Source organism: Chrysemys picta, chromosome 3, assembly GCF_011386835.1.
Source record: "Chrysemys picta bellii isolate R12L10 chromosome 3, ASM1138683v2, whole genome shotgun sequence".
Taxonomy (NCBI): Eukaryota; Metazoa; Chordata; order Testudines; family Emydidae; genus Chrysemys; species Chrysemys picta.
The window spans coordinates 146,558,954-146,786,638 of record NC_088793.1 but is presented as its reverse complement, the minus strand read 5'-3'; the positions used below and the strand labels follow the sequence as shown (position 1 = coordinate 146,786,638).

Below are 227,685 nucleotides of genomic sequence, written 5' to 3'. Positions count from 1 at the left end.
GTGCTTATTTACCTCCTAGGTGAACCTATTATAGGATGGTGCACAACTGGCTGGAAAACCACACACAGTTATCAGGGGCTCACCATCAAGCTGGTGGGGCATCTCAAGTGGGGTCCTGCAGGGATCTGTCCTGCATCTGGTTCTATTCAATATCTTCATAAATGATTTGGATAATGGCATAGGGAGTACACTTATAAAGTTTTCTGATGATACCAAGCTGGGAGGGGTTGCAAGCAGTTTAGGATAGGATCAGCATTCAAAGTGATCTTGACAAACAGGAGAAATAATCTGAATTAGGGACAGATGCAGAGTACTACAGTTAGGAAGGACTAATCAGTTGCACAAATACAAAATGGGAAAGAACAGCCTAAGAAGGAGTACTGCAGAAAAGGATATGGGCATTATAGGAAATCAAATTACATGAATCAAAGTAATACTGTTGCAAAAAAAAAAAAAAAAAAAAAAAGGGGGGGAATGTTTAAGCAAGACATGAAAAGTAGTTCTTCCACTCAGCACTGATAATACTCCAGTTGAGGCCTTGCATCCAGTTCTGGGTATTACACTTTGGGAAAGATGTGGACAAACTGGAGAAAGTCCAGAGGGGAGCAACAAAAGTGATTGAAGGTCTTGATAATGATTTGAGGAAAGATTGAAAAAAAAAAATGGGTTTGTTTAGTCTGTAGTAGACTGAGTGGGGGAGGGGAACATAAGCCTTCAAGTATGGAAAAAGTTGTTATAAAGTAAAGTGATCTTCTCTTTAACCCCTGAGAAGATAAGCAATGGGCTTAAAATTGCAGCAAGGAAGATTTAGGTTAGACTTTAGGAAAAACTTCCTACTGCACGGGTAGTTAAGTAGTGGAACAAAATTACCTACGGAGGTTGTGGAATCCCTGTCACTGGAAATTTTAAAGAACAGGTTGGACAAACACCTGTCAGGGATGGTCTAGATCAGTGTTTCCCAAACTTGGGGTGCCACTTGTTTAGGGAAAGCCCCTGGCGGGCTGGGCCGGTGTGTTTACCTGCCCCGTCTGCAGGTCCGGCTGATTGCAGCTCCCACTGGCCGCGGTTCACTGCTCCAGGCCAGTGGGGGCTGTGGGAAGCCGCGCAGGCCGAGGGACCTACTGGCTACTGCTTCCAGCAGCTCCCAGTGGCCTGGAACAGCGAACCGTGGCCAGTGGGAGCCACGATCGGCCGGACCTGCGGAGGCGGCAGGTAAACAAACTGGCCCAGTCCGCCAGGGGCTTTCCCTACACAAGTGGCATCCCAAGTTTGGGAAACACTGGTCTAAGTCCTGCCTCTGTGCAGGGGACTGGATTAAATGACACTGAGGTCCTTTCCAGTCCTGCATTTCTAGGATTCTTGGCAGTAAGTGCAAATCACTTACTCTCCCTGTCTCCGAGCTGTGGACATTGGTTTTCATGTCTGATGTAGTGGAGGGGCTTCCTGCTCCCCAGCACACTGCATGTTTGCCCGCAGCTGTCCAACCTCTTAGTCTGAGGCTCAAATACTATTTCCCAAAAGTGCTTTTAAGCAGATTCTCTGTCCTTCCCCACTCCATTTGGACCACTTAGAGATGTTTTCTGCTCCCCTGGTGTTACCTGAGTCCCCTGCAGGAGATTCCCCCCTGTTGGGGGGAGGGAGAAGAAGTCTCCACAGTGCATTATAGCAGATGTATTCTGCTGCAGGGGCTATGGCAGGATGCAGATGAGCAGCTCAAACTAGCCCTAGCTACTGGCTAGTCTTCTGGCAGCCATAACTAGCTAGTGCAAATGAGAGCAGTCTCCAAGCTATTCCAACCTGTATCAAGGCAAAGAGTAGATAGCTGTATCTGGTTCTTGGCTCTCAGCTCCCCCCTCCCTCTGAAGGCTGTGCTAGGTTGTTTTCTGTAGGAGGGGACCCATATTTCATAGGATCTCCCCTAGCCTCAGGTAGAGCATTCAAGCACCTAACTGTACATTGCCACCATGAATGACAATGATTAGACAATAGGCCTGGGAAAGTGTGGGAATTGCTCTACAGTGTGGTGGTTACAGCACTCACCTAGGACTGGGGAGACCCTGTCCCAGTGTTTCTAAACAAAAGTGAAATAGCTTCAGCAGGAATATCGGAGGCAGTCATGTTGTAGCTGGGTGTGCCTGTGCCTCAGGTCTGCCTCATGTCCACCCCTTCTCCCTGAGCAGGAACTGCGTAAGTCTCTGACTGTTATTACACCCTTGCTTGGCTTGTTTATTGGCACACAGGTAACCTTCCTATTCCCATATTGGACTTTGGAAATTTTTCCATTAAACTCCCAACAGTCCAGCCAAAGTAACATTCCCTTTGGGACTTCTACCAGGCCTGAGCTTCACTTCCCAAGCCTGTTTTTAAGTACACTCCCAAGCCAAATCAACAAATCACAGATCCTCTTTAAATGTGCCCTTCTTCAAATGCCTCTCCCTAAGACACCCTTATGTACAGTCCTCAGAAAAAATCAATAAACCACACATCCAGTCTCCCTTTATCACGTGATACTTCCCAGGGCTCTCTCTGGCCACAGGTTCCTTTCCTGAGCTCAGGATTACCTGTCTTCCCCAGCCCAGGGTGCCAGCCTGTCATCTTCCTTGAGGACCATCTTGCTGGTACTTCCTGTTTCCTTCCTTCCTTTCTTCTTGAGAACTACCTGACTGTATATAGGGTAGAGGTGCCCACTATTAACCTTATTAGGAGGTACTTAACTGGCCACAGGTGGACTGAGTCCACTCCCTGTTAAGGGGCTAGTCCCAACTATGGCAAGGAGAGACAGAGAAAACACCGTATCAGACTATCCCTCAGCCTGATGGCTAGGGACCGCTCCTGTAATGTGGGAGAACTCAGTTCAAACCCCTTCTCTACAGCAGGCAGACAGCAAAATTGAACCAGGATCTCCCCCAACCCAGGTGAGGGCCCTAATGACCAGGTTATAAGGGAGACTTTTCCCTCCTCCCACCAGGCTATTTTGTGACTCTAGCCTCCCTTGCCTTTATTGAAATGCAGAACTTTGAGTTGGGTCAAAATTAAACATTTTGATATTTCTGAAACATTCTGATTTTTTTTTTGGTTTTGGTTTTGGTTGAAACTATTTGCTGAACTCACATTTCACGATGACCAAACTGGCACTTTTTGGCAAATTATTTAACAATTTTTGCTCATCTCTGCTGCTTAGTCACCTGTCTCTTTGTGCCGCTTTGTAACTTTCCACTCTCCAAACCCTCTCCCTGCAGACCAATGTGCTCAAACTAATTTCCCAACCCTCAGACACCCTCTTTAGCAAAACTATTGTGTGATCCGAGTACAGTCATTAAGGTTGACAACTCTCTTTTGTGCCCAGTCTTTGGAAGATGTGACACAGCCTTACCAACAAAGATGGAATCCACGCATGCACAGATAGAGGGGCATTCATGATCCAGCAGTTTTCATAGTAAGAACTTCATAATATCAACCAGAATTCCTAAATTGTACATAGGTTCCCCAATTCATCACAGGCTCCTACCCAGGGATACAGGCACATTCTCACAACGCGCACACCCTGCAATGTAAGTTCTGTCCCAAAATAGCCTGTCTGGCTTCCCTTCTCAGGGCAGCTTATTTGGGTTTATGATCATCCAGAATGACCCAATCAGGATCACTTTGGCGGCAGTGTCTAGAGTCGGGTACTCTGTGTGGCTTAGAGTTGGGTACTCTGGGTGGCTTACTTTGGTCCACTGTCCTTTTTTCTAATGGCTTGAGTGCTAGGGCCTAGGTTCCAGCTAGTCACCTTCTGCTCTCATAATCTAGAATGAGTCTGTTCCTATTCTTCCCTGAATGCTGGTTCTTCCAACACCAAATGGAGCAGATGCAGCAGGACTGATTTGGAGATGGGGAAGGAGAGAGAGACCGCTCTAGGCCATTGGGCTCTAGGCCACTGGGATGATTCCAGTCCAGCTCAGCAGGGCCCAAAACTCATTCCCATCTGCCAGCTGGCCTACAGACACTAGATTCTCACTGCATTTCTTGCTAGGCTAGGCTCCATCAGAACTGGGTCTGCGGGGCTCCCAACACAGAGATGAAGAACCGTGTCTCCGCTCCACACCTAGAAATGGTTCCTCCAGCTTAGGCCCACTGCCTGGGTCCCAGCCCATGCCTCATGCTCACTGAAAGCCCAGCACACGTGAGTGTGCAGGGCTCTCTGGGGAGTGCTACATCTGAGTCTGGGACTAGAGACTGGCATAAGGTCTGCCCCCCCATCCGCTGCTGCCCATACTGCTAAGAGCAGCAGTGCAGCTTGTTTCATTCCTTTTCCCAGTCCCAGTTTGTATTCTACGAGCACTAGTGTGAGTGTACAGTGGTATTTTCTGCCCAGTAGGGTTTTATAGTCTGCTGAACCATATGGAGGTCAGCCAGTGCTTTTGCATAAGAAAGAACAATACATACAGTCTGCAGCGTACATAAGCCCCTTCCCTATGGCTCACTAAATCTGGTCTGGGGCCAGGATTAGGAACGGATTAGCCACCAGGCCTTCTTGCCCAATGCACCGGCTTTTTTCACAGCCCATGCCCCAAACACACAGAGTGGTGAGGAGAGGAATCATGCTTGGAACTAACCGCCTCTGTCCTCTCAAAGTGTTCCTCACTATATGGAGAAGCAGATCCCAGCACCAGGACCTTAGAAGTGGTTTAGCACTCACTCCAAGTGATGCTGCAGGGCTGCTACAGTTAATGGAAGTTGGACATGTCCCAGGGGCTCTCTTCCCAGAGCCACTCTCTAATAATAGCCCTTTTAGTGGGACATGGGTAATTGGTGCCTGGAGGTAATCATGAGGGAGAATGCAACATCTTCTCCCTTTCAACCTGCACTGGCCAGAGGCACTGCGCTATCTGACTATTCTTCTCGCTGGAGCTACTGTGTATCAGTCTGGGCTGCTCTGACACACAGCCATTTTACTCACAAACCACACAGCAAAGGGCCTTATTCCCACTCAGACACCTAATCTGAGCACGTAAGAGATTCTGCAACTCCCTGTTCTCCTTGTTCTGTCATCCCTGGATGCAGGGAGCCAGTGTTGGCACCACAATGGCCTCTCCTGCTCCAGGGCCCATGCAGTTACTTCTCCACACCCACTTTACTTCACAGAGACTTCTTGCTTGGGTTTTTGAGCCTTTTGAAAACCTAGCCCCCCATCAACCGCCTCCATCTCCATCCCATCTTCTGTGAAATGGGGAGACAGATATTCACCCGCCTCTATAAAGTGGTGGCTGGAAAGTGCTAGAAGACAGCTAAGGATTATTCAGACAGGATGTTGACACCTCCAGAGAAAATTAGGTGCTGCCACCAAGGCCTTGGACTTGTCACCTGAGCCCAGATCCTTATCTGCCTTTTTCTGCTGCTCCCCTTTGGTTTCTACATGCTGCCTTGTGCGACCTCATGAAATGCAAACCCTGGCTCCAGTGACCCCTTCTCCCTTCCAAAGAGAAAAGTTGAATGGGTACTTAACATGCTTATCAGGATCCTGTTTCTCCCTCACTTTCCATCTCCTCTCTCCTTCCCCACCTGTGCCTGATGCTCAGGGGCTTGGTTTTGCTTCTTTAATTACTCACAAGATGGGATTTTGCTTGGGGGTTTCTATATACAGCACCCAATCCTTTTCCTTAGCGGATTAGCTCTTTGCAGAAAGCTGCCTACGTATGCAGTTTAACCTAATCTTCACATCACTCCACTAGCTTCTTTTGCAATTTATACTGAGCTGAAATCTAGCCATAGTCTCTCTGCTTCCTATTTCCCACCAGCTATAAAAATCTTTTAGGGACCTCAGCATGGTGCTTTCCCAGCTCCCTCTCATCTGCACCTGGGGAACATTGTGAATGGAAGGGGGTCAGGCCCCCTTCACCTGCATTGCTCACACTTAGTTCGTTCATTTAATTGGGAGTGGGCCAGAAAAGTCCTGCGCAGTGAGTGTTGCTGAGGTAAGCAAAGCTGGGATGTGTCCCAACCCCCTTCTCTGCCTCCCTGCACTGAGCAAAGGATGTGAGCAGAGCCTGGCCTGTCTAACTCAGATGATGCGCCCTGGGGGCAGGAACCATGTTGCTGAGCACACACTCCAGTGTTTATCAAAGAAATCCCCAGGTCTCAGGCCTCTCTGCTCTGACAGATCATTCCCTGATCAGCTTTCATTCACTCTCTCCACTGGATGAAGAAAGGCACAGGGTTAGTGGGGTAGGCAAACTGCCTGACTCCCTTCATTGCTACCATGTGTCCAGCTGTTATCCAGAATCCTTCCCCAGACCCTGCCTCTCCTCCTCTTCTTTCAGAGTAACTCTCCTGGGATCTACAATCCCCTGTCATTTCCCTGCCTCAGCCAAGGCTCTGTTAGTCCCATGATACCCTAGATTATCCCCGTTAGCCTTTGAGATCGTCAGGCTCAATGGGTAGTGATCAACGGCTCGATGTCTAGTTGGCAGCTGGTATCAAGTGGACTGCCCCAGGGGTCGGTCCTGGGGCCGGTTTTGTTCAACATCTTTATTAATGATCTGTATGATGGGATGGATTGCATCCTCAGCAAGTTTGCAGATGACATTAAGCTGGGGGGACAGGTAGATACGCTGGAGGGTAGGGATAGGGTCCAGAGTGACCTAGAAAAATTGGAGGATTGGGCTAAAAGAAATCTGATGAGGTTCAACAAGGACAAGTGCAGAGTCCTGCATTTAGGACGGAAGAATCCCATGCACCGCTACAGGCTGGCGACCGACTGGCTAAGCAGCAGTTTTGCAGAAAAGGACGAGAAGCTGGATATGAGTCAGAAGTGTGCCCTTGTTGTCAAGACGGCTAATGGCATATTGGGCTGCATTAGTAGGAGCATTGCCAGCAGATCGAGGGAAGTGATTATTCCCCTCTATTCAACATTGGTGAGGCCACATTTAGAGTACTGCAGCCAGTTTTGGGCCCCCGACTACGGAAAGGATGTGGACAAATTGGAGAGAGTCCAGTGGAGGGCAACGAAAATGATTAGGGGGCTGGGGCACATGACTTACGAGGAGAGGTTGAGGGAACTGGGCTTATTTAGTCTACAGAAGAGAAGAGGGAGGGGGGATTTGATAGCAGCCTTCAACTACCTGAAGGGGGGTTCCAAAGAGGATGGAGCTAGGCTGTTCTCAGTGGTGGCAGATGACAGAACAAGGAGCAATAGTCTCAAATTGCAGTGGGGGAGGTCTAGGTTGGATATTAGGAAAAACTATTTAATTAGGAGGGTGGTGAAGCACTGGAATGGGTTACCTAGGGAGGTGGTGGAATCTCCATCCTTAGAGGTTTTTAAGGCCCGGCCTGACAAAGCCCTGGCTGGGATGATTTAGTTGGGGTTGGTCCTGCTTTGAGCAGGAGGTTGGACTAGATGACCTCCTGAGGTCTCCTCCAACCCTAATCTTCTATGATTCTATGAAACTACGTGACTCCCTTATATGTTTTGCTGTGCAGAAGAAAATGTGCCTTCCACTCTGCCCTTTCAAGCCATGCTTTAGTTCCACCACCGCAGCCCCAGGCCTTGGCCTCTGGGCATGCCCTTCTGCATGGCTCTCCTCCATTTCTAATTGAAATAGCAGATCAGTTCATGTGCATAGAACTTGATCACCTTACACACAGGTGGCCCAAACCTTCACAGGGACAATTCCACTTGCAGACACCCCGGCTAAGACAACCCTCAAAATCTTTATACAAGAAGCAACTAGCTTTCTGTCTCTGTGACGTTGGGCCTCCGTCTGTCCCTGTGTCCTGGCCCATCCTTCCATTTGGAAAATTCTTTTGCCCAAAGTCACTAGCCCTGGATCACAGACGCTAGTTCAGGCAGGCCTGGATGTTAGCTGTCTTACAACACAAAAGAACCTGAGAGAGATTTGACTAAAGCCAATGGCCTCTGCAACCAGCTCCTCTGCAACTCCCCAAGCAAAGAGAAAGTGCCTAGTCAACACGATCCCCGAACCACCATTTGGAAGCTGTTGCTGCAGCCAGCCCTCATGGCGTCTCTTGTGGAGGCCCTCCGTTTTAACCCTTGCAGTGTAGAGTTTTATATCAAGCACTCTCACTAATGTCATACCAGGCATTTTACTTATACCCGTACCACAACAATATTACTAACAGTGAATAATACAGCATCTTTGTTCCCAACATCACCTTGCTGGCCCCCAGCCTACCACCAACTCCACTCACCTACCAGTCCCTACTTAAGAAGATGTCTCTGATAGCAGCAGCCCTGAAAGCACCATTTAAAATCCTTTTCTCCCCATTTCTAGCCCAACAGCTTGACCCTCCCGGGGTTGGCATGTGGGGTTGTCTCACTTGATGGGTAGCTCTTTGACACACCACAATATCTTCCCCACTCATCTCTGGCCTGGAAGTAGAGTCCTTATTACACACATCTGGCCCTCTCAGATGTCCATGGAACTTATTAATTTCCTGGCCCTTTGACTGGGTGCTTCAGACAAGGCTCTGTTAGTCCCATGATACCCTAAAATATCTCCTCAGCCTTTGAAACCATGCAACTCCCTCTTCAGTGACTCTATTACCTGGACCACTGCCCTTCTCTTTGCCTTCCCACGCTCTGCTTTAATGCCACTAGGGCTGCTCCAGGCCTTGGCCTCTGGGCAAATCCCCTCTCCTGCTGTCTCTCCTTCTCCATTTGTAGTTCAATCACATGACATACCCCAGCAGGGTTCGGTTCCTTTCCCTAAGCCCGAGTTGCAACCCAGGTATCCAGCCTGGAGAGGCCAGTGGCCTGAACAGGGCAGTGGGAATTGGAAGCTCCTGACCACAGCGTGCAAATTCCTCCCCCTCTCATTGTAAGGGGTGGATCCCGCCCCCAGGGGGACTAAGGGCTTCATGGGCCGAGGGGTGTGAGATACAAGGCCTCCTGCCCTAACTATATTTGTGGGGGAGGGGATATATCCCAAAATAGAGGTGCAGCAAAGTGGCCTAAGGAAAGGGTGGGGGATGGGCGGTCCCAGGCTGTTTGCACGGGGCCAGGTACCTGCTGCCCCGCACCCAGCCAGGCAGGGGAGGAGGCGGAGGCTGCTGGTTAGTGGCTATAGGAACCAGCCAACCCTCGCCGGGCCGGCCCCACACAAAGCCGGATCCCCGCAGCGGCGCTGGCCCAGGGGGCTCGGCTGGCACCAGGCACAGGCGGCTACAGCCCCTGCCGAGCCGGTAGGAGGAGCCGGGACTGCGAGGGAGGAGCCGCTCCGGCTCGGCAACACGGTGATCCGGAGCAAGGTGCACAGGGAGCCGGGCCCAGCCGGGGGCCCGGCCAGCTCCGCCCCGGGAATCCCGGTGCCACGGCAGCAGAGTCCCCGCCTCCAGCAGAGCAGGTGCGGCGGGCGGAAAGAGCCGTAACGCACAGATCCCGGGCTGGCTGCCGCCTGCCGGGGGAAGGGAGCTGGGCACCGGGGTAGGGATGATCCGCGCCCGGGGAGGTCCCGGCCCCTGATGTGGCTCTGAAGCCGGATGACAGCGCAGCCCCCTTCCTTCCCCTTCCCCGGTCTCACGGGCCCCGCGGCTCTGTCTCCCCGTATCATTAGCGGTCGGGCTCAGATCCCTCCGAATCCGGTGTGACCCATGCGGCGATCCGGCTCCGATCTGGATATAGACCCTCCTTCTTGGTGATCCGGCTCCCGCGGTACCCGGCTCCGTTGCGGATTGCACACCTCTTTCCCATCCCGGGAATCGTGCTCCTTGACTCTACCCGTAACTGCGTCGAATTTTGCAGCCGCTACAAGGATTGGAGACTATCTACCTGCTTCTATTTGGATTGCACATAGTTTCCTTGCACCGCTCGAGGTTGCACAGCAGCGCTGCACGGACCCGATTGCACAACATCAGCACCGACACAGCTCCAGATTGCACGTGAGTTACTTGCAGGAATTGGGATTGCACAGCAGCCTTTGCACAGGACCATATTGCACATTACTTACCTGCACCAATCCGGATTGCTCAGTAGCCTTGGGCTAATCCAGACTGCACAAAATCCTTTACACTAATTTGATTTGCACAGCAGATCCCAACATTGATTGCACCAATCCAGATTGCACCTGCACTGATCTGGATTGCACATTAATCATTTGCACCAATTCAGATTGCACATTATTTACCTGCACAGATCCAGATTGCACAGCAGCTTCTGCAGGTGTCTGTGGTGTTTGCTCACTGCCAAAACTGGTGAAAGATGTTGCCGGGGTCTATCCAGATCTCTGGGGAGACTTTATCAAGTGCTGAGATCCGTGACATTTGTGAGAGCCTGCGGGAGAACTCGGTGCGACTGCTGTCACTCCGGGGCTGCCAGCTTTCTGACCGGGATTTCGAGCGCATTTGCCGAGGGGTAGCGGAATCTCACTCCTTGGCTCAGCTTAACCTCAACCTGGGGATTGTGTCCAACATCAACCGGGTCAAGCAACTGGCAGAAGCCCTGAAGACAAACCGCTCCATCCAATCTCTGTTGTAAGTAGGGGAGACCTTGCTGGTGCCATGGAGATGGGCCACCCCCAAGAGTGGCCATCCAGAAGTGCAGTATCCCTGCCCCCAGTGAGCACCCATGTCAGGAGATGTGCTTGCCCCCCGGCCTGTTCTGACAGGGTTGCCTCACCCCTCTGTGGCACTCTGTTGCTCTTCAGTCCTGTAAATTAATTCCTATCTGAGAAAAAATGTATTTGATTTTAAGCATCAAGTCCCCCTGCCCCATGCTGGGAGGAGGCCACCACTGCACCTCTCCCATCTGTATTCTCCTGGCATATCTGATATCTCTGCTATGTTGGAAGGGGGATGTCTCTGCATCCTTAATTCCCCAGACCCGTCTGTCCCGTGGTGCGAGGGAGTTGTCTGCACCCCTGGAGTCCCCAGCCCAGCTTCCCGTCCTATGCTGAGAGAGGACTGTCTCTGTACCTCTACCACCTGTCACCAATCTGTTCTAAGCTCCCTCATTCAGGGACACAGCATCCCTAGGCATTTTGGAGCGTTGCCCCGACCAGGCAGTGGCATCTTCCTCCTGTTCCCTCTGTTTCTCGGTTTCCATCGACTGAGGCAGTCCCCAGTGCCCTCAGGAAGGCACATTAATAATCCCTAGCCTTTACCCACACAGCCTCCATGGGAGCCCCCTGACAGATGCCGGCCTAGCTCTCCTCAATCCAGCACTCTCCATCCATCCCTCTCTGGTGGCTTTGGACTTGGGAGACTGCATGCTGGGTGACGAGGGCATCAACTTGATCTGTGGGCTCCTGCCTCCCGATGGAGCCAAGTCAGGTAAGCAAAAGGGTCTGTGGGGTATGCAGTGGCCAATGGAACTCCTATATGGCTCAGGCCCCTCTGCTTAGAGCTAAACGTCCTTTGTCTGTGACTTGTTAGAGGAGCAGGACATAAAGTTTCTCCCTCTGCTGAGACATGGCACGAGGCTTCTCCTCCCAGCATAAGTGCAGTGGAACAGTCCCTTAGTACAGGAGCCATTGCACCGGGTGAGGACTCTGCTTCCTCCTTGTGTAGTTCTGAGGGGAGGGAGCTGTGTCCAATGGAGCATGGCTCCTGGTACAGTGGACTGTTCCATTGGCACGATGCTTGTGGGGAATGGTGGCCAGTTTGCTGCCTCGTGATGGGAGAGTTTGAATTTAGGGGGAGGGAGGCGCAAGGCTTGGACTTCTGATTTGGTGTTAATATTTTGCATTTGTGAAGCCTGAGCTGTGATTGGTGCATTTACAGTGAATGCAGATCAATGCACATTACATTCCTCCCCCCTCCCCCCCCCCGCCCCTCCCCATCCTGCCCCGGAACTGGGATTTACAGTAAATTCGCCCCATTGGCTCCCCTGGGAATTAACACTGAATGATCATCCCTTGTGGCTGTTTTATGGGGAAGGGACTAACTGTCCGCTGGCTGAATAAGTTCCTCTTTACAGGAGATGAAGTCTGAGGCCTGGGCTCTGTCTCCACCCTCTCACCCCAGCACCCTCACCAGCTATTGACCTCAGGCCTCCCCAGGTATATGCTCAGAATAGACACAGCAGCCACCCCTCCTGAAACTCAAGCTTCAGTACCTGCCTGTCCTGCCCATCTCCCCCTCCCATGCTGAGACCGCTTTTTGTGAGCAAATGAAGGGGCAGCACTGCAGGTTGTAGCGCTAATCAGATAATTAACCTCTCCTCTGGAAGGTTTGGTGACTTGTCTGGACCCTTGGGGTGTTCATTGGCTTCTCTCTTTCTTCTCCAGGCCTTAAGGAGTTAACACTGAGTGCAAACCCGGGTGTCACGGCCAAAGGTTGGGGGCGCCTGGCCATTGCAGTAGCTCACAGCTCCCAGGTGCGAGTGTTGAACCTGGACTACAACCCCCTCGGTGAGCGGCACAGGCGTGAGAGGCTCTGAACTACTAGCTTGACAGGCTTTGTGTGAGTTTGCTGCTGCTGAAGGTGCTGGTCTGGTGGCCCTGGAGACTGACTCTAGACCAGGGGCATCCTGGGGACTGGCAAGGCAATGCAGGTTCCTCCACACTGTCCCTTCTGCTGGGCCTCTTCCTTATCCTGGAGATGAGGGCTAGGGTGACCAGATATTAGGAGATTTGTCTTATATAGGCAACTATACCTCCCACTCCCCACAAAAAAAGTGTCCCAATTTTTCACACCTGTTATGTGGTCACCCTAGTGAGGGGGGAGTTCATTCTTCATAGCCCATTCAGTTCTCTGCTTGAGACTGGGGGCCAGTTAGTTCCATTTGTGCTGATAGTTTGTGTGATGAGGACACGTGTCCTGCCAGGAAATGCATCAAACATGCTTCACAGAGGAGATAGCAGCTGCAAGCAACCTAGAGAGGAAAGACTGTGTCCCGCACCTCCATCCCCCGGGGACTCTGGGCTCCCCTTGTCCCACAGCTGTGTTTGCCTGTGTCAGGTCTCAGCTCAGGTGGCGACCTTCCTCTGCTCCCTCCCATTCCCAATCCCTTAGGCCTGAGCAATTGGCCTGCCAGATGGAAAATGCCTCCCTCCCCCCTTTCCTCCAGCTCCTTCCCCGGATAATAGCATGGAGAAGAGCCTGGCAATGGTTGCCATGGAAACCAACTCTCCTTCTCCAGCTTGTGTTGCTGGAGCAGGATTGGCAGCTGGTGAGGCAGAGACCAGGCCATGTGGCTCTCCTACCTCACCCTGCCCCAGGAAACTAGGCCAAGCATCTCTCTCTCCCCTCCCTGCCCCATCCCCCCACCTCCACCCCACCCCAGCAGAGACCCTGGCTGGCTGGGTGCTTCTACTCTGTGTTAAGAGTTCCTAACATGGTAGCTGATGGAGCCCCACCTGTGACTGTCCCCTGCCTCCTTCCTGGGGATTTTCAGGAGAGTGCTTCATGGGCACTGGCTGCCAGTGGGGCCAGCCCCAAAAGAAACGTTCCCCTGCAAGGAGTGACAGCATGTCTGCTGGCTAGGACAGTAGACTCCTGGGTTCTATTCCTGACTCTAAGAGGGAGTGGGAGCTAGTGGTCAGAGCAGAAGGGCTGGGAGCCAGGACTCCTGAGATCTATTCCTGGCTCTACTACTGACTTCCTCTCTGACCCTGCGGCCAGTCACTTCCCCTCTCTGTGCCTGAGTTTCCCAACTGGTGATGACGGGAGGCTCCGAGATCCTTGGGTAAGTGGATGGAAGGTGCTGTGTATGAACAAAATCTTCTTGTAAGAGAAACAGTTTCACTATGTTCCTTCAAGTTCTCCTTGTTCACTCCCAGAACAGCCAGTCACAGCCCACAACTAACAATCCATCCCCCCCAACTTGTCTCTTTTCACAACCAACAACCCTTCACTTCCTCCTCCAAAGTGTTCTTGGCACATAGGGGTTAGCTGGTAGCATTGGGACTGGGTAGTCCCATGATCTGCCTGGCCCAGTGGATGCATGATCAGTGTGAAGCCAGACTCTGCTGACATCCCCTGGCTTTCTTCTCCTCCAGGTGACCAGGTAGCAGGGATGCTGGCTGTTGCTGTGGCCTCCAGTCGCACCCTGGAGGTTCTGGACTTGGAAGGAACAGGACTTACCAACCATTCGGCCCAGGTAAGGAGTGTCTGGTGCTGATATAGCATCATGTTGACACAGGTGTCAACAAACAGTGGAGTCCCCAACCCTGAGATGTACCTCCTTCCTTCCCCCCCATCAATGGATCCTCTTCTCAGAACAGTCTCTGCACCTAGAAGTACTGTTACTATCTGTTCCTTTCCCTGACCCATGGCTCTCAGCCCTTAGAGGTCCTGCTCAGCCCTAGCCACTGGAGGGCGAAAGAGCAGAATTTTTTGCATCTCTGGTTCTCTGGAAAAGTGAAGGAGAAGGTTTGGTTTCAGGAACAAAGTTTGTGAATAAGTCTTGGAGTTTAGGCTTAGAGCGGGTAGGATTTGAGATTAGGGGGTTATAGATAATTATCTGCTTAGTGGTTTTTTGCAGTCTCTTCTCTGAGAAGCTCAGCTCATGGTACTGAGATTTCCCATTTTCTCTGTCTCGTCTGACTCAGGCTTACAGGGGACACAGCTGGAGGTGGCAGGGGACATTTGCAGGTAGGAGAGAGCAGGAGTAGTTTCCTCCTTGGGTACAGCCAGGAAGTCCTGGCAATGGTCTCAGGTGGAGAGTTCTTGGGTGTCCCTAAAAGCTGGTGTGGGGGGCTCAGAGCCAGTGGAGGGCAGAGAGAAGAAACGAGGACGGGTTGGGGCGGATGAAGAGAGTACAAAGCAGCTCTGAACCCCTTTCCCGTCAATCTGACTTCTGTCTGTGCTGCCTCTCTACCCGCTTCTGGCTCTCGTTCTGCTCAGACCTTGCTGGACATGGTGGAGAATTACCCAACAGCCCTGCGGACGCTGATCCTGGCAGAGAACAGCATCAGTCCTGAGCTGCAGCAGCAGATCTCAGACCTGCTCTCCGAGGGTGAGGAAGAGGAGGAGAATGAGGCTCATGAAGTCACGGCCAGGGAGAAGAACCCCTGGATCTGCCAGAGCAGTAAGACCTCTGGGACCCCAGAGAGGTGGAGATGAGGCTGGACTGGGGAGGCTGGCAGGAATGAGGGTTCTGTGATGTTTTCTGCTGGGATGAGCATGTCGTTGTGGGGTTGGTAAATGGACAAGGTCCCATCTCATTGTGGGCTGGAATACAAACTGACTTCAAGTCTCATCAACCAGTTAAGTAGAGTTGGGCTGGGTCAGTACTTCTATAGGAAGCCTCCCAGGACAATCCGGCTTCTGCAAGAAGTGGAGGTGGGGCTCAGTGGGCTCTTCCCAGTACCAGTGTCCCGGCATGATGCTGCAGGAATTAACATCTTTCAGCAGAGACGTAAAATCAGAGTCATGAATATTAAAGCTCTCATGGGTCTTTTCATAAAACTTGGGGAGTTGGCCCTGGTGTCTCAGCTAAATTCCAGCTCATGTCATTCCAGACTGCTTCCCTAAATTCCCCTCCAATTTGAATGGGGTAAACCTTGTGAGGGTTACCAGCACTATAGTCTATCTGCAGTGGCTGTATTTGAAGGAGAGGGATATTGGAGCGATTCCAGTGAGCTATTGTATACCAATGTTTGATAGGAATCCAGCAGAACTAACAGGGATAAAGGCAAAAAGGAGATCTACCCAGATCCTGCTCATTGTTTAACCCAAGCTCCCCAGTTGTCCCATCAAAATAGGAACTAGGATAGCTGCTCCTAAAGCACCGAACAAATCCAGACTCCAATGCCATAGCACCACAAAAACTTGGAACTAGTAGCTGGATCCAGCCAATTTTTGGCCAATGCTCACCCCTGCCCACTCCCAATTCCAGTGTCTAAATAGAGAACAAGTATAGCTGCTCATAATGCACCAAAAACATTTGGACCCTGACACATCTCGGTGCAGCAGTGCCCCAAAACCTGTCCCCAACACCCAGATTCTGTGAGATCCAATCAATATTTCGACCTAGTCCCCCAAATTTAATTGTCCAAATAGAGATCAGCACCGCTGCTCTAGTCCAAAAACATGTGGACCCTAATGCTTCCTGGTGCAAGAACCTGACTCCAGCATTTGGGAAGAAGGATGGGGTGGTCTGCTATTAAATAGCCTTCTCAACAGAAATACATATGTGTTCAGCTCCATACACACCATCCTCAAGGTACTCAGCTGAGTTTGGGGAAGAATTTCTTTGGCAACAGTGGCTGGTTCTTTGTGCAGTCACGTACTGGCCAGAGCCATCAGGAGCAGTGGGGAGGGTGAGGTAATGGTATGTCCTATCTGCTTTCCGGCTTCACCTTCCTCTTTAAAACTGACCAGGGAAGTTACATGTCAACCCTCCATTCAGACAGCGTGAAGAGCGGGAATTTCCAGGTATCAGCTGGGAAACAAAGTGCCAAGTGCTGGTGGTCACATGGCCCCTTGGTTCCCATGTGTATTAGGGACAGATCTGCTGCTTACTCCTGTAAACCCTGCAGCGCCAGCACAGCTAAAGGGGGGGGGGGGGGGGCGAGCTTGATTCTCTTCTTGTGGATTGGCAACAGAAAGGTTGTGAAGTTCAAGCCAGTTATACCTGTAGGGCCTCTCTGAGAGTACAGGAGTTGTGATTGAGGGCAGACTTTGCAGGCAGTGGGATTGCACAGGTGTCACTGAAGGGCCAATTTGGCCAGCAGAACCCATAGTGCTCATGATGATGGACAGACTCTCAGATCCCAGGTGGAGTTTTCAGGGCTGGCTTTTCCTTTGTAACCTGAGCACACGGCGTCCCTGGGAGACAATACATCTGGATCCCCGCAGTGGCATTGGGGCAGTCACTTTAAGGTCCCCCAGAAAGCATTAACTCTGCCATGTTGCACAGAGTGTGTGCATCTGGTCACCTCTCTGTCTCAAAATCCTCTCTGGCTCCTGGCTCCTTCCATGTTAGCCAAGCTCCTCCTTAGCTCTGCCTCTCTCGTGTCCTTTGTCCCCTTCTCTCACTCTCGACTCTGCGCCTGGTGTCCAGACCTGTCTTCTTCTCCAGCTCAAATGTCTAACATTCTCTCTCCCATCTGCTCCACAGATCCCAGCTCCCAGATGGTCTTGGTGACGTCAGGTCTGGGCGAGAGCCTCTTAGCAGAAACAGAGATGTGACTAGGATACTCCTGCAGCGTCTACTAAGAAAAGCAATGTTTGCCTGTATGGGTGGGCCATGTGCAATGCGTGCATGGAGTGTGTGTGTGTTCACACCACACATGCTGGGTGAATGTCTGTGCTGTATGTGTGCATACCCTGCTGTGCCCATGCCCACGTGCCTCCAGGAGGCCTGCCCCAATTATGCGCTCACATCCTTCAAGTCCCATCCATGCCACCTTTGGGTTCTGAGTTTTGGATCCTGGCCTGAGTGAATCTACATGAGTGTCTGTGTCACATGCTCTGTCAGCTGCTTGTGCTTATCCACTCACTGCATGTTTAGATCACACAGCCTCCCCCTCCTGGCAGTACATTCCTGACCCACGTGCTGAAGGTTGTATTTATTCAGAGGTATATATTTGTGTATAACAGATGTTCTTTCTATTGCTTGTACCGGTGTCTTGAAGAGAGTTTTATAAAGGTCACAGACGTGGCACAGCTCATGGCTGCAAGAGGCTCTATCATTCCTGCTCCCACTGACAGGGAAGGGCGTTGAATGGGCTGGGAGAGGTTGATTGAGTGGGTGAGCCCGTATGTCCTGGAGCAGGTGCTGGGCAGGGTGTGTGAGCAAAGACCACATGGCCAGACTCTACTGCTCTGTCTCCACTTCCCCGTGACCCAGCGCTGGCTATCAGGCTGGATGGGCTGAGAAGTTCTTGATTCTGTCCTTGTGGGAGAGAGCCAGATCCAGTGCATGTATATAGGAGATGCTAGAAGGCCTGTATGTACCATGGCTCTCTGCTGTTCCATGAGAGCAGAGCCCTGAAATCTCACTCATTGCTGGTACCTTCGAAGCATTTGCTCCCACGAGGAATCAAAGCGGAGCCAGATTCTGTATAGCCCCATCTCCTTGAAGGGAATTACAGTGAGAAAGGGCCAAAGCCCTTGCAGTAACAGGGGCCTGTCCCTCTAATCCTGGAGCTCTTCTAACTCTAGCTCTTCTGTCAACAGCTGCAGAGCTGGCCAGTGAAAACCTAGGTGCTGCAGGCAGAGGGGAGGGGGACTCAGGCAGGGGTGCACTGCCCTTTTCACTCAATGCCTCTGGAAAGTGCAGAGGGAAGCAGTTACAGGGTGCGACAAGCGGATTCAGGCAGAGGTGCTCCTTGGGCCACATCCACACCAATACTCCAGGGCAGTGCCAAGGGACGATGTGCTGTAGAAGCCGCTGTATCTCAGGTGAGCCTTAAAACCAAGGGTCTACTCCTTGTCTTGGAGCAGTTTATGTAAGAGTGGGGAGGGAGGTCACATTCCAGCTTGTGCGAATCCAGCCTGCCTTCCTGAATCTGCCCTGGGAGACGGCTTGCCTTGCCCTCCCGTGGTGCGTTCCCACGTGCTGTTAGCCCAGGCTGGCAGCTTTGCATCAGTGAGTTTGTAAAAGCAGCAAAGAGTCCTGTGGCACCTTATAGACTAACAGACGTATTGGAGCATGAGCTTTCGTGGGTGAATACCCACTTCGTCGGATGCACAGGACTCTTTGCTGCTGTTACAGATCCAGACTAACATGGCTACCCCTCTGATACTTGAGTTTGTAAAATGCTTTGGGATGGCTGGGGCACGGGAGCAGTTTAAGAGGTTTTATTCCATAATAATAAAACCCAGCAGGGCAGAGCCCCATCGCATCTGAACTCAACCTAGCACCTCCTGCACGGGCACTAGAGAACCAGGCAGAGTGGTTAGCTGAAAAGGCTCAGACGAGCTGGCTTCAAACCCTGGTAGAACAATGAACCTGCAACTGGCTGTGGCATGGAGAGCTCACCCTTTCCCCGCTCCAGCACTGCAGAGAGCCCTCAGCGCACGGGAGTGAGCACACCACAAAAGCTAGGAGAGCCACGAGGAGGCAGCAGTGCTCCAAAGTGCCTGAGTGGCTTGGCTGGGTGCCAGCTCAGCTCCCAGCCTCCGGGGCCTGTGGTGGTGATGTCTGCCTGATGAAGGGCACTCAGTTCTGGCCCTGCAGCACTGGAGGAAGGCTTTGGGGGAGGGATGGGAAGGAGGGCCAAGCAGCTCAGTGAGTTGTGGGACATAGGGACCCATTCCTATGTGGTGGGATCCTGTCAGAGGCCCAGACTGGGCAAGCTGGTGCTGGGAAGAGCCCCACTGCGCACCTGGTAGGAAAGGCCGCACTATGGCAGCATCAGCTCATTAGCATTCTCCCAGCTCTGCTCTCTTCACTGCCATGCAGCTGCATTTTTATATACACCCAGGGTCAGAGCCACCTTCCTAGGCTCCCACAGCACGCTAGCAGCACCACAGCAGTCTGGGTCTTCTACATGGCCACATATGTACCACTTGTCACACCCCAGCCTCTTCACTGCACTGGACAGTGATGCTCTCGCCCTTCCTTAGAGGTTGAGGTTCTCCTGTATGCAGCACAGCGAAGCAACTGGGGCCCACCATTCTGCAACCCCCTCCATCTTTCCCCCCCCTACTCCTGAGATCTACCGTTCAGCTGGAGATAAGGAAGAGGTCACCCCAGTGAATTGTCCAGGACAGACTGGTCCCGGGGGTTGGGTGTTGAGGGAACCCAAGCACCTTGTAAAGGTATTCGGGGTCCTAAAGCTGCAGAGCACTGCCTAGTTGGGGTCAGTGGGAGTTAGCTGCTTTGGAAAATGCCACTTGCAACACCTTTAGCACCTTTGAACCTTAGCCTTCCTGTGCCTCAGTTCCTCACGTGTGACACGGGGCTACGATCAGTGCCCTACCTCACAGCGGTATGGGAGGCTCAATACAGCAAGGACTGTGAGGTGCTCAGAATACTATGGTAATGGGAGGGGGGCATCAAAATATCTCAGATAAATAGAATAATGGGGCCCCAGCAAAAACCCACACACAGCTGACAAAGGGAGGCTCAGGGCAGCCCTGGAGAAGCGGGAAGGGTGTGAGCATCAGCAACTATCTTTCTCCGGAGGGAGCTGGGGGGAAAACAGGGCTTTCTACAAGGAGGGGATAGGGATTATAACCAGAGGCAGGCTCCATGAAGGAGCCAGTGGGGCCAGGGAAGCAGAGAGCTGGCAGTGGCTCACAGTAGCTGACTGTGCTTGGCTCCTCACTACCAAAGCTTGGGCTGTGATGTGCCCATTTCCCATCCAGAGCCCTCCGCTGCTGCTATGTGATGAGGATGCACCTATTGATTGCAGATCAGCGTGCACTCCTCCCCACTCACCGGGGGAGAGGGAGGGAAGGTCCTAGGCAGCCGCTTAGAATATTTCCCTCACTGCCCAGGCAAAGACCATTGCATGAAGTGGCGAGCAGCATCACTGCCGAGGGGGCAGGTTTCTGAGAGGGAGGGTGGCTAGGAGAGGCAGGATTTGCACAGTAGCGAATGCAATGTGCACCTAGTCCCCACTGCAGCCAACCAAGCTGAACTAGCCAGTGGCAGAGCAGAAGCAGGAGCACAGATGCCTAGGTTCTATCCACACTAAGAGAAAGGATGGGATTATTGTATGATTTGTGTTCTCCTCCATGGGGGAAGGCTGCCACAGCTCCTCCAGGAACTAACACAAGTTGGTGGGGATTCAAGCAAATTAGGCAGGTTGTAAACCCCCCCCCCCCCCCCGAGAGGCATCACCTGCTGCAGAGGCTCGCAAATACTAGTTAAAACTGGAGTCTCCCCGTACCCGACAAAGAAGGGCTTTTGGATACATAGCTTGAATTTACACTGAGTCAGGATCTTCTTCCTGATCCAGCAAAGGGACAGGCCCTTCGGTCCAAGAGGGGCCCCCAACCCTTGTGGAAGGGCTGACACCTCTCAGAGAGTCAGGGTGAGGGCTCATAAGCTTTTTAGCATGGGTGTAGGTTTTTATTTTTTTAATGTTTTCTCTGTAACGCTTTCACCTTAAGAACATGCTTTCTTACCAAGAGCGGTTTGGTAACGCACAACTGCTGGCTAGTACACTGTTCATAGCCTCTGGAGAGACAGCAAACTGCAGACACTGGCCTTCGAGGCAGCCTGGCTTGCTGGGGATATCACACTGCAGGCAGGGAACTGCACAGCCTGGGACAAACCCCAGTCAGGAAGGCAAGAAACACGGGTCTCCACCTGAGAGAGGTGATGGCTGAGAAGTCGGGAGCCTGGGGGGGGGGGGGGGGGGGAGGTCCCTTAGATGACCACAGACTTAAATTCCATAATATCTGCAAAGCTCCTCCTGTGGAAGGTGCAAGAGATGGGCTTCACTCCCTCTCACGTTAGACAGGGCCCACATGCTTCTGTTCCTCTTCCCTCCCTCAGTACTAAACCCACAGTAAGAGTCTCCCCCAATTTCCCCCACAGGAGCAGGACTGGCAGTCGTAAGTCATCCACCTCCAGGCTAGGCCCAGGGGCAGTGCCTTGACAAGGCAGCTCCATTGCCCAAAGACTAAACCCCAGCTCTGCATCTCATCTCCCAGGCTGTGAGGGAGGGGGCTGGGTCCCTTGTTAGAACCCTGCTGGGGAGGCAGAGCTGTGGGGGACTTGGCACGGAGCATGCACCCTGTGGAGAAGGCTCCAGCCAGTGCCTGCCCAGCAGGATACACACAGTGGGCCAAGTGCCCCTTGCACCTTGTTGGAGCCAGGCAGGGGGGAGATTGTGTTTCAGGGCTAGAATTAGGCTGGAGGATTAAAGGGCAGCAGGAGCAGCTGCTCCCAGGAGCACCAATAAAATAAATAATTATAGGGACAAAGGGAGCAGGAACCACAACTAAAAAGGGGGGAAAGGAGGAGAGCCCATCAGGGAGGCAGCACTGGATCAGCTCAAGCTACCACATGGAGAGGCAGGCAAACAAGTCTTCCTCTGCTTGGCCGTCAGGTCTTGGCCAGGGAGCTCCTAAGGTACTCTAGAGTGAACCTCACTGTGTGAGCTCAGCGGCCCCTTTATCCCTCAGACTCGAACAGCCTTTTCCTGTGGGGTTCATAGCATCACCAGCACCAAATATTCAAAAATCACAAGTCAGGCCCCCCCAAAGTTATGGGACTGGCATAAAAATCAACAATAATAAAATTTAAACAGTGGGTTCTCTCTCTTTGCCGTTTGCTTTCTGAGCCTTTAGGTGCCCGTGGGTCATATTTGCCAGATTTACTCCACAACCACAGCGTTAGAAAGACACCTCTTTTAAATGAAAGCTGCCAGTCTCACCTAATCACATGGCTCCAGGAGCTGGGGCTTTAAGAAAAATCACCAAGCAGCACAGAGTTGGCAACAGAGTTTGGCGCATGTGGGATAGTTAGAAAAGGTGCCAGACTGAACCCTGGAATTACAGCACAGGTACAACCAGCCCCAACAAGGTCCAGAGGTGTTCAGTGCCGCTTTCTCCCATGAGCCCTACGCCTCTCTCCTGAGTCTCGGGGACTCAGTGCAAGGAAGCTTTTGGTTAAATGATGCTGGCCTTTGAGGCAAGAGCATCTACATTTTCAAAATATGAAACCACAACACTTAAAGCAGCTAGTTTAGCTTCACAGAATAGTCATGCAAAAGGCAAAAGTACCCTTTAAACAAAAGTGTGCTCCTGTTGATACTGCCAGCTTCTAAGTCAATGACATGCGAACATTGCTGGGAGTGAGAATTCTTCCAGAAACTTAATGAGCCGAATGAGCCTGAACACCTGGTAACATTCACTATGAGTAATGGAGCAGCTCCCATGGCATCTGTGCTCATCTGACTTCTCTTCAGTCCAACACTGTTCACCACTCTAAACTCTCCTTCCCCGTCCCTGTTGAGCACCGAGTAGATGCTCTGTGCAATGAGACATCTTGAACAAACATTGTGTAGTTAAAGCGCAGACATGTACTGAATGGTGAAAGGAAGAACCGGGACGTCATCTGAAAAGACAGGCCATATGCTCAATTTATCCCTGATGAGCCAGCAGGTGGCACACAGGACCCTGCACACCTCTGGGACAGCAGCTTGCCATCAGAGGGCCCCCGGCCACCAGGATTTACCTGCTCTTGGCTCCCACCCAGCACCCCACAGCCACAGCTTACTTTTAAAATAGTTTATTTCTGGTTTTAAAATATACATCAGTTTGAAAATCTCAGAAAAAACATGTTAGTTGCAGATGAACAGGCTGGAGTTGGGACACTGAAAAGTGGGGGCCCCCAGGAGCCAGTATTGCCAGACACAAGAAGGAGGGCAAAAGCCTGATGCCCCACGGACGCAGCCTCAGAGCAGGTTGCTCCTTTTCTCCTGGCTCCCCTCACCATTTCTCCTGTGGGCTCTGCTGCTGCCTGGTCACACTCCCAAGGAAATGGCTCCTCAGGACCTGGACGGGGCCTATGGGCATTCCCTTGCTTCTAGCCTGACATGATGAAAGGCAAAAGGGAGATTAGCTTTTGCCTTACAGGGACCAGCACACCAACTGCTTCTACAATCAGGTGGTTTCCATTTTGGTCTGAACTGCTCAGGACAGCCAATTGCAGGGCAACCAGGGACTTTTGGGTTGAGCCAGGAGGGGAAGCACCTCTTGCGGAGAGATGGAGGTGATCAGACCCACCTCTACTAATCAGCTCAAGGACCAGACACAGCCCAGGCCAGCCTCCGCATGCTCCCAGCAGCTTGCAGCTCAAGACACACAAGTGAGGCCACCACTCAGCCCAGGAGGCTTGCAGTCAAGCTGTGCTGACAAGGTACAGGAGCCCGATCAACAGGAGAGGCCCTGTGGCTGGGGCATGAAGATAGGGTGGGAGGAAGCAGCAGCTTGGACCTCAGCACTGCAAGGAGGCTACAGGAGAGAGAGGAGCTGGGCTGGGCAGAGCCCCCCCCCCACACACACACACAGAGGATTAGTACCTTGCAGGTTGAGAAGAGGCTCCCACCATTAGCACCAATTTGTTAGGGCAGCTGTGCTGAAATACTGAGTCCCGCCCCAGCTCCACACTGAGCTGAGTGGCCAGGAACAAGGCAAGTGCAGAGGCAGCCACTGTGACCAGATTGCCCAAACCTATCCACACAGGAAGCAGCCACAGGCTGGGCCAAGACACAAGGAGAGGGAACAGCTCCTTTCACACAGGGCCATCCCTAGCCATTTGGGTGCCCTACGCAGCCCCCCCCTCCCCCCACTCCGCCCCCGCAGGGGGGCTGTGTGGGGCCCCAGGACTCCTCCCCCGCCCCCAGGGTCTGGGAGGCAGGAGCTGAGGGAGGGCACTTTTGGGGACCCCACAGGCCCAGAGTGGCCCAGGGGATTAGCGGGGGGGCTGGGAGCAGCCCACTCCGCTTCCCCTGCCCCAGCCCTGTCACTTGGGGGAAGGGATCCCCCACTCACCGGCAGCAGCGGGAAGTGGAGCAGCCCAGGCCCAGCCTGCTCTATTCCACCAGCTCCCAGCTTCCCACCGTCGGTGAGTCCGGGGGGGGGGGGGGAAGAGAACCTTTTCCTAACTCCCCACAAACACACCCCAGCAACACGGCTGGGGCTGGGGCCGGGGCAAGGGAAGCGGAGTGGGCTGGAGCCGCATCACTCCGCTTCCCGCCACCGGTGAGTGTGGGGGGCGATCCTTTCCCTAACCTCCCTGCACTCACTGGCGGCAGGAAGCGAAGCAATGCAGCTGGGAGCTGACGGAGTAGAGTGGGCTGGGGCCAGGTTGCTCCCCTTCCCGCCGCTGCCTGTGAATGCAGGGTCACCGGGGAGAAGAGGTGGAATGGGGTTGGGCCAGGGGCAGAGCAGGGGGGGAAGGGTAAGAGGTGGGGCGGAGGGAGTTGTCCGGGGCCATACCCCCCTAGGGATGGCCCTGCCCGTTGCAGTGGGTGCAGCCCATGGGGGGGCCGGCCGGGAGTAGGGCTGGTTGCCAGGGCTGGTGCTGCCACGTGTATGCGGCACGCAGCTGCATAGGGCACCATGAAATTTGGGGCAATTAGGTGCCCCAAATTTCATGGTGCCCTACGCAGCTGCGTATGCTGCATATGCCTAAGGACAGCCCTGCTTTCACATGCCCTGCAGCCTCCAGGCTGTGGCTGAGAGGAAAGTTTTGGCCCTGGCTGCCACCAGCCACAACTGGAGGGGCTTAGAGAGGGACACTGCCCCAGGACAGCATCTCTTGCTGGGAGTTTGAATGGGAGCTTCCTTCCTGCAGAGAGAGGCTGCACCCTCCATACATAGCGAAGCACAGAGCAGCAGCTCGCTCTCACTGAAGGAGGACACCACAGCTCCAGCTTCAAACCCACCACAGCCAAGGGAAGGGGGTCCCCCAGCCCAAAGGAGCAGCATAGGGACCATGCCAGTGTGCTGGGTTACACCTTCGGGGTGGAGAGGTAAAAATCCAGATAGGCAAGGGCAGGTTAGGAAACTCGTAACTAGACACTGGGGCTCTATCTCCCAAATAAAATATCTACACTCCCGACTTCTCCCCTTCCCTGCCCCAGGGACACTGAGCACATAAACACTGAAAAGGAAAATTGTCCCAACACTGAACACAAGGAAAATGAAACACACAACTCCAGCCCCACCAGTGGAGAGGCCTTGGAAGGGCACCAGAGCCAGCCCGGGACCCAGCCAGAGGAAGGGGTGCACATGCACAGGGGCCTCCCCAAAGGGCCACTGCTGAGCCATGAGGTACCGTGTCTGCAGCGATAAGCCCTGCTCCACAGGGGGTCTCTCTCTCTCTCTCTCACCCCAGAGCCCTTGCTGGGGCCCTGCCCAGAGGCAGCTTGCTATGATCTTTCATGTATTGCTTTCCTGGGGTAAAATCCTGCCCTGGAGTCCATATGGCTCTGCTGGAGTAGAAAGGCCAGGATGGGAAGGGGGAGCCGGTGGCTCCTAGGGCAGGACCTCACCCCAGACCTCTGGGCAGACAATGGATTGGCTGTCAGCTGCTTTGTTCATTTATGCAGGAAGAGAAAAACAAAACATTTTAAAAGCAAAGGCCTGGAAAGAAGAAAAATGAGAGGAAGACCCGGGAGCAGAGAATCAGCACCAGTCAAACACGAGCCAGGCCAGTGCAACAGCACCCAGGGATGGGGAGAGACAAACACAATCCAACCCTCAGCACAGAAACCACTGCCATGGGAACTCTGCAGGCCAGCCTCGCTGAGCAACTGCCGGGGGCAGCTCTGGCCCAGTCCCACGGGAGAGGGAACTGGGGCTCTCCCAGGGCATTGCCTCTGCATGAGCCACGTGTTGGGCCAGGCCCACAAGCTAAGCAGCAGGGATCTGCAGAGGAAGCTTTAAGGGAGAGCCAGCCACAACTGCCAGCTGGTTTCCACAGAGATCAACATGGCAGCAGGGGGGGAACAAAAAATAGCAAAACAACCGTCCCCAACTCAATGCTCCTGACCCACAGCAGGGGGCCAGGCGGCAAGGAGCACCCACCCCCCAGGGCAGCCCTCATGCCCCACTCAGCCTGCAGGGGTTCACGGGGGTCAGACAAGACCAGGGCAAAGAGTTTCTACTTGTTGGCACAAGTTGAAAGATAGGAACAGAGCAGCCATGGGCACCAGCACAAGTGCGCCCAGGGCCATGGGCATCAGCCTGAAAATGAGAGCATGGGCATGGGCACCAGGGCAAGGTTGTGAGCATGAGAGTGTGAGGGCAGGCCCAGGCCCCAGGGTGAGTAAGGGCATGGGCCCCAGGGTGGGGCTGTAAGATTGAGTGTGAGGGCAGGCACCAGATGAGTGGTGAGCACAGGCATGGGCATGCAGGCCAGGCCGAGTGAGGCCTCAAGTGTGTGTTCTGGTGTGGTGGGTGCGGAACGCCGACAAGATCCTGGCGCCTCAAGGTATCAAAACCAGAATAAATACAAGGTGGGAGCGGAGCCTGCAGCCCCCTGGGGCATGTGTGGTGCCGGGGACACCAACCCTGTGAGTGGTGAGGCAGCTACAGCACTGCCCTGGGGTGCTGCTTCCTGCCGAGCCTCAGTTGAGCAGGTTGCCTTGCTCCTGGGCCTGTGTCAGGCTGTCCTTGCGATGGAGATGGTGGACACCCATCCTCTTGGGGCTGCGGTGTGGCCGCCCTGAGGGAGGCTTGCTCCTGCATTCCCCACTCTCCTCCAGGGCTCCCCCTGGGCTGCTCTCCTTGCTTGCTTGCAGCAGCATTTCCCTTTCCTCAGCCGGGCTCCCAGGTGAGCCCAGGTCCACATAGTCCTTGTGCTTCTCTGGCGGGGGACTGCTGGGCTCAGCGGTGCCCCCGCCACCGCCCTGGAGCAGCTTCCTGGCTTCATCCTGGGAGAAGTCCATGCCGTAGTCGGAGGAGAAATGGCTCCTGCGGGCTCGGGACTCAGTGCTGTCTGTGTCCACGCTCGAGTCCCGGCTCACGGTCCAGCTGCAGCTCTGCGCAGACTCCTCGCCGTCCGAGTAGGCTGAGGCCGCCCTGCCCAGCTCCTGCATGGAGCGGCTGAATCGCTTCTGGAGCTCCGGGGCCATGTCATGGCTGAAGGAGGTGCGGCTCACCAGCACCTGCTGTGAAGTGGGGGGCGCCTTGTCCACAAACATCCGCTGCCAGTTGGCCAGGAGGTCCTCCTCCGAGCTGGCCGAGCTGGCGAAGGCGCTGGGGATCTGGGGTGGGCTGCTGAAAGGGCTGCTCTGCGAGGAGCCGTGTGCCCGAGCCGCCTTGGGAGATGGCTGGTAGGAGCAGCTGGAGGCTGAGTGGCGGCCCTCTGAGACAGGGCTGTTAGGGAGCGTCCGGTGCCGGTCGCTGCTCTCGTCCTCGCCCTGCACCAGGCTCAGGGAGATGGCCTGCCGCGTGGCATAAGTGCAGTTGGGCAGCGGGCTGTTCTTTGGGATCCTCACCTTGTCCTCAGAGAACTCAATCACCTTACGCCCTGGGTACATAGGGTGGGGAGGGGAGGGCGTGGGGTAGGGGCTCAGCTTCTCGAAGGCAGGCACCTCCTCTGACAGGCTCTCCACACTGCTCTGTGGCTTGCAGCCCCCGTTCTGCTGCTTCCCCACTTCCCCTCTCTCCTTCCCAGGCAGCCCTGGGCTGGGGCAGGCATCCAGCAGAGCTCCACTCATGTCCACGTGCACAAAGACATCCTCAGCCATGGGACAGCTGCCGCTGCTGGACTTGGCAGAGTTCAGGACCAGTGACTCTGGCTTCTCCAGGACTCTGGCAATAACGGAGGTGGGCACAACGTCAGATGGGGCCAGGGTATGTGCAGCCTCCTGCCCAGGGCCTGGGGACTCTTGGGTGCTGTGCAGGTGCTTATTGACCATGTCCTGCAGCTCGTAGGGAAGCTAGGGAGAAAGCGAGAGGGCATTAAGCAGAGGCTGAAACAGCCCCTCAGGGCCTCAGCAGAGCCCGGAGAGGCTGGGACAGAGCCACAAGCAGCACTTGGGAGACTGCAATATGCTGCCTGGTCCACCCCGCCCTAGCAAACACCCCACACTTGCCTACCCCCTAACATACTCATCTGCTCCCCACCACCTGGGCATGGCCCAGCCAATGACATACATGCTGCCCTCCCCACCCTCAAAACAGGCCTGCCCCACAGGAGTTAGCAGAGCTTTCCCAGCTCTAACTTCTGGCTGCAGGATGCTGCTGCTCTCAGAGCACATGGGAGCCTGCCCCAAGCCTGACCAATGGGCCCCATTTGGGAGAGGGAGCAAGGGAAGACTGCTCACGGGCTTCAGCCCTATAGCTTAAAGAGTGGAGAGGAGGCCTAGCTGGTGTGTGCTAAGCAAAGGGGCTATTGATCAGTGGAAAATCAGCTGGTGGTTGCGTAGAAGTGACTGAACAGCCCCCACTGGCAGAATCTGCAGCTCCCAGGGAGTGCACAGTAATTACAGCCCCACTGCCTTGGCAGCCAGCCCTGGGATCAGTATCGATGACTGTCCTAGCACTTGCTGACTCCCCCGCCTGGTCCAGCTGCCTCACTGAGGCATCAGCAGCTGGGACAGAGCCTTGGTGATCCCCACCCCTCACTGAGGGTTTAGCTGCTGGTTCAGAGCTCTCAACACCAGAATAGTAACACTCAGGGCATGCCAAACATTTCACTGCACCCTGGGGGCAGCCCCCTTAAGTCCAGGGTAAACTGGCTGCAGGACTGGGGTGAGCACGGACCTGCCACTGCCAGCCAGGCAAGCAGGTCGATTCCACCCTGCCTGTTAAATACCATGCTGCCCTTTGACTGGCCACACAAGCACCACAGTGGAAGATTAGGGTTGGGCTTTGTGGACTCCCTCTTGAAATTCCCAGGGCCCCGAGCCATGGCACAGGCTGCTGCAAGAGGGATCCTGAGGTCAGACAGGTGGGGCCAGGGCACACAGAGTGGGAACAGTGGGTGCGAGGCAGAAGGTCCCTGCACAGCTGCATTTTGCGTCCAGTGGCATCCGAGTGTGGCCGAGCCCTCTGACGGGCAGAATTCAAAGCTCCTGTGAGGTGAGACAGCTGGGAGAGGTGACGGTTACCCCAGCAGTAACTGATACGGTGATCTCAGGAGCGCTAATTTGAGACATGCTTGGGGGACAACGACGACACACCAGTCACGTGCTCACTCACAAAAGACAAGCACCAGGGTTGGATGTGCGGGGCACTAGGAGGGCTCTCTAAGAGGCTGGGGGCAAGGAGCCCACGTGACGAGGCTTTATGGAGAGGTGGTAAGAATCCTGGGGCTAGATCCCATTCCAGGGGAACAAGAAATGCCAATACAAACATGGGCTCCTCCCTCACCCACGGGGACAGGACATTCCCAGCCTAGTGCTGCACCCAAAGCCTTGCCCTCCCTCATGCCCTGCCTGCCGACAGATCTGTGAGCCCCCAGGGGTGGTGAGCATACCCGAACCTGGCACGGGTAGCCGCGTCAGTGAACCAGACCAACTGCATCCTGGTTCATCTGGCCCCTCAGTAGGCAGGACGGGCCTTGCACATGGCCAAGTGCGAAGGGGGAGAAGACAAAAGGGTCAGCGAGAGGCCTGCTCCTCTGCCAGCTGCCTTCAGGCACCTGACAGGCTATCGGATTCAAGGCTATTGTGCTGTAGACCACACTCCCTCCCTTGGAAAGGCAGCTCAAGGCTCTTTTTATAACAGTCCCCGACTGAGATGTGAAATGGAGCCAGCCTGAAAGAGGAGCAGGCAGAGGCCTTGCACAGAGGGCTGGGAGCTCCTTACACCTTTGCCTGAGGCTCAGGGGAGGGAGGGGTCACTGGGACACAAGGCAGCTCCCCCTCCCCCACCTGCAGAGGAGAGTGACCAGGCATGGAGTAAGGGCTGGGCACAGAGCAGCTGTGAGCCCCTCCACCACCCTGCAGCATAGCTGCTACTCACATCAGCAAACTTGTGGTTCCTGAAGTGGGACTTGTTGCACTTGAGCAGCTGCACTGCGAGGTTACAGTCCTGCCGATAGCGCTCCTGCCAAGAGAACGCACGGGGATAGGGGTCACACTGGCCTCACCTCATGTGTATACACACACACACACAGGCCCCAGCTCCAGCCCGAGCAGACACCTCACTCACATGGGGAAGGGGAGGTCAGCCATCCCACACCATGGGGCTTCCACCACTCCCCTGGGGAGGCTCCTTCGCAGGCCAGTACCTCTCTTGGCCACTCGGCTGACATGCTCCTCTCCATTTCAGCCCCTCAATTAGCTTCTCCCCCTCGTTGGGCCCGACACCCTTCAAATATCTGAAGGTCTGTACCCCTCCCCCACCACCTGGTGCTGTCAGCCAAACTGGAGAGTTCAGTGCCTAAACTCCTGCCAGCATTAACAAGGTGCCCAGAATCAAGTGCAAGATCCCAGGCGCTGTGGTAACCAAAGCTGCATGGAGAGACCATCCCTCTCCCGGCTCTGGGCTGCTCAGCCTTTAGTTTTGCAGCCCAAACTCAGGTGGGTCTTTTTCGCTGCCACTTCACACGGCAAGCTCAGATTGCATTTGCTCTCCACTCAGCTTCTAGGACGCAAGTCAAAGGTCATGCTGCTATTTCCTGCTTCACCTCTCTATTATTTATCTGTCCTCACTGGCGCCCTCGGCTCCCCACAATTTCAGCCATGATTAAGACTACAATTATGTCACGGAGGTCACGGAATCTGTGACTGCCATTGACCTCTGTGACATTTTCTGCCCTGGGGTTGGAGCTCCCAGCCCTGGTGGGTGGGCAGCGGTACCCCGCACAGCTGTCCAGCCGCGGCAGGCAGCGGGGACTCCCCACAGCTGAAGCCAGTGGCTGGGGGACCCTGTAGCTACCAGCCCCAGGGGCAGGGGGACCCTGCACTGCAGCAGTGGGGGACCCGGGAGCTCCAGCAGCAGTAGGTACTGGACCCACCTACCCCTTGTGTCAGGGATATTTTTAGTGAAAGTCAGGACAGGTCACAGGCTGCCGTGAATTTTTATTTCCCATGACCTGTCCATGACTTTTACTAAAAATATCTGTGAGAAAAAACCTTAGCCTTGGCCACGATGAATGTCAGCCATGTGCTGCTTGCCCCTCCCCATTCATTAGTAAGGAAGTTATAGACCAGACCTTACATGATCAGCCATGAAAATTCTACCACTCATTTCCCCACATTGAGCAGACAGGCTGTGGACTGGACACTTACATTGAGCTCCTCAAGTTTATTGATGGTAGTTTTGGCATCTAGCAGCTTGTTAGTGAGCTCCACAATCTCCCAGTCCAGGGTCTTCCGGTCCATCTCAGCCTTTTTTATCTGCGGCACAGGAACACAAGGCGTAAATCCCACCGGAACAGGCTGGCCTGGCCTCTCGCCCCACCTAGCCCCCTGCATAGCACACAAACGCGTTCAGCTTGGAAATAAAACCTTCCAGACAGACAGGTAACAGCCCCAGCTCTTCACAGAGGGAGGGTCTCTGACAGCACATGAAGCCAGCCACCCTATGCTGGCTGCTCAGAATTCTTGCCATGTTTGTTAGTTACTGAAGTGAGGTGAGTTTGATCCTTCGCAGCCCAGCTGCTCTTCCTACCCTTCCTGCAGCGGTAGCATGCAGAGACTGAACTCCCTCTCAGCTTTAGAGTCACAAGTGGACCACACTGGCACCGGGGAAGAAGTTGCACTGGTGCTTCTCTGGAGATACACAAAGGATTCAATCCCTCCCACTCCAACACCTTTCACCAGCAGCATAGATCACTGGGTTTGTGACAGCCAATCCTCTCCACCATAGCAACAGGAAGCTGTTGCTCAGAGAGGCATGGGAGTCAAGGATAGATACAGCAGAAGTTGACTCAGCATCAAGAAGACTCTGGGGCTTGCCCTGGGTGAAAGGACCTGTCTGTGCAGTTTCATCTCGGTTAATTCTGTTCCCAAAGGGGAACATTTCCTCACTGGACTTCCAATGGGTCCTGCTCAGGGGAAATAGACATGAAGGCTAATAGCAGTGAGGGGGCAACAGCTCAGAGCTCCCGATCCAGCTCCTCTACCTGTCCCAAGTCCTCAGGGCCACAGAAGCCCCAGAATCTGCTCTCAGCCTGTGACTAACAGGGCCCATTTGTGGACCAGTGGTGGTAGCAGGGCCCAGTGCAACAGGCGGTGACACATGCAGGAACGGGGCATTTCCGAAACATGGATTGACTTTTTGGCAATTGCATAAATAATATTAACCCCGAAAGCTCCTATTGCCAAGGGCGAGAACCGACCCTGCATTCTCTATTATGGGCAGGTGAATGATGAGGACTAGAACAAGCGTCTGTTTACTTACAGTACGGGTAGGCCAAATGGGTTCACAACCGCCCACACCCATAACACAAGTGTTGGAGCCTGTGGGCACTATGCTTCCTAGCAGGCAATGCTCCATTTGGATCAGAAGCAAATGCTCACATTTGGCTGGAGCACTGCGTGCTAGGACCAGTCGTTTCTGCGGACAGCTGTTTTGCTCAGTAGAGGTGGAGCCCTTGGCTGGATGAGGTTTGGGGCCCCTCAGTCGAGGATGGTGCAAGTGGGCAAAGTAATGTGTGACTGACAATGAAAATGACAGGCTGAGACATGTGAAGAGGAGAAAGAAAAAAACCACACAAACGAAAAGACGCAACTGCAAAAATCCAGCTTTGGCTGAGAGAGGCCTGAGAGGTGAGTGCGCCCAGAGTGTGCCAGCGGCAGCATGGGGAGGAGAGAGAGAGGGAGGGAGAGAAAAGAAACAGCCATGAGTGTTATGAATGCACACAATACACACACATGCTGGCTCCGCTCCAACAGCCCCAGTCCCCCGGGAGTCTCCAGGGAGCAACACATCCCTGGCACCTTTCAAAGAGGTTGGTGCAACATGACAATTACATTGTGGGGAAACCAAGCTCCGGTGCATGATAAAGTGGGGACTCAGCAAAGTATCCAGTTCAGGACAACAGGCTAGGCCTGGGGAGGATCTTGGCCAGAACCTCCCCCATGAGCTGCTGCAATGCCTGCCCTGTAAGCCAGGGTCCCTTCCCTCCGGCCCAACACACAGAATTCCCCCACTTCCTCTCCCCAGAGGCTCAGCAGGTCAGTTACCAGGGTATGCAGCTTCTCCTCCAGGTCCTGATTGGTTCTCTGTGAAGCAGTGTAGCTGTTCTGTAACCTAAACAGAGGCACGAATGTCCAAGTGAAAACGAATCCAGGCCATCAACTCAAGTCCTCTTGATAGCCTGGAAGGCGAGAGCTGCCTCTCACACACCAGGAAAGACTGCTTGCTACAGAGCATACCGACATGTTAACTCTTTGCCCCGATTCTCTCTCTCGGAGGCTGTGATCCCCTTCAGCTCTCAAGCTAGACCGGGTCAGTATTTGGATGGGACACCCCCAAGGAAAAAACAGGCTGTTGCAGGAAGTGGTGTGGGCACTCTATAGCACTGGGCTCAAATGTGATGATAGGAAGTGCTGTTCTAACTAAGGTGCTGCCTTTCAGGTGAGACATAAAACAGAGAACCCAGCCAACTACAGCCACTGATTGCCCTTTGCATTTGTCAGGGTATTAACCCCGGCTAAATTCCAGCTCAGACAATTTCATTCTGCCTCTGTACTATTCAAACAGATAAAGAATTCTCCATTTCCTGCCTTAAACTGCTGGGTAGCATTGCTGTGCTCCTCCCCAGAGTTGGTTACAATGGGTACTGAGCTTTATCTGTAACTCTCCTTATCTCCCCATACCGCATGCCTCAGGTTAACACAACACAGGATCCGCCTTCACCAGCCAGCCAAGTGAGTCCCTAGACAGAGGTACCCTGTCTCCCCACAGCAACATCCTCCCCTCTGGTGTTTGCCATACCTGCGGAATTTGTCCTTGAATTTCTCCAGCTCTTCGCGGTTCTGGCCCAGTTCCAGCTCCAGGTAGTCCTGGCCGGACTCCAGCTCCCTTTCCATCGCCTCCATCTTGTTAGTGACATAGGCCAGCCGCCGGCGCAGCTCCTCGTTCTCATGCTGCAGCAGCCTGAGGCACACAGAGCAACAATGCTCCACTCAGTAAGCGATGGGGGCTGCCGGCCTCAGTGCAGACACCAGCATCTAAGCTCACTTCAGGGCCCTGAGAAGCAGAGACCCCATATAGACACTGATGATGCTTCCAGGTGGTTCTGGTGGCATCATCCAAACAGGTGCTAATGGCCCCCATCCCCTTTCCAGCTTAGCTGTTGGGGAGCACACGGGCATTTCACACACAGACCTCCCCTGTGAATGGAAGGGATTCTTTAGGCTCAGATCTCATCCCTCCTCTCACACCCACAACGGGACATCATGGTGTCTGAAAAGTGGCTGTGTGCATACACTGCCCATGGAGGACTCAGTTGCTCCTCTGGACTCTCAACTATTGTTCCATGCCCCAGGACAAGGACTTTGGGAGGAGGCTCTGCAGGTCAAGAATATGGGGCATTGGCAGAACTGGGGGGAGCAGAAGCAGACTAGTGGGGGATGCTGAAGAGGACAGGAGTGAGATGCACGGACGGAGTTTGGGGGCAGTTGCAGAGCCCCTCCTACCCTAGGTTGCTGTTGCTCATGCCGTGGGTTTTATCTTTATGAGCTGTCAGTGCCTGTAGCAACAAACTAAACTGGCAGGAGGGTCAAATGCAGTGAGAGACATGTCTGCGCAGCTGAGGAGATGAGAAATTCAAGCCCTTGCTTCCTGGCAGCACAGGTTGCTCTCTACTCTTGGAACAGGGGCAGAGAAGCGTACAGCAGCCCCGCTATCCATGTCACCAGCTCCCTCTCAGGTTACAGCATTTGGATAAAGTCCACTAGCCAAATGGGCTGTACAGCTTAGGTGTCCCTCCCTGGAAAATGAAACCCACTCAATAATTTATCCCAGCCCATACTGCAGGAGTTGGACATGAAAGAGGCATCGCAAATCCCCAGCCCCAATCATAACCCTAACCCTAACCATACACTAGAGCAGGAGTCCCTACAATTGCTGGGCCAGCAAGTGCAGCTGGTGTGGGGAGCTCGGGCTGTGGAGGGAGGCATGGGCAGCATACACGATATGGGGAGATGCCGTGGCAGCCTCCAGCAGGCCCCATTATAACACTAAGTGCTGTGTTCCCCTCAAACAAAGACACTCACTCAAAGGGCTGTGTGAGAGACACTCACTCCTACATGTGTGCTTTCACTGTGCTCAACTGTTCAGAGAAACCTAGAAAATACAGCCTCTCTCTAGCTGCATCAGTTTGTTCTTCACTTGGGATTTTGAGGGGAGTGAGATCCACAGAGCTGCCTCCTGCTAGTTTCTGACTGTGCAGCAAGTTTTCATTCACAGTCAGCAGTGGGAGCTCACACACTACAGTGGGTCACACTGAAATGGTAGTGCTTTGAGTTTTTCTCCCTTTGATGGTGAAGAATAGATGTTTTGAATCAGGTGTGTTTGCCCCACCACCTCAAACTGTAACAGCATTAAAGGAACCCTGAGATGGGTCTCCTAAATGCATCCCATCTGCACAGCAGCTCTGCGATTGTCCTTTCAGGGAATGCAGAGAACCACAGCGAAACTTGGCAAGTGGGAGCAGAACAGAGAGACACCTGCCCCAGTCTCTCCAAACGGGCCTAGCTTCTCAACAGAAGGGAAACCCATCATGCAGATTCAAAGGGCTAAGCAGTATGGAGGAAGCTGGATAATGGGAGGTGGGAATCAGCACACACACAGCTGCAGTGAGATTGGAGCATGAGAAGGGAACAGGACACTTACTTCATCCTTTCTGCATCCGTCAAGGGCTCCTGTGGTGAGAAGAAAACAGCTGTCAGAACCTCTCAAAAAAGATGTCAGACTCAAGCAAGTACCAAAGGGCAAGATATTGAGAGGTGAACTCCTCCCACCTCCCTGACAGCTCTGGGCAGGCCATGTCATGCATAGCTAGCAAAACTGAACTCTACATGCACTGCTCAGACACTGCTTCTCAAACTAGTCAATATCAAGACAGACCACATGGTTTATTTCAGGGTCAGTAGCAGTCTAGGTTAAACCAGAGACTTTCACAGACAGCCTGCAACTTCTTTCCTGCTGTGCTACAAGTTCAGGGACCCTGCAGTCATCACCCCACAGCTGCTGCCTCAACCTTCAGCAGCTCCACAATGTCTGGGTGGTGAGGATGGGAGTCTCATGGACCTGCATACACAAACCTATGAACCCTTCACTGTGGTGGTGGTGGTAGCACCCCTGGAGATAATGAAAGAACTGCTCTAAGTGGCTGAGGAACTGGGAAGCACCTTTTCCATTTGCTTCACCCAGGTAAGCCCAGATGAGGGTTCCTCTGTGCTCAACTTGGAACAAGGCTCCTGGGTAAACGTGGACACAAAAACAACAGGCAACATGCTGAAGGCCAAACAGCCCGACAGAAGGGCCTACAGTGCTGGGAGCAAGTCACCTGCACCTCTCCAGCAGGCACCCCACACCAGAGCTCCTGCACATAGGCAGGGACAGGGGAGTGGGTAGGAGCAGCTTAGCCTTCCCATTCGGTGCATTTGATGTGCTATCCAGGTGACAGAGGCTGCCTCTCAACATGCCTCACTTGTGGCTGGGAGGAGAATTCCATCTTCAGAGCCAGTTTGTGCTAGAAGGAATGGCCCTTTCTGGGAAGAGGAGGCTAACCCAGGAAGCTGGAGATTTCTCTTTGGAAATCCCAGATTGTTCTCAATGACTTGAAGGAGCAGCTTTGGGACATACTGGATGGAGCCCTGGAGCCTTAGCTAAGCAAAGCACTCAGATCCCCAAAGACGACACTGCACTTCAAAAGGTGCATATTAAGAGACATACAAGGTCCGCGCATGGGACCCTGCCACAGAGATTTCCTTGGAAGAGATTCAGTGCTAGCAATAACATGGTATAGAAGCCAGCCCAATCATGGCCCTAATGCACAGTGGAGCCATTTCCTGCTCCCAACAGCCTAGAGTGCACTGCACTGGCCCACCCTGTACAGGGTGGCCCCACAGCTCTAGCTGCACTACACATGCTATGTCCCCAGCACTAACTGCACTGCATCAGCCTGACTGTATACAGCCCGATACTGTCCCAGTCCCAAGTGCACTGTATTAACTCATACCATACTCAGCATCACCACCCTGCAACTGCCTCACCTCTGAGGACTCCAGCTGATACTAGGCAATCAGGTGCACAAGTATCAGGCCAGGAGATGGGTGATTCCTGTTTAAATGAGTCGATGTCCCAGGAGCCCGCAGGGTGGATGGAAGGGGAGGGGTTGGCAGCTCTTCCAGACAAAGACTCTACCTCAATAGACAAGGGACTTCTCACATAAACATGGGTCTGATTTACCAGGGTATCCAGCCATGTGGGGCACATATCTTAAAGCACTAGGAGGATTCAAAGGCCCCCATAGGGCACTAGACCATCCCGCTGTGTCCAGCTCTGCACACTGTATGGTGACCAGATGTCCCAATTTTATAGGGACAGTCCCAATATTTGGGGCTCTCTCTTACATAGGCTCCTATTACCCCCTACCCCCATCCCGATTTTTCACACTTGCTATGTGGTCACCTTGCACACTGGTACCCTGCAGTCTGCTAGGCAGATTCTAAACCCCGGAAGGTAGACAAGCCTGCAATGGGGAAAGAGGCACCAGCTGCTGCTTTTATGGCTAACAACTCCAAGGGACAGCTGTTCCCTTCTCCCCTTTGAACAGAGACACTCCACCTGAGTCACAGCTGGGAGCAACACAACCAAGGAGAGGATCTGCCACCAAACAGGCTAGCGGGGAGGCTGGAGGTTCAAGAGGCATTAGCACCATATGTGTGTGTGGAGCACAGATGGGCTAGGTCTGGAGAGTCACGCGGGTGATGCTCTGTCCCCACTGAGGTCTCAGAATTTTGCTCTTGGGGACCCCTAACAGCCAGTTCAAGAGGAGCCTCCCAGTGGGGAACAATGTGGATTGGTGTGAGGGGGGCTGGGATGAAGACTGCACCCTAAGTGAACCTCAGAGAGCCCCTCACACCACTTGGGAGGTCAAAGTCGCTTGGCCAGGCCTCCCTGGAGCAATGGAGACTCCACATTCCATAGATCAACATCCAAATGGATGAGATGAGAGTTCAGACACAAAAGCCCTGCCCCTCACTCCCCACGTCAGCACTAAGGGCACCTCTGGGAGCCGAGGGGGGTGGGCGTGGCCTTTCGGAGACCTCTGTCCCCATCCTGGGTGAGGGGCCTGGGCTCCAGGACTCTGGCACCTACCTTGTTTAGTGCTAGGCTGAAGGAAGGGGAGGTTCTAGGTGAGGCAGTGCCCTCCTCCTGGCTCCAGTGTGTCGGAGGGGAGAAGGATGCGCTCTCTAGGTAGCCTGGCTCGGTCATTGGCTTCTGGCCAGGTTTGGTGCCAAGATGCTGAGGCCGTACTTGCTGCAATTGGTGCTTGCTTCGGTCCCTCTCTCTGTCCCTTCCTCCCTCCTGAATGGTTTTCCATGAAGGCAGCAGTTGCTGCTGCTGCTCAGAGGACACCCCTGCCAAACCCAGCTCTGCCAGCTGCTGCAGCTCATACTGGCACAGATCCACTACCTGTCTCTCCATGGAGAGGAACTTTTCCTTGCTGTCCTTCCTCACCAGGATGGGCTTTCTCCTCAGCCTGGGGGCCCTCTCAGCCTCCTCAGGGGGCTTCCTCCGGCAGGAAGCCATTTCCAGACCCTCACGCTTCTTATCTGCCTTTCTCCTGCTCAGGCGGTGGCTCTTCTCAGCTGCTCGCTTGGCCCCCTCAGGCTGGCTTTCCTTCTGACCTTCTGGAGTGGAGCCTCTTGGTGAGGAAGGAGAATCCTGGCCTCCCCCTCCAGCTCTGCCCTCCCCCAGGGATTGCAGGTGGACAGGGCTCAGCACGCGGTGGGTGATCTCATCCAGGAACTTGGAGAACTGCAGCTTCTCCTCAGTGACCTTCTCCTGCCGCTTGATAGCATCGGCAGTGCTGCTGCTGCGCTCCAGAGAGCGTCTCTCCCTCCGGCTGAGGCACAGCTGAGGGTCACTGTACTTGCGAGAGCTGCGGCCATGGGCCAGCGTCTCCACCGAGCGGGACTTGCGCAGGCTCTCGGGGCGCACTTCCAGCATGCCTGTTTGCTTCAGGATCCCTTTGAGAGGCAGATGGGTGGCAGAGACCTGGAACTTCCTGGGAGCTAGGACCTCAGCAGGCTCTTTGAACATGAGGGAGCGTTCCAGGCTCCTGCTCTTGAAAGAGCAGGTGGGCCTCCGGCCTTCGTCTCCAGATACCACAACCGTCTCCACGCTGCGGCTCATGAACTTGCTGAGACGCCCCCGGCTAGGGTGCCGGCAGTGCTTCCCGCTCCGCCTCCCTGCCTTCCCGCTGTGCGGCAGCACAGGTGACAGAGTCCGGCTCTTCAGGTTCAGCTCCGCTCGGCACCCTGCTACCTCCTTGTCACTGCTCGACTCCAGGGACCAGGAGGAGGAAAAGTTAAGGTTGCGCACCTCAAACCCATCCACCTGTTTGAGCTGGCCTGCCTCGGCGTAACTAAACCCCGCCTGCTGGCGTAACGGCGCCAGGCCCTTAGCCGCCCGGTTATCCGTTACCTGACTCTGCTCGGCCAAAATCACGCCGTCTTGGTCGTCTCGAAGGATGGGCAGATCATGGCGGATCTCGCGGTGCTGTGGCGGTGCCTTGCGGTAAGGCTTCTTGGATGGAGCTGTGCTCGTCATCCTCCCTCCTGCTTGGGTGCGACAACGGGTCACCTGCCAAAAGCAGAAAGGGCAGAGAGAAGAGGGTCACCAGTGCCCCAGCCAGCCCCGAGGGCTTCCCAGCAGAAGGAGATCAAATACCCTATGCTCCCCGGCAGCTCCCCATCCAAAGTGCTGACAGAGTAGGAGGCGCTGTCTGCCCTGGATCCTGGAGCAGCAGCCGCAGCAGGAAAGGGGGACAGAGAAGAATTTAGCTGTGTCCTTCTCCCAGCCAGTGCGAACAGAGAGTTGGCACATCGCCCCCCCCCCCGCCGCGCGCGCACGCTCACGTACAGCGTGTCCAGATTATATATAGTAAACGAGAACAGGCCTCAGAGCAGCATATTGATTGGGCTCTTTAGGAAAGGCCTTTTCCAATATGGAAACTGCAAGCCTTACAGGCAGCAGCGACGGTCAGGGCAGGAGCTATTGATCTCGCACTGTCACTGCCAACAGGGGCTACATGGAAGGGGGCTGCAGTCATTAAATGCACAGCCAGAGCCAAGGAGTCCTTGGCTTGCACTAGTTAAAGCCAGATTGTTCCTGGGTGTCTTGAGCGGAACGTGTTGGGGATTTGGGGAGCTGTGACTCTCAGCAGAGAGAAAAACAAATATAAGGCACCATCAAGGCATGAGATGGCAGCTGGGGTGCGTGACGCTACCCAGCCTTCGGGCAAGAGGCAGGATTATGCTATGCTCAGCAGTAGCACTATAAGATCAGTCACCGCCCATCCCTCCTACCTATGGCAGGCTCAGACTCCCACGCTTCAGGAGAAGTGGTGCAGGATCTCAAATGGGGCAGAGACACGGGCAGAACTACAACGGTTCTCTGTGGACACGGAAGGGGCTTCTGCTTCCGGCCATTTAGAGGTGATTGCAGTGGAGGGCAGAGCTCAGGAAAGCTCTTGCTGCCATCCAGGGTTTGCACCATTTCAGTAAGCACAAGACACGGAGTGAGGTGTGCCATAGGCCACCCAGCAATGAAGGTGCCTGCTGATGTTTCCAATGCCAAGGGCACGTCCGTCCTCTCTTCGTGTACTAGGGTAGGTAACACAGCTACCGCTACGCTCAAAAACAGCCTCCCTCTTCCCACCCTCATCGGCTGTCCTTCTCCTTGCCTTAGTCTCCCAGCGCTGATAATCTAACGCCGCTCTGTGCCCGTGCACTTCCCCTTCCCTCAGCACTCGTGTGGCATCTCTCCAGCTCCTCTGAATTCAGACTAAACCCTCTCCCTCGTACACAGGAGCTGCTCTACCGGGGCAGGAGCTCTCCCAGCCTGGCTCCTTTCACAGCATCATTCCCCCACCATAGGGAAAGCAGGGACCGTTAATTCAATGGCTTGAAGACTTCCTGTTCCTAATCATCTCTGCAATGCTCACTGTGCCCCTCCCTGCCTGAAAACAGGGTTCCTAGCCTGCAGCCCCCAGAACACACAGTGCACAACCGTTCTCTTCATTTGTATGTCCCCACTAGTACTCGGTTGTGTCCTGTCTGACACCTAGATTCCCAGCTCTCTGGGGTAAGGACTGTGCGCATTCCTTGTCTGTACAGTGCCTAGCACAATGGAGCCCTGGTCCCTGTTGAGCTTTCTAGCCATTATATAAACAACAATAATCTCTTGTTGTGTCACGCTCTGCTTTGCCAAAACAGAAGTTCCCACAAGCCCTCTCATATGCCTGGAATGCCCTCTTTGAACTGATCTGTAAGGCCACTACCCCTTCTTCTATCAAATCCTTGGAGCTCACCTTTGCTGCAATGCCCTGGGAAAGGATAGGTTGAGGGGCAGATGAGGACAGATGAGACAATTTCTAATAGTTCTGAAGAGCAAGTCTAAGGTATAGAATGTGTAGAAACACACACTCTGTATCCCTCTCCCTTGCCACCTGGGCATCACTTGTCTTTCTAGAGCAGGGGTGGGCAATAATTTTTGCAGGGAGGCCACTCCACAAATTTTGGTAAGTCATCACAAGCCGCATATTTCTACTATATTAATGAAATTTTTAAATTCAACCCGTCCACTGCAGTGCTACGTAATAAAATAGTTTGTGCAAAAACTGAGGGTGCAGGAGGGGGTGCGGGGTCTGGAGAGAGTTTGGGTGCAGGAGGGAGGTCTGGGCTGGTGCAGCATCTTGGGGTGCAGGAGGGGATGTGAGATGCAGGCTCTGGCCAGGCGGTGCTTACCACAGGCGGCTCCCAGCCGGCAGCGCAGCAGGACTCAGGCAGGCTGCCTGCATGCCGTGGTCCCACACTGCTCCCAGAAGCAGCTGGCTGCTGGCATGTCTCTGCACGCCCCTTGGGGGGAGGCAGCAGCGGGTCTCCATGTGCTGCCCGTGCCCACAAGCACTGCCCCCACAGCTCCCATTGACCGGTTTCCACCAAAGGGAGCTGTGGGCAGGGGCAGCAAACGGAGCCGCCTCCCCCGCCAGGGGCATGCAGAGACATGCCAGCAGCAGCCAGCCGCTTCCTGGAGCAGCAGCCTGCCTGAGCACCTTGCTGCGCTGCGGGACTTTCCGGAGATTGTGAGGACAGAAATGTTAGACAGGCCGTATTTTGCTCACCCCTCTTTGGGACAGGAACCAGGCGCACCTTTGAATATGCACAGCACCCAGCACAACGGGCCCCAGTCCTGACTAGAGCCCGTGGGTGCTACTCTGCAAGACAAACACTAACACTGCCGGGAGGTAACCACTGGGGCCTGCTCCTTCTGCTGCTCATTGCAGGAGCTGAGGTACATCAGCTGGGTGATAGACCTGCCTTGCTGGAAGGGCATTCCTTCTCCTCAGAGAGAGGTGCTAAGTCCTGACTCAATGGCAGCTCATGTTAGCCACGCAGCAGCTAGGTGACAGAGGGATCGTCTTGTTACCTCCTCCCACAGCTAGGAAGCATGGACATGTGCTTGTGTAGGTGTTACCCTACAGCAATCTTTGTAGCTCATGATGGGTGGAGCACTTACCAGCCTGCGCTCAGAGTTGAAGTCTCATGTAGGGGGACACTCACTCAGATGCCCTACAGGTGAGAACACAAAGAATTTAACAACCCCCCCTAGAAACCACTTGAGTGCCCCAGCCCAACCAAACGTGGGTGTCTGTGCCTGGCTGCAGCACTCCTAATGCTCTGCTCTCATGTGTCTGTGGGGGACCATGTGATGGGGAGAGAACTGGTCCCCATCTGTAAGCCCAGTGGGAACTCCTGCTTCAAGGCTCATACTCAGCAGTCAGAGCAGGGACAGCCAGAGGACGCTGGGCACCCCTTGGTCCCCAGTCCCCAGGCTTTGAGAGCCCTCGTTACCGCCCAGTCACAACGCTATTTTAAAATAAAACAAATATACATTTCTGAAGTGGCAGGCCCTCCTCCCCCACAGCCCAGAATCTCCTTGACAAGCAGGAAGCCCCATATCCCCTGTGATGCCGCAAAAGCAGTGCAGAAGAATCTACACTTTGATGTTGAAGGTACGTTTCTAGTCCTTTGGAGTGGGTAGAAAACTTCCCAGTGTTACCGTGGTGCAGCACTGCCTTTCCCAGAGCCAAAACAATAACTCTAAGGGCCCACTCCTGCTTGTGGTGATGGCAAAAGCAAGCCACTAGCAGCAATGGGGCCCTTAAGAGAGTGACACATTTTCCCATTTGCCTCAGTGGGACATTAGCACTGAACTCTGCACAATGACGGATTTGGCCATGTTAACTATTTCCCTGCTCAGCATTTTAGCAGAAACATTTAGCTAATGCACGTATCCAGCATTAGTGGTTGCAGTGGTGGCACCTAACATTCTTATTCAGATCAAGAGGAGCTATTGCATACTAGAACCTAGCGGCTCCATGGCCTCTGTATTAGAAAGAAGAACAAGCTACTCCAGTTTAGACACACAAGATGCTGTTCTCTGGCTTCTGGCAACAGTCACCACAGCTCCAAAGCCCTCCCTACTCTACAGGGGTCTCTGAGGTGAGGTGCTCCCAGACAAATACACACGGTACAAACATAAGGAGACTGACACCCACCTGCTCTGAAGGCCAGAGCCCAGGTTATGCAACCATCACAACAAAACATATTGAGATACTCTGGAGATGGGAGCCAGATAAGAACCTAGCTAGACAGTCATTTCCTTGCCTGCCCCAGGCACTACAGAAATTCCATGGGGCCCTCTCTTCCCCACACACCTCTGCTGCAGACCTTTCCCTCTCCATGGCACCCAGCCCGAGGAGGTGAGGACTGGAGCGTTTGTACACATGCAGAGGGAGAGTCATACACAAGGTGAACGGAACAGGCAGGCAACAGAGACTATGCAGAGCTCTGCTGAAACAAGTTTAAGAGATTCCCCTGGCATTGGCCCAGCCCCAACAAGCTGGCTGGCCCTGTTCCCTACTACAGTGCTGTCCTTGGGCCTCAACTAGTACAGGAAAAACAGCTTCACAATGGCATAGCTACCCCTCCCCAGTGCCCCAGCACAGCTGCAAGACAGCAAGAGAGGCCAGCTCAGTACAGCTCGTACCTACTCGGCCACAGATAGGGGACTCCAAGCAGGGACGTGCTCAGCGCAGCTCCTGTTGGGTTGGCTGTGGCAGTGACTGCTGGCAGACGACAGCTCCAAATGACTACCACCAGTATGGCATAGGAAGGCTCCCTCCCGTCTCACCTGGTACAGCTGCTATGAATGGCCTACGAGAGTCCTTGCTGAGGTCTCCACTGCAGGGATGTTCAGAAGGCACAAGCTAAAGGTCTGGCCGTCTCAGCCACCAATTCCTCGGTCTCACTGTGACTATCTTCCTCCCTTCCCTGGTATCCAGCACCTCTGCCATTCCTCACTCTCACCCCATCAAGGGGTGGGAGGAGGACAACCCCACCTTGAATTCCTAACCCACTCCACAGTCTGAAACAACTTCCAGAGACATTCTGACATTCACATTATCCCCCAAGTAACTGTTCCTCAAAACAAGGACTCACAGATCCAAAGCAATGTGCCTGTCCGCCTGCCTCCAAGTCAGCTCTCCCCTGGTGGCATCTGGCAGCTTCTGAACGGCTCCTGAAACACGAGAAAGGAAACTCGGCGTCAATCACCTATCAGCATCACATATGGACTCACATGCATGTGTGCCCCAATCCACAACCATGCACTAGGGCTGGAGTCGCCAGCTTCAGGCAGCTTCCCTGTGGCAGGATTTCACAGTGCAACAGGCTCATTGCCTCCACTGTATCCTGGAAAGGGAAGGGCTTTCCAACTATCCCTTCATGGAGCGGGGAATTCCAGGCAGACCAGGAACTCCACTCCCCCCAAACCAGGCGCAGGATTGCTAAATGGCCTGATGCATCCCTCAGTACAGCAGCAGTTTTTGGCAGGATGACTCCAGGAATGACTGCAGAGTTGCACCTCCTCCCTTAATTTTATTCCTATACAGTGCGGTGTGTGTAACCTCTCTCACTCTAAGAAGTTAGTAATTGCCATAGCAGCCGAGGGGGAGTGAGTGGACTTTCCTAATCCTTCACCAGCAATACGGCTGGGGCCCTGCAGGCATAATATCTAGGTTGTCCCTTTGCTCTCCAAAATCAGAGGGGAGGATTCAGAGGAGCGGCTCTAAAACAGGCCTCAGTTCAGAGTGGAATAGAAACACAGGCTGACACATGGGTCTGTTTGTTCTGAGGGAGGGGAGGATGGACTGCTGAAAGGCATGCAGATAACAGCCAGAATTGGGCACACAGCATGAACTGATTCTGCCCCATACTCACCAAGCTGTCAGCAACCTTATCTCAGGTGCTGCCCTGATACTGCAGCCAAGTGTGTCAGACCCAGAGCATCACAGCTTTGGCCTGAAGCCACAGAAGGAGGTGGCTACGAGCCAGGTCTCTGGCCACTCTAATTAGATCTGTATTGCAATAGGAAACTTAATCTCTCAGTCCCTTTTATCTGTCCTCACTATCTCTCATCAGCAAGCAATGCTCCTCAAGATTTAAATCCCTCCCCTCTTCTGGGCTGCTGTCTGCAATGATGCTGATCCCATGTCAGAGTCCACTGAGAGATGCAAACACACTGGGAAGGATCATATGGGGCTACCATTCTTCCAAGACGGTCTCCCAGTGATCAGATTCAGCGGTGGGCCTGGTCACCCGACACTCAGAGGGGCAGAGGATTTCAGGGTAACAGAGCAATTCATTCTATTCATATAAACTGCTCGGGAATAGTTCTCTTCTCTACCCTCTCCTCCCCCCCTGCACACAAGGGGGAGGGGATGCACCTCTTCCCCTTCAGGCTGAGGGAACCCAGGGCTCTGAAAGGAACATGCTTTGCTTCCTACCCAAATCATCCTAGCTGCCTCCATTCTCCAAGTTCTAATTCACACGTGACAAGGTCCCCATGCCTGGCTTCCAGCATTAGCTGCATTTCCACTCCAGGTGCTCCCTTCCTCCTCCCAAACCCATTCCTATCTGCCCAAGTGACACCATGATGATGCTGTGCAGTATCCGCAGCTAACGCTTGCCCTGGGCATAGGGGAGTGCCAATTAGCTTCACTGCACAGTCCTTCTCTCGTCAACCAGAAGGACTGTCATGTATGATTTGGGGCCTGGGAAGGAGTAGGAGGAAGATCCCCGCCCTCATCAGGAATGGATTGAGAACAGAGAATTGGAAGAGGAACTGCATTTACTGCGCAGGCTCCACAGAACTGTATTAACTTTGTGTTTATAGAGCATGTGAGCCACGAGAAGGTCTATCAGCACCACTCCTGACAATGCAGCTGCCAGCTCCAGTAATAAAAGAACAGTCTTTGCAGTACACTCTAAAGCCCAGCAAATTCAGAAGGGGCAGGTAAGAGGGAGGACTGGGAAAGAGTTCCAGAGTCAAGGGGTACACTCCCAGGAAATGTTCCCTGCTCGTAGTTCTCCCTCTCTCACACCAAGGGGGCTCCAGCATCTATGTTGATCACAATCCAGTTTTCTCTTGAGACAACGCTTCACTAGAGAAGCATTCCTGGGGCAGCCAGACTCCAATGGACTAGGGTACCCCGCAAAGCCCAGAACTCAAGATACACCAATGAAAGCTACCACTGCTGCTCTGTCCCATGCATTAAGGCCTTGGCTACACTTGGGACTTCACAGCGCTGTGAGTATGTACTCCACCTCTCGGAGGGGAGTAGCTTGCAGCACTGCGAGCGAGCAGTGCTGCAGGCACTGATTACACTGGCGCTTTACAGCGCTGCGCTTGGGGGGGGGCATTTTCACACCCCTGAGCGCAGCAAGTTGCAGCGCTGTACAGCGCCAGTGTAGCCAAGGCCTTAGTTACTACTGTTAATCCAGCAGTTTCACTCTGTTTTGGACTGAATCTTTTATTCAAGTCCAATGAGATGTGACTGATCTGGTTACATACCAACTCTGGTGTGCAACAGTTTCACTCTACTAAGATCATAGAAAATGAACTCTTTCCCATCTGCAAGAGAGCCAGAAGGTCCTTTCCCCCTGCCTTGCAGGTATATCATCAGTTGTGGCCTCTAGCGGCCTCAAGTAGTGGGACTGAGAGTCTGTGTAGATGCTGATACTCAAGACAATGGAGCAACCAGACAAGCTGCTAGAATTTCATCAAGAGATCCTGACCAGGAGACTATATTAGCCGATCTGAGGCTAAAACAATCACCACAGACTGTTCCCCAACAGTCCAGCCATAGCAAGAGAGGGCTGCAGGGTATTAATTACAGGAAGTTTTAACATCCAAAGAGGAAGGCTCTCTTTGGAAGCTGGCTAATCGCTTCAGTCAACCAGAGAATCCCAGCTAGAATTAGGTTCAAGATTCATTCTGCTACTAAGTAGCTTGTAGCTTTGCGCTATAGTAAAGGTTAGTTGCTCTCAGCACAGAAACATGCATCCCTACTATGCTGTCTTTGTGTATCCTAATGCTCACAACACAGGTTGGACTAACAATGTTACACTGTCTGTCTCCCCAGAATCAGGATGGAATTCCATGGATTTTCACTCATTCCTTGCTCTTTCATATCAGTAAATCTTGATAGCTAGGTAGACAACATTGCTCCAAGCATGTGATAGGTCACACAAGAGGGATCAAAACAAAGGGATCAGACTGGCCATTAAGCAATGAGTGCTACTTAACAGTTAACATTTTTCAAAGTTAATGAGATCAACAGAGCCCTCTGATTGAAAGCTTTTGTTGTTGTTGAGTATAAGAAGGATCAGGAACATGAATAGGCTGCCCAGCTAATGTTTTCCCAGAAGAGCCCCTTGTAAAGTTACCAGAATCACACCTCCCTCACAATTCCCCTCATCCCCTCCCACTCAAAACAGATCACAGGTTTTCTTTTTATTTATTACGTTTTAACAAGTTTACAAACCCTTGCCTTGTAAATATAAGAAACAAAACCATCATTACAACAGTTGCATTTGTTTAAAGAAACATGATAGGAATATAGTCATCAGATCTTTCTATTTACCAGGGTGTTACCATATTACAAAGTGAGCATCATTAGTATTACCCTCCAATAATATGCTGTTTCTAGATCACAGGGTTTCTAATTCAGCTGTATTCCATTCACCAGGAACATATCCTATTACTTACTGCATTGATTGATCATCATCAATTTGTACAGTGCCTTATATCCCAAACCCTTTTATAAACTTGAACTGATCAACAGTGCACACCCCCTACAACCATCCAACACTGACAGGCAGCCACCTCTGGAGTGGAATGCAACAGCTGATTAACAGCTGAACAGCAAAAGGTTAAGACAGGAAGCAAAGAACCCGATACCCAACCAAAATGTAGAGAGAATGTCAGTGGGGCAAGTTAAAATTTGGCCAGGATACCAAAACTAGCATTCCAACTCTCCCTCTCTTTTTTTAATAAAAGTACTGAAGAATCTTTAATGGTTAGACTCAGCATTAGCTCAAAGAGTGCCATCTACTGAATTATTTGCACCACTCCCTGCTGTACAAGGTTTTCACTGAAGATATCCCACCCATATACTGAACCAGCACAATCCTGCTTAGATTGGGCTGTGCTCTCTTCAGATCTCACAAAATGGTCTGGCTGCTGGCCAAGTAGTTCTCTGCTCGAGTTCCCAGTTTACATTCGTTTTCCCTCCCCTCACACATATGCCCGTTTTTTAATCCCCTCCCCCAAACAAATCTCCTCTTACCTGTGCTATCTTTAAAATGTCTTCTCTGCAGGCAGAGCTAAAGAATCATTGTTAGGCCTCATGCTGAAACAGCAACAGCAGCAAGGCAGGGACACTTAGCTGTTTTGGCGTAAGCCTCTTGAAGGAGACATTTCCCTTAGCGAATAGTTCACAGGGAGCAGATGAGCTGTCAGAGGTTCCAGAGGATAACAGCGATGGCCCTGACAGCATAAAGTGAGCGTTGATCTGAGGCCTAGTACTCTGGGCAAGTGCTGGCAAAACACAGGAGAGAAGTTAGGGAGCCATTGTTCTAAATTCTCTCTCAATGAGCAGTGAGGGAACAGCTGCAGCAAGCAAACTGTTTGGAGAGCGGTGTGGGAGCGTGGGTGAACATTTCTGAAAATTCAACAAGCAGGAATCCCCTTTCCCAGTGCTCTGCCAGCTCTTGTGCCGTGTGGGTGGGCATAGGAGGGGAAGAAGAGGGAGAAAGAAGAAATCAGTAAACCGCTTTCCTGGAGTATGGAATCCAAAATAAACTACTAAATCAGACAAACCAGGAACAGGTTAAGCTTTGCCTGGTCTTTCCTCAAGCAGCATAACATTCACTAAATCTTGTATAATCCACAGCAATCTAGATCAGCAGCCCCTCTATCTAGTGTCTCAGTCTTGCGCGCTCTGAGAAACCTATAGCCACTCACCCCATAACAATACAGAAGACCAAAAGGATCATTAAGATAACCCTCTAGTACATAAGTTATCACAACACTAAAGGATGCTCCATACTCCGGGTCTTTACATATTCACTGTAATACACTACCTCAACATCCCCATCCATGAACGCTCTGCAGCTACAGAGAAGGCACCACAGAACTAGTGTTCTGTGTAATACTAAAACACATCACCGGCAACACCAGGAGGGATAAGCTGGAGTGCCGATGAGAAGCGCAGTCGGGAAAGTAACTGAAATACTTCCCTGATGGATTGTATTTTCTAAATGGACAATTTACCTTACATTCCCAACTACCGAGGGATAATCTTCATTCATTGCTATATTTGCTTTCCACAACCAACTCTCTGTATAACTTTTAATGACTGATGTCCCCAAATACTTGGATGCTAATATCTAAACCGTATTGTTAAATCTATTCACCTTAATTTGGGTTACTGCTAATTATGCACTATATGTATCTTATGACTTTTAAAAACAAACTTTGTATTTGTGGATAATCTAAGCACTATCCCCAGATGTACAGACACTCGTTTCTTAATCTGTGTATCGTGTAATTTTTAACATTAGCTTTAATAAAAATTTTAAATCTGTTTTTATCACCTGGGGCTGCTAAAGGAGACTCTTCCCTCCCACATAAAAAAACAGCAGCTTGGAGCAATGCCCGCCCAAAGTGAACACTACCGATACCGTGGAAGCCTGAAGTCCAATGCTGATGCCGCCAAGTGCTAAGCACTGCATGGCCAAGGAAAAAGCAAATGCCAAGAAACAGAATTGCTCTTACAGCAGCCAGCTTCATTCCAGAGCTGTGGCACTCCAATGAGCCTGACTTTGGTCATTCACTGGCTAGATACAGTCCTCCGCTTCATAGAGAAACCTGGACACGGCCCAGTCTATTGCTGGTGGCTCTGGAGGGAATTTTGAAGCCTTGATCACACAGTGTAACACAACTTAGGTACACAAGTGGAAGAGTTACAGTTGCTGGGGGACCCATATTTGGCTAGTTCCTGATCTGTTTCTTTTTTAAATCTCAACCCTAATAATGCTGCATTCACTTTTGATGATTGATGTTTTAAGTGTTTTGTCTTTAACCACTGACTGACACGTGTTTTGCACTTCAGCAGCACGTCCTACCTGAGCACTTGAACATTAAAAGATTCATGTTCACCATTTCTACCCACCAGGAACTATCCCCATTTCACAGGTAGGGAAAGTGGGGCACCAAGAATGGAAGAGGCTTCCACAAAGTCACAAGGTGAGTCAATAGGAAAGCTGGGAATGGACTGCAAATATGGTTTCATCCAGTGCTTTTACCTCAAGAAAACCCCTCATTTCCATGAGGTTTGGCTTGGAAAAGGGAAGAGCCACAATTGTTTTGGAATTTACTTCAGGAAATTCATTTAAAATTCAGATGAAATGTTGCATCAGTGTAGGGTTTTTGGCAAATAATACACGTGTACATGCACACCTGTAACCAGAAAATACATAATCTATGCATCCGAAGAAGTGGGCTGTAGTCCACGAAAGCTTATGCTCTAATAAATTTGTTAATCTCTAAAGTGCCACAAGTACTCCTGTTCTTTTTACATAATCTAAGGTAAACGAGAGAGGGCAAGTGTGCATGGTATAAGCACATAACTGAGCTGCAGAGCAATGAGTCAGAAATGCCCAAACAAGCAAAAATAAAGCATCAACTCTGACCCCCCTAGCAGGAGAGAGATATTTATACCAAGTTTAGTTCTCTCTGCTTCTAGGCTTTCATCCCAGAAAGACTTCTTTTGTTTTAATTACCCTTTCACCAGCAGATGGTCAGAGACATGAGAGGCAGAGGATGGTACAGCCCTAGCTGTTCTGTGTAGATTTACAGTTATATCTGTATCTGAACAATTATGTGCATGTCCATGATAACAGCTGTAAAGTTTACATGGCAAGGTCCATTTCTGGCATGATGGGAATGTCTCTCCTTTTCTCCAGATTCCACGCTGGAGGAAAAAGCTCTCTCCAAAAGCAGGTGGGATAACTAAAATGCAGCCTCATCTTCCTTGAAAGAAAAACTCCAAACACCAATCAACTAGAAATCAGGATATTGCCTAGGCAATATGAAAATCATACTTTAAAAACATTTTTATATGGAAACTTTAGCCATCCTCTCTGCTAGCCATCCTAGAAAGCTTGTTAGACTGGGGCAATTCCATGGTCTGTACAGCACTGAGCACACAGTTGGCATACAACGTATCATAGCTAAAATCTAGACTTCTGGGCTACGTAAGGACAGTGAGATGGGTCTCCCTCCCAACCAGCCGGGACATCTCTTATGAAAACTCGGTTCATGTACAGCCAGCAATAGTTCTTGATGGGCTGAGTGGAGATGCTGCCCAGCCTTCCAATGGAGTGGAGCTGTTGGCCACTATCGCACCACTTGCACCCACACCTCTCTTCAGTCAGGAATGTTTCCCCCTTAACACTAGGGAAGTCTCTGTGAGGTCTCCACATCAGGGGGTGGCCAAGTGTTCCTCATAGACTTCTACAACGCAGTCCCTGGCCACTCCTTTCTGTGCTACTAGTGCAGTTCGTTGCATGCTGGGACCTAAAACCTCAATGCGCCACCTAGATCACAGCAGTCTGACCTACTGGGAGCAGTAGTTTCTACATGCCACACATTGAGACTGAGGAGAAAAGAGACTGCTTTCTAAAATATACTCTGGGCATAGCAGATTCGGAGCACAGGCCAAGGGCTGGAGCAGGCACAGAATTTTCCCCCTGCCTTGTAAATGGTAGAGCAGTAAGGTTACTGTAGCAGGGTGCAATCCTGGAGCACGTCCCCTGGCGGAGCAGCACTGCAGTCAACCTGCCTCAGTTTCCCTCCTGGGTTTTTCAGTGACTCTGCTTTCAGGCCAGTTCAGTTGCTGAAGCGACTTAGCCAGAGGGCAAAGTCACAGAAGTTCACACCTTCCAGGATAATCACAGTCCAAAAAGAACACGCCAATCTTCTGTCTCAGACCCGAGTCAAGCACACAACTGTCTTCAACCCTTCTCATCCTGGAGTCAACTTCCAGCACTCCTGGCTCTGGTTTGTCCCTTCTTCCTACCCTTAACAGCAGGGGTTGCTGCACCCCATCCAGGGTGGCAGTATAGGGGGAATCCACACCCACCCTTTACCCAGGACTCCTTAGCTCCGGAAACCCTAAATAATGGGGCTGTCTGCTCCCTGTAGCCACAAGCTGGCCTGGTTTCTCCTTCCCAGGGCCTTTTCCTTCCTGAGCTCAAACGTCTCCACCTTTGGGACAGGGTGGCCACAGCCTTCCTTCCTGGCACTGTGGCCAGCTTCCCCCAGCCCTTCAGCTTTTCCTTGGGATGAGGCTACACAGCCCTCCTTCCTAGGTCTATGCTGTAGTCGTCACTGACTCCCTAGCTCACCCTCACCAGGGATCAGGTTCTGCTCCAGGAAGTCTCCCTCCAATTCTCTCCAGAGTCTAGGCTCCCTCAAGTGAGCTCAGTGCAGTCGTTTACCTGCTAAGCATTCCTGTCATGTCTAGGCACTTGATCCCCATTCCCAAGCTGACTGCTGATTGTCCCCCTGAGCACCTATTCTTAACGTGGCCATGTCTTGAAACAGGGACTGACTGGCCCCAGGCCCCAGACCACTCTATTACAGTTACCTTTTTTGTTAAGGGCCATAGTGTAAAGCATTCACAGAACTAGCACTCCTCAGCCCTCACGTGACTAGTGGACAGGTGGATGCTGCTGTCTTGCTGAGATGCTGCAGAGGTCGTGTTGGTCAAACTTGCAGAGTAGCTTGTTTGCTTTCATTCCTTCTGCTTAGTATAGGCATCACGGGCAGGGCCCCAGGGATTCAACGATTCTGGGTTGCAGAATTTGCCGTGTGGGGAAGAAACCCAAGGCAATCCTACTGGCTACAGGAACACCAGCACTTAAGACAATTAACAGATTTTACTGCAATCTACTGCCATACTGGGCTCCCTGCTTTCCTATCCCTACCCCACAAGGGGGAGTCCTAGCTATTTATGAGAGCAGTTTGCCACCTGAGTCACAAGAAGGAGCTTCCCCAGGCAGTTAGGCTTTGGACCAGACCGCTGAACCCCAAACCCTGCAGATCAGCACCCCTTAACCCAGTGTGAAAGTTAGCCAGTTTTTAAATTCAGTTTCCAGGGTTATGTGATTCCTACAACATGTCTGAACAATGGCTGATGGGAAGGGAAAGGGATAGGGCCCTCTTACCTCCCCTCCCCCCCATTTAGTGTCATGTCCTTTTCACTCCCAGCCCCCTCCTAACACCACCCAGCAAGCAGGAGGAGGTGGGGGTGGGAACATAGTGACCCCAAATCCTAAAAGACCCCCTGGTTTTACAGTAACAATCTGTATCCCAAAGCAAACTACCAGTAAGCTGCAAAGCCTGGAAAATAAATGCACAGTGATTATTCCCTGTTAAAGGATGATAAATGGGGGAGTAAATACCCAGACATCTGATGGAAAAGTTGGGGACAACTTGTTTCAGAAGATGAAGGAAGTAAGGAGGAGGCCAGCCATTTTAGACTTGATTCGGACCAATAGAAAGGAATTGGTTGCCCCTCTGAAGACTGAAGACAAATTGGGCGAAAGTGATCACAATGAGAGATTTCACAATTCTAAGGAGAGGAAGGCGTGAGAGCAACAGAATAAGGACAATGGACTTCCAAAAAGCAGACTTTACTTACCTGTCCTTAGAGTTTGCTAAAGTCCCACGGGTAGAAAATCAAAGGGAAAAAAGCTGGCAGTTTCTCAAAGAGACAATATTAAAGGCATAACAGCAAACTATCCCAATATGAAGGAAGATAGAAAGAATAGTCAGAGGCCAAAATGGTTATATCAGGAATTCTTTAATGATCTGAAAATCATAAAGGAATCCTACAAAAAGTGGAAGCATGGACGAATTGCTAAGGACAAGTACAAAGGATTAGCACAAGCATGCAGGGACAAAATCAGAAAGGCTAAGGCACAAAATGAGTTACACCTAACAAAGGACATAAAAGACAGTAAGAAGAGGTTCTTTAAACACATTAGGAGAAAGAGAAAGATGAAGGAAAATGTAAATGCTCTACTCAGCAGGGCAGGAGAGCTCATAATTGATTATATCAAGAAGGCTGATATGTTTAATACCTGTTTTCCTTCAGTTTTCACCAAAATGGTTAAGTGTGACCAGACTCTTAAAAACAGGGCTTGATGAAATTCACCCTAGAGTACTTAAGGAACTAGCAGAAGCAATCTCAGAGCCGTTAGCAATTAACTTTGCAAACTCATGAGATCCCAGAGGACTGGAGAAGGGCGCAAAGAGTACTTACAGTAAAAAGGGGAACAAAGAGAAGCCAGGGAATTATAGACCAGTCAGCTTTCCATATATGGAAAGATACTGGAATAAATTAGTAAACAATCAATTTGTAAGCACCTAGAGGATAACAGGATAATAGCCATCAAAAAAGATTTTTTCAAGAACAAATCATGCCAAACCAATCTAATTTCCTTCTCTAACTGGCCTAGTGGATGTGGGGAAGCTTTAACTGAGGTGGTCCAGAGACATCTACACAGAACACATCACGGGACACCGCCAGTACCAGGTCAAGTAACCGAGACCGCCGACCAGGGAAATAACCCACTTCCTTCCCTGATGAACCGAGGGATGCACCTCACCCATGTACTTATTCTCTACACCAATATCGACTTGGACTCTTAATACATTTCATGGGTGGCGTACCCAAGCCCACCTATCCACTGACGCTTTAAAAACTCCCACACCCCAATCTGGATCTATGCTGGTTATGTGATATGTACGTACCTTGTTAACCTTGTAACCGATACTCGCAATCCCCCATAACCCAAGCCCGACCCCAGATGTACAGTACCTTCCCTCTTAACTTGTGTAAATTTGATTTCAAACATTAACTTTAATAAAAATTTTATATCTTGATTTTAGTGAGGCTTTTGACACAGTTCTACCTGACATTCTCATATGCAAACTAGGGAAATGTCACTGTCATACCAGAAAGCTGTATCTAGTGGGGTCCCACAGGGGTCTGTCCCAGGTCTGATACTATTCAATATCTTCATTAATGACCTGGATAATGGAGTGGAGAGTATGCTTATAAAATCTGTGGATGACACCAAGATGGGAAGGGTTTGGAAGCACTTTGGAAGACAGGATTAGAATTCAAAACAATCTTGACAAATTGGAGAATTGGACTGAAATCAACAAGATGAAATTCAATCAAGTACAAAGTACTACATTTAGGAAGAAAAAAAATCAAATACACAACTACAAAGTGGGGAAAAACTGGCTAGGCAGTAGCAGTGCTGAAAAGAATCTGGGGATTATAGTGGATCACAAATCGCGTATGAGCCAACAATGGCAAATATTCTGGGGTGTATTAACAGGAGAGTTGTATGTAAGACCCGGGAGGTAATTATCCGGCTCTACTCAGCACTGGTGAGGCCTCAGCTGGAGTACTGTATCCACTTTAAGAAAGATGTGACTTTAAATTGGAGAGAATCCAGAGGAGAGCTACAGAAATGATAAAATGTTTAGAAAACCTGACCTAGGGAAAGGTTAACAAAATGGGCATGTTTAATCTTGGAAAAAGATGACTGAGGGGAGACTGCGAACAGTCTTCAAATATGTTAAGGGCTGTTTTAAAGAGGATGGTTATTGACTGTTCTCCAGGTCACTGAAGGTAGGACATGTAGTAATGGGTCTGCAGTGAGGAAGATGTAGGTTAGATATCGGGAAAAACTTTAACTACAAGGATAGTTAAGCAAAGGAATAGACTTCCAAAGGAGGCTGTGGAATTCTCATCATTGGAGATTTTAACAACAGGTTAGAGAAGCACCTGTAAGGGACGGTCTAGGTTTACTTGGTCCTGTCTCAACACAGGAAGCTGGACTGGTTGTCCTCTCAAGGTCCCTTCCAGACCTACATGTCTATGATTCTACATAATTCAGCTGTAAAGTCATTTATTAACTTTTTTCCTAGTCTGATTCTGCCACAGAGTATTGAGTCTGGTGCAGATTTCAGCACTACTGAACCACAAATCCAGGAGTTTCTAAGGGTATGTCTACACAGCCCGCAAAAGCGAGCCTCCCAGCCTGGGTTGCCAGACTTGGGTTAACTGAGCACACGCTAGTGCTCTAAAAAGAGCTGTGTAGACCACCCTTTGAAGTTCCAGCTCTGTCTGTAGCTCAGACTCTGGAGCCCAACCCATTACCAAGGCTTCTTCTAGGATAAAAAAAAAACTTAACACCCCAGATTGCGGGATGCCACATGTAGGGTAGTGTAGAGTAGTGAGCACCTCATCACCTCATTTGAGTTTGCTCCTTTCATGTCAACGAATGCATCCCTGAACAGTGCTAGTGCTGTATTCTCATCTGGACACAACACGATGGCCAACACAAGTTGAACAGAAACAGGCACCAGCAGCACCTGATCTGAAGACTATGTCAAAGGGAAGCAAGAACCACACTATAAAAACCAGGCACCCCTAAAATTCTGTTGTTCCCCTCCCCACCACTGATCAAGGGTGGAGGCAGGGAGGGTCTTTTGCAGATGGCAGGTGGTAATCCTCAAATGCAGCAGCTATGACTTGTGAGATGGAATTTGGAAGTGACTGGCCTGGGTTATGATCACAGACTTTGGGCCTGCTGGGAATTCCCACAGGAAGTTTCATTATGTGCAGCATGCATTCCACAGAGGCCAGAAGGACAATTCGCTGTAGAGACTGGAGGTTCACTCAGGACACGTCAGAGGATGCAATGAAGAAAAGAAGTTCTGTGTTCTTTCCACAAGACTTGACCCAAGACTTTGCACCTCCACATTGGCCAGTTCAAATGAAATCAGATTGCTCTCTTGGGCCATGGCAGATGGATCTCCCTGGCCTTATGTCTGGGCTGGGGAGGGTTGTACATGACAAGGCTACAGAAAACAAGTGCCTTCTCCTGACAGCATGTTGAGCAGTGGAACAGCATATTATATATCTGTGTCCCCCGTCTATAGTCATCGAGTGACAGGGGCTGGTCTCTTCAGATATGTATGGAAGAGATTGGCAAGAGCAATTCAATCCAATGCTCATTTTAAATATTTAACTGTATGAAGACTGGATATGTCCCCAGTGGGAGACTCACAGGAGTGGAAGAAAAACACCAAAACGGCTCCACTGATCACAGACTCTGGAGCCTCTACGCCTCCATGCATGTGTTTCACATACAGATCGTACAGACTACAGCATGATGGCACTAGCCACCCAATCATCAACCGCTCGGGAAGAAGCGTGCAAGCCACAGGGAATGAACCAACCTTAATTGGCCTTCTTGGTGTAAGTTAAAACCTACCACACAGCCAATCCTTTTGGAGGGAGCAAGCATGAGTTATTTTGCTGCAGCTATTAAGGCAATGTTGCTGCTAGGACATGCCCCTGGAGTGACTCCGTTCTGCTCTGCTCTCCCGCTGCATTCCTCAGGTTGTTTAACATGGATTTGGCTCCTTCGTTTCCACAAGTAAGGAGAAGCCTGAACGCTGACTGCCATCTGCAAACGCAGCCCAGGCTCCACCCCCGCATGCCTGCGGGCCACCAGGTGTGGCCAGAAATGGCACAAGCTACACACCAAACACACCTTTGATGTGGAGCTGAAAGCATGTAGCCGCAGGGCACAAACAGCACGCCGCCTGCCGCCGTGCTGACTCGCTGCACAGGAATGTGGGCTACAACCACAGGCCAAGACAGACAAACAGGGTGCATTCCACACTAAACAGGGAATAAAAACAAGCAGCTGAGCCCACATGCCCTCTGCATGCCCACATGCCCTCCACACATGGGCCATGCCACCTCCAGAACCTCCACCATGGCCTCAATCCCAAACCCAATCAACCGACAGGGTGCCTGGAGCACCATATAGCTGCAAAGCCAGGGAAACAGCATAGGACAAGAGAGTTAATAAAGCAACCCACAGAGAAAGGGAAAGAGAATCTGTCTGGGCTGGGAAGTGACTGAATATCAGAGTTTGTAGAGTAGCAGGGAAGGGAGTTTCCCTGTTTTCCCTATAAATAAGTCAACGGGCAAACCTGTGAGTGAGTCTTGTTAACAGGAGCAGACAGAGCTGAACTCAAGTGCAAAGCCTGAAGCTGAATTCAGGTATGAAACAAGTCAGAAGGGTTGGGCCTTGGGCCTCCCATAAGAGACACCAATTTCCTTTTTCTAGGGTCCACTTTCACATACATCCTTCCCTGGAGATACAAAACCACTCCCATTCACTCTTACACACACACACACGCCCCAAGATCCTTTCACACATACTGCCAGCAGAAATTGATCTGATCTCAGTTCTACTCAACCCCTCCGTCTCTAGGGAGGCACATGGCCACTTGTACTAACGTGAGGAGAACTCAGTCAATACACACAAAGATCTCAGATGCCTGGTAACCTCTGTCTAACTGCAGCTCTGCAAACTTGACTACTGTCTTTATAAGTTTTTCATTGTGATGTTACTTTGTTACTGCTAAATATATATATTTTTACATAATTTTGAAAAATTCACTTTCAGAACTCTTCTTTTACAAACTTTTCATTCCCAGATATAGAAAGAAATTCTTTTTTAGCTCTATTTGGGACTCCAGTTATCAAATTAAAATAATTTTGTTCTTGGGGAAAAAGAAGAAAAAAAAAACCACACCTCTGCCTAAGGTAATCCCTTCTCACAGAACCCCACCTTGCTGGATAGAGTTACAAACAAGCCCTGGTTCTCTAGCCAGAGAACAGCTGCTCTTGCCCCTCAACTGAATCCCTGCTCCCGTAAAACACCAAGAGGACACGAGTGGCCAGCATCCCCAAGCAGCTCAGGTTTAGCTGACTCTCACATACTCTACCTTTCTGTTTCTTTTCTTTAAACTCAAACAAGAATCACCAGCCCACTTTGTCTATCAAAGCACTCAAGCCCAGCGCCATGGGCAGCTATGGAGCTTAGTAGTCAGTGCTCTCACTACCAGACTGGAGACCTGGGTTGGAATCTCAGCTCTGTCTCATGCCAAGGGCTCAGCATTTAACAGAGACAGGAAACATCCTTCAGTACCAGCATTGTGGTGAGCGTATGGTTCATGTGACACTCACCCATGGGCTCCAAATGGAATCTTAGCCAGTGGTCATTAGCATTAGTGGTCAGAGATGCAGCAGAAGATATATTCCCTTCTGCTCCTCAGCTACCAAAGGGCAGGGTAAAGGGGGGCCAAGGAGAAGAGAAGTACCACTTCCAGCTAGGAGTCTGGTGGCACCTTAAAGACTAACAGATTTATTTGGGCATAAGCTTTCGTGAGTAAAAACCTCACTTTTTTTGTTGTTCGGATGTTGCATCCGAAGAAGTGAGGTTTTTACTCACGAAAGCTTATGCCCAAATAAATCTGTTAGTCTTTAAGGTGCCACCAGACTCCTTGTTGTTTTTGTAGATACAGACTAACACGGCTACCCCCTGATACTTGACACTTCCAGCTAGAACTGAGGCGGAACAGCATTGCAGCAATAGTACTGTATCCTGGCACTGGGTAGAGCGGTATCCCTCCCTAGTCCCAGGGAATTCACGGAAGAGCAGTAGAGATGATTATGTGGCTGAAGAGCTGTATTCACAAGGGAACATACCTGTAGAGTTTAGAAAGGGGGAGTGAGGACTACTACCTACAACCACTGGAAGGGTGCAAAGGAGTCTAGTGTGCCACCAGGGTTTAGCCAGGAGAAAGCAACTCTAGGGAGTCATGAAGGTCCACCAGGCTGTGGAACTAAGATTTCAAGGCCCTGGGGTGGCAACTCCCCAAACTGAGCCCACACACACAATGGAGGGACTAAGGGCCTGATTTACTAAAGGTATTTAGGCACATAAAGGTACAGATAGGCAACTCATGGGATTTACAGTAGTACCTAAATAGGTTAGACACCTAACTCCCATGGAATTTAGGCACCTCACCAAGTTAGGCACTTTTGTAAACCCCACTAGGCACCTAATACCTTGTAAACCTGGCTCTGAGAAGGCACAGGGAACAGAAGGAAGTGCTTCCCCAACTCCAACCACATGTGCACCCCACATATCCAGCTCAGGCTCTTTGGAGAGGAAGGAAGACCCTTTCTACCCCGACAATTTGCCAAGCGCCATCCCCACACAACCCATCCAAGTTCCCCCAAGTCTCAACAATGCAACATGCAATGGCTGCAGCTCTCCCAGCGTACAGATCTTCCTGCTTCCAGGAATAGGCGGTGTCTCCGCAGCTTCCCCTCCCCCAACCCACACATATACTTTGTATGTTTAACGCTGTCTCCTGGTACAGCCCTCATCCTGCCACTGGTGGGCGGGTAAGTGGGGGAAAGGGGCCCTTTATAATTGTAGTGTTGCAATCTGCCAGCCCGGCCAGGCGGCCTGTTCCCGCCTGCACTATATTAAATACCTTATAACTGATTACACCCCCATGGGGCATGATTAGCAGTCTCCAGAGAACAAAGTCTACTTTCAGAAGAATAAGAACAGACACGTACAGCTAACTTACTACACAGCTGGTGAGGGGAGCAAACAGTGAAAGCTTAACTCCACTGATTCCCCTATTACTCCTCTCCCTCCCTCCACGAGCTACAAACACTAGTCAGTGTGAGGTTTCCACTGCACTGGATTATTCTCTTCAGAGTTATACTGGAAGATTCAGGAGATACAGTCTCACACAAGCAACCTGCTGCCTATGGAACAGAGTCTGAATCCTAGGAACAAATAGCCTCAAGGCAAGTTTTTGCGTGTGCTAAGGTTAAACTTGTAGCTCTGGGTGACAGAGAAGATAAATCCTTTGCACTGATTTCCAGGGTGGGGGAGGGGTCGATTCCACCAACAGCAGCAGGCGAACCAAGAGAGCTAGAAATACGATCGTACAACCACACCCCTCTCTAGCCACGTTATGTATCTGGGGGAGGGGGCTCTGTATAAAGAATCTGATTTAGTCCTTTGAGTTAACAGCCATCCTGACCTAGAGTTAAAGATTCTGTGGCTTAGGGCCACTCTCCCACAGAGATGGATTTTAGGGATCCTGAAAGATGGTAACACCTACCTACCTACCACTTTTCATCTATAGAGCTCAAAGCACTTTAAAAAGGAGATCAGTATCACTACCCTCATTTTTACAGATGGGAAAACGAAGGTGCAAGAAGGTGAAATGACTTGCCCAAGGTCAGCCAGCAGGTCAGTGGCAGAGCCAGGAACAGAGCCCAGGTGACCCGAGTCCCAGTCCAGTTCTCTATCCACTAGACCACACTGTTTCCCCTGTTCTTGGGTGGCCATAACATAAACAGCCCCCAATATATTTGACACTAATTGGCCTCAGTCTCAGCAGAGATGCCAAGGATCAAGCCTCCAGACACTGGAGACTGAAGACCTTCATCTAAAGAAGCTAGGGAAATGGAGGGGAACCCTCAGTACTCTGGCAAGGACATGAAGAACCCTGCATCCCCAAAACCAATGTATCAGTGCAAACCTAAGGAAGCAAGATAGCATGAAGCTGTTTCTTTCTAGATCCCGATGCATCTAGGTGTTGCAGTACCTCACACTGCTCATCTGCAGGCCCCAAGCATGGCCAGGTCAGATAGGAAATGTCAATGAATGACACCTGAGTTTAAAAAAAACTAATTGAGGGGAAAACATTCCTATTCCAGAGAGAGGCATCTGTACAGTGGCTCAATAAAACAGACTGAGAGGCTGTCTGCAAAGTGATGGAATTAGAAAAACTATTTGCTTACTAGCTTCCAGAACCCATCTGTCTTGCTCTTGTCCATGACCCCTGCTTTGCCTGACGTGTGCAATGACACAGAGTGGCGTAGTTTGGAGGCACTGGTACATGGTTGTTATGTTTGAAGGATGCAAGAACCTTGCTGAAAAACATTCCACACGGATTCTCAAGCCAAACAACCCACAGAAGGATTTGCTCATGGAGCCACTAATCCAGCTACAACTAACACACTAATATCTGCGACATGTGCACAGTATGTCTGAACATAATGGCTGGTCTCATTTAGACTAAGATCTGAGTATTCTGTGTATTACGGTAACAACTAGAGACACCAACTAACACCACAGCTTCATTGTGCTAGTTGCTGTACAAACAGCGTGGAAACACATTTACAGTTATGAAACATCTCACTTTTAGGGACTGAAGGGGGAATGCACCATAAATAGTCCCCTCTCCCATGTGTTAGTCACTAGAAACATACTGAGGTGATTCACTACCACTCTTTCAATACCCAAGACAGCATGAAAGAAATAGAACCCAATTCTATTTAGGTTCTTATTGTGTCGATCACGGAGGCAACTTTAGCATTACAGTTTAATGCTTTCTGAAACCTGCAAGATAGTTGTGAAGCCCTGGGTGGCATCATATAACGTCCAGTTCAGCAGTCCCAGAGAAACTGTACCATGGCCAGGCTGCAAAAAAAAGCCCCTGAGAGTAGCCTTTATAGTCTCTCCGCTCCTTTGTGGCAGGAATGGCGGATCCGCATTCTGCCTAATAACACAATTGATTGGCTACATTTAGCAGCTAATCTTCCCACTATGCAGAGCAGCCATCAATCAGGTATTCCACCTTAGCTGGTGAGTAGCAAGCATGGTAGCACATAGCTACTCTGACAGCCTGAAACACCACCACTTCCCTTTCCCTGCCCGTAGGCCTATCCCGAGCCAACAGCAGGGTGGATTGATTTAAATCACCAAGTGGAAAGGCTTGAATTAAATCTATTTTAACCAACTTTTCCATTTGTACCTCAGTTATTTTCTAAAGAAAGGTGCATTCTCATTGATATAACCATTCAAAAACACTGATTTACAACTAAATAGAGCCGTCACACAAGATTTGGTACATCTTTTTGCTATCTTGGAGGGTACACTATAACTATATACATCTATTTAAGCAATTATATAGCTTCATGTTTTCAGGTTCTTATTAATTGTATATTTTTAGTATACTACAAAATGGTGAATATGTTGCTTATTTATTTACCAGATAATTACCTTTTAGCTCATAACCGGAATTTAATTAATTACACAAAACAGCATATCAAATTTATTTTTATTAAACAAAACAGCCTTAAAGTTTTGGATACATAAACTTCCAATCAAAACATGATTCACATTTACAACTAAATGATTTATTAAACAGAAAGATTAATTGTAGTAACTGAATTAAACTAATTATTTCAGGTCAGCCTAGGAAAACTTTTAAATATGCCTAAGTGAATGTGACTGGAGCTTACTTTCCTAAGTCTCTTGAAAATGAGAGTCTCCTAAGTTATTTAGATTGTCTTTCAACTTTTAAAACTAGTAGATCTCATCTCCTTCCTTCTTTCTATTCATAGACTGGAAGAGAAAGACAAGTTTTCCTGTTTTTTCAACTCCTAGTTGATTTCTCAACTTTGAATGAACTAGTGCAAATGAAAAAAAATATTCTTTCTGGGCCTGCAGAAAAGGCTACTGCTGTCAATAGCTGGTTTAGCACTTCAACAAACTCTGGTTGGTTGGTTGGTTCCAGGTGCTTAGCTAGTGACTTCCACCAGTTCTGTGGTATGACTTCCTTTAAATTGAAAACTGAACCAGTCAAAGCTCAGGTAGGGAGCAGCTGTAAAATAGGAGTATACATAGGTGCCGACTCTGTGGGTGCTCTGGGGCTGGAGTACCCACAGGGAAAAAATGGTGGGTGCTGAGCACCCACCGACAGCCCACCCCATCAGCTCCCCCCCTTCCCCCCAGTGTTTGCCGCCCCCTGGCAGGCCCTGCTGATCAGCGCCTCCCCCTCCTTCCCCATGCCTCCCGCCCACCGTGATCAGCTGTTTCACAGTGTGGAGGAGACTTTGGGAGAGAGGGGGAGGAGTGAGGGCATGGCACATTGGGGAACAGGGCATAATGTGGCGGGAAGGGGGTGGAATGGGGCCTTGAAGGAAGGGGTGGAGTGGGGGCAGGGCTTGTGGCAGAGCCAGGGGTCAAGCACCCCCTGGCACATTAGAAAGTCAGCGCCTGTGAGAGTATAAGACCACCCATCTGGGCTTAGTGGATGATCCTGATGAGATATATGATGGTGTCTCCTGAAGTCAGAGGTCAGGTTCCAAAGGCTGTGATGACTTTGCTAGTCTCTTGCACCCAGTAGCACAACTCCTGGGACCCACACAGGATCAAGTTCTTAATACAGTACATGATCTATTGTGCCATATTTATAAAGCTTAACCTCAAAAGTTAGACTTTTCCCCCAACTGTTTCTTTATATAGAAAAAACAGCTTTTAACTCAAAGTTTTTGATAGAGGGTCCATAGATGTTTTTTATTTCACTATTTTAAGAGATTAGAAGTTTAAGCCTTAACATATTTTGTATTCAATTCAGATTTCATTTTAAACAGGTTCATCTTTTTTTAATTATTTAAATAATACAATGAAAAAAAAAATCTGATTTAAATAAAACATCTGATTTGATTTTTTTAAATGCTGATTTTTATCCACCCTGGCTAACAGCCTTCCAGTTGAAGAGAAGCACTCCTGCACTCCACTCTCTGCACTACCAGCATTCATCACCAGGGCACCAGACCCTAATTTAGCCCAGCACGAGCCCTCTGAAAACTGCTAATCCCCGAGCACAGCTGTTTCTCAAATGTACTGGCATGAGCAAACCATAAACGATTTATGGCGCGTGGCAGGAAGATTCCTGGCTCCCTGCGTGGGCGGGGTTTTGGTAGAAGATCATGCTTGGGCTAATGTTTATATTGCGAGTTGTCAGTCTAGCAATAAATCATCTTCTGTACTACATGGTAATAGAGCTCTCCCCACCCAGCTGGCACCCTGACTACAGTGAATCCGATTAGAGCCATTTCAGACACACCTGGGAGGCTTTTTTACAGAAGCACCAACAAGTCAGGGAAAAATTGATACATCTACAAACAATCTATAAGAATTCCATAGTCCTGCAAGCTGGGTTTATTTTCAGGAATCAACCCTGCCTGGTGCAAAAGGCTTCCTCAAATTACATTCCCAACCTGCTGCAAGTGATCAGACCTAGTACGTACATAAACATCTCCTGCTAGTACAGTGCTTTACTAGTAATGAAGAGTTACAGTCAAGGAGACCCTTCTGAGCAAAACTAGTTTTCAGGAACTTACATAGCTGAACAGAGGACCCCTGGAAAGGTGAGTTATGAATATGAGGGCATAAAATATGTTTTTCATATATTAGTCACGCAGACACTTTCTGCTTGACAGAAAGCTCAAACAGTTTAAAGGGACATTGCCAATTTGAAAATCACACATATCTAATACTGTTGCTCAAAACCGCTCAGATTAAAAATATTTTAAAAAATAGGACAACAAGATTTAAAACCACAAACCAGCAGGGAGAATCTGGGGCAGCTGAAGCAGCTGCAACTACTTTTAGCCCATTTCATATTGACAGATTTCAAGTTGACAGCATCCCTTTCATTTTTTAAAGCTTCCCACTTGGCAGGAACACACAGTCCTTACTAAGGAATGGCAAGAGTGTTTCAAATACTCCTGTTTTAGGAGTATTTGAAAATGATACTGAGCATGTGCAGCAACACATGCCCAAGCTGCAGGTATGACCAGGAACCATGGAGCACCTACCAAGAGCTGCACATACTAAAACAACAATTAAAAAGTTTGTTGTCATAACTACTGGCCTAGTGGATGGGGGAGAGGGGGAAGCAATAGACATGATATATTTTGCTTTTAGTAAGGTTTTTGACACAGTCCCAGCATGACATTCCCATAAGCAAACTAGAAAAATGTGGTCTAGATGAAATTACTATAAGGTGGGTGCATAATTGAAAGACAATACTCTCAGTAATTATCAAAGGGTCACTGGCAAAGTGGGGGGGAATGCATCACCTGAGGTCCTGCAGGGTTTGTCTTGGATCTGGTACTATTCAATATTTTCATTAATGACTTGGATAATGCAATATAAAATATGCTTTACAAATTTGCAGATGACACCAAGACAAGAGGGCTGCAAACTCTTGGGAAGACAGGATTAGAATTCAAATGACCTGGACAAATTGAAGAACTGGACTGAAATCAACAAGCTGAAATTCAATAAAGATAAGTGAAAAGAACTATACTTAGGAAGGAAAAAATCAAATGCACCAATACAAAATTGGGAATAACTGGCTAGGCAGTAGTACTGCTGAGTTATATTGGATCACAAATTAAATATGAGCCAGCAATGTGATACAGTTGCGAAAAAGGCTAATATTCTGGGGTGTGTTAATAGGAGTGGAGTATATAAGACATGAGAGGTAACTGTCCTACTCTGCTTGGCACTAGTGTCAACTGGAGTACTGTCCCGTTTTGGGCATGTCACTTTAAGAAGATGTGGACAAATTGGAGAGAGTCCAGAGAAGAACTATAGAAACAATAAAAGGTTTAGAAAACCTAACCTATGAGGAATGATTAACAAAACCAGGCATGTTTAGTCTTCAGAAAAGACAAGGAGGGGGATAAGGGAGGAGAAGCAGGGGGGACTTGAGAACAGTCTTCAAATATGTTAAGGGCTGTTATAAAGAGGACAGTGATCAATTGTTCTTCATGTCCACTGAAGGTAGGACAAGAAATAATGGGCTTAGTCTGAAGCAAGGGAGATTTGGGTTAGATATTAGGAAATACATTCAAACTATATGGATAGATAAACACTGGAATGAGGCTTTCAAGGGAAGTTGTAGAATCCCTATCATAGTCTAACCTGTTCTTAAAAGCCTCCATACACCTGTCAGGGATGGTCTAAGTATACTTTGTCCTGCCTCAGCGCAAGGGGTTGGACTCAATGACCTCTCGAGGTCCTTTCCAGCCCTACACTTCTATGATTCTAGTCTAATTAACATTTGATCTTCACTAGAAACAAATGCCACAGAGTCAAGTTTGCCTAAGGTTTTACACAAGTCCAGCTACAATGCCCCAAAAGACATAAGCAATTCCCCTTCTCTTCTTTTGACTTTAAAGAAAATTCAGTAAGTTACATTAATGCCACGTTAGGGCTGAGATTTTACATGTACAACAACTGGAAATTTCACAATTGTGGTTTCTACAGCCCTGTCAGTCAACTTCATTTCATAGATAAATTATAACAAGACAGAACCTGGCCCAAGACACTGTTGCTGTGCGAACCACAGCTCTAACTATAAGCATAGTTAAGCACTGGAATGCTGACCCTTGGGCATTTGAAATTGTTATATCAATGCATAGCACTGAGCTGCCTCCTCCATCAGCACAAACGAAGTTCCATACTGTCAATGAAGTGAGGCAGCCACAGATCAGACCCCAGTGCAGGAACCCATGGCAGTCAGTCTGAGCCCTGCAGGAAGTCCTACTATCTGACTCTGTGTCATTTCACTTCTCAACACGATTCCCTCAGGATCACACAGACAATTGCTCAGAACTAGCTGGGGAAATCATGAGCTGTTTGTTCACTGAACACAGTTACACACAAATGGCTAAATTCTGCCCTAGAATGCATGCATAGTACCCAGTGAAATCCAGGGGAGTTGTGTGCACAGATCTCAGACCTAGAATCCATCCTCAGTTCTGAAAATCGTCCCATTTTTCCACAGACATTGTAACAGTTCCTGCCATACTCAGACATACACTGTTACCAAATGCTCTCTTACACACACTTCCCCACCACAGCCACTTACCAGGACCTCTCGCCTTATCAGCCCATCCCTCCTGCCCAATTCAGTCAGCAAGACCACATGAACAAGCAGCACACAACTACCTCCAGGTCCTCAGCACAGATGGAGGTGGATATTGGGATAATGGAAACGCCGTGCAGAGCAAGAAGGCTTTAGGCTGGCACAAAAGCATACCAGATTTCACTAGAATGTCCTTAGAAGAATTCCATTCCCCAGCCATCAAGGCTTCCAGCACCTCTCAGACTAAAGTCCATAGTAAGCTTGCAACGTGGAGGGGCCAAACTCCACACATTCCTTTTCCTTCAAGCAGCAGCTGAAAGAAGCATAGAGTGATGGTGTCCCCTAACCACCAAGAGTAAGGAGGCCATACCCGCAGGTCTAGGGAGGACCCATTCATGGATAAGAGAAAGTTAGCTGCTAGAGGCTGCACTAAATCCCCAAGATCCCCCCCCCCCCCCCATGACCTTCTAAAACCCTCAAATGTAAGGACCACAAAGAGTGATCTTTAAGGGTGATGATCATAAAGAGGAAGATTTAAGAGACAGGGCAAAGATATACTGTACCTCGGAGGAACTGCCAGACTGGATCAGACATGGGTCCATTTGGTTCAGGACGTGGTCTCTGACACTGCCCATTACTAGATGCTTCAGAAGAAGATGCAAGAAAATCATAGTGGGCAGTTATGGAATAACCTTCCTCCTCCTAAGCCACAGCCATTAGAATTGGTTTATGTCCTGCCGCATAAGGGTGATAATCTCATTTCAAATACATATTTTATTATAACAAAAGTAAATCTCTGGACCTTCTCATTCATTTAAATGTCAGATCCATTCTGAATCCTGGTAAACTCTTAGCCCTAATGATATTACGTGGTAGTGAGTTTCACAGATCAATTATGCATTGTGTGAAAGTATTTTTTAAACCAGTATGAAATTTGTTGCCTATCAGCTTCATTGAATTTCATTCCATTTAACTGAAAAAACAGTCAGGCACTTTAAATTCTCATATGGAGCCTTCCAGGACTCAACACCTAGCACTGGGCAGGGCCAGGAATAGAGAGCTGATGCAAGTGATGTGAATAAAGCATTCCAAGGAACTCTTCATTCCCACCCTGGCATAATGGGACTCACACCCCTTTGGGGCTATGCCTTCAGAGCAGTTTGGAAAGCCTTAGCGATCCACTAAGCATAACTTCCAGTAGGACACTCCAGAGTGTATCATGTTATCACATTAGCAATAAGACAGTACATTGACATGCTGGCAAACAAGAGAATAGTTTCCAAGTCTAAACGGGAGGAAGGGGGAGAAAGGAGAAGAGGGAAATCTGAGTCATGTGTAAAGACACAGCCATACAAGAGAGCATGTGAATAGTGGAAACAAACATACAGATCACAGAGGCTGGGGGGTTTCTTAGAATGCCCTCCTTTAAATAGAACAGGGGTGTAACTTGGGCCCTGTTTTACAGCAATTTCATCACTCCACAAAGCATGCAGGATAGTGGACCACACAAGTCCTCCTTCAGTCTCAGCATCAGGCAAGTCGCATCTTATTGTGTTTATTTATTTGTAGGTATTTCTATGATGTTCATCTCCAAAGTATCTGAGCACCTCACGGGCACTAACGGAGGTGCTCAACTCCCCAGTGAGGTGGAGTAGCATTAGCCCTATATGTAGCTGAGGAAAGGAGGCACTGACTCTCACAAGTTCACACAATAAATCTGTGCAGAGCCAAAAACAGAACATAGTTCTCCTGTGTCCCAGGCCAGTGCCCTGACCACAAGATCATCCTTCCTCTCAAACCAGTCTGTAAAGAGACTTCACCTAAGAAAAGTAACATTCCTCCAATGAAGTTACAGATCTGTCTTGGATAAAACAGCAGACTTTATGCAGGGGGACTGGCTCAGAGAAAGATAGGGTGAACAGACAGCAAGTGTGAAAAATCGGGACGGGGGTGAGAGGTAATAGGAGCCTATATAAGAAAAAGATCCAAAAAAAGAGAAAGAGGATAGATGATTTCACCTCTGGGGCACTGGCCAAGTTGGCAGAAAACTACATTCACAGCTTTGTTGGTCCCTGGATGATATCAGTTTGGGAGGAGGTTCAATTCACTCCCATCCTTAGTGAAGAGGTATCCACAACATATTTGGCATTAACTGAAGCCTAGCAAATAGTCTGAGTAGAGGCCAAGGTTTAAAAGTGTCATCGTTACAGCCTGAACTGTCCTATTCAGGCGTCTTAATTTTTATCTGAAGGGCAGAATCCACAAAACTTTCAAATGTGGAGAAGGGGGCTGGGAGTCACTAACATTAACATATCTGCCCCCTTGTGACAATTCCAGCCTCAGTCCTGCCAACAAGAATACAAGGTAAGTCCCTCTTCTTGTGGTTGGCATCCTCCCTTTGCTCCACCCCCAACTCCATCTAAGAACTGACTGGGCCTCTGGGTCTCCTGCATACACTACAGCAGAAGCAGCAATGGCAGAGGGAACTTGACCAGATTAGGCAATTCTCATCACACATTCTACTGACAGCGCTAGCCCTCTGCTGCTGAGGAAGCGATTTGTGGATTGGCTGTGACCCTGCCCTACAGAATTGTCCCATGCAGCCATGTTTGAAGTGTGGAAACAAATGGAGTCCCCACAACAACCTGAAATGCCATTTCTCTAAAAATTAGCAGGATGAGAAGCCCACCTGCTGCCCCCCAGGCTGCACCTCCTGATACACAAGTCAATCTCCAGGGCTCTCAAGCACCAAGTTTACTTTGAATGGAGGAGTCTCTGGCCGAGCTTGTGAAGGCCTTACACTCAACTCAACAACATTTGTGTCTGTCTGTAATGCAATAACTTTTGAACACTGCATCTGATCAACTCCAACATTTCAAGGAATGTTCTAGGTATCAATGGCCAGAACCCCTATTGATTCTGGAGAAAATCGGAAAACCAAAAGGGGGAAAATGGGGGACACATGAAGCCCCGGCCATCTGACTAACACAGCCATAGCTTCAAGCACCTCTGCAACTGTCTGCAGATCAAACTACTGGTTGATGGCATGCATTAAGACACAATGATAATACCCCTATGTCATATCTGCCTATCCTCTCAGTAGAGTTTAGCCTCTTAACACCTTAAATGACATCTCACAGACAGACAGAAAAATGGTGTGGGAGAGGGGGAAATGGGAGTGCCCTCAGAGCTCCTGGTTTGGGGAGGAAATTGGGGTCCCTGATATGGGGAAGGGAGGAATGGGGCACATAGAACACAAGGCAGAGAGAGACTGGTGTACCCCAGTATGGGGAGAGGGGGACAGGGGCACAGAGCCCCTAGCACAGGAAGCACATGAGAATGGGGGGCACACAGAAACGTTGTCTTGAGGGGATATTGGGAGATCCTGGCACATGGCACAGAAGGAAATGGAGGGGAACACAAAGCCCCTGCTGTGGGGGTAAGGAGAAAATGTGGGACACTAACAGACCCAAGCATGAAGAAGGGGTTAAGGGGCTTTGCAGGGTGTCCCCGAAATAGAGGGGACAGGAAGGTGGCATACAAGGAGTTTGTGGGGGCAAAAGGAGGGATGCAAGAAGCCTCCAGTGTGTGTAATAATCTCATCTTGCACAAATTATGAAGCATGTGACCTGCTAGTTAGGGCTACTGGGTAGAGCACAATCATGGTTTTAGTCGATCCCATTTATTCTGCCATTACTGAGTGATTGTCTTTGCTCAACCATTTAAAGCACCCATAAGGCAAGGAAAGCCAACTGCCACAATCCTATATTACACGCAGCTCCTGATACCACAAACTCTCCAGTGGATACCCACCACCATGCCAAAGTGTGGTGCATCAGTTACCCATCCTGAACACAAGGGGCAGATCCTCAATGAGAAGCACACCCTTCCCAAACTCCTGGGCCCTTTTGCACTCTGTGCCACCCAGGTGCCATTTAGGAAGACAGGAAAAAGATAAAAATTCGGGGTTTGAAATCTGGAAAAAAGAAAAAGCAACTGGCAGAGAGCCACAGCTACTCGGCACAGTATGATTGTAATGCATCTTTGTACAGAGGCAACAGGTCCCAGCAGTAACATCCATTCTTGATCACCAAGTGGCTCAATGATATTAAAGATGAAGGTAGTCACAGGCTGCATTGCGGAACTCTATAGGCCACATCTGGCAACCCAGAGTGTGTTCCCAGTATATTATATGAGCCACATGGCTGCCTATAAAGAGAGCTAAAAGCAAAGAGACTCCTGATGCTGCAGGTTACACCAGTGAGATTAAATGCTGACCTTACACTCTGAATCTGGTATGCACAGAACACCGTTTAGGTACAGGTACCTAATACTTTCTGTACAGATTGAGTAACAGATAGAAACAGAAAGGAAGTTTACATTGAAAGTGACTCAAGGGGAAAGGAGTGAGGAAGGGCAGCACAAGTCAAAAAACTACATAAATAGTGAACAGCCCATCCTCTCAACTTGATCTCCACACATTCCTTACCCCACTGCAGGCAAGCTCAGACGTGCACTTGCCTTGGCATTAGGGGATCACCTAAAACATAGATGCAAAGATTTACTAGAAGGAATTACCTGGCAGATTAGGGAATTACTAAAATTACCTAATTTGAGACATCACAATTCTCACAAGAGGCCATGTGTGCACTATGGGTGCTACATGCAGCTATGCCATTGCAGCGCCATAGTGTAGACACTTCCTGCCACTGACAGGAGGAGTTTTTCCATCGACCTAGCTGCATCTACACTGGGGATTAGGATGGCTCAGCTACGCTGCTCAGGGGTGTGAATTGTTAGATCGATCCGCATTTTAAGCTCAGACCAGGCATCAAAGAGATCCTGAGGATCTGTCTGTGCAGCTCCAGCAGGGTAGAACTTTTTTTAAATTAGGCAGGGATAGCTCCAGCGCTCCCTGGACCAGCCTGGATCCAGTCCACATCGACTCATTTCAGGAGCTGTATCCAGGAGCTACTTCAGTACTGAAAAAGGGGGCTTTAAAGTGCTCATTTCATGGGGCACAAAGACCACTAGTACTGCCCTGGTTTGAGTTAAGCTTGTCTGCCTAGTGGCTGATCTTGAATTCTACCCAGAAATTCCCAATTTCTCTTATGAGCAGCCTGCAGTTACCATCTCTCCATCTACCATCACACCTTGGGCCCGCTTTACATAACATGGACCTAATATGACAAGGAGGATGCCCTAGCATGCAGGACCTACAGATGGACCATTTGCTAGGTTTGTGCCTCACACATTTGCACTTTAGGATTTCAGGAATTCAAATATTGAAACGCAGAGTGTGGGCTAATGTAGCATCACCTCATTCCTGGCTTCCTTACCTGCTCTCTGCTGTTTGTATCCAAGGGATTCACTTCCTCCTCCTATGCAGCCCCTTTATATCAGCTCTGTCACTGGACTGATTCTGCAAAATACAGATCTGCAGCTTTGAGAAGCCCTGTCAGGCAAGGAGCAGTCTCATTTTGCCGGGCTGTCTTTTCAGTGGGCTCACTCCAGCTCGCCTCTCTCAGACCTGGTCCATTCCCAGCTCAGAGAAAAATCACAGCTCACTCACTCACCCTTTTGCCGATTAATGCAATTTCAGTTGGAAATAATTTTTTCCCTCTTCCGTTTACAAATCCCGGTGCCAGTGCTCAACCTTTCACTTCTTTCATACTCAATTGTCTCCCACTCACGCTCTAGACCAAATCCAGATGTGGTTCAGTATCATTTGCTCAGCTCAGCTGTTCTCTAAACTTTCCTTGTTCTTGGGATCTGTTCAGATTCACTAACTTCCTTGCAGAAAGTCTCTTGGATGATGCCTGGTGCCAGGGAGGGTCTCTAGGTTGGTAAAGGATCCTCTCTCCTCCCCGACCAGATTTGGCACAGACACAGTGTAGTTCCCTCTCCCCTACTCTGACTTCTTCAACACAGTTTGGGTCTTGATCACACAAACTGTCTCAGATTTGCTTCACTTCATTTCCAATTCCAAAGCCCTCTTGTTGTGGCTATCACTGTCTCACCCCTAAACACACATAGCTCCTCATCTTTCACTCCATAAGGATCTGGTTCTGTTCAAACTTAGTTTAGACCTCTCTGGACCACAAGCAGACCCAGTTCAGTTCTGGGATCAGTCTTCCTCGATTTCCAGACTCAACTGGGTTTAAATTGACTCAGTTCCACTGTCTTCCCCTGCAGGGTTCAGTTCCTGACCCAGGCACCTCTTCTACCCCCACTTCAGCTCTGGCCTGTCCTGGCCCCTGTTCTGACCAAGTTGAGCCCAGCTCCCCCAACACCAATGTGACTTTACAGTTAGTTCTGCCTGTTTCCCTCCCCTTTAGCCCGAGGGCGACAAGCTGGGGGCAGAGCCGAACTCCTCCCTTTCTCGCGGGTCCCGGTTCGGTTCTGATCCGGACGGGGCGCTCTTTGCGCTGGCGGAGCTCTGACCTGGCCAGGCTGGGCCCTATCCCAGACCGGTTCTGACCCAACTCGGACCTGAGCGCTCGGGGCCAGGTTCGGTGCCGGCGCGGTCGGGCCCCGGGCTCGGTTCTGACCTGGCTGGGTTCCCTCAACCCCCCGGGGTCCCGGTCTGGCTCGGAACCAGTCGGGCTCCGCTCCTCCCGGACTCCCGGGGACTTTACAGCCGGTTCTGACCCGGTTCGGTTCTGTCTCGGGCCCGCCCCAAACTTTGCCCCCGCTCGGCCCGGCCCCGCGCGCTCGGCTTAGGCCACCATTTTGCCGCGGGGTACGCTGGGTAATCCGGCGGAATCCCCACGCAGTGGCGTAGGTGCGTCATCGAGAGGGGGCGGGGTCACGCACGGCAGAGGGAGAGAGACGCGTGGTAGATCACCATGGCCACGGGGGGAGTAGGGTACAGAGCCTGCGCGGCTCCTCGTAGCGCGAGTCCCGGGCTCTGAGACTCGCTGCCGGGGGGAGGGGCTGCTCTGCACAGGGACACAGGGCTGCGCTGGTGTGGTTAGAGCAGAGCAGGAGCGCCCGCTGCCCACGGGGTGGTTACACCGGAGTCACCGGTAAATGCCCCATGTAGACAAGCCCTGGCAGGGAGCAGCTCACCGAGCTGGGCTGTCCCATGTTCACAAGCATCTTCCAGGTGTCGGACTGAGGCGCCTCTCTTGGTCCCGCACACGTCAGGGACCCGGCCACTGGGGGGGAGACGAGGTGGTCACGGGTGAGGCGATAGCTTTTATTGGGCCAGCTTCTGTGGGTGAGAGAGACACGCTCTGCAACCCCCTTTTTATCCTCTGACTGCAGGGGGGTTAATGGGCCGCTCTGCCTTGAATGGTCCCTTACAATATGTGCTAACTAACTTAGGCTAAACTATCCGTTCCGCCTTCCAGTTCGCTGTGACGCTAGGAGGGACCTGCGAGGCTCCAAGGCTCGTCTCACTCCCAGAAGTCGGTCCACTAAAAGCTCTTACCACCTTGTCTCTCTAACAGCCTGGGGCTAACACAGCTACAACTACACTGCAGCCAGGACACTAGGGGGGGAGGAGAGGGGCAGGCTGCTCCACCTACTCTAATTGGCTTCCCTACCCTGGGTGAGGGGAAATTCAGTGCATGTGTTTGCTCAGAGTCCCTCCCCGGACTTCCAACCCCACACCTCCACTGCCCTGTGACTACCTTAACCCTGCCCTGGAGGCTCTGCTTCCTCATGGGGAGGGGAATTCGGTGTCACTAAAACAGGGATTGGCAACCTTTGGCACACAACCTGCCAGGGTAAGCACCCTGGCGGGCCGGGCCAGTTTGTTTACCTGCCGTGTCAGCAGGTTCGACCAATTGCGGCTCTCACTGGCCGCAGTTCGCCTGTTCAGGCCAATGGGGGCTGCGGGAAGCGGCGTGGGGATGTGCTGGCCATGTGCCAAAGGTTGCCGATCCCTGCACTAAAACAACCTGAAGGAGGCTGCTCCTTTCTGCTTTCACCCCTTGGCCTTTTCCCAGCTCAGAGGCGGGGGTGGGGGTAGGTCACGTTAGGGATGCTCCGAGGTTCCATAAGTCAAATGAATGGGAGGTCATGACACAGAGATATAATTCTGCTGCAGTAGAGTTGTAGTCCTGGATGGTATCACAAGCAGAATCTAAGGCACTGAAGCAATGACGCGCATGTACATGCAGGAGTCTTTTCCTTGCTGAATGCAGGGCACTCTGGCCTGCATCACAAGAACAAGGGGCAATTCTGCCTCAGATATTTCCTAACGGTGTCACTTTAGCAGATGCCTGGGCCCAGATCCACAGTATCTTACCCTTGTTATGTTACTAATTCCCAACAAAAACCCTGTCTCCCCTCCCCAGAAGGCTGCACGTCAGACTTAGTCCTGGGGCACATCATAGTCTGTTGCTATGTTATGATGCTATAAACAGAGGATTCTAACCTGTATGTGGGACCACATGGGGAGGGAAAGAGAGAGGTGGAGAGTGGAAAAATCCACTTAACAAGAGATGTAGGAGAACTGTTTCAGACTGTGTTCTCCTAAAAGTGCAGGGACTGAGGAGAATGGATAGAGGCAGGCAGAATGTGGGCAAGGCTGTTCGAATCGTGGGACTACCACATAGTTCTACCAGTACCCCTCACTCCTCACCTGCAACCCCCTGCTATTCCAGTCCTGCCCCCCCACAAGCTCTCTGAATCCTGACCTGAAGCTATTCCAGTTTTAGACCAGATATAATTCTGCCCATTGTCACTCACTCCTGTACTGCAGCCCTTCCCACCTCTGTTATTTTTCAGTTCTGAGCATCTCCTGAGCAGATACTGACGTGGCAAATGAACTGAGCCAAACTGAGATGAGATTTTATAAGTTGGAAAAAGCCCTCTGGGTATTTGGATGAGACCCCTAAACTTACTTCCTCTGTGACCCTGCCAGGTCCACATCTAAGTGGTGAAAGACTTCTCACAGCTGAAGACAGGGATTCGGCAGCGTTCTGCTTCCATGACCTTGAGATTGTTGTGCTTGGGAAGAAGCTAGAACATCTGAACCACACCCAGCGGTGCCTGCTGCCCTGGGCCATGCGTCATCCAGGGATATTTCAAGAAAGCCTTCAATACTTGTGCCTCCATAAATTCTCCACATCCTCTCTCTGCACTGGAGTCAGATAACAGGCAGAAGAACAATGGCTCCAAGAATCCAGGCTGCCCATCTGCTCTGTGTTTCCAGATTCTTGCCTCCACAGCGCCAGCTGATGAAATTTTCATAGCCGAAGAGGTTTCTCATTTCCACTGGCCCTAGCTGCCTTGGAGCCTTCGCACTTGAGCCTGTCCGAGTTTCTGTGAGTATATGCTGTAGGTGACAACGATTAGAGAGCCCCTTGCTCTTTTATAGACCTAGGATCTCAAAGCACTTTACAAACATACATTAATTAAGCCTAACAAGAAGTTAAGAGCCTGATTTTCAGATATTCTGAGCACTCACCGCTCCTATTGACTCTTCTTGGAATTAATGGTGCTCAGCACTTCTCAAAATTGGACCCTAAGTGACTTCCACAGTGTCAAACAATGAATTAGAGACAGAGTCAGCAATATAACTCAGGAGTCCTGAATCCCATGCTATAACCACTATAAAACACTCCCCTCCCAAACCTCAAAACAGAACCCAGCAGTCCTGAATCCTATTACTCTACCCATTATTTACTCCTTCTTGGCTCTCCTAGCCCTGTGTTTCTACAAGGTAGGCAGCAGGTTCACCCCTGCACTGGGAGCTGAGGTGTGAGATGTTGTGGGTGCATTATGTTATGTTACATTATATTCATTTATATAACACTGTTAATACCAAAGCGCTGCTCCCTGCTGGAGCCAGTTGCTCACTAAAGCTTCTGAAGTTCAATTAACAAGCACCAGGTAATCTAACACTGGACTCCCAATAATCCCTTTATTTTAAGGGGCCTCTGGCTGATGCGAAAGCCCCCGGCAAATGACCCTGGAAATACATTTGAGATTCTCTTAAATACCAGCTGAATTTATGACCCTCAGTGAAGAGCAGGAAAGAATCTCTTCAAAATACTTTCCAAGAGGCAGCACTTTATATAGACCACTGTAACAGTATAAAAGAGACCCCTGGAGGGGCAGGTGCCACCCTGTGGAGAGATGAATCCCCCTATTTAGTAAAGCATTTACAACTTTGACTGGTGATGGAGTGGATGTCAGGAGGCTGAGAAGTATTGTCTCCCCACCAGAGGGAGGCAGTGCAGGCTTAGGCCGCTCAGGTTCACAATCACCCCATGTCAAGCTGGTGAGACAGCCTGGCATCTGACTGGCTGTGCCCCACCAGGGAAGCCTGAAATAAGAGACTGACTCACTGGCCTCCAGCTTTCCTCTGTATGAAGCAAGGGATGGAGCCTCCCTGTAGAGATGTTCTCTCCTCTCCTTCCCTGGGACATCACAGGCACGCAGACGGCACTCAGGAAATACTCTGTCCCCCCTCCTGCACGCCCGTTCATTCTGGGGCAGCCTTGGCAGACTCTGGAGGGGATTCCTGGCTAGTCCTCAGCTGAAAGGCTGGGGCCTCAGCGGGAGAGGAATTCTCATGGGATGGGTCCAAAACAGGAATCATGAACAAAACCTTAGCAACATAGGAAATGCACTCTGGGGTAGGCAGGCGCAAAGGGATCCTGGTACAGTACAGCCATACAAGTAGGCCCAGTTCCTTATCTCAAAGAGCGTACAATTCAATTCAAGACAAGACTCAGCAAGGGGGTGTAACACATGATCAGTGGGAATGGGGAAGGAAGGATGAGGATAACAATGATAAAAACACGTGGTTACGTGGATTGGCTAGATGGATTCAAGTAATGTAAACATACGTATATAGGTATATATATATTATAAAATATAAATACACAGAAATCAAATAGATCTCAATGGCCCCTCATCATCATTCGCATGACAAATCCCCTAAAGATATGGCCTCCTTGCAAATCAAGCACCACCCAGGTCAGTCACTGACAAGATGTTTCCGGTGGTCTAACTGTATATTCAGCTTATGTCCATTACTGGCAATCTTATCACGCCACTGATGTTTTTGGTCCTCATGTGATTGCTGGCCATATGTAGCAGCATTCCTTGGTACACATGCTTTGGATTTCATTGGTTTTCCATTCTAATAATATGTCCACACCTAGATATGGAACTAGTGCTTATGAAGGTGGCTGCAGGATTCAGCTTTGAACATCCTCATTTCTGATCTTGCCCTGCCACTTGATATGGAGCAGCTGATGAAGATGACAAGAACTGAAAATGTCAATCTGGTGTTCTTCAACCTTCCTTAGCAGTACATTTCAATTCCGTACAATATCACAATTCTCAGTGATCCTGACTGGCCATCTAACTAGCCAGAAAGAAAAGAACATAGCGGACCTGATTGTCTCTTGCCTTTCACCTTGTGCAGTTATTTACCCTGGTGCAGACTCAAGGAATATAGGCTCACATTAGATTTGGGCGAACTATAGTTTTAAACTGAGTTGGGGTACTAGCGCGAGCAATAGGCCCAAATCATGGAACCAAAAAGAATGAGATTATGAGAAAGAAGAGTTGTGTTAAACTTGTAGTGACCCTTCAAAATACCAGACCTTGTCTATACTACAGGTTACTTCGGTATAATTTATGTTGCTAAGGGACGTGAATAATCCACACCCTTGAGTGATGTAAATTATATTGATCTAAGCACTGGTGAAGACAGCACTAAGTCAGCAGGAGAGCTCCCACCAACATAGCTACTGCTTCTCGCAGAGGCAGGAGTTATTAAGCTGATGGGAGAGCTTTCTTCTGTCGGCTTGGAGCAGGGGTGGCCAACCTGTGGCTCTGGAGCCACATGTGGCTCTTCAGAAGTTAATATGCAGCTCCTTGTATAGGCACCGACTCTGGGGCTGGAGCTATAGGTGCCAACTTTCCAATGTGCCGGGGGCTGCTCACTGCTTAACCCCTGGTTCTGCCACAGGCCCTGCCCCCACTCCACCCCTTCCCGACCCCTCCCCTGAGCCTGCCGTGCCCTCGCTCCTCCCCCTCCGAGCCTCTTGCATGCCACAAAACAGCTGAGTGGGAGGTGCAGGGAGGAAGGGGGATGCACTGATAGGCGTGGCTGCCGGTGGTTGGGAGACGCTGGGAGCGGTGTGGGGGAACTGATAGGGGGTTGCTGACGTATTACTGTGGCTCTTTGGCAATGTACATTGGTAAATTCTGGCTCCTTCTCAGGCTCAGGTTGGCCACCCCTGGCTTAGAGCATCTCCACCACAAGCACTACAGTGGCACAGCTGCATTGGTACAGCTGTGAGAGCTGTAGTGCAGATGTAGCCCCAGTGTTATTTTATTTAAGGTTTGGGCTAAAGTAATAGAACTAAAACACAGATAATTGGGTACACGGTGCAGTAAATAATTGGCTATATAAGAAACTCCTTCAGTTGGCCTTAGCTAAGGTCCAATGATTTGCAATGACATCATTTGTTTGTTAAAGGGTATCAAAAACTAAACTCTTAAAGGGTTCATTGCTAATACCTGCCTGACAAGTTGGAGCTGACCAATGTGGGTCTGAGCACCCCTGGCATTAGCACATTTGTAAGTATCTTGATCAAATACTTATAAGTGGTTTTGTTACTGTCTGGATACAATAAACTGCTTATTATTTAGGCTTTTTACACATGTTTAGAGCACTTGTATAAATACCATTTGGCCTTTGGATTTAATAAAGGAATTTATGGTTTACTTAGTGTGGTGGTGATACCCTGCATCAATAATAATGATTCCAACATTATGGTGACCCAGGAGGAACAGACAGCACTAATTTCAGTTGTTCTAAGCCCCTAGGGTGAAGGGGTAGTGACCTATCTTCTGGGGCCAGTATAGAATTCTCTCCTAAAAAGAAATTCAGTACCATAAGGGGAATAGTGGGAGGTACTTTGGATACCTATGTAAAAGACAGCTTGGCAGACCATGGCAGTGGTCCATTGAATGCCATAAATAAATTCCTGGCAAATCACGGCAGAGGTCCGTTGAGTGCCACTGAAATTTTAAAGAGTAAGACTCATGGGTGATTGTAGTAATTGTAGCTAAACAGTAAATGCAAAAAAGCACAAAGATAAGCTCAGTGCTGAGTCACTTTGGAAGATAAGTACATGATTTATTTATGTATTTATTTTATTATTTAAGGAAAAGAGTGAGGAATTAAAGGGAGTGTTTATACAGACATCAAAAGCTTTGCAATGTGCTAGAGGGATTAAGCAAGCTGGTGTAGTAAAAGGACTGGAACCAACATTAGTAAAATGGGGAAAGAGAGTGCTTGGTTTGATAATGAAATCCAATTATTTTATGGCAGTATAACTCCCTGCAGTCATGCCTGGTGAAATGCTTAGTAAAATCAAACAAATTATGCAACAGTAGTGACAACCACCACCACTATGCTTCTCCTCCCCCAAGCCTTTATAACCATTCTGAAGGAAATGGACCCTTTCCACTGAATGCCTCTGTAAATAATCAATTGTAAATTACTGCTACAGGCAGAGAGACAAGCTGTCTTGAATCATTTTATTATGGATGATTTAGTCAAAATCACTAAAAGAGGGGTTTCCATTTGAGCTTGACTGCTTCTGAATGTACAAGTAGGGAAGGATATCTGGGTACAGATGTGTAAAAAAACTAATAATTAGAGCAACGTAAGAGGTATTGAGCAAAAATGTTTACAAGAAAGACAGATACACTTGTGTAATTATGCAAAGTTTACAAAACCTAAACGAACACTCCTTGCTTGTCAAACCCTGTTTTGTACATGTTAAATGAACGGGCTTTTAAAATCTTTCACTACAAATCCGTTTGAATCTTTCATTCAGAGTTGCAAAACTGACACTTATTGCCAAACACAGGTAGCTGGTGTTATTTGGCTTTGTTATTTAGCATTTAACCCTTTGGGTACCTCAGTGCTTTTATAAAGTTCAAGCTCTTTCTAAATAAGGACTAGAGGACATGGTCGTGACTGTGGCACAGGTGGCCAGAACCAGAATAGTGGGGAGAGACCCTGATCCATTTTCAGTAATAAAACATCAGCTAAAATACTTGCAGGAAAAGAATGAAAAATCATACGACACAGTGCACTTCGAGCAGCGGGGTGGGGGGTGGCACAAGAGAAGCAATGTTAGGAACACTGAGCCTTAAGGAGGCTCTGAGTAATCAGACAGTTACTTTGACAGAGGTAACTCTGTAAGAACACAACCCACAGTTCCACTTCATATGAAAAGTGATATGGCTAATATGACTTTATGGCAAATAAAGGATGGGGTCAAAATATGGAAGGAATGTGCATTCCCACAGAATATGCCACATATACCGGAAAAGGTGTAAAAGAAATGTAAATACGACATGTTATTTAATTAAAATAATATAAAAATTCCAAAGGGGAGCCAGAGTCTGTTGTGTTTTCTTTTTCAGAGGGCTGTATGCTTTGACAGCAGAAACCAACCCAGCATCAAGGAACATCAGCGAATATAAGAAATTGAGCTTAACCATTAAAAATCCTATCCTATCCAGTTTTGTTCAGCTGTGGTGTAAAGTAAATGTTATGAATGGAGTGAAAAACATATGTGATGGTGTTTTGTGAATGGAAAAAGAATAATTGTATTAAAACAAAACAATAATATTTTTGGTCAATTGTATTAGAAAAGGTACAAAAGAGAAAAACTGAAATGTCCTAGATTGGAAACAGGTCCAAATAATGTCTTAAGGTTAAATCTATTAAAGAAATATTGTATAACATTGTTCAGTTTATTCATGTATCAGTGTTATTGAATTTCACTAATTTGCATTCACTGGAGTTTGGTCAAAAATGGTTTAAAAACTATTAAAAGGACTTTTAAAATGCATAAACCTGCCAAGGTGGGCAGCAATGAAACTTAATAGAAGTGGCATGGAAGCTGAACTGTTTGGGACTGGTCTGTCGCTCTGAACCCAAGCTGACATATAGAGACACTGTGGGAACATGACCAAGCATTTTAACAGAAGCTAACAGCAGAAGTACTGGATTTATTACATAAGCAAGTGTTTTAGCAAGAATTAGCATCTAGAGAATTGCATTGCATTTTTAAAAATCAACAAAGCAAAGCACGGATTTTAGCTAAGACCAGATGAAGTAATTTCTTATATAGCCAATTATTTACTGCACCTTATACTCAATTAACTGTGTTTGATTTCTATTACTTTAGCCCAAACCTTACATAAGAAAATACTGGTAGGCTGAAGGGTTACTAAAAGTTTAACACAACAACTCTTCTTTCTCATGATTTCATTCTTTCTGGCTCCATGATTTAACAAACTCCAAAGTGTTTGTTAAAGGGTATAAAAAGGTAAACTCTTAAAGAGTGCATTGCTAATACCGGCCTGACCAAATTGGAGCTGATCAATCTAGGTCTGAACATCCCTGGCTTTAGCCCATTTGTAAGTATCTTGATCAAATGTTTTGTTACTGTTTGGATGTAATAAATTGCTTATTATTTAGACTTTTTAGGCATGTTTAGAGCACTTATCTAAATAGCATTTGGCCTTTGGATTTAATAAAGGAACTTATGAATTATGAATAACTGAGTGTGGTGGTGATACTCTCTTGCAGTTATTATTTATGCAGGGTGAGTGCAAAACCTTATCAGATCCAAAGAGTTGCCTTTTACACCTACTTTGCGCTGGTGTGCATCACTCCACAAGGTGCGGGGCAACAGAAAACAAGGCCTTCTGTAACCATGTGATCTGGTTACCATCCCCCTCATCCTGCCTCCCCCCCTCCCTTTGCTTGCTGGTTACACTCACTTGTTCCATCTTGCCTTTAATGAGGCTGCGATCTTGCAATGAGTTCTGCATAGTTGGACCCCTCCACCTCCACAGATCCCTGTTAGAGACAATAGGACGCAGCGGTCTACCCCCAGAAGTCCAGTTGCAGTACTTGTTAGTTCTTCAGTGAAGGGATTGTGTCTTTATGTTTGCACAGTCCCAGCACAATGGGGCTCTGATTTCAGATGGGGTTCTGGGTGCTACTACAATACAAATAGTAAACATTAAAATAATAACTATATGTGGCAACCTGCCACTGAATAAAGAACACAGGGCACTGACAAATGGTTCCAGGGTATTAAACTTCAACTACAGGGTGAAGCCCTGTCCTGGGCAGAGGCTGGAGGAGTTGTGTCTGCCTCAGACAGAGCCTCCAGAGGTTCTGAATCTGTTACTTTTTGTGAAAACTTGTTTAGCTTGTCCTGCTAATAAAGTGTTTGAAATGAACTGGGTTCAAAGTACACAGGGGTTCTCCTAGGGTTGCCAACCCTCCAGGATTGTCCTGCAGTCTCCAGGAATTTAATATTAGTCTTTAATTAACAATAATGTCATGTGATGAAACCTCCAGGAATACATCCAACCAAAATTGGCAACCCTAATTCTCACCTGTGTGTGCAGGGAGGTGGCTGAGGTCTAGGTATGATGATGGGACTCACCTGTCTGCATACCCAAAGGGGCTTCACCTATAGGTAGGGCAGAGGAGTCACTGTGAGTGTGCAAAGGTAGGGTAGGCTGTCTCCTGTGTATGTTTGTGTAGAAGGGGGGATGTCTCACCTAGCTGTGTGAATGGGGAACAGGGGCAGCCTCACCTGTGTGTGCAGGAAGATTGGGTGTTTTCCCTGCATGTACAGGGAGGTCTCGTGTGTGTGTGTGTGTGTGGGGGGGGGGGGGGGGGGGATGCTGTTTACCTTTTTATGATGATTTTATTCTGTAATGTGGGCCATCCATACCCTCAGCCCTGCACAAACTCAGGAGTTGCTCCGATCCTTGTCTGTTCTGAGTGTCTGTCAGACAGGGGTATCTGGCTACCTAGGCTCTTGAGGAACCAGAGCTTGTGTGAATTTTTCTTCTCACTTCTCCAGCTTGGAAGAGATGTTTCTTGTGAAATCTGTAATGCTGCTTTCCCTGTGGAGCCCTGGTTGTTTATAGGGACAGGTCCAGGCAGGCCAAGAAGGAATTACCTTTCCTTAGGACACACTTGGCGTGTGGCTGAGTGCGCTGCTTCGCAAGAGTTCTTGAGGCCAAGGAGCCAGTCAGTCTGGAATCAGCTTCCTGCCTTACCATCCTGCCCCCAGAGGCCTGGGCACCCCTAGAGCTTTGGTTGGAAATGATGGGCTCCTCCTTATTGCTCACAGGGTCTGTTCTGAGCCCTTCTAAGGAGAGGCTGTAGTTGGAGGAAGACAGCTTAGCAACTAATAAATATAAATGGAGATATACCTATCCCACAGAACTGGAAGGGACCCTGAAAGGTCATTGAGTCCAGCCCCCTGCCTTCACTAGCAGGACGAAGTACTGATTTTGCCCCAGATCCCTAAGTAGCCCTCTCAAGGATTGAATTTATAACCCTGGGTTTAGCAAGCTAATGCTCAAACCACTGAGCTAACCCTCCCCCTGACAGTCCTGCCAGGCCTCACTGTGGGGGTGAGGTACACTTAGGGGGCCAGGTGCCTGTTTTTTATACGAGAAAATCCAGTTGAAAAGGGGACCTCATAGTGTCCAGTCAGATCTACTGCCTGGACAGCAATATTCGGGTTACCATGGGCAGGGGAGGCACTAGGTCATCACCCATGCCAGCCCCTACTTAGTCAGGGCCGCCTCCTACTTGCGTCAGCTGCAGCTCCCAGCCCCTGCTCCATAGATGAGTCCCTCCTGAGCCAAGCAGTGGGGTGGGGAAGAGCAGAGAGCAACGGGGAGAGGGGGGAAGAGGAGCAAATGGGAGCAGGCCATCAGAGGGAAGAGGCGAGGTGGGGTGCGGGAAGTTCTGGCACTCCTACTGGAGTGTGTGGTTTTTTTAAATACAAAGTTGGCAACCCTAGGTACACCAGCCTTTGTAGAAGATAGCTGGAAGCATACTCAGTGTACCACAAGCTCAGACGCCACAAACACTAGACTTGGAGGAGGATTCATTGCTAGGGCCTCTGGCAGGAAGAAGAGTGTGCATATACCCTGGGTACCAGCCTAGAGATTACAATAAAAGATAAACACAGGAGCTCCTAACTCAGCCACTACGTGTGAGACTCCTCCTTCCTGGCATGACCTGAGTAGTCCATCCCTTGAAGGCAGCTAACCCCCGCTCCCTAGTGGTGTTGGTAGGGCTTCTTAAACACTGTTGCCCACCCACAGTGATTGTCTCCTGCTGGCGGGCTGCTCCCTAGTGCTACCAACTCTGAGTTCAACCTGAGTAACACAATGTAGGGCCCTTGCTGGAGCCAATTGCACCAGGCGAAAGCCCCCTCCGGTCAGTCAGCTGTCTTCCCCACTTGCCCCTCTCCTGGGGAAGAGTAGCAGGTCAGGGATGCTGCAGGAAGCAAGCAAAACTCTACCTCAGCGAGGAAGGAGCAGAAATAGCCCAGCAGCTCAGGGGGGCTCCGCTCCCTCCTCCTTCCCAGGCCTGGCATTGCTGAGATGGAGAGGGGAGGATCAGACTGACTCATTATTCACAGGACTGGAGAGTGAAGAGCCCACAGCGCTATCCTCTGCCCCAGGCATGAGAATGGGGAGAGGAGACCCTGCTGCAGCTGTCCCCCAGGTCTGGGAGAGGGGAGGAAGAGCCCTGGAGCTGCAGGAGGAGCAGAGGTGGGACTGGGGGGGATAAACTTTAGGCTGGGGAATGGGCAGAAGTGGGGTGAAGGGAATGTTGGGGTTTGGGGAGAAACTGGAAGTCCTGCACCACCAGGCAGCCTGCAGCCAGGGCCCAAATCACCACAGTCTGTATCTTTGGGAGAGTCGAGTGGCAACATGAACTGTCTCTCACACACACTGGGGTGGGCAGGGGAAGCTCAAAAATCAAAAGAGAGTAAAAAACCCACAGTATAGTCTTTAAAACAATTTCATGATTTTTTTTGCAGTTGGATTTGTGATTTTTGAACATTTGGGGTGAGCAATACCACTTCCCTTCCCAGTCAGCTCCCAGGCTGCTGCCTATAAATCTCTGCCTCACACCTGGAGCCTGAGCCTCTCGGCCCACAAGCTTCCCTTTTCTTTTCTTTTTTGTTCACTCTTCCCACTCCTGGCTAGAGTGGATCTGGGGCCCTGTCCCTCCCAGAATGACCGATGATCCAATCCTTTCACTCCAGCTCATTCTAGCAGGGGTTGAGGCCACCCAGTATTGAGCTTGCAGCTTTGTTCATAGGAACTGCCATACTGGATCTGCCCAGAGGTCCATCTAGGGCCCAGTTAGTTGTCACCCTGGAGCCCCTTGTGCCAGCCAAGCTACAGCATGGAGTCCAGAGAGCAGACATAAACCTCCAGAAGGAATAACCCCAGCACAGGAGACCCCTATGCCTGGTGCAGGGCAGACAAGAGGCAGGGTACGGTTAGGCCAAAGGAGGGAGGATTGGATACAGCTTGAATGGATCTTCACTTTTGGTGATTCTACACTCCTGCAAAGCCCTATGGGGCCATTGAAGCAAGGGTGCAACTTACCATTGGCCCAAACAACTTCTGAATATGGGAACTGCATGTTGCCTCCCCTCCATTCAGATGCTGGCACCTATGCAACTCCATGGATGGATTTGCCCAAAGTCCAGAATCCTGTCTTTGACAGTGGCCAGTACCTCATGCTTCTGGGGAAGGTACAAGAATCCCTAGTGAACAATTATGGAATAACCTGCTGTAACAGGGTTCACAACCTGCCCCTCTTACTGGGGCCTGCTTGCTGCCCCCCATAAGGCTCAGAGAGGCTTCAGGGTTGTGCAACACCAGTGTCTTTATTTAAAGCTTTACAGGATTAATCTCCTCCTTTACAGGCAGAGCCAGAGCCACCCTTCTGTTAGCGGGCCTCCAGTTCCCTCCCTGGTTGATTTTTCCCTAGCTGCCCCCAACGTCTTCTGGCTCCCTCCCAACCTTTATAACCCTTGGCTTGGAAAAGGGCTGATGCTGGCCTGACATCAGCCCCAATCTGTTTCCCCTGATTGGAGCTGACTGGGCAAGGGGTAATTAGGTGCTTTTGCACCAGCACCCTGCTACAGCTGCTTATATAGACTGCTTCTTCCTAATGACTCTGAGCTAGTGAGTGGCTTAAGAGCCCAGGAGCTGAAGGGTTTGTATCCCTCCTAGAACTATTTTTTTAAATCCTTATTATCATTACTCTGGTTGTTCTCATTATCCATGTAAATGTCCAATCCTTTTCTGAGTTCCACGGAGCTCATTGTCTTGATATTTTGTGGCAGTGAGTTCCAGGGGTTATAGACTCATAAGCTTTAAGGCCATAAGGGACCATCATGATCATCTAGTCTGACTTACAGCACACAGCAGGCCACAGAACCTCACCCACCCACTCCTGGTAATAGACCCCAACAGGTTATTTATGTTCTGTATGAAAAAGGGTTAGCTTTTATTAATTTTAAATGTACTGCCTTTCCATTTAATTGGAATGTCCCCACCCTTGTTCTTGTATGGCACAAGAGAGTAAATAGAAGTGCCATCTGGCAGGGCCAAAAGTGATGTGCAGTCCCATGAACTAATCAGTCTGGTGCTGAGTCTAGGCAGAGGCAACAGGGACTTCAAGGTCAGAGAGAATCTGGCACTGGGTTTGAACAACATCCCCAAGGACTTTGGGGTACAGAAAATGTAGCATTAGGTGGCCCAGCGGGGTTAAGATAGCACAGAATGCAGAGCTGAGCCAGGGGGTGTCCCAGCCCAGTTCCTCTTATGCCAGTGTGCATACCACAAACCCACCATTGCTAATGGCATTAGTTGCCTCTTTGCTTGTCCTCAGTGGCAGCCTCAGCAGAGAGGCCAAAGGACTGACAGGGCCTTGGAGACTGAACTCCATTTGTACCAATGGAGGACGGCCACCAGAGCAGGCTGAGGAAGGGCGGGCAGCATGAGGGAGTTTAGGCCTTTCTCATTCTTCCTCTTCCCAGGATCTGCTCCAGGTCCCAACCACATTTGTCCGGTGTGTGCATAGTTGTATTTCAACACAGCCACTCTCCACAGGGTGACAGATCATTGAAATGGTGAAAATTACCCAGGAAGAGCCAGAAGCTGTTTCACCTTTGCCCTTAACCCTCTCTCTGCCACCCCCACCTCCCCAGTACACACACATATCCCTGCTGCCCATGGAAGCTATTTCTAAGTAATCCCGGGCATCTGGGGAATGAGGCTCTGAACAAATATCGAAGCGTGCGCGTGCACGCACACACACAGACACAGACACGTGCTGCTGCTGCTGCAGAGTCAAATATAGACCTTGGGGAAGGGGGAACAATGGCAGGGGGTTGGGTTACATTGCCGCAGGGCCAGTGGGCTGCGGGTGTTTGTTGTGGGCCAGGGTGGAATGGGAAAAGCGAGGGGGAGGGAGAGAACATTTGTTTTAATATATAACCCCCCGCCCGGTGCTGTGCTATGCTGTGCAGCGTGTGTGTGTGAGTGACCTGGAGTGAGAGCCAAGCTATGGGATGTTAAATTGAGTTGGCAGCTCAGTGGCTTTTGCGGTCTCTCTCCAGCTGGTTTCCGCTGCTCCCCTGTCTCCTGGCCTGAAGGGATTAGAGGGGGCAGGAAGGGGTGATTTTCACTGGGCTTCTGCACAGAAAAGTGTTTCTCTCTTTGCTTTGGGGAAGGTTTCCCCAGTGGAGGGGAAGCCGCAGCATCACCTGTTCCCTCAGCCCGGCTTCCGCCTCATGCCCCTGATGTCCAGCTGCCTCCAAGGAACAGGCTCCAGACAGCAAAAGAAAGGGAAGCAGGTCCAGCTGGTTTTGACAGGTAATTTTTCTGGCTGTATGTGAGTGGTGACAGCACTTTGGAAGAGTGGCCTGGGAGGGGCTGTTTAGCTGGCACGCGCCAAGGGAGTGAAGCACAAATGCAGCAGGGTGACAGGTCATCCCATTCCAACCCCAGGTTCCCACTTTGTGGGATTTCCTTGAACAGGGGAAAATCTCTGATCAGATTCTTATGGCTAGAAAAAAATCCTTCCTAATTCTGACCCAGCAGCTGTTCAATGCGAGAAGCTGTTGGGGATGGTGTAGCAGTGATCAGAGGAGAACAGAGCAGGATCTAAGCCTGCAGTAGGGGGCAGGAATCCCAATTTCCAATCTCTGGGCTGCAGGAAGAGTTGTCTTTCCTGACTAGATCTCAAAGAGCTGGACATTGTTATAGCAAGTCCTAGATTCAGCAGGGGCAGGTCGAGAGCCCTCCTCTCCTGGGGAAGATTCATTCTGAGCCCCTAGTGCCAGACAAGAAGCGGCAGGTGTTTTCCCACTCCTTTTCCACCCCGTCTCCTTCCCCCACTTTCTTTACCTCCCTTCTCCCCAGCTCTTACTCTCTGTAAGAATCACACAAGGACCATGGTTAAAAAGTGAAAGGAAAAGTCACATTTGTTTAAATTCACCCATTTTGTCCTCTCTCAGCTATTGAAATGATCTGTTCCCTACCCTACGGCCTGTGAGTTTATATCTCCAGTGACCAAGTGTTCCCTCGTGTACCCAGATAGCACTCACTCAGTGCCACGGCTCTCACCCTTGAGAGGAACAGAATGGAAAACCCTGGGTCCTGTACTACTTACTTCAATCTAACCCCATCTCCCCCTCTTACAGACCCTGGTGAGTTGTATGTACATGCACACACTGATCTTAACATGGAGTGCTTCTCATTATACAGGTACACACACATTCACTCTGTCACAGCAGACATACACACTGACACCACCACGGCTACACAAATAAACAGCACACACACTCAATCCACCAGCACACACAATAGCACCCGCACTCCGCGGTCCTTATCACTCAAACTAAGAAAAATACAGTGTAATTGTATGGGACCCTGTTCTCTTAGCGGCCTCCCAATGCCCAGCAGTTAGTCCAAGGGCAGTATCACAATAAGAACGCGCGAGAGCAGGTGAGGATGGGGAACAGGGAGAGATGTGAAGGGTGAGTAGTAGCAAGCACCTGCTACTCCAGGGTAGAGTCCGAGGAAGCTGGTGTAGGCAGTACCGTTTGAAGGATGAGGAGTGAGGGAGGTGAGCAGCCTACGCCCCATAGCAAAGGAGCTATCAGTGCAAGGTGCTGCCTGGGCTTGGCAGAGCAGAGGGAGCAAGTGGGGATACTGGGCAATGGTCAAACGAGACTGAACACCAGGGGAGTTCTTCCTGTTCTTTTAGCAGCACCAGCCAGGGTGGGGGAGCAGAGGAAGGGAAGATGTGCTCTCCTCCTCACTGCTCCCCTTTACTGTAATGCCTGGTATCAAGAGAGGTAGAGTCATAGTTGTAGACTGAGTCGGGACACGAAGGGCCTTGAAGAACAGTGCCTTCCATGACTAGGTCTCCTAGGTGTTATGCTAATACGACTACTACTAAAAAGATGAGGCTAGTGACTTTGTAGAAGATGGAAAACCAGTAAAGGTCTCCCAGGATAGAGCTGGAGCAGTTCTGTTCCATGCACATCTGAGCAGATGGCTGAAGCATCCTGAAGAGACTGAGGTTTGGATCTGAGGGGCTTCTGGAGACCATGGAAATGGATGTTCATACACCTGACTTGTGAAGGCAGCGATTCAGCAAAGAAGGTCTAGAAGATACTGAGGTGCAAAGGTTTGCTCAGAGACTAGGGGAACTTAGGGCCAAGAGGAGAAAAGAGACCAGAGAGAAGGGAGGTGGTTGAATTGCAGCTACAGCTGAGAGTCCTCCTCCATCCAAGAGGGAGGGTGTCTGTCTTGTTGATGTTTGAGTGGAGCAAGTTAAGAGCCAGGTGTCACTGTGTGTGACAAAAGGGGAGGGAGGTGCAATAGTTGAGGTAAGTGAAATGATATGCTCAAGTTGGAAGGGGTGGACAGACATGTGAGGCACAGTTATAGAGACAGACAAGATCCCAGGTGGGGAGGGAGCAGAGACACCAGCCTGAAGTCCAAGGGGGATGTGTAGCCCATGTCAAATGCTACACTGAGGTCAAGTGTGAGGGAGCCCTAGATGGCAGAGGGGAGGAGGAGAGTGCCTGAGGAGAGCGCTTTCAGTGCTCTGGGGTTCAAATTGAAATGGACCAAGGATGGTATGGGAAGTGAGGGTGTTGCAGAGATGATTTTCAACAGTAGTTTGCTTTGAAGAGTACATTTGATCTGGGGCCACACTTGACAGCACTGGGGTCAAAAGTTAATTTCTTGAGGAGAGCTGCAGCTATGAGTGTGGTAGGGATAGAGCTGCCAAGAAATGAATGGATGATCATAGTGCTGGCAGAGAGAGACAGAGTGGAGAGGACAGGGCCTGAGAGGAGGTAATCGGATGTGATGAGGGTGGAGATGGCGATTTGGGAGGATTGGGAGACAGGGGAGCGTGGTGTTAGTGGCTGTGATGCTATTGTTAACTGATGCAGTTCTGGAGTGGTAGGAAGTAGCAAACTCTGGGCAAGAGGTGAGGGGAAGAGGAGAAAGTGGGCAGGTGGTGGAGCAGACTGGTAATGCTGAAGAATGAAACTTGCCAGCGCCTTTGGATGTTACCCAGCAATAGACAGGGATGTGCCTTCCTGGGTGGGAGAGAGGCCTTGCAGAGGACTAGCTGTTCTGTCTAGGTCTGGTGAAGAAAGCTTTGGGGCACCAACACCTCTCCAGGTGACCTCTTAAGGGCTTAGAGCTTATCCATGTAATGGAAGGTTCTGGAGGAGCAAGGAAACAGAGTTTTTAGAGGGGCAAGTTAGTTTAGAAATGCAGACAGAACAATCAGATGCTCCCCAGAGGTCCTTGTCACCACACACAAAGATCCTTGTTATACACGCGCACACACAGACACAAGCAATCAGCTGACTGAAGATGGGGCTGACACACCAGTAAGCTTCCTGGAGATCCTTGCAGTCTTGAGTGAGCGGGGAAGAAGAAGGTGATTACTGGAGATCAATCAGTGGCTTGTGGATGGTATGAAGAGGAGGGCTGGGATTCACAGAGCATTCAGATTTCTTTTCTGATGGGAAATGACTGTCAGAATTACTCTGTCTCTACTTTAAGCAATGGGCTATCCCTTGGGGTGAAAACTGGCAGAGCTTGTAGAGCAGCCTTTAAACTAGACAGGAAGGGGCTGAAGGAGGAGCTTTCATTTAACTCAGATAATTTAGTATGTACTTCTAATATAAACATAAAAATAGAAGATGGAGACATTTTTCAAGAGATGATTAATAATGGGGGGAATGAGCACTGATGTATGAAAATGTATGTAGAAAAAAGTAGCAAGTGTGAGCAGTAAGACTTGGTCAAGGCAGTCCTAGATAATGCAGTGATTAAAATGTGGCATCTTTGTGTGATTGGTTCACACAAGGACTCCCAATGTTGCTCCTGTTGCTGGAGCCACACTGGTGCTAGTGCCACTGGGAGAAGTTGGAGAGAAATGCCAGAGAAGCCAAGTCCCTGCTGTGTTATGGGAGTCTCTCACCCTATTCTCCAGGTAGATCTGAAGCAGCTTGCAATCTTTGGTTGTCATCCTCCATTCTCAGCAGGAAGCCTGGGTTGGTGTCTCTGCTGGTCAGTCTCTCCATGAAGCAGATTTAGGCTGGCTGCCAAGCAATATATGGGTAGTTAAAATCTCCATGACCACTGACTAGCATCCTGTGACATGGGGTAACCCAAGAGTTGGTGTGGGAGTTTCTCCTTGTTTCACATGTTTCTTCAGCCCTTGGGACTGGTTCCTGGCACCCAGTGGTTTCTCTTTCCTTGGCTTTTCATTCCTTGTATCCTTCCCCACTGGACATCATTCCCCCGCTTGCTCCCCTCACTCCTTATGGGACTGTAGCACCCCATCAGTGGGAAGGGCTTGTCTATTCAGCCCCTCACCCCCTTTCAGTGTTTCCTGGGCAGACCCTAGGGGGTTGCAGTGCCATTCCACATCACAGGGGGATCCTCCCCCCAGATTTGGGACAGAGCCAGGGGGCTCTGGCTCTGTAACAGGGTACTCTCTTTCCTCCTCCTCTCCTGCTTTGCAGGGGTGTGTAGCTGCCCCCACCCCCTAGGTGAGCAAGCACAGGGACAAAAACCTTGGGGCAGATTCTGCGGGGGAGGCCGGAGGGGGAAGATCTCCTGGGAGGGGGCAGGGAGGCGTCAACCCAGCTCTCGGCTCAGGCAGAAGCGGCTTCCCCGCTGCCATCCGGGCTGGAGCCGGTGAGAGGTGAGTGGGGCAGGGCAGGGCAGGGGGCTGCCTGCGGCTGGGGGCTCTGGGTTTCCTGGCTCCCGCTCGCCGTCGGGCTGCGGGAGGCGGCATGTCCCGGGGAGGGCGCAGGGATGTGCAGCCACACGCAGCCCCTGGCAGCCGGCCTGAGCGCACGGCAGCGGCGGGAGGAGCAGCCGGAGCGGGGAGCCTCGCAGCAGCTCCGCAGCCCTGCGCCTCCCGAACCCCCCGCAGCCGGGCCGGGCATGGCAGCCCCCCTCCGCCGCTCCCCGCGTTAGACCCCGGGAGCCAAAGGAGCCGCTGCGATCGCCGAGGTGAGGAGGCGGGAGGCGGGCAGGACCGGCGGGGGGAGCTCAGGGGGCGGCCTGCGGGCTGGGGAAGGAGTAGGGGGGTGCTGAGCTGGGTGGGGGGCCGCGAGGGGAGGGAGGATCCGGCTGCCTGCGGGGGGCAGGAGCCGGCAGAGGTGCTGCCCCACCGCACAGCTGGAGTCCAGGCTCTTGGTGCCCAGCGGCCTTTGCTGTGGGGAGGCGCCCCCTTCAGGGCCGGTCGCCTGGGGAGGGGGATGTGGCTGAGGTGAGTCGGGGGCAGCACGTGTCTGCACTAAGCAAGCCCCCTGCAGCTGGCCCGGGGGCAGGAATGGAGGCGTCTGCTGCAGTCCCGGAGTCCTGGCCCCAGGTCCCTCTCTTCTCGCCCCCAACCCGCGGGGTAGGGCCGTTCTGGGCTGGGGGTCAGGCTGGATGCAGAGATCCCACGTGAGTGCACAGGAGTCAGGGGGTGGCAGGGCTGGCAGTGCCCCCCAAAACACCAAACCTCGAGGGGTGCACCTCAAGGGGCAGCCCCCCCTGCACACACCATCCTGCTAGGTGGAGATCGGGCCCTGGCCTCAAGGAGCCAGAATGTGGACCTAGAGCAATATCAGGGTGTGCCAGAGAGAGATTCAGGGGCATCCCCTCCAACAGCATCTGGGGGCAGGGGATAATCCTCTCACTTTGCTCTGAGGTGGTTGCTTTTCTCAGCTGATCCACTTTGTGCTCTGTCTTCATTTACAGCTAGTTTAGTTTAACTCCCTCTCCCAAAAAAGAGAGAGATGTAGGGAGTCATCGACTCCCTGTGTGACACTTACTTGGAGGGCAAACTGGTGTGTCTGTGAAGTCAATGCTAAGGAAGCAGAGAGGTCAGGAGGGCAGCTCTAGGTGAGGAGCAGAGCTTAGAGGTGTGAGCCATAGCACCTGGAAACCCCAGCCATCGAGCTGTGATCCAGTAATCCTCAGCCACCAACCCCCCGCCCCATCCACCAATTCACCCAGCACCCGCTGATCTGGTAGCCTGCAGAAACCCTACTCAGCAAGCCTAATAAATACATGAGTATTGAAAGGAGAAAGTTCCCTCAGTTCATGAGAGTGACCCAGGGCTTGGAATAAAGACCTAGCCCCAGTACAAATACTGCTCATACCGCCTATGCATTGTCAGAACACCTTATGTTTATTTAGAGCCTTTAATCCCAAAGGATCCCACAGTCTTTGCCTGCTGCCTCCCCACTAGTGCTGGAAGGTGCTGCCTGAGCTGCAGGTAAAGCATTGGGAATAATGTCCACAATTTGATGGCATTAAGTCTGAGGTCATGCCTCAAACTGGGAGACTTCATGAGAAATCTAAGGGAAAATGACCTTTTCAATGACATGTGGTATGAGGCTCAGCTCCTAACGGCCCCAGAGGAACATGCTGCCAACTGTTCAGCCCTAATCCCTAAATTATTTTATAAGATTCACAGGAATCACTTCACCCTCGCCAGAAATGCAGCAGCTGTTCAATAGCTCACACCAACACTGCACAGCACTTTAGGACAGGAAGTGAAGGAGAATCCTGTGCCCAAATGTAACTGCAGGGGGAATTCAGGGAGGTAGAATGTAATTATCTGTGGTGGAATTTGGTCAGGCTAATCAGAAGTGCCATGGGACTTGTAATGACCGCAGGTGGTTAGAATCTTGGTTCTGCAACTCATTTGAATGATGCTTCTAGCAGCACCGTACCTCTAAGACAACAGGACAGGCCAGACTCAGGCCAGCCCCCTTCTGAGGTACCAGTGTCACTTCCTGAAGAGTCTGTCTGCTGCCTGAATCCTAGGAAGTCTCCCATCCAAGTATTAGCTCAGCCCAGCACTGCATTGCTTGCAAGCCATCCTTAAGGTAGAACAGCCCCTGTCCTTCCCATCCACATATTTGGGTAGAGTCCCTCCATATGCTCATCATTCCCCTAGAAAATTGCCTGCCCCTTCTGATCGGGTTATATTTCTGTCCCTATTGTGTCACCCTACATTTGCCTGCCCATAACAGTCCCAATTTGCCCCAGAAAGCTATGAAGGAACAAGGCCTTTTGGGGGAAGTAGTAGTGCTGCTCCAGGAGGGCAAGCAGTGGATGGAAAATAAATGGACTCAGAAACATTGGGCCTCCCAGTGGCTCCGCAGGAAGGCAGGAGAAACAGGAAAGAAAGAACTACAGTTAATTAGGAAGGGAATCTTTGCTTTTGCTTCTTTAAGCTTTACCCCCAAATCTAGGAGACTTTACCCCACTCCCATGGCCTGCAGATGTTGCTCCTGGCAGTACTGACCACCTGCCAGAGTTGGAGGGATTTATTTTCCTCCCTCCCACTTTTGAGTCTGGCAGAGACAGAAGCAATTTCCCTGCTTAGCCATCGGCTTTATTAGGTTTGCTAGCTGCAGCTCAGAGCCTAGTGAGAGGACATAAAGTCACCAGCTCTACATCTGAGTGCAATTGGCTGCACTGATTGCAGAGGCAGTTAGGACTGAGAAACAACCTCCTCAGCACAGCCTGAGCTGCACCTCAGAGAGTGTCACCCGTCCATTCAGAATGCAGTTAAGATGCATTGGTAGAGTCATGTGGGTGATCTCAGTATTGAATGAAAATGGGGATGGTTCCCCTATGCCGGGGAAGTGGGGTTGCTTGAGGGGAAGGCTGAGATACATGGATGGGCTCCAATTTAATATCCTTAGTCATTATATACAGTACTCCGATATAATTCTGCTTTATACATTTAAAGGAGGCTGTTTGGACCATGGAGTTCTGGTTGTCCCCAGGAGAGGAGGGAGCCCAGAAGGACCTGGTGGAGAGATGTAGTGAGAATGTGACAAGTGGACAATCCTTGTAAAAATGCATGTGAACTCAGAACTCACAGAAATAGGATGATGGGGAGAAAGGGATGTGTGAAGCAAACCCAACAAGGCTGCAGGGGGGTGGGTGGAGGGTTTTTCTGACTGTGCTCTTTATGTCTCTGTAGGTGTTCATCTCGGTGGGGCCACATTGACCATGCTTAGAAGTTTCTGTCTTCAGCTCATGTCCTTGGTTTGGATCCTCTTGGCCCATCACCATCTTGCCCAAGGTGAGACTCAGTAGACATGTGTCTTGCTCCTGTGTCCATCCTTCCAAACCCACCTTGGTGCTGCTGAAGTCTCCTCACATCACTGCTATCCAGCAAAAGGAATCTGACAGATGAGAGCAGAGGCTCTGCTTAGCCAGTAGGCATACTGTGCATGACTGGCTGCAGTCAGAAAGGCTCTTTGCTCTGCTTTCCAGGAGTGTCATATCAGTGCAGTGCCTGGCAATACCCAAGGGGACAGAGGGTAGGACTCCCTTGGCCTGCATACGGAGCTCACTTTCTGTAAAAATGGCTGGATTATAGTAATGAACACAACAGTTCCAAGAGGCAGGGAAAGGCAGGAGGAATGCAAAAGGCCAGCTTGGATCCTGAATTTGCCCCAATTAAGTGGTGAAGCCACAAAGCACCCACCATTGCAGAGTGCTTATAGACATGAAACAAGATAGTACTCGGCCACAGGCTGAACTGGCCCCGCATGCTGCTCCAGATTAGCCATGGCACATTATGGGAGTTTCTAGTCCTGGTCTAGGCCAGAGGGAGTCGCCATCCCCTCTGACTTCTCATGTTCCATGTGTTGTAGCTTAGAGAAAGTCTCTTTTGCTGGGAGCCTGATATAAGCTCTGCTGATGGGACTCGAGATCCAGCACCGGCCAAGGGGAGATGGACTCAATCAGCTACTGGTCCTCCATCTCCAAGATAGGGCTGAAGGAGGCTCAGTCCCTGAGATAAGAGGTCCAATTTCCTGACATTTGCTTCTGCTCTCCCATTCCTACCCCATGCAGGTCTCTCTTCCTGCTCTCTTTGTCTGACTCCAGTCCATGTTTCAGGTGTGCAGTGACACCTGCTGGACAGGGGGCAGGATGAGAAGCTGTTTACTTTGTTCATGCCCCTGGCTCTCAAAGTCTAAGAGTAACCATGATGCGGAGTGGAGCTCCTCCTGCTTGTCCTAGCCCCAGGACGATGTGGGACTGAGAGCTCTGGACTCGGTCTAGTGGCCACTCCTAAGCCCTGCAAAGCCACCATGTCTCAGTGATAATCAGTAAACAGGAAGGAGAGAGCAGGTGGCCCGAGGCAGAGAGCAATGAACAGGAGGGAAGAGGCCTGGAGATGAGACACCTGACTGAAGAAAGGAGGCCAGTGGTGGGGAGGAGGAGCAGCAGGGCCAGGCCATGGCTCAGTTACAGCCGTTGGGGCCTTTAAATAAATAAACAGAACTTGACACCTATCAGGTTATACTGCCCCATGCTCGCCTTCCTCTGTGCAACAGAGTGAGGGATTGTCACTTACAACCTGGCCTTGGCAGAGCCTCGCAGCATAGTACTCTGAAAGCATCTGCAGCCCTAGGGATAGAGAAACTGCTGGGGACTGAGACGGTGCCAGTCCAGCCTCACTCACCTCACTTCTTGGGGAAACTTGGCTTTTCCCAAAGGACACAAATGTTTAGAATCTTTAGAACAAAAGGAATCCTTCTCAAGGCCCTTAAGCCCCTCAGATTTCTGCTCAGAAGCTAGTCCTAGACTTTACTATCATTATTATTTATTATAGTATAGTAGCACCTGGAGGCCCCAATAGGATTGGGCCCTATTGGGCTGGGTGCTGTAAACCAACAAGTAATACACGTTCCCTCCCAGAATAGGCACAGTCTTAGGAAAGTGCCACAGACAGGGTGAAGGACATGATCCCAATACATAATTTTCAAGCACCTTGTTAGTTTTCTAAACAAAGACACAGTGTTTCAGCCACCTACCCACTGTGTCTTGTCACAGCCCTAGATTGTGAGCTCTCTGGGGCAGGGATTGTCTTGTTTATACAGCAGCTAGCACGCCATTGCCCTTAATTCTTGACTGGGGTCCCCAAAAGCTGTTGTCATACAAGTACTAACTGTTTCTGTGCACCTAGTCCTCACTGTCTGATCCTTCCCTGTGCAGATGGTCTCTTATAAAGCCCTCAGACCCAGTGGGGTAGCTGAGACATAATGAGGGGCAGACAGAGATAAATGGAGGAGGGGGAGGTGAGCATTTGCAAGATAAAAGGGGTCTATGGCCCCAGGGCCCTCACTGTGGATAGATCTAACCTAATAGGGGCCCTTGGCATGAGCAGTTCTGGAACCCTGGGGCTTGCATGCACTGGTTTATGTTACAAGTGCTTGCTTTTCTGACCTCCTTGTGCACTAACTCCCATTCTCTGCCCTGTCCTGCAGGTGATGACTGCAGTGAGCGCTGTAACCTGGCCCACGGCTGCTGTGACCAGGACGGCAAGTGCAGGTATGGTGTTTGGAATTCCGGTGTGGGTGCATTTAAACTTTAACCATTCCTAGGACAGCTGATCTCTCGCTCCACGCACTGTTTCCCTGGGACATCCAAACCCTTTCCTAGGTCAAGGAATGCAAAGGGGCTCATCCTACTCAACCAGGGCCGGCCCACAACATTTTGGCACCTGAGGCGGGGAGCTCAAATGACGCCCCCATGCCCCCTTGCTTGGGCCAAAACTTTGAAAGGTCTCAGTTCTGCCTTCTTCCTGTTCTGCTCCTCTCATGGTACTGCTCTGCTACCTACCCCAATAAAGGAGAACTAACAACTTAAAATGCCTTGTTCAAAAATTTTAAGTAACACTTAACTTTCAAATGCCTGAACAGCAAATGTAACTTTTCTTGTCTGCATAGTAAACACTGGCATTTTTATCTGTTTGGATAATCAAAGTGGTGCTTTCCATGTCTTCTTGGTTGCAAAGATTTGAACTGCTTCCTGAAGGTCCACAGTCTGGGCCAGCTCATGCTCTATTAAGATGGTTGCAAGGTCGACCAGCCTCTCCTGTGTCATTGTGGAGCGTAGATGTGTTTTTATTAACTTCAGCTTGGAGAAGCTGCGTTCTCCACTGGCAACTGTTACAGGAAGTGTTAGAAGTATGCGCAGAGCAACAAAAGCATTTGGAAAGAGGGTGGTCATCTTATTTGTGTACATATATTCCAGAACAGCCTTTGGAGTTGATCCTGCTGAAATGTGTCTTTAAAGGGCTTTCAGTTCATCACCTAAATCACTTGCATCAATATTGCGCATGTCATCATGTGTCAACACTGTCTCTAGTGCCCTGCATTGCTGGTGTAGGCCTTCTTCAGGTACAGCGAGGAGTTTTGGAATATCATACAACATCCCAAATATACTGCTGTGATCCTTGAGCTGCATGAAACATTCTTCAACTGACTGTATTGCACAATCTAGCACCTGGTAAAGAATTCAACTTTGAATTGTTGTTTGGGGTCTCTTATGGGATTATCCCGTGCCTCGTAATCAAAATGTCTTCTTCTTTGGTGACTCTTGTATTCTTGAATGGGTGGGAAAATAGCTTCAGTGTGAAGTTCCTCTGCCAACTTCTGTGCACTCTTCAGAACATTTTGAAATCCCTCATCTGATCGGTAAGACTGTAGGTATGACTTTGCTTTGTCCAGTTGTTCCATTGCTCCAGATATATCAAAGTCAACACCTTGGAGTCTCTTGCTTACAACATTTATTTCAAACAGTATGTCATGCCATAACACTAAGCCACACAGAAATGTGAAATTATGTATGTTTCTGGTGATTCCATTTCCTTCTGCCACTGTTTTCCCACGAACAGTTCCTGTCATAGCATTATCCTCCATAATGGCAAGTATGGCATCATCTATCTTCCCAATTTGGTGTTTGATAGGCTTTATCGCCTCCACTCGACTTTCCCATTGTGTGGTACTCAGTGGTTTCAGTGTCAGAGAGGATGTTCCCAGATGTTGCTTCAAAATTTGTCATTGATGAGTTGATGCAGAGAAAAATACATAGATGCTTTGAATTACATTAAAAAATTCAGCAGCCTCACTAGAAGCTGATGCTGCATCACTGACCACCAAGTTCAATGAATGAGAACTTCATTGGAGAAAAAAAGCTCGAGGGTTTAACTCTCGGATCCGTGTCTGCACTCCTCTGTTTTTTCCTCTCATGTTGGCACCATTATCGTAGCCCTAACCTCCAGGGGTGGCTCCAGGCACCCGCGCAGCAAGCGTGTGCCTGGGGCGGCAAGCCGTGGGGGGCAGCGTGCCGGTCACTGTGAGAGCGGCAGTCAGGCAGCCTTCAGTGGCGTGCCTGCGGGAGTTCCGCCGGTCCCACGGTTTCAGCGGCAATTCAGCGGTGGGTAAGCCATCTTGCTGGAGTCTATTGGGATTGTAGGCACTGCATTGAGTTTGTGAGGTTTAATTCTGTGATACATTTTGAGTCCGATTTGTATATCTTCCCTGCTCTGTCACCTCAGTTCAGTTCTACTTTTATCCAGGTGCTCTCTTTCTCAGACACGTAATCTCTTCTTTCCCCACTGGGGAGTCGGGCACTGTCCAATCAGGAAACACTTACAATTAGTGCCCACTGTCCTGTTAGGTCTAGAATGCTGCTGTGTACTGCAGTGACTGGTTTCTCCATCACACTCCTATGGTGAGCTTGTAGAATAAGGTGATACTATACATGGATCCCATCTGGAATACTGTGCATGGCTTCACATCTGGATTATTGTGCAGTGCCTTGAGTCCCATAATTCAGGAAGTGTGATGGGGTGTTCATCCCACATGTGCTGGGCAAGGGTTAATATGGGCCTGAGAAACCAATTAACCTGCCTGCTCATACCTGGAGGGTAGGCCAGGCCTAGTTAGAGATAAAGTCCAGCTGGGGGAAGAGCAGGGCTTGTTTCTATAAAGAGCTGGGTGAACCCAGTTAGGGAGGAGAGACTCAGAGGAGAGGAGGTAGAAAGTTTCCACTCTAGGAAACAGTTTGATAGGAGGCTGAGGAACAGGGCGGGCAGGCAGGCAGGCTGGCTGGCTACTGCAGGAGGGATCTGGAAGCCTGACTGGAGACAGGGACCCTGAGGAGTTATAACCTTCCTGAATCCCTGAGGGAGGGAAGGAATGTGCTGCCCCCTGGACAGTGGGTTGTCCAAGGCACAGGAGCCTGACAAGGTATGGGGACAGTCTGTAGGAGATGAAGCGCACTTGTGAGGAAGAGGCAGTCAGCTGAGAGCTGAAGATTTGGTTTTGTTGATATTTCTTTTGTCCTTTGGTAAAGGACTCACTGGCCCTGGGAAGGGCAGGAATTTGCAAATTGGTCTGGCCAGAGGGCAAAGACAATCTTATGGCTGGAGTAGGCCAAAGGACAGTAGGGGAAAACTGAGGCAAAGGTTGCTGCAGCACCAGAGCCAGAGGCGGGGGGAGGGGTGTTTGAGCTGGCAGCTTTGTTGCAGGAAGAATATGGACAAATTATACTAGTACAAAGAAGGCAACAAAATGTACAAAGCTACGAGGCCCTGAGGGGAATTCTGCATTCCTGATGGTGCCTGCTACCTGCCCTTTAGCTTGGCTGGAAGGGTACAGGCATTTTCTTTCTGTCTAATTTGATACTTGGATACAGAGCAGATTACCTGGAGGGAGGACAATGTGGACTAGCAATTACAATCAAGGCTGTTAGCAAATGTCTGGGTTCTGTTACCCACTCTGCCTCTGCCACCCTATGTAGCTTTGTAGGGTAAATCCCTTTTCTTCTCTGCCTCAATTCCCACATCTGTAAAGTGCAGATAATATTTACCTCCATCCTTTAGGAGGAATAAGGCATTAAATGTTGGGAAAGGGCTTTGACGCTGAAGAGTGTGAAAGCGTGTGCTGAGTGCTGCTATTCCAGCTTTTGTGGGAGAAAATAAATTCAGTAGCAGCGTTTGACATGTACACACAAAATGCTACTGCAGCCATGTAACCAGACCAGGCGTATGTTTATGCCGCAGTCACGGGTGTGATTGCAGCTCAGTAGACATACCAGAGCTAGCTTGAGTCCTGGAGCAGTGACACTGTGGCATCATGGGCTAGCTGCAGAGGAATTATCCATGGTTCCAGGGATACTTATACTGCCTGCACTTCCCCAGCTTCACTGCTTCTGGTACCCAAGCTGGCTACAATAAAGCTTGCTTGGGTACCTCTACACCAGCTGCAGTTACACCTCATGATTAGAGTGTGGACGTGCCCAGGATCTGTCATCTTTGCCTCCTCCCTTGGCCTTGATGGGCTCCCCAGAAGAAGCAATCTTCTGTCTCCTGGGGGCACTTTGAGACAAGACTTTCCAAGCACCACACACACTTATAGCAAGCGCAGGATGGTGTGTGAAGATAGGCTTATCTAAGCCATTACATAATCCAGTTCTTGTCTATATTGTGCTGCCATTGGGGAGGCTGCTGTGCTCGGACTGACCTTCCTGTATCCTCTTGCAGGTGTGACCCAGGCTGGGAAGGAAAGTACTGCGAGCAGTGTGTGCGGATGCCAGGCTGTCTCCACGGTACATGCCATCAGCCTTGGCAATGCATCTGTGACAATGGCTGGGCTGGCAAGTTCTGTGACAAAGGTAAGTTCCACCAGCTGGACAGGAATCAGTTTGCTTCAGCAAAGGGTTCAGTGACAGGTAACTTGTTTACAATAAAGATCTCCGGGTGGGGAAAATGTGGTGAGGGGAGGGTCCAATTGCCCTGCAAAGCGAGGGAGGGGAATGTGGAGGGCACAGGGATTAGAGGCACCAGGTGTCAATCCAGCTGCCTGAGCGTATCCCCCATGAGATTGAATTTTTCACTCTTTCATGATTAGGGCAGGAGCCCAGCACACATCCCTTAAATGAAAGGATGATGCAGCTGTGTAGGTGACCAGCAGTTTCTCATTGTGATGCTTGCATTGGGGGCTGGGGTCTTATCTTTCTATCAGAGATTTGGCCCATCCCTTTTCCTTTCTACAGAAGGTGGTCGGGCTGTTGGGCTCTGATCCCTGTTTGCAGGGCCTGTGATGCTGTGATATCAATGGGCCTGAGGCAGTGGCATTAGTGGTATTCACTAGCTTTCTCTCACTGTTGGGACTGCTGACACTGCTTTCTATTTCCATCCGCACTTTCTGCCTTTGGCAACCAGCTGGGTGGGATCCACTCACTCTGTCAACTTCAAATGGAAGTGAGTGACGAAGCAGCTTCATGGCATAGCTAATCTGCCCTCCAGCTAGGGGTCTCGGGGGTCTGCTCTTCAGGCTGGAGGGTGTTCAGAATGCAGCATGCGGTTATTCTATGGCACTCAGAGCACAGGGCAGCTAAGGGCCTTCCCTTCTCTGCATCTCGCTTTCCCTGCCATATAGAACAATGTAAAAGTGCTTTGAGAGCTGCAGCTGAAGAGTTCTAGACTTTAAGGCCAGATGGGACCACCAGCTCATCTAAACTGTCTGATCCCTCTATACCACAGACCATTAAACCCTACTCAGCCACTCCCACTCCAAGCCCATCCATCAGAACTAGACCAAAGTTTTGCAGCCCTCAGAAGGCTAAACTACGGTGTGCCACAGGCAGAAAACAGGAGGGACCGAGGTGCTCCAGTGCCTGAGGCAATGGCAGGGAACTGATTGAGTTGTACCCCAATGAGTTCTGTGTAAAAGTCATGCTGCTGGGGCTGAGGGAAGCTGCCGCTCATGATTCATCTTTTCCCTTCGGGGTGGGGTTGACAGTTCTTGCTGGCACCCAGCTCAGCTCACCAAATGCCTCCCCTTTCTCTCTCCTCAGACGTACACATCTGTGAACACGAGCTCCCCTGCCAGAACGGGGCCGAGTGTGTCTACGACGGGGACGGGGAGTATTCCTGCCTGTGTCCTGAGGGCTTCCATGGGAAGGACTGTGAGCGGAAGACAGGGCCATGTGAGAAGGCAGGGTGAGAGAGAGCAGCAGGGCAGGCAGAGATTACATAAGGCATTAGCTCCAGCTCCTACTCTACCAATCAGTAGCCCAGCTTGGATCATTAGCTGTGGATTTCCATGCTTATGGCATTAAGCCAAAACCTTCCTAGTCCTTAGGGGAACTTTGGTTTAGCTGACAGTAATGGCAGCTCCCACAGCGGATGGAGTCTGAGCTGTAATCAGAGCAGATTCTAGTCACTCCCGGTTAACGCAGTGACCCTGTCTCTGCTTTGCACTCAGGGAAACTTACTGGGAGTCAGCCTTCCTCTTTGTAATGTTTGGCTTTAGGCCTTTCCTGATGTGGGATTGGCCAGTGACTCGGCCACACACTCTAGAAGGGTGGGAGGTAGCTGTGCTCCAGGTGTGTCTGTGCATGTGCATAGGGACAACTTTGGGGGCCTTTCTCCCCTCTGTGCAACAGGGACCCAAACACCTGCCTTTCCTCTCTCCCGCTTATGGGTGGAATTCCTCCTTGTGCAGAGAGCAAACACAAGGTCTATGCACCACTTAAGCCCATGAGTGCATTTCACCCTGAGAATGCAAGTCTATCTGGGGCCAGAGCCATGTCCTATCCAGGCCTGTGATCAGTCCCTGCTCTCTGCCTGTAGGTTTCCATGCAGGAATGGTGGCCAGTGCCAGGACGAGAACGGCTTTGCTAGGAACTTCACCTGCAGGTGCCTGGCTGGCTTTGTTGGTGCCCTCTGTGAGAACGATGTAGATGACTGCCTGATGCGTCCCTGTGCCAACGGTGCCTCCTGCCATGATGGTATCAACCGCTTTTCCTGCCTGTGCCAGGTGGGCTTCGAAGGCCGTTTCTGCACCATCAACATTGACGACTGTGCCAGCCGCCCGTGCAAAAACGGGGCAAAGTGTTATGATCGCATCAATGATTTTGACTGCTTGTGTCCCGATGGTTTTACTGGCAAAACGTGTGAGGTCTCCACTCCAGAACCGACCTGGGTCACCTTCTACCTTCCTGCTGACAGGGAGAACAACGGTGCTGTGAAAAGCACAACCAGCGAGCATCTCCGAGTTACGCAGCCCGAGCCAGTCAGGACTGTGGTTACTGGGAGGCGGGTTGCCAACCACAGCGAGAAAGCCAGTGGGGGAGGGCTGTTGAAAATTTCTGTGAAAGAGGTGGTGACCCAGCGGGACGCAGGGCTGAGTGAGTCTCAGCTGGTGACCGTGCTGGTGTTTGGGATACTCACAGCTGCGCTGGTCCTGGTGACCATACTGTTAATGCTGCGGAACCGGCAGAGAGGGCGTCGGAGGTCAAACTGGTGCCAAAGCCCCTCACAGGCTGCAAGGAAGCTCCAGGAACAAGAATGTCAAGTGGGCATGTTAAATACAATCATGGTAGAGCCCAGGAAGACAACAGAACTGTGAGGACTCTGGCACTCTGTGAGGATGCTGCCCCAAGCCAGGGGCCCTGCCTGCAGTCATGCCAATAAACCCTTCAAACTGTGCCCTGGGAGTCATTCTGGTTGGGTATCTCCAAAGTACTAAAGGTCTTTGGTGCAACCTGGTCTGTGATTCAGTGGGGAGGGGGTTTCCACAGGGCAGCGAATTTGTATTTGAAAACAGAACTCTCGAACAGGGTGTGACCAGCCTGTCCTGGATCTAATCCATCTCCATCAACCAGGTGTACCTAGGAGTCCAAAGCAAGGGCTGAGGCAGAACAGCTCACTACTGGAAGTGGCAGCACACTGACTTTGTCAGCTAGCACCAGAAGACATTGGTACCATCTTGTACTAAACCACGCTAGAAATGAGACTGATTGTGCCAGAGCAGAAGAGGGCACGTCCCTCTGAGAAACTCAAACTTTGCCAAGCCCCTGGATGCTGGGTAATTCCTAGTGCTGCCACTAGTACCATCTTTGGCTGGTTGTTCACACTGGGGCTAGGGCTTCTGGAGCTGTTGTGCTCTGTGTCTGCCCTTCTGTAGTGCTGCGGGGTTCCCAGCTCTTTCTGGTGGCCATGGTTTGTCTGTTTCAAACTGCACAGCTGCAAGGAGTGAGCAAACAGGCTCCCTCCATAGCCTGGTGGTGCTGTGAGCTGGTTGGGAGAGACTCCAGAGGTGGCTCGAGAGCCCATCTTGCCCTTTTCTACCTGATATCACGTCCCTTCTTCTTGTGAGAATGTTTTGTACCTTGCTGCTGATGATCCATGTGTCTTTTTCCCCTTTACCAAACCATTTGAGCTGGTTTGGGTGTGTTCTAATAGTAATTCACAAAGCTCCTTCCCCACCCCAGCACATGCTTCCACTTCCCCGCTCACTGCAGGGGAGAGCCAGAGCCAGATGTGTTACAAACACACATAAAGCCAGCTCCCCTCCAGTGTTGTGGAGGACTGGGCTGGCCCCTACCACAGGCCCCTGCAGGTGGAATTGAATATGGAGGAGGCTGGAAGTGAGCTTTGGTTGGTTTGGTAGTAGTCCAGGTCCCAGTTCCTGACTGCCTCCCCCAGGCAGAGCTGGGAGTAACCTAAAACCAGCCATTGTAGCACTTTTCAATATAAAGTGAGGGCGAGGCTCTCTCTAGGAGATGCAGGGGCAGATTAAAGCTTCGGATAGCCCTGGGGAACAGAAAGGTGACCCTACCTGCTCAGCAGCCATTGGTGCACCTTTCAGTAGGAAACGCACCCATCCTCATCCCTAAGACACAGCAGAGGGAATAGGACATTTAACCATGAATCTAGGTTATCTCCTGGCTGGTCCAGTCCAATCACCGTTGACAGAGCATTCACCCCCTCCCAGCCAGGGACAGCATAGGGCTAGACACCATGCCTCAAACAAAGGTGAGAAAGTTTCCCTGTTTCTCACCACTGCCCCACAGCCCTGCTATGTCGTATTCAGGCAGGGTCCACAGAGGCCATGCCACAGCCAAGGTAAAGGAGCTAGAGCCCCAGGTGGAGGGGAGGGCTCCTGCCTGGGAATGAGGCAGAGCAGGCAAAGGGGCTGGAGGGAGGGGAGATTAGGGCTTGACGAGGTAGATTATTTTTTTTAATACACTGAGGGATGATGTAACTTTATCAAATAAAATACCAGAACCAGCATGGAGCCTAACAAGCCCATGAGCAGAGCCCTTTGCCGGTGGTGTTCTCTCTCTGCCCTGGTCCAAGTCCACCCTAAATCTTTGCCAGAGGAGCTGCCCCATAACCTCTCTAATACCTGATTCTCATGCTGTACCCCAGAGAGACCCTCTAACCCATGGGGTCTGCTAGGGGCTCCTCAATCACCCCTAAGACAGAAAGACAGTGGGCTACAGCTCAATGAGCAGAGAGGGACCAGGGCACCCTGCAGGGATGCAGCTGGGTCCCGCAGCCTCAGGTGCAGGAAAGGGGCACCTGTGTCTCAAATCAGCCTGGAGGAGGGTTTGCTTCTGCTACAGGCATCCTCAGAGTGCTGGAGAGAGGGGCTGGGCTGTGGGGTAATGGCAGAGTCCCCAAACTGCACCCTAGGAGGGAGCAAGATGGGTTGAGTCTGTCTATCCTGACTATGGGCAGTGGGAGGGGAAAAGGGGAGAGATCCCAGGCCAAAGGATGGAGGAAAACCCCCACTCATGGGGAGGTAGGAAGGGGAGGTTCAGCTTACATAGGCCAACATGATTGTGTGGGAGACATGGGTTCAAAACCCAGCTCTGCTGCTCCCTCATTCCCTGCCCATGCCCCAGATCCCCAGGCTGGCAGGCTCCACCCTGCCATGTGAGATACCTAGGCTTCATTACAGGGGCCTCTCTCTATGGCCAAACTGGAATCAGAGCAGTGCTGAGGAGCTCTGAGGAGAAGATTTCTCCAGCCTCCTGAACCAGAAGGTTGTGGAGCTGAGGGGAGAGGGATGAGCTCTCCTTTGGAACAGTGCCACCAAGATTAACTTTGGAGGCCTTTAAACACCAGAGGAGTGTAGTGTCCCCCAGCAGCCATAACAAGTACAACATGCAACACTGATACCATCTCTGGGCACTAGCGTATTTGTACATACAAGGGGCCAGATCCTGTCCCTAACCCAATGCCCACTATTCAGTCCAGTGAGGCTGTGCCATAAGGAAACCACAGCTCAGGGGTGGAGGTATCTGCAACCTGTGCTGGGCTCCCAGCATGCGGAAGGGCTTACTCCAGCAGGAGATGTAGTGGCAGAGAAACCATGACATGTGTGTCAGAGAGAGAGAGTGAGTCTTTTGACTGGGAGAGGGAGGCCTGGTTCTGGGGAAAGGGAAGCAGTGATGAGGGCCAGGGCCATAGGAGAAACAGAGAGCTTAATAAGGACATTTGCTCTTTATTTTAAATCACAAGTCCTTGAATGGGAGCCACTGATTCACCTGCCAGTAGAGAATAAACCCTCATTACACCAAAGGGGATGCTGCCCCAAGCCAGGAGCATGTTTCTCCATCCTAGGACTCTTGATCCAGACCAGTAAGTCTCGGTCCAACCCCATCACGGCTCAGGGGACTGCTCCTCATCCTCTCACGACTTGCACCTGAAACAAGGTCCACTCTGAGCAGGACCCAAGCCAAGAGCCAGTGTCACCCTCTGCTGTCCTTTGTGTAGGCTAGTGCATCCCCTATGGCAGCTCCTGGCCCAGCAGGAAGTAGGTGCCTGCACCCTCGAGCCTGTTGACCAGCGGAGATGGGGGTTGCAGGTGTGCAGCCAGGAGGTGCTCGTCACTGGTCTCAGTCTCTTAGCAGGGAAGTCATTGCTGCCCACTGGTCAAGAGCCGCTGAAACAAGGAGTCTTCCCTCTTGCTGAGGACAGCAGGCGAATCCAGCTCTGCCGCCTTCCCCGCATGCATCACTAGCACACGGTCTGAGTCCAGGATGGTGTTCAGCCTGGTGAGAGCAAACACAGCAACATGTGTGTGTGTGTGGGGGGGGGGGTCTTGGTCTGTGCAGGGAGACACACACCAAATATTGCTCCCCCATTCATTAGCACAGAAGCCTGAGACGCCCCAATAGGCACCAATTTCTACAGAGCCCTTCATCACAGTTGCTGGGGGAGCACTTATATACTCTCCTTCAGTGCTAAAATGCAGCCATCTCTGGGGAGGAATCTGGGAGCTGTTTAACAGGAACACTACACAACAACTTTCAAGACAGAGTGAGAACCCAGGAAGACAGCATTTCTAATAGGTGAGAGCAAGGAGGGTGGGAGTCAGAACACCTGGGTCACCTGCCTGGCTTTTCCACCAACTGGCTTTGTGAACTAGGGTGACTTATTTCGCCAGTCTGAGCCTCAGTTTCCCTATCTGTAAAATGGTGATAATGATACCCATTGCCTCCTGGGGGGCTGGGACCCTAAATTCATTCCTGTCTAAAGCACACAGAGATACAGTGGGAGGATGTAGTATTATTAATGGTATTATAATAAACTGCATGGGACTGCGTGAAGTCACAGCACTGGAATTGGATCAGAACTGACATTAATAACCCAACTCTTACAGAAAGTACTAGTGGATCTTCACATGGACCCCAAGTGGTCAGGATCTCAGTTTCCCATCTCCCCCAAAAGACAGAACCTCCCGCAGCCCATGGTGCCAGGCTGGGGCACAAAAGTCAGTCCTGATGGAGTGAAAAGTACCAACTACTGATTCTCTTGCAGCACCTGGATTTCCCTAAAGGTCTCCCATCCAAGTAATGACTCAACCACATACATAAGAACAGCCATACTGGGTCAGAGCAATGGTCCATCTAGCCCAAAATCCTGCCCTCCAACAGTGACCAATGTCAGGTTCTTCAGAGGGAATGTCCAGAACAGGGCAATTATCAAGTGATCCATCCCATCGTCTACTCCCAGCTTCTGGCAGTCAGAGGTTTAGGAACACCCAGAGCATGGGGATGCATCTCTGACCATGTTGGCTCATAGCCACTGATTAACCTATCATCCATGAACTTATCTAATTCTTTTTTGAACTCAGTTATAATTTTGGCCCTCACAATATTCCCCTGGCAAGGAGTTCCACAAGCTTGACTGTGCCTTGTGTGTGGAAGTACTTCCTTTTGTTTGTTTTAAACCTGCTGCCTATTAATTTCATTGGGTGACGCCTGGTTCTTGTGTTACGTGAATGGGGTTAAATAATACTTCCTTATTCACTTTCTCCACACCATTCCTGATTCTATGGACCTCTGTCATAACCCCCCCAGTTGTCTCTTTCCAAGTTGAACAGTCCCTGTTTTTTTAATCTCTCCTCAGCTGGAAGCTGCTTAATACCCTTAATTATTTTTGTTGCCCTTTTCAGTACCTGTTCCAATTCTAATGTATCTTTTTTGAGACGGGATGACTAGAACTGCACAGAGTATTCAAGACGATATTAGTCTACACAGCCTGAGGTGGCCTGGCTGCAGGGTGTTGTTCTTATCCACCAGTTCCTTCTTTCCCTTGGAGCTTTTTAACCTAGTGGTAATGGCCCACATCAGAGGAGCGAGGGCATCCCTGGCCCAGAGGTGGCAGTGCAGTCTCTCATCCTCTGGCTGTCCTGCAGTGCCCTCTACTGGGCAAGACCAGCTCTATTTCATGATCAGCACCCTCTCCGCTCTCCATGATGGCGGGGAGCTATCAGGCTCTCAGTTTTCTATATTCTCAATCCCTTTTCACCCTCTGAGGCTGCAATACCCCTGTTCCACTTGGCAGGAAATTCAGGGGCTCCCTAAGTCCCTATCAGACAGCTTCCAGCAATACATAGAACATGCTGGGTTTCCACCTGGCACCTACCAAAGAGAAGAGTTTGCTATTGGACAGTATCTGGATGCTTCTGGAGACTGGCAGCAGTCAGGTAGACTAGGGCCCAGGGGCAGGGGCTGAAGGAGGATGGTAAATACCTGCTTCACTCCAGAGCAACAAAAGGAAACAGACAAGTTTTCACTTGAAAAATCTTGTCATGCTGATTTCACGGCTCAACTCACATATGGAGCTGAATATCAAGTTGGGGGCAAACACAATGCTGAGACTGTGGGCATGGCCAGCACTGTGGGCATGGCGAGTGGGTAATGCTGGCACTGCGGGCGTGACCAGTGGGTAATGCTGGGGCTGTAGGTGTGGCTAGTGAGGGAAGTCTGGCGCTGGGGGCATGGTGAGTGGTTAATGGTGAGGCTGTGGCTGTGGCGAGGTGAGTTTAAGAGCAGAGGGTTGTGCCTTTCTCCATAAGGCTTTTAGAAGGCTCACAGGGTACGTTTACACTGCCTCTGGCAGCCAGCCTCCCAGCCAAGGTCCAGAGACTTGTGCTAGCAGGGCTCATGTTAGCGCTCTAAAAATAGCTGTGCAGATGGTGCTTCAATGTTACAGTCTGGGCTGGAGCTCAGGGTCTCACACGACCCCACCTTCCTCCCCCCAGCTCTAAAACCGGAGCTCTAGACCAAGCTCCAACATCTACACAGCTATTTTGAGAGTGCTAGTGTGAGCCCCTCTAGCACAAATCTGTGGATGGGGCTGGAAGGCTCACTCCCCAATGCAGAGGAGACATGCCCTTGGTGTGAGAGGAAGCCGACTGTACCTGTGTGCAATCGTGAGCACAGTTTTGTCAGCAAAGCGCTGGCGGATGGTCTGCTGTAGCAGCTGATCGGTCTTCTGATCCACACTGGCTGTGGCCTCATCGATGCACAGCACCTGCCAGTGACACAGTGACAAAATAAAGGGTATCCCAACACCATGGGAGGAGATCTCTGTTCCCAGCCCAGAGATACACTAAGAGGGTAGCATAAATCAGCTCACAGCCCTGATTCCCATACACAACAGACTGTCCATTTATTCACTAGGGCTTCCTGACACAGACTCCCTGTCCTGTCCTTCTACCCCCACAATCAGGAACAGGCACCCCTTCTCTGAACAAGTAACTTCCCTGCTTTGAGCAGGGAGAATCCAGTTGGAGTTAGCAGCACTCACCTTGGCCTGGGTCAGGAGGGCTCTTGCCAGACACACGAGCTGCCTCTGTCCCACTGACAGACTCTTCCCTCTCTCCCCCAGCTCACAGTCCAGTCCACCTGCAGGAAGGCAAGAACAGCACTCACCCAGCAAGGGTTTGGTTAGAGCCCCTGCACAGCATGCCTGGGCCAGGAGCTTCCAGCTGGTACTCAAGACCTCATCTCTGCTCAGCCCCAGTCCAAAGCCTTGGGATTTTAGACTTGGACAGAAGCAAGATTTGTCACTAACAGTGTGTGTGTGTGTGTGTATCCTCTGCTAGGATCACAGAGACTGCTGTGAGAGACTTGGAAGCCCCTATTCTTTCCCCACACTGGATCCCATTGGGGCTTGGCCTCCCTTAGTCAGATCCTGCCAGAGCCTTGCCTACCACCCCCACCAGATACCTCACCTGCTTCCAGTGGACCTTACAGGATTCTGCTTGGGCCTCATATGTCAATCCCATTGGACCCCACTGGAGTCTTACCTCCCCATACCAGATCTTGCTGCACCTAGGCCCTTGACTATCACCTCCAACTCACTGTCTCTGCCCACTACCAGAGCCTCCTCATCTCCTGCAGGCATTGGACTCACCCATCTGAGTAATCACCGCCTGTAGATGGCACTGCTCCAGAACCTGATACAGGTCAGAGTCTGTATGTCGCCCCAGGGGGTCCAAGTTCTCCCGGATTGTCCCACTGAATAAAAATGGGTCCTGGGGGATTATGGCCAGTTTGGATCTGCAGGGAGAGGAGAGATGAAGGCTTAGCAGGTGGGAACAGCATGGAAGCAAAAGGCTTTTCCTCTGAGCCAATGGTAACTAGGTTGGCCCTGACTCTCCTGGGCTGGTCTCAGCCATGGGCACTGTAAATTGGGCATGTCTGAGACACACCAGGGACCAGGCAGGGCTCTTCTCAGCCTGGGAGTCTCAGCACACACAACCAGGGCAGGAGGGGCTCAGGAACATTTCAGCAACTGACAGGAAACTGCCACAAGCAGCCAAAAGTGGCCAGAAAGGATCTCCACTAACCAGCCCCCTCAGTATCATTTTGTTGACAGCCATTAGAACCAGAGTCCTGTCTCTGGTGGAAGGGCTCCTGGCTGGACCCTAAATGCCATTTGCTCCTCCTTCTGCTCTGCCCACCGTACCTCAGACTCTCCAGGCCCACCGATCGGCTGTCGACATTGTCCAGGAGGATCCGTCCCCCCCTCAGCTCCACCATGCGGAAGAGTGCCAAGAAGATGGTAGATTTGCCAGATCCTGTGCGCCCCACAATCCCCACTTTCTCTCCAGGGTAGATGGTGAAGGTCACCCCATCCAGAGCATTGGGCAGTCCTGGCCGATATGTCAGAACCACCTGCTGGAACTCCACGTGGCCCCGGCTCGGCCAGTCAGGGGCAACCTCAAAGGAAGAAGACGATGAGACCAAAGTGTGACCAGGATCAAATACCAGCCCTGCCCCACTTGCCACCTGTCCCTTTACCTGGCTTCTCAGTTCCTGACCATCCCTGACTCTTAAGCCTCCTCTGCATCTCCCAATCGCACACCAGCCCTGCTCCACCCACCCTGCCCGTCTCCCCCGGCACAAGAAGACCTTGGGGGTTGGGGAAATGGGATGTTGGTATTAGGAAAGGGCAATTGCTCTGGGCAGTTCCTGTAGATCAGGCCAGCAGACCTCAGTGCCCACTCATTAGATCGCTGTAATCATCTCCAGCCACTGGCACATCAGGGCCCTGTGGGACACCTGAGCAGATGGGAAGAATGCACAGACAGGAGAGACAGTGCAAAGCACAGATCCATGAGATGGGATTCAGGCCAGAACTGGAGGGTTAAGTGAGAAGTTTTACCTGGACCAGCTGCTCCTGGGGCTCTATGGGGATGTCTGTGGAGTACTCCTCTGCTCGCTCCACACTCACCATCATGGTCTCTGTCTGTGTGAAGCTGGAGATGAGGCCTGACAGCAGGTTTGTGACAGACAGGGCATACGAGAGGGCCAGGCCTACAAGACCTGAGATGATAAGAGAGCACAGCAGGCATGTGAAGGAGTGGCAAAAGCTGGGGACGCAGCTCCAGCCAGGGTGGACTGAGGGGGACAAGGAAGGAGCCAAAGCACCAGGGGAAGGTTATAAGATGGCAACCCAGCTCTGGGATAGGGAGATGGAGGGGGAGGAGAAGAGGCTGAGGATCTACCTCCTGGACACGTGGATAGAGCTGCAGCTCTGGGACAGGGAAGAGGATGGCCTGAAACCAAGTGTTTTGGGCTCTGTATTGGATCCTGGCTAAGGATTGGCCAGACATGCTGGAAGCATGACTCTGGTGAGAAAACTACTTTGAACGAGAAACTCAAGTTTGTTAAGTTAGGTTTTAGTCTTAGAAGCATATTTTTACTTTTGTTTGTTTGTAACCATTTCTATCCCAATACCTTCTACTTAGTAACACTTAAATACTGGGGGCCATGAATCAGTGTTCATGTCACACTCCCCGTCAGTACCCGGCCCGGGCAAGCTAATGATCCGACCTGTGGACCAAATTTGGTGATGAATCCAGGTCACGTGCCACCTGAGGCACGTTGCGCATACACTAAGGAGGCTTAAATACCTGTTCTTTGTTAATAAACCTAATCTTGTTTTATTATACAACCCTTTCAGTGCAGTGTTTCCAACTGATGAGTAAAATCCTCAGTCAATCTAACAGGCTGGTGCTGTCTCTTTAAAGAAGCAGAGAACTCGATCAGGTTTTGTGAGTGCTACACTGAGAGGGGCTGAGCACTGCAGAGGAGATGGCTTTGGGGAGACGCAGGACTGCAAGGAGTAACCAGGCTGGTGGAAGCCAGGGTGAGGTCACTGTGCTGCAAGCAGGCTGCTGGTATCAGGGCTCTGAGCCAAAGCTGCACAGCACAGAAGCACCCAGGGTTACTGGGCAGGCAGTGACACAACCCCTTACTGGTCTGGGTGACCCTCCAAAGTTCCACAGCATACCTGGATTTCCCAGTTGCCTCTGGTGCTGGATGATGGCGATTCCTGCTATAGCTGTAACCACAGCAACTCCAATCATCTGTAGGCGGATGTCCAGCCACTGCATGGCGGTGTTACTGGCAAAGAGGCAGCGCTGGTTCTGCTCCAGTCGCAGCTGATTCTCTGCCTCAAATCTGGGCCGGGCACAATGCAGTGGTTAATATCAGGATCAGCCCCAGGGCCCACTGCCATTCATCTGTCACCCCAGCCAGCCCCAGGGCCAGAATCTCTAGATAACTTCTCCCTTACAAGAGTGAAAGCCCCAAGTTCTCCAGGTGCTGGCACCCTCCCCATCCGAGGAGCAGCCCTCACCTGTCTGTGGCCCGGGTGGCCCGGATAATGCTCAGCCCTGTCAGGGTCTCTGAGAAGTGGGTGTAGATGGGGGACAGGGTGAGGCTGTAGAGGCGCTTGAGCTCACGGGAGGTGCGCCGGTAATAGCGCTGTATGGAGAAGTAGAGGGCAGCCAGTGGCAGCAAGATCAGGCCAATCCAGGGCAGCCCATAGGTTATCATCACCAGCATGCCCAGCAGCCCAAAGACATTGGCCAGGAAGATGTTGAGGATGAAGGGCAGGCTGTCGTCCACGCAGTACAGGTCCGAAGAGAAGCGGTTCAGGATCCGGCCCGTCGGCGTAATGTCAAAAAAGGTCACTGTGGCCTGGCAACATGGGAACCAGAGTGGTAAGAGCCACGCTGGGCTGGGACAGCCTTGGAGAGGGAGCAGTGCCCCTGGAGTTATAGCTTGGCTGGCAGGTGGCCCAGCAAGCAGCCACCATTCAGAATGCCTGGAGAGAAGCAGGACTGAACATGGACCAGGAAGGAATTTCCAGCCTGCACTGGCCAGGCAGACCCAGACTCCAAACCCCTCTCCTCCCCAGTGTGGAGGTGCCCTGCTGGAATGGGCATCCCCAATCCCCAGCAGCAGCACACATCTCACAAGGCACAGCCAGTCACCTTCACAATGGGGTGGCTTCAAGGTACCTCTTGCTGTGGAGAGTTGAGAGGCAGGCATAATGATTGCAGCCAAGGGGTGGGCAATCTGTTCACCTCCCTGGCTGAGCAGGTCAGCACTCCAGTGAGATGGTTTGTGACTATCTCTGTTCACCCTGCCCCCATTTCTCTCCCCGAGCTGAGCTCCTGGGACCTCACCCTACCCCTTACAACTGTTACCTTCATCACTCTCTGGAGCAGCCGGCTGTGAATGACAGTGGCAGCGCGGATGGTGCCGTAGGCAAAGAGGAAGGCCCGCAGGATGGTGAAGACTGAGTTGGCCCCAGCAATGCCGCCATATACCATCAGGTAGAAGTTCACATCCAGTGTGCTATTGGGATGGACTGGAGCTGTGCCCAACACCTGGATGCGGGAGCTAGGAGAGAGAAGGAGACAGAATGTGCTACAGCCACAGTGCGCACTATGCCAAGGCTGACACCTAGAGCCCCTGAGACAGCAAACACAAGGGCCAGGGTTGGGGAGAAGCCAAGGGTCCTTATTCCTAAAATGGGCTAACAGCTTCTTCCTGCTTTTCACAAGCCATGGCAAGCTGCGGCAGACTGATCTCTACAATTCCAACTGTAGGCTCTCTCCACCCCCAAGAGCCTTGTGCAGCCAGGGGGTCTCCCATTTGCCTCAGACAGCAAATCCAGCAGCACCTCTTCACTACCCCTTTGCGCTGGGGTGGCCTTTTTGTCCCTATCTAGCTCTCACAACCATAGTGGCTCTGTGCAATGGGGGCGTTTAGCCATCTTCTATTCACAGCAAGAGGCCTTTGCAAAAGGGGCACCAAGGAGCAACTTTGGAGACCACTGCTCCCCCCACAGCCAGACCAAGCCAGCTCCTGAGCCAACCTATGCCCACTTACACCAGCCCCGCAAAGGAGAAGAGCAGCAGCTGTGGGGAAGGGACAGAAGCTGACAGGGGCCTCATGGAGATGTTCGCCGTCTGGGGCAGGTTGGAGATCCAGTGCGACAGCCACCAAACGGAGACATTCCCGGATGCTGCAGAGATACACAAGAGTCAGTGCAGGGTGGGGGTTAGACTCTGCTTCAGTCAACCTGTGGGAGAAGAGCAGGAAGTGGAGCTGAGCTGGGCCTTCCCTGAGGAACTGCCCTTACCTCCTCACTACCCAGCCTAATCTATACCCTGCTGTCAATACATTCGCCGCTGAGGTTACTTGAGCAGTAGAGATGACAGCTAGCAGCCATAGGAGCCAGGTACAGCAGGCCCCTGGGGAAAAACAGTCTTCTATGGAGACACAACCCCACACGCCAGTGTCCCCCAGGGTAACAGGTGCACAAATTAGACAAATCCTTCAACTTGATGGACAGGAAAGTGCTGAAGGGGCCCCGGCTGAAAGGTTAGGAGGATTGGGCCTTCCTTCTGCAGGGGCTATGGAGAGAGAGTAAACCCAGTCTGCCACCCCCAGGGGCCCCTCACATATCCGGGGAGCATAGCAAGGGAGCAAGAATGGAGAATGTCCCAAACAGAGAGTGGAGTGAGCTGCTGCCTTACCTTGCATCAGGAGCAGGGAGAAGAGGATGGACAATGCTAGGCAGCTGCCCACTGCCAGCCAATATGCCCTATACACCTGAAAAGCTACTGCCCCTTCTTTCTTTTCTTCCTCCCGCTGGAGGAGGCAGGTAGCTTGTCCCAGTTCCTCTGCCTCTATCTCCATGACCTTCTCCTGGCCTTGCTCAGCAAGGACTGGGGGGAAAAGGCACAGGTCAGTGCAGCACCAATAGGACCAGCTCCTCACTGTAAACAGGGCAGGTCTATGCCAAAGGGAAGACTTCGCCATATTCTTAGGAGGCTTTCTAAGGTTTGTCCCCTCTTCCTTCCCTTTGCAACAGAGTTCATGCCAGCAGCACCTTGTACCATAGGCATCTATCAGGAAGTTCTGCAGCAGGTGGGAGTGCAGATCAGCATACTGCTTCCTGGCCAGTATCCAATGGCCCCTTTACCCCAAGCATAGAAAATACCTCTAGCCCGTCGTGCGAGGTGTGGGAAGGGGGGTTCTTTTCCAAGCCCTACAGCTATCAATTTAATTACCCCCATTTCAGCTCATAACTGCAGATGTGATTACTGCTAAGGAGCCAGGAGGACTCAGAGAAACCCGTGTATTCAGACCTTTTCCACATATATTATATGCTCTATTTCTGCCACGAAAAGGAGGCAAGGCCTAGTCAGCAGATCAAGCACAGGGCTGTGAACCAGGAGTCTAATAATCCCAACTCAATCTGTGATGTTAGGCAAGTCACTTCCTCTGTCTCCCTCAGTTTCCCTTGGCTGCTTTCCTGCTCCACCCTGTCCCATTAGTGCAGTTTTCTTGAACTCCTGCTTGGAGATCAGATAGTGGCAGTAGGCGTTCCGCATGGATGTTATCCTGTGACCCCACCCACCCTCACCAATGCCCCTCAAACTGCCATATATTGACCTTTATTCTGCCTCCTCTTATTCTCCTCATTGACCTTGGGGGTGGCTTCCACCAGTGGCAGGATTTCAGATGGGGTCCCTAGAAAGAGAGAGACCGTGAGCGCTTTATACACTGCAGAGATCCTAAGGACCGTGTGCCAGCTGCGGAAGTTCAGCTAGCTATTTGGTACAAGATGGCCCAATTTACTTCTACCTCTGCCCTCCTATTCCTCCATTCAGCACCCACAACCCTACAAGCACTGCTCCACAGCTTCCTGTCCCTGCACTGTCTTACTCCAAGGCCCAACTCTTCAGAGTCCGTCTGCTTTATCCATACTCCTGTACATTTACCATGTCCCAGTTCTCCCAGCTTATCCAGTGTTCCTCTTCCCCAGGGCTCCCACTAATTTACCCCAGCCTCTTTGCAGCTGTCTGCTTTGATCCTCTATGGCCATTTTCCATCTGAACTCACAGCCCATCTGTCTGTCTGATAAGGCTGGGACAGAGTTCTTAGCCCTCTGGTACACAGACCAAAACAAAAACAGGTGTGCCACAGTACCTATCTTGACTATTCTGCCATTGTCCATGAGCAGCAAGGTGTCAGCCTTCTCTAAAAACTCCGTTCTGTGTGTGCAAAGAATCCTGGTCTTTTGTTTGAGAACTCCCAGAATACATTTCTGCATAAGGTGATTGGCTACATCAGCATCAACAGCTGCCAGTGGATCATCAAGAAGATAAATCTCCTTCTCCTGAGGAAGAAGAGACAGTGATACATTTCCCAGTTCCTTCAGTTCCAGCTTTCCCCAGCAGGTGGTGTTGTAGAGAATGGTGCAAGTGCATTGGCTTGGGGCAGCTCCCAGCTCCTTTAGCCCCAGCCTGCATGAACAGGAAGAGCTGGAGGATGTACAGCAGGAGGTCTGGCCGTTGGCCGTTTTCAGCTTCTCTAGCCCAGCCTTGGCTCTTGGACAATGCACCTGCAGCAATTGGCCCTCTGTAGGGTCACTCCCCTATTTACCTGATAAACGGCTCTAGCAAGGGCTATTCGAGCCTTCTGTCCCCCACTGAGGGTCACTCCATTCTCACCCACCTCCGTCTGGTCACCTGCTGGTAAGATCTAGAAGTGAAACACACAAGATAATCCATTAAAAAAGTTGCTTCACAGAGGCAGCATGACATAGGGGATGCAGAACCAGGACTCCTGAGTTCTATTCCTGGCTCTGACACTAACTCACTATGAGACTTTGGACAAGACACAAGTGGCCTGATTTTCAGAAACTCTGAGTACCTACAACTCCCACTAAAATCAAAGGGAGCTGCCAGCGCTCAGCATCTTGGAAAAAATCAGACCATAAGCCTCCTTGTGTTTCTGCTTCCCTGTCTGTGCAATGAAGGACAACAATCCCTCCCTCCCGGGTATAGTAGGAGGGTTCATCAGCTAATGTGTCTAATGTGCTTCCTGGATGGTATGTGGGGATTACTGATTGGAGAAGGGTGAGGGCCTGAATCAACCTAGATGAGCAATTCTTTCCTTCCAGCTCTCTTTAAGGTTGAGGCGTGGAGCATTATCAGACCTGCTGAGAGATTTGTTACTGCCTCCTCTCCTAAAAGGAGTCTGCCCTGCAGTTCCTTGGGACATCTGGGGCTGCTGCTGCCTTGATACTACCAGCAGTCCCACATGGAGGACACAAATTCAGGCCTCTTCTCATCCTGCATGGCCCCACCAGATCCTGGGGAAGGGCTTTCTGCTCCAACAAAGCATTGGCTTCTGATAGTTTCCCTGTAGCGAACCTGACTGCTTATTAATGGGAGTACTCAGGCAGCCTCGAACAACCTCTCCCTTCCCTGGGATTCAGAGCTTTCTGCTCCTCAGGACAAGTCTTAGAGGAAACAGTACAAAGTGTTGCCAAGCCAGCCTCACACATGCGCCTCAGCCCAAGGGAAGGGAAGTGACTCAATGTCAGGGACCAGTAATGAAAATGAACAAACAGCTAGGCTGCGTGAGACACATGGCACATTTGGCTTAGGAAGGAGGGAGAGGCTGGGGAAATAGGTTCTATGCCCTGATGGAGAAGTTAAGGTTCAGGCTGAGATTCAGGGCAGGGCACAGGGAAGCCAGTGGGACGTTTTCATCACAGGGCACTCACATTCAGATCGTCAGAAAGTGCACAGGCCTCAAGCACCTCCTGGTAGAGCCTGGCATCATAGTCCCTCCCAAAGAGGATATTCTCACGGACAGTGGTAAACTGGATCCAGGGCTCCTGGGTGGCCAGGCCGAATCCTCGCTCCAGATCCCAGACATACACTTGCCCACCAAGTCTGCAAACACCCCAGAGCCGGGTAGGGGAGAGAGGCAGAAAAGGAAAAGAGAAGAAATAACATGGAGAGAGTGTGCCTGGCAAATGGGTCTTCTAGCCCATGGAAAATCCCCTGTAGCAGAGATGCTGGGAGGTGGGACAAGGGGAGAGAGGTGTCTTTTGGCTATTTACCTGTTGAGTTCTCCAGTGATTGCTGCAAGCAGAGAGCTCTTCCCACAGCCAACCTTCCCAACAACTCCCACCAGCGCCCCCTGCAGAGGGAAACAAGCAGCAGCAGATTTCTTGCATTAACACTTGGCCCTTCTGGTGATTGCTCCCTCTTCCTTATTCCCTGCACCCCCCACTCACCTTTGCCACTGCCAGGTCCTGAATGAAGATCTGCAGAGTCCCTCCAGACAGGTGCTGCCTGGTGCTCTCCTCCCTGGCCGGTGACCAGGAGAAGGTGGAGTGATGCATTTCCAGTGCAGAGGATGGGTCTGTGGGGCCATCTGGCAAAAGAAAAGCAGCACAGCCACCGCATTAAGCCTCAAGGGTCAGAAAGTGCAGTGGAGATACTAAGCTGGGCTCAGCCTCTCCTGCAGTATGTTTCCGAGAGAAGACGGCCCAGACAATCTCAGATGCTGGTAGCACCATCAGCTCCACTCCCAAACACAGTAGACAAGAATAAGACACAGCTCTGACACACACACCCCAGCTGTACAAGGCCACTGTGTGACACTGAGACACTTCCCTGTTGTAACCTCACCTTAAAATCCTTCCTTCTTTCTCTCTTCCACCTGTCTCTGAATCCCTGTAGGAAACAAGTGGAGACCCAGAGACTCCCATGGAGTCATTCCAAGAACAAACTGGACTCCCTATGTCTGAAGGTGGAAGGAACAGCAGGGAGCTGGCAACAGGGATGGGGGGAAGAAGGGAAATATGGTAGAGGGGAGTGCAGAGGTTCCATCCAGTCTGCCAACCGAAGCCAACAGGGCTGATGGCTTCAGGGTCAAGGGAGATTTTGGAGAAATGAGCAAGCATCCTTTGCTTTGGGAATATACAAAGGCAGGAATCAACAGGCATAGGCATAGTCTGTTTGGTGCTGGTGGAGAGTAATGCTATTGCCCTGTCCTCTACTGGGGACATTTCCACAGGTCCACGGTGTGCGCTCACCTCAGACTGACTGAATGGAGCACAGCTCACTGCTCAGCACCCTAGGGAGTTCAGAGGAGGTGGAGCAGTCACCTAGCTGCACTAGGGCCAGTGAGCCCGTTTCCTATAGACTTGTGCCCTGTGCACCTCAAGCACCTTCTGTGTTCAGACTTCTCCGTTCTCTTCCCACCCCACACATGGAAATTCCACCCAAAAGCCTACAGCATCCATTCCTGCTTGTGTCCCATCGCCTGTCTCCATACCAGTGGTGTAATAAGCATGCAGGTCCTGGTCAGAGAGCTCAAGGAAACGCTGGATGCGATCCAGGGACACTTTGGCATCCAAGATTCCATTCAACACCCAAGGGAAGTTATTGAGGGGAAGAATCAGCATCCCAACAAGCGCCAAGGCTGTAAATACCTGTGCCAGAGAGGGAGACAATAAAGAATTGGGGGGTAGTGACCCTTTGGCACCCCCCCCCCCCACAGAAGAGTTTCACAGATTAGAGACCATCATGGGGAGGGGGAAGACAGAATGGACAGATGTCCTTGCATCTGTGGGAAAGTCATGGCTCACAGAAGGGTACTGAGCTCTATTCTCAGGATGGCTACAGCTGCACTCAGCATGATGGGCTGAGCTCTGTCCCCTGAGGAGATTCCAGAGGAATGCAACCTCGTGCGGGAGAGGTGCCCCACTGTCATTCTGCTTAGGATGGTTCTGAAAACTCTCTTCCCAACTCACACATCAGAGCAATGGGGTTGCACAGGTCTCCCTTGTCATTCACCTTGGTGGCAGTGAGTTGGTGCCCCAGCAGGACATAGGTGATGAAGATGACAATGGAGACGACTACTGGCAGTGCTGCCCACAGGTACACGCACACAGCATCCAGGTACTTGATGGTTCGCAGCTTCTGCAGCTCCTTGGCTCGGCAGGCATTTATCCGGGCACCAAAGTGCCGCTCCCAGGTGTAAAACTTGATCACTCGCATGCCACACAGGAACTCTGTCATTAGCTGTGGGCAGAGAGGCAAGCAGAACAGAAGAGTCTCAGAGCCATATCAGACTAGACGCTAGCCACACAGATCTGACAGAGAGGGGACAAATGATGGAAAAACAAGGGGCCAGGACTGGGATATGTCTACATGTGACAGTGGCAGCAGTCAGAAGTTCTGACCCCTCTTCCCTGATGCTACGCCCTCCTGTTTGAGCTCTGTGGTGTTCAGTAAAAAACTAAACACTCAGTATTTAATGTCTGAGCAAAACAACTGGCTTCCCACAGATTCATCCGCAGAACAGTCCTGACTTATCTAGAGAAGACCACCATGCATACTGGGGAAAATATACAATTAGATATAACTTCCTTCAGGAACATATTGCAAAATCCTACAGATTTGCCATGCATATGGGAGTGAGACTTAAATTTCTATGCTTCCAAAATATGGGTTGAGAATTGCAAAAAGGATTGGAGGGGCTGGAGAGAGCTCTGTCACCATTGTAGATGCTAAGTTAAAACATTACCATAAAATCCTATCACACTGGAGCCCAGGACACTTTGATAGTAATCCCAAGAGGGAAGAGACAGTGCTGGAGATGCTCACATGGCAGAAGCGAGAAAGTGGATGACACCGACTCTGAGCGTGCCAAATCAGAAAGACACAAAACCACCATACAAAGGTGGATGCATGCACTTCGAACCAGCAGTGGGCAGGGGTCCCAGGATTAAAAGGCATCAGCGGGAAGATGTGACGGGAGTGTCTCAAGGGAACAGACCATAAATTTCACAGTAACTGCTACTCACAGAACAGGGATCTATTGGAGAGACTGGACATACCAGGGCAGCAATGGAACACCTCTGAATGATATTATAGAACAACTTCCCTCTAGGTGGCATCACAATGACATTGCTTTGCACTGCACCCCTCAGGTATCTCACCTTTCTGCACTCCCATCAGGATTTTCAAGGTCCCAGCTCATTAAATGGGTTCCACAATACATAGCCAAAGTTCTAAGAATGATCAGGAAGAAAATGCAGCAATGAACCCAAAGGCTGCCTCACCTTAACTCGTGTGTCTTTGTGCTTCAGCATCTCCTTGTTGTTCTCCATGATACGGTTTGCTATGACCTTGTTGACAGGCACAAGCAGCAGGGCCAGGGCCAGGCCTCCCAGGAAGGCCACCCCCACCTGCTGGTAGAGGAGGTAGAGGGTGATGGCAAACTGGAAAGGGAGACTCCACACCTCATGGAAGCTGACGCAGAAGTTGACCAGCCGATCGGTGTCTGTGCTCATGAAGTTGACAATCTCGCCCATGGTGAAGCCAGCCAGACTGCTGCCACTAACCCGCAGGGCCTTGCGATATATGGCAGAGATGACTGCCGCACGCACCGTCAGCATCACCTTGTTCACCTCATAGCTGAACTGGTTCCGCAAAAGAGCACCCAGGAAGGAGCCAGCAAAGAGGCCGAGGGCATACAGGACCCCATGGCTCAGAGGCTCCTGGTGCGACTCCATGAAGCTAACCAGCAGGTTCAGGAGCAGGGGACCTGAGAAGCCCAACAGGCTGCCAGCCAGTTTGAGGAGCCCTAGGGAGTAGTAGCGGAGCCCAAAGGCTGCATGCAGCACTGAGAGGAGTTGCACAGCCTTCTGGGCATCACAGGGGCTCCCTGAAGATGGGGAGGCATCTCCATTCCCATCACTTTTGGTGACAATTGGGCTAGTGGAAGACATTGTGTCTTCCTCCTCTTGGCTGAGAGCTGCCTTTTCCTGCCAGCAGGAGTAGAAATGGTCATGGACCCTGGTAGCCTGGAGCCGTCGAGGTAGTAGATAGACGTCCTGTGGCCGATTCAGCATCCACTGATAGCCACGTTTCATAAGAGGGTTCATCCAAGCATAAGAGAAGCGCGAGAGCCAGCTTTCACCATCCTCTGCCACTCCCTGCCAGTTAGGCGCTGGGATCCCTGACTCTGTGATGAGAGGTTCACGCTGCCAGGAGTCATTGATGGAGCAAAAAACTTGCCTGCTGGCAACAGGAGTAATATACCCAATCACGTAGATAAGTAGAGAGGCCAACTGCAGGCAGAGGATGGAGAGTCTGAAGATGTGAGCAGCATGGAGGTGGGGCCAGGCCACCCCATTCTGGCAGTACCATACCAGTGTGATGATAAGGGCAGGGACAGGGAAGAGGGCTAGGAGCACCATGGCTGCAGGGCCACGGGAGGAGCCGTACGTGGACCTGTAAAGCGTGAGGAGTGCCAGGCTATGAGTGAGCCATGCCAGCAGGGCAATGCCACTTGCCAGCACTACCAGATACAAGGTACCCAACTCCTGCTGAGTGATGGCTGCTGAGATTATATCAAGGATGGGGAGGCCAGTGAGTACGAAGGAGGCAGCAATTCTGCATTTCCAGCCAGGTCTGTGGGAAGCCCCTGGGACAGGAGATCTAGTGGAGAGAAAACTGGTGAAAGCTTCAGAGTGGAGCCAGCTACCATTCCATCACCTGTGACTCACTCCTCCCCTTCCTCCCTCTTCTCTTCCCACCACTACCCAGTCACCCCTAGTTCTCACTCATATAGAGGATGACAGGCTGTATGTCCCATTCAGAGCTTTTTAGGAAGATAAAAATTGCCACACTCGATCAGATCATGTGTCAATATACTCTGGTATCTTGTCTCTGACAGTGGCCAATAGCACATACCTCAAAGAAAGATGCAAGAAACCCCACAGTTGACAATTATGGAATAACCTTCCCATGAGGAAATTTCTTCCTAACCTGTGATACTTGGTGGTTGAATTAGGTCCTGAACCAGGACGGTTTAAATCCCTGCTAAAAATATATTTTTATCCTCTCTAATATAACTCTGGATGTTCACATTCTTCACGAATGTCTGATTCTTTTTTGATTCCCCCTAAACTTTTGACCTCAGTGATGTCTTGTGGCAAAGAGTTCCACTGGCTAATTACCCAATGCATAACAATTTCCTTATCGGTAATATATATTTGGCCTTTCAATTTCATTGACCATTCTCTTGTTTGTGAATTATGAGAATGAGTAATTAGGAAACCCTAATATAATTTCTGTACACCATTTGTTACTTTGTATATTCTCTCAATGCCACCTTGTATTTATATCCTCTCTAACCTAAATAATTTCAATCTCTTTTCATACAGAAGGTTTTTTAGGTCTCTAATCATTCTGATCACTAGTCTCTGAACTCCCTCTATTTCTACTAAATCTTTTTTGAGATATAGCGACCCCAGCTATATACAGTACTTCCAGGTGAGGAAACTGATTAGTGTAATGGCATTATAATATTTTTCTCTACTCAATCCCTTATACAGAACTAAGAATGTGTTTGTTTAACTATCTGTCACTGCAAATTGAGCAGATGTTTTCACTGAGCTGTCCACGATGATGAACAGGTCTTTCTTGAGAGGTTACAGTTAATTTAGAACCCAGCAGCATGTAGGACTTTTCTTGTTTTAAAAAATAATACCACCATAAGGGGCTGGAGGGAGTGAGTTACAGAGAATATATGTGCTTGGCTAAGAAATGATTCAGGAGGGACATGATAACCACCTACAATTATGAAAGGAGCATGAGGAATTGTTTAGGGTGGTACCTAAGGTATAACTACTAGGAGGAAGGAGAAAAGAAGTACAACTGGTTTAGCTATGGTGCATAATGTAATAAAACATAAACACAGGATAAATATAACTTTTTCAAAAGGGAATATGTCAGCTGAATATCAGGAAATATAGGGACAATTAGGGTTGGGCATCATCTCCCCAAGGGAAACGGTGGAGTCTCCATTGGTTGGAATATCTGAAACTGAGCTGGACAAAACCCTGGGGAATAAACTATAGGCTAGATTCTACACTGGTCCTGGGGGATAGGGATGGACTAAACCAGGGATCTCAAACTCAAATCACCACGAGGGCCCCATGAGGACTAGTACATTGGCCTGAGGCCCACATCGCTGAAACCTTTTCATACAACAATACAAAAGTATAGTCAAAAATGAAAAAAATGAAGAGTAAAATAGTATGCTATTAAAAGTCAATGTATTAACTTTTTAAAAACTGTAATGCGAAGCGGGGTTTTAATAAAATATTAACACCTGTAACTATTCCTTATGTGGTCAGTAACCAGGGGTCTCAAACACGCGGCCCGCGGGCCATTTCCTGCGGCCCGCCATAGGCACCGACTCTCTCCTGCACTGTGTAACCCTTTCCACACACCCCCGGTCACAGTGCAAAGTTGAGAGGAAAACTGAGGGTCACCTTGGAATTATAAAAATGTTACAGAAAATTTCCAGTTGGTCACAGACACTGTCCAGTATCCCAGTGGAGAGAGCCCTGGGCAATGGGGGAGGGGGTAACCTCTGGGTGCTCAGCACCCCTAACAGAGAGACCCCTGGAGATGGGGGATAGTGCCCGGCGCCCCTAACTAACAGTCTATCACAGGGGTCTCAAACACGTGGCCCCGCCCCGTACCCCGCCTCTTCTCACCCCTTCCCCAAAGTCCCCGCCCCAACTCTGCCCCCCCCCGCCCCTATTCCAACCCCTTCCCCAAATCCCCACCTCTTCTCTGCCGCCTCCCCTGAGCACACAGCTTCCCCACTCCTCCCCACTCCCTCCTGGCGGTGGGAAGCGCTGGGAGGTAGGCGGAGGAGCGGGGACGCGGAGCACTGGTGCGGGGGGAAGAGGGGAGCCTGGCTGCCTGCGAAGTCAGCGCCTATGGTGGGCTGCAGGACTAACTCGGCCTGCGGGCCACGTGTTTGAGACCCCTGGACTAAACAGGACCTAATAGTGCTTTTCTCTCTGCATATGCTCCAGCACGACTCCCAAAAGGGAGTAAACACAAGACTGTGAATGTTTCCTGCAGGCAGCTGCCACATAGCACAGAGAGAAATGATTTCCACCATTCAGGAGCCTTTTCCCACATTCTTCATTACAATGAAGAGGAGACACAGATGGCTACTGTACCTTGGAGTGCCGAGGTAGCAAGCGCTTACTAATGCAAGGATCACGTGAGGGACAACATTCAAAATCAGCTGGTTAAAGCAGTGACCAACACTACCATGGACCCACACAGGAAGCGGGTCTTCAGGACTGGTACCACACAGATCAGCCAGGATCTCTTCCATCTTCTCTTAGGAGCCAAGTATAACAGCCAGGAGCTCCTAGGGAAGAAAATAGGAAAAAGAATGAGTTAGGCGTACAACTAAATCAAACAACTTGAGACAGGAAAGGAAGATTCCTCCTTTATTAATAATAAACTCCTTGCCACATTGCAGGTCCCTTGTTATGAGGATCTCAAACAATTTTACAAACATTTATTACACTTTACTGTCTTCCCCTTACCCCCGTGAAGTAGGTAAGCCATACACGGGATTAACTTGAACCATGACTATAGCCAGATGAAATTTTTCATGTGAAACTTTTTTTTGCTGAAAATTGTAGATTCAGCTTGATGGAAATCTAGGGAGGTGGTGGAATCTCCATTCTTAGAGGTTTTTAAGGCCCGGCTTGACAAAGCCCTGGCTGGGATGATTTAGTTGGGGTTGGTCTTGCTTTGAGCAGGGGGTTGGACTAGATGATCTCCTGAGGTCCCTTCCAATCCTAAACTTCTATGATTCTTTGAAATAGCTAATGAATTTGTGTCAAATTGTTTTGGTTGAAATCCTCCCCCCACCCCGCCAAATCCACAAAAGATCAAAACATTGTTTTGACATTTTTGAAATGAAACATTTTGATGTTTCAATTCAAAACAACATTTTGTTTCTAAATTTACTTCAATTTTATAAAAAATAAAAAATATTGAAAACAAAACATTTTGTTTGACCCAAAATGACATTTTTTCCCAACTTTTTGGTTCACTAAAAATTAGATTTTTTTGTTTTTGTTTTGGGTCAACCCACAACAATTCCCTCTCCCCACGATTTTTTGGAACGGCCAATGAACTGAAAAGTCAGTTATTTGTACAACTCTCCCAATGACCACTATGTGTCTCTGGAGTGGAAAACAGCAGTTCTTTAACAGTGCAAACCAATATCATGCAATTATTTAGAACAGGAAGCAGAAGAGAATCCTATTCCAATTGAAACTGCCAAGGGAATTTAAAGATTACCTACAAAGGAAAAAAAGATTCAACTTGTGCTCATTTTTTGCCTCTTAATGATATGTACAGGGGCCTGGAAATGTTTTGTTATGAAAAGGGTTCTTTTACATTAGCAATTCAGGTCCTGTCCATCATGATACAGTTGACAACTGGAGAACTAGTGAAACATGACAACATGACATTACAACAGTTAAAACAGTGAAAGCTGCAGTAATTGAGAGAGAAAGGGCGTTTTAATCACTGTTTTCAACATTGGGTTTTTGTTTTTGTTAGCGCCTATTTAAAAAGGTATGGATTGGATGAATGGACTGTAAGGTGGATAGAAAGCTGTCGAGATTGTCAGTATCAACGGGTAGTGATCAACGGCTCGATGTCTAGTTGGCAGCCAATATCAAGTGGAGTGCCCCAGGGGTCGGTCCTGGGGCCAGTTTTGTTCCACATCTTTATTAATTATCTGGATCAGAGGTAGGCAAACTTTTTGGCCCGAGGGCCACATCGGGGTTTCGAAACTGTATGCAGGGCCGAGTAAGGAAGGCTGTGCCTCCCCAAACAGCCTGGCCCCTGCCCCCTATCCTCCCCCTCCCACTTCCCACCCCCTGACTGCCCCCTCAGAACCTCCGCCCCATCCAACCCCCCCTGCTCCTTGTCCCCAACCACCCTATCCTGGGACCCTCCGGCCCTATTCAACCCCCCCATCTCCCTGTCCCCTGACTGCCCCAACCCCTATCCACACCTCCGTCCCCTAACAGGCCCCCGGGACTCCCACGCCTATCCAACCCCTGCGATCCCCATCCCCTCACCACCGCCCTCAGAACCTCCACCCCATCCAACCGCCCCCTGCTCCCTGACTGCCCCCCAGGACCCACTGCCCCTTATTCAATCGCCCTGCTCCCTGGCCTCTTACCAGGACTGGCGGATGCGCCCCCAGCTGCAGCCAGCCATGCCGCTGCGCTGCCTGGCAGGATCTTGCAGCCTCGCCCACAGCCCTGGCGGCGCGGCAAGCTGAGGCTGCATGGGAGGGGGGACAGCAGGGGAGGGGCTGGGGGTTAGCCTCCTCGGCTGGGAGCTCAGGGGCCAGGCAGGATGGTCCTATGGGCTGTAGTTTGCCCACCTCTGATCTGGATAATAGGATGGATTGCACCCTCAGCAAGTTCGTAGATGACACTAAGATGGGAGGAGAGGTAGAGATGCTGGAAGGTAGGGATAGGGTCCAGAGTGACTTAGACAAATTGAAGGATTGGGCCAAAAGAAATCTGATGAGTTTCAACAAGGATAAGTGCAGAGTCCTGCACTTAGGATGCAAAAATCCCATGCACCGCTACAGGCTGGGGACTGACTGGCTAAGCAGCAGTTCTGCAGAAAAGGACCTGGGGATTACAGTGGATGAGAAGCTGGATATGAGTCAGAAGTGTGCCCTTGTTGCCAAGAAGGCTAACGGGAGAGCTCTCTCCTGTTGGTATAGAGCATCTTCACTACATGTACTGCCAGCTGTGCCACTGCAGTGCTGTAAGTTTAGACATGCCCGTAATGTACCTGAAGATATGTCTGCACTACAAGCGCTGCAGTGGCAAAACAAGTGCTGCAGTAGTGTAAACACCTGCTATAGCGACAAAAGGAGTTCTTCCATTGTTGTAGTAAATTTGCCCCCTCGAGAGGCAGCAATTAGGTCGACAGAAGATTTCTTCCAGCAACCTAGTGGTGTCCACACCAGAACTTAGGCTGTCTTAACAACATCTCTCGGGGGTGTGAATTTTTCACACCTTTGAGGGACATAAGACATCCACACTGGGCCAAACCATTGGTCCATCTAGCCCAGCATCCTATCTTCTGACACTTGCCAGTGCCAGATGCTTCAGAGGGAATAAAAAGAACAGAGCAATTATTGAGTGATCCATCCCCTGTTGTCCAGTCCCACTTTCTGGCAGTCAGAAGTTTAGGGACAACTGGAGCATAGGGTTACATACCTGACCATTGGCTAATAGTCACTGGTGGATCTAATCCAGTTACACTTTTGGCCTTCACAACATCCCCTGGCAATGAGTTCCATGGGTTGACAGTGCTGTGTGAAGAAGTACTTCCTTATGTTTGTTTTAAACCTGCTGCCTGTTAATTCCATCGGGAGACCCCTGGTTCTTGTGGTATGTGAAGGGATAAATAACACTTCCTTATTCTCTCTCTTCACACCATTTAGGACTTTATAGACCTCTATCTTATCCCCTCTCTTAGTCATCTCTTTCCTAAACTGAATAGCCCCAGTCTTTTTTAAATCTCTTCTCCTATGGAAGTTGTTCCATAACCCTGGTAATTTTTGTTACTCCTTTCTGTACCTAGAAGTACCTAGGTCAATCTAAATTTTACATGTAGATCAAGCCTTAGTATAAAAATATTGCTCAGGCATGCAGGAGTGAAATCAGGAAGGCCAAATCACACTTGGAGTTGCAGTTAGCAAGAGATGTTAAGAGTAACAAGAAGGGTTTCTTCAGGTATGTTAGCAACAAGAAGAAAATCAAGGAAAGTGTGGGCCCCTTACTGAATGAGGGAGGCAACCTAGTGACCGAGGATGTGGAAAAAGCTAATGTACTCAATGATTTTTTTGCCTCTGTTTTCACGAACAAGGTCAGCTCCCAGATTGCTGCACTGGGCAGTACAGCATGGGGAGAAGGTGACCAACCCTCTGTGGAGAAAGAAGTGGTTCGGGACTATTTAGAAAAACTGGACGTGCACAAGTCCATGGGGCCGGATGCACTGCATCCGAGGGTGCTAAAGGAGTTGGCGGGTGAGATTGCAGAGCCATTAGCCATTATTTTTGAAAACTCATGGCGATCAGGGGAGGTCCCAGATGACTGGAAAAAGGCTAATGTAGTGCCCATCTTTAAAAAAGGGAAGAAGGAGGATCCGGGGAACTACAAGCCAGTCAGCCTCACCTCAGTTCCTGGAAAAATCATGGAGCAGGTCCTCAAGGAATCAATTATGAAACATTTAGAGGAGAGGAAAGTGATCAGGAACAGTCAGCATGGATTCACGAAGGGGAAGTCGTGCCTGACTAACCTAATTGCCTTCTATGATGAGATAACTGGCTCTGTGGATGAGGGGAAAGCAGTGGATGTGTTATTCCTTGACTTTAGCAAAGCTTTTGATACGGTCTCCCACAGTATTCTTGCCGCCAAGTTAAAGAAGTATGGGCTGGATGAATGGACTGTAAGGTGGATAGAAAGCTGGCTAGATCATCAGGCTCAACGGGTAGTGATCAATGGCTCCATGTCTAGTTGGCAGCCGATTTCAAGCAGAGTGCCCCAAGGGTCGGTCCTGGGGCCGGTTTTGTTTAATATCTTTATTAATGATCTGGAGGATGGTGTGGACTGCACTCTCAGCAAGTTTGCAGATGACACTAAACTAGGAGGCGTGGTAGATATACTAGAGGGTAGATACAGAGGGACCTAGACAAATTAGACGATTGGGCCAAAAAAAAACCTGATGAGGTTCAACAAGGACAAGTGCAGAGTCCTGCACTTAGGACGGAAGAATCCCATGCACTGCTACAGACTAGGGACCGAATGGCTAGGTAGCAGTTCTGCAGAAAAGGACCTAGGGGTCACAGTGGACGAGAAGCTGGATATGAGTCAACAGTGTGCTCTTGCTGCCAAGAAGGCTAACGGCATTTTGGGCTGTATAAGTAGGGGCATTGCCAGCAGATCGAGGAACGTGATCATTCCCCTTTATTCGACATTGGTGAGGCCTCATCTGGAATACTGTGTCCAGTTTTGGGCCCCACACTACAAGAAGGATGTGGAAAAATTGGAAAGAGTCCAACGGAGGGCAACAAAAATGATTAGGGGTTTGGAGCACATGACTTGTGAGGAGAGGCTGAGGGAACTGGGATTGTTTAGTCTCCAGAAGTTAAGAATGAGGGGGGATTTGATAGCAGCCTTCAACTACCTGAAGGGGGGTTCCAAAGAGGATGGAGCTCAGCTGTTCTCAGTGGTGGCAAATGACAGAACAAGGAGCAATGGTCTCAAGTTGCAGTGGGGGAGGTCCAGGTTGGATATTAGGAAAAACTATTTCACTAGGAGGGTGGTGAAACACTGGAATGCATTACCTAGGGAGGTGGTGGAGTCTCCTTCCTTGGAGGTTTTTAAGGCCCGGCTTGACAAAGCCCTGGCTGGGATGATTTAGTTGGGAATTGGTCCTGCTTTGAGCAGGGGGTTGGACTAGATGACCTCTTGAGGTCCCTTCCAACCCTGATATTCTGTGATTCTAAGCCTTCCATTTCTGAGGTTAAAAAAAAATAAGCAAAGCCTTCCCCCACCTCACCCCCTATTTTTATTGTAAAAAAAGGTTAAACACTCTTTCAGGCCTCTTTCTCCATCATAAAGCAGCAAAGAAAAAAAAGGCACAAAGCCCCCTTTCTACAAAGAGCCTCAGCAGGTCACAAACTTGTTTCCTTGGATGGGTGATGGAAGGGGGCCAAAATAATTTTCCAAAGCTGGATTTAGAAAAACATTTGGTCTCAGCAAGTCTCAAACCTAATTCCCATCACTTTGGGTACAACCCTGTGACTGGGCCTGAAAGGGGAGAAAATGTAATTTACTAGGGCGGGGAGGGAGTTTTCCGGCTCCAAAAAAATGGTCCCATCCTGCCTGGGGCCGGGCAGAGGAAAGCTGGTATGGATGGAGCATCCAACAAATAAATCCCGGGAAGGGGGGAGGTAGCAGGGTGTCTTCTTTCAGCGCAGCCCTCGCTGTTTGAATGAGAGACACGTTCATTTGGAAGCGAAAAGTCCCTTCGATCGAACCAGACACCGGCCCCGTGTCCTGCCCTCGCACCTTCCGCCCTTGTTCGGTCTCTCCCCAAACCCCGCCCGGTCCCGCGGGGCCGGGGGTCGGCCGGGCTCCACCTTCCCTGTCGCACGGGCTGTTTGGGGCGGAGCGCCCGGGGCGGATGTGGCCAAGGCAGCGGGCCCAGCCCGGCTCTGGGAGCGGCCAAGGGTGACCCAGGGCCCAGGGCCCAGCGCCTTCCGGCCCCGACTGAGCCTCACACAGCCGCCCGGCCCGGTGCCCGCAGAGGGGAGGGTCCCCCGGCCCACCCGCCAGGGGCAGGCAGTGAGGACCGCCCACGACACCCGTCAGGGCCTCGGGTGACGTCATTGGCTGCCTCCCCCTGAGCGGGCGGCCTTTGACCCCTGCCCCCGCGGTACCTGAGCGCGTCCCCGTCTCCGCTTCTTCGCTGGGCTCGCGAGGACGAGCCCGCACCCATTTCCTCGTGGCCGCGCTCCCTGCCGCCAAGAGGCTGCACTGCTGCCGAGCCGGCCTGGCGACGGCGAGCCAAGAAGGACAAACCCGGGGCTTGGCGCTGTCCCGCGGCGGGCCTGGGCTCAGCGTCAATCCCAAGCCGCTCCGGTGCCAGCCGTGCTTTACTCGGCACGGAGCGCGCCTACCCCGGGCTGGGCGGTGACTCCGCCAGGAAACGGCCTGAAGGGTCCCAGTGAGAAGTTGTGACGGGGCTAGGGTGACCAGATGTCCCGATTTTATAGGGACAGTCCCGATTATTGGGTCTTTTTCTTATACAGGCTCCTATTACCTCCGACCCCGTCCCGATTTTTCACGTTTGCTGTCTGGTCACCCTAGACGGGGCCGGCCCGAGGGGCCTCTGGGCTGAGCGAGCGGCAGCCCCAGAGCGGAGCGGGCAGGAGGGGAAAGCGCCTGTCCATGGGCTCTGCACAGGGGAATATTGGACACCCCCCTTCCCTCCCCATCTTTCCCCATCGCCGAGGGTGGGCAGGTGAACAGGGCCCAGGCAGGGGCCGATCACTGATCGTACAGCGGGGCTTGTCCCTGCTAGCAGCCTGTGGGTGACCTTTTAAACCCCGTGTTTTTGTTAGCCCCTGTTTAAAGGATAGAAGAGAGAAGGTCTAAATTGTTATGGGCAGGAGGGGAGAGGGTTAATGGTCATTTTAGAATTAGTCCTTTTTGAGACCAGGATGAACCTCAGCCCCGGCCCTGCAGTGAGATGGGTGCAAGCAGACCCCTGTGCTGGTGCAGAGACCTCTGGAGTTTAGATGGTCTTTGTGCAGGTGTAAGGGTCCACCTGCAGGGATCTGATTTCCCAATGGGTACCATAGCCAAGGGTGCCATTCAGCATTGCAAAGTAATAGCATATGTTATTCATCAGTTAAGTAAATCTATGCCTGCTACCATAAAGTTGATGGAGAGACACTACAGAGACAGCCAAATCAATAAGGCAAATAATAAACAATATAAATTAGAGAGTAATAGAATTTGGGACTCTTGTCACACAGAGCAGTAACCCCAAGGAATATACAATTTGCAGATGACACTACAATGGAAGAGTTGCAAACACTAGGTTAGAGAAATATAAAACAACAGGGGGAACAAAGATAAAAGAGAGGTAGAAAATATTTAAATAAATTGAGTTTTAAAACATGCAGCTAGTACATCTGGGGAAGGGTAACACATGGGAAGGAGAAACCTGGAAAGTAGGAATGGCTGAAAGAGATGTATTGGTGACTGAACAACAAATTAGACATGGCCTTGCAAAGTGACATAGCAACTAAGCAGGTCAATGTAATTTTGGGCTGCATACAGAGTGTCGTATCCTGGAGTAGAGAGTTCACAATCTCGCTCTAATTAGCTCCATTGCAACTGCTCCTGGAATAATGTGTGCCATTTTGGGTACCTCATTACCAGAAAGATGACAAATTGGAGGGAGATCAGAGAAGTGCAACAAAACACATTGTGGGCCGAATTTTGAGGAAAGAGTAAAATATGGGCAGCTTAATGAATCTGAATTATTTAAATATGTGCCTAACTAGTACACTGAGTACATATATAAATGCTATGCAGCCTTCCTTCCCCCTCCACCCCCCAGAAAAAATGCCTAGGAATCAGACCAGTGTCCAGGAACAACAATAATTTTTCCCAAATCCCATTAGTTCCCTCACAGGTTTCCCAGACATCCCTCCTGCTCCCCTCATCTTGGTTCTCAACATCTGTCTCTACAGGGTCATGTTCATACACAGTCACCTGTTGTCAGATTTGTAGATTTTAAGGCCAGAAGAGACCATAAGGATAATCTAGTATAACTAGGCCAGATAATTTATATCAATCACCACTATATTGAGCCCAGGGCTTAAATTCTCAGAAATTATTTCCTGGAGCCCCGCATATCTCCCCACCCGCATTCAGGGCTCCGGACTTCAGCTGTAGGGTGGGGTTCTTGGGGCTTTAGCCCTGCTGAGGGGGGCACTGGGGCTTGGGGCTTCTTCCCTGTGGGATGCGTTGGGGCTCAGGGCTTCAGCCCTGCGGGAGTCGCCAGGGGCTCAGGGCTTCTGCCCTTTGGGAGGCGCCCCAGGGCTTGGGGCTTCTGCACCATGGGGAAAGCCAGGGCTCAGGCTTTCAGCCCTGCAGGAGGTGCTAGAGCTCCTGCAGGTTTGAAAATATTTATTGGAGCTCCACTCCAGATGATTACGGCTGAATTTAAGCCCTGACTGAGTCCAATCACTTGTATTTGACTAAAGCATGTATAATGTGAGGCAAGCAGCATCATGAAATACCAGACATAACTTTGAACTACAAAGACACAGGCCATCAGCAGATGAGCTAAAGGGGCAGTTGCATGCACATACAACCCATCTATTACAGAATGATAGGTGGGTGTAAGGTCACCCCCACAGTATGAGAACTCTGGCTGATGGAGAAGAAGGGAACTGTAGTTTGCAGTACTGAAGCTATGAGTACACTGCTTTGCCAAGGTCTCTCTGACCCGTGACTCTGTCAGAGTTATCTTCAGGGCCAGACAGGCTACCCCTTCCAATTCTGTATGAAGTGGTAATTCTATCATCAGACACAAGCAATTCCTTGTAGATAGCAAGTGTCTTTCCAACTCCCAGCCAGTACAGACACACACAGTGAAGAGTCCTCTGTGCTTTTGAGAATGAGTCTCAATGTTATCAGTGGGGTGCTGAGGAAACAAAAGGCCAGCAGCATTCCTGTCTGGGAAAACAAAACAATCAGACTGAGGGAGTGTGAGATAGAAGAGGCAGAAGTAAAAGCTGTGAGTCTAAAGCACCTTTTCATTAGACTCCTTGAAAGAGAGAGAGGGAGAGAAAGGAGAGTCGAAGCAGCTGGCACTCACCAACAGTCTTTTGCAGTCTTTAGGGGGATGGGGAATGACTGAAGCCCCAGGATGGATACTGAGTGCCCCCAGATAGTCTGTGCTCACTGCCAAGACTCCTACTTGAGCCCATTTGGTATTTGGACTCCTTTCACTTTGCACTTTGTTCCTCTCTTATCTTGTTTTTGCCATGCTGTGCAAGATGAGAAGAAACTGTGTATAGGATCAAGGTTTCTCTATTAAGTTCCCATTAGGTACTCCTGCTCTCCCCTTCTCCACAAGACATAGTACCTCTTACCCACCATTGGCGTCTTGGGCTATTCTCTTCACATCAGAACACTGGCTTTCAGCTGGAGTTACTGGTAGATTGAGTGAACTGGGGTCCTGCCATTCCTCAGACAGAGGGACCCAAAGGGCATGAATACTGTACTGTAAATAGGGACAAAAGGAAAGAACTGGCTCTGTGTAGGCTATGACTGTGAGCCTCTATTACGCTCACTAGCCCTCTATCAATGTTAAGTATTATCACTAAGGGGCAAGAAAAAGATTTATTTGCTATTCCATTTTGGTCTGCCTGGTTGCATAAAGCAATTATTGGTATATTTATATGTTTGTCCCATTCTTCTGCCCATGTATCCTGGCTCCTCCCGGTCCTAAATGTAACACTTACCTGCATGTAGTAGTCAGAAGGTAGCTTTATCATGCATGTATTGCCAGCCATTGATTCTCTACACAGTGTGTGTGTGTTTGGTGGGTTCTTTCTTGCCTCTACCATACTGTTTACAAGGCTATGAAGAAAGATTATGTTGACTTTAATAAGTAGGCCAGCTTCCATGTAGAAGACATGACAATGGGATTTCTGCTGTTGATTTATGTGCTCTCTCGTCAAGGTAGGTACAACTGAGGAAATGTTGGGATACAAAAGGTATCTCAAGCACACAAATATGAAACATCCGAGCTTGGATCTGCTAATGAATAAAACATTACAGCTCTTCACTGTGCTGAAATCTTACTTAAGTTAAAATGCAGAAACTTCTCATAGCTTTATAAGGCACCAAGAGAAGGTCTTAGATATCCAGAACAAGTATGCCTTTATGTTCCTCAAACTACTCTCCCCAGATTTTTTCAACCAGACCTTATAGCATCTGTTGGCTCCTTCTACTGCCCCTGTTGTGCCCTTCATTCTACCTACTCTTTTCTCCTGACCTCTCCTTTTGGACCTGCTTTCTCGGGAGCAAACAAGAAACAGTTTTCAGGGACCACTGATCCTTCTTTATTCCAGACAGTTTTGTCTACCCACTCACATGATTATATATATAGTATATATATAAACTAACAAAGCAAACCAGGAAAAGAACCAACAAAACACCAGAGTCCAACATAACTGATCTGAACTTATTGGTGTCCCAACTCTGTACCCTCTGAAGTCAATGGCAAAACTCACATCGACTTAAGTGGGAGCAGGGTTTTCCATCTTCTTGTAATATTATCATGGCTTGTTTTCCTTTTCTGTTATGTTTCTGTCTGATTTAGGCTCTGAGCAACTTGGAGCAGGGGCTTGTGCCATATTCACCTATAAAAAGCCATGCACACCATTTATAAATAACACACCCTACATTTATCATAGAATCCTAATACTAGAAATGGAGTAAAAATTAGGACTAGTCCCCCCCGCAGGGCCTAGCGCAAGGTTGTTCCCAACCGTCTATTCTCCAGGACTTTGACCAATCAAGATTAAAATGTCCCAAATGATGAAGCTTCTCCTATTTTCATTGAGAATTTATTTTTGGACTGATTACATAGTGCCCACAGCAGGGCTTGTGCACTGGGAGGTGACAGAGGGGTTTTATGCCCATCTCACCTCCCTCCCAAACACAGGTAGATATTGAATTCAAACAGGAGGAGGCAGACCCAGACAAGGCTCAAACCCAGGAATATCAGCGTTTTCACCATCATCCACAAATACTCTTAAAATAACTATTTGGCCGCAGTTTTGTTCTCCCAGCTGAGGCTTTGCTATCAGTTGAACTGTCCTAGAATTCTGTGATGTCACAAGTGGGGGAGGTTTGAACATTCCCTTGCTGGCTCAGTCTGGAATATTTTCTTGACCTGTTTACTTCTGGATCTGAAGACACAGAATGTACATTTCTCTCTGTTCTCCATGGAAAAAAATAATGCCAAATTCTGGAGACAAGGGATAACCTCCAACACACCTCATATGGATGAATGCACACACAGCTGTAAACACGCAACTCTGCCTAGGAAGAAAGAAAAGAAATCACATTTGCTTTTATTAACATTCCAGGGATTAGAGATACTGGGGTCTGCTGTGTGCTGGTCTCTTGTCTTTTCTCAGTCTTATGAAGGTAGAACAAATTTAAAAATAAAGATATTACATGTTTCCTAGTCTTTATGCTTGTCACTTAACAGCTTCTCAGCCAAACCCTATTCCTGATACCTGTTCTTATTTACTTTTTTAAATTCTCTCTAACTTCTGTTAGCTAATTCCCTTTCATGTTACTCTCTCCCCTCCTCTTTCCTAAAAGTGCTTTCTTCTGCCACTTTCTCCCTTCCGTTTCTTCGTTCAAGCCTTCTTGTATCCAGCCCTGGGCATCTGCTTACCGGCTGGGAGAAATAAGAGTGAAAAGACCCCTTATTTCCAAACACTTCCATCTACATCTGATTGGTTAAAATCTCTTTCTTCAAACATCAGCTAGTTGGAAGTTCCTCAGCCCAAAATGAGCCTCAGGGTTGCAAAGGACAGTTTCAAGTCCCAACTATTAGCACAGAAGACTGAGTGGCTGCCTCTTTGTCCTGTGAAAGCCTGGAGCATCAATGATGGAACTTTTTCAAAAACCTCTGCAAAGCAGGTAAGGACCTTGCTTGAGGATTTCAATCACATGACAAATTAGGGTCTCATCCTGTGAAGTGCTGAGCATCCACATTTTGCTCTGCACCCGGAAGGATTGAACCCTTATGGCCTTATTTTTAGAACTGCTGAGCACCCACAATCCCATTGAAGTTAAAGGGTGTTCAGCGCCTTTGGAAAAAGGGTCAGTAGTGTGTGTTCTAGAGATGGAAATATAGTGAAGTACAGAATGAGTTTCTTAATTGAAAATGTAAAGAGCTGACCAGTAAGATAATAGGACACTATAATATTAGATTGTAATGCTTCTTTAAGACGATTTTTTTTACTCTAGACTATTTCAGACCCATGTAAGCTCTACTATCTGCATCCTTTTTATTTGCCTTTGAGCAGTTCTGTCATCTCGTTGTACTTAAAGTACTGCATGGGATCTTTTCAGGGGGAATAAGGCAGAACGCCACATTTATTAGTAATACATGTATTAATTAACATTGTATCATATGCATATAATATATTACAGACACACACAAGCACACTCTTGTTGTTGTTACCAATTAGTTGCTCCCTTTAACTTCACTGGCCAGGTGAGTTAGATGGGGGAGGGGGTGGAGCCGGGCTTCTGCTGATCCAGATCGATGTTCCCCATGTTGACAAGACAAGACCCGGGGTCCTCTGCAAGACACCTCACATTTATAGCAGCTTCCCTCTCATGCAAATCTACACCAGATTCAAAATCTGTGTCTGTGTCCATTGGTTCTTTGTGCTGCTTTCTTCTGGGTATTGTCCCAATGCTGGAAAGAGGATGTTTCCAAAAGAAGGTGCTTGCTTCTAACCCCCAAGGCTCTCAGTATGTCTGCTTTTCTTTAGTGAGCCCACTTGACACGTTTTATTGTCCTTGGGTTTGGCTCCCAGCCCCTCTCCAACTGTTGCAGCTGTCTGGAGGTGCTGCCTTCCATGCCTTCCTCATTCACACCTCATTCATTCGACAGGACAATTGATTAAGGGAGTTGGTGGGGGGGAGACCTTATTCTACTGCTAGCAAAAATAAATTTTTCTTCTACTTTAACTATCCTTAAGGGCTATAACATTATACCAAGGGCAATGCAAAGTTTCTACATGAGGCTTTGATACAAAGTTTCCATATACCAAGGCTCATCAATACAAGGTTATATGAAGAGGCACAATGTAAAGTTATATGAAAATTATCAGAGATTTATCTACAATCTGATCAGAAAAAGAGGTTTTTATCTTTATTATTATTTTTCATTTGTATTTGTGTAACATATTATTTATTATTTTTATTATCATTATCTTGAGCAGCCCATGGATCGGGACACCATTATGCAAGGTATTGTATACACACAGAACAAAAACATAATAGCAATGGCACCTGGATAGCTTCTGCTTCCAGGTGCCACTTACTACAATATAGGAAATCACCAGGACCTGCTCTTCTGTTCTCGAGGAACAGAGTGAGAAAACATTTTGGTGTTCTGGGTTTCTATGTAGCATTTATATGCCACAGTAATGAATGTTATTTAAAAGCCGGAGAGAGAAAGCTTTCCTAAGAGAGATGGTTGCTTTAATGTGACCATCTTAAGAGTAAAATGACTACAGGAAAAAGGAAACAAATTTGTTTTTTTTAAACCAAAGATTCAGGGCTAGTCTGAGGAAAGCAAGGGGATGGAACAAATATTCAGGTAGCTGGAAACCAAAAAAGGACATTTTTCTCCATCATTGGAGTCTGTTTCTGTGTTTTTGAAGTTTGTGGCTCACATCTTTCCTTGACTTTCAGACATGAAAATGTTTTTCTTTAACATTAATAAACAACGTATATTTGTACCTGTTACATTGTCCTAGTTTCAGAGTAGCAGCCGTGTTAGTCTGTATCCGCAAAAAGAACAGGAGTACTTGTGGCACCTTAGAGACTAACAGATTTATTAGAGCATAAGCTTTCGTGGACTACAGCCCACTTCTTCGGATGCAACCGAAGAAGTGGGCTGTAGTCCACGAAAGCTTATGCTCTAATAAATCTGTTAGTCTCTAAGGTGCCACAAGTACTCCTGTTCTTATGGTCCTAGTTGCAAATGTTAAGTGCTGTAGCGGTTTTATAGCATTGTCACAGAGCAGTACTCAGTGCATTGCCGAGTTTGAAAGATTCTGAGCTCTACAGAAATAATTAGTTAGAAATTATTTACCTGGTCATTTTCCTTATTATTAATTAGATCTATTGTGTTGCACACTTAATCTCAGTTAGGATCAGAGTCCCATTATGTTGGGCACTGTACAAATACATGCAATTTAATCAAAGAAAAGTCACAACAAGTGAATCGTAACAAACTTTGAGAGAGAAGTGGATAGGGTGGAGAAGGGTAACAGAAATAAATCCACATGATTATGCAGGCTGTTGTGAGTTGGGCATGCTTTGATGGTTTACACATTTAAGTGTATTTCCTGAATTAGAATAGCAGTGCACTCATTCAGAAACAATTTAAAGGTGTGGCAGTTGGATATAGTGTGTCATTAAGACTCAGTTTACCCCCTCCGCACATGTGCCTTGTTAAGTGTTAGGGGACCAATAAGCCTGAAAACCTTTCTACAGCTACTGTTGTCTGATTCAAGTGTTCTCTGAGGCACGCAACCCCAGAAGTGGGCAAAATTTGAGTTGAGCTTGTAAATACCTACAGTCCCGTAAATCTGCGGATCATGTCTGCAGAGCAGATGCAAATACAAATTTTGTATCTGCACAGGGCTCTACAAATACCATCCCTCAGATCCCAATCTGTTAATAACCAAAGACTAAGCCTATCTCAACTCCTAATCAACAAAGAAGGGGAGGGATTTAGAAAGTGGGGATTTCCACTGCAACATTAACTTGTCTGCTTTGACACAGGAAAATATGATTTGTCACACTAGATCAGGACAGCAGTCCCTCAGTCCAATGTCCTGTCTCTGAGAGTGACCAGTTTTTACCAGATGCTTCAAAAGAAGCTGCAAAAAAGCCTGGACATGTATGGAATAATCTCCCCATAAAGGGAGTTTCTTCTTGACTTGGTTGTATAATGATTGGCTTACACTTTGAGACAGGAGACTTGATATGCTTTCCAAACTTTTACAAAACCCTCTCTAACATAGCTGCCAGGGAGCATTCCCAATCCCCAGCTAGCTTTGTTTGAATCCCGTTAACCTCTTGGCCTCAACGGTATCTTTGGTCTCGGCATTCCACGGGTTAATTACATGTGTGTCAACATATTTGCTTCCAGCACGTCTACATTTGCTGCCTCCCCGGTTCATGGCACGTGCCTCTGTTCCTGTAGCACGAGAGGGGGAGACGGAGCCAGCCGCCTCCTCTGGACTGGTCGTTGTTGGGGAAGTCAGCGGTCTCCTCTTTGCACCGAGCAGCTCTCTGCTTCTGTGCAGCTCCAGGCCTCGCCTCGCCTCAACCCGCTCTATCCCGATTTTGCTCCAAGGGCCTCCGGCCCGCTGCCCCAGAGCTCCTGTCCCGGCCGGTTGGCAGCCGCTGCCGCACACGAGGGGCTGCAGCTCCCGCGCGCAGGCCTGCAGGGGGCGCTGCAGGGCAGGATGCCGTCAGTGCCGGGGGAGGCGGGGGAAAGAGGCGCAGTCCCTGGCAGGAGGCGGGCGCTACAAGCTGGGGTCACTCCCGGAGCAGGGAGACACTCCCGCGGCTCCTGCCTGCGTTAGGTCACGTGACCGGGGCTCTACCGGCGCCATTTTGTTCGGGTATCTCAGCGCGCCCCCTCTCCCCGCGTGACGGCGGCGGTGTCGGGAACGCGCACGCAAGGGGCCCAGGCGGGCAGAGGAGGAGGACAGCGCCGGGAAACTGAACTGCGAGGCCTCCCGCCCGGCCCCCTGCACCGCCGCCGCCATGTACCGCTCCAGCAGTGGCCGCTCCGGCCCGCCGCCCTCGTCCCACCGCTCCAAGGAGAGCAGCTCGTCGGGGTCCCGCAGCTCCCGCTCGGGTACCTCGGGGTCCGGGCCGGGCCCAGGCCGCGGCCGCCCCCCCTCCTCAGCTTCGCCGCCTCCCCCGTCCCGCCGCCACCGCTCCCCGTCAGGCCACCGCGCAGCCTCTCGCCGCTCCCCGTCCCCGCGCCGCAGCAAGAGGCTGCCCTCCCCGCCGGGGGGAGCGGGGCCCGGGAGGAGCCGGGGCCGGCGCGGGGGCGAGCATGGAGACAGCAGCAGTAGCCGGGTAATTACCCCCCAGGACACCCTCGGCCAGGCCCCGGGTAATTACCCGCTCCGCCCCCTCCCCAGGCTGGGCGATTGCCCTGCGGATCGGACACTCTGTGCTGTCCTAGCGCTGCCTGCCTGCTGTGTACTTGTCCCCGCTCCCTGGCCATCACACCACTGTACCCTTCCCTCCTACTGGCGTAAGGACACCCCGTCATGTATGTTTCTTACCTATCCCACCATGCAGGGACAGTCCCTGAATGCCCCTTGCCCCTCATCTGATTTCTTCCAAATAACCCCGTTTGATTTCCCCTGTAATACTGATTCTTCCATGAAATAATCCGTTCAGAATCTGATACCTCTTTCCACAGAACAATAGTTTTCCTGACTGACAGAGTGTAAGAAAATGTACCGTGGAGATCAATCCTCTGTTTTTAGAGAAGTGGACAGGATAGTCTAGTCAGTGAGTTGGGACACTGGAGTGGCTCTTGTTTCAGATTCTGCCACTGACCCATAGTGTGACCATTGGTAAATCATGTAATTTCCTTGAGCCTCAGGTTCTCCATCTGTATGCAGAGTAAGGGTAATCATTCTTACCTACTTTTGAGATCTATAAATGAAAAGCACTTAATGTTATTTACTAGGGGGTCTTTCATTTCTAATGTCTAACGATTTCTGCTTTCATCATTTATCCCCATCCCAAGTAATGCCCCTTTGATTTTCTCCCTTTCTCCCTTTTATTCCTCTTCAGAGTTAGAGCAGGCCAGAAACCTTAGCCATTTCAGCTAAGAATCAAAGATCAAACTATCCTTTAGCTAAGCAAAGGCTCCTATGGGTAAAATAGAATATTTAGCTAATGGGATTAGTTTGACCATTTAACAGAATCTTGTGCGTAAAGATAATTTATATGTGCAGAATGCAGAGACCTTTCTAAATCAAATGTCTAATAAACATTAAGTTTAAATTCTTCCTGTTGATATAGAGAGCCAGTTACAGGTTCATCAGATTCATTCTCTGACAGTTTAATATGTTTTTAAAACTTCTCATCTCAGCCTAAGCAAAATATTCAGATTTGTGCATGTAAAACCCTGTTTTTAAAATTCTATTTCAGATGTGAATATCTTTACTGTTTGGTACTGTGACTCTATAAGGAGTATTCTATATAGTAAATACTAATTATCTGTGAATATTCTTTGCAGTAAGAAAGAAGTTTTGTCTTGAACTGTCTAAGAGCTTCTTAACATGGAGAATTACTCTAGAATAGCTATTCCTGATTAACTCCATGTGTGGATGCCCTTATTCGGGAATAAGAGTGCTTTTTTCCATATTAACTTTATCCACTGGATTTGACAGCACTCCAGTAGATTAAGATAATTTGGAAAAAAGCACTCTTATTCCAAAATAAGAGCATCCACACATGGAGTTAATCAGGAATACTTAATCCATTTTAAATACCTTACTCCAGATTTTCTTGTGTAGACAAGCACTTAGTTAATAATATACTTGCAGAAGAGATTCCCAAATGATTGTAGCCTAGCACCAGCTCTGCTAGTAAAGTTAATAATTGCTTTTGTTATTCTGAGTGCTCTAAAATCCACATGCTTACTCAATTTGTCTTTACACTTGCTATGTGTCATGGGGGTGCTGGGTCATGTTAATGCTCCAATTTGGGAGTCATTTGAGCAAGGGGTTCATGAAGTATAGCCTTCTCCCCCCAACTGATCTCAGTTACTCAGCATTTTGCTCAGCTTGTGCATAGCACTCACTACCCCTTTGGAGAAACAATTCTGAAAAAAGGTATTGACCTTAGATTTTTTGGATCTAGAGATTGTCAAACTGCAAAACCAAAGGAACTGAAATGTGCATTTGCAGCTAGACTGGGGCTCTACTGGAGTAAGAGGGTTTCTAGGCAAGCTATTGCCACAGTAACTGAGTGGCTCAAGACGATATGCTGTGGTCACTGACCCAGAGCTATACCTGTGCACCGAGTTTGAGCCCTACCTTTGATAGTTTTAATATAATTGTGCACATTCCTTGCTCTCTGCCTGCATTTTGCAGGGGCTCATTTTGGAAGTTTTGCCTGAGACCAAAACTTCTGATTTAAGAGTGATATTTTTTCAAAGTGCTCTAAAATTTACATGCATACTCCCTCTTAAATTTAGGAGTGTTCTAAAGAAAACTAGCATTGATCAAACAGAGAAAAGATGAAAGACAGGATAATGTGATCATGGTTCCTGAACAATAGAACTTTGAGTGTGATCAAAGGAAAGCAAGTCACTGGGTCATTTGGTCAAGACGTTTTCCTAGCACAGAGTCCCCCTAACATGAGCTGTTCATAAAGTTTTCAGATCCTTATAACTTGGTGCAGACCAAGGAAATAAAGGGGGATTATAGCAGTGAGGGGGAATGTGGGGAGGTTGTCGGAGCAGTGTGGGAATAGGGAGAATGAGAGAGGGTGTTAGGATGGAGATGTGAGGATGGGTGAAAGGAGCTTGTGGCTGCAATGAGGAGAGTCTGGGTTATGGGGAGGGGAATAAATGGTGAAGGGAGAGGGGGTTGGGAGGCTGAGAGGGAGCATTGGGATGAGTGGCAAGTGGAATTGGGGGATTAGGATGGTGGAGCAGTTTGAGCCATTCTTCCTGTCTCCTCCCCCCCCCCAATGTGTAAGCCAAGATCAGGGGGCCCTTCCCCTTTGGGGAGTAAACCCCTCTTCCTGCCCTCATGTGAGCTGGGATCTGGGGGCCTTCCCCGTGGGCGGGGGGGTGGATCTGAGCCCCTCTCCCCTCTGTGAGCCTAAAGGCTGAGGAAGACGGAGGCAATGAGAACATCTGCTGAGTTGAATGAAGCAGGCCACAAATCTCAGAGTTATTGTTTCAGGCTGTATTAATCTCCATTGATTGTACTTATTCAAATGAATATGCTGCTTTACACTTCTCTAAGGCTATGTCTACGCTAGCACTTTTTTGGTAAAACTTTTGTTGGTTAGGGGGGTGAAAAAACACACTCCTGACTGACATAAGTTTCATCGACAAAAGCACCGGTGTGGACAGTGCTATGTTGTCGGGAGATGCTCTCCCACCAACATAGCTACTGCCACTTGGGGGGTGGTTTGATTATGCTGACAGGATTGCTCTCTCCCATCAGTATAGAGCAGCCACACAGGAGACCTTACACCAGCGCAGCTGTGCTGCTGTAAGGTCTGTAGAGTAGACCTAGCCTAAGATTCCCATGCTGCAGATGGCTTTGTAGAGCTCCTTCCCCATACATTTGGACCAGATATGGGAAACTGCATCTCCAGTTTCCTGCCCCTTTCTGTGTCCAGCATTCCTGACAGCCCACCACCTCCCTACAAGCTCTTCAAGCTTACCAAGGGCATGGAATGAAAAGGATGAGGTGGAATGAGAAGGCTTTATGTGATATAGTTGGCGGCGGGGAGATGAGCCTCAAAGCATTGAGGGATATGAAAGCAATCGGAGCAATGGCTGTAATGGAGAGACTGTTGGAGGAGTTGGAGCAATCTGGGGGTCTCTTACGCAGTTGAATGGAATATAGGAAGTTGCAGCAGTGAGAGAATAGGGGGTGTTGGAACAGTATATTGAAAAATGGGATGGAAAGCAGGAGTTCTGAGCTGTGCAATAGGGAATGTTAGGGGACTTCTATTTCCCCAAAACCCCCTACATCCATTCCCCCCATGTCTGTCCTAACTGACTCCATGTTTGTCCCTGCACTCTTCTTGCATCCTCTTCACAGCTCCTCAAACTGCAGGTCCCATGCTGACCCTTTCCTTTCTGTGGGAAGGAAGGCTGAGGAGGGAGGACCAAGCTATTGTGGACAGGCAGAGAGTGGGGAGACCAAGACAAGATGAAGGGGCAGTGAAGGAACTAACGTGCAGCCAGTGCATTCTGTGGCTGGAGGAATCATTGCTAAGGAGCCTGGGGAAATGGAGGGGGAGAGATCGGCTGTAGAACATGAGGGTGCTGAGAAACTATTATTTTTAAAACCCAAGGCAATTAAATGCCCAGAAATGTAAACACAAGAGTTAAGGCTGCCCACTAATGCCTCATGCCCTTCCAGAATGAGGAAAGTGGCTAAACTGAAAACCAGAAAATGAAGAGTTAAGGTAATGCAAACTTAAACCTCTGGAAACCAGGAAATACAAAGTTAAGGTACACCTATCCCCATTATGCAACTTTCCCTCTGCCCTCTTTGAGCAATGGCAGTAACATATACTCGACTCTACCCATCAGATGCTACAGAACACTTTGGGACCAGAGCACATGAGTACTGCAGGACAAAGTCCAACACCTCTTTGTTAAGGCAAAACTCGGGTTTAGGCCAGGTGTAGCAAACAGGAGCTAACTTCATGAGGCCTACACTGAGACACTAAGTCTATTCCATACAACCGCCCCCCCATCCCCTGCTTGCTAAATGTTGTCCCCCATCACTCTTGCCCTGAGGATTCCTCAGACATTGCCTTCACTTACCCCTCGTTAAGCCCTGGAGACCACTATCCTCTATGCTACCAGACCATTGAGAATCCCATGGGAAGAAGATGCCCTTGTACATGTTTACTGACACACTACAAAATTCATTGCTGAAGTCAGGTGTGTTTCATCCTTCAAAGTATACAGCCACCTCTCACCGTATCACAGTAACAGCTCTGCCACACTGCTCCAACAAATCCCTCCATCATTCAGTACAACTACACATAATGCAGTGAAGGCAGTTAGAGTACATGCATATAAATGCTGGAATTCAAATCTGTGCTACATAACAGAAACAGTGGCATATGTTCTTAGAACTTCCTCATATCTGCTTATTATGGCATCTCCCTTACTGAACCATTCCCAGTGGGTGTTGCCAACTCTCAGGGTCAGAGTTAAGGTAGGGTTGTCCGGGTGGCGCATACCTTAACATTTTTATGTCCTGATTTTCTGATGTTTAAGTTTAGTCATCTCTCTCCATCTTCTGGAATGCCTCACTGGGCAGCCTTAACTCTGTGTTAATGAAGTTCTTGGGTATTTAGTATTCTAGGGGGAAGTCTACAAAGATAACTCACTCAGACCTTGCCTACTTAGATACACTGAGTTTTTTTTTTTTTTAACTCTAGCACAACTGTCCTAGTGGTAACAATGTGGGGAATGCTAATGTACATGAGGCAGTTGTGGCCATTGGCACTTTTAACACTGGGGTTTATACCTGCTCTAAGTAGGGTTAGACAACAAGGAAGGTGTTGAAAATGCCAGTAGATAAAGAAGCTTTGATTTCACTAAGGTTCACATTGGTACTGCTCTGATAGAGGTGCACTAGCAACATATGGAAATTTCTGCTGAGAAATCCTAGTGCAGGTGCTGCTCAGCCATGGGGATAGGAAGGTGATTGTGCCCTTCAACAGCAATCCTTCAGCCATTCAATTTGTTGATGGGCTTTGAAAGATCTTCCTGCTCACTCTTCAGATAGAATAGTGATTGCAATCCAGGGCTTTGTTTGGAACATGGTCTTCAAGGCTCCACCAAAATAATAGGTGGCTTGTTGAGGAGTTGGAAATAGTATTGTTTCTTACAAAACGATACAGACCAGGTACGGTTTTTGTGTCTGATTTCAGCCCTGGGCAGTAGAGCTCGGGCTTCAGTTTGAGCCGTGGACAGTGGGGCTTGGGCTTCAGCATGTATCTTAGCTTTTCGGGGCCCCTGCTTGCCTCCCACTAATATCGGCCCAGCACTTGTGACTCCCTAAACCCATCCTGTGACACACACACCCCCCGCCCCGGAGGTTCCCACCCCTAGGTTGAGAAACACTGATATAGTATATAGAGCAGTATAAACAGGTCATTGTCTGTATGAAATTTTAAGTTTGTACTGACTTCACTAGTGCTTTTTATGTAGTCTGCTGTAAAGCTAGGCAAATATCTAGATGAGTTGATGTACCTCCAGGGGAATGCGAACCCCTGGTTGAGAACTACTGATGTAGAGCATTCATTTACTACGAGTCAAGTAGCAGAGCCCCTTTTGGAACGCTTTCCAGTTTTGGTAATGGGCTATGTCACTGTCATTGACCCAGGCTCTCGTTATGCCAAGAGGACCTGCCCAGTAAGTATATCGGCTATAGATGCACAAAAATTCCTTGGCACTGCAGGGTACACAATCCATGCAGTTGGCTGTCCCGAACAATGAGGGGAGCACAACAGCAACTTTGGGATTTCCTGAACAACTTCTTTTTCCTCTTTTTCCTCTCTTTTGTTCTACCTCCAGAAGTGCAGTTCTTCAAAGGTATTTTCAAGTTTAAAAGTTCCTGTGGAGCTAGTGTAAATACAGAGTGATTGTTAGTTGCATGTAGGGTGAGAAGGAACTACACTCAGTCACTTTCTTTTAAGTTGCAAAGCAATTTTATATAAATGGAGAAGAGGTATGATTAATTTATTTCTTACGATCCCCGCCCCCAAGTCTAATATGATGAGGTGGACAGACTTAGATGCCTGTCTTGTGGTTAAGGGGACAGTCCTGTGCTGGGCTTTCATTCTCTCTTCAATTGCAGAGACGTTCTCCAAGCCTCCGTTCCGAGTCATCACTGGAGCAGAGTTTGCGGATCACTGTTGGTAATGACCGGTATTGCATTGACACACCAGAGCGAAGGAGGCTGCCTGATCGACTGGGCTCACCAGTTGATAACCTCAGTGACATGGACAGGTATGATTCTCTGCACACTGGGATCCCATAGAGTGAGACAGTGGCTTGGCTCTAGTTTAAACCAAGACTTCTAAGGCTTAGCTCCCCAGGTTCTTTAAGCAATTTTTGTTGAATGCTCTACTTGCTTGAGCCATAGAAAGGCCCAGATAACAGCACTAGAGTAAAGTGGGTGTTCTAGCTGGGGAAAAGCTGTTGCAGTGACAGGAAGCTGTATGGCGTGGGCATCAAGATGTAAAAGCAGCCTTTAGAAATTGGGCAAGAAGCCATGCTTTGTTGCTAGGACATTAAGGAGAGTGTCTCTCACAGGACAAAAATTCAGTGAAGTGCTAGGATTCCAAAAGTCCCACTGATGGGACTTGGAGACGAGTACACTTAGTTAAGAGGTTTCCTGGGTGTGACATGCTCCTCACAGTAGTATCTGTAGATAGACATCTATAGTTTAAAAGTGTCTATTGCAGAAAAGCAGGTGAAACTGGGCAGAGGAAATAAAGAACTAATACTCAAAGCTTGAATCCTCTTTTCCCCACTGAAATTGTTATCCGCTTTGACATAGGAACACAGTAGTCAGAGATGGAAAACATTTTATATAGAGTCTGTGTCCCTCGTGATCATCATCACTGCAGCCAGTTGTGTATTCAGGTGAGGGGTTAAGCAGCAGGTGCAGAGGAGGCACTGAAACATACTGTTTTCATGCAAATACCCAAACGGTAGTAGTCCAAAGGAGGGGAACAGAGCAGAATCCTTTCATTATGTTTCCTGTCTTTAGAAGCATATCAGCTACTTAAGGTTATTAAGGTCCAGCAGCTGCAGTAAATCAAATTAGGGTTTAGTTGGTAATACTATCACTTTTTAGCCTTCTGCTCAATTTTCTTTTAATCAGTGTTTCATCTATAAATCCCCTTTTCAGGGTACTAGTTTTCCAGCCAAAACTGGTGCACATACACAGGGGATAGCAGCATGTACTAGAGGCGGAGGGAAATGATACAAAAGAGAATTGTGAGCATAGCCACAACTTTAAGGCTTGTCTTTATTTGTCTGTTGGGGATTCCCCACTGCTTCCTTTTCTCCAATAGGTGTATATATATCATGTTTTGTGGTCATGCTGTAGGGTTAGAAGTGGCCTAGTTTATTTTAATGTAAAAGTGAAAATGCCCTGCTGGGAGGGACATTACCTCCCTCAGACAAATTAACAGCTTTCACTTTGACTCCCTGATAAAGCTTTGTTATTCATTTGAAATGGTAAAAGAAGTAGTGAGGAACATGGGGCTAAAAAAGTATGAAAAGCAACAGCTAAACCAGACTCAGAATGCTTTCCCATATCTATCCACGGTTGGCGTACATGCACCTCATGTACTCCAGTTCAAATTCTTTTGGTCAGCAGTCTCTGGGCTGCATCTGTACCCTGAGTGTCCTCATGACTCCCACATCCCAGCTGAGGGCATAAAGGGCACAGTGACCCCAGCTGTGTCTTAGATATCCTCTCCCCAGCTACGAGTCAGAGTCAGAACTTGTAATGTCCAAATTTCTTGGTTACTGTGTGGTCTGTGCATTGTATTGTAAATAGTTTGGTACTTAGCAGTTAGTTACTTGAATTAGCTTTAGAGTTTTTGATCGATTTCTTCCTCCAAAAGGAGAAAGTAAAGTCAGTAAAGGATACCATTATCCAAGACCTATTAATTAAGTGGGGTCATCCATACACCTCTTTGCCACTAACAAGAACAAGAAGTGCCACAAGATCTGCTCCAGAGATGGGCAGAGTCAGATTCTGATGCATTCCTGATCCCCTGGCCCTCGGGCGTAATTAATGTTTATCCTGATATTTCATTGATTCCAAGAACTCTCAGAGAAACTCAGGCAGGACTCGCATGTTCATCATGATAGCATCAGCATGGCTGAGGCAGCTCTGGCTCTCAGACATGATGAATCTCTCCATTCAACCTCCAGTCCAGTTGAGCCTGATGTGATATCCCAAAGATGAGGATAGATTCTTCATCCAGATCCACCTTCCTGGCACCTCACAGCCTGAATGCTGGGTGGTTAACATCAGTGGAAAGGACCTGTATCTCTTAAGGACAAAACATCCTTATCCATAGTAGAAAGGACTCTGACACTTACTTACACAGCCAAGTGGAAAAGATTACACTGTACGCTCAGCAGCATCAGTTGACTCAGTTTAGCACCTGCCATACTGGAATACCTTCTGTGCTTAAAGAACTCTTGAGTTCTCTGAGGGGCTGGGCCATCTCGCAGCCATCTGAACTTTCCACCATCCAATTCAGGGATATTCCATATTTTTACATCCTACAATAGCAAGGTTCCTGAAAGACCTTATGGAAGTATATCTTCTAGTCTGAAAGCTTTCCCCTTGTTGGGATCTCAACATTGTACTGATAGGTTTAAAGGGTCCACCTTTTGAGCATTCTGCCTACATGTTCCATGTTCCATTTATCCATCAAAACAGCCTTTTTGATAGTAGTAACATCTACCAGAAGTGTAGAGGAAATACAAGCTTTTATGGCAGAACCAAAATACATGTTTTTTTCATAAAGACAGTCATTTTGAGACCTCACCCAAAATTCTTGCCAAAGGTACTCTGTAAATTCCATGTCAACCACATAATACATCTGTCTGTTTTCTTTTCAAAGCCACATTCCAGCAAAGGGAAGGCTAAACTTTACACCCTAAATGTTTGTAGGGCACTTTCCTATTGGAACAGGACTCAGAGCTGTGAAACTAACCTGAAGAGGAGCAGGTGGGAAGAGGGGGACGAAGAGAATCCGGGGCAATTGGACCTCACTCCCTGGGGGTGAGAAGCCCCGGGTGTCTTCCCCCCTGTTCCTGGCGGGGAATGGGGAGGCTTCCCCTGGGGAGGCAAGGGACGGGGGCAACATGCCAGGAGCCTGTGGGGCAGCTGAGCTCCCGGCAGGGAGCTGCTAGTGGAGCTGGTCGAGAATCACAGGTCTAGGTCACTGCTAGTGAGTCAGCAACAGTGGAATATTATATGGATAAACACTCAAACATAGGAATGGCCATACTGGGTCGGACCAATGGTCCACCTAGCCCAATATCCTGTCTTCTGACAGTGGTTGGTGCCAGGTGCTTCAGAGGGAATTAACAGAACAGGATAGTTATTGAATGATCCACCCCCTGTTGTCCAGTCCCAGCTTCTGGTGTCCAGAAGCATGGGATTGTATCCCTGAGCATCTTGGCTAATAGCCATAGATGAACCTATCTAATTCTTTTTTGAAACCAGTTATACTTTTGGCCTTCACAACATCCCCTGGTAACGAGTTCCACAAGTTGACTGTGCATTGTGTAAAGAAGTACTTCCTTATGTTTGTTTTAAAGGTGTTGCCTATTAATTTAATTGCATGACCCTTGGTTTTTGTGGTAATGTGAAGGGATAAATAACACTTATTTACTTTTGTCACACCATTCATGATTTTATAGAAGCTCTTCCATACCCGTAGTCATTGTTGCCCTTCTCTGGACTTTTTCCACTTCTAATATATCTTTTTTGAGATGGGATGACCAGAATTCCATGCAGTACTCATAGTATGAGCATACCATAGATTTATATTGTGGCATTAAGATATTTTCTGTCTTATTATCTATCCCTTTCCTAATGGTTCCTAACATTGTTAGCTTTTTTGACTACCATTGCACATTGAGCAGATATTCCTGGAGAACTGTCCACAATGACTCCAAGATCTCTTTCATGAATGGTAACATCTAATTTAGACTCCATCACTTTGTTTGTATGGTTGAGATTATTTTCCAGCATTCATTACTTCGCATTTATCAACATTGAATTTCATCTGCAATTTTGGTTGCTGAGTCACCCATTTTTTTGAGATCCCTTTGTAACTTTTCACATTCAGCTTTGAATTTAACTATCTTGAGTAATTTTGTATCACTGGCAAACTTTTCCATTTAATTGTGAACCCCTTTTTCCAGATCACTTATGAATATGTTGAACAGCACAGGTCCTTGGGGGGCCTTGCTATTTACCTATCTCCACTGTGAAAATTGACCATTTATTTCTGCCCTTTGTTTCCTGTCTTTAAGCCAGTTACCAGTCCATGAGAAGACCTTTCCTTTTATCCCATGACTGCTTGCTTTGCTTAAGAACATTTGGTGAGGGACTGTGTCAAAGGCAAAGAAACTGTTACTTACCTTACAGTATCTGTGGCTATTTGAGATGCATTGTCCACAAATATTCCATGAGACATCCTCCTCCTTGCTACTGGGGAATCCTTTAATCCCTGGATTCTCTATTGGTGAAGGAACAGAGATGTGGTTGGGGTTGCCTCACCCTTTATGCCCTCACGGGGGGAGGCTTGCGGACACTCAGGGCACAGGTGCAGTCCCTATGGAAACTGCTGGCCAAGTGTGTGGGGTGCAGGCACACCCACAATGGATTGTATATGGACAGCATATTTTGAAGAACCACAGTTACTGTAGGATAAGCAATCGTTTCATATGTCCCCAGCCCCTGTATTCAGGTGTGTTATATCCTTTGCTCTCCAGTCTGACTGTCTATTAAATCCATGTTTCTTTGCTGTCCAGAATGTATTTTTGGTGCCTTTTCTGATTATACTCATGACACAATTTCAACTCCTTCCCCTCTGAGATATCATTAAATGTTTCCCTTAAGTTGCCTTCCTTAATCAGAGTTCATAAGGATTGTTGATTGCCACTTGTCTAGTGAGAGTGACATAGTTAATTGCAGAAAAAAATCAGCTGAAGGCATTTGGTAATGTGCATCAGTTACTCCCCATGACTTTTTCATGCATTTTTTCTGGGTGTAGTCAGATCTCAGGAATAGGAGGGGGTGGTACTGAAAAGGTGTTTCCTGAAAGTGAAGAATAAGTTAGTCAGCTGTGCCCTGTAGTGGTGAAAGTACCAGCTTTTATATGTGTGCAAGTTATTTTCAGTTACTGTGGTATAAATATTTTGGTACTTATTTTGTGTATGTTGTCAGAAGCCAAAGCTAGAAACATCTGATCATGTAGTCAACTTGGGTGCGTTTTACTTTAGGATACAGTAGAAACTTGTTAATTCCTACTTCCACCTTAATTCTGATCCAAAGACAGCGCTAATGAACTTTTTCGGTATATATCCATCACTAAATTTGTATGTCTGACTATGTAAAGCATTCAATCAGTGACATATGAAGTGTGTTGAGAATTGTCTTGTGGCTCAGAGTTGAATTACTGCATGAGGAAGATGAATTTTCACATATCAGTATTGTTAAAGGAATAGAATACTTATGCAGACTACCTTATCTCGTCATTTCCAGTCATTTTAAGGCTTAGGATTTTTAATGGTAATGATCTGTTTGATATCTTTAGAGATGGGAATATATTTACTGTAATTCTGATTCTTTGAAGATGTCTTTTGGCAAGTATCACATGCATTCACCCATCCCTTCTCAGATTTCTGGATTTTTTTGAATAGGAGATGATATGCTTGGGGTTTCATCCTCTAGACAATCCTATATCCATTGTCCATCCCTTATGTGGCATGTTGATTACTTGAGGGAGATTTTTCCCTATTCTTTTTGTTTCATTAGAGGCTTACAGGGCACTTTTGTTTCCTGCTGTTGAAAGGAACTAGCTAGAATGTTTGGGTACCTGAGGTTGAATCATGCTCAGTATGGCAGACCCCTCAAGCTACTATACATGTGCTTCAGAGGCTCAAAAGTATTGAGAGACAGGGGAATTTCCCATGACTCCAGCGCATGTCATGTATGAGAATCCTGCAAGATGAATTCTTCAGAGAAGCAAAATTACAGGGCAAGTAAATTCCCAAATAAGTTAGTTGCCTTTTAATATTTTTATTTAAAAACTACCCAATACATGAGACTTTTAGAGCTACCTTTCCTGAAAGTTTGAACTGTTAAGTCTTTTATAGGAGAGGGATCCAAAGCAGTTAGACACCAGCCCTAAATTTTTTTAAGGGGTCACGTGTCCGACTTGCATAAAACAAGTACTCTAGAACTTAGGCTAACAGCAGTATTTGCTTTCATGCTCAAAAGGGATTTAAATAACACTTAATTGAAACCTGAACACAACCTTAATGCCACTGAAGAAATAGTTTGCTAGTGACCCCTCCATATTATAGAAGACTGTTCTTACATGCAGCTCTTGGGAGGAAGTTCTGGATTCCCCAGACCCTTGTTCCAGTTTCATTTTGCTTCCAGCGTTCTTGCCGAAATATCATAATTTCACTGTGTCAAATACTGATCTATAAAGTAAGCTGTAATTAGCAGTGTTTTACAAGAAGTCCAGTACAGGCATCAGTTTTATGTACTGTGAAAATGCGCCATCTTCCCAGTAAGAAGAAAATGGGGAAATCAGGGGAAAGCTTAACAGGTACTTACTAGGTGGAAGAGATGGAGATACACCCAGCAGTTGCCAGTTGCAAAATGGCCACTTCAGGACTGCTCTGTTAAAGGCTGATCCCAGAAAGGCATACTGGGGGAAAAACATTCTTAAAGAGGGCATCCCTGCACTGGGGAGTGTTAGTAGGGAGCAGTCACCAAAGAAGGTGCTGATTTGGTGTTGTACTAACCATCAGCATATCATACATAATATATACTCTTTTCATCTAAACTGAGGCTAGAACAAAGGAGTGATTTTCTTACATGTACAGACTTCACTGCTTTGGTGTCCTCTTGAAGTTTGAAGAGGTTCCAAAGCATCTTTTCTGGTACACTAGAAATGTGTTCACTGATAACCCATGCACAAAAACTGGCTAGAATTCATGGCCCAGATCCTCAGCTAGTGTAAATCTGCATAGCTGATTTTAAACCAGTTGAAGATCTGGCCATGTGTGCAATGCAAAGCTAAATTATCCTGAATAATTCCTATGTAACACAACCAGAGTACCTAGTAGAGCGGGGGGAGGAGTCTTTTGTGGCCTGAAACTTAGTAGTAATGCAATTTAGAAATCACGTATGTAGCCTTTTTCCTTCACAAAACTGAAGTATGCGATTGATCAGTTCCCTATATTAAATCCTGGCTGTCCTCCTGCAGTTTGTGTTTGTGTTTGGACTTCTGTATTTGAGAGTGATCCCATAGGATGGGGTGAAGTACCATATGTATTTAATACTGATGGTCCTCTTCCCTGCTTCTGAGGTGCTGCTTTTCACTTATGCCATGAGTTCAACGCTGCCATTTGAAAACAATATGAAGTCTTGCTACTGTAGAGTAAGAGACTGAAAAACTTTTCCTCTGACTCACTGACGTAGATTTAACTCCATGTGCCTCTCTTACCAGGGATGACATGGCTGATGGTCCGATATTTACCAGAGGCCTCCCATGCCCTCGAGGCCTTGAACGATATCCCTCTCATGAAGATCCGTCTTCCAGTCCCTACATAATGAGGCATGATGAGGACTACCGCAACAGGGATGTATTCCTCCACCGGTCAGACTACAGTCCACACTATGGTCATCGTGAAGAACTGCCAAGGGGACCTGACAGGGATAGTGATAAACTCAGGAAATCCTCCTACCCACCAAGACCAGAGGAGAGAGGGCGAGAAGCGAAGCGCCCTCGGTACGACAAGGATGAGAAGATGCATGGCATGAGTGGGGATCATCATGGTTTCACATTAGGAACACGGAATTATCGCAGACGGAGCCGTGGCCGAAGCCAAAGCCCATCATATCTGGGTGAAGAGTTCCGGGAGCTTGACCGTGCCAGGAGGAAAAGAGAAGAGGAAGAACGGAGCAGAAACTTGAACCATGATCTGTCTGGTAGTGGATACGTGATCCCTGGCTTGACTAACACTCTGCAGTCTTCTGAGACTCGGTACTTATACAGACCTGATGAAGCGCCATCTATGCCCAAAAAATCTATCCTGAAGAAACGAGTGGAGGTGGAAATGGAGTCCCCAATGCAGGTTTGACCCTCAACTATTTCTCTACTTCTCAGAACAGTCACTTTGCACTCCACTGCATTAATTTGATCTTCAGTCCTCCTGCCTTTTCCTTTCTCTGATAGAACAATTATCCTTAATTCAGTCTGTCCTATTGGTGCGTCTCTTACAGGTTGCCCTCCCTGTCCTGGAGTTTGATCCAGTACAGTTAATTACAGAAGCTGCAATTGCTCTCTGGGGCAATTCGCGGGGAGGGATAGCTCAGTGGTTTGAGCATTGGCCTGCTAAACCCAGGGTTGTAAATCCAATCCTTGAGGGGGCCATTTAAGGATCTGGGGCAAAAATCTGTCTGGGGATTGGTCCTGCTTTGAGCAGGGGGTTGGACTAGATGACCTCCTGAGGTCCCTTCCAACCCTGACATTCTATGATTCTGTACCTTAGGACCACTTGTGGCCACTTCCCCTAGTTTATTATGTCTCAGGGCATCAGATCTCTGTGTCCTCCTTTTAAACATCTTCATTTATGTGCAGGGTGGAACTCTACCAAGGATTGTCCAGAGAAGTGATAGCTGTGTGGGGAAATCTTGTGCTTTAGTGCCATCTAGTGGGGTCACTATCATAGCCTGCATAGGTCCAGAATTAAGATATACTTCCTCCCCTACCCCTTAAACACACACACATGAGCTGAAATTCTAAAGGAGTTCCCCACAGTTAAATAAGTGTTAAGTCAAGAGATGCGAAAGGCCAAATAGCGGCAACATTAACTCAGCCAAGATGCACATATTATATATTTGCTGGTACAGTATACATGTAATAACTTAAATATATTAAACCTGTATATTTAGAGAGGAAAAGGAGGAATAAAAGATATTAAACACATGTAACGTGACTAGGTCATGTGTCAGAACCTGAATCTTTGCATTGCCTGTTTGTGTGTGTGTTGAATTTTGCGTTATGTTAAAGCTATGATAGCTGGGTGGATGGGTATACAATCAGGAATAAATGGTGCATCCGCATCTGGGTTGGAGGGTGTAACTTTGCAGATATTCAGCAGTTCATGGTAGTGCCACACGATAGTTAGGGCAGTTAAGAAGACTCTTGTACGGAAACAGAATTTAGGAAGGCAGAATGAAATGCCCTGGCTGCAATTTAGCCAGGGCACTGGGATCAGTGCCAAGTTTTACAGAAAGTGGTATAGTATCTTTAGTAACACAAGCAAGTCAGTATATTAGTTGAGTGGCACCTCCAGCTACAGTGCCCCTAGAACTCTTCACTAAATAATTTCCAATTTAACGTTTTGACATGGATTGTTAGATTAGATTAGAAATGGCTCAGTGAAGAGAGCCACCTACTGAGTATCAGTATTACTTTTTACAATATCTTGCATTTTTAATTGGTCTCCCATTCAAGTACTGATCAGGCTCAATCATGTTTGTTATGAGAAATAAGATTACATAGTTCAGTCACCAATTAAGGCTAGCAATAAAAGCTCATTGGTATGCATTTAGCATTATTGTGATAAAAGGGACGCTTGGCATTGCCTCAGGTTTCAGTACATCACTTCAACCAAAATCTCATATTGATCTGCTTTGGTTTTGTAGTGGTGGTGTTTGTAGTAGAGGATACTCTGAAAGTGAAGGGTCTCTGCTAGATATATTAGAGGAAGCCTTATTCAAGGGAGAATGAGTTACATGTATACCCTGTATATAAGTGATTGACAATAGTCCCAATCCACACAGTTTTACCTGTATTTGAGATTGCTCTATTTAGATATATGATTAAAACCTGTGGCTTAGCTCTCTATCTCATAGAAGTTCACAGAAGAAAACTTCAATTTGTGAGGCTGCTGAGAACTTGTAATAAAATGCTAAGTGATTGTGCATGCGTATTCTCTTAAGCACCCATGAAAACATCTTCATGACTTCCCAAGTAACTACATGATCTTTTTTATAATACTTACATTCTTTTCCTTTGTTCCCTTTCCATGGTTTGTTGCTCTCATGTGTTGTCTTTTCTAAATTTTTGATTGTAAACTCTTCAGGTGAAGTGACCATGTCTTTTTATTTGTATTCTGAGATGCTTATCCCCCTTTTGGGGTGCTGTAATAAACATTCTTTTCTTTTTCAGCTTGAGGGCTTTCCAAGCAGCTCTCCATCCAGCAAAGATCTCCCTCTTCTTTCAAGTCATTCATCTTTGTCCCAGAGCAGCAGCAGCACTCCTTTTGCCTCTGAAGTGGAGAACTTTCTCAAACGGTTTAACACAGACTCTGTGGAGTCGGCAAACAAGGAGTTGAATGATGGTGTATATGAATGGAGTTCACTTCCTGGGCTTCCCAATGACAACTTTACATTTGAAAAGAAGTTTGGAAACTTCTTAAGTCACAAGGAGAAGTTGGACCCAAAATCAGAGCCTGCAGACCGTCATACTGACTTCCTGCTCCCTCATGAGAGGGCCAGTCAGGATGGCAGTGGCTTCTCCCGCATTCTGGGCATGATGGCTGATTCTGCCAGTGCTCAAGAAAAGAGAAGGCGCAGCTTTCCTGACATTGAGGATGAAGAAAAATTTCTTTATGGTGATGAGGATGAAGACTCAAAAACAGAATCTTCCTCTGTTCAAAAGCCCCCAGTGAGTTGTGGGAGTGAAGTTACGAACCAGAAAGTCAGTCTCCCTCCTTCTCCAGCTGTAAAACTAGATTCTCTGGAAGAGTCCAACACAGAATATGCAAAGATTCATGACTTGCTCAAAACCATTGGGCTTGACATTGGGGTGGCTGAAATTGGCAAACTGGCTGTTCGCACACAGGAACGCCTCCATGGCAAAAAGCTGGCATCTCATTCTCCTGATCGTCGCTCTTCAGATGCCCGCCGACTGGAATCCTGGGAGATGCGCCGCAGCCGGAGTGACACTCGTTCTCCAGAGTCAAGCCAGCAGCGCTCTGCATCACCTCCTGGCTCTTTCCAGCCATCCAAAGAGACATCCTCTCTCCAGAAATCAGAATACTCTCAAAGCAAAGCTGTGGGTCAGGAGATACCTGCTTGCCCACCAGAACAGTCTGTTCCTTCTGTGTCTCTAATCCCTTCTGCGCCGCCTGCTCCTGCCAGTTTGCCCCCTGCCTCTGTTTCCCAATACCAAATTCCAAACTATCCACAATTCACTGCAGCTCAGATGCCGCAAAACTATCCATCTCCCACAATAGCCCCTCACGGCTATGATGCATATGGGCACTATATGGCTTATGCAGCCTCTGGCTGGCCCATGTACCCCCCTCCCCAGCAGCGTAACCCTACACTGCCAGAGGCTCATGGGCTTCTCACAATGGCAATGCCAGCAAATCCCACACGCCCAAACCTCCGGGTGATTGAGACAGTTTCCATGGGCAAAGGTTCCCCGAATATCAAGAGAGGTGACTCTGTGCTCATGCACATCCCCATCACCACTACCACTTACTCCAAAATGCCCCTTCGACTTGCCACACGCCCACTCAAAAGTACCACGGAAAAGATCTCCGATGAAAAAAATCGGGCAGCTCAAAAGCAGAAGGTGAGTGTATTATTTGGAATTATAAATATTTGGCTAAACCGCTTAAATTGAGAATCATAACTTGTATCTGTGTTTGTTTTTCAATCCCTTTTGACACAGCAAGGTTTCTTGGTTAGATTGCTAGTTGCTGCTGATGCTCTGATGAAATAATTGGCTTTTCATCTTCAGAGGCATGTTTTTCTGTGTGCTTGCAGTTTAACAATATTTACACTGAATTCACTTAAGCTGCAACAAGTCATATGCTCTTGGGCTGTTGCTGAGCAGTTCGGGAGGGAGATGCAAAGCTGATCATCTGCAGCTAGCTAAGAAATGGCTGAGGAATACATGAAGACCACTGTGTTATGCTTAAAACATTACAGGAGCTTGGAGTATTGACAGTAGTAGGTGAGTTTTTTATGTATCAGCAGGAAAAATAGTTGTTAGAGAAAAGACTATTTTCTGGTGAGATGGGGAATTGTTGAGCCTTTGAAGGTAAACAAGCTTTTCTGATTTTTTTTTTTTTTTTTTTTTTAATACAGTGTAGTGATAGCACAGTGCTGGATCCATTAGAAATTCTTAAATAGGTATTAAAGGACCAGATTAAACATCACATTTTTCAAAAAAAAAATTTGCTACATTTGTTTCAAGTATCTCCAAAGGTTCTAAGAAGTAGAGGAGATTATAGGAAAAAATATTGTTCTTTGCTTTTTAAATTTACTTAGTGCATTTTGACAGCATTTTTTGAATAGTTAATTTCACTATATTTTTTGTATAGTCAGATTGCCTGTTTGTGTGGGCCTTTCACATAGGATCAAGGATTGAAAAATGGTTTTTAAAATAGCCTCACAATCATATTTTCCTGTATTTGTGCTATAGACTTCTGCCAGCATAGCTATATAGTGTGAAGAGGTGTGATCCCTGGCTGACATAGCTGTACTGGCAGAAGCCCTTAGTGTTGATGCAGTTATAGTGGCAAAACTATGCTTTTACCAGCTTGTTGGGACAGGGTCTTAGTGTACTGGAATAAAGCACAGCTTTGGTGGTATGGCTGCATCCACGCTAGGAGTTCTTTGCCAGCATAAAGTACAGATATTCCTACTGATAAAGCACTCCTAGAATAAAAGTAGCATACCACTTTGATTGTTGGGAGACCTGAAAATACTTCACTCTTAAAATTTGACTGGTTCTCAAACTGATGATATCCTTTCAGCACTTTGTGGTTACAACAAGGTTAAGACTTCTTAATGTTAACTTGTATCCCATTTTGTTTTTTGTATGGGAGGGACCAGTGATGAACTCTTGGAGAGTCTTTGGATGCTGCCAGATTCTCCTAGGTAACAAAACCTGGTGGGTCTGTTAAAAAACAAAGCTGGAGGGGATGAGGAGAAGTTGAAACAAAGCTTACAATTTCATTGTAAATGTTTTCCTTAGAACAGGAACATTGTAAATAGGTTTCCATTTAGAAAACATTGAAAATAGGCACTGTGACTTCCCCAGTCCCCATCTCTAGCTGTGTTATACAAGAAACTGACAGCATCCAGGGACTCAACAGATGTGGGTTGTGCTTCAAAACACAGAGCACTACAAACTGTTTGGTAGCACTGAAACAAAAACTAAATTGTTAAAGCCAAGGAGGGTGTAAGTGGTGAAAGCTAGACGTAGGGCTAGGCAGGCAGTTTTTCATTTGTTTTCATTGAAGTGTGCATGCTGTGAAGATATAGTGAAGGATTTTCAAAAGGGCTCTACCTTGGACTAACTCTGCACTCAGTGAAATCAGTAGGCCAACACCTGAGTGCTTTTGAAAATCCCAGTCATAATGTAAAAAAGAGTTTGTAAACTAATGGATTTGGTTTATTCTCTGCCAAAAGGCCATACTCTACAAATGGATGTCATTGGCTTGCAGTGGATTAACATGAGCCTTGTACTCTCTCCCATAACTTACTGATGATTGAATTATTTAAAAAGTTAAACTAGATTTTCTGAGAGTAACTGCATTTACCAGTGCAGTAGCAGCAACAAGAGTTAATGCATTTCAAGTCTAGATACAGTAGTGACTTCTTTTTCTTGGGTTTTCGTTGGATTGAAAAATTGACACAGATACAAAAAGTAACCTAAAAATGCTAAAAAAGGAGTGGATTTGTTAACTTTTTTAATATAAACAACAAAAGATTATTTTGAGAACAGTGATTAGAATAAGTGACTGATATCCAATTAACTGCAAAGGCGTCCTAGTAATCACTTTTGCAGTATTGTTTTATCTGTGCTGGAAGGAGGTGGGAGTTTCATGCCCTTCTCTTCCCAATCTTTTTAGGTCATAGAAGAGAGAGAGAAACTGAAGAATGACAGAGAAGCAAGGCAGAAGAAGCTCTATTATCTCAAGACTGAATTAGATAGGCTACGTAAACAACAAGGTACATAATGCTTATTCTCTTCCTTCCCTTTTCTCCCAGGATGTGCTCCAAAGGCCCTTACTACAAATCAGAATAAGTACAGATCAAAAATAATAGTCTAGAATATGAGATTTAATTTTTTCCCACCCCAGAATTTTTTTTAGAAAGCAGTGACTGTAACTGCATTACCATCATGCATGTAGGAAAATGAAGCAGCCATTCTGTAACTAGCAGTTGCTTACACTGCCTTTGGAATTGGAATCTCTTTGTACTGACCCAAAGTGTGTAGGCCAGGACTTGTGCCCAACTTTCTGAAATGTGCCATTGAGCAACTTGACAAATTAAGTTTACTTCACTTTGTACATTGCAGTGTGTTAATGTAGCAGAAAAGGGGGCCTGTCAATTTGCCCTTCACTTACTTGTTTTTAGTAAATCTAATCTGGAGAGAAAGGATAAATTCCTCTTTGGGGAGACAAGATAGTTGAGGTAATATCTTTTATTGGACCGGTTTCTGCTGGTGGAAGGTACAAGTTTTTTTGTTACACAGAGCTCTTCTTCAGCTCTGGGGAAGGAAATCCAAGTGTCTGAGCTAAATACAATTACAATCTATGTTAACCTGTATTTAGTGCAGACACTCTGATTTCCTTCCCCAGACCTGAAGAAGAGTTCTGTGTAGCTTGAAAGTTAGTACCTTCCACCAACAGACGTTGGTCCAGTAAAAGATATTACCTTGCTATCTTATCTCTCCCATATCCTGGAACCAACATGGATACAACAACAATGCAAGCAATCTTTTAACAGAGTCAAACATATTTTTGAGTAATTTCAAACTTTTGTTTAACCAACAAAAGATTGAATTGTTCCTTCACCCCAGGAAAAAGAGTCCTTCAGGATAGAGTTTGAGAGCCATTTGTGGAGCAATGCAAGGAAAACCAAGGACTGCTTGTTTGGTCACACAGTAAGAGGGAAATTTAAGTTTCTCTCTTGGGGTGTGAGCTGTGTCCATTGTGCCTATTTCCCAAGAGCACAGCTTCATCCTTCTTTCCTTTCTGGTCAAAAACTCTAACGTAGATATTTCCTAGGTATTTTATAAATTTAACAGTTAATTATCTGACTGGAATAATTGTACATGTTTTAACATGATTTTCCTCTTGCGCTTCCTACTCCTCTACCTCCTCGTTTGGCTCAGGGGAGATGCTGCGGAAGAAAAGGCGGGAGAAGGATGGGCACAAAGACCCTTTATTAGCAGAGGTAAACCGGCTACAAGAAAACATTATGAAGGAGATTTCTGAGCTGCACAAGGAGTCTGATGCAGCAGAGAAGAAGCAATCTGAGCTTGACAAGGTAGCCCAGATCCTGGGGATAAACATTTTTGAAAAACCCCGGAAACCATCCATGGAAACTAAAGAATCCGCCGAAAAAAACAGCAAGTCAGAGAATGCAAAAGGTCTGGAGAAAACGCCCTTCTCCAATAAGGTAAAATCTTAGACTTGGTGTTAAATGATTTCCTCTCTTTGAGAAGAGGGCTCTGGGGAGGCGTCTGTTCCCAGCCACTCCCTAGGACATCAGGGCAAGACTTATTAAGCTAACATTTGTATATGACATTATCGGTGCACACATACATACATGCCTGTTCACTTTCGGGGAATGCCATCACTCTTCATATGGGCTCTCTACATTTAAAGGGGTAACAGTAACCCCAGAATAGATTACTTACATTCCAGGGGACAGTCCTAAAACTTTTATGTAGGTCACATGTACAACAGCCTCTGAAGGGGGATGTATATGTTTGGGAGATGTATGAGCCAACTTTCTGAATGGGTAACATATATTTGGAGGGGAGATGGTATTCACCATAAATTTGGTTTGTTTTGTTTTTTGTTTTGTAGGTGTGACCATATTGTGTATTTTGCAAAGGGGTTGGTGGGGGTGCGGCAGTTCAGACTATGGAGCATTCCACTCTTTATTACTTTGTCTTATGTTGTTTGTACTCTGTATACTCATAGTCAACTGATTTCCTTTTAATGGTTGCCCATTTTAACTTGGAAAATTCTACACCCTCACCAGGAACATCGTATATTCTTAAAGGTTCACGGAATACTGGGATTAATCTCTTAGATTCACCTAGGCGTTCCGATTGGTAACTTTTTAATAAAAAGGAAAAATTGGTTGTGGCCTTTTCTAATCTGACATGAAGATTCTGAACATTTTTCTTGGCCTTGGGCAGGGCTGAAAAAAACTCTCCATGGCATGAGTGTGTCTGTCTCTGTGGCAATACTTTACAATCCATCTGTCTGCTGAGACTGGATAGTCAGTGTGTGGTGGCACAAACCCTCTTCAAATATGGAAGGTGAAAACATAAAATGAGTGGTAAAGAAGTGAAGCACCAATTTTACAGTATTGCCTGTTAAACAATAAGGCTGTTCTCCTGCGTTAGCTTTTTTCCTTTACGGTTTCTGTTGAAGAGAGATCCTGTGATCTGCATGCTGCTCACTTTCTGCTAAAGCGAAGAAGCATAAAAGGAGGTGAGAAGTGATGGCCATCTGTCATTGGGTCAATATGATCATTCCAAAGGGATGTGACTTATTGGGGTCTGTCCCTGCTATACACACAATGCCTTATAGAACCACAAATATGAGAGTGTATATAAAATGAACAGCATAAGCAATCCCACTTTTTAGATATCATGGATACACTTTCTTGCTCTTTTGACAGATCGTGTGTTGCCCTCTACATTCTCTGGGTGAGAGAATGCTATGTTCGCTCTGTTCCTGAGTAGTCAGTAGTTACGGAAGTAGCCACTGGGTGTGTAGATCTCTTCCGGCTCCATTATCAAAGAGAACTTCAAGTAGGGATCACTAATGAGAAGATATGGAGTGGTCATATAGTTCGATTTGTTTGGCACTGGGAACTGAATAACTTGGAGATGGTGCAACAGATCCATGCTTTGTGCCAGCTCAATTACCGTAAAATGTTAATTTTTGAGGCAGTTGCACAGATTAGAAATGGTCATATGATGCTGTTTCACCCAAATTCTGTATTTACCAAATGGCAATATCTACAGGTCTTTGTCCAAGGCTGACTCAATCTTATGTCCCTCTTGGGTATTGTTTGATTTTTTTCACTCTCAGATTTTCACCTGTACCTCAGGTTCCTGATTTAAGATACTCATTTTGTTTACTTTTAAAAATGGTGGGGTTCTTCTGCTGTAGGACTTAGGCCTTTACAGGTCAGTGTCCATCAGCATAGACTTCAAGTGCGTAAAAAGTGCTAGCGTCTGTTCCAGGCTGTATCTAAGCACAAGACACACGTTGTACCACATAAACTTGGGTAAAAAAGGCTTCTTTCTGGCTCCTTGGAAACCATGAGCCTGTTGGAAAATACAAGGCACTTGTTTAGCTTTGCAGGGTGTTATTCTTTGCCTGTTAAATAGTTTTGAGTTAACTGATTCAAGTTATTTTTACAATAACCACAGTATGGCAGTAGGGAGTTTTTTAGATACTCCTGGCAATGTTTAGCTGGTACTCTAACTGGCACCACTCGGGTACATACACTTACCCCATGAAGTGGGAGGATGCTTGCCCTGGGGGTATTTGCTCATTTGGTTCCTTGATTACATACCTACTATCTAGCCATTACATCTGGGAATCTTATTGGAAGCTCTTCATTGGCCACACAGCATCTGAGTCTGCAGAGCCAGCTCACTGAAACGGTGGACTTAGCCTGAGCCTTGACTAGCAGGTGATATATATTTTTTGTGTGTGTATGGTCTCTGCTGGAGGCAGGTTTTGAGTTCCAACACACCATGTGTCCTTCTGTGTCTTAAAGAAACGTTTCCTTGTGTTCCATTTAGGAGTCAAAAACAACAAATGAAAAGTCCAGAGGTAAAAGTCCCAAGCCTGCAGAATCCTCTTCTCAGTCGTCCAAGCATCCTTTCCAGTTGGCCAATATTTATGAATATTATGACGCAGGGAACCACTGGTGCAAAGACTGCAATACCATCTGCGGGACCATGTTTGACTTTTTTACACATATGCACAATAAGAAACACAGACAGGTATGTGTCAAGCCTTCTTCATTAAGTAGATTTCATGTTATAAGGAATTACATGCTGAAGGATCAGTCACAAAATTACCCTTTGCAAGAGAGCCTGAAGTAATATTGAACTCAAGAGCAATTGTCTAATGTAATTTGCTTAATGTAAAGCTTCAGCAGTTTGTGTAACTTTTTAATTAGGGTAAATGGGGCTTTTGTATCTAGTTCAGTAGGGCACCAGTTTTTAAAATTTGCATTTCGAACACCACCTACTTGATCTAATTTATCTGTTACCTTTTCACAGGTTATTTTCTTTATAACAAATGACAAAGAGGGAAGGGAAAAGGGAATAGAACATAGTTCTTGTACATATTTGTATTCTGATTTTGGTTCTCACTGTATTAAAGTGATGTAAAAAGAAAAAACAAAAAAGGTGTATTTGACTTGTTAGTGTGATGAATGAGTTTGTATGCCTCTGTCACTATGCAAATAGACCCTGGATCCTTACAACAGACCTTGGGCTTCGAAGACTCAGAGTGAGACCAAACAAGACTTCGTAAAACGCATCGATAAGATAACGGTTCCCGCCAAAGGTAACATTACTTCCTTTTCTCCTACATATGATCTTGATCTGCCCTCCAGCAGGTTCCAGCTGCTCTGGGAGAGGAAGTCCAAAGGTTTTGATTGTGGTTCTAGATTGTGTGTAAAACCTTGCTCTGTATGGGAGGAGTATGGTAACCATTCCAAGTTAGGTGGGAATGTTTCATTCCCTGATTATTCAAGTTTAGAAGAGCATGGAGTGAGATTGTAGGGAAATATAAGCTGTTTTTAACATTCGACTTTTGTGGTGGTTGCTTCTTCAAAGCGTTAGGTGGTTTGTTTCTTTCTCTCCAGATGTTCTGAGATGATCTGTTGCTGAAGCATTGGGAGTAAGAAAAAGGTTGCAAAATTTAGTGTTTGGGGTATTTTAGCTGCTCTGAACCCTGTAACTTTCCTTTATATATTTGCTTTGGTCCTGGGAAGTGCTCCTGAGAGGCCTGTGATGTAAACTTGTTGGGTTCGAGTGACAGAGACCAGAGGAAAGGATTTATGGTGAATTGGGAAGGTATAATGTTTGGATAAAAAAATCCTACTGCACACAAGTGATGTACATAACAGTCCTGCTAGGAATTGATTTACTATCTTGTACATAATCTTCTCAATCTGGTGTTTTGAATAATGGTATTGGAGGAAGGCTCTGCTATATGTTAGGTTACAGTAGGTTGTTTCCTGTGGGCACAAAGATGTAATGAATTAAGCTTTATAGAGAAAGTTGCCTTTTTTCCCAGGCGTGCATTGTGGATTTTGAGTGCTTTCCTTTAGAAGGCTTTGCAGTTTTAGGTGGTGATTAGTATTTGAATGGACTTCGTGTTGGAGATGAGAAAGCAGATAAAAAGCACAAGCACTAGCAGCTTAATATTTTAAGAAATGGTAGTGGATGAGGGAAAGAATTGAAAATAATTCTCCCAGCCATGATGCTGAAGATAGGATGTATTTAAATCTAAGGAGTATTCCTGGCAAGTTCCTATACTGGAAGTGTAAAGAATAGTTTGTCCAATTCCAAGAGCATGAATAGGAACGTTGCTGGAGATTCTACATCACTGGTACTTGTCATGGATTTTTTTCTGGCTTTTATTAAGGTTAGGCATTTTCTTCTGTTTTATGTCTCTATTTTCTTTTGCCTTTTCAGGCTCTGAGTTTCTGATTCCCATCACTGGATATTATTGCCAGCTCTGTCATGAATTTTTCGGAGATCAAATCTCAGGAGAGCAACATGTGAAAAGTCATCCCCACAATGAGAAATACAAGGTTGGTACCTGCTGTACCAGCAGTGAGCCATTCCTTGGTTAGCCTCTGATTCTCTCTCTTTTCCTTCCCTTTGAACTAATACTTGCCTCATGGTTGAGTAGTGTGACCTTTTACTACTTAACAAATTAAACACACTAAGAACAAGAAATAGAATTTACCAGCTTATATAGAGGCTCGTTCATCTGTGTGGTATTGAAGTCAGGCTTTAATCCCAGTGCTGACTTTCAAACATTTCAGTAGAATATAGGATGTAATTTTAATGTTTTCTTAGCATTGAGTTGCAGAATTCTGGGTGTGAAACCCTTATTTCCTGTTTCTTGGTAGGAAGAAGATCTCTATTCTCCTAACAATGTTGAACTGGCAAGTCAGAACCGTTGTAGAGCAAAGTTTTATTTCTTTAGTAACAGCTGCTGAGATTGTGCCATTTCTTTTCACAGAAACATGTGGATGAGAATCCACTCTATGAAGAGAGGAGAAACCTGGACCGTCAGGCTGGGTTGGCTGTGGTCCTGGAAACAGAGCGCAGGCGACAGAATGAGATGAAACGGAAACTGGGAGAAAAGCAAAAAGAGGAGAAAGATGAGAAGAAGGCAAAAGTGGCAAAAAAAGAAGAAACAAAGAGCACTCCAGAGCTGGGAGAAGGGGTTAGTGAAACTGGTAGTACTCAGGCCAAAATGGATACTGCTGGGCGGAAACTTGGTATTAAGCTTAAATTGAAGAAGGAAGAAAAGAAGGAAGAAAAGAAGGAAGAGAAGAAGGAGGACTCAAAAAAGGAAGAGAAGAAGGAAGAAAAGAAGGAAGAGAAGAAGGAGGACTCAAAAAAGGAATCGCCAACTCAATCTTCCTTTGGAAAGTTCAGCTGGAAAAAGAATGAGCGAGAGGATAAAAATCAAGGAGCAGTTGCAGCTCCCCCAAAGGAGGAGAGTGTTGAAGGAAGTAAAGATAAGGAGGAGGGCAAGTCTCAATCTGGGAAACCCCATGCCAAGCCCATTGAAATTAAACTCTCTGGGAAGACGGTTATACCACACACTAGCCCCTGGACGCCAGTCGCTTCCACTTCAACACAAGCAAAAATTCGACCCAATCTGCCAGTCCCTACCATGATTTTCAGGAAGTCTGCAACTGCAACAGTAAGCAAACCAGCACCTTTGAACACTTTTTTGTCTATAAAATCCTCTGGTGCCACCACCAAACCACTACCTGTGGTGAAAGAATCCAATGCAGATGTTCTGCTGCCTCCAGATATAATCTCAAAAGCGTTTGGGGGAGAGGAGGTAATTTTGAAAGGGGCACAGGAGGATATGAAAGTGCCAGAGAAGAATGAATCATCTGAGAAGCCACCTCCCCCTCCACCCTCAATTCCACCCCAAGCTAAACAGACAGCAGTCATCCCAGCAGATGAAGTGGCACCAGGGGTATCTGAGAGTGACCAGGAAATGCTGGCAATGCTAGTGCGCCCCCCTCCACCACCACCTTCTACTGTTTTTAGTGAGCAGGCTAAAAAAATAGAGAAACGGAACTCTTGTCTGGCCACTGCAAATGCTAAAGACCTCTATGATATCTTCTACAGTAATGGTGGAAAGAATTCATCTGATAGCAAACTTGCAAGTTCCCCAGTTCCAAATGGAGAAAACCTTAACATAGCAAAAACAGAGAGAAGCACAGATATGCCAGCAAACTCTAAACCAAGTAACAGTCCATCTTCCATGAAAGAAACTTTCCAGAATATAGCTGCTTACTCAGAGATTAGTCAGGTCCACTCAGATGGGGAGGCCTCAGAACCTGAGAAAGTAGAAGTCCAGGAGACTTCAACACCCTATACAGAAAAGAGCACTGAAATCCCAAACAGGGGTCGGGAGGAGGTGAGCTATGAATCCCAAAATGTTCTGGGATCAGACTTTCAAGCCAAATCCAGAGAGGAGGAAATCACACAGTCTAAAGATCAAGCAGCAATTGCTTCAGTTCCTTGGGAGACTGAGGTAGAAATGGAAACTATTGATCAGGCAGAAATTAGTAAGAAAACACCAGACCCTCAGATGCCAGAAGTGTCAGTCACACAGTCGTCAGAAATTAAAACTGTCACTCATGTCCAGAAAGCTATAGAAATGAGAGAGATGGGTAGAACAAGTGGAGAACAAGAGGCCTGCCAGGAATCCCAAGATCCACAAATAATTGAGGTCCAAGGGAAAACCAGAGAGGAGAAGAGAGACAGTACTGTGGATACCAAAGCAGATGTATCTAATACTTCTAAAAAAGATATAGAGATGGAAGACTCAGAGTTAACAGGAGCTCAGTTTGAACTTAGTCTCAGACACCCACGGAACCAGTTACCTGAAAGACACAATAAAATCCACAAGGTGGGAGATCCCAGTTTAACAGAGAAAAAATTAAGTGATGACAGCTGTAAAACTAATACAGAAATTGACAGCCCAGAGTTGCCATATGTTCAGAGTGAATTGGTTCCTGAACGATTAGACACATCAAGTAAAGTCAGTGAGGAAAAAGTTTCAGTAGCGATAGTGATAGAACATGATGCATCCTTACAAGGTGTAAAACTGGAAAATATAGACTTGGAAAGGTCTCAGTCAGCAGTCATTGATGAAGCCCTCCAGACTTCAGAGATCCAAAATAGGGTTTCAGAATTGACAGCAAAATGCCCAAGTGAATTGGACTCCTCCCAAACTAGTAATAAAAACGAACAGGTCATCTTGGTTAGTTCTCAGTCACAAAGTAGTCAGGAACTACCATATACTCAAACGGTAGATAATCCAGAAATAAACAATGGTTCTAATGAAGTCAACGTCTCTGTCACGTGTCTCACCAATGTAGAAATGAAAAATAGCATATTAGTGGTACAAGAAGAGCTCAGGCATGAACATTCAAGCTGTGTGACGTTAGACAGCCACCACCAGGAGCAGGGTGTCACAGAGCTAGTCAGCGCCTGCACTGCAAACACTCTTGAACCCAATTCCAGCTTAGAATTAATGTATGATGTTGAAAATAATACATTGAGAGGCCCTGAATCAGATATAAAGTTAGGGAATTTTACTGCAGAGAAAGATGCATTAGAAATAGGAGGTGTTGACTTTTCTAGTGCTCAATCTGATATGGTTCAGGAGCCACTAGATGCTCTACCAGCAGACTTCAGTATGGGTCGTCTTGGAGGAGGGACCCTTACCCACACAGAAATAAACCAAGAGGTCTTAAGTACCTCAGCAGCTAATGACTTTGACCTTAACACCACTTACTCAGAATTTAGCTTTGAACAATCAGAAACTCTCACGCTAAATTTTAATATGGAAAATGAGAAAGATTCCTTAAAGCCAGAAGATGTGAAACCTAGTGACACTCCCATCCTGAAAGCAGAGTTGGAGTTAGAAAGCATTGATTTCAGTTTGGGGGACATTGAAGTGGAACGTGAACATCTTGGTATCCTAACAGCAGGAATTCTAAATGAGGATACTGAAGATCTCCCCAAATTAGAAACCATTGCATCCATCGAGCTGGAGCCCAGCAAAACCAGTGAACTGAGCATTGAGCAGCCAGTGGATGAACCAGAGATTATTGATTTTGTTGCATTAACTTCTGGTGATCAAGAAGACAAATTTTGCACCCTGATCTCTGAATCAGCTGTCCCACACCTTGAGTCACGCTTATCAAATAGTGACACTACAGAAGTGGGCATGCCAGTTCTAGAAATACAGGGCATTCCTCCAATCTCTGAGATCCTTCTGCAAGTGGAGGAGAGCAAAGATAGCACAGCAGACATTTCTGAAATGCCATCATTGAGCTGTGATGGAGACAGTGTGGAAAACCAGGCTGCTGAATGCATTGAAACTGTCCTCCCAGAGCTCAAGGAAACACCTGCAAAGGAGGACAATGGATTGTGCATTGTTCAGAGCAAGACAAAAACTGCTGACAGTAGTGTGGAAGCTGACAAGCTAGCTTCAGTAACTGCTGAAAGCTCAGCAGAGAGCCCAGTGGGTTGAAATGGACCCAGCCAGTCTCAATATTTGAGGAGCCAGTGCTGGGATTTTGTTATGTATATTCTTTGTTTCAGTTTAATATGGGAGTATTTTGCATCCTACAGTAGATACTGACTAAAGCTTACACTTGTTTTACCAAAAACCAGACACACACTTTATTCTGTACATACTGGATTGTGTAAAGTGTTTTTCTTGTGAAATTTCACCTATTTCTTTTCTGTACTCTGCCATTAAAATGGAATCTCATAATGTGTGATTTGGTTGTTTTTGGTTTTTTTTGTCTTTTATTCTTTACCATTTTTGGATGGTTTCCAGTTCACACGTTTCCATCAGTAACATTCCATGACTAGCCTGTGAGACAAGCTCAAGAAAACCCATTCAGAACTTAAGGAAACGGACACTCTTGCAGAAGAATTGAAACTAAAAGTTTATTTCAAATGTAATGCATGATTTTGATTGCTGCCATTGTTTGAAATGCAGAAAGTGTGAATAGAGTTGACTTTGTTTCATGTCCTGTGGTTTGTAATTACTGTTGTATTACACCTGTACTTAAATGGTCTCATACTGTATTGTATAAACACATGTGGATACCACCTCACTAAGCAAGGGAGAAAATCTGTCAACTCACTTTTGAAGAAGAAGACTAATCGGTAAGGCTCTGTGGCCTGACACCTGGACCAGACATTTTGAGGTCACTTACATGATTTGAAATGGCCTTTCTTTCATTGTATTGTGATCCAGTAACTATTTGTGTTAAATCATTTAGCAGCTGCCCTGCTCTGAAGAACCAGAAGATCTGAACCCTGGTCTCAGGAATTGGACTCGCTCGGTGTGTCACAGCCGCATACATGCCCACCCTGAATGGTCCCTGAGCCATTAAACCTGTAGTGTGATGGTTTTCATTTGTACAGTTTGTCAAAAATTAAAGCGTTAAAATGTTTGCTTGCATAAATCTAACATTTTTTATTTGTTAAATCATTTAAAATAAACTTATGGTGATCAAAAATATATTTTTCTAAATTTTCATTATTTAATTTCAAATAAGTATTTCATTTTAACCAGGTTTGAAATTCTGCACAGGTGATGAGAGACACAGATGTGACAGCAGTAGAGAAGTAAGTGCTTCAAGTGATTGCTCATGTGTATTCCACAATAGATGTGCGTGCTCGCCATGTGCACCGGTGCTGGAAATTTTCCCCCTAGCAGTACCCGTAGGGAAGTGCCCTAGCGACCCCTGGAGTGGCGCCTCCATGGCGCAGTATAGGGGGGGCTGTGCGCTCCCCCACCCTCAGTTCCTTCTTGCCATCAGTGAAGGTGCTTTGGAACTGATCTGCTCCAGCTTTGCTGTACCTCGTCCCAAAAACTTTTTGTTTGTTCAGTGTATGGTACCTGTAGTTAGTTTAGTTTAGCTAGAGCGCCTGAGCTAGGGCGTGCCCTGTGTTTTAAGACGTGCGACACTTGTAGGCGACCTATGCCAGTGAGTGATCTGCACATGGACTGTTTACGCTGTTTGGGGGAAACCCATCTCCGCGATCGCTGCAAGATTTGCAAGTCGTTTAAGCCTCGGACCAAGAGAGAACGGGACATCAGGCTCCAGGCTATTCTGATGGAGTCGGCGCTGACCCCGGCTCCAGGGCGCTGCTCTGAGTCGGCACTAGGCACCGCGGTGTCGGTGCATGGTGACCCTTCAGCGCCATTGACTAGTCGGCACCGTTCCCCGTCCACGGGGCATGCCAAGAAGGGTAGGAAGAGGCCGCCTTTGCCGCGGCACGGGAGTAAACCCAGGACAGAGGCTAGACCCATGTTGGGCAGTCCTCGATCCCCACCGGCCTCTAGGCCTCTGACTCAAGTCAAGTGGAGTAGCCCAGCCCATTCGGAGCAGGCCTCCCTGGATGTCCGGATGCCCTCCACACTGGAGGCCCTGCAGGCAGCCTGGGATGTTATGTCGGCCCCGCACTCTAAAGGCAAGCCGCTGCTGGGATCTCCGCAGTCGCCCCTGGCTTGGTACCGGTCTCGGTCGAGGGAACGTTCCCGACGCTGTTTGCCACCCAGCATCCGTTCAGGGCAAAGTCCATGTGGATCGCCCTCAACGCCCACTAGGCTGTCTGGTTGGGTTCCGTCTGACTGAGACTCTTGGCTCCACTCCGCCTCGAGGAGCAAACAACGATGGAACCGAGGCAGATGACACCAAAGGTCCTAGTCTCAGAGAGGCTACGCAGCTGGTCACAGCATGAACGTTGACGTCGTTCCCGTTCATCATCTTGCTCCAGGACCTTGCCACGGCACCGCCTCCGCAGCCCCAGGCGTCGATCACCGGCATCTTACCATCACGGGTCCGCCTGCTGGAGCTGATCGCGGAACAGCTGTTACCGACGGTGCCGGTCCTCCATGTTGGGATTGTGGTCCCATGGTCGGCATCGCTCCCGGCGCCGCTGCTCCTCCCGGTCCAGGGACAGTGGCAGATCGTATGTCAGCCCAACCTCCCTTTGTAGTTGTCCATCGATGGGCCAGGCCAGCCAGGCCGAACAGCCAGCTCCGCCAGTGCCACAGTAGGTGCAGTGACACCGTGGCCCCTGACGCAGCCCCCGGTGGGGGCTCGCTTGGTGGCTTGAGCCTCAGAAGGACCATCGGCCTCCCTCTCCAGACCTCCAAGGGAAGGAGTCGGTGGGACGTACATCCTCCACACCATGCCCAGAGACCAACCAGGTGGTGGACCCTCTGGTGCCGGTGGACACACAAAGTACCGCTCCGGCCTCCTCACCTTCCCTGGATGAGGCGATTACGGCCTCTCCGTCCCGCAGGAGGACTTTAGGGTCCACTGAAGAGCTCTTAAAAAGGGTGGCATCAATCCTCCACCTCCAAACAGAGGAGATGGAGGAGCCCTCGGACTCCCTGTTTAATGTACTGTCCTCCTTGGCACCAGTCAGGGTGGCCTTGCCTCTCCACAAAGGGGTGGCAAAAATTTCAAATGCCCTGTGGCAAGCCCTGGCCTCATTGGCCCCCATCTCTAAGAGCGCAGAACGCAAGTATTTTGTACCCGCCAAGGGGCATGAATACTTATACACCCACCCTGCTCCTAACTCCCTGGTGGTAAAATTGGTCAACCACAGGGAATGGCAGGGCCAACCAGCCCCTACCCTGAAAAATAAAGATTCAAGGAGGCTGGACTCATTTGGAAGAAAAATTTATTCATCCTTGAGCTTCCAGTTATGGGTGGCAAACCACCAGGCTCTCCTGGGCCAATATGAGTTCAGTCTGTGGGGCTCCCTGCTCAACTTCGACTACTCCTTCCGGGAGCATGACAGGAAGGAGATCAAAGCGCTGGTGGAGGAGGGCACAGCGGCTGCCAGGGCAACCCTGCAGGCAGCTTCGGATGCAGCGGACATGCCACGTGGTCCATGGCCTCCACGATGTCCATGAGAAGAGCGTCAGGGCTCCTGCTCTCTGGGCTGTCCAGTGAGGCCTAGACCTCTCTGCAGGACCTTCCGTTTGACCGCAAAGCTCTGTTTGCAGAACAAACGGATACAAAGCTGCATGGCCTGAAAGACTCCCGCACAACTCTCCAGACTCTGGGTCTCTGTGTTCCGGCTCTGGCTAAACCTAAGTTCAAGCCGCAGCAGACTCCCACTCAGGCCACCCAGTCAAAATACAAGACTGCTTATAAGAAGTCGCGGGACTATAAGAGGTGCCCACAAAGGCAGTGTCGGCCTGCCCCCCAGCCTGGGCCCTCCAAGGGCAAGCAAGCAGGGAAAAGGCGGTTTTGACAGGATGCCCGGGGGCACCATGCCAGTTCTCATCAGGGATCCACCCTCAATAAAGCTTCCCTTCTCCAATCAGTTGTGTGCTTTCCTCCCGGAGTGGTCGTGGCTGACCTCAGACCGATGGGTCCTCAACACCATCTCCCAGGCCTACACTCTCCAGTTTACTTCCTCCCTGCCCAACCACCTCCCGCTCCCGTCCCTCCTGGGGGACCCCTCGCATGAGACTCTGCTCGAGCAGGAGGTGGGGCGGCTCCTGTGCCTAGAAGCGGTACTGGGGGAGTTCAAAGACAAGGGGTACTACTCCACTGTTTCCTTATCCCGAAGGCCAAAGTAGGACTCAGGCCCATCTTGGACCTGCAAGGCCTGAACCAGTACATGGTAAAGCTCGAGTTCCGCATGGTCTCCCTGGCCTCCCTGTATCTGCAGGATGCGTACTTCCACATTCATATATTCGAGGGGCACAGATGCTTCCTCCGTTTCACGGTGGGGCAGGAACACTACCAATTTATGGTCCTCCCGTTTGGCCTGTCCACTACCCCCAGGGTATTCATGAAGTGTATGTTGGTGGTGGTGGCCTATTTGAGGTGCGGGGGGGTCCAGATCTTCCCCTATCTGGACGACTGGTTGGTCAAGGGCAGCTACTGGTTGCAGGTGCGGGATCACGTGGCGCTCTTTCTGTCCACGTGCACCACTTTGGGCCTGTTGGTAAACAACACTAAGTCCATGTTAGAGTTTATCAGGGCAGTCCTGGGTGCCTCGTCGGCCAGAGCCTCCCTCCCACCGGACAGGTTTGAGACCCTGAAGGGGCTCATCAACACGGGTCACAAGGTTTCCAGTGACAACAGCCAGAGTGTGCCTCCAGTACTTGGGTCACATGTCGGCGTGCATGTATGTGGTCCGTCACACCAGACTCAGGATGAGGCCCCTCCAGCTCTGGTTGACCTCGGAGTTCTCCCAGGCCAGGGACAGGATGGACAAAATCCTCACGGTGTCCAAGCCACTGATCACCTCCCTACGGTGGTGGTCCTCCCCGAGAAACATGCTCCAAGGGATCCCGTTCAGGGGCAGGGCTCCCTTGCAGGAACTGGTATCCAATGCGTCAGACCTGGGATGGGGGGCCCATGTGGGGAATGTTCAGACCCAAGGTCTGTGGTCGGCTCAGGATCTGACTCTCCACATAAACATCAAGAAGCTCAGGGCGGTATGGCTGGCGTGCATGGCCTTCCGCTCGCACCTGGAGGGCTGGGTGGTCAGGGTCCTCACGGACAACACGGCCTCAATGTTCTACATCAACAGGCAAGGTGGGACCCAATTCTCTGCCCTCTGCCGCGAAGCCCTCAGGCTATGGAATTTTCGTATAGCCCATGACATCTGCCTATAGGCCTTCCATCTGCCGGGCGCCTGGAATGTGCGGGCGGATCTCTTGAGCAGGGACTTCTCCTCTCAGCACAAGTGGTCTCTCCACCCAGAGGTGGTGCACAGACTTTTCCAAGTGTGGGGAACTCCCCAGGTGGACCTGTTCGTGACTCAGCAGAACCATCGCTGTCCCCGGTTCTGCTCTGGGGGGGAGGGCGCTGGGATGGGGCACTATCTCCTATGCCTTTCTCCTGTCCTGGTCAAGCCAGTTTCTCTATGCCTTTCCCCATTCCCGCTGATAAGCAAGGTCCTGGAAAAGATAAAGACGGACAAGGACCAGGTCCTTCTGATTGCCTCAGCCTGGCCCAGGCAGCATTGGTATTGGACCCTCAGGGGCCTGGCAGTCGCCCCACGTGGCTGTTGCTGTCCCGCACAGACCTGCTCTCCCAGGACCAGGGCCGTCACCTCCACCCCAACCTAGCAGCACTCCACCTCACAGCGTGGCTACTCAGTGGTTAGGTAGGGAGGAAAGGACATGCTCGCAAGGGGTCCAGCACTTCCTCCTCGAAAGCAGGCGGCCCTCCACAAGCCAAGCCTACTTGGCAAAGTGGTCTCGGTTTTTCAGATGGGCGGACGAGGGGGGCGTTTCCCCAGTGGCTGCCCCAATCCAGTTTATTCTGGACTACGTCCTTCACTTAGAGCCCAGGGTCTGGCGCCATTGTCTGTCAAGGTGCACCTGGCGGCCATATCAGCCTTCCATCTGCCGTTGCAGGGCCACAGTATTCTCCTATGCTATGACTGGCCAATTCCTTAAGGGGTTGGATCGTCTCTTCCTGTATGTTAGGCCCCCAGTCCCGCAGTGGCACCTAAACCTGGTGTTGGCCTGTCTCACGGGGCCTCCGTTTGAGCCACTAGGCATGTGCTCCTGGTCACACTCGTGGAAGGTGGCCTTCCTGGTTGCGATCATGTTGGCTGAGTCAGGAACTCAGCCCTGACCTCCGAACCCCCATACACGGTGTTTCATAAAGATAAGGTCCAGCTCCACCCACACCCTTCGTTCCTCCCAAAGGTGGTGTCTTCCTTTCACATGGGTCAGGACATTTTTCTGCCGGTCCTCTGCCCCAAGTGCCATGCGTCCAGTGAGGCGCGACACCTCTAAACGGGATATACGACGGGCTGTGGCTTTTTACCTGGAATGGACTAAGCCGTTCAGAAAGTCCTTGCAACTGTGCATCGCCTTAGCCAAGTGCATGAAAGGTCAGCCGATCTTCACTCAGCGGCTCTCCAACTGGATCACGTCATGCAGCTGTACCTGTTATGACCTGTCGGGAATCCCTCTGCCACCAATTGTGAAGGTGCACTCAACTAGGGCGCAGGCTTCGTCAGCCGCCTTTTTGGTCCATGTCCCCATTCAGGACATTTGTAGGGCTGCCACGTGGTCTTCAGTTCACACGTTCACCTCCCAGACCAGGGAGGACGCCGGGTTCGACAGGGCCATTCTCCGTCCCAAGAGTTTGTGAACTTCCCACCTCCAACAGATATAGCTTGGAATCACCTATTGTGGAATACACATGAGCAATCACTCGAAGAAGAAAAGACACTTATCTTTTCTGTAACTGGTGTTCTTCGAGATGTGTTGCTCATGTCTGTTCCACATCCTGCCCTCCTTCCCCTCTGTCGGAGTTGTCTGGCAAGAAGGAACTGAGGGTGAGGGGAGTGCCCAGCGCCTCTTATACCACACCATGGAGGCGCCACTCCAGGGGTCGCTAGGGCACTTCCCTACGGTACTGCTAGGGGAAAAACGTCCAGCACCGGTGCATGTGGTGAGCACGCACACCTGTTGTGGAATAGACATGAGCAACACATCTCGAAGAACACCAATTATGGAAAAGGTAACTGTCTTATGTCCACCAGTTAGCCTGACCAGTAAAGGCCTGATCTAATTCCCATTGAAATCAGCAGAAAGACTCCAGTTGACTTCAGTGGGAAATTGATCAAGTTCTGAATTATGCAAGGTTAGCAGAAAGGAGCAGCGACTTACCATTTCATATTTCTTGTTTTACTCCACACCAACCTGTAACTCTTTATTCTTAAAGGTGGACTTACAAAGGAAAAAATGAACCGGTGCCCATTTTGCTTTTTAAAAAAATGCATGTAAAAGCATGAATTTTTTTCAGAAATTTTTGCTTTATTTTTTATGAGAGAAATTTAGGTCCCATCTAGGCTGAAAAACTGGAGAGCTAGTGTAAATCGTGACATCACAAGAAGCAGCAAGATAGTAAAAATTAAGCTGTTAGGGGAAAGAATTTTTAGTCAGACTTCCTAAAACTATTTTTTATTGGCACTTAAGCATTTACCATTTTGAATACAGGAAGCCTTTGTTAGAGTCATCACCCTCTCCTCCTCAATTAAAATGTTATATCTGTTGTAATTGCTCACTTCCCAAAATGCCTCCCAACACAAAACCAAAGAAGACAATATTATGCATTCCTGCTGTTATTAAAACACAAGCTGGGGCAGAGGGAGAGAGACTGTTCAAGTCGTTTTCATACATCATAGAGGAGGTACCCTTTCAGAGTTGTGTTTGGGTTTTGTTTGAGTTGTGTGCTCTTGTCTTGGGATTCAGTCTCCCTTCTGTATTAGCTTCTGATCCTCCAATGATATATGCTCTGAATTTAACTGCTTGTAATTGTCAGTAGATGTTATTTTTCCTCCTTTCTTTGTACCAGTTTCTTCAGAGAAGTATCCTATTCCCTGGTATCTTTTTTTGAAATCTCCAGTGGGAAGGAGAAATCCATTTTCTTGCCAGCTTGATACGGAGTTCAGACTTTGTCTGCGGGGGCTGGGGGTGAGGGGGAGGATTAGCTTCAGAATATTAATGGTGACTTTGAACATAATGAGGGTGATGTTTACTCTCCATGTTTCTGGGGGCTTAGCCTTCACCCTTCTGGGTCAAAAACACTGCATTGGAGTTCAGTGGCACTTTTTGGTTACTGCCCTAGTCCAGAGGTTTTCAAAGTCTGTCATCATATGGATCACTAAAGTGTAAGAATTTAATGAACAGTTTCCCACTCCATACCATCCCCATTCTGCACCACAATATCCCTGTTGCAAGTAGTGTACTTGGTGAATTAGTAAATACCAAATTACATTTTTTTTTAGAAGAAGTAATTTTAATCTTGTCTTCCTTTTTCTTTTCATTTCCTCTCTCCCCAGCTGCTTCTACAAGCATCAGTGTTCTGTAGTGAGGAGCCTGTTTGCCTATAGGAGACACTGTAAATGAGCAGCTAGCACAAGCTGAAAGCAAGAACCCTTTATAAACCATAATTTGAGAACTGCTGCCACAATATTTTTCTCCAGAAGTTGAAACCTGATTTAAACTACATGTGAAATGATTTTTTTTTCCTTACTGTACTCCCTAGCAAATATTCATCCCAGAGCGTGGCACAACTGACCGTCTTTGTTCAGTGTGCTTGGATTGGAATAGGGTGTTAGGATTGAGGTGTACTGACAGAGACATTGGGATAAGTAGCAGTGGGAGAGCAGGAGGTGTTCAAGAGCAGGATGAGGATATGTGGGGGGCGGCAGGGAGTTTGTATGGGTCCCTTCACTTTTGTGAAATGGCATAAGTTTTTGTTTTTTGTTTTTGCTGTGGTTTACAGATAAATACATTTTATGGGTTATCTACTGTACTGGTCCCCTCTGCTTCTAGGGCTCTAGTTCTCTGACTTTGACTTTGGATTCTTGACTCTAGAATTTCAGGAGTAGGGTTAAGCTTGAGAGGGGTTCTGTTTGTGTGTGGTGGCTGAGTGGTGCCATACTCTGTTACCTCTCCTCCCTGAGATGGCTGTCTGAACATTTTATCTGAAGTGGAAAGTTGCCTTTCATTTTATCTTATAAAGTTGTTGGTTCTATTCAGCTGCTGCTAAGGTGGAATAGGTAAAGCTCTCTGGAATGAATAATATTGAATATGCAAAAAAATCCCTTTCAGACACAAGCTTCTTGTAAATTCAAAGAGCAATGTTTGAATGATACAAGAAGCTGCATGTTTCATTGTGCTATACTGGAGTGCAGCAGAAATGAAGAGCCCTTACTGCAGTGAATTTAGATCAAATTTACTGCAAGATCGATGGGGCCTTCCTAAACTGCAATGTAACAAGGGAATTCCATGTGAAACCTGCTGGCTTTATTCTTAGCGCTTATCAGTGAGCCTAGTATTGGACATCTATAACATCTAGCAATGCATGTGGGAAGAGGTAACCCCTTTCAAATGATCTGAAATGACTTGGATTATTTTGTTAAATTAAGTTTGACTTTCTTGATATAACACAATACAAGAGGACAAACCAGTACATCTCTTCTAAGGATAAATCTTGTCTCTAACCTCTTGGAGTTCTTTGAAAGAGTTAACTAAATAATGACAAAAAAAATTATTTAAACTTTTAAAAAGCTTTTGAAAAAATACCTATCAACCATCTACAGACGTGAATTCTTCCTGACCACATTTGTGTTTAAGGGATAAAGGTAAGTAGGTAGAGAGCTGAGCCGTAAGGTTTTGGTATAGATTAAAAAATAGTTAAGGGTCAAAAAGAGGGAATAATTGTCCGGTTTTCAGCATGGAAAGGGCTTAAAGGAAACCTCACAGATAAGTTCTAGGACTGGTGTTTAATATATTAATTATTTGGAAATTAAGGGTGAATAGAGAGGTGGCAAAATATGCCAGTGAGGTACTAGTTAAGTTCCTCAAGCCTAAGGAGTGTTGAGGAACTTCAGAAGTACCAATCAAAGCCAGGTAATCTGGCAACTCATGAAATTCCATGTAGACCAGTGCAACATAAGGCATGTTAAAAGAAACAATTTAAACTTCTCATATACACTGAGTTCTGAATTAATGGTAACCTCACAAAAAAAAATCTAGGTGTATTTTAGCAAATATGTACACTTAACACATCATAAATAATTTAGTGTTTTGCCCTGGGGAGAGAAAAAGGAAAAGAAAGAAGCATGGAATAGGTACTAGTCCAGCACTTAATGCAATGGTGTCCAGTGTTTTCATCTTGAGGGCCAAACATTTCAAAAAGGTGAAGGCTAAAACCAGTACTCTGAGGCAGAATCTTTGTCGTGTGCCACCCTCTTTGCACTACTCCGATAGCACAAAGGCAGCAGAAACCACCCATGAGAACCCAGCAGCCCCAGAGATGATATAGCTCCCTTCTGGGCCTCATGTTGAATTCCAGCTATCTCCATTGTGGCTCATAGCTGGTGCAAGTTAGAGCAGCCCTCAAGCTGCTGTAACCTGTACTAGAGCTGCAGCACAGAATCCAGAAGCCATATTTGGTGGCTGGTCCCCACCTCCACCCATCTCTCCTCAGCTGCCCTGGTGCTTTTGTGGGAGATGGGTGCTGACCTGTGCTAGGTACTCCCCTAGACTCAGATAGAGCTAGTCAAGCTCCTCTACTGCTCTTGGAGGTCCCATAGTCATCAGGGAAACAGGTAATGGAGCAGCCAGATGTTTTTTCCCTCTGGGATGCAGCAGGAAGCTAGTGGGGAGCTTCTGAGTAGCAGTAGCAAGGAAAACATGCACCAGAGCTGCTTCAGGGGAAATGGTGGGAAGTAGTCATCCTACTGGGCTGATTCAAGACACTTCAGATTGAAAGTTGCACACCGTAGCTCAGAGAACACATTTTTAGGTCTTTTAAATGCAAATTTTCTCCTTAAAGCAGCTGCCTTTGAGAGCCATGGAGTAGACACAGTGCACTGGAAGTCACTTAGATACTATGAGTGTGGTATAAGAACCTGAACAGAACAAAATACACAGTCATGCAGTAATAGAATAAAATGTTAGGCTCTATCATGAGATAGAGATGATGGCAAATCCATATTACAGCTGTTACATAAATAGATGGTGCTGGTGTCATCTTGATATCTCTGTTGGTTCTGGTTATCTAAACTCAAAGGGGGAAGAGCAGAAATTGAAAGGCAAAATGATTGGAGAGGATTCCCATGGGAGGAGAGCTGAGGGATAGGTGACTAGGACTGCTTAATTTGGAGAATAAAAGGAAATAGGTACTCTCCAGCCAATTCATTTATACTTAATAAGTGTTCTTATTGCCATTTTCCACTATACAAGAACTACGTTGCCCTTAAGTAATTGAATAACAACACTTTAAATTGATTTTAATATTTATACATTGTCTAATTAACCTGTGGAGCTTGCTTGATTGCATCCGTAGTCACATCATCTAGGAGAAAATTACAAAGGTCAGTCTGTATGCTTCGTGACATAAACTGGTCCACTGAGGTCAGGAAGGAATCCCACACCCCATCTACTATAGTATGTCATAGTTTGGTGTGTTATGTGGGGATTACGCCTTCCTTGGAAGCATCAGACATTGGCCACTTGGAAACAGGATACACAACTAGACAACTGGTCTATTCTAATATAACAATTCTTTATAAGAGCTAGATGTTATTGTTGTGTTCTTAGGTACAAAATGACCCCCTACAGCTCCTGTCGCTGCTGATCCCCATTCCAGATCCCCGGAAGGACACAAGGGACTATATCCTGTCTCAGGTTTGTAAAGAGACCCGAGGGTTAGCATTCCAGATTAAGTAGCATAAGGGACGAGTCCAGAGTTTCTTATTTTCCCTAGTGACACTTATCCCAATGGTCAACCAGTTGCCTGTTTACTGATGTTAGCACAATCCATGATTGTGTCTAGATCAATTTGTTCAGCTGTTTTCAGTCTGCCCTGAGCCCACCTGCCTTTTTCCAGATGGCATCAAGAGAACTATGCCAGACGGTTTTGATGTGGGCTGGGAAGAAAAGTAAAGGGCGCCACAGGGTTGTGACTGGTGTAGACTTAAGTACTCCTCACACGGGTCTGGGATGACAACCCAGTTTGCATTTCTCTGGCTTTTCCCCTTTCCCCTTCTTGGCTTTTGGTTAATTTCCACAGGAGTGATACAAATGTTATCTGGAGCTGTTTGATTGCTGGAATCCTATGAGAAGGTGGGTATAGAATTGCATGCTTTATACAGTTCCTTTTCTTATTTTCTCTTTCTCTCAGATGAGAATGCACATTGGGGCACAAGGTCTCAGGCTGGCTTAAAGCATTGCTGTAAAAACGGAGCCTATTAATCAGCACTGAGGCTTTTACCCCCAAGTCTTCAGATGTGCTGTCCATGACCTACTTGTGTGTATGTTTGTTCTTTTGATGGCACCCTAGAATGGTGTGTATATGTGGACACTGCTCTTTCTGCTATTAAGTAATACAGTAAATATTAAACAGTTAATGTGAAATGACTCTGGACCTTGTGTGCTGTTTATTAAATCCTATTTTCAGTGAAGGATTTTTAAAAACTTTTATTTCATGCAGGTTATTTTATAGGAATATTAAAAACTGTGTCTGTTTTAGGGGCTGGAGGATGCAAAAGCTGCCTCACTCCTATTGCCTCCCAGCACCTTTGCTTGTGTGCTGAACAGAATTTGACAATGGTGTGTATGTATACCGTGGAAGGACTGGTGGTGGCAGGGGGCAGAGCATTTTAAATTCTTACCTTTCCGCACTTCTTGGGTATTTTCCAAGCTGCATGAAACTGACAACTACTCTTAAATTCCTTTGTAAGTTGCTTCTTTTATGTGCTCAAAGCACTTGCAGGAGGTTATTTCACCTGCTTCTGAGGGGGATGTTGCTGCTTTCCACCAAGAAAAATGTCTTGTAATGAAAGCATCTTAATCTGTGGCTGGCAAGCACATAAAAGAACAGAAACAAACCCAAGGAGAGGACTTTTTTATTAAGTAGATTTATCATAGGTGTTAATTATCCCAGAAAATATTGCATAGGAGCTTGCCTTATATCATGTGTATATTATAATGCAAGTTGGGCTAGTACTGCTGTCAGAAGAAATAGCTGATCTCACTTGCCTTTGCTGCATGGCAGAAATGATTCTCATTGTGGAAAACAAATGTCCTCTGAAGTAACACCTGGGCACCAGCCATACTCACTCCTCTTTGCCGCTCTATATAGTCTACATATTGAATTGCCAAGGTTGTGCCTGCTTCTGCTCCACAGATGGTGAATTTCCCTGACTTCTTTGTTAATTTGTCACTTCAGAAGTTGAGGACTGGCTAAATGTGACCACAGAAGCACTGAAGTCCTTTCTATCTGGTTAATATTGGAGTAATCCAGTGATGGGCTCAAACAGCAACAGCTGCTCGCCCATCTGTAGCAAGTGGATTCTGCGGTCTTTGCTTCCTGTGTCATGTGCTTGTAGATCATGTGGTGAAGACCCAATATATCCTTTTTCATCAGTGATGTCCAATATCTGGCCTGCCTGATGTTGTTGTGGACCCCCAGACAATTTAGGTTGTGCAGAATGTCAGTTTTCATGTATTTAAAAAGAACAGTAAGTTTCTAGCCTTCATTGTTGCAAAAATAAGCGTCCGAATGTGAATGGAGCATAGACCAATGCAGAGATTTATTCCTGAATCTGCAGGCAGTCTGAGACAATAGCAGTGAGATGTAAACTGTCCTATCTCATTAATCATAGCAGGTGCTGGCTGTAAAACCTACTGATGATAATTTAAGCATTATTTACTTGCTGATCACTTTACCAGATGGAATGGGATAGGAGTGATGCCCTAAAGGTGGGAATTGAGAGCTGCTGCAGGGAAGGTAAGTGCATAAGGAAGAACAGAAGAGACAAGGCTAGTGATGGAAGAGAAACATGAGGCAGAAATAGTAGTAGTCCTGAAGTTAAGTGATGTTGAAATTGGTAAAAAGGTATAATACTGATAATGGAAAAATATAATTGCTAACTAAAGGCCATATTTTATCCTGGATCTTTGTGTAAACTTCCCACTGACAGCAGTGGGAGTTCTGATGTGGGGCGTAGTATACTCTCATGATATTTCTCTTTTTGTAATGGGATAACATTGGTATGCCACATCAAATTAATTCCAAAACTTCAGGGAATGTTCTAGATATCAACAGGCACAACCCTTTTGATTTTGGTGCAAATCAGAACACAGGAGAAGCCTCATTCACAGAAAAAGCGGGTCCCCAAGTAAAGAAATATCTCTGCTGCACCTTCTGCTGCCTAGCTGTGTTAAAGGCAGCAGCTTAACTTGTTACGTAGGGAGATTGTCTATAGGCTGGAGTCCAAGAGAAATGAGAGCCTTACAAGGAGAGTTTGTGGAGGAGATGGGGTGGGGGAAGCAGGAGGGATGGGGCAGTGGTGATGAGGGAAGCAGCAGGGACTGGAGGGAGAAGTGGAGGTGCAAGCTGACAATCTGAGTTTATGCTACTACCAGATGAAATAGTGTTGTAGGGTAAAACTGGATCGATGCTTTAAGACAGAGTGGAATAGAGAAGGACTTGAAGAGCCAATCCCATATGAGACCAAGACTAGAAGTAGTAGTAAGAACCACTACATCATGTCCCCTTGTGTTATTTATTTTGCTATTCCTTGTGACCACAGTTGGGGTGTTAAAATGTGCGGCAGTGTAGGAGCATTTCATAGCTGGCACTTGTGGCACCAGGGAGGCTGTTTGGGATTGTGAGATAAGCACAGTAGCTGGATGTCTGTTAAAATGATCAGTAGTGAAACAGTTAATGTTGACATTTAAGTTGCTGTCACTTTAAAACAACTGTGGATGACATAATTGATAACAGCTGGGGCAGTTCACACATCTCAGAATGGTTGTTTCAGACTACCTGCAAACTCAGTCAGATATCCCTTTCTTGGTTACACTTGCTTTATAGTTTCAGTGTTTTCTTTGCAACCAAAAGGGTCTAGAACCCTTTCAAAACTAGTGCTTAGATTCTAGATAGTGATTCTGATGCAAGGGGTAGATGCATACAGTAGCCTCGGAATCATGATGTATGTAGGATCCTGTATTTAAGTACTGTTAATACAGACAAAAGAAATGTAAAAAAGGATGTAAAGAAATCACTGGTGAAAGGAGTCCTGGAAGAAGTGAGATGGGGATTTGGAGGAAGATGGAAGAGAACATGAAATAGCAAACTTCTGAGCAGAGGGGACAGCAGTTGCTCAAATATTAGAAGGGAGGCAGTGAGAGACAAGTTGAGCTCAGTTCTGGAGACTGAATTTGAGAAAGAGACAGAGGAAGAGATGTGAAACTGGCAGGGGAAGGCTGGGGCCAAACAGAATACTGGGGAATCCTCTACATAGAAGAGGGAGCTGAAACCATAGCAGTTAGTCACCTAAGAAAAATATGGTAATACTTAGCACTCACGGTAGTACTTCAAACTTTTTACACAGGTGGGTGTTGCTAACCCCATAATGCAGCTGTGGAAACTGAAGCCCCAAGAAGCAATGGCCCATTGCCAAAAGTCTCTGTCATTGACAGAGCTGTGACTAGAATTCAGTCTTGGGGAAGAAAATACAGGAATAAGGGCAGAACCTGTATTAAGCAGTGACAACAGCTGCAGGACATAGCACCATGGTGAACTTCCACAGGAGACAGTGAGGTAATAGTCAGCTCGGTAGGATGAAAAATCAGAGTACAAAGAACTAGGGAGGGAAGAGTGAGAAGTGATCTAAGGGAACAGATTGAGCAAGAACTGAGAAATACCCCTTCACTTTAACTAAAAGAAGCTCATTCGTGATCCTGAGGAAAAGTCAGTCAATCTTAAAGCTGGAGCACTGGATAAAAGGAAGGGGGAAAGATTTGTGGTTGCAAGCATAACCGATTAGATGGACACTAGCTCCAACACTGACATTTCCCTAGAAATAATCCACCAGCGTTTTGGTGGTCTGTGTGAAATGAACTGCAGGTCTCTGTCCAGTTACCAGTACCTTGGAGACAGGGGTAGTGTATACAGCTTAACAGTCCCAACTCCCCTGCAAACTGACAATCTGAGCGTATGCTACTACCAGAAGGAATAGTGTTGTAGGACAATGGATGTTACTTAAGAGGGTAAGAGCTGTAGGACAAAAACCAAATTGTAGTTGTAAACCACCAGACAGATGCTGTAAAAATAACCTTGGCTAATCCCATACCAATGCTATAGGCTCAAAGGACAGATTAGAAATCGTATCTGTGCTGCCGCATCCTTGTGCTCATAGACTGAAACAGCGTGCTACTACCACCCCGTCATCGAAACAATGGAACAGCAGTAACCAAAGAAATCTCAACGCAGACACCCAAATTAGTATTTGGACTATAGGGGTCAGCTCAGTTCTTGGAGATGTTTTGCTGGCACCAATTAGACCAATAGAGAGATTTTTCTAACAGTTCACTAACTTGGATCCTTTACAGAAGCCAAACCTTCCTTCTCCAGGCCAAACAGATACGTGAACTAAATGATTATATGTTTGGGTGTGTTTAAATTTGTGTAAAGGGAGAGGGTGGTGTAGCAGGAAAAGGAACTCCCAACAGTAAGAACTGAGTCTCCCCTACTTTTTCATATTCACTCTTAATTGCTTTTCCTCATGCAGTACCTCCTGTCTCCTCTACATATGAGTTACCCCTATTTCCAGCTGTGTACATTACATCCCCTTTGTCTTTATTCTACATACTGTATAGGGCTGAACCTCAATCCTCAGACATATGAAGTGTCCCAATCCAGCCTGAGTAAGGGAATTGGGTGTTTTACTGGTAAACGGAAATGTAATGAATTATACTGACAGGAAGTACCACCTCTCACTGGTACAGGGCTCATGGCTAAAGATTATTTCCAGATCCCTGTGTTTCAAAGGCCATCCAGTCATGTTCAGATACCTCTCTCCATCCCTAGGCCTATCCTACAGTTTTCATATAACTTTAAACTGATTTAGAAACAAATATAGTTAAATCGGTACAACTTCCTACTGTGGACACAGCTATAACAGTGCTTGTATTGGTATAGGTCAGTGTTTCTCAGCTGGTGGGTTTTAAAAGGCAATCAGGGATTGTGAGGCACTGAAAAATTTATTACAAATCTAAAGCAAAGAAAATAACTGGGATTACAAAAGCCTTCAAAGTGTGTGAGATCAAATATAGTAGTTTGTATTATAGAGAGATATCATTATCAATGATACATTTATTACTGTTACTTTTACAGTACATGTAGAGAGATCAAAAAATATTTGACTTTGAATAATGGGCCATCAACCTAAAAAGGCTGAGAAATGCAGTTGAAGTTTATTTCCCTAGGAATGCAACTGCATTGAGATAAGCCCTAAATTTCTGTTCTTTACTGTTATAGGACCAAATTCTGGCCCTACTGAAATCAATGGCAATGCTCCCATTGACTCCAGTGGGCCAAGGCTTTGGTCCATGAAGATTAGATAGAAGATGAAGCAATCATTGAAAAATGTTTATCCTTAGGCCTGACAAACCATTGTCAACCTCAGCTGTCCAAAACTCTCTGAAGCGTAAGGGCATGTCCAAATGAAGATGTAGTGCATGGCAAGCCAAGGTGTAAATTTACAGCATGCTAGTCCAACATGCACTAACAGGCTGTGTGGACCCAGCTACCATGCACTAGAACAGAGGTGGGCAAACTAAGGCCCATGGGCCACATCCGGCCTGCGGGACCCTCCTGCCCGGCCCCTGAGCTCCTGGCCCAGGAGGCTAGCCCCCTCCCCCCCTCTCCCACAGCCTCAGCTCGCTCCACCGCCGGCGCAATGCTCTGGCCAACGGGGCTGTGAGCTCCTGGGGCAGCACAACTGCAGAGCCCGGCCTGACCCGGTGCTCTGTGTTGCACGGTGGCGATGGCGTGGCTGGCTCTAGCCGGGTGGCGCAGCTGTAGCACTGCCAGCCACCGGTGCTCCGTGCACTGCGGTAAGGGGGCAGGGAGCGGGAGGCAGGAGAGGTTGGATAGAGGGCAGGGGAGTTCGGGGGGGATGGTCAGGGAGCAGGGGTGTGGATAGGATTTGGGGTGGTCAGTGGGTGGGGAACAGGGGTTCTCAGGGGGCAGTCAGGAATGAGAGGAGGGGTTGGTTGGGGTGGCAGGGGGCAGTCGGGCAGGGGTTCCAGGGGCGGTCAGGGGACGGGGGGGTGAATGGGACAGGAGTCCCGGGGGGACCGTCAGGGAACAGGGGGGGTTGGATGGGGCAGGAGTCCCGGGGGGGGTGATGGGGAGGGGGGAGGCAGCCAGGGGCTGATGGGGAGGGGGGGGAGGCAGCCCACGACCCCCTTCCCTAACCGGCCCTCCATACAATTTCCAAAACCTGATGCGTCCCTCAGGCCAAAAAGTTTGCCTGCCCCTGCACTAGATGTTCTGAAGTGTGCTTTCACATACAAACAGCAATATGTCAAAGTGCACAGAACTTTTAGTCCACGGTAGCTGGATCCACATGGCTAGTTAGTGCACATCAGACTAGTGTGCTGTAAGTCTCCATGTTGCCACACCTTAATCTAAGAGGCTGGACTGTGGCTACTGAGCCTACCACAACAGAGGCAAAGTACTAAGGCCCAGATCCGCAAAGGTATTTGGGCTCCTAACTTAGAGAACATAATGCAAGAACTCTATTAACCAAATATATGCTTTCCAATTCTGTTTCTAGAAGGAGCCTGGCCAAGTGCCCTGTCCCACAGTTAGATTACTCCATGGGAACCTCACTTATGTGTTTCTAAATCTGTTCTTTTAGGTATGTTTTGTTTTGTTTTGAGTAGTTAGGCCTGGGATATGAAATGTCCTCTGGGCATGGAAAAATAGCAGCAGGTAAACTTGGGGACTTGCACATCTACACTGGACAGATTACAATTAAAACAGTGCCCTGCAAATGATCATTCCTATAACCAGCCAATCAGCTCTTGAGAAAGGGAGACAGAGAGTCCTCACAACACATCCACAACCCCAAATAGCTGGCTACACCACACTTCAGGGATATTTAGCTCTTCAGTAACTAAGATCCGAGTGAATCCTCATCTGGTTAGCTTAGTTCCACAGAAGACAAAGCTTTCTTGCCAGCTTCCCTCTTTAGTGCTGCTTCTGAAAGGGACTGGATGAGCTCAAGATCACTCGTTTCTATGTAGGTCACAAGAGCACCCGTCTTGAAGGGCTCAGCTCGTCTCAGGAAATTCACCTGCAGAGCAGACTAGGTGGAACTTGGCTCTATACAGTATTCTGCCAAGCTCATCACTGTTCCAGACACACCAACCCCCACACAACCACAAAGCAGCTAATGTACAGTAAGGTTTTTTCATTGCAAAATAATCACTGATCATTTTTATTACAAGAAATAGGAATAACATTCTCTTTCTGTGGACCGGTCAGTCTGCAGCTCCTGAAAACCACCAAATACAATAGAGAGAAAACACGTTGTCGTTTATTCATGCACATGCACCACAGTACCAACATGGCTTCGTTTTTTACCACCTAATATTGTCGTCTTCTCCACAAGCCACCCTTTCGGGATTCATGGACTCTGCAGGACTGCCTGCAGGACCCTGGATCTCTGTCCTGGGGTGGCAACACAGCCTAGCAGTACCAGAACCAGCAGAGGGAATTCTTCTCTCCCCTACAGGTCCTTACTCCTTTATACTTCCTCCTTCTCTTTCTATACCTTTATTCACATACATAGTTTCCCCTTTGAGGATGTTGGCAGGAACCACTCAGAACCTGCCCTTCTCACAAGATTTACCTTGACTAAAAAATAGGTCGTGTTAAAACATGACTTTGAAAAATGTTAACAAATATTAAACAGTTTGTCTCCATTTGCACTGGTTGCAGAGTTCTGTTTAACAACAGCAGTGTAATTTGCTATAGGGCAAGGGCCCTTTCCCTTGGTTTGGGGTCCCCCTACTTTTTATAGGTCTATATACTATTATAACTTTCACTTTTTGATTCCCAGACTCCAGGATACCATGTAACCACCCATAACACTATATGCTGGCACATGTTTGTCCCCTCCCCACAGAATTTTTCTGAAATGACACCTCCTGTTCAATATCTTAAAGAGTCATGTTAACTAATATGATGTTCAACAGGGCTTTGCAACTATTGTGGACAGGGACTAATCCAGTTTAACATTGTGTTAATGGGCTTGACTCCAAGATTCTTCACTCCCTCTTCCTGGCAACAGGGCAGTCTCTAACCTCCACACACACCTGCCAACATCCTCACAGGGAAACATGATTGGTTTGCATAAATCTACATAGAGAAAAAGGAGGGAGACCCCAGAGTTTCATTCTATCTCCAACCCCCACTCCCCACCAGCTTAAATTCGTCACACAAGCCTGCAACTGCATTTTATAGCAAACATCCTGCCTCCATTTTACGAGTCTGAGGGGAAGGGCCACTTCACCATTTGATCTCAAAAATCTGGGGCGTCTCCTTAACCCTGGGATGGGGAGCAGGAGAGCTGGCAGTGTTGGGAGCTAGAAAAGTTGCAAGAGAAAACTGCTTGGTAGCTAGCCAGCTCCCATTCCTTTAGTAGGGAGCACTGCCTATGGAGGTGTTGAGAAGCCCAGCAGCCCCTCAGCAGAGACAGAGACTTTGATTGGCAGCAGGTCATCCCCTGGAAGGGTGGGAATGGGGAAGACCTTATTGGAAATCCTGGGAGGTGCCCCCCCCCCAGGTCTAAAGGCCCCTCTCCCAGCCCTGTGGGAGGGACCACTAGACTTATGAACCAACTGAAAGTGGGGGACAACTAATGAATAACAGGGTCAAGAGTGAAGGTCACAGGTTCAAAACTAGGGATGCAGAGGGGGACACCGAGCAGAGAACCCCAGACAGTGCCCACTGCTCCTCAAAGCTGTCCAGGGAGCCAGTGGATACCGCCCAGAGGAACTCTACTCAGATGCATGAGACCAGGAAGGAGCGGAACTAGGCCCCACAGTCGCAGAACACTCCCTCATCTAGCATCCTCCTCCTGGTGTTGAAGATGGCCAGGAGGAGGTTCACAACTTTGTGGGCACACGGACAGGGTGTGAGAATATAAACAGGTGTGGGGGAAAGTGCAGCCAGAACCTCAACAGGAGGCTCTGGAGGGACTGGAATAGGGGCTGCAACCTGACGCATTCGAGATAAGCGTGCGCCAGCTTCTCCCTCATATTGCAAAAGGGGAAGGCATCGGGGGGAATGCGGAAGGCAGTGGACCATTCAGCTCAGGATTTTGCAGCAGCCTGACTCTGGGCTGGCCCATTAGAGGGGCTGCGGGTGCAGACCCACAGGGCTGGACATTCGTCCTCTTTTCTGGAGCAGCAGGACGCGGATAGATGAGTGAGCCCGAGGCAGTTGGCCTTGGCTGCTGTCGGACAGCCCAGCAGAGCATGGGAGCCCGCGCTGCAAGTGGAGACACGCGCGTTCCTTCCAACCTGGGTTATTAATGAATGCACGCTTAGCCATGACGAAACGCGCAGATTTGGAATCCAACGGCCGCTGAGCTCCACCTAGCGCTTTGCATGATGGGACTTGTAGTCCTAGCACAAGCACCCTCTGGCGCAGGCGACCGCGGCCGCTATCTGTTGAAGTTTGTCCCTTTTCCCGCGCCATATCCTTTCGTTTCTTTAATTTCACTGTCTCCAGACGGCCAGAACCCTCCACATTCCAACGTGGGTTCTACAGGAGGGGGTCCTTCGTCTCCAGGCTGCCAGACGCTGCCTGATAAAAATATTTTTCTTCCAGGGGCCGTTTCTGCTATTAAAACAAAAAATCGGAAATTAAAAAAAAAATCACCGGTCACACTGAAAGAGAAACTGAGAGTAGCGGAGACGCTAAAAGAACACAAGGCGGTGATGTGAGTTAGGCACCGCTTAGGGCAGCTCCCGGTGCCGGGTGAGAGGTCAGGCCGGGGGCCTGCTCCCCTCCTCCCCCCTCGCTCTGACATGCCAACCCGGCAGTCGGCTTGGTAGCTGCTTGCGCAGAGTGCGTCGGGGGAGCCCCGTGCGGCAGGGGAGGGGGCAGGCGCGGAGGAGGGTGACGGGGCGCGGAGGAGGGTGACGGGGGTGACCCCCGGCCTGGGCAGGAGCGATAGCGGGGGCGCGGCTGAGGAGCCCCTGGGCCCGGGGCTGCAGCTGAGCGGGGTGGGCTGGCCTCGCCCCGGGCCCGGGGCTGTAGCCGGGGAAGGGGCTGGCGCGCTGGTGACTGACTCTGCTTTGCTGTGCAGGTGCCAGCTTTGTCCCTCGCAAGGAAACAGGCCGGTGGGTGCCAGGGCAGAGGATGGAGTTCGAGCTCATGGAGAGCGACATCCTGGAGTCGTTGGAGGATCTAGGGTAGGTGGCCTTCCGCGGCATACACATGTGCGACCGGCTACCCCCTCTCGGCACACCCAGCCAGTGCTGCGCTCGGGCGGGGGGAGGTGGATCTGTATCTCGTGGGTGACTTGACAGTTTCTGTGAGGGGGATTGAGGCTGAAAACTCCTTGTGCTCGTGTTTCCATGTTAACTCCGGGTGGCCAATGTGACACTCGCCTATTGTTCCCTCTTCCATTGGCACATGTGAGGGGCTCCTCTAGTGGCAGAGGGAGAGGTGGGGTTTAGGGATTCAACTTCTTCAACGGAAAATCTTTGTTCTAGAAGAAACCCGACTTTACAGGTTTTGAAATGTCGGAGAAGCAGCCCTAAAAGATTTTTCTTTCTTTCTGCAAGAGAATTTTTCTGTTGTAGTACAGCATGTCTATTGGGTTCTCAGACTTAGTTTTTGGGGCTATGATGTTCTGTCTGTCGATGGTTACTTACTTGGATTCTATGAGTGCAGTATGGTCTACACTGGGAACTTACATTGTAATCACTACATCTCTCAGGGGTTTGAAAAATGGACATACGTGAGAGATGTAGCTATACCGACCTAACCCCTGGTTTAAAATTCTTCCATCAATCTAGCTACCACCTCTAGGCCAGCTGGATTGCCTACGCAGATGGGAGAACCCCTCCCGTCTGCGTAAGTAGTGTCTACACTGAAACATTACAAGGAGCTGCCGCAGTGTTTGAGTCATCGCTTATCCTTGTAGCATCACTGAGTGGTGAGGGAGTACTATTATACCCATCTGTAAAATGGGGGAACTGAGGCCTAGATAGACTGAGGCCCAAGGTCAAACAGGAAGTCTGTGGCAGAGCAGGGAATTGAACATTGGTTTCCCAAGTCCCAGGCTAGTGCCCTGACCAGTGGAGAATCCTTCCTTTCTAGTTGAATGTTTAACAAAGGATGCTTTACTACAAAGTATTCATTAGGCACTGAAGTTAAATAGATGTTGTTAAAAACAAGTAAACCAAACAGCTTTAAAAAGTTAGGTCTCTGGTTAAAATTCCCTTCTGCTTTAAGTTACTCAGCTTTCATTCCCTTGATTCTTGTGATGTCATCACTTAATTAGTTCTTTGATCAACATACGCTTTCATGCTAACAGGGGAGGGAGAAGGAGGAGTAAAACCTTCCCTTCAGAGAAGGGAGGAAAACAAATGAAGAAGACTAAAAGGACACAAGCCAATTTTTCTTTTTTCAGGTCATCTTTATAGCATGCTGGGCCAAATTCTTTATTCTGGGAGTACATTGATTTAACTTTCAATGTCAATAGGAGGTTACACAGATGTAATGGAGGAGGGCAGAATTTGGCCCAGTGTGGCTTTGTTGAGCCATCTGGACTAAACAAAAATGCTGTCAAACTGTGGATTACATGAGGCTGCAGCAGGAGAAGTACTGCAACCAGAGCCAGGGACATTACTGGAGGGAAGAGGAGCAGAAATATGTATGTTATGGAGCATGGAGAGGCAGAGATTGAAGTTTCAGTCAGCAACAGATTGGATTGCTAGCTAAAGAACTGCAGGAGTGGAGCCAGATTATGAGAGAGATGTTAGCTGGGATGGCATTTCTAGGGAAGAGGGAATTGCTAGGAGAATCAGAGAGTGGGCCTTTCACTTGACAAACTACTTAGGCCCTAATCCTGCAAAGATTTACTCATGTGTGTAACTTTACACCCTGTGAGTAACAACCCAAATCTTTGCAGGATGAGAGCCCTCGTATGCTGGTTGAGACATCTGTCATCTTTGACATCTATCAAGAGTTGACTGCACCAGTTGTCAAAGTGGACTTAGTCCTTTGAGGTTTTACTTCTTCAAGGTATCAGGGTAACTTCAATTGTTTTTGAGGTTTCTTTGATCCCTTTTCAGATGGGTATATTACATCAAAACAATCTAGCACCTTTTATATTTACCAGAGTACAAGCTGTAATCTGTGCCTTTACAAGGTTAGGGGAAATTGTTCTTCTTTTGTTGTCCAGAACGCTTATTTTCTGAAACCAGTAAATAACTAAAATGTGTTGCATTTAGAGTTGAATAAGATTCAGCTTTGACATAGTGTGTACAACTCCCATTGTAGAATTGTGCCTACTTATGCCAGGACTGAATTTGGCCCATAATTCTCCATACAGAGACAACTTTTCACCTTATTAATGTCCATTTTAAAGTTTTTATTCAACAGAAAATTATTCCTCCACTATTTATATAACATCTATATCCAGTGTTTCTAATTTGCATTGTCTGGCAACCCAGTAAAAATATGAAAGTAAATGACATTTCGGCAATAAAAAAGCGGGGGGGGGGCAATAGAACAGTCAGGCACTAATTACTCAACATATTATGAAGCAATAATTCCAGAGAGGTACTTTAGAATTGCAGAAAGAATAGATCAATAAACTAAGATCTATGATAGAAGTTGCACTCCATATTTTGGTAGCATTGCTCCAAATGAAAACATTTTGACTCCTGTCACATTTGTTTTACTCAAACATTTTTAATGTCCTGTTTCCCCATAGTTAAACTCATGAATTTTTGTGACATTTACCTGTATTTTCAACACTTTAGATATAATGGTGATATTCCTTACATGTTCACATAGACGTTAAAATAAATAAATAAAATCTATAGCAGAATTAGGTCATAATCTAGATGCTTAATAAGTTGTGCTTTTAATTTTGCTTGCCAGTTACAAAGGTCCATTGTTAGAAGATGGAGCGCTGACTCAAGCAGTCTCTGGTGGAGCCAGTTCCCCTGAATTTACAAAACTCTGTGCTTGGCTGGTGTCTGAGTTAAGGCTATACTGTAAACTAGAAGAAAATGTGCAAGCTACTAACAGTAAGTAACCATAGCCCTGAGAACAAAATTGTGCAGTTAATGCACTTTTATAGATGTGTGTTCTATAGATTTGGGCTGACGGTAGTTAAATCAATTGTACCATAGAGTACTGTCTGCATCCTATCAGTTTTTGGATGTTTTCCTCATTTTTCAAGCTGATCCAGTGTGCATCAGTGTGCAGAAACTGAATTTGTTGTTGGGATGAACTTTCTACTGAAGTTATGTTTTCCTTTAACTGATTTTCACAGAGATGAGTGTGTTCAGTTATTGAATCCTTTCTTATTTTTGGAGGAAACAAAGTTTTATTTATCAAAATTTCAAAATAACTTTTTTACAACTCTTTGAGGATCTGATGTATTAAATTATATTTAAAATTCCAGAGTGGATGCTCTAATAACTAAAAATTTGCCTCAATTTCCTATTTACTCTTGATTATCTTAAAGGGAAGACAAACAATGAATTATGAAATGCTCTGTGGGGGAGGACTTGGAAATCTAAAATTTTCCATCATTTTTTATCTTTAATGGGGAAAAACTAAATAAAACTTTCAAGAAAATGTTTAAAACAATTTTGTTGAGCTTTTTAATAAGCTCTAATTCTGGCATTCTTCAGACTTACACTTTATGTATCAGAATCCATATTTTATCTTTAACGGGTATTCAACAGAATTCTGAGTATTTGTGGGATTGTATACACTTTTTAACCTATTTTTGTTACAAGTAACACCTAACCCTAATATTTTTCTTTAATTTTTCAGTTACAGACTTTTCTGTATTTTCCATTTGTTTACTTTGTGCAGTAATTTTCTCTGGTACAATTAGTTTTCCCTTTTGTTAATGAAAGCATTTAACACTTCAACACATAAGACTTTTTTTTTTAAAGGGAAATATAAAACCACAGAGATTGGCAAATGGACTCTTAATGTAAAAAGAGAGTTTTAACTTGAAATCTGCTCACTGTCTCTACATATCTTTTTGTTTCTCAGTGTCCTGTCTCTTTCCGTTCTTTTTCCTGCTGTTCCTTTTTTCAATATTTTCCCTCACTACTTCCTCTCTTTAGTGTGTTCTTTCCAATAATCCTCATCTCCCTATATTTTATTCATTTTAGTGAGAATACATTACTAATAGAGGCAGTAAAAGATCTTGCATGTTATAAGGTTCCCACTACAGGGGCTGAGTAAAAATAGAACTAACCTGGATCTTGGTGCCTGTTCCTAAATTCTCAGGAACTTGGGCAATATATATCGAGGTTTATATATTTGTAGTGCTAGTAAATGGTATCCTAATTTTGTCTGGTTTGGGCTTATAATAATATTTTCAAGTTGATGTCCCTTTTTTAAATGCTCAATTTTAAACTTTTTTTTTTCTATTCACATTTTGTACTAGATTCAGCTTGGATGATGAAAAGCTATCTTAGGCCTGGTCTACACTGGGGGTGGGGGGGGGGGGATCAATCTAAGTTACGCAACTTCAGCTACGTGAATAACGTAGCTGAAGTCGACGTACTTAGATCGACTTACCGTGGTGTCTTCATCGCGGTGAGTCAACTGCTGCCGCTCCCCCGTTGACTCTGCCTGTGCCTCTCGCCAAGCTGGAGTACAGGAGTCGACGGGAGAGCGTTCAGGGATTGATTTATCGCGTCTAGACTAGACACGATAAATCGATCCCCGCTGGATCAATCTCTGCCCACCAATCCATCCAGTAGTGAAGACATACCCTTGGTTTCACTTTAGTTCTTGGGCTCTAGCACAAGAAACACATTTTTTGTCAATCTAAATGTTGCACCTAAGCTACTTGACTGTCCCTCTGACTAAGAAAAAGCAAGTAGGTGAGGGTCATAAATGTAAACTTAAAAGGGGTAGGCTTGTGGTACTCATGACCTTTCTTATCCAGCAATTCCTAATTATTGACTAAGAGCACTTCAACCAGAATCATCTAAATCTAAGATGCCTATCGCTCTGATATTTAAGTGACACTAAGATTCCACACAGATTCCAGATTGGGGTCTGTGGTATCATTACTTCCAACTTCTGTACTTTATATGGCTACTAAGTGAAAAGTTCCTAGACTGGGAGAGAAAGCAAATGGAAGCATAATTCTGCAATCACTGAGGAACTACTTGTCCTCAAATCAGTCATGCTGAATCCCAAGCTTTGAAAACCCAGAGGACTTCTGCGGCTTTCACCCACAGCAATATTTTCATTTTGATACTCCTTTAGCATGAATAACTCTCTGCTATAGCCACAAAAAATTTTTTTTTAACCAAACCACCCTAGTCTCCAAAGTCCTATAGTTCCTAATTAATTTATATTCACAAAATCAGGAAACTATAAATATTTGAACTGATTAAACAAGTTGCTTTTTTAAAGGTCCAAATGAAGCAGAAGAGTTCCAACTTGAAGTGAGTGGGCTACTGGGGGAAATGAACTGTCCATATGCATCACTAACATCAGGAGACGTGACAAAACGCCTTCTCAATCAGAAGAACTGCCTCCTGCTGCTCAGTAAGTTAAAGGGAACATTTTCATAGAGGCCTGCGAATGCAAAGATTCCCGCTCCTGTTCATTTTTATGATTCTGGGACAGAATAGTGGTGGTATTGTGTTATTTGTTTCCCATAAAAGCAGTGAATAATTTTTCGGTAATTCTTAAGAATTTCACTTACGTATTTTCTGTTACATTTCAAAAGGAGGCCAAAATCCAAACAAAAGAATTGAAGGCGTAGCATTACGCTGCCAAGTCTTAAAATTTTTTACCAGCAACTTACTTTTCAGTATCTAGTAGAAAAGATTTGAGGGTGAGAGAGCACCTGTGAAGACCAGGGGCAATGACCTGGTGAAAAGCCTATTGCATTCCTCTCTACAAGATGCTGGGAAGAGGGAAGCATGTTGAGATTCCTGTCAGGGTAAAGACCTTGGACTTTGCTCAGAGGGTTCACTTTTTGTATCGGACTCTGACTGGTAGATCTGTCATCAGTTTGAATCCTCTATCATTGCCTTCTACCTGACTCTTGGGATGGAGTGCATGGGTGGTGGACGGTTAAGAACTTTCCCTCTTCCACACCCCTAAAACCCATCTCAAAGCCTGACTTTTGGGGAGAGGATCCTCAGTTTTTCTGTGTCAGCCTCCTCTATAAATAGCCCCTGTATCTTTTTTTGCTGTTTCCAAACAGCAAAAAAAAAGTGACATTCTTGTTAATTTCTACGCATAGTATCCCTATTGTATTTTGGAACAGAAGAACTCTAAATTACTGTTGAGATTTCTAAGTGAAATTAAAGAGAAAATGTACATCTCAATGTACATTTAATTCAAACTTTAAAAATTATGGGAATCACAAACTAAGGTTACATAATCAAATCTGACATTAAACATAATGATGAATTCTTGTACATAAGCAGACACCTCACAAATTTTTGTTTGTGGGGTTATTGTTATTTTTGTTTTTATTTTTGGGGGGGGGCGGAGGGGTGGTAAATCCCTGACTTGCAATATGATGCCATCCCCCTGCTGTCTTCATGTGAAAAGCTTTGCAGAGTTCTCTACAATCAGCTTCAGCATCAGTTCCTGCTTTCTTTACAGTGTCTCCATTGCCCCCAAGAATAGCTCTGATTGTTTTAACTGTTTCCCAGTTCCTAGCTCCCCAGTTCCTTGGATGATCTCCAATCCTGGTTCCCCTGCCAGTCTTTCATTTATACCTCTATCCGTCCCACTTTTTGACCCAAGACTTTAGGGAGTCCTATCAACCTGGCTGTAAATCCATGTGCTAGCTTCTTCTTGCTTTTTTCCCATGTTCCCGATCAACACTGCTCACTCTGCAAAGGTCTTGCAGGGGAAGAGCCATGCTCTGTTAGACGTATAATAAAATCTACTGGAGTGGGATTTCTCAGCAGGACTGCCAGTTGCCACAGATGCCTCCAACTTAGAGCTTCCCCTTCTCAGTGGTCCCCTCAGGACCAAATACTCCTACCCAGTGATTGTTATAAATATGAGCTTTCTTTGGATTCAAAAATTAAAGTCCGAAATCTTTCTAAAATGTTCTGTTTGTGCCTTTATCACTTGTAAGTACTTTAATTCTCAGTAATTTTAAAATTGGATGTATCTTACTCTGAAATCTAATTTTCTTACCCCAGCATACCTCATCTCAGAACTGGAAGCTGCCAGAATGCTGTGTGTGAACGCCCCTCCAAAAAAAGCACAAGAAGGAGGTGGTAGCGAGGTCTTTCAGGAGCTAAAAGGCATTTGTATTGCATTAGGCATGTCCAAGCCTCCAGCCAACATAACTATGTTCCAGTTCTTCAGTGGAATCGAAAAAAAAGTAAGATCCAAAGGAACAAAAGTACAATATTAGAGTATTATTGCTTTCATTTAAATTAGCTCCATTGCCTCTTGTGAAACTTTTCTAGTATTGGGGGATTAATATGGTTTACAGAATGCGCTATGAGTCACAAAGAAATTGCAGATATTAAAGGTGAACTGAAGGGCTTCTTCGTTGTTAAGACCTGAGGTCAGGGTTCTGTGTATCCTGCGCAAAGGCTGTGGCTATCTCATTATCATAAAGGGTTTCTGTATTCCTTATGCTGCTGTAGGTCTTTGAGTCATCACCTGTTGCTGGGGTTTCTCAGAACCACCTAACTTAGGTCTTGGCAGGTAAGTTAAGGAGAAACTTGTTTTTTATTACTACTTAGATATATAAACAACTTTTTAAAGGGACCTATCATCTTGAAATCTAGTCAGTTAAAATTAGTATCAAGTGAACACCTACCCTAGAACCCCCTTGTCATTTCTTGTGACTTTAATTACCTTTTCCTTATTTTTTTTTTTTTCAAAAGTGTGTTCTCACCCTGTTGCTCTTTGAAAGAGCAAAGGGAAAGCTGACTATCTGGGGGAAACAGTGAAGTGTGTGGTCAAATACGCAAATTAAACTGGGGGGCAAAAAAAGGAAAATATTTTTTCTTTGTTATAGTACTAGGTTTTTTTTTTTTTTTTTTTTTTTTTGTAAACAAAAATGTAACTTTCTTACATTATCTGTCCCTTAAAGTTTACATAATTACTAAGGTCTCAAAACCCCCTTTTAGAAGCCTTTTAGGAATTTCTACTTCAGCTGAGTCAAAGTTGCTAGAAATGACTCATTTGGAAGTCTTTAAAGAGAATTTGGCTTTCCAAACTTGTTTTCTGGCAATTGCCTTCATTTAAGAGGGGAAAGATAATGTGGACTCAGGAGATCACAGTTCTGATCCTGGCTTTGTCATGGATTTGAGACTTCAGGAAAGGCAGTTTAAGATCTCTGTGCCTCTATTTCCCCATCTGTAAAATGGAGAAAATGCTTTATCTCACATGGATGAACTCATTAACATTGGCAAAGATTTTTTTCTGATGGAAGGTGCTCTATAGATAATTCTTTGTATTTATATCTGTATGATCAGAATCTTTTATGTAAAAATGACATACTAGAGTTCATACTTTTTAAAAATTTCGTAATTAATTTCCCTTTCACTTTTTTGCTTGGTTCACAATAACGGCAACGCTAAGTCTATTAAGCTTAAAAGGGTACTGTTAAGTCAGTTTAGGCCCCAAAGTGGTCTTGTAGTGAAAACAGACTGAAAGCCTAATGAGATGTTTCAGTGAATTTTTAAAAAACATTAAGCAGAAACTTATTTTTCAGGGAATTTGCAGTGTTTGCAATCCAAACCTTGGTAGTATTTAGAAACCAAAATGTGAAGCTGATTAGATACTGACTATAAACAAAAGTGAAATGTAGTGGTCAACTTTCATTGACAAAATCTGAATGAAAGCCAAAACTAAAATAACAGAAGTAGTGAAAATTTAGACTTGAATATACAGTGATAATAGTAACATATAGAGAAGGAACTTACAGGTTTTCTTGTTTTTAATATGCAAAATTTAATCTGACACTGTAGCATCTGAAATAGAGCTGTATTTTCTCTTTTGTGCATTCCAAAGTCTCTACTGCTGGAAATCAAAGGTTACTGTAGCTGGCAATCTTGTTAATCATGCATACGACAAATATGCAGCTTGTTTAAATCAACCATTAGTTCTGCTGTTCTGGATGTATTGGGTTTTTTGAACTACTAAGCAAAACAGATAGGAATTGGCAATGTGTGTTGTAATAAATAGCACAGTCATAAAGAATGATTATGAAACAGACAGATACCTACAATTATAAACTCAGAAATCTTTCAGTTGACATCCAGTTTTCCGGAAACAACTTTGGAAGAACAACATTTTGTAAATCAGAAAGATATTTACATGCAATTCTGGTGGTTGTAAAGGGCATGTTCTGGCGGGGACAGAGATTGGTAGGAAAAGTTTCCTAAATTTTAAGAGAGGACCAGGGATGCATTTGCCAGTATATTGAAAAGGTGAAAACAACTTTCTTGAAATGGTTTGTACTTCATGAAATGTACAAATTACCATCTGGTAGGAAACCATAAGCAAAATGTAAAACTTAACAAGAAAAACAAAGAGTTTGGATAAAGTATCGCTTCTTTTATGACAGTGGCTTTATTTGGGGTGTGACTTGCAGAGTCACTGTTCACTTACAGTTCCCATTGATTTCAGTGGGAGCTGCAGGTATTCAGCACCTCTGGGAAACCAGGCCTTACATTTTATAGGCCGCTGAAGAGAGTATTTGCATAAATTCAGAAACATGACTTGCAATAATGGAAAGAGGCAGTTTCTTTGTGACTCATTGACCCACTTTTCCTCCAATCCAAGTGTTTTATCCTATTTCTATACCTGTGTTCTTAGTAGTTTTGAGATGGGAAAGATGATATAGTAGCTGCACACAAATCATTTGATCAGCCATATAATTTAAATGATCATGTTGAAGAATTTCTTTTTTATTACAAGAGGGGCCCTTTTTAGATCCTACTTCCATGAAGTCTTCATATAAAACATATTCTGGAATTGAGAAAGCTATGCAGTAATTATATATAGGATAGTTTCTGCGTTTAAAGGGAAATAGATCTTATCAAATGTATGATTTTCCATTTTAATCACAGATGTTTCCTATCTCTGAGGTCATAATGGAGTCTGTTGATCTTTGTATGTATTTTCTCTACCTTTTATCTAAGATTACTATATTACTTGTAACAATAAGAGTTAAGAATTTTCAGAAACAAATGTGATTGAGATGTGATTGGATCTTTATATAGCACAATGTATTTTGGACAGTCCTCTATCGAAACAAAGGGCCCCCCTTTGCTTCCTATATAATGCCCAGTCCTTCCCTCCCTAAATCTGATTTTTGAAAAGCAGTGTTTATGGCCACTGTAGCATATTCACAATATATTTTATTACAGCTAAAAGAAACCTTAGCAAAGGTTCCACCTGGCCATGTTGGAAAACCTTTACTGAAGAAACCATTGGGACCGGCTCATTGGGTAAGAGACTTTTTGTCTCCTGTGTCTGGTAGCATTACCAAACACTTTGTGGGTTTGTTTGTTTGTTTTTTAAATCGGTTATCTTGAGTACAGACTCCTGGCAAAACATAGACAAGAATTCCCTTTAGCGCTGAATGTCTGTGTTTTTGCCCCAGCAGGGACCATTGGTTGCCACCCTGAGAAGCCATAGTGTTTCCAGTGGTATCTTGTCTTTTTTTTCTGATATGAATCATAAAGGAACGTCTTGTTGCTGCATGAGGCTGCCTTGTCTCTGCTGCATCCTAGGCTCTAATCAAGATCCTTATACAGTATTTCAAACAATTATCTAAGTACTGTTTTTTATTCTTAGGGCCACATCTCTTGTCTTAAAGACACTTATTTTAGTTTTGAGGAGCTGGGGACTTCAGACTCCCTAGCACTTGAGGGTAGAAATCCTTGCATTTCTTTGAGTTTATACCTTGTTCATATTTTTCTCCTCCTTACTTGTTTGCTCTGGAAAATACTGGAGGAAGCAAACCAGCAGCTTGAAAAAAGTGCGGAGTTTCATACCTTATGAACAACATTGAACACTGTGCCGATAGGAGACTGTACTTGGGCTGCCATGAAGAAGGTAGAGCTTTCATGGCCATCAGGGAAGCAGTGTTAGCAGCTGGGGCTTGCATTTGGGGCCCAATTCCATGACTGGAGAATGTTTAATAGGTAGATAATTGTGTGCTAAAGTCAAATCTGTGTTTAATATCTGAATCCGTTTATACCATTGAGTCTATCATTTATTGTTGCAATTAGAAAATAATCTAGTGTGTGTGTCACACTCATGAATCTTCATTTCAGGAAAAAATTGAAGCAATTAACCAAGCCATAGCCAATGAGTATGAAGTTCGGAGAAAACTGTTAGTGAAACGTTTGGATGTAACTGTGCAGTCGTTTGGCTGGTCAGATAGAGCTAAGGTACAAATTGCTTTCTATAAACATGCTGAACATGCAGATCACTTATGCTTTATATAAAATATCTTTTGAGAATGACTTTCCTTGCACTTAATGGAAAACATCCCCTGGTGTAATATTTTTGGTTTATGGATTTCTGAAGAAGTTTACTACAGAGTAAGTGGACTACAAAATTCTGTTTAAAACTGATGATTGTTATATGATTTAGTAACTACACATGTGCATATAACTATGTATAGAGAGCAAAAAATAAAGTTAAATGGATAAATAGAAGGAAAAATACCAGAGGTAAGAGGGGATTACTAATGTGACAGTGAATGAAAAGTCTAACAATCTGCCATTAGAACCAAGGAAACCAAGATTAGAATCTCTTCTTTGCATTGTTTCTGAAGAATCATGTCAGTGAATCCTCCTTCTGACCACCTCTTTACTTAGTACCAAAGTCTGTGCTGTCCGCTAAAGCGCTGACTTTTCCCCAAAATCAAGCTGCATCTGCAAGCCCAGATCCCTAGATACATTATTGTTATGTAAGGCTGTCTTGAATGGTTTCCATGCACTGCAATTTGCTCGGTCATCCTGGCTGTTAGGTAATATTTTGGGATGTATTTATGTTCTTGAATTGTACCATGGAGTGTGATGTGACTTCAACCCCTTCTCAAGTTAGTTTAGAAACCAGAATGATCATACCCAATTAACTACCTGATCTCCCCTATGACAAAATTCCAAATATATTGATAGCAAAAATTGGGAACGATTATTTTAAACATAGCATGACAAGCATTATAAATTTGGCTTCTAAAATTATCACTATTGTCTAAACAAGGTCCATAATAGTGCAGTTAGTTGGCACTACCACATAAATTAGGTAGCCATCAGGGTAGGTGAGTTTCCTAGCCAGATGATGTAGAGTCACCTGTCCAATGTCTTTTGACTAAATAAGTTACTTAAAAATCAACAGCTTAAAAATAAATTGTTCTGTATTTATCTTCTCTCTGGCTTGGGATCCTCTACCATCATACAGACAGGGCTATAGGTGTCACACAAGTGATGGAAGGGAGTGGGAGATACGTCAGGTTTCATTGACAAACTTGGAAGAGCTGTTTAATACTTTGGGTGTTTCAACAGAAGCTGAAAGTGAGCATTGAGTTTTGGACTGTGTTAAAAACACCTGGGGACTTGTGGCTGTGTTATAGTTTTGCAAAACCTGACTTTTTTTTTTTTCCCCAAAAGAAGTGTCTTGCAGGGGTCCAAGGTTTGATCAGCTGTTCAAATTTAGTTCAGGAAAAGCACAGTGTTCTTCGCTATATTTTCAGTAGAAATTTATTGAAAGAGCTGTTATGAACACAACAAGGGAGGACTAAGGACAATGTCTCGGCTGGGGAAATAGCTTGAACTGTGTGTGAGATTGCAATTAAACTACATAGGGAAAACTATGTGCGCAGTATTTAAGCACTGGCAATATGTTATATTTAAAATTTATTTTCCTAGCAAATTTCAAAGATATGGTATTCATTTTAAAATATGAACTTTTAAAAACTCCATTTTATAATTTCATTAAGAAGCAAAGAATGCAGTAGTGGTAACTAATTGCTTAGTAGTACAGATAAAAACTGTAAATAGATTTCACATTTGATGACAAATGACCTTGTTATCTTAGCTGACTTATATTATGTCTTATGTATTTGAGATTTTTAAGGTTAAAGAAATAATTAGTGCAAGAATACTAAAATATTATGGCTGCTCTGTATATTGAATGTGTATTCACCTCAAGGTTAGCTTCATATAAGATTACAGGTGTTTGGATTGTAGGTCAAAAATGGAAAAACATTATACTGTACTCCTGTTCTTTTTCCCAAGCTATTCTGTTCTTTGTCTTTGCTTAGTGTCAGGTAATAAAGTAAGGGTGTCATTCAGTTTTGCTATCTTTATGGTAAACATTTTACCTTTAGTTGCTAATGTAAAAGTGTAAAGTTGTTTGGTTTTCAAAAAGAATATTTTACAGTGCTTTGTTTGTTCCTGAGTAACCACTTTGATCTACCCACTACAGCTCTTATCATTCCTGTTTCCTGCCTTGAAGGGGAGCTAGAGATGGGAAAACTAAAATTTGTTAAGTCACCCTGAAGATGTTAAAATATCAGGAGTTCAGCGGGGAGAATAGATTCTCCCATCCACCTGCCCTCACCCAATGTTGTCCTCCCCAGACGATCTACTGTTCAGTTACACCCCGTTATTCCTTTGCTCCACACCTTTGTTATTCCCTCACTGTCCTTTATCCCCAATTGTATCTCTGATCCTATTCAATTTGGGTTCAGTCTTGATGATATGCTAGTCAAAGCTAGATGCAGCTAACTTGTGGTTGTATTGAGCATGTTACTTGGTGGGATAGGGGACCTTGCCATTGATACATTTGGGCAGGAGGTCAAGAGAGCAAGCTGTTAATGACAGAAGGCAATAGAGGAGGATGCGAATGGGAAAGTAATAAACTGCTATTTTCTCCCAACTGAACTTCTGACTGTTCATCTTCAGAGTGACTTACCTTTATTTGCCTGTAATCTCTCTCCTTTAAGTAGTTTTTTTAACTTTCATTACCTTGGTCAATTGTAGCTCCCCTCAAACACAGGAAACAGGAACCGCTGATGGCAGCGGAAGCAACATGTGAACCAGAGTGGCTTCTTAGGAAAAAAATGAGGTAAAATATTCCTCTTTTAACTAAACGTTTAAAAAAAGAAAGTTACAGCCTGGAAAATTGGCATTGCAAGTTATAGGGAAAGCATTTTTCAAACAGATTCTGCAACTCTGAAAAATGTCCAGGTAAACTTACCAGCCCATGCACATCTACTTACCTGTACTATCATAATTGATAAAAACATGAATATTTTACTAGCCTATCAAACAATTTACTCACACCAAGCAAGGAGAAATGTGAAAGGAACCACCCACCCTTTCAAATGACACACTGACACACTATTTAATTAGAACTATGTAAGGAAACTGGACAGTTATGAATTTCAGTAGATGACATGAGGATGGTGCCCAGAAGAAGTTTTTTGACCATTCAAAGGATCCATCATCAACTCACTGGTCTACTCGCTCTTTCGTTCCTGCCCTCTTTGGAATATACAGAGTTTGTTACCCAGGGGAATTATATCTAGTAGAGAACAGGAAACAGGATTATAGCAGCAGTTGGGAAGAGTTAAATAGGTTCTTATTATTTAGTATAACAGGTGACATATTTAAGAAATTGGCATATGCAAAGCAGTAAATAGCTTTGGCTACTTAAATAATGGTTAAAACTGAGATGTTAAACACAATAGCCACATATTATCCCAGTGTAATTAAATCTGATTATGGTTCAACAAACCATAACAGACCATCCCTAAAATAAATGATCTCTTTCCTTTTTATGACCTCCTACACATTGGTATGTAATTAGGTGCTTTACAGGCAAATGAGACATCATCTCTGCTTCAGAGATCTTACAGTGTAGGGACATTTATGGCTAGCATAAAACTGACTTGGATGTTTTTTTAAACATCGACTGTTTAGGAATTGTGTGTGTGCAAAAGGAAAAGGAGATGTATACTATCCGAATCAATAACTTTCATTGGCATTGTGAGGGTATTAATTAGCTGAAATTCTTTTTCTAACATAGGTAACTGATAATACTGACTGCCTACTCAAGACAAATACATAAATGCTGCATAACAAAATATCTTTCTCACTTATAACAATTTTCAGCTGTAACAAGAAAATGTGTGCAAAGTAACATTTTGGCAATCAGGTTAGAATTATCATCCTCTTGTGACTAGAGTGAAAAAATGGCTCTCACAGTCCTTGTTACAGGAATCCTTAAATTCAAATAAATGGTTCTGAACCATTTTGATATTCCTCTTGTATTTTAATAACACAAATTTATTTTTATTTAGTTTGTTTATTGATCTGGATCTTTTGGCTAGACACTATCACATACTGATTCCTATAGCTAATTGAATCATTTGTTTTTCTTTCCTCCAACAGAGTCAAACAGAGAAACTGGCTAAAGTCTACCAACCCAAACGTGCCCTCTTAACTACCAAGTGCACTATTTCCATTGCTCACCTCTTGGCAGCTCGGCAAGATTTGTCCAAGATTATGAGGACAAGCAGTGGGTCTATCAGAGAAAAGACGGTGTGTGCCATTAATAAGGTATGTCGTCAGTGACTGCTCTGAGATGGCAAATGAAATGACAGTGTTCACAGCCTGGTACGAAGTTACATTTTAAATTTTTAAAAAAGATTTTTGTCCCAATGAAAGAGTGAGTGTGTTAAACACAATAATAATCTGTATTTTTCGTCAAAGTAAATGTAAACTGGAAAATATGTGATGAGAAATTTATCTTCTTGCTGCTGATCCTTATGCACCAAAGCAAAGTGCATGGTGTACTTTGAATTAGTTTGTAATTTTAGGAATTGTAACTTCTAATATTTAGGGTCAAAGTTTGTCACACACACTGAATAATATCATACTCCACAAGCACCCCCTTTGCTTTCAGTGGGACTCATCCTGGTATGTGATCCTATTCTGTGTCAGTAAGGGGTTCATAATATCTCCCTTAACCTCAATGTTACAGTTGCACTTCATAGTCAACCCACACAGGGAGCGAGAAAGCCCTGAGGAAGCTACTTGTATATTTGTGGTGTTATCATTTCACTATCAGGGTTGCAGGTGTTGATATTGCTCTGATGTCATTAACATCACATCTAGAATAAAGTGAATGCAATCATTTAATTGCATGGATTTTAATTAGATGGGAATAAATCTGTTTGCAAAATCAGTGTTTTGCTATTTAGAGTCTCGTATGAGTTCTGATTAGATTAAATTTATATAGTTAAGGTGCATATTTTTTTAAGAGCAAGTGTTGCCGTGGAAAGAATATTGCATAAATTAAGGAATTACACATGCTCCTCCAAATCCTTTTTTTCCCCCCTGAGAATTCAGGCTAATCAGCCTGACTTGTACCCTGAACTTGAGTCTTATATTCATTACATTATAGTGGATCTGTTCTTCGAAAGTTAACATGAAATGTCACCCACAAAGAACTAAAGAAAGTTTCTGTATTTCAGTAGCACTCAGTGACTGCAGTCAGGATTGGGTTTTGTTGTACTGAACTGTGTACAAGCAGTCCCTACCCCAAAAAACTGTGTACAAGCAGTCCCTACCCCTACTTGCCTATTTAGACAACAGCAAGGAGGTATAGAAGCCAAAAGGAAAGAAGTGGGCAGACAAGGATGATAGTAATAGGAACAAGGTTGCATATACTATTCACTAGGAACATAAGATTTGCCATACTGGATTAGACTGGTGATTGCATGATATTAGAACTCCTTAAACAATCTTTTTCTTACCTTTACAGGTATTAATGGGCAGAGTACCTGACAGAGGGGGCAGACCAAATGAAATCGAGCCTCCACCTCCTGAGATGCCACCATGGCAGAAAAGACAAGATGGTCCTCCACAGCAAAGTGGAGGCAGAGGAGGAAGAGGTGGCTATGAATCATCATATGGAGGAAGAGGTGGTTATGAACAAGGGGGTCATGACAGAGGAGGGCGAGGAGGTTATGATTCATCATATGGAGGACGAGGAGGTCATGAACAAGGGGGTCATGAACGAGGAGGTCGAGGAGGAGGACGGGGTGGTTATGACCATGGAAACAGAGGGGGAGGAAGAGGAAACAAGCACCAAGGAGGCTGGACAGATGGCGGAGGAGGAGGCTATCAGGACAGCAATTACAGAGATAGCAACTACAGAGATGCAGGTTTTCAAACAGGTGGTTACCATGGTGGCGGTGGTGGCTACCAAGGAGGCGGCTATGGAGGCTATCAATCTTCTTCATACACAGGAAGTGGATACCAGGGTGGTGGCGGCAGCAGCGGCGGTTACCAGCAAGACAACAGATACCAAGACGGTGGTCACCATGGTGATCGAGGTGGTGGGCGCGGAGGAGGGAGAGGTGGCCGTGGAGGCCGCGGTGGCCGTGGAGGCCCAGGAGGAGGCTGGGGAGGCAGAGGTGGACAGAACTTTAATCAAGGTGGGCAGTTTGAGCAGCACTTCCAGCATGGAGGCTATCAGTATAATCAGTCTGGATTTGGACAAGGAAGACACTTTACTAGCTGAGGCTACTAAATCTTACATTTCAGCAGAGCTCAAGTAATAGAAACCTAGTTTCAGAGGCCTGATCTAATGCTTCTTGAATTAGTACAAGACCATATGTGGCAGGCCAAGGTCCTGTCTGGGTGAGAGGTCTTGCTTCAAGCAAGCTGTAGGTTCCCATACAACTCTGATTTTTTGTTATTATTCGACTGAAATAAATAAATTGCCACTCTTCACTGGGATTAACCAAACCTTAAACCAATAGTTTAGCTTTTTAGATGGAATCCCTTTGATCAAATCATTTCATTCTGAAATTATTACCCTCCTGTGTGTGCCTTCCATTCTGGGGGTATATATACTGATGCTAGCAATGCTTTTCTGGTCAGACTTGTAATACACACACACACAACATTGAAAATTAATTAAATTATCTTTTACATGTTCTGCATTTCTCTTTTTAAATATTCTTTAGGTGTATATGTTCCAAACACAGTTTTGAGTATTGCTTTTTATTGCCCTGTCACCTTAATCAAGAAAAGGTTTCTCACTCATGCTCTCACATACCTGCTTTCAAATTGCTTTCTAACTCATAGGTCTGTTTTATCTATTATATGAGCTCTACTGCAGATACCACATTCAGTAGCCTTATCTTCCACTAATTGAAAATTGTATCTCCTGCTCAACTCTGGAGATCTCACCTGCGGCCAGAATCTGCAAAGATCATTTTAAAACCAAGCTAAGTTGTGAACCGATAGTGTATGTAGGGCTGTAGTTAAGTATAGCAATTCAAACTGACCTGCATCCATCCAAAACAAGTTGCTCCTCTTACAAACCTAATTTTTACTTGAAATCAGCTAGAAGGAACAGCAAACAGAAATTTGTTTTATGCACGAGTTATTACCACTGGCTCAGCAAATTCAGGGCAATTTGTTTTGGGGGTTGTCCTTTTTTTTTTTTTTTTTTTTTTTTAATTTTATTTTTTGAAGAAATGCACTACGGCCTGGAAAGACTAATTCCTGCCTGGAGGAAGCCCTTTTACTATTGCTGCAGAAAATGAAGCCTGGCTGAATTTGATGTCTTGACATTTTTTTCCTTTACTGAAAGCCACATAATGCTTCTTGCTGGGATTTTGTGTACATAAACATTGTCAAGCTGTGAAAGAAAATGGCTGAAAGTGTGCTGTTGTATAAAAGGTGAGCAATAAAAGTATCTGTATGTTCTCCAGTTTGTTTGGTTTTCTTTAAATCATGGTAAGGTCTAAAAGAATTGTGCAGTAGCAGGAAATTTATAGAGGGTCCTGGCCAGGTATTTTAAGCATGGGATGGTATGAATTCTGCATCTCTTGACATTTTCAAACCAAGACTGACAGGATGCCTTTCTGGAAGACATGCTTTAGTCAGACACAAGTTATTGGACTTAATATGGGGGTAACTGGCTGAAATTCTATAGCCTGTGTTATATGGGAGCTCACACTAGATTAACCTATGAATAAATGTGCTCATTTTATTTTACATCATTGTTACCTATTGTTGATCACAAGTTATAGCACCTGAATGTAGCAATTCACCGCATAATACTATTTGTCCAGCTATATTCTATTAATAGTCACTCACTACACTAATCAGAAGACAGCCAGAAGAAATTCAAATTATTCTCTGGCCACTAGGTGTTGCTATTGATACACAAGTGAAGGTCACTTCAGAAGCACCAATAAAAATATATAGGAATCTAGGTCAATGTCCATTCTGTTCTCATTTAATCTATGGTCTATGTACAAACAGCTTGATGGAGGAAAATGCTTATTAGAGTAGAGAGGAGCTTGCACAAGCCCTTTTTTCTGAGCCTAGTAATGGATTTGTCATAGTGTGAGCTTGGTGCTGTTAAATGAATTATGAACTTTCCGCTACAACTGAGCACTTTCATTTCACAAATGTACAGATGGCTTCCAGAGCCAGGCAGTTTGGAGTCTCTAGTTGATGCATTTGTTTTCTGATGGACTATAGTTCTTCGCCTATAGCAGTTTCTGCTGTCAAGTTAAATTTATTTCAAACTCTTTCTTCCCTGCCCCCAATGATTCTCAGGAGGGTCTGGATAGTTTTGGATTAGCAAAAGGGTGTTGAGCCTTTCACCTCTAAGGTCACTGGTACAGATTTGGTTCAAGTTGGTGGTCGCTACTATTCATTGCTATCTGCACTTCACTCTATAAAATGGGTTGCTGGTCTCAACCTCCCCATTTGCAATTTGTTCCTATTTGCTAGCTGCCAAAGATGGAAGGTGCAAGCTGGGTTTGTTCACAGTAGCCTTTTTTTCTCTTTGCTCTAGCAAGAGATTACTTACTCACCCTGCTGATGGGTTAAGTAACAGGTAAGTAGGTGAATAGAATGCCATATTTTTAGTACTTGTCTAGTAGCCATGGAGCTCTCAAAGCAAAGAACTGTAAACAGATTGGTTCTCCCATGGCAAGGGCTGCTTATTCCTTTTCAGGAACATGGTTTTCACTAAGAACAGATATTTACTAACTTCTAAACTTGATATGCCCACCTACAATGTAACTTAGCTTCACTTTCCCACTGGGACCTTCAGCTTCATGAACTTGTGTGTTCAGGCTGGAATGGCATAATGAAACAAATGGCACTTGTGCTGAATAATAGTATGGAAGCTTAATCTTTTTCATAGCTTTAATATTTCTGTTTTCCAAAACTTATTTCTATCAAACAGATGGTGAGGAGAGTCATGTTTGTAGGGTGTGTAAAAGGGTGTGTGAGTCTCTAATCCCCTTCTAGAGAGAGAGAGAGGTGAGTGAGAGACTCTTGGCTGTTCCCTCGCAGGGCAGCCTGGGCTGGGAAGAGAAGATAAAGAATTTCCCACATTACTCCTCCTCAAGCAGTAGGAGGGCAGAGGATCTTGAGGGAGAGCTGTGCCAAGGGAGTAACAGGGCCTCTGCTAAGGGAGGGCAGGCAGCAGAAATTGTGTGTGTGATGGGGAGGAATCAGAATTAAATGGTGCTTAGGGGACAAGAGGAAGTGGAGGAAGGAGGAAGGAAACCTTCCACTCCCTCTGACCTAAAGTGGACTCTTCCCTAACCACCACTCCTCCTCATACCTGCCCAATTGTTTTCCTCTCCCACTTTACAGAATGAAGGAGGATAAGCTTGATGGGGACAAGAGTGCCCTCTTGTGGTGGGGGTGGAGCCAAGAATCCTAGCAACACTCATCCAATTCTTATGTATATAAGTAGGAGTACATGCTGAAGGTGTAGCTAGTTTCCCGAGGTGTGGGTGGGGGCCCCCAATCATATGGGGAGTAGTGTTGCTATATGGGACCCACTGATGGGTAGGAGCTAATATCTACTTACTGTCATTTGGTCCCCTACCTGCCCCAGGTGAAGAGCTAGAAGCCTGGATGCCTTTAGCAAGAACTCTGTTTCCCATAGATGTAGTACCTTCTTGTGGTCAGAAGTTGTTGGCAGGACTGCATGTTCTATATTGGCTGTAAAAGACTGCCATGTTTCACTGGTTTAGATTTTGATTCTATCAATGATATTTAATTGCCCTTTAAAAGGGCAAGAGTGTTTGAAGTAGTTCAGGTCTCCAAGTGTAGAATCATAGAATATCAGGGTTGGAAGGGTCCTCAGGAGGTCATCTAGTCCAATCCCCTGCTCAAAGCAGGACCAATCCCCAGACAGTTTTTTGCCCTTGACCCCTAAATGGCCCCCTCAAGTTTTGAACTCATAACCCTGGGTTTAGCAGGCCAATGCTCAAACCACTGAGCTATCCTTCCCCCCGTAATGCAGCCTGTGCCTTCCACCTTACAGGTTTGTCTCATCTTACGCTGGGGTTACATTCCGCGGCCAGCACGTAAAGTGAAAACAGCGTATAGTCAAAATGACCCTTGAAAATCCCTTAAATCACCCATAAAGTACAATTTTTTGTATACAACCCTGTACAGTACTATGTATTGTATACAGCAATGTACAGTATATAATAAAGACTACATATGCAAAATATAATTTTACAGTATTTTTTATATAACAGACAGAAGAATGAAAGAATAAAAAATGAAAACAGTGCTGTACTATAAATATGAACAGTCACCAGTCATCCTGGATATTCTTGCTAGTCTTGTACTGTACACACTCCAATGATTAGTCTTCCTCTTCCCCTGACAACACTATTATTGAGTCATCAGGGCTTGATGTCGATCCAGGAGACAATGGGCCGGGCTTGGGTGATGGAGAGCGAGTCGTAGACGAAGTGGTTGGCTCTGGTTCAGCTCGAGAAGTTGATTGTGTAGACTCTGCTGCTGCTGGTTGTTTTTTCTTTAAAACCATGGTGATTGGCAACTGTCGCTATTGTCTCTTGAGCTCCTCAAACATTTCTTGGTACGGTCTCAAATCATCCGTAATACTACGTGTGATTTTGAGGCTTCGTTCCATAGAAGGATCATATTCAGAAATTAAATCATTCAAGTGTTTCGCTGCTTGGAACACTTCAGAAAATGTATGAAGTTTCCAAGTTGCTGGCTCTTCCTGTTTGTCATCATCTTCGTCTTCTGTAGACGATTTTATCAGTTCCTCTAACTCGTCGTTGGTCAATGTTTCTCTGTGGCCCTCAATTAATTCCTCAATTTCTTCCTCAAGGATGTTGACGAAGCCATCACCATCCACTTGCCTGGCCACCTGAACAATGAGTTGCACTTCTTTGTCAATGGTTGGGAAACCCTTAAAATCATTCAGAGAGTCTTCCCGTAGGTTTCGCCAACATGCATTGACTGTTTCAGGCTTGATTGCATCCATTGCCTGTTTAATATAAGTGATGCAATCAGCAAGGTTGAAGGACTTCCAACCCTCCATCACATTAACATTGGGATCAGCATCCATAGCAGTAAGGATCCGTGAGAATGTGGCCTTGAAACAGCTAATGACACCTTGGTTGAGAGGTTGGAGGATGGTGGTGTGGTATTGGGGGGAGAAAGACGACTTCAACGTCATTATGCGCAAACTGGAGTGCCGCAGGGTGGCCAGGAGCATTGTCTATGATCAGCAACACTTTAAAGTCAAGTCCCTTCTCTTCGAGGTACTGCTTGACCTCCAGAATGAAACACTTGTGGAACTAATCCAGAAATAATGCTGCCGTTACCCAAGCCTTTTTATTTGATTGCCAGAACACAGGCAGGAGATTTTTGTTCTTGCCTTTTAGGGCACGGGGATTTGCAGCCCTGTAGAGTAAGCCCGGCTTTATTAAATGCCCAGCTGCATTGCCACAAAGCAACACAGTCACACGGTCTTCAGCTGCTTTGAAGCCAGGGGCTTGTCTTTCTGATTTCGAAATCTAAGTGCAGGTGGGCATTTTTTTTCCAGAAGAGCCCAGTCTCATCAGCATTAAAAACTTGTTCCGGAAGATAGCCCCTTTCCTCTATGATTTTCTTTAATTGTTCGGGGTAAGCTTTTGCTGCCTCCTCATTGGCAGATGCAGCTTCACCAGTAGTCTGCACGTTTTTGAGGTTGAAGCGGTTCCTAAAACTGTTAAGCCAACCTAGGCTGGCTTTGAATTCCTTCTTATCAGAAGGCTGTCCCTCTTCGGCGGGAAGTTTGAACAGCGCATAGATGCTAAGAGCCTTTTCTTGCAACATGTTGCTATTGATAGGCACACGTTTATGGTTCATGTCTTCCAGCCATAAGTTTAATGCCTTTTCAGTCTTCACTAAAGTCTTATCACGCACTTGGCTCGTCACCTTAGCAGGTACTGGAGCACTTGATGCCACGGCTTGGCGAATTTCTGTCTCTCGAATCTTGATGGCACGGATGCTAGATTCGTTGCGGACGTATTTACGCGCCACATTGGCGATGGGCATACCGTCTCTCAATAAGTCCACGCAGCCAGTTTTTCCTCCAGCGTTGGAACACATCGCTGTTCTTCGGTTGAGCACCAGATGAAGTAGGTGCCTTGAATTTAGAAGCCATGTTATACAGTAGGAAAAATAGTACTGTCTCTTTAAACAGTACAGGCACAGTAGAATCTCACTATGCACGGCAAGATGCGCACAGTATGAGAGGCACAGTGGGACTGAGTACTGTAGTGGGAACAGCAGATTCACTTTTCCCATCTCACACTCACTCCCAGGCAGACACACTATTTAAACTTTTTTTTGTTTGTTTTTGCCAATCCTCCAGGGTTATTATAGGGGAGAACCTTATCACAGGCCTAAAGACATGCTGTTGCTGTCAAGTCCCGTTTCTCCCCCCCTCTCCTCCCCCAAATATTTTAGTGGGAACAGCAGACTCGCATCTCACGCTGGTGGAATTGCTCGCATGTTAAATGCGCGTAAGATGCGACAGCATCTACAAGCTATGGTAACTACAGGTCTGATGGTCAAGGCTATATAAACTAAACAGCAGGGTTTACTTTTCCAACAGGAAGAAAAACACTTTCCTTCTAACATTTGCTATGTTTTTCCTTAATGCTCCATTATTTCCTCTGTCATGTCTCAGCTCCTTGGTTTTTCAGGAAAGCAAATATGTTGCATGCTCTAAATCAGCAGTTTTCAAACTTTTTTGAGCTGATCTATTCCCCCCCCCCACCCCAACTTAGACTAAAATAGACACAATACCTGCCCCTCCCCCTTCAAGCTTTCAGGGTGGGGGAAGGAATGTGGGATGGTCTCTGTGGGCGGAGCTGGCATTGGGGGTGGAGGCTGCCAGGAGCAGTGGTAGATGTTGACACTGACCTACAGTCTGGGTGGTCTGCTGAGGTGAGTCAGAAGGTCAAGGTGGTGCTCCATCCCTGAGCCTCACCATGCAGGGCTGGCCTGAGCCACTTGGTCTCGCCGCTCATCCCTCCTCAAACGTTCCTCCGTGCCCCCCACTTTGAAAACCTCTGCTCTAAATAGAGAGAAGGGAGAAGCCTTGATTAATGGAAGCAAATAGGGATTGGCTCATTACTGTCTGTTTTGTCTAAGTCGCTCTGACTTTTCTGTCAAAATATTTTTCTGTGCTGTTTCACCTGTCTTATTCTCCTTGAGCTGGCAGAACTCGAATCAGGAACTAGCACTGCAGAGTAAGGGTGTCAAACGTCTGTGGAGTGGAGTTTCCTTGTCGACTGGGATATACATTCTGTATTTCATACTTCCCTCCATCCATAAGCAATCTCCCACTATGGGTTAGAGGGAGGTTTGCAGAGCGATCAAGGGGAGAACACAGCCTTCACATACGAACTAAACTTTAATTTATTTTGTCCTGTCACGTTCAGCAGTACTCACTGAGAAAAGCATCTATCTTTAGGCTCCTGCTGCTCCTGCTCCCTTTCTTCCTCACCCCCAGTCTTGGACAGTTTCCTCTGTTCTTTCCTTTGTATTTCTGTCACTAAGCATCTCCCGTTTCCTGCTTCCCTAAGGGCTTTGCGCCCATTCCCTTTCCATGCCATCTGCTAGAATGACCAGCAGTGGACTACTTAATGTTGACATTAAAGCTGACACTTTAAAGCCTAATGAGCTGTTTGGGAAGCAGTGCAGTTCACACCCCTCAGGCCTGTTGTAGCAGGCTGCCTAGTGACTCAGCGACACCAATGTCTGTTTAGACTTGGGTCACATTTGGAAGTTTTTCTATGCAAGTGTGAGGCTAGAAACTTAGTTTTTTTTCTTTAAATGAAAACAGAGTCTGGTGACTCTGACTATGTCTTGGTGGCTGGATCTTTGTAATATCCCATAAGGATATTAAAAATACATAGTAATCGTCTGCCCACATACACTGCTTCGTCCTTGGATTTAGGTAACTAAGTAGTGATCGAGGGCTGAGTTAAACAGAACTGTGAGATCTATATTTTGAACAGCTCTCCGTTGTCTTAATCTGACAAGCATGTTAGTGTATCGTAGGAGACAACATATTATACCAAGATTCTCCCAGGAGTAGTATGCACTAGGTGATATTTTTGCCTATGTAACTATGCCTCTGTTTTTCATCTTTGGGATTGAACTTTGGGCTGGGGCCTTTAACTCAGGCTGTGGAGACTTACAGGGGTAGCTCCTCTCTGAACCTGGTGAGCTGGTCTCAGGTGTTGTTATAAGTGGTGGGGCCTGTACTGGGATGTGAACTGTTGTTATAAGTGGTGGGGCCTGTACTGGGATGTGAACATCCCCCATTGCCCCTGGGTTCTACTGCCTCCCCCTGCCCATTGCCCTGAGTGCCCTTCCATAATCTCACATCCCAAACCCACCCTGCTCCTTGACCACAGTGCTCCCCTCACCATGGTGCTCATCCATAAGGCTGGTCCGGTGTTCACCTTAGTTGCAAACTTCACTGCCTTCATAGCTTGGCATCAGGATACACATGCCAAAATTAAAACTCCCAGGCTCAGCGTGGACTAAGCACTAAACAGCAGGCTACTGCCATCAAGATTTACCCTCCTCCTCTAGTGATCAAGATTCATGCTCTCAATATGTTTGGCTGCACCCAACAGGGCCATAATGACAGGATTCACATTAGAGAGACACTGGGGGGGGGGGGGGGGGAGGGGAGGAGGAGGTCATATCTTTTATTGAACCAGCTTCTGCTGGTGAGTGAGACAAGCTTTCTGATGTGAAAGGCCCCCTCTTGCTTGCCCTTCACCCTTGGCCCCAGGCAGGCTGCTCATCTTCAGGGAAGCGTGACGGGACTTGGGGTGGCTGGGGCTGCCCACCCGGCACTCCGGGGCTATAAGGGGAGGGGGTGCTGGTGGTGGTACCTGCTGCCTACTCAGCACTCTGGGGGTGGGGGGCAGCTCTGCCTGCTCAGCACTCAGGGGCTGGGAGGGCAGGGCATGTGCTGCCCACCTAGCGCTCTGGTGCTATAGGGGGCCATGTGCCACCCGCCCAGTGTGCTGGGGGGTGGGGGTGGGGCACGTGCTGCCTGCCTGGTGCTCTGGCAGCTGCAGGAAGGGAGGCCTTTGGACTCTGGTGGGAGGGGGTGAGGCCTTGGGCGAGAGGGGCGGGGTCGGCCAGAGGCTAGCCTCAGTGGCGGATTTAGAGTTAGTGGGGCCCTGTTCTCAGCTTCATTTTTGCTTTCCACCCCCCCCCCCCCGCCCCTCCGCCCCTCCAGGACCCAGTCAAGAAAAAGAACAGTCTCTCTGATCTCCCCTGGCCCCTGTTTTTCATTCTTTTTTTCTTCATCTTCCTCCTATATTATAAGTAATAGGAAGTAAATGAAAATAAAGTGCGGTACCTTCATTGTTTTTGTAGTCTAACTTTTTTTTCACAGACCACTTGAAAAGTGCTCATGGTCTCGGCGGACCACAATGATCTTTCCAAATATTGTTTGTACCGTTAGCTAACTTTTGTGAAGTGCTTTGGATAAGAGTGCTTTATAAAAAAAACATAACCTTTCCTCGGTCCACTTGAATGGAGTTCTCAGACCACAGTTTGAGAACTTCTGGTCTAGATGAACGCTTGTATTTGCATTACACTAACATGAAAAATGTGTAAAAATAAAAAGTATAGATGATGCATGAATAGAAAAATAAAAGTTAACTTCCTCTGAAGAAACTTATTCAATTTGAAAACAAATATTTATTCAGGTAGCTTTTTTTTCTATACATTTTCTTTACAAAATCATCAAGTCATAAGTAATATTTTGTAAAGAGGCACTTTCAATTGTTAATATTGCTGAACTTGTCAAATGTTCCTGACTCATCGTATTTTGCAAATAATTTTTAACTCGTTTCAATACAGAAAAAGAACGTTCACCAGAAGCATTTGTGACAGGTATTGTTAAAAATATTTTCAGAATGGTTTCTACATTTGGAAAGGTTGCCTACAAACCCTCACGTACAAGTCTATACAAATCAACTGGTGATCTCGAAGCACAGACCTCATCCTTTTGGATAAAATGAATGAAATGTTTCACTTCATCTTCAAAAAAAAATTGTGTCTATGTCCTCTTGGTAGAATTCACTTAATTTCTTACTGTAGTGACTTTTAGCATTTTTGTCTATACTTCTGTGAAAAAACATGCAAATAAATCAACAATTGGCTGTAGAGATTCACCTCTACTCTGCAATTGCACTATTATTGTGTCACAAATAACACTGACTGTCTCAACAATGATCTTCTTTCCCTTTTAAATTGATTTAATTGTCTCTTGTTTAATTGAAAAATAACTTCCTGTTTTTTTTACGCTTCTCATCAGATATATCAGGGGAACCTATATTTACTGTTAATGTTAGTGCCACTGCTTCCACCGAGCTATAGTCATTTCGAACTTCCATGACAAAACTTGTAACTGAGGCTAACAATTGTGCAGCATTCAATACATTTGTATCAACCTTTTGCAGCGATTTGCTGACGGCATTAATTCTTTGAAGTAAACAGTTCCACAAAACTTTTCTGCTAAGGCTTTTGCTTCAGTTTTCGCACGTGGTTTTTCAGAATTTGATGTGGCTATGTTTAATAAGGTTTTCTTTATAACATCATAGCTCATTTTCAGAGCCTAAACACCATCTGCACGAGCAGACCACCTGGTGTCATAGATTCTTTTGACTGTCAAATGTTTTCCATTTGCTTTCTCCAAGTGTGATTGTAGCATACAAGTGTGATTGTAGCATACTCCACCGATGTGTGGAAACTGAAAAAAAGGCATAAGTGTTTTGAACAAAGTCAAAAAAATTTGTAGTTCTCTCACAAGATTCGGCTGCAGCATTGTAGATTAAATTTAAGGAATGGCTGGAACATGGTATGAATAAAGCAGAGGGCTTTGCATTTTTCAATCTTGGCTGTAGACCTGAATATTTTCCTGCCATATTTGCGGCATCATCAAAGCTCTGCCCACAACAATTTTTGATGTCCAAACCTAAATTTGCAATGATTTCCAAAACAGTTGTCGCTAGCCATTCAGAAGTGTGGGATTTTAGGGGGACAAAACAAAGAAATCGCTCTACAACTTCACCATAGCCGGTCACATATCTTAAAATTAATGTTAATTGGGCTACATGACTCACATCTGGTGTTGACTCGACTATTATGGAATAGTAGTTGGCATCCTTTACTTTCTCAGTGAATTGGTTTCTGAGCTGCTCTGCCATTATAGTGATGAATTCATTGTAGGTTTGGTGTGTTAAAAAGTTGGTCTTCCCTGAACCACAATACTGATAATTTTTCAAATGTTTATTGAGAAAACTGTCAAATCCACTAAGATATTCAAGGCAGGTTAAAAAAGTACCTTTTTGATTTGACAACGATGAATCATCATGTCCTCATCTCTGCTCGCCTCCCCTGGCCCCCCCACCTGCGGGCTCTGTGTTGGTTTGGGCAGCCAGCACCATTCCCCAGCTGGCCTCCCGCTTCCCGTGGGCTGTGTGTCAGTTCAGGCGGCCAACCCCATCCCCCAGCTGCCCCCCCCCCACCATGGGCTGCGCCCAGCCACCAATCACCAGGCAGGAGAGCAGGGAGGGAGGCTCACTTGCAGCCTCAGGGGAGCAGGCGGGAGGTACGGGTGGCAGCGAGTGGCGCCAATACAGGCCAGAGGACTCAGGAGAAGCAGGGGGCAGCCACACAGCCAGTGGCCGGAGAGAAGCGGCAGTTTCCCCTTCAAAGCGCCGCTTCTCTCCAGCTGGCTGTGTGGCCACCCTGTGCTCCTCCAGCCCGCATTCGCACTGCTCACTGCCATCCATACCTCCCGCCTGCTCCCCTGAGGCTGCAAGTGAGCCTCCCTCCCTGCTCTCCTGCCCCCCACAGCTTCTGCCCCAGCAGTCCCAGCGGGGAGCGGGCTGCCCAAGTGCCAGCCCTGGGGCCCCCTGTTGTTGGGGTCCCCGTGGCAGGGCACGGTACGTTTCAT

At 47.7% G+C, this 227,685-nt stretch overlaps 6 protein-coding genes and 1 long non-coding RNA gene across 33 annotated transcripts; 4 read left to right on the top strand and 3 right to left on the bottom strand.

Moving 5' to 3' along the window:
- Window positions 1-9,023: 9,023 nt before the first annotated feature.
- Window positions 9,024-17,555, top strand: LRRC73 (leucine rich repeat containing 73). Of its 2 annotated transcripts, none has more exons than XM_005296290.4 (6): window positions 9,024-10,470; window positions 11,108-11,268; window positions 12,225-12,347; window positions 13,938-14,038; window positions 14,785-14,896; window positions 17,003-17,555. In XM_005296290.4, the coding sequence occupies exons 1-6, from the start codon at window positions 10,199-10,201 to the stop codon at window positions 17,071-17,073; spliced, it is 840 nt and encodes a 279-aa protein (XP_005296347.1). In that variant the 5' UTR covers window positions 9,024-10,198; the 3' UTR covers window positions 17,074-17,555. The 2 variants fall into 2 exon arrangements, with proteins under 2 accessions (XP_005296347.1, XP_005296346.1); XM_005296289.5 differs by having other exon boundaries at window positions 9,028-10,470; window positions 14,785-14,968.
- Window positions 17,556-26,781: 9,226 nt separating this feature from the next.
- TJAP1 (tight junction associated protein 1) lies at window positions 26,782-75,380 on the bottom strand. 16 transcript variants are annotated; one of them, XM_065589228.1, is made up of 13 exons: window positions 75,174-75,313; window positions 73,962-74,044; window positions 69,186-69,266; window positions 45,003-45,081; window positions 43,018-43,070; window positions 39,922-40,080; window positions 36,097-36,125; window positions 34,195-34,356; window positions 33,441-33,507; window positions 32,987-33,016; window positions 31,542-31,649; window positions 30,271-30,354; window positions 26,782-28,241 (listed from the first exon to the last, which is right to left on the bottom strand). In XM_065589228.1, the coding sequence occupies exons 6-13, from the start codon at window positions 40,045-40,047 to the stop codon at window positions 26,925-26,927; spliced, it is 1,923 nt and encodes a 640-aa protein (XP_065445300.1). In that variant the 5' UTR covers window positions 40,048-40,080; window positions 43,018-43,070; window positions 45,003-45,081; window positions 69,186-69,266; window positions 73,962-74,044; window positions 75,174-75,313; the 3' UTR covers window positions 26,782-26,924. The 16 variants fall into 16 exon arrangements, with proteins under 16 accessions (XP_065445300.1, XP_042704382.2, XP_005296343.2 ...); XM_042848448.2 differs by lacking the exon at window positions 69,186-69,266 and having other exon boundaries at window positions 74,316-75,380; XM_005296286.4 differs by lacking the exon at window positions 69,186-69,266.
- Window positions 75,381-83,928: 8,548 nt separating this feature from the next.
- DLK2 (delta like non-canonical Notch ligand 2) lies at window positions 83,929-108,948 on the top strand. 5 transcript variants are annotated; one of them, XM_024111007.3, is made up of 7 exons: window positions 83,929-84,042; window positions 90,213-90,354; window positions 98,021-98,122; window positions 100,320-100,383; window positions 104,384-104,514; window positions 105,700-105,844; window positions 106,478-108,948. In XM_024111007.3, exons 2-7 carry the CDS (start codon window positions 90,273-90,275, stop codon window positions 107,253-107,255), a joined length of 1,302 nt encoding a protein of 433 aa, XP_023966775.2. In that variant the 5' UTR covers window positions 83,929-84,042; window positions 90,213-90,272; the 3' UTR covers window positions 107,256-108,948. The 5 variants fall into 5 exon arrangements, with proteins under 5 accessions (XP_023966775.2, XP_065445297.1, XP_065445296.1 ...); XM_065589224.1 differs by lacking the exon at window positions 83,929-84,042 and adding an exon at window positions 85,044-85,151; XM_065589225.1 differs by lacking the exon at window positions 90,213-90,354.
- Window positions 108,949-110,125: 1,177 nt separating this feature from the next.
- ABCC10 (ATP binding cassette subfamily C member 10) lies at window positions 110,126-139,021 on the bottom strand. 5 transcript variants are annotated; one of them, XM_065589223.1, is made up of 22 exons: window positions 138,888-139,021; window positions 129,602-129,798; window positions 125,675-127,055; window positions 124,404-124,631; window positions 123,883-124,039; window positions 122,837-122,976; window positions 122,660-122,739; window positions 122,318-122,489; window positions 121,189-121,287; window positions 120,733-120,922; window positions 120,196-120,273; window positions 119,274-119,465; window positions 118,624-118,759; window positions 117,936-118,131; window positions 117,080-117,423; window positions 116,732-116,901; window positions 115,601-115,761; window positions 114,902-115,155; window positions 114,347-114,492; window positions 113,738-113,835; window positions 113,349-113,461; window positions 110,126-110,691 (listed from the first exon to the last, which is right to left on the bottom strand). In XM_065589223.1, the coding sequence occupies exons 2-22, from the start codon at window positions 129,760-129,762 to the stop codon at window positions 110,556-110,558; spliced, it is 4,632 nt and encodes a 1,543-aa protein (XP_065445295.1). In that variant the 5' UTR covers window positions 129,763-129,798; window positions 138,888-139,021; the 3' UTR covers window positions 110,126-110,555. The 5 variants fall into 5 exon arrangements, with proteins under 5 accessions (XP_065445295.1, XP_005296338.2, XP_065445294.1 ...); XM_005296281.5 differs by lacking the exon at window positions 138,888-139,021 and adding an exon at window positions 135,931-136,206; XM_065589222.1 differs by lacking the exon at window positions 138,888-139,021 and adding an exon at window positions 134,833-135,918.
- A 2,101-nt stretch (window positions 139,022-141,122) lies between these two features.
- On the top strand, window positions 141,123-177,276 carry ZNF318 (zinc finger protein 318). 2 transcript variants are annotated; one of them, XM_008174476.4, is made up of 10 exons: window positions 141,123-141,736; window positions 152,455-152,606; window positions 159,890-160,517; window positions 162,620-164,032; window positions 166,323-166,422; window positions 167,591-167,877; window positions 170,255-170,458; window positions 170,930-171,029; window positions 172,166-172,284; window positions 172,722-177,276. In XM_008174476.4, the coding sequence occupies exons 1-10, from the start codon at window positions 141,605-141,607 to the stop codon at window positions 176,271-176,273; spliced, it is 6,687 nt and encodes a 2,228-aa protein (XP_008172698.3). In that variant the 5' UTR covers window positions 141,123-141,604; the 3' UTR covers window positions 176,274-177,276. The 2 variants fall into 2 exon arrangements, with proteins under 2 accessions (XP_008172698.3, XP_023966768.2); XM_024111000.3 differs by lacking the exon at window positions 141,123-141,736 and adding an exon at window positions 145,451-145,939.
- A 20,544-nt stretch (window positions 177,277-197,820) lies between these two features.
- On the top strand, window positions 197,821-217,106 carry FAM98A (family with sequence similarity 98 member A). Of its 2 annotated transcripts, none has more exons than XM_005296280.5 (9): window positions 197,821-198,082; window positions 198,452-198,557; window positions 201,262-201,410; window positions 203,779-203,913; window positions 205,539-205,723; window positions 208,731-208,811; window positions 209,643-209,759; window positions 213,774-213,941; window positions 215,149-217,106. In XM_005296280.5, the coding sequence occupies exons 2-9, from the start codon at window positions 198,505-198,507 to the stop codon at window positions 215,908-215,910; spliced, it is 1,650 nt and encodes a 549-aa protein (XP_005296337.1). In that variant the 5' UTR covers window positions 197,821-198,082; window positions 198,452-198,504; the 3' UTR covers window positions 215,911-217,106. The 2 variants fall into 2 exon arrangements, with proteins under 2 accessions (XP_005296337.1, XP_005296336.1); XM_005296279.4 differs by lacking the exon at window positions 197,821-198,082 and adding an exon at window positions 198,084-198,210.
- Window positions 217,107-219,891: 2,785 nt separating this feature from the next.
- Window positions 219,892-224,323, bottom strand: LOC135982455 (uncharacterized). The gene is made up of 2 exons (XR_010599811.1): window positions 222,612-224,323; window positions 219,892-221,829 (listed from the first exon to the last, which is right to left on the bottom strand). It is a non-coding gene; the product is annotated as an uncharacterized LOC135982455 (long non-coding RNA).
- Between the last annotated feature and the right edge of the window lie 3,362 nt (window positions 224,324-227,685).

Excerpts from the sequence above, each read along its gene's own strand:
- DLK2 (XM_008174484.4), top strand. The coding sequence starts at position 94,818 with ATGTCCCGGGGAGGGCGCAGGGATGTGCAGCCACACGCAGCCCCTGGC. Across the intron at positions 100,384-104,383 it reads GACCAGGACGGCAAGTGCAG|GTGTGACCCAGGCTGGGAAG; the intron begins GTATGGTGTTTG and ends ATCCTCTTGCAG. Across the intron at positions 104,515-105,699 it reads TGGCAAGTTCTGTGACAAAG|ACGTACACATCTGTGAACAC; the intron begins GTAAGTTCCACC and ends CTCTCTCCTCAG.
- FAM98A (XM_005296280.5), top strand. The coding sequence starts at position 198,505 with ATGGAGTTCGAGCTCATGGAGAGCGACATCCTGGAGTCGTTGGAGGAT. Across the intron at positions 198,558-201,261 it reads GAGTCGTTGGAGGATCTAGG|TTACAAAGGTCCATTGTTAG; the intron begins GTAGGTGGCCTT and ends TTTGCTTGCCAG. Across the intron at positions 203,914-205,538 it reads GAACTGCCTCCTGCTGCTCA|CATACCTCATCTCAGAACTG; the intron begins GTAAGTTAAAGG and ends TTCTTACCCCAG.
- ZNF318 (XM_024111000.3), top strand. The coding sequence starts at position 145,619 with ATGTACCGCTCCAGCAGTGGCCGCTCCGGCCCGCCGCCCTCGTCCCAC. Across the intron at positions 164,033-166,322 it reads GGGCAGCTCAAAAGCAGAAG|GTCATAGAAGAGAGAGAGAA; the intron begins GTGAGTGTATTA and ends CAATCTTTTTAG. Across the intron at positions 172,285-172,721 it reads CCCACAATGAGAAATACAAG|AAACATGTGGATGAGAATCC; the intron begins GTTGGTACCTGC and ends TTCTTTTCACAG.
- LRRC73 (XM_005296289.5), top strand. The coding sequence starts at position 10,199 with ATGTTGCCGGGGTCTATCCAGATCTCTGGGGAGACTTTATCAAGTGCT. Across the intron at positions 11,269-12,224 it reads TCCCGATGGAGCCAAGTCAG|GCCTTAAGGAGTTAACACTG; the intron begins GTAAGCAAAAGG and ends TTTCTTCTCCAG. Across the intron at positions 14,969-17,002 it reads CCCCTGGATCTGCCAGAGCA|ATCCCAGCTCCCAGATGGTC; the intron begins GTAAGACCTCTG and ends TCTGCTCCACAG.
- ABCC10 (XM_065589223.1), bottom strand. The coding sequence starts at position 129,762 with ATGGAAGAGATCCTGGCTGATCTGTGTGGTACCAGTCCTGAAGACCCG. Across the intron at positions 122,740-122,836 it reads AGGACCTGGCAGTGGCAAAG|GGGGCGCTGGTGGGAGTTGT; the intron begins GTGAGTGGGGGG and ends TTCCCTCTGCAG. Across the intron at positions 114,493-114,901 it reads GTGGGCCTGGAGAGTCTGAG|ATCCAAACTGGCCATAATCC; the intron begins GTACGGTGGGCA and ends CTCTCCCTGCAG.
- TJAP1 (XM_042848442.2), bottom strand. The coding sequence starts at position 39,630 with ATGAGCCGCAGCGTGGAGACGGTTGTGGTATCTGGAGACGAAGGCCGG. Across the intron at positions 33,017-33,440 it reads AGGAGAAGCTGCATACCCTG|GCCTCTCTCAGCCAAAGCTG; the intron begins GTAACTGACCTG and ends CTCACCTCTCAG. Across the intron at positions 30,355-31,541 it reads ATAAACTTGAGGAGCTCAAT|GAGCGCTATCGGCAGGACTG; the intron begins GTAAGTGTCCAG and ends TTCTCTTGGCAG.